Consider the following 226412-nt stretch of genomic DNA (forward strand, 5'->3'; position numbering starts at 1 on the left):
TTGTTGCAGAGCACGGGCTCTAGGCCAACGGGCTTCAGTAGTTGTGGCTCGAGGGCTCTAGAGCGCAGGCTCAGTAGTTGTGGCGCACGGGCTTAGTTGCTCCACGGCATGTGGGATCTTCCCAGACCAGGGCTTGAACCCGTGTCCCCTGCATTGGCAGGCGGACTCTTAACCACTGCGCCACCAGGGAAGCCCCACCCTGTTTTCTAACAAGGGCAATTGTGGCTGGAACAGCAGGAGAAGATTCCCTGAGAGGAAGTTGAGATAGAGGAGACAAATGTCCATGATTTTTTTAATGGATATTTTTAATGTGTGAAATCAGATAATGTTGGGTTTCCCAGGGCCCCCAAGCTGGACCAGATGGATGGTGATAATGGGAAGTGGTAATCAGAAAGGAAATTGTTTTCCTTATGACAATAAAACCTAGTACCTCCAAGGCATGGCTCTGGAATGGGACCTCCTGATGGGGAGGGTGGCTGGACCTGTGATTTCACATCCCTCTGCAACTCTGTTTCTCCCATCCCTAGAGACTCCAGCATGCTGGCCTGCCAGGGTACTGCTACCCTTTTAACTTCTTTTTTCTTTCCTTTTTTAAAAAATTTGTTAACATAGAATAAAATTAGCTTTTGTTTGATTACAGTTCTTTGAATTTTAACTCACGAATAGATTCATGTTCCCACAGCTACAGAGCAATTCCATCACCCCAGAAAATCCTCATGCTGCCCTTTGTATTTAAGTATTTTTCCCACTCCTATCCCTTGGCAACCACTAATCTGTTCTCTTTCACTATAATTTTGCCCTTTCCAGAATGCCATATAAATAGAATCACATAATATGTGACCTTGTGAGACTGGTTATTTTCACTCAGCATAATAATGCCTTCAAGACTCATGTAAAGTGTTATATGTATCAATAGTTCTTACTGCTGAGGAGTATCTCATTCTATGGATGTACTACATTCATTCACCCATCGAAGGACAATTGGACTGTTTCCAGTTTTGGGTGATTATGAGTACAGCGGCTATAAACTCTCAAATACAGGTTTTTGTGTGAACGTAAGTTTCCATTTCTCTAGGGTAAATAGTTAGGAGTGGGAATGCTGGGTTGTATGATGTGTATGTCTTATAACAAACTGCCAAACTGTTTTCTAGAGTGACTGTACCATTTGCATTCCCACCAGCAATGTATGAGAGTTTCAGTTTCTCCCTATCTTCACCAGCGCTTATTTTTTGTCAGTATTTTTTATTTTAGCCATTCTAATAGGTATGTAATAGTATCTCAATGTGGTTTTAATTTGCAGTTCCATAGTGGCTAGGATGTCAAACATCTTTTCATGTGCTTGCTTGCTATCTATATATTCTCTTTGATGAGATGTCTTTTGCCCATTTTTTAATCAAGTTGTTTGTTTATTATTGAGTTTTGAGACATATATATATACATATATTACAAAGCCTTCATCAGATATGTGATTTGCAAATATTTTCTCCCAGTCTAGTATCTTGTCTTGGCAGTGTCTTTCACTTAGCAAGAATTTTTCATTTTGATGAAGTCTGATTTATCAAATTTTTATTTTATAGATAATGCTTTTGGTGTCATATCAAAGAATTCTTTGCCTAGCCCCAAATCACTAAAGATTCCTCCTTTGAGTTCTTCTAAAGGTTTTATAGTTTTATGTTTTACATTTAGATCTATGCTCCATTTTTATTGAATTTTTGTATAAGGTATGAAGCTTAAGGTAAGGATCACTTTTGTACATATGGATGCCCAACTATTACAATACCATTTATGGAGGAAAAAAAAAAACAACTATCCTTTCTCCATTGAATTGCCTTTGCATTTTTGTCAAAAATCAAATGATCTTATTTGTATAGGTCTGTTTCTGGACTTTCTATGCTGCTCCATTAATCTATGTTTTTTTTCTTGCATGTGTATCTTTATTTTTACCATTACCACACTGCCTTGATTACTGTATAAGCTTTATATTAAGTCTTAAAATTGGGTACTGTGAGTCCTCCAACTTTATTCTTCTTTTTCTAAATTCTTTCGGCTCTTCTACTTCCTTTGCATTTCCATAAAAATGTTAGAATCAGCTCATCTATATCCACTGTTGACTTAAAAAAATGCACAACGTGAGAGCTGCGAGTTAAGTTTTATTTGGGGCAAAATAAGGACTGCAGCCCAGGAGACAGCGTTTCAGATAACTCTGAGAGGAGGCAGGGGGAGGAGCCAGGATATATAGGAGTTTTGCAACAAAAGGGTAGGTAGTCAGAATATCAAAAGATTATTGTTAATGAAAGAAAACCAGATATCTCAAGTTAAGGAATTTAGCGCTTTTCAATGTATGGGAAGATTCAAGGGTCTGGGCTCACTGAAATCATTCCTTTGACATTCACCTCAGCTATCTGGGGCCAGTATCCTGTATTTTCACATCCAGAGTTTCCTCAGGGCTCACCACAGGGAGTGGCTGCAGTCTGATGGCTGCTTGATGGCAGGTATTCTATTCAGCCCTGAGTTTCCTAGGGGCTCACCGGCTCACGTTAGAGGGTTGCAATCATTGATGACGGTGACATCCTTTGTTTATTGATATGACAGGAAATATTCCATTTATAAATATTCCATTCCATTTATAAATATTCCATTTATCACCACAAGAAAAATTCTGCTGGATTTTCATTGGAATTGCCTTAAATCAATATAGACAGATATATTTGGAGAAAATTGACTTCTTTATTATTTTGAATCTTCCAATATATCCACATTATATGTCTCTCCATTTATTTAGGCCTTCTTTGATTTCTTTCATCAGCATTTTGTAATTTTCAGCATGCTAAACCTCTGCATATTTTGTTAAATTTATACGTAAGTATTTCATATTTTTGAAGCTATTATTATAAATGACACTGTTTTTAAATTTTGGTGTCCAATTATTTGTTTCTCGTTTTTAGAAATATGTTTGATTTTCTGTGTTGATTTTGTATCCTGCAACCTTGCTAAACTGCCACTTAGTTGTAGGAGTTTTTGTTTTTGTAGATTCCTTAGAATTTTCTACATAGACATACATTTGGTCCTTCAGTAGGGACAGTTATCTTTATTACTTTTCAATCTGCATGCCTTTATTTCTTTTTCTTTCCTGATTGCATTGGCTAGAACTTCCAGTGATGAGTGAACATCCTTGACTTGTTGCTGATCTTAGGGGGAAAACATTCTATTTTCACCATCAAGTATGATGTTAGTTGTAGGGTTTTTTTATAGAGATCCTTTATCAGGTTGAGGAAGTTCCCTTATATTCCTAGTTTCCTGAAAGTTTTATCATAAATCAATATTCTATTTTGTTAAATGTGTTTTTGCATTGGTTTATATGATCATGTGATTTTTCTTCTTTAGACTGTTAATATGGTGGCTGAAATTTATTAATTTTCAAGTACCTAACCAGCTTGACGTTCTTGTAATTAACTGCACTTAGTCACAGTGTATTACCCTTTTTATGTATTGTTAGAATCAATGTGCTAATATTTTGTTAGGAAATTTTGTATCTGTATTCATGAAGAAAATCAATCTATAGTTTTCTTTTTTTATGCTTTGTATGTCTGGTTTTAGTATCAGGATAATCCTGGCCTCACAAAATGAGTTGGGTAGTATTTTCCAGAAGAGATTGGGTAGAATTTGTTATTTCTTCTTTAAATGTTTGGAAGAATTTGACAGAGAAATCATCTTGACTGGGAGATGTATTTTTTGAAAGATTTTCTATGTAAAACTTCAAATTCTTTAATAACAATAGGACTGCTTAGGTTATCTATTTTGTCATGGGTGAGTTTTGATAGCTTGTGATTTTTGAAGAATTGATCCATTTCATCTAGTTGTCAAATTTATGTGACTGGAGTTGTTCATATTATTCCCTTAATATCCTTTTAATGTCTGTGGTGATATCCCTTCTCTTATTCCTGATATTAGTAATTTTGTCTTCTCTTTCCCTCCCTCTCTCTCTCTTTTTTCCTTTATCAGTCTTGCTAGAGGTTTATCAATTTTATTGATATTTTTAAGAACCAGCTTCTGATTTCATTGATTTTTCTCTATTGTTTTTCTGTTTTCAATATCATTGAATGGGGTTCAGATTGATTGATTTGTGCTTTGTCTTCCTCCTTCTGCTTGCTTTCAATTTATTTGCTCTTCCCTTTCTAGTTTCTTAAGATAGAACCTAACATTATAGATTTAAAACCTTTCTTCTTTCCCAGTATGTGTTTAATGCTATAAATATTCCTCTTACTATTGCTTTAACTGCATGCCACAAATTTTGATATGTTGCGTTTTCATTTTCATTCCGTTCAAAATATTTTCTAATTTCCCTTGAGGATTCTGATTTGACTCATGGATTATTTAAATGTATGTTGTTTAATTCAAAGTATCTGGAGATTTTCCTGTTATCTTTTCATTATTGATATCTAGTTTAATTCCATTATGGTCAGAGAACATATTTTGTATAATTTCTACTTAATGTTGATAAGATTTGTTTTATGACCCAGTATTTCCCCTATCTTGGTGAATGTTCCATGTGCGCTTGAAAAGAATGTACATTCTACTTTAGTTGGGTTGAATGTTATGCAAATAACTATTAGATCCAGTTGATTGACTGTGTTGTTCATTTCTACTGATTTTTTTTTTTTTGCCTATTAGTTCTTTCAATAACTGAGAAAGGAGTTTTAATGTTTCCAGTTATAATTATGGGTTTGTCTATTTCTCCTTCCAGTTCTGTCAGTTTTTGCTCTAATGTTAAATGAATCCACATTTAGACTTTTTTTGGTCTTCTTTGTGAACTAATGCTTTTATCATTATGTGAAAACCCATTTTATCCCTGGTAATTTTCTTTGCTCTGAAGTCTACTTCATCTGATATTAACAAAGCAACCCAGCTTTCTTTTGATTAGTATTTGCATGGCATATATTTTTCCATCCTTTTACTTTTAACCCATTTACATCAATATATTTGATGTGAGTGTCTTGAAGATAGCACATACTTGGGCCAGGGTTTTTTTTTAAATCCATTCTGATGATCTCTACATTTAAATGGGTGTGTTCAGATCATTTACATTTAATATAATTATTGATATGTTTGGCTTTAGACCTACCATTTTATCAGTTTCCTGTTTAATCCCTCTATTCTTTTGGTATTTGTTTCTCTATTTCCTCCTTTTCTGACGTATTTTGGGTTAGGTAAACATTTTTTGTATTTAATTTAAATTTATCTATTGTACACTTTACAATATCGCTTTTTTTAGTGTTGCTCTAGGAATTAAAGTACATATATTATAACTAACTTCTTCAAGGTCACTCAGTAAGTAAGTGGCAGAGCCAGAATCCACACCCATCCCCGCAACCCAGGGAGCCTGGGACCAAAAGCAGGAACATAATTACACCCCCTGGTTCCAATCTGGCCCAGTAGAAAGCCCCATGAGCTGGAATCAGCAAAGAGCCCAGAGGCGGTTATAAAATGCCTCGACTCCAAGAGATGAAAAGGGTATCCCAAGTCACCCCATCAGACCAGGACCCTGCAGGGCTTCAACTACCAAGTTTTTAGCTGCTTTAAAAGAAGAAACAGCAAAGGTGGAGTCCTAAGAATGATGCCCCAGGATATAGGGCACCTTCTGTCACTTGTTCCCTCATCAATAACCCATGGAGCAGGAGTCACTGGCCTTGACCTCCAGGTCAGGATTGTGAACAACATCCTAGGCTTGCTGATGAATGTGGCTCACCAGGAGCTCAGGCAGTGACCTCAGGATCAGAGGCAGGGATCCCAAACGTCCCACCACCTCAGGCCTGTCAGGCCTCCAAGCTCCTCAGCCTCCATCCCTGCCCTGCTCCCTCCCTCTGAACCTTCTCAGCCTCACTCTCCATCTCTCCAGCCCTGCCCCTGCCCTTCAGTTGGATCTCCTTTTTGTTCATTTTTGCATGTTCTCCCTAGTTCCTCATTACACTTTCTCCTTCTTCCCTCCTTCTCAACGCTTCTTCCTCCTTCACTCTCCCTCATCTCTCCCTATTCCTCCCCTCTTGTCCATCCCAGATTCATTCACTCATTCATTCAACAATCATCAAGTGCCCAGTACTGGGATAAACATGGACAATTTCAAAAAAAAAAATGAGGATACTGCTTTGCCCTGGAGGAGCTCACAGTTCTAGTAAGAGACAGATGAGAATGCAATATGACAAGTTCCTAAAACATCCAGGCTCCTGGGTTGATTTGAAGAAGTTTTCCCTCCCTCCTCATACCTTGAGTCCAAGCAGACTTACTCCTAATGTAAGAAGCTTCTCAGCCTCATCCAAGGGTAAGGACACCTCTTCCTCTGGGAGAACATGTTAGAAAACAGCTCTCACTTGCCCTCTTGGCTAGGAGTCTTTGTGCTGTGTACAACCTGCCCAACAGTTCATGGCAGCCCTGCCCTGGGGTTCACACCTCAACCAGTGAATAGCTCTGCTTCTCTGGACCTTCCTGGGCCTTTTGGCAGAACCAGAAAGGTCTTTGCAAATTGAGCAAAGCTCCCCAGCCAGATGAGGGAAAATCACAGTGTCTACCAAGTGCTGCCCAACACCTCTATCATCCAGGTTGGCGGGGGCCTCCCTCTTGCTTCTTTGGCTGAACTCCCCCCTTCTCTTCTTCTCCCTCATCCTCCAAGGCTCAGGAAGACAGTGAATCTCTTGCCTGTCATCTTTCTGCACAGTTGGAATTGACAGGTCCTCGGGTGGAGGGACTTGTCCCTCCTCTGACAGCAAACTAGTTCTAGATAAATGAGTATTGGTTTTGTTCTGTTTGGTTTTCATTTGTAGCTATCCTTTGATTTTTTTTCCCCTGCAAAATTGGTTAAGCAATGATACTATGGCCTGGATCTGCAGTTGCACTGATTGAGAGGCTCCTGGAGACTGGATCTTTCAATGAACTTTCTGCTTTGTTTTGCTTTCCACCCCACCCCCAACTCAACTGCCTCTTCTAGATTTGTGAGAAAAGTAGAAAGGGAGGGAACTAACATATACAGAGCATCTATTAGTGCCAGGCACTGTACAGGTGATTTATGCCAGTTGTCTCATTCTAGCTTCAAAAGACAAAGCAAAACAAGCCAATGTGGTGGACATTATTCTTCCTATTCTTCAGATGAAGAAAATGGGGCTCAGAGAGGTTCAGAAACCTGTTCAAGATTGCACAGCCAGAAATCAGCAGAGCCAGCTGGGGAACCCAATGCTTCCCCTGCCAGACACGTGCATTTTATTCTTGGCCAGCTCACTATGTGGCCCTCAGCAAGTGGTCCTCTCTAGACTTCAGGCTTCCCCTCTGTGAAATGGTGAGAGACCAGGAGGGAGCATGGCAGGGTGTGGGAGCTGGGAGAAGTAGAGAGCAATCAGTGGGAGCAGTGGAGTGAGCTGGCTCACAGGTCTGCTTGCTGGGCGGGCAGGTTCCCAGGAGCAGTCAGTCCTGGTATTCGAAGCAGAGACCTAGAGGTCTGACTTTTTCCCTCCCTCCCCCTCCTCCATGGGGTCATGCAGTTGCCAGGCATTGCAGAACTCACCTTTAGTGCAGACCTCAAGAACTCAAGGGAGGGCTTCCCTGGTGGCACAGTGGTTGGGAGTCTGCCTGCCAATGCAGGGGACACGGGTTCGAGCCCTGGTCTGGGAAGATCCCACATGCCACGGAGCAACTAGGCCCGTGAGCCACAACTACTGAGCCTGCGTGTCTGGAGCCTGTGCTCCGCAACAAGAGAGGCCGCAACAGTGAAAGGCCCACGCACCGCGATGAAGAGTGGCCCCCGCTCGCCGCAACTAGAGGAAGCCCTCGCACAGAAACGAAGACCCAACACAGCCAAAAATAAATAAATAAATAAATTTATAAAAAAAAAAAAAAAAGAACTCAAGGGACAAGGTTCCTGTGAACTTTGTGATACCTGGGGCTTGGGACTTAGCATGCCTTCAAGTCCTAGGGTATGTATGGTAGGAGGATCCTCTGTGGATTGGCCAAGCCCTCTGTGATGCCGCCAGGGCTTGAGACTGGCTTAGACACACCCAAATGCCAGGAAAGGAGAGGGAGAGGGAAGGGGCTTCCAGGGGAGCAGCAATGAGGAGAAATGGGAAGGCCACTGGTTGAAGAGTCAGGAGACCTGGGTGTGAGCCGCCCCCATTTGCACACCTCGTAGCCATGTGGCCTTGGATGAGTCATTTCACCCCTCGAGGGCCTTAAAAATAACAAAAAGTTGATATTGGAGGGCTTACTGTCTTCCAAGCACTGATCTAAGCACTTTCCAAATATTAACTCATTTAATCCTCAAGACAGCTCTAAGAAGAGCATCATCCTTACTTTACATTCATCAAAATCAAGGGAAGTTGTGAAGATCAAACGACATAAAGAAGTAAAGCTGTTTTTACAGTGTGTGTGGAGGCAGGGGAGGACTGTGTGTGTGTGTGTGTACGTGCATGTGCGAGTGTAAGGGCAGGACGTCATTGCAGAACTCAGCTCTGCCAGAGCCCATCAGGGAGGAGCAGCCTCCTGAGGCCTGGCCCCCCCAGAGATGCTGACAACCTCCGTGGTCCCCTGGGAGACCTCCTTGCCCTGGCCTTGCCCTGACCACAATCCATCACTCAATCCACAAATATTTGAGGGTGGGTCATAGGCCAGGTATGTTCTAGGTGCTGGGACCAGAGACACAGAGAAAGCATTCCTGCCTCTGTGAGGCCTACGTGTGGCTAGGGTAACAGACGACTGTCTAACATATGCATCATCCATAATAAAATCTCATGTGGAGGAGATAAGTGTTTTGGAGAAAAAGAAAGCAGAGTGAGAGATTCTGAAAGGATGGTTGGGGAGGCCCTCTTGAAAAGATGACCTCTGAGCAGATTCCTGAATGAAGGGAAGCAGAGGACCTGCAAGGATCAAGACTCTGTGGTGGGGACAGGCTCGGCGGGTCCAAGCAGCCACATCCCAGCCTGATGGAGAAGAGCAAGCAAGCAGGGTCAGGTCTCCCTCGGCCCTGTGGACCACATGAGGACACAGGGTTTGTTGTAAGCATGGTGGTGCGTCTTGGAAGATTCTGAGCAAAAGGAGGTGACATCATCTGATAGGGAGCAGGAGGCGGCTATGCACCTGGCAGAGTGATCTTTCTAAGACACCTGTCGAAACCTCTCCCAATCCCTATCCTCTTCTACAGCTCTTCAGGGGACCCCACGGTCCTCAGGATACAGGCCAGGCTCCCGGGTGTGGCCCCGCTCCTGTGGCCTCCCAGTCAAGTACCTCCCTTCCCAAGTACCAACCAACCTCCAGGCTTGCTGACCCCTACTCTTCTCCTATTGTCCCTAAACCTTTATCCTCTAAATGTGCAGACTCTGCCTGGAGTACCTGTCTCTCCACCAGAACTGACCCTCACCTCCCTGACCCTGACCCTCACCTCCATCTTGGCCCGTCATCTCCCGCAGGAAATCTCTCCCGGCTGCCATGTCCCACAGCAGGTGAGGGCACTACACTCGGCTCTCGGCCCGTGCTGACGGCTGTTTCTCGCAGAGATCGTCACTGCCTGCCCTCTCATGAGTCTCTGCCAGATGCAGCAAGCTCCTTCAGACTGACACCAGAAATTACCCAGCCCCTAGTGCCAGCCCCTAGTGCCGTGCATGACAGATGTTCAGTAGGTGCTTAGCAAACACTGAATGAATTAATAATAATAATTGAATTAATAATATCCAAGCAAGACTGCCCCCTCTCCTCACCCCTACTGCACGAGGCTTCCAGGTTCCTAGGGTCAGGGGCCTGAGGGGAGAACCCCCTTTTGCTTATCCAGGGAGAGGCAGCAGAGCCTGGGCCAGGCTGGCTCTGAGGGGGCCGGGAGCCAACTGCGAGGCTGACTTAGCACTCATAAACAGCCCAGTTACATTTATAGCCATGTTCTTATTAAGTACCAGGAGAGAAGAGATGAATCATACCCCCTCCTCCTGCCCACAGCCTGGGGAGGTGGAGCCCACCAGCCAGCCTGGCCTTAAATCTCAGGAAACGTAAAAGTCACAAGTGCTCAGGGCCAGCCCTGCATCACCAGGGACAACAGAGAGTAATGCAGCTTCTCAGGCAGAGCCCTGACCTATGCCCTACAAGGGTTCAGGCTGAAGGCAAAAGAGGGAAGGGGTAGGAGGGAGGAGGTGCTCCTCCCCAAGAAGTCTAGGAACAAGATCCTCAATTCAGAGCTGTACTAAATGCTGTGTGACCTTGGGAAGGTCAGATGACCTCTCTGAGCCTTTGGGTGACACACTTCCCCTTGGTGAACAGAATCTAGGTGTTTTAGGAAACACTCCCAAAAGATACATTTTGCTTCCCCTCAATCCTCCCATTTTACAGAAAGGGAAAGTAGAACCTAGAGGGTACCCTGGCTGCCTGACTCCCAGTAACCACTGCCCTGAAGTTTAGAAGTACAGTGAGTTCATAGACTGGACATGGCCTTGAAGGTGAGGCCAGAGACAGCATTTACAACCTCGTCCTCATGGCACCCTCACCCCGACCCTCATCCAGAAGCCACAAAACCCATTACCCTCCTAGAACAGAATAGGGGCCCTTAGCAAAGGTTCTGCTCCCCCCTACCCCAGGCTCACTTCCCTGGATGGGTGAGGGGTGAGGATGGCTGTACCCATTTCCCGGGGGGGAGTAGCTGGGGCACAGACCACCTGCCAGGACCGGGAACTTGGATGGGGGTTTCCTCAGACCTGAGGCCTCTTTAGCTTTCTTTTGTTTGTGTAATTGATTTCAGCAAGATTTATTAGGGTTTTTAAACCCTTTTTTATTGTGAAACATAACACAAATACCAAAAAGTGAATAATCCATAACTGTAGAGCTTAATGAGTTATGTAAAGTGAACACCCAGGAAACCACCTTCCAGGTCCCAGGAACTAGGACGTTGCCAGAAGTCACCCATCCCCATGCCAGCTCCTCCCTCCCCACTCAGGGAAATCACATCCTAACCTTTATGGGAGCTCTTTTTTCTGCCCTGTACTGAGCCCACTCACCTGGGAATTTAAGAGAATGAAGACACTGAACGGGAGGGCAAGAGGCATGGCTCCAGATCCCCTCCCCTCTGGGGGCCTCAATTTCCTGATTGGAAAGTAGAGGATTGAAGCCACCCAGCCAGAACAGTCGAGAATCCTAACCTAGCAGGAACAAGTTCCGCTGGGGAAACGTGTGTGTGCAGGGGTGGGGGTCAGGGGGGCGGAAGGCACCTGGACACACCCTGGCAGGGTGCTGTTTCCTTCGTCCCTGTTCCAGGTAAGCAGTGGTGCTGGGATGCTGCGACTCAGGGGGGCCTCTTTCTGCCTCCCCTGGAGATGGAGTTTGGGGGTTTCCTGCCTGGAGATCTATAGGGGAACCCTGGGGTTCTCCAGGCTTATGCCTCACCCCTGCCCTCCTGGTGAGCCTTTTGATCAGTTCTGAGTTTTTCCTGTTTAAAAAAAAAAAAAAAAGTAACAACACAGAAGCCAAGCAGAGTTTTTTCCTTCCTGCTGTCATGAGCTCTGATGTGACTTCAGGTCCCCTGCTTGCACAGACCTGGTGTCCCAGGGCTCTGCAGCCTGAGGGTCCAGACATGCATGACAATGGAGGAAAGGGAGAAAGAAGGGGGAAGATGGGAAGGTGGAGCCAGCAACCCCTGAGCCCCTACTGTGTGCCAAGCGCTGCACTTGGCATTCACTTTCAGGTTGAACCAGCCTCTCACACATTCAGAAGCAATATTAACACCTCCATTTTCCAAAGGAAGACACTGAGGCGTGCAGTTTCAGCAACTTGCCCAAAGTCACACTGCGAGGAAGCGGCAGAGGCAGGCTCAGAACCAACCTGCCTCCACGGTCCTTATTCTCACTCTATGCTCAGTCCTGGCATGGAATCAAGACAAAGTCAATCTCTTCCCAAGGTCTGGCTCCCCTCTGCCCTGGCTGGGAGGGAATGGTGCTGATGAACGAAGGGGTGGATAAGTTATCAAAGAAAGTTAGCGGTGATGGAAGGTGAAATGAATTAAAAGGGAAAATGAGAGTTGGGTGAGGGGGTGGAGGCAGGCAAGGTTTCAGAGGACAGGCTGCAGTTTCCAGCTGGAGAAACTCAGTGGATGGTAGAGCCAAAATCCAAGATAGGAAAGAGCAGTTTTGACAGGGGAGGAGCTTGACTTTGAAGACTTTAACATCTTATTTTTTACTTTTTTATTCTTTGCAAAGAGCCAGCTGTGGAGGGTGAACCCTATAAATGGCGGGCTGGCAGATGGATGGATGGATGGGTGGATGGATGGATGGTTGGTTGGGAGAAGGGAGGGGTGAGCACATTTACGTCTGATGATCCTCTAGGTCACCACTGCATTCCTGGTGGGGATGGAGAGATGCACACACATTTGGAGTAAATACACTACGAGCAAGTCACATAGCTCACGTGACACAGGCTCACATCCACAGTATTCCTGGCTCTGCTCCCGCACCCCTACTCCCTCCCCCTCTTCCTGCTCTCCCACCCTTGACCCTCGCTTCCTCCTCTGTCTCCCTTCCCCATTGCCCTCCAGACCCCAGAAGGGAAAATGCTTCTCTGAGCCCAGGAACAATGGCTGTGAGCTCCAAACTCCTTTGCTCGTACCAGCAATTCCAGCCGGCAAAGCTGGGGCCCTGCTCAAAGCCACCTACAAGGCCTGGTGCAGATGTGGGACCAGACTGCCTGGTCACTCGACTCCTGGGACTCACTGCTGACCACATGCTGGAGGAGAGGTGCCCAGGGGGGGCCCTGCATTCCCTGTCTTGGGAAAACACTGAAACCAGCCAGCCTCTCAGCCCAGCTGGGCTCCTGCTTCCCAGCCTAGGTTAAGGCCAGGGCTTCTCAGCAGTAAACCCTGATTATTCAGTTGCCTTTCCTGCTGAATGATTTTAGTTGAATAATTTTGCATGATCTCCGCACAGTGTGAGGGAGCCCCAAGCTGAGGATGAGGAGCTTACACAGTGGGGGGAAGGGTCAAAGTGGAACGTAAAGAGCTCCCTCCAAACCGGCCTCTGCTGGGGACAAGGGTTTCCTACACCAGTGGCTGCTGGCCACCACTAACTACAGCAGCCCCTCCCTCTGTTCTTTGCTCCAAGGAGCCCCCAAAAGGAAAGGGCCCATGGGTGGCTCCCAGCCTTGTGTGGTCATGGGTGGGTCCCATGTGAATCAATGTACCAGGCACTGCACTAGTGTTACCTCACTGCATCTCCACCACATCTAGCCCCACGCATGCACGCCCTGGAAACAGGCATTGTCATCCCTAACGTGCAATGAGGAAACAGGTGCAGACTTGCGTGAGACCCCCCACCCAGTTAGGACTAAGGGAGCCAAGGTCAAGCCCAAGATTGACAGACCTCAAAAGGGGGAGTGCTCAGGACTCCAAGAGAAGGCACTGGATCTGGGTTGGAAGTGGAGACTTTAAACCGGAAGACCTCCCTAGGTGCAGAGCAGAGTCCAATAGAGGAAACTAAGGAGTTTCCCTGAAGAAGAAGGAGCTGAGAAAGCAGAGCAGTTAGAAGATCTGCAAGAAACTTAGAATCACAGTCTAGAGCTGCCAGGACCCCTAGAGGGCTTCGAATCATCCTATTCATTTTACAGATGAATTTCACAATAATCCCAGAGAAGTCAAGTGGCTTAGCCAAGGTCACACGGTAGGGGAGCTGAGATCAGAGTCAAGTGCTCCCAATCCCCATAACCCCACACTGGGCTGAACCTCCCCCTTTCCCTAAGGCCAGCCCAGCTTTAGTTCCAGCAAGCCCCGGGTCAAGTCAGAGCAAGAGGAAGAGGGGGTGGGGGGGGTGTGGTCCCAGGCCAGGCCCAGGCAGGGAGGGTACCTCTCCTGCTGTCCCACCCCTACTCATTACTATTCCCAGCATCACCCCCTCACTCTCCTTACTGTGGAAATCCAGTGATGCTGAGAGCTGGAATTTGGATGTTTTCCCAGCATTGGGGCTGTTAATTAAAACGAATAAATCTGCCACTTGGAGTTGGGTTGAAGAGGAGAAAGGGTGAGGTAGAAGAGGGAGAGGGGGACTCAGGCATAGGCTCCCCACACCCCCCCCTGCGAGGGTCTTTCCCTTTCAATCCTGCCTCCTGAATTATCTTCTCTATTGGCCACTTACTCATTCCACACTTGAGTCTCCCAGCTGCCAGCTGCAGCCACTTCCTAGGCATGCTCTGCTTCGTTCCAAGGAGGGAAGAAAGACTCGTTCCTAAGGCCAGGACTGGCCAGCCCTCCCCTGCCACTCCATGGGATTGAGCAAAAAGCATGCGATCCAGCTGGACAGACCTGGGTTCAAATCCCAGCATTCTAGCCGCGTGACCTCTGGGAGTCATTTTTCCTCTCCAAGCTTCCCCTCTCTTACGTCTAAAATGCAGATTATATTTCCTACTTTGAAAGATTATTGCAAAGATGACATGAGAAAGTATATGCAAAAATAACCTGTCACAAACTAAGTGGTCTCTCTCTTTCTTGGTCTCTGTGATCCCCGATCCTGATCTCCACTTGCTTCTTTCCCATCTCCCCTGACTCTCAGACAGTCTCAACAACATTGTAAGTCATATATTAGTAAGAATAGAAATAGTGCCATCTTGTAACTCTAAAGCAGACTTTACAGAAGTTGCTCGTTAGACTAGGGGGTGCTCTGGGCAATGATAGTGTTTTATTCATCTTAATTTTCTCAGTGCCCGCCCCAGTGCTAGACACACAGGAAGTGCTCAATTAACATGTCTTGGATGAATGAATGAAGTGCTTTCATGGCTGGAGGGGACATCCATTCCACTTGTCTGCCCAGTACCCTGTCCCCTTCATCTAGTAACGGCTTCTCCTTTACTTAGGGAACTGTGTTCCCCCACTGCAATCACTGAGTGCTCCTTCCCCTTCCTGCTACACAGTTGGTCATGTGACCAGGCTGGTCCAATCAGAGCCTTCCCCAGGATTTTTATTCCTGGGACTGGGGGAGAACCCTCTTTCCTGTTCACTCTTGAGGCCAGAGGGTGGGTAGAACTGCCTGTGGGCAGAGCACCAGCCTTTCTCACTGGCAAAGATGAAGTGATGTGCACAAAAAGAGAGATGAGAGATGAAAAGAGGGTGCCCAGATCCACCGGTCCTGGCTTTCCTATGACTGGGTTATGTGAATAAATGAAATTCCCATTTCTTCATTAAACAGTCAAGCTGGGATTCTGCCATTCACAGACACAGAATCACAAAACATCTGTTATCTAATCTTCTCAATAACATCCCAAGCCAAGCCAGGAGGGATTGGTTATTCCCATTTTATAGATGAGAAAGTCAAGTCTTGAGAAAGTGAATTTATTTCCTGAGACCACACAGCTGGTAATGATGTAACTAGATCTGATAACAAAGAGTGGAATTTTATCCAGAGTGGCAGGCAGTGTGATTAGGGACTCATGTGTGTTTAATTCCATACCATCAATAACCCAGTGACCTCACAATATCTGCCCTCATATAGATGGGGAAACTGAAGAAGTAAATTACCCAAGGTCACCAAGCTAGTCAGTGGAGTTAGCCTAGGTCTGTCTGCCCAGAGCCGGCACCACTAGCCACCGCGCAGCATTGCCTCCAAGTCCAGGGACCTTTCCAGCCTCTGAGGCCGCCCTTCTGGAAGAGTATCACCTCTGGGCAGTGGAAGACTAAGAGCACTGGGAGATAATGAAGGACCTGTCACATGCATAGCTTTGTGCAAGGACTGTAGGGATGCAGAGATGGCCAAGCCATGCTGCTTACCTCAAGGAACTTCAAGACGTGTCCATAAATTCCATGCTGCAAAGTGTGAGGGTCCTAATGGAAACTCTGGTGAAGTGCTCTGTGGCCCAGAGGAGGGGGAGGTGATTCCAGCTGGGGGAGGCACGGGACTGGGAAAGAGTCATGGGGCAAGCAGGACTTAAACGTGTTCTTTAATATAGGTAAGATCTGTACCTGTGGACATGGCGTGGTCATCAAGCAGAGGGAGATGTGTAAGTAAACAAAGCAGAGGGAGATGCGTAAGTCAACAAAGCAGAGGGAGATGCGTAAGTAAACAAACTTCGCGATGGCGAGTCCAGTAGTGCAGCTGGATAGGAGGAAATGGGCTAATTTCCGCAGTATGCATAAATGGGAAAAGACAAAGACAAGACCAAGAAGTGAGTTAGAGGCAACAAGTCTTGCACGCCAGGATGAAAAGTCTGGGCTTCGTTCAGCCAATAGGGAGCGACTGGGGCCTTCTGAGAAGGACAGTGACACCACTGGACTGGAACATTAATACGGAAGACAGGTGAGGAGGGAGAGACCAGTTAGGAGGAGGCCATCTGGAAAGGCAGTGAGGCCTGAAGTAGGCCAGGGGAGGGCAGGGGGAGGGGGAGAGCAGATGACCCCAGTGACGTTGCGGAGGCAGAGCAGTCAGAGAAGAGCAGGTGTGGGAGAAAGAGCTCACACTTAGGAAGCAGACCCGGCTTGAGCCTGAACTGCCTGCCTCTAAGAGCTGCAACGCAGGTGCGGGTCACCGGGACCTTGAATGGACAGCAAGCGCACTTGATGGACTGATGCTGTCCCAGGAGCCAGATCTCAGCCTGACGTCTGTCTAGTAGGTGTTTGATGAATGCGGAAGTGATGATGGGAGGATGGATGGACAAGCGAGTGAATGATCCAGTGAATGAATGAACAAATGAATGAATGGGTAAAGGAAACAGGGGAGGGAGAAAGGGAGGCAAAACAGCTTCTGGTGCTCCCAGAGGAAACTTCCTGACCCTTTTCCCACCTCCATCAGCTCAGTCCCAAGCCTGAACACAGCTCTGGGCTGAGCCAGGGTTTCCACGGCTGCAGAACCTTAGGTGGAGGAGGAGGAGGGAGGGGAGGGCGGGAAAGGTTGAAACATGATGAACTGATTGCCATTCACCACCGGCATCCCTCCTCCTTCTGAAAAACAGGAATACTTAGAAGCAAATGTTACTTAAAACCCAGTTAGCGCTGCTGTGATTTAAGGCTCCTCTGTATTTGGTTCTCCACCAGCCCTGCCGGTTTGGGGCAGGGATGGCAGCCACTGCTGGGACTGCGACCTCAGCCTAGCCAGGGACCACGGGGAGCCCAGCGCTTCCTCAGTGTGGGCCTGGCCCAGGGGCCAATGGTGTCTGAGCCCGTGTGGAGCCTCGGGGCTAGAAGGCCTCCAGGCAGCCTTCCTGTTGGGACCACTCCTTCCCTTTCAGACACATCACTCACCTGCCAGTCAATAGTCACGCCGTAGATATTATTAATGGTGACTAATGTTGTATACTCATTCTCACTTGATGTCTACAGCAGCACTGTGAGGTTTCTCCCCATATCACAGATGAAGAAACTGAGACTCGGAGAACGTGACTTTCCCCAGTTCACACAGTAAGGGGTAGAAGCTGGTCCAACGTGAAGCACAAGGAGGTGCCTGGTCACTTCCCACTGCCCCTCTCACATTTGCGCTAAACGGGGCTGAGAGGGGAGAACCGATGCAAATTAATCCCCCTGCCAGGAATAGAAAATGCCTACCCAGGCAGGAGGGCAGGCAAAAAAGTCCTCACAATAATCATATTGATGAGTGTTAATATTATTGAGGTTTTCTCTTTGCCAGGTCTTCCTGCACACTAGAAATGAATCAACTCATTTAACCCCATGGTAACAATGGTTACTATCTCCCCTGTACAGGTAAGTCTCCAGGGAGGTGAGTGACTGGCCCAGGGTCATGCACGGCCGGGACACGGCAGAGCCTGGACTCAAACCCAGGTCGTTCAACTCCAGAGCCGGGGCCCTACACTTCCTCTAGTTCCAAGACTGCTCTGAGGGTTACTGCTGCCCCTAGGTTCTCTGGTTTGTTAAATGGAGACAATGACAGTACTTGCCATACACCATGGTTATAAAAAGCTAGTTGAGAATATGGCTACAGGGTCACCCCCAAACTGTCAGATGTCCTATAGTGGATCTTATCATTGTCCCTGGGGCTTGCATGGCCTTGAGAGCCACTTTTTGTTCAAAAGACAGGAGAGGAGTTGGTGTAGGTGGACGGGAGGCCAAGCAGGTGTGTGGACAGGGAGGCGGAGACTGGGGGGGGTGCAGCTGGGCAGAAGAGGCTGGGACAGTGCCGATGGAGACAGACAGAAGTCACATTGAGTGCAGACTAGGGTTCCTGGGGCCTGCTGTGTGATCTTGGGCAAGTCACTGCCCCTCTCTGGTCCCAGTTTTCTCCTCTGAAAATAAAGGTAGGGGTGGTGATGAGTGGGGTGAAGATGCTCCCTGAGGTCACTTCCAGTCTCACTGCACTAATTCAATTTTCCTGAGAGCTGGCCTGCAGCACAGTGGAACACAGGAAACAGATTTTTGGGTGTGGGTATGGTACAAGAGCCAGTTCTCCACAAGCTTTGCTACTGGAGACCCAGAACTCCAAGCAAATGTGAATGCCCCCAGCTTCCTGCCCTCCAACCCACCCATCCTGTACTCACCCTACCAACTCCCCAAAGATACTGAGAAAATGGAGCACTGGGGACATAGCAGAGAGTCACTGACCTACTCTGAGCTTCAGTTTCCTCATCTATAAAATGGGGGCGGGGCACTGCGGCAAGGCGGTAGCTTAGGTCCCTCCAGCTCTGCCAGCCTAGGATTCTGGCCTTCAAATGAAGCTTATTTTTGCACGAGGTTATCTGTTTCTCGTGGGATAGGAGTTGGGAAAGGGTGAGAGCAGTGGTAACTCAGTTCTTCCTGGGGTAGAACACCCTCCAGAGGGAGATGAGATGGGAGATGGGTGCCCTGCAGCTGAGGAGAGGAGAATAAAGAAGGGGCTTTAACGTCTCTGTGCTAAATTCCAGATCAGCTTGGTGAAAGAATGTCACTTCCTCTGGGAAGCTCCTGGGACTTTTCTAGGTGCTGACCACCTGAATACATGGTGGTCATCCCATCTGACCACCTCCTCCCCATCTCCAGCCCATTCCCGTCTGGGTGCCCCCCACACACTCTCACACACCGACGCCCCTGCCCTACAAGTGCAGGTGTCCCACTGACTGACCACAAGTCCCCACTACACTGACCTCTGACCCCCGCCCGAGGCCCACTACAGAAGTCAGGGCTTCTGTCCTATTTTCTAATTTCCTTCTGCTTTGATTTTGCAGGGGTTTTTTTTGACAGCCTGTGGACTTCCAGGCTTGGCTGAAGGGCAGCTCTATACAAGGAAAAAAATAGTTGAAGAGAAAGCTGGGAAATAAATACAGAGCCTGCCTCCTTCTCTGCCCGATGTTCTGACCAGGCTCCGGCAAAGATCCTGTGACCATGGGGCCCCTCAGAGGCCACTTCATTGTTTGAGGTTCCCAGTGTGTTCAAACAATGAGACTTGGCCAATTTCGGCTTACAAAAAGTATGGTATATATTACAATTTAACATTTAACAATTTAAAGCTTTAACACAAAAATTACAATGTAATATAATTGCTCTATTAACAAGATAATTACAGGTTTATTTTTAATTAATTCATAATATGCTGCAGATGGTGTGGTCTGGTAATAGGACCAAGTTTAAAGTTACAGGATGAACAGTTTCTTTTGAACCTGTCAGGGTAGCTCTGAGACAGGAGAAATAAACTCATTTGAAAAAAAATGTCAAGAGTTGAATGTGAGAATGGGGGACCCAGCTGGAAAGTTTCTCCTGCCCCTTTCATGCCCCCCACTCCCTTCCCCCATAACAAGCTCTGCTCCCGAACATGTCACTCCCCCGAGATACCCTAAAACCTAGACTAGAGAGGAAATTTCTAGATTAACAGTCCAGACTCCTCCATTGACCAGATGGGAGGACCAAGGCCCCAGGCAGCGGAAAGAGCACTGGATTTGGAGTCAGGAGAGTCTGTTGTCAAACACACCTCTTTCACTTATATGGCCTCGGAAAAGTCAGTTCACCTCTCTGAGCCTCAGTCTCCTCATTTGTGAAATGGGCACAAATAAAGGACGCCTTCTGGAGCTGCAGTGAGGTACCCAGCAATGAACACTGGTGACATGGTTCCTGCCCAGGGGAGATGAGGGCGGCGTCGACAGGGCTAGCAGCAGAACTGAGATTAAAACCCGGGCCAGGGCACCGTGCATCCCCTACGCTCACCTGGCCCTCCAAAGCTGAGCAGGAAGTGGGTTGGAGGATAGAGCCTTCCCTAATTCCGGGGTCAGCAGGGAGAAACTGTGTCACCTGGCACAAGTCATGCCCCACTATGTGTCAGGCTTTCACCCTCCAGCCATGAAAGTGGGGAGAGCTTGCGGTCAGGGAGGAACTGACCATCCGAGAGGTGTAACCCTGGGGGGCATCCACCCCATGCCTGTCAGATCCAAGCAAAGCCGTCTGCACCCAGAGGCCTGTGGCTATGCCGGAGAGAAATAGAGTCAGTCAAATTGGCTCCAGCCCTGGGGATTAAGGGACATTGGGAGGGGTCGAATTCTAGACAGAAGGTCCCCCTGGCAAGCCTGACTCTGGATTCCAGGGGCCCAGAGACCTGCTTCCAAGCAATCCCCCCACTTCTTTTCCATCTCAAAACCAGAGACAGAGCCCCGGGATTCCAAGAGTGTTGAGGAGGACAGCAACAGCCAACCCCGGCTCCCAAACCCTTCCTGGGGAGCAGGGGCAGCTGGGAGTGAGACTCCAGGCTGGGGAGGAACCCTAGGAGAAGGCAGGTAGGGAGCCAAGAGGCATGTGGAAGCCGCTCAACAAGGAAAAGGGCTCCTTCTCTGGCCCCCACCTGCATGGAGCATGGAAAGCCCACCTGGCAGGAGCCAAAAGCTTCACTCGCAGCTCTGGATTCAGTCTTTGAACTGGCACCCTCTCTCCAGGTGGGCGCTGCTCCCCTTCCCTCACCCACCTCTGCTGCTGAGGTGAACCTTCTAGAACACAGTCTGACCAGGTGCTCCTCATTTCAGCTGTCGTGCCCCCCGCCACCTGCAGATCAATGAGTGAACCATGCGGCCAATATGGGGTCAGAGGTTCTGGCCCTTCCTCCTCCCCATCCTGACCCCTGAGAGCCCAATGCTCTGCCAGCCGTTCCCCTCTCCTCGCTAGACTCCAGGCCCTCAGCTCTCCAAGGAGCCTCCTCTGCTTGCTCAGGTCACTCGGGCCCCGGCACCTGAACAACCCTTCCTTCCCAGTCCTGGAGCCCTTCCTCGCGGGCAGGGATCTGCTTCCTCTCCCATGACTCAGCACTGGACACGCAGGCCACTGCCCGGGAAGACCAGCTTTCACTGCTGAGCGCTTTGGAGGTCAGCCCTTTCTGGTGGGGAGCCTGAAGCCCTCAAGCAAGGAGGAGACGGACCCCACCCCAGGATCCCACCCCAGGTCCATAGGTAGCCTGTGAGAGTAAGAAAAGGCCACCTCCCCTCCAAAGGGCTGCAGGGTTATCAGTATTCTTGAAGAAAACCCAGTTTCAGGTGGAGGGAGAAGAGAAAAAGAAATGTGGCTTCCAGCTGCCACTGCTCTCCAAGGACCCCTCCCGCAAGCCTCCCTAAATCGGCCTAACAGGCTGCCCCCACGGAGGCCTCTGCCCGTCCCCCAGAAGCCCAAATCCCCTATTACAGGACAGAAGAGCTACCTGGGCCTCCAGAACCCATGCCATGATAGGTTTCATCCCCCTCCCTTCCCCACCCCACGCATCATCCCCGTGCTGAGGCAGTCTGTCCCCAGCTGGATCCAGGTCTCCGGCATCCCCCACCTTGGTCCCAGGGCTTATCCCAACATTGTCCTGCACAACCCCTAGTCGGACCCTATCTCCCACCCCTTCCCAGACTCCCAGCCCTCTGGATCCCCTACTGATCGTTAGCAAATACACCCAATCCCTGACTTTCTCTGAAGTTTCCCTTCGCCTTCTTGCTCGAGGACTGGCTCCCCTCTGAGAACACAGGTTCTCCTACAGCCCTTTCAAGTGGCATCTATTTTCTTTCACACTCCTTGCTCCTAAGTTTCACTTCCCAGCAATTTCCCTGGCTTCTTCCTTTACCGTCTTTGAAGGGCACGGCATCAGATACCTACCGCCTGCCTCCCCGCTAGCTGCAGTCATTCACAGCCCTCACTCACTGAGGAGCTGAGCATTCGCCTCACCACCTTCTCCATCAAACGCCTGTCATTAGCCAGCATCCATGAAGACAGTCGAGGCAATGTACTGGCCTCTCAGTTCTTTTGACCTCCTTCCTCCTTCCCATCATATGCTCATTCTCTAAACCTTATATTATCATATCTGCACCTCCCTTGAAATCTCGATTATAAACATCTCTGAGAATACTCTGCCCATCACCCCTCTCCTTCCATCTCACCCACTCTGAGGCCCCCATCCTAGCAGCACTGACCACATTGAGACCGCTTCCATTTTCTCAAATCCATCACCCTGGATGCGGACTCCCTTAACCAGCCTGGATGCCACAGGTCAGCACTCCAGCCATCCCACCACAAGTGCCCCCAACACCCTCGTCCTTCTTTGCTTTTGTCACATTACCTGGCAAGACCCTGACTCTGGTTAAACCCAGCGATCCATCCACTTTGTGCCAGCACCGAACAGCTGAAAGCCACCGGGGACAATCAGGCACTCATCATGACTGGACCTACTTCATACTGATGGGCTCTCAAAACTGCCTGGGAATCCTACTATAGTTCCCTGGAAAATTCACTTCCCTAATCTCTGAGAACACCATTTCCCACTTTATCTCCTTGAATCTCTAATGCGTCTCTCATTCTTTCACTCTCGCCTGATGATCTTGTTTCATATTTCATAGGAAAAAAATAGAATCAGGAATAAAGATCTGCCTTGAATTCCTCCTACCAATTCCTCCTTTCTTACCTGCATCTCAACCCACGTACTCTGTCCTCCCTCCCATAATTACACAAGGAGAGTCTCCATCTACCTCCAACCTCCCCCTGTGAGTTATCTTTACCCACTCTTGCCAACCCTAGGACTTTGCCCTTATCGTGGTCCCCTTTCTCTCCTGCACCATCGCCATTTCTTGCTCTGCTGGAACATTCCTTCACCACACAAACATGCCTTAATACGGTGCATCTTAAAAATGCCTCCATGGTCCCCGCATCCCCTCCTGCTGTTGCCCTGTTTCCCTCACTTGCCTTCATGGAAAAACTCATCCAAAGAGTTGTACACGTCCACTCTCCACCTCCTCATCCCCGTTCCTTCATTACCGCCAAGCAGATTTCGTCACCACCTGTCCACTGACCCAGCTGCAGTCAAGGTCACCAATCACCTACACCTAATAGAAATCGATGGTCACGTCTCTGTCCTCGCCTTGTTTGATCTCTCAGAAGTCTTCGTCGAGGTGACCACTCCCTCCTTTTGAAATGATTGCTCCTCTTGCTTTCTTGACTAACACCTCACTTACCTTTCTTCCTTCTTCAGGGCCACTCCTCCTGCATCTCCTTTCCAGGCTTCTCCTCTGCCTGGGCCCTAAATCGTGGGGTGCCCCAGCCCCCTTATGCTGTGTATGAACCTTCTCTCTTCAGGGGGTCTGGTCTCCTCACACTGCACACACCATCTATGTGCTGACCACCTTCACCTTGTATCTCCAGCTGTGACCCTTCCTTTCATCTGCAGACTCACTTCCCCAACTGCCTATTCAACATCTTCCCTTGAATATCTGAGGCATCTCAAACTCAGCTGGTCCAAGAAGAACATTTGATCCCCCCACAAATCCACTCCTTTTCCCTATAGGGCTTCCATATCTCAGGAAGTAGCACCACCATCCAGCAGGCTCAGATACCCAGAGTTATCCCTGATTCTTCTTTCCATCACACCCGACAGAGAGTCCTATTGGCTCCGCCTCCTAAATAAACATATCCAGGAACTGACCGTTTATCACCATCTCCACTGCTCCAGCCCCACACTAGCCTCTCACCTGCACTATTACATCTGTCCCCCGCTGGCCTTCTCACTGCCACCCCTGCTCTTTCACACAGCGGCCAGAGCAAACTTTCTAGAGTGTAATTCAGGTCACACTCTGCCCGTGTTTAAATGCCCCAATGGCTTTCTGTTGCAACCAGAATAAATAAACCAGTACCTGACCATGATGTTGCAGATCAGGTTCCCTGGACAGCCTCTGAGGTGGAGAGCAGCGTGCAGGAGGTTGGTTGGGGCGTGCTCTCAGGATCGGGCCCTGTTGGGGAAGGAAGGGAAACGGTGAGCTGCCATACAGTTGTAACAGAAGCCCTGGAGTAGGATGGTCCTTCCGAGGCATCCCAGGAAGGGAGGTCAAGCCTTACACCCTGCATTGACCTGTCATGGCTGTGGGCTGTCTTCCCCCGGGCACAGGGCATTACCCTGAGGGGACCAGACAGCTCTCTTCAGCTGACCGCAATTCCTAGCAAAGGACTCAACTGAGCTCTCTCAGCTGCCCACCCTCCTGGCCACAGAGGAGAAGGGGTGCAGCCTCCACGGCACCCACGGCCTCCGAGACCCTGCATGCTCTGCCCCCTGGCCCCCAATGCATTCCCCACCACGCTCCCCCGTGTTTACTCTGCTCCAGCCACGCTGACCATCATTCGGCCCCTAAAACATGCCGAGCTCGAGAACTTTGCTCGTGCGGCTTCCTCTGTGTCTCAGTTTCCCCATCTGTAAAATGGAGGAAATAATCACACCTACCTTACAGGTTGAGAGGAGTAAATGTGTCAATACATGTAAAGAGCAGTGCTTGGCATGTGGAGGTGTCATGTAATCAGAAGTGATGCTGATGATGATGACAATGGCAATGACAATGATGATAACAGAGGAGACTCTCTTCCCCATTCCCTGCTAAACATCCCAAAATGCACAGGGCAGCTTCCCCTCAACAAAGAATTATCTAGCCCACAATGTCGGTAGAGCCGAGGCTGAGAAATCCCGGTTTCCATGCTGATTTTCTGCACAATGAGAAGGTTTGTCTTATTCTCTCTCATAGCCCCAATATTGACATCCTGTAGATGTTCAGTAAATAGATGTCAACTGGCAGGGCTTATATGCCCTCGATATGTAGTAGGTGGTCCAAAATGTTCGCTAGGTGAATATGTGATAAGCTCAGTTGACTTCAGAGCTTAGGATCTTGGGGAGTCGTTTAACCTCTCCAAGCTTCAATTTGCAATTTGTTCATTTGTGAAACAACTTAAATATTCATCCATGCAACCGACACGTACTGAGAGCTCACTGAGTTTCTGCCCGTCCACCCTTCAGAACTGTTTAGGGGAGCTCTGTGAATTCATCCTTTGAGACCTGCTGACGTGTCACCTCCCCTGTGAAGTCTTCCCTGATCCTTGACCTCCCCAGGGGCCCACTCCCCACTGAAAGACTCTCCTCCTTCTGTTTCCCAAAGCCCCATATTTGCAGTGCTATCGGCTTGAAACGCTCCTTTAGTTCTAGGCCCTATATCCCCCACTTTTATAACAAATAGCTTGCAATGGCTCCTTTACAATCCTGAAATGAAATTCATAGACAGTATAACCTTCCTAGACACATCGTTTGAAAATAAATCAACATAATGTCTTAACTATAATATAAAAGTAAAGTAAAGATCATTTCTAATAAAATATGTATTTCAATATGTAAATGCTCAGGTTCAAGTACACGAGAAGACGTAACGAAGAAGTCAGAACCTTGCACCCACATGCTGGATCAACGCGAGGGCCGCAGCCTCAAATGCAGCCTGACATTCAGGAGTTATGGGTGGGACTCAAATACCACAAAGAGCATTGCCATCGGAAATGTGATTTTCCAAAAATGATGAATAACTCTGGGTAATGTTTCCAACAGAACAAAATACAATCTTCCTTCAATTTACACGGTAGTTGTATTTCTGGAAATTCAGGACAGAAATGCTTTATGTTTATATACAAAACAGAGTTAGGTTCCAGGCTCAAATAATTATAAACAGGTTTTCACCTATTTAAATGTCAACCAGGATATTTGAAAGTCAGGCAGGATGTGGGGTAATTCTTCGTTATGCAGGACTATCCCGTGTGGTTTGTAAGACTTTAGGAATCACCGCCCCTTCCCACTCAATGCCAGCAGCATCCTCTATAGTAATTGTGACCATCAAAACACCTTCACTTATTCCCAAAGCTCTCCCTAAGGGACAGCACAGTCCCCGTGGAGAATTTCTGTTCTCATTTGTTTGTCTCTTTCTCCAGACTATGAGCCACCAGAGGGCAGATGAACTTGTCCTGTCCGTCAGTGTGTTCCCAGAGCCTAGAAGGAGCTGGGTACATGATGGGTGCTCAGTAAATACTGATTGCTCAAGTAGCTGGGGTCATGCCCACATCCCCTCAGCCAACCCCGGAGGTCACCTCCAGATGGACATGCCAGCTGCTTCCTAAGCCACAGCCTGTGGGAGGTCTCTGACCCCAGGGGGTGCCAGCCCTTGTGCAGGGCAGGCTCAAAGTGCCGGGGAGTTAATAGCCTGGAGGCCACCCACCACAGATGGGGATAAACCCCCCACCTTCCTCCCCGCTCTGTGGGACCGATCTGAGGGACACTGGGCACAGTGTCTCAGAGGGTCCCCGTGTGAGGCTGAGCCCAGCCGCCCTGCATGAACACACCCGCCTGGCTTCCCCTCCCCCGTCTCACTTCCCCACTCCTCAGAGCTTCCTGCGATCACCCCCCAAATACAGCACTTGCGCCAGACTCCGTTTCAGGTACTATGGCTACATTACAAACTACCCCAAAATGGCTGGAAACAGCAATGATTTCTCATTTCTCCTAATTCTGTGGGTGGCTGAGTGGGTCCTCTGCGGTATGGCCAAGTCTCTCAGCTACATTCAGCTGGAAGGTCAAAGCTGGCCTCACCCACGTATCAGACAGGCTGGTGGTGCTGGCCCGTGGCCAGGGAGACTGTTCTCCCACTCGGGGCTTCCCAGCCTGCAGTAGCTGGACTGGCTTCCATGCATGACACCTCAGGACAATACCCCATGGCGGCAAAGGAGAAAGCTGCTCCTCTGCAGGCCTAGGCCCCAGATCACAAACACCCCTTGCACTGCATCCTGTAGGTCAAGGCAATCACGGGCCACCCAGTTTCGGAGAAACAGACTCGTCTATGAATGGGAGTTGCAGTGAACGGCGTGCGTGCAAGGATGGCAGGGGTTTGTGACCATTAAGCAATCTTCCACTTGGGGTCCGCTTTTCCGGGGGGGGGTCCCACATTGACAGTGGAAGATGGAAGCCACGTGAGAAGCGCTTTGGAAACCAAGCCAAAGCACTCCCCGGGCCGCTGGTGCGGACTTGGGCATGTAGCTCGTGGACACAGGCTGGGAGGCAGCCGAGACCTTCTCAGCATCTCTCGTTCCACTGCCAGGCTTGTATTTTTCCACAAGACTGCAGAGTTCACCAAAGATACAATTACTGAAGGCAGAACATAAACAGTGTGTGCCACGCACCCGTGGGGGTCTGTAATTCAGACATGTCTCCAGGGGTAATTAGAACCTCCTCCGGAAACACAAAGTCTTGAAATAGAGCCCCAGCGGTGTGCCCTGCGCCTGCTGAACCCGGGGGGTGGCTGGGGACTCCTCAGGGCGGAAAAGGAGCTGAAGCTGGGGCGGCAGAGGCAGCCAGAAATCCTCGGAGAACTCTCTCCAGGAGGCCTCGGCCAGAGGAAACGGCACCCTGCTGCAGCGGCAGGAGGGAGTTCAATGTCAGGGAAAACTTCTCTTAACCACCAGGGCCATTTTTTGACCCCAGCACAGGGTTGCCTCCTTTGCCTGTAGATGGGAGAGGAGAGACGGGGGAAGCCTGGCTGGACAGAGGCAGGATAGGGGTACGATGGGCCTTCCAAGGGAGGCTGGGGCTGGGGAGGAGGAGACTTCCTGGATAAGGGAGAGGAAGGGACCATGGAGCCTTGCAGACCTGCTCTGTGGCAGGCACTGTGCTAGACACTTCACACCCATTCTCACTCAATCTGTCCCCATTTTATAGATCCGAAAGCTGAGTCTCAGAGACGTGAAATGTTATGCCCAAGAGCACCACGTTGCTATGTGGCAGAGCGGGGACCAAGGGCTTTTGACTCCAAAGCCAATAGGAGCATCTAGAGGAGAGCAACAGGCAAGGTGAGGTGTCTAGACAGCAAAGAGAGGACGCTCTCCAGAAGGAAGGAAACACTGCTGCCTTAAAATTCTTGAAGGCCAGTCACAGGAAAGAGATTGCCTTAGTCCGCATGTCTCCAAAGGCCAGAAACAGGCCAGGGAGGAGATGTTATCAAAAGATAGATTCCAGTTTGATACAAGAAAGAACTTTTAATAGACAGAAATGTCCCGCTCTGGAACGAATGGGCTGTGTGGATAGGAAGTGAGCTCCCCATCCCTGGAAGCATGTAAGCACAGCCTGGATGCTCACCATCAGAACTTCTGCAAAAAGGTCAGACCCGGTTCCTGTGAGTCTCCTGAAGCTTGAGGATCTCTGGGAGTGGCTGGAGTGCCCTAGCTGGGGTGCCCCTCGTGTACAGGAACAGAGTCAGGGCAGGGGAGACTTGGTAACTAATGGACGGGCTCTGGGCCCCACTTTCTCTCTTCCCTGAGCCTCCAGACACCCTCATCTCGTTGCTGTTCTCCCGGCAGAGCCACTGCCTGGGGGAGGAGAGGGATCAGGCGATGCCCAGCCCCGCCTGCATGCTGAATGGCAACCAGCTAACCCGCTGACCCTTAATCAAGTCTTGGAGCACAGCGGCCGCTGGATGGATGCAGGCGTTTCTCCAGCTCCAGTTACTCTACAGGAGGCTCATGTGGTGGCAAGAGGCAGAAGGCGCGGAAGGCAGAGACAGCAGAGATGGAACGGTCCTAGGGGAGCCCACAGCCATGGCCTCAGCCTGGGGCTGGGGGCAGAGAGGAGGAGGGTCTCCTTCTCCATCCCCGACCACTGGCGCCTTCCACTCCAGCCCGAGCTCACAGAGCTCAGCTACCAGGGAGGTCCCCCAGCCGGGCTGGGAGAGGCCTGGTGATGGGAAAGGGAGAGGGGAGACTGAGGACCATGAGGCAGCCCAGGCCCTGGTGGTACCAGGGAGATGAGCCATCGAGACCATGAAAGCCTCTACCCCTGAAGCGCACCCCCCATACTGGGGGCTGGAGGTGGTACACAGGGGCCAGCTTGAGGTTATGGGAGGCATCTGTCCATCCTGGGGAGCCCTCCTCCACCCCATTCCACCCAGCAAAGTCACCCTCTGTTCCACCTGGGAGCGGTCAGCCCTAAAAGTGGAGAAAGGGTGGCGTGGATAGAGCACACTCACATCCAACCCCCAAGATTCTTCCCATCTAGAATTTCCAGAACAAGGTGGTTTAGGAGCCCTGCCAGCCCTCCTTCCTCTGCCCCCTCATCTTCCTCCCGATTCAGAAGAACTTGACAGGTGGGCAGGGGTTCTGGGCCCCAAAGCTACCTGTTGGGGGGCGTGGGAGGCTCCCATCCAAGAAATGCAATCTGATCGGGGAGACACAGACCCTACCCTGGAGGATCTCCCACGCTGATGGGAGAGGCAGAGTTCTGAGGTCAAGAACCCAGTCTGAGGGAGGAAGACAAACACGCAGATATGGACTCACAAAGGCTCACACAATGTATTGATAGAAAACAAACTTAAGGTTACCAGGAGATAAGCGGGAGAGGGAGGGATAAATTGGAAGATAGGGGTTGACATATGCACACTACTATATGTAAAATAGATAACTAATAAGGACCTACTGTATAGCACAGGGAACTCTACTCAATACTCTGTAATGGCCTATATGGGAAAAGAACCTAAAAAAGAGTGGATAGATGTATATCTGATTCACTTTGCTGTACACCTGAAACTAACACAACATTGTAAATCAACTATACTCCAATAAAATTTTTTTTAAAAAGGCTCACACAGTGAGAGGGTCCCATGCCCTCTGTCACACTTGCACACGTCAGTGCTGGGAGAGCAGTGTATATGCAGAAGGAGGGACAGAGGTCAATCCTGGGGGCGCCCCTGAGGAGCAGGTAAGCTCGGAAGTGGCTTTACTTCCTCCAGACGCTGCCTCAGAAGGCGTTTCCCAGGGCACAGGAGCCCCAGTCTGTACAGCTGTGGAAGCCAAGAAAGAGCAGCTTATTAATTTAATCCTTAAGCAAATTTACAAAATTGTCAGTGGATTTGCAGGAAGCCGAAGGAAGTGGCTTCCGGGGGAGCAGGCAGGGAGGGAGGAGGCTGCCGCCTCTCAGCACCTCCAGGCAGGGCCCCTGCTTCTCTGCATCCCTGCTCTCAATCTCTTCTCTAGAAGCAGAACCTGAAAATGGGTCAGGGAGGACTTCAGCCATGTTGGCCGCTAAGAGGAATAATTCTAAGATACTGAGTAAGTGCTTTCAGCACTCTGGACACTGAACATATATTAACTCATTTCATCCTTTCTTCCTTACACTTTCTTCCGCTTTATTGAGGTATAATTGACAAATAAAACTGAAATAAGGCAGGTGCTATTACTAGCCACATTTTACAAATGGGAAAACTGAGGCACAGAGCCCTTCAGTCACTTATGGCCCGAGGTCACGCAGCTCGGGAGCGGTAGAGACAGGCTGGGACCCGAGACAGGCTGTCCGGCACCAGAAGTCGGCATCCTTAACCTCGCTGCAAGTCTAAGTCCTCCTGGGTCTCTTGCCTCTCTCTTTCTTTCCCTTTTGGCTTCTGTGAAAATGGGGAGAGACCATCCTTGGTTCCTCCTTCCCATCCCCATGGGGATTGTGGGCCTCTCATGCTGTCCCCAAGGGCAGCGCCAAGGGTCAGCCTGGCCATCCCCCAGCCTTGAAGCACCTCTGCCACTCAGTGCCAGGGTAAACATCTCTCTCACACCCTCCCCTGTCCCCCTCCACCCACTCCTTCCATCTTCCATCTCCCCCCTCCATCCTCCATCCCAAGTGATGGAACAGATGACAATCAGTGCTTGCCTTCAACTTGTGTTCTGAGCCTTCCCCTCAGTCCCTGAGGAAGGCACAGCCTCTCAGTGGGGCCTCAGGTCTTCAAGCCCTACAGAGACTTCCCTGTTTGCATAATAAGCCCTGCGCCCATTAGCCTTCTGGTTTGAAGAGGCCTCTGTGAGCCAGCTGACCCAGCACCGGCTGAGTCTCAGTCCCCACAGAAGCTGAGGCCAGTTAACCTGTTTGGAGAGTTCACTGATTAAGCACCAATAAGAAATGACCAGCCTGCAACCCCACCCAGGCCACCGGGCCTGGTCCCTGGTCCAGCTCCAGCACCTCTGTCCAACAGATCCCTCATTAGCATCTTAATGTAACAAGCTTATGCAATGAGGCATCAGAGAAAATCCCCAGCATTTAAATTCATTAACAGTCTCTGGAAGTCTTCAGTGCGGAGGTGGAATTATCGCTAAACTGCTTTTAACTTACCAGCTGTGCACTAAACGGCAGAGGAGCCTGGCTCTAGTGTTTAGGGGGGCTGGATGGGTGTTGCCATCTGGGGGCCCAAACTCAAGGCCAGGGGTGCCGAGGCTTCTGGCTGGAGAGCTGCGTTTTCTAAATTCTGTTCCGCATCCTAATGATGAGTGAAAAATTCAATCAACCAGCTGGCTTGTCCACTTAGGAACAAACAGCCGCCTCAACTGATACCGATGGGGCTGCACGTCTCAGGCTAAGTTTTGTGACCCTGCTTCTCTCTGCTCAGTCTGATGGATGATGGAGGAAATGTCTCTCCTCTCCCAGGCATGGCCTCCCTCTGCCTGGCCGGACCCGCCCAGGCATCAGTCATCCCCTCCAGGAAGCATTTCCTGATGCTCATCCCCGTCATCTCCATCACCCTGTGCATCCACTGTCCCAGCACACAGCCCACAGTGCAGCCATGACCTTGCTAAGATCATGTGCCCAAGAGCCCCGGAGGGCAGCATTCAGCCTCTGTGTATCCCAGAGCCCAGCCAGCACCTGGCACAAAAGATACGCTTCACAAAGATTCACTGAATCAATTAATTGATCGATTAAATGTTCCTCCTTGCCTGCAGTGTCGATCACAGTGCCTGACTCATTGCAGTTTCTCAATAAATATTTGCTGAATAAATGTTGAATGACAGATAAGCCGGAGCTGCAGGGATAGGGTGGAGGTAAGGAGGTTAGGATTCAGAAATTCAATGCTTTATTCAACAAATATTAATTGAGTAACTAATCAGAATGATGGTTAATATTTATATTGGGCTTCCTATCTGCAAAGCACCAGTTAACTCATTTAATATTTATAACAACCCTATGCAGAGGATTCTAATACCACCCTCATTTTACAGATGTGAAAACTGAGGCACAGACTATCTAAACATCTTGCCCAAGGCTATATATGGCTAGTGAGTAATGGAGCCTGGATTTGAACCTAGGGGTCTAGCTCAGGGCAGTACTGTCCAGAGGAAGTATAACGTGAGCCGTGTGTGTAGTTTTACATTTCTAAGAACACCATTCTAAAGAGTAAAAATAAATAGGTGAAATTTATTTTAATAAGATATTTTACTTAAGCCAATATATCCAAAATACTATTATTTCAACATATAATCAATATAAAAAAGTATTAATGAGATATTTAACATTCTTGTTTCCATGCAAAGCTTTTGAAATCCAGTGTGAATTTTATGTGGGGTTTTTTTGTTTTGTTTTGTTTTGGGTTGTTTTTGTTTTTTGTTTTTTTTTTGGCCGAGCAGCATGTGGGATCTTAGTTCCCCAGCCAGGGCTCAAACCAGCTCCCCCTGCATCAGAAGTGCAGAGTCGTAACCACTGGAGTGCCAGGGAAGCCCCCAGTGTGAATTTTAGACTCACAGCACTTCTCAGTGTAGACGCTCAACATTGTAAGCATTCAGTGGCCACGTGCAGACGTGTATTGGACGGGGCTCAGCCAAAGTCTGGATTCCTAAATCCCCTGTGCTCTACTGCCTCTGCCTACCCTGTGTCTGGCACAGACACTGAGGGCACAAAGATGAATCAGGCACAGTCTCTTCAAGGAACCCACAATTTGCTGGGAAAGACACACAGGACGTGACAACACACTGTGGTGAGTGTCAGTAACAGGAGACATGATAAGATCATGGTAAGAGTATGGTGTTGTAGCCTCCGTACAGAAGGAGCACCTATTCAAGTCTTGAGGGTGGGAGCTTCAGGAAGTCAGGGAGATCTTCCAGAAATCAGAGACCTGAAGTTTGAATTGAGGTTAGCCAAGTAAAGAGGCAGGGAGCAGCACGTGCAAAGGTCCAGAGGTGGGAAAGTGGACAGTAAATTCCTGAGACTGCAGGCAGTTCATTCAGAACAGTGGGGTCAGGAGTCTGAAGTGGGTGAAGACTTTGAAAGCTGAGGCTGGAGAGGTAGGCAGGGGCCAGAACACACTGGGTTGTACAAAAGCCACAGTGCAAGGGTTTGGACTTGACCCTGAGAAACATAGGGAGACATTGAAGGATTCTAAATGAGGAAGGGATGGAATCAGATGTACCTTTCAGAATGAGGCTGGAGGAGTTAATACCGCAGACAGGAGGCTGTGGCCAAGGTCTGGGTGATGGAGCAGAGGCCATGGCACAGGTGGAAAAAAGATGAGGAAGTGAAGTCAACAGGACTTGGTGACTGTGGTGGTGGAGACTGAGTGGACAATTTGACCCCTGGGTTTCTGACGGGGCAACTGGGTGGATGATGGGGTCATTCATTGAGAAGAAGGAACACAGAGTGGGTTTGGAGAACAGGATGCAGAGTTTGGATTCTGTCATGTTGAATTTCTGGTAATGGATGGACAAGCCTTAGAATAGCTTAGGAGAGAAGGCACGGCTGGAGGTACAGATTGGGAACTGCGGTGGACGGGTGATCATTGTGGATGGGTGGCAGAATCTCTGGACCCTGCCCTTTGTGGAAGACAAGGCACACACAAGATGTGGCCACAAGTTCTCCTGTGGTTACATGCAGTTAGGCGAAAGGAAGAAAACATCCTGAGGATTTAGGGCCAAAGAGACCACATTAATAAGGGAATAAATCATCTTTGTTATCTCATTTCTTCTGTGTTAATAGCTTTAGGGAGTAGACAATGGAGGCCCAGAGAGGTTAAGTGATTTGTCCTAAGCCACACAGCCAGTTAGTGGTCAAGCTGAAGCCAGAATCCAGGTCTCCTGACTCTAACTCCAGTGTCCTTTCATCCATCCAGCCATCCATTCAGCAGCTGCTTATTGAGCACCTACTGCATGCAATGCACTGGGCACTGGGGATGCGCGGTTGAGCTCTGACATGCTATGCCCGGGATTTAAAAATGAAAAAGGGCCTGGCAGAACAAAGCAGGGCAATGGTATAGACAAGACCTGTGGTGGGAGCTAGTCATGCAAGGTGGTGAGGAAGGGGCTCGCAAGAGCAGCGAATCCAGTCTGGGGCGAGGTGGGGCACGGTGAGATGAAGGGCTTGAGCTTCTGCACAGTGCTGGCCTCACAGACCCAGACGCCTCATCTTTGCACACCACGAATGCCTCCATCTGGCCCTAATGCCAGCAGCAGAACCTAGGATGGCATAAAGAAGTCCTGCTAAAACAACCAGGCCCTCTCGTATTCAGATCCTCACAGCACCTCTCCCCGTGGCTCAACCTGGGGTGAGGCAGCAGGACCAAGGTCCTGTAAGTCCAGCTTGGAAGCCATCGTTCACAGCGTGGCCTTGCCTCCCTGCCCTCCTCGGCTCAATGGAGACAGTGGGCTGCATCTGCCCTTCCCTGTCCCAGCTGAGGCTTGGAGTCACCTCACCACTTGTCAACCACTCAGATGCCTGAGCCCAGCTTGGGGAATCAATCCTTCCAGAAATGGGGATCAGATGGGGCTTGAAAACCTATGTGACCCCTAAAGACCTCTTCAGCCCAGACCTTCTCAGAGCTCATGGGATACACAAGGAGCAGAAGAGGAGGCTGGGAAGCTGTCAGACCCAAGCCTTAAAATTCATGGTCTTCCTCACCCTCCCACTTTGTCATCAGGGTACCCAGTTACAGACGAGAGCACTCAGGAGCACACCCCGCCACACCCAAGGGCAAAGCACATCACCCTAGTTTGCCCATTTTCAATGGACCAGGTGGCCTTCCAGGTTTGCCAGGTTTAGGAAATAAAAACACAGGATGCCCAGTTAAATTGGAATTTCAACCACAAATAATTTTTTAGTAGAAGCATGTGCCCTTCAATATGGGCCTAATAGTTAGATGAAAGGATCCTCCGGCCTCTGGGCTTCAGAAAGCATCAAGGGCCTTCCTCTGGAATTCTCTCCTGCTGCCTCTGAGGGGTGAGAGGCTATTTCAGATTGAAATACACGGAGATCATCTGTGAAGAGGATCAGGGCAGCAGCTCCACGCAGCCTATAGCACCTGACTCAGGTGATCCGGCCGTTGTCTCAATCACCTCAAACCACTGCATCACCCCAGACCAGCAGCCCCAGGCCCCACAGCCCACAGAAACAGAGCAGGACTCCCCATGCTTTGGAGAGGAAGGGGCTGGGTGGGGAGATCCGCTGATTAGGACAAGGCCTCCAGGTTATAGTCTGGAAGGTCCTGTAACTGACAGACCCAGGCCCCGGAGCCCCGGGCATAGGAGAAGGAGTCCCTCAGTGACTCTTGCCTGGGCTGGTCCAACCCCAAATGATGGGCCACAAGACAGGGCCCTGACCTGGTCCAGGCCCAGGTCTGAGAAGGAACTCAAGTTCATCAACCACAGGTAGTTATGAAATCCCTCATCCCATGGCCCGTCCCTAAACATACACACGTACACCCCCCACACACACACACACGTACTAATATTCCCAGCACTTCCCAGCCCCACCCCGGTGCCCTGCTCTCCTAACTCCCAAAATAGACTCCTCAGCGTTCGGAGATTGAAAACTGATAGGCAGTGAGGCTGCCAGCCCCACCCTCATCCCCCAAAGTCATCACCTCAGAGCCACCAGTTAATTAGCTGTGGGGTAACGAGGGCCCTGCACTCCCAGAAGGCAGGCACTGCCATTCTGGGACATTAACTTCCTATGTTAGGAGGCACCTTCCGCTGCAAACACCAACCCAGCCCTGGAGATGGATTGGCAGGGTAGGAGCCGGCCTGGGGTGGGGGAAGAAGCAACATGCCTCTGGAAGCCCTTTATCAACTCTGTAGTTAATTCACTGCGTACACTCCAGGGAGCCCGGCCTGGGAGCCCAAGAGAGGGGAGAAGGACATGGGAGGAAGACTTGAGACTGAACAAAGTGCTGTAGCCTAGAGAAACGTGAGACGGGAGGAGCACCTGGATTGTGCAGGTGGGGAAACGAAGGCCCCTCGAGGGGAAAGGAGGCACCCGAGGGCCCGATGTGCTAGAGGTGGGGTTCCTCCTGGTTAAGCTCAGCTTAAGCCGGGAGCCCTGATGATCCTTCTTCTGGCTAAAGGGCTTATCCTGAGTGGAGGTGGGGAGGGGAGGGGTGGGACGGGAACGGGGACCTGGGCCAGGTAGCCTGGGGAAGGGCGGCCGGCAGGAGCAGGCGGGGCGGGAGGCCTCCCCTTAGCTGGAATGGCTGTCACTTCTCAGGCAGAGACCAGGAAGGCTGTGAGGCAGGCTCCCCCTGAAGCTGAATAAACGCTTCCCTCTTGTTTGAAAGACTGCGGCTGTGAGTGGGAGCGACTGACAGCCCGGCTCCCATGGGTACCCCCGGAAGCAGGCGTGCCACAGGGGCGGGCGTGTGTCTTCAGGGGGCCAAGCACGGACACATTCCTGCCATCAGGAGCACAGGCAACCCGGCTCCCCTTGGGGCCCACACTCCAGAAGGTCCACACGTGACAGTCAGGTGTACACAAACACACACGTAGCAGCAGAGGTGCAGGGGTGGGGAGGTGGAGACCTGAAGCAACAACCTGGCCCTCCAGCAGCCCCAGAACTGCCACCTGGCCCCCGGCCCTGACCACGCAGGGATGGGCCCAACCAGGAATTCTTCCAGCTGGGCTAGTCTCAGGTTTATCATCATCCCTCTTTGTAACAAACATTTTGGAATGCCCTCTTGAAATGAAATGAAATTCAGAGAATATAACCTACTTCTGTAGGTAACTTTAAATGCCCTAATTGTAATATAAACGGGGGGGGGGGGAAACGTTATAATGAAATAATATGTGTCGCAGTGTGTGAATGCTTGAGCGTGACCACCCATGAAGACACATAAAGGAGTCTAACTCTTGCACCTGAGCACATTCATGATGTTCATACACAAAACCACAAATGCTGGCAGGTCAGTGGGCTCTTTTCAGGACTGTGACACCATGAGCCATGTAGCCGTTCACAGTACGGTTTTCCAACTGGCAAACAGTTCTCAGTAAAAAGCTCATCAAAACAAAGTCCAATCTTCCTTCCATTTACTTGGTGGTTACACTCCTAGAAAATGTCTATTTTCACATAGACACACACACACACACATATATAACATTTATAAATCTATAAAAACATGATCCCAAATAGTGGAAAAGTAAGTAACACACAGTTAAGTTCTAGCCTCAGCAAATATACTCAGATGTTTCACCTACATCTGGCAGGACACGTAGCATCTTCAGTCCTGTTCACTAGATGCCAGGGCGCCCTCACAGCGGGGCAGTGGTCCAAAATGCCCCCTAGGGGGCAGTACTGCCCTCACAGAGAACCACACGTGAACCACCACAACTGCCTCTGAAGTTGTGTCCAGGGTGCAGCTGCCCACCTCTGAGGGCTGAGGTGAAGGACACAGGGGACCAAGGATGGAAACTAGTTTGAAAACAGCAGGGCCTATGTGAGGTGCAGTCATTACCCCAGAGGCAAAGGCTGGCTGGTGGCCACGGCTTGAGGGGGTGCCAAGGAGACTCATCCCACCTGGGTGCCTGGCACACATTGTCTGTGAGGCAGGCTTTGGTGTTCTCCTTGCACTGGGGGTGGGGAGCAGAGTGACTGAAGCTCTATGAGGTTAATTAGTTGAGTCCAGGTTTATCTGAGTCCAAAGCCCTTACTCTTTCTAAGACCCCTCTTGCCCTCAGGAAAGGCTCCAGGGTGGAGCAAGTATTTGCAGTGATGATCATGCCATTCAAGCTAAAAGAAGGAGAGATTTCCAGCAGGCAGAGATGGAAGGAGGAAGCCATCCCAGGTGGGGAAAGAGCGTGAGCAAAGACATGGAAAGTGCGTCCAAGTCACATGAGTCCTGGGTTTGCTCGGAAGACGGACTATGTGTAGCTGTGATGGAAGATAACTCTGGAAAGATGGGTTAGGCCAGATAATAGATGGCCTTGAATGTTCAAGTAGGTAGTTTAGTCTCGACTCGATAGAGACTAGGGAGCCAGTGAAAGTTCTTGAGCAGAGGGGGGAGTTGCCCAGATCTGCCTTTCTGCAATACCCTAAACTGGGCTCCACGGCCATTTCTCCAGTCCCCCAAACTAGGCTCAGCTCAGCCCTGCTCCTAAACCAGGCATCTTCCTGGGGCTGGTGCTGTCAAGGAATTCCTCCCAGCCTCCTCAAGCAGTTTTCAAGCCATAATTAATTGCACAGTAATGAGGATCTAATTGCCTTCCCCCTGCTAGCACCCCAGAGATGATGGGCTGTACCTGGAAGAAGGTGTGTTGAGAAGAAACGCGTTAACACCCTGAACAAAGAGGCTGCTAATTGCATTGTTTCCATGACGTGGGAAGACACTTTTTAGGAATGGGAGTCTATTGCCTTGGGCTCACTGTTGGAAAAACTCAGGTCTCTAGGCGAAGAGGCCCTATTCCCTCTCCTCCCCACAAAAGAACTGCAGTAACAGGCATCCAGATTGCAGAAGCAAGGGCGCATTTTCCCGGGGAGAGCCAAGAACCCAGGTGCCTTCCTGTCCCCGTGTTACAGATGGACGAAATGAAACCACAAAGGACACAAGGATTTAACAGCTTGGTAGCTTGGGTGCCTTCCACAGTGCTCCTGCCTGCCATAATCTAACAAGGAGGGTGGAAAGGACAGGGCGAGACTGGGGTAAATTCTTCCCCTAAATTCTCTCCGCTCATGAAGGAGGAAGTGTGTGCAAAGAGGCTGGGAAGGCTTAGACTCCAGGGGAAAGTGAGGAAAACCTCTGCTGTTCTCTCCTGGGGCTGCCAACCACCAGGGGGTCTGCCCATCTCACTAGGGAGGTCTGCATTGAGCCCTCCTGGGGACATTAGCCTTAAGACCAAGCCTCACAGCCCATCCCTGAAGGAGGGGCAGGTACAATGCCTCTGGTGGCCCCCTTGGTATCCATCCGTGGACTTAGCATAGTTCCTGGTGTGTGGTAGGAAACCTCCCCCTGTCTGGGCAACAGAACAGCATAGGAGGGGACTGCCCATGCTGCTGACAACTCACCAAGAGATGGGTAAAGTCCTCTGCAGGCCCCAGACCCAGAAGTCCCCCTGCTCCTCCCCACTCACCTCCCCCAACTCCTTCCATGGTTTACTGTCCAGAGTGAGGCCACCTCCCTTGTCAAACCTGCTGGCCTGAAACCTTCTTGGCCTGGGAACCTGGCTTCTTCTCCTAGTGGGTGGGCTACCCCCAGGAGGCTCTCCCATCAGTTTCTCTCCCCAGGCAGACAATCCCATGGCAGGGGCAGGGAGGGAGAGCGGTGCTGGCGGACAAGCATTCTGGGAAAATCCACAGACCTTGATGAATGGAGGGGAAAGCCCAAGCAGCTGGACCAAGAAGAGCCTGGCGGTGGGCTCGTGGCCAAGGCAGGAGGGAGGGGCAAGTCACAGTGGCAGGGGCTTGGCTCTGAGGCTGGGCTCTGGGCTCTCCGGGAGGCTGGAGAGAGTTCCAGCGGATCCCAATTCTGAAAGCTAGACGTTTCAGGAAAGGCTCTAGGACCTCTGAGGAGGTATGGATGGAACACAGATCAAAGGCTGGAATTGAAGTTGGAGACAGGAGAGAATCCAGCACAGGCTGCCTTCATACTGGCTGGCCTGTCAGTCTCTGGCTCTACCAAGTGCCCCTGGAGACCAGAGGATCTGCAAGGGGTCAGTGAGTACAGAGAGGAGGGAGGTTGGCAGGAGGGTGAGCATGGTCAGCCCTGCTCGGGGCCCATGGTAAACAGATCCAGAAAAGGCCAGGGTTGGGCTACCCCCCGAGGAAGATAAGGCCCTTCCCAGGCACTTTGCAGGACCCTGCCCAATTTATCCTCACTAGAGAAGACGAAGCAGCAATAACTTGCCTTGTGGACATCCAGCTTGAGAAGCATCACACCAGACTAGGGAGGGCACAGGGTCCTTGGAAAATATTACTCATATTGAGTGCTCCAGCAGGCCAGTCACTGTCATACTATGTTACATGCATCATCTCATTTAATTCTCTGGAACAACCTTATACAGTGGGTATTTTTATTCCCATTTTACAGATGAAGAAACTGAGGTTCCAAGATATCATGTCATCTGCTCAAATTCCACAAAGCCAACAAGTATCAAGTTTGGATGACTCTCGAACAGTTCCTCTGTGCCCAGGGATGAAATTCAAATCAGGTAATGAGCAGCATGGGATGGATGTCAACCCTGGATGCCGAGTGTAAACAGCTAGTACAGCTAAACAGCTGGTTGCACCAGGCAACCACTGCATGGGATCCTACCCCCACACATACTCACAACACAATCCATCTAAAATACAAACAGGAAGTCATCCCCTCATTGTCTTCACTGCTGAGGAAAGGATCTCAATCCCAATGAGTCTGAGACCCCGGTGTCTGCCAATCAAACCAGCCCACAGTCAAGGGGCCTGGTGTGTCCACCAACACAGATCATCCTGCCCAACTCCTTCATTTTACAGACAAGAACACCTAGGTCCAGAGAGAGGAACTGACTTGCCCAAGGTCACACAGCAAGTTGGGGGCTGACCCTAGTCCCAAGAAACAGAAGTCCTTGTCCCCATTGCATGGTCCCATCCCTGTGCACGCTGGTGGCAGTGCTATAACTCGAGTCTGTTCTTGGGAAAAGCAATCTGCAGTGTGTTCGTGTCCTCTGACCTGGTAATTCTCCTTGTGGGAATCAACCCTTGGGAAATAATCTAAAGGGGAAGAAAAAAAGGGAGTTTAACAAAGATGTTCATGGCAACACTGTTTGCAAGATTGGAAATTTGGCCACCACCCAAAGGCCCAACAATAGCAGTAAGCAAACAGTGGTCATAGTAATGTGCTATGGTTATTAAAAATGACAGCTCTGTAGACTAAGTGGATACAAAAGAAACATTCATATTAAATACCATTAAGTGGAAAAAGCAGAAAACGTCTTCGCACGTTGGTTACAACCAGGCAAAACAAGTGTGTGCATTAACAGGGGCTGGAGGAGATGAGGAGAGATGAAAGTGGCTTATTGTTCAATTGGGGTGGGGTTTTTTTTCCCGAGTGTTGTTTGGTGTCATAATTTTTCGTAAAGATTTTTAAGTTACCGGACTGCAGTGGAGGAGAATTAACTATGGGAGAACAATACTGCATTCAAATCCACCAAGCAGAGTCCTAAATCCCACTTAGCTCTGCTTCCATGCCACCCTTGAACACACCCAGCAACCCTGGAGACCTGACCAGCATCTGCCTCCCTTTCAGAAGGATGGTTCAAACTGCTTAGGAGACATGAGATGTCAGGAAGTTCTTCACTGTCTACCCATCTCCTGGAGACTTCAGCAGAAGTGAGAATTGGCTCCATGGAGGCATCTTGGCCATGAGTCCTAATAGAAACAGACCCAAAGGTGAGAGAAGCAGAGAAAAACACCTGAGAAATGAAGACAGTGAGACAGAGACACTGGGAAGGAGACGGTGAATATTAAGCCCCATAGGAGTGCATTTGGGGGAAATAAGAAATGTAGTTGGTTCCAGGCCCAGGAGGAATTATGAAAATCCTTCCGTATAGAGGGAGCTGGTGTAAGCAGAGATATGCAGCCTGCAAAGCCGAGCAGAGGCATCACATTTGCAGCGGAATTGGGGGAGTGGGTGACGGTCACTTGGTTGTGTTGAGTGAGGAACACAAAAGAACACGAGGAGAATATAAGGAGGGTAGTGAGGGGGAGATAAATGCACCCTCTTCCTAGCCCCTCAACTCCTTCCCCCTCCTTAATCATTTCAAAATTCATGGCTGTGAGCCTGGGAGGATCCTAGCATCCAAGGGCTTTTGGTTACACTACCACCTCTACCACCACTGCCTCCGTGTCAAACTGATGAGGACCCATGGCCTTAAGCAGAGGAGGGAACAGTAGTTAGAGGACAACTCTGTGAGCCAGTCCCTCAGGAGTAACCTATGAGGTCAATACTCCCTTTTACAGATGGAGAAACTGAGACTTGAGAAGGCTATCTGACTTGCGCAAGGTCACACTGGTAAAGGATGGAGACGCTTCTTGATCCCAAAGGCTGTATTTTCCACCATACCACATTCCAGGGAAGGAAAGAGCCCCACCAGGGATAACCAGGGTCCTTGGAAAACTGTGACATGTCCCACTTCTTCAGGCCTTCATCCCAGTTGAATCATAGCTAAATATGTCCACAAGAACAATCCACAGTTTCAGCATCAGGAACAGCAGGAATTGGACACGTTGTAGGGGAATAAAAGCTTTCGGAGGGGGGCTCTTTACACGGCTGTCTGGACTTGCCTCTTCATGGTCACAACCTGGCTCCGCATCATTCTTGGAAAGTGAGGAAGGCACTTAGCACCAAGCGTGTGGTTGTAGGGTCCTGCTAGGCTACTTTGGAGCTGACTGTTTAGGAAGAAGGGTACGGGTCTAAAACAAAGGCCCCATATCTTGGACAAGGCAATGACGCCCACCGTGCTAAGTCAGGCATATGCCACGTGACCAGGTCACAGCACATTGGAAAACCAAATGTGGGCTCCTCAGCCTGGGAACACCTTCCCCTAAAAGGGCTGAACTGGGCTAGTCAGGTACTCTCTGCAGAATGTGAGTTGGGAAATACACAAAGTTTGTCAGGCCATGAGGCTGCCGGAGAGCAGGAGTAACTTAAAGTTACAAGTAAGTAGAAACTGTGAGGCATTCAGATGTTGAGAAAAGGAGAAGGAAGCTATTGATAGCAGAACCAGACAGACCCAGAGAGAAGCCTCCACATGGGGCACAGCTGAGCCACGTTCATATGCTTAGTAGAGGAGCCAAGCAACACTTGATGCTGCTAGGGAAACAAGAAAACCAGATCCTTGGACCCTGAATTTTTTCCCGGATGCAATTACTGTGATGCCTGAATCCTGTATATCGCACAGGATTCCTGTCAATACTGCTATTGTAGCCTTACAATAAGTTCCATTTGTTGAAGAAACTCAAGTGAACGTCTCTGTTCCTTGCAATCCAAATGTCTGAACGCAGAGCACAGACCTGGGTTAGATGCCCTTTTTTTTTTAATTGGGGTATAGTTGTTTTACACTGTTGTGTTAGTTTCTACTGTACAGAGAAGTGGAGTAGAGTTCCCTGTGCTATTCAGCAGGTTCTCATTAGTTATCTACTTTATACATATTAGTGTATATATGTTAATCCCAATCTCCCAATTCATCCCACCTCCACTTTCCCCCCTTGGTGTCCATACATTTGTTCTCTACATCTGTGTCTCTGTTTCTGCCTTGCAAACCGGTTCATCTGTACCATTTTTCTAGATTCCACAAATATGCGTTAATATACATCTGTTTTTCTCTTTCTGAGTTACTTCACTCTGTATGACAGTCTCTAGGTCCATCCACGTCTCTACAAATGACCCAATTTCGTTCCTTTTTATGGCTGAGTAATATTCCATTGTATATACATACCACATCTTTATCCATTCGTCTGTTGATGGACATTTAGGTTGCTTCCATGACCTGGCTATTGTAAATAGTACTGCAATGAACATTGGGGTGCATGCGTCTTTTTGAATTATGGTTTTCTCTGGGTATATGCCCAGTAGTGGGATTGCTGGGTCATATGGTAATTCTATTTTTACTATTTTAAGGACCCTCCATACTGTTCTCCATAGTGGCTGTATCAGTTTACATTCCCACCAACAGTGCAAGAGGGTTCCCTTTTCTCCACCCTCACCAGCATTTATCGTTTGTAGATTTTCTGATGATGCCCATTTTGACCGGTGTGAGGTGATACCTCATGGTAGTTTTGATTTGCATTTCTCTAAAAATTAGTGATGTTGAGCGTCTTTTCATGTGCCTCTTGGCCATCTGTATGTCTTCTTTGGAGAAATGTCTACTTAGGTCTTCTGCCCATTTTTTGATTGGGTTGTTTGTTTTTTTGATATTGAGCTGCATGAGCTGTTTGTATATTTTGGAGATTAATCCTTTGTCCGCTGATTCGTTTGCAAATATATTCTCTCATTCTGAGGGCTATCTTTTCATCTTGTTTATGGTTTCCTTTGCTGTGCAGAAGCTTTTAAGTTTAATTAGGTCCCATTTGTTTACTTTTGTTTTTATTTCCATTTCTCTAGTAGGTGGGTGAAAAAAGATCTTGCTGTGATTTATGTCCAAGAGTGTTCTCCCTATGTTTTCCTCCAAGAGTTTATAGTGTCTGGTCTTACGTTTAGGTCTTTAATCCATTTTGAGTTTAGTTGATTAACAATGTTGTGTTAGTTTCAGGTGTACAGCAAAGTGATTCAGTTATACATATACATGTATCTATTCTTTTTCAAATTCTTTTCCCAATGAGGTCATTACATAATATTGCTCACAGTTCCCTGTGCTATAAGTAGGTCCACGCTGGTTATCCATTTTAAATATAGCAGTATATACATGTCAATCCCAAACTCCCTAAGTATCCCCTGCCCAACCTTCCCCCCTGGTAACCATAAGTTTTTTCTCTAAGTCTGTGAGTCTCTTTCTATTTTGTAAATAAGTTCATTTGTACCTTTTTTTTTTTTTTTTAGATTCCACATATAAGCAATATCACACAATATTTCTATTTCTCTGTCTGACTTACTTCATTCAGTATGACAATATCTAGGTCCATCCATGTTGTTGCAAATAGCATTATTTCATTCTTTTTAATGGCTGAGTAGTATTCCATTGTATATATGTACCACATCTTTATCCATTCATCTGTCGATGGACACTTAGTTTGCTTCCATGTGTTGGCTATTGTAAACAGTGCTGCAATGAACATTGGGGTGCATGTATCCTTTCGGACCATATTTTTCTCCAGATACATGCTCAGGAGTGGGATTGCAGGATCATATGGTAGCTCTATTTTTAGTTTCTTAAGGAACCTCCATACTGTTCTCCATAGTGGCTGTACCAATTTATGTTCCCACCAACAGTGCAGGAGGCTTCCCTTTTCTCCACACCCTCTCCAGCATTTATTGTTTGTAGATTTTCTGATGATGCCCATTCTAACCGGTGTGAGGTGATACCTCATTGTAGTTTTGACTTGCATTTCTCTAATAATTAGTGATGTTGAGCATCTTTTCATGTACCTCTTGGCCATCTATATGTCTTCTTTGGAGGAATATCTATTTAGGTCTTCTGCCCATTTTTTGATTGGGTTGTTTTGATGATATTAAGCCACATGAGCTGTTTGTAAATTTTAGACACTAATCCCTTATCAGTCACATCATTTGCAAATATTTTCTCCCATTCTGTGGGTTGTCTTTTCATGTTGTTTATGGTTTCCTTTGCTGTGCAAAAGCTTTTGAGTTTAATTAGGTTCCATTTGTTACAAAATTCAACACCCATTTATGATAAAAACTCTCCAGAAAGTGGGCATAGAGGGAACATACCTCAACATAATAAAGGCCATATACGACAAACCTACAGCTAACATCATACTCAATGGTGAAAAGCTAAAAAGCATTTCCTCTAAGATCAGGATCAAGACAAGGATGTCCACTCTCGCCACTTTTATTCAACATAGTTTTGGAAGTCCTAGCTATGGCAATCAAAGTAGAAAAAGAAATAAAACGAATCCAAATTGGAAAAGAAGTTAAACTACCACCATTTGCAGATGACATGATACTATACATAGAAAATCCTAAAGATGCTACCAGAAAACTACTAGAGCTCATCAATAGATGCTCTTTTAAATTTTCCCACCCAGCACTTCCCCATCATAGCCCTTTTGTCTAGCTCTCCCTCTAGACTCTAAGCTCCATGAGATGGTGACTTGTGCACCATTTTATCCCCAGAATTTGACAGTATTGGGAAAAGAAAGAAAGAAAGAGAGAGAGAGAGAGAGAGAGAGACGGAGGGAGGGAGGGGAGGGGAGGGGAGGGGAGGGGAGGGGAGGGGAGGGGAGGTTGGTAGGAAGGAGAAGTGACATGGGCAAGTTTGTGTTGCTAGACAGCCAGCCCAGCACATCACACATGCACAGAGGGCTGAAGTTGACCTCCATCCTCTCCAAGCCAACTGCACCCAGAGCCAGAGCTAGCCATCCAAGCTGCATTTCCCATAGAGGCACCACTGGCATAGTGGGGGAAAGTGGTTCTTCATGGATTGGGATGTCCTGCATATTAAAAGATATTTATCACCCCAGCCCCTTCCTAGTAAACACCAGGAGTAGCTCCCAATCATTGGGAAAATCCAAAATACCCCATTTCTGGTTGCCCTTCTGGGACTGTCCACAGTTCCTCTGACCATGTCTTTCCCCCTCAGAAAATCTTTCAAGGGTGCCACAGAACACTTGTAATACTAATGGCTAACATCCGTAGACTACCTTCTCTATGACAGGCACTATTCTAAGCACTTTATATGTATTAATTCATTTGCTACTCAGAGCAATTTTTATTGTAAGGTGGGTACTGATTTTACAGATGAGGAAGATGAGGCTCAGAGAAGTTAAGCAATATGACCAGAGCACAGTCCGTAAGTGGCAGATCTGGGACTCAAACCTATATGAGCCTGACTTGAGCCTACACTCTTAACCACCACTCCAGGCTCCAAGCTTGCAACAAGCTCACGCTCCAGAGTGCATGCAAACACATACGCCCACGCCAGCTATGGTGGACCACTCAACGGCTGTCACAACATGCTCGCGTTTGCTCTGCTGAAGCTCCTCCTGAAATGTGCTTCCCTTACTCACCACCAGTTAGGTCTTTCCCAGCCTCAGAGTTCCTACTCAGATAGTGCTTTCTCCATGAGGCTTGCAAGCTTCTCCCAGGCAGAATAAACTATTCCATTCCCTCATCCTGCAGCGGCCCTAGAGTCATGTCCCGGTTCATGCAGGCTGCCTTGGAGCCCAGCTGCTTCGTGGGTGTTTAGTGGATGGCTGGGCCAGCTCTGAGCACCTGGAGCCTGTTCACAGCATGTGCTGGTGGCCCAGACTTCTTCTCCCAGCCCTCACCAGTTGTCTCGCTGGATCACTCCACCGCTCCAGCTGGCCAGGCCCTATGCAATCTTCCAATTTGCCATTTCTAGAGATAGCTTTGACCACCGCCTCCCTCAGTCCCCAACCCTGGCACGCAGGATCCCGGGGCCACCACCGGGGGTGTGTCATTTAGCCTCAAGCCTTCCTACTACCCAAGCTGGTGATGGGCAGCTAGAACCCAGGGGTCATCATGCCCTCACTCTGCCCTCCCCATAGGCGGCTGGTCCTGTCCCCAGCATACATTACCTCAACACAAGACTAATGCCTCTTCTCCCTCAAACTCCGATCTAGGTCCACTCCCAGCCATTAATAATAGCAGCACCATCGAGCGGTTCGTTACTTAGCAATTTGCAATCATTAATTAGTGGAAATTGCAGATTGGGGCCATGAAGGAGGATAGTATGATTAAGCTCATTTGGAAATCGAGTTAATCGAGTGATGGAGAGGGATGGCTGCCTGGTCCAGAGCAAGAGGCCCTGCTGTACCTGCGGAGCCAGCCTCAGTAGGTGGACCCTGGACCAGGGCGCAGCTTCCCCACGGGCGAAACAGGAAGGAGGTGCCTGGAGGTACCCTGGGCTGTGAAATAGGAGAGTCTAGAAAGTCACTGGGATAGACATGAAAGACTAACATGGACACCATGGCCACTCTCTCAATTGATACTTGTTCCCAAGTTGCCAACTGCCCCCTTGAACCTCTATGGTTCCCCCTCCTGTCCTCTTAGCCCCAGCCAACCTCTTTGAAGGATTTCAAATTCCTTAGGCATTATTCACCTCTGGGAATTGATTTTGCAGAAAGCATTTAAGGGAAAAGGGTTAAACACTCTTCCCTACCCCACCCTGCTCTGGGAAAGGATGCTGAGTAGACATCTCTTCTCCCAAAGCTGAAAGAAAGATGCTGCTGCCTGCGCCCATATTTCTTCCTGAGGAGACACAATTATCTCCCCCACTTCCTTTTCCAGTGAGCAACAAGACGACACAGCCCCTGACATACGGGCGGCCAGCGAGCGCCCTGTGCTGGATAAGGATGCATCTGAAGGCTGCCGCCCCTAAGTCATCCCTCCACCCCCTTGTCTCTGAGGAGGACTCCCAATGAGAAAGGCAAAATCTGAGCCGACTGGCAGATGCTAGGCAGACTCCTAGTCTCTCCCACCCCTCCCATTCCAGGACCCAGAGCTTGGAGTTCCCTTCCCAGCATGTAGGATAAGGACCCAGAGGGCGGCAGCCTCCGCTGCACCCCACCTCCTAGGTCACTTCCCATTCCAGCACAGGGATCACATGCTGTCCCTCCTCCACGCCTATGCCTAGGCTGTGTTCACTGCCTGGAATGCCACTTAGTAACTTCATCATCTGGTCATTCAACATGCATTAAGTGTCTACTGTTGGCACTACTAATAAAACACTGACTAGGATGAGATTAACAAGCCCCTGCCTGGTGTAACAGAGGAAGACTGTCTCACCAAAAAGTAATTAAAATATAGTGTGGTGGGTGTGATGGTAGAGAGAGACCTGCAAAGGGCACCTGCAGCATAGGGTTGGGTCCCGGAAGGTAAAGAGAAGTTTAGCAGGTGCGTAAGTAGGCTGGCGGAAGGTTGTTTTAAGCAAAGGAAATAGTATGTGCAGTGGCTCAGCCATAACGAACACGCACATGTGGGGAACTGGGAGCAGTCTGTGATTGCTGGATTGTGAGGAGTGGAGTGGTGGTGAGACACGGAACCTCAGTGTCTCACCATGCCGAGGGGCGTGCAGCAGGGCCACTGCTGACGTGAGCAAACACTTGCCCTGGCGGCTGAGCCAAGGATGGCTAGAGGGGGTGAGACGAGAGACGGAGTGAAGGCAAGTGTTACGGGGCCACTGGACTAGTCCACGTGAGACGGGCTGAGGCCGGAACCAAGGCGGGGCAGTGAGCATGGGGAGGACTGGCAGACTGAAGAAACATCTTGCGTCAATAGAGGACAGTCAGTATATCCACTGAAATCTTACCCAGGCTTCAAAGCCCAGTTCAAATACCCCCTCCCCATGCGGCTTCCCTGATTTCTTTCACACCCACAATAATGGTCTCCTTGTTGTGTCCCCAGACCATTGAGCTCTCTATCAAACTGGTAATCACATTCTGCCCTGTGTGAGAGGGGTCTAACTTGCCCCATCTCCCCCGAATCCTGCCTGAAAGGAGGGGCAATATCTTGTCTTCTCAGAGCCTCGCCCTGTGCCCTGGTAGTGGCTGCTGAGTCAAACTGAACTGAAATACAGGGAGGCTGTAATTCGGCCTGTGAGGGACAGAACTCAGCCCTGACAGTGCTCAGGCAGAGGCTGGCCTGCCCTTGATGGGGGCCTGGCAGACGGGGCTCTCAAACGGAGTGTGAGGTTGGAAGGCACACCCTCTGAGCCCACATATTTTAGAGGGGCCAGTCCCCCTTTCCCCAGAGAAGGAGAATCACTTACCCTGGGCTGCACAGCAATTCCGCACAGGGTGGAGATGGGTACACGGCCTAAGATTCCCCCGAAAGTGGATTGAGGCTGCGTTCAGGGGCTTGGGGTCCCTTTTCTGGAGGCAGCAGGATGCCTGTCCGCTACCCTTCCTCTGCCAGATCCCCAAGTGATGTGGCCTGAGCAGGCACCATCCAGTGTGACATGGAAGCTTTGCTGGCTTCTAGATTTTAACCTTTCCTCTCTGTGGCTAGCATGAGGGGAAAAGCCTGGAGAGAAAGAGAGACGTGGCAGAGGCCAAAGCCCAGTGAACAGGGTGGATGCAAAAGAGCTCAGATGCAATGACCCCTTCTTGGATTCAACAAGCATTTATTGAGTGCCTAATGAGTACTAGCCCCTGGGATTTGTCCCCATCTCCACTCCCTCACACGGGCTACAGCACTTCTACACTGACACTAAAAACCAAAATGAGGGTGGGGAAGAAACAAAATGTATTGAGGCCCTCTGATTATCTTAGGTGCTTTGTAAATCAGCACCTCTCAAACTTTAGTGTGCATAACCAGTCACCTGGGATTTTGTTAAAATCACATCCTGGTTTTTTAGGTCTGAGTTGGGGCCTGAGATTCTGCATTTCTAACAAGCTCCCAGGTGATGCCAATGCCGCTGGTGTGCAGACCATGCTTTAAAGAGCAAGGTTGAATCCCCTCCCCCCAAAAAAAAGACCTACAGAAGAGTGTTGAGAGTCCATTTTATAGATGAGGAAGCTGAGGCTTAAAGAGGTAAAGAACCAAAGAACGGAGTCCTCATGCCCAGGGACTCTGGTGGGAAGACAGAACATATACTCAGAGAAATCACAGTCTGATGGAGGAGGAGGAGCCTCAAGTCTGATGAGGGAGATAGAGCTTTATCCTGGGGGTGCCCCCAGTAGAGTGACAGGTATAAAGCCTTACCCAGTGGGAGTCTCCCAGTCTTGTGGAGAGACGAGCCCTTGCCTTGGAATCCCTAGTCTGTTTGTAAGGGCACAGCTCCGGTCCTATGGGAGCTTCCAGTTGGCTCAGAGACACAGGGAGAGGAGGAAGAAAGGACCAGCTCCTGACCCATGCTTCCAACACAAAGGTCTGCTTCCCAGATTGGAGAGGAGATGCAGGCGAGAGAGTGTTCATGGGGAGTCCCTTCTAAAGCCACCCTCAAAACCCAGCCTAGATGCACTGAGCTCCTAGCCTGGAGGGTGGCCCCCAAGCCTGGGTGGGCCTGGCTATTTAACACTGTAAACACCACACTTTACTGCAGCCATTAGGCCCATAACTGCAGCCCATCCATCCCTACCCTAGCCCTGCAACACCAAACGCTGATGGTTAGCGGCAGAGAGTGGGCTGTAAATTGTGGGTGCAGCCATGCCTCTGCCAGGCACAACTGAGAAGCCCCTGCCTGTACTCCTGCATCCCAGGCTCCAGTAATGAGTGGTGGTCGTCCTCAGTCTCAGGACCCCCTGTCCGCACAGAGACTCCCCTCAGAGGCTGCGGCCCTGAACACCAGAAAGCCTTTTGCCTGTTAGGGCCACAGGAAACTGTAAAGCTCTTTGAATAGCTCCACCCCATTGGCATTTTTGTGCCAGAAAGCTCTGAGGTGCCTCTTCTGTGCTTTTTTTCGTGCCAACCACTAACAGCTATGACACTGTGTCCTGGAGGGGATGGGCCTCTTCCTCCCGAGACCATGAGCTCGCCCAGGGCTGGGGCCATGCCTCCTGAACACATCTGTGTACCACTGGGCCTAGCACATTGTGGACACTCCAAGTTAGAGGACGTACATTCTAGTCCCTGGTAACATGCATCTCCTGACATCTTGGGCAACTTGCGTCCTTTCTCTAGACCTAGTTACCCACCTATCAGATGAGGGGAGAGGTTGCAAACTGGAGGCCCACTGACCCCACAGATGTGTTTTTTATGGCTCACAAGACTGTGGGGGGGGGTAAATTCAATTATTTGGCAATACTCATACAACAGAAAATTTCATCTAAAAATCTACATTTCCAGTGTCTCTTTAAAAATTAGGAGATGAGACAACACTGGCCCCACTTCCCTCCATGGCAACAACCATGTGGTGCTGCGTTACCACTGTTCCTTTGGACAGGAATGTGCACTCTCCAGTTTGCCCCAGACCTCACCTCTCCCTAGTCTATCCCTCAGTTTTCTTCTACCTGACTCACTTCACTCATTTCTGCTACCTTCCTGTGGCCTTTAGAGTTCTCTCTCATAATCTAATCAGAGCCCTCCTATGTCCTGTGATCCTGGATTCTGCACGTGAATAAGTAAATAGATGGAAGGAGATGATTGGTTAATGGGTTCCAAGCCCCTCTCTTTCTTTATGAGAAAAATCACCAAGTTCTTCATTTTTCTGCCTTCGTACAGCAGGGAATATCCTTCTTGCCCCTAGTTCCCTCAGATGATGGTGAAGGGAGGTTAAGTTTATAAAATCAGAATAATGATGTGTTGGGACACTGAAGGGTCACATTGCAGAAAGGTTAGGGGAAGAGTAATTTTGGAGGTTGTAGGGAGAGAGGCCCACTGCCCACCTACTCTGAAGCCACCACCATCCAAAAGCTTCCCTCTCACCATACCCCAGGCCTCGCTGGTTCCCTTGCACCCTTCCCCAGTCAGCACCATGGACAGTTCCACCATCGCCCACGATCCTCGCTGCTGCCAACCAGGCCCAGCCGCTCCCAGCGCCACCTACCTCCCCAGCCGCCTCCTCCTCAGTAGTGACCCCTCATCCCTTGTGCTCCAGACACATGGGCCTTGTGTCTATTCCTCAAACTACACAAGCTTTTTCCCATCTCAGGGTGCTTCTTGTGCCATCCCCTGGAAGTTTTATCCTCCTACTTTTTGTAGGGTTAACTCATCCTCACTCTTCAGATCTCAGCTTCAACATCACTTTCTCAGGAAGAACTACCCCGAACTTACAGTCCAAATGAAATCTCCATAGAATGCCATCTCAAAACACCTCACCCCTTTCCTTCATAGCACCAATTGTGGTTGTAATGACTCAGACATTTGTGTGATTACTAACTAATGTCTCCTTCCCCACTAGAATAGGGGACCTAGGAGGCAGGGTTCAGATGAGTTTTGCTCACCACTGCATATCCACCCCTAACATAAGGCCTGGTTACGCAGTTGTTGAATGAATAAATCACTGAGCCCATTTTGTCTGCAGGAACTGTGCTAGAATATAGTCCCTTTCCTACAGCAGCTCATGACTTTGTTGGCTAGTGAAATTCCAGTTTAGCTGGAGTTAAAAGTAATCCAATCCTCCCCACCCCCAATAAAAAAAAAAGTTGAATGAAGATTCTTAGGCGTAAAATCACCCCGTGACTGGGGCAGACCCGGGCCCCTCTGCTTCCCAGTCCAGCCTCCTCTTCCCTCTGTGGTCTGTCATTTCATCTGCCTGTTAATGGCCATGCACATACCCACCTCCATTATCCCATCAGCCCTGCTTGGGCACCTCTGTTGCTCCATTTAACCCCCTAGGGTTTCTGTTTGCTCTGACTCTACCCCACTGCTGCTTTCCCAAAGACTGCTGTCTGGGCCTCCTTGCAACTCTGAGTGTGGATGAGCAGGAAGATTTAATGTTGCTGCTTTGGTATTTGTCTCTGCAAAGCAAACCCTTCCCCTGCTGGGAAACTCATCATCACCAAGCATCAAGCTCAAGCTGAGCTCCACTTAGCTGTTTGCAAATGGTGGTGGGGAGTAGGGGCACATGGGTGTGTGAGTGAGAGGCTTGAAGCCCAGGGAGGGGGCCTGGGGGGCTTGTGAGAAGCCACAAAAGTATGGGGACTGTGGGGAGGCAGCTGAGGTGTGTATAGGCATGTGAGGAAGACTGGCTGACTGTGAGCAATGCGTGCCCTGCCTACAATCACATCCCTAAATTTACCATCCTCTAATCACAAGCACAGACACTGGTCAGCACAGGCTTTGGCATAATTCCTGTCTTATATCCATCCAGGCAGCCCTCAGTCTTCTGTGAGTAGATTGATTATCTAACCAGCTGTGAGTCCCAGGGAATTCACCTAATCTCTAGTCTCTATGGGCCTCGCTTTACCCATCTTGAAAATGGAAACCTTGTAAAGTTGCTGTTGGGATGCAATGTGATCACTCACAGACACACCTAGTGAGGGGTTCACACATCATCAGTCCCATGACCAGCATGCTCTCCTCCCTGTAACAAGTATCCAGCCTTGCTTGCTCCCCACTTTGACTCATGCAACAGTGTGGCTCACCCATCACGACCGGCCCATGACTACCAGGGAGGCCATCAAGGAGGTCAGAATGGGACGAGGTAGGTCGTGGCCATGTTAGCACTTCATGTCCTCATCCACCCCTGTACCTCCTCCAGCCTCACGTCTCCCGTCCTTGTTCCTTCCAGATGCCAATATTCTCTGAATCGCAGGCAGAGTAATTTATTCTGTGGTCTGAGTGTCTTCTGCTCACCCCCCTGCTGCTCTCTCTGTCTTAGTCCTCTTCCCCTTCACCCCATAAACATAAAGACAAAACACCCACAGATGAAATGAAAAGAGTGGAGAAAAGAGAAAGAACAGAAGAAGGGGGACAAAAGAACGCCACCATCTCAGCCTCCCTAATTGAATGACTCTCCTACCTGACTCTCCTTGTCAGCTCCCATGTTCCTTCATTCCCCCTGACAGGCCTTAAAATTGCCCCCCCATCTCATCAAATCCCTCCCCTTTCCTCCCCGCTTATTCTCTAAGCCGCAGATTACTTTTTCATAAAATTCAATTTCTAGCCATCCTCATTACTTACTCACTTAATGTGGCTGGCTGGGGGGAGGGGGAGCAAAGGAGGAGAACGAGGGGGAGATGGCGTTCTGTGCAGCACTTATCCAGCCTAGTTACCGAGGCCCCTCGCTGAGGTGTATTAGAGTCTGATACGAGCAGATAATGGACTTCTGTCTCACAGAGGGAGCCGGCACTGGCATATTTGGAGATTGCAGCATCGCGTCGGAGGGTGGCAAGACTCACGATTGTCTTCTGTGACTCCTCTCCCGCTGGGAAGAGTCCACTGGGGGAGCCATTTGTTCAACAAATATTTACTAAGAGCCTTTTTATAGACTAGGCACTCTATTCGGTGTCGGACGTGTAGCCGTTGTAAGAGGGGTCCCTTACCCAGACCTTGTGGTTGGGGAAGAATTTGGGAGGAAGTGATACAGGTGAAAATCTGAATAAGAATTATACAAGCTCAAAAGAGAAAATCAATGTCTTAATTTGGGTTCCTCTCAAAACAGAGCCTGAAACAAGGTCCTGGGGGCAGGTATTTCACTTGGGAGATAATCTCAGGAAACCAGAGCAAGGAAGTAGGGGGAGTGGGACAGGGAAGGAGAGAAAACCAATAAAGAGCAGATTATTGACCTAGTTACTTCCACAGAAAACTCAGGGCTCTCTGATAACCATGCAGAATGAACCTCAGAATTATCCTCTTGAAGGAAGGAGGGTGGGACATTCACCTGACTCCAGTCCCTGTTGTTTGAGGGTGGCCCCCGGAGGTATTCGTTTTCCTGCGCTTCCCATGCTGCACGTGTGTGGGCTGAGCAGCCTTCTCTGGATTCAGAGAAAGCCCTGAGTCAGAAAAGCAGAGAGATACTACGTTTAATGCTTGAGATAAGATGGTGGCAACAGGCTCAGATTTTTCCACCAGAGTTGCACTGAAAGCAGGTCACCTGAGGGAATGGGGCATAGGGCACAGAAAGTGTCTGTTACAGTCCGCCCCTTATACTGCTCAGATCTGCTCCTGACCCAAAATATGTGCACTTCGTCACTGAATTTTCAAGATGTAGCTGGCCTTAATCTCTAAAATAAAAAATAAAAATAAATAAAATCCTTCAGGCAAGAAAGTTAGTGGGTCAAGGTACAATACCAGCTGCTACAACAGGTCCTGAGGCTACAATTGATAGTCATAAATTATATGCTTTACCACTTGTACTACATTTCCTTCACCTTCAGTCACTACTTCAGCTGGCCTGGGTTGCTTTCTCCTTGAGGGGGGTAAGCCCTTGGTTGCCTTGCCTTCATCAGGCTATGGTTGCTGCAATTGCCCATTCACTTATCATCAGGCATGGAAATATCATGTCTGTCCCAGTGAATCCCTGAGCTCCAGACTGAGTCCTCCGTGCCCTCATTAGAGAGCAGTAACCTCAGCTCGTTCTGAAAATCATGGTCAGATACCCCCACTCTTTCTTTGCTTGCTATTCCACTGACATGAAGATCCCAAAGTGACCAGGCACACTCACAGTGTCACTCACAGTGGAACCCTGCAGTGTCTCCTGGTAAGATATGTTCCCCACAGGAACCAGAACTTTTACTGCACCAAAGCCTAGAGTTGTAACAACAGAAAGCACACATTCTCCACGAACACTACTAGAAATGGTGATGAGTGGACCCAATCCTATTTCCACCCCTTGTTTCCCACAGACGTGTATCCTAGCTTTAGGGAACATAGCACCATACATTAGCCATTGATTCAGTGCATATACCATATCCTGGAGGGTACTACCACAACCCCACAAAGTGTCTTTCACAAACTGGCACCTTCCCTAAACCTCCATTAGGCTATTTCAGTATCCAATCAGACTAGCTGCCTCCAGACAGTGTGTTACAGAGTAGGCCAGTGAATTTAATTACATGTCTCATGACCATGTTGACCCTTCACCATGAAATGAGTCTCTTCATCTGAGATGATGTCTTTGTAGGATCCCAAGCTGATAAATCAGGCACACTTTAATCCCTCAAATAGCAATACTAACAGAGGTACTGCAAACAGGAACAACAAATCAAATCCAATGAGGAGGCCAAATGGGTGAACTGAACAGGGATATGACAGAGACCACCACCCGTCATCTTTTAGCTCTTTGAGGGCGGCACTAATCTCTGCAATTCCATCTGGATAGTTTTTGACTTTCTATCTTGGTTACAAAGGGGGAAAGTTAAGGAGGTTCCATCTGGCTCTCTTACCATAAAAACTCTTATCCATAGTGAGGGCACCAATGTGAGTGTTCTGCTAATGTCTAAGTATATCCATCCCAGTAATGCACACAAGAGTTAGAGAAATGACTGCAAGAAGAGTCTATGAACCTATTCGAGATACTGTAAAGTGAACAGAGGCAGGACTCCATTTATCACCTGGCCTTCACATACCCCCAGTCTAACTGGGGAACTTTGAAGGCATTACAGGTCTCCTAGCATCAATGATAGTTCAGACCCTGTATCCAGTAGCCCTCAAAAGGGATCTCTTTCTTTGGTGAATGGTTATGGGTCCCTTTGGGAAAGCATTAAGGAAATACTTACTGTACTGTAGTACTCGGGGTAGCATTACAGGTTCTTCCTCAAGAGGATCCAGTCTTTCCATCAGTTATGGGCTCTGGGTCTGAGAACTAGCTCAGATCTGGAAAGTGGGTGAGGAATCATGATTTTCTACTGCAGTGACTGATATCAGTCATCAGTTTTTTTATTTCTCTTGATCATACAATTCATGGAATCCTCTAGTTGGCCACCCATCTATCTAGTCCCTAGGAACAACGCAGTGTGTTGTCCGTCACCACAGTTCCCCGGGTGCCAAGGCACCCTAGTGGCCACTCTGGTCTTGCTTCTCACTAGGATAATTATGTCCACCTGCAGACCTCAGCTAGTCCAGAACCTTCTCATCCCCCATCAGTGCAAGGGAACTCAGTTCCATGGCTGCACCCCCTACTGTCAGCTCTGGCCTACAGAGGACAGCCACCTGCTCAGTGATGCTAGAGAGCCCCCCTCACGCGTGCATTCCTGATCGACTTAATGCTGAGTGTCCTATTGGCCCTCCCAGGGCACATAGATTTAGGTGGTGGGTTTCCTGGTTTCATGTAGTAAATCCATTGAAATACACCCACTTCTCTGAGCCTTCTGACCCCCTCCTCAGTGCTCTGCCGAGGCCATTCTGACATCCTCAAGGGGCCACTCCAGCAGCATATTAGAACTGGCTCCAGAAGTCCCTGACAGAACATTAAATCCTGAGTCATGGGAGGGCGTCCCCGTGTCAATAAATCAGTTTCCAGCCTATATTCCACCCCACTCCAAGTCTTAGCCCCCAGATTCCACTTGCATACAGATTTCCCAGTTTCTACTATCATATATCAGACAGGTCCTCCTGCAACTCTTTCAGTGAATAAGTATTTCCTCCTGTAACGGGAAATATGTGTCTTCCCTTGAGCTAGGCTAAGATCTGACTCCAGTTAACGATTTGGGTGGGAGGGGGGGTAGATCTTGAGGTGGGACAAGCATCATCTTACAAAGCTATCATCTCGGGAGAGGTTTCTGCATCATCTTCAGGCAAGAAGACACTGATCTACTCTAACAAGTGGGAGGGAACTGCTGCTGTCAGCCAAGAGAGTTCAGGGGAACCTGGGAGTTCAGTGTCCTCAGGTGCATCACCGAATAGCCCCATCTCATTCTCAGGCTCCCATTCCTTCTCTATCAGACCTGACTCGAGCCTAGGAGACCTGTGGAGATTGCACATTCAGTCTCCTTTGCACTTCTTCTCCCTTACCATTAACTTCCGGGCCTGGGTTCTGGCATCATCTGCCCTCTAACTGTACCTCATCCAATCCACTGAGTGAGAGTCTCAGTAACTGAGATACTTCAGTACATCAGAGGTTATTACACCCCCCACTAGCCACCTGCAATGGTAAGGGATGTTCCAGAATCCCACGCATAGGATGTATTCTCTAGGGCCAATTGTAATATCAACTGTCATGTTTAGGGTTCCCCTAAAGGCAGAACCTGAGACAAGGTCTTAGGTACAGGTAGTTTATTTGAGAGATGATCCCAAGAAACCAGAGTAAGGAGGTAGGGACAATAAGACAAGAAGAAAAGTGAAAAAACAACAAAGGTACTTGGTTGAGCTAGTTTCAATGTAGGCAACTGGGGCTCAGTCCTGCTGGGACCCCCAAAGAACTATGTGCAATATACTTTAGAGTTGTTTCTCTAGGCACGAAGGATGGGGACATCAGTTCACTGACTCCTAGCCCCCACTGGTGCCCCCAAGGATAAAAACTACCCTACCCCACCCTTCCAGACTGTGTTTGTGCACAGGCTCAGTGATTTCCATGGCTTTAGAGAGAGGCCAGTGTCAGAAAACAGGAAGGCAATGCAGCCCGTGTTTGAGGTGGGGCAATAAAGGAATGCATGGGGGACTTCCCTGGTAGCGCAGTGGTTAAGAACCCGCCTGCCAATGCAGGGGACACGGGTTCGATCCCTGGTCCGGGAAAATCCCACATGCGGCAGAGCAACTAAGCCTGTGCACCACTGAGCCTGTGCTCTAGAGCCCGTGTGCCACAACTACTGAGCCTGTGCACCACAACTACTGAGCCCGCGCGTCACAACTACTGAAGCCCACACGCCCAGAGCCCGTGCTCCGCAAGACGAGAAGCCACCGCAGTGAGAAGCCCGCGCACTGCAACGAAGAGTAGCCCCACTCGCCGCAACTAGAGAAAGCCCACGCGCAGCAATGAAGACCCAGTGCAGCCAAAAATAAAAAATATAAATAAATAAATACATTTTTTTTTTTAAAGGAATGCATGGAAGAGTCCATGACAGCTACACTGAAATCAGCTGGGCTGAAGGGGTATGACATGAGACTAAAAAAAAATTTTAAGCATCTGCAACAAAGAGTGTTTCTGACAGCAGGAATAGCATGTGCAAAAGCCCAAAGGTGAGAGAGAAGATGGTTAGAGTACCAAGGATTTGGGGGAAAAGGACTTGAGACAAAAGAGGTAATCTCTGGTTCAGGAAGTCTCTCATAGGTTGTGTTAAGATTTTGAATTTTACCCTGAGAGAATCTGAACACCATTGTAGGGTTTTAAGCAGGGGAGTGAAATGATGATGAACTTGTTGTAGAGCTTTGTAGTAAAAGCCACGAATTGTTCCCCAATACCACCACTCACCTTCTTCCTCAGTGCCTCTGATTTGTCAACAGGCACATGACTCCAGCCCAAGTCTCTCTTGCATCTAGGTATGGCCATGTGACTCAGTTTTGGACAATGCAATATGAGTGGAAATGGTGGGTGCACTGTCTAGGAAGTGTCCTTAAATGGAGTGTCCTCCTCCCTGCTGGCTGGACTGCAGATGTAATAGCTGGAGCTGGAGCAGCCATCTTGGTCCACCAGGTGACAAGGTAAAAATGGTAGAGCACTGAAATAAAAAGGAGCTTCAGTGCCTGACAATGCCATGAAGCAGAGCCACCATGCAAGCCACCTGAACTGCTCACCTACAGACTTTTCCATGTAATTTTGAGTCTCTGTTACTCACACTCCAACTTAATTCTAACTGATACAGGGCTATGGAGTGAACGCAAACGCATCAGTTAGAAAGTTATTGCAAGAATCCATGCAAAGGGTAATGATAGCTTGAACTGGGGTGGTAGCAGTAGAAATGGAAAGAAGTGGATGAATTGGAGATATTTTGGAGGTTAAATCTATGGCTTGGTGTTTATGGGGGCATATGGGGTAAGAGGGAAGGAGCAATCTAGGTGAAGCCCAGGTTACAGGCTTGAGCAAAGGGGTGGTGGTGGGACCTAGATTGGGAATGACGATGAGGTGAGCAGATACTCTGTTCCTTTGTTCCTAAGTGGGGACTGAGGTACCTGGTACCAAGTCCTCAAGGGCACCTGCTCCCATGAAGGAGACCTTGAACCAGCTTCCAAAACCAGCTCAAGACTCACCCTTTTGGTAAATCTTCTCAGATTATTCCTGCATCCCCACTCGCAACACCATTCAACTTGTTCCTTGTTCTTGACATACCCAACATCCATTCTCAGTATTTCATATGCAGCTCAGAGAATCTCATTGAGTCTATGCTCTATGTACGATGGAGAGATGGCTTGGTTGGAACCAGAGTTAACTCAGGCACTGTGTTAGACACTGGGGATAGAAATAAAACTGAAGTCTCCACTCTCAAGTGGCTCACAGTAAAGACAGTAGATTAGTAAAGCAAATGCTCTCAATTCCAGAGAATCCATCCAATGTTAGTATGTTCTGGGTGCATGATTTCCCCCAAAGAAAGTGGTTGTCCCTGCGTGAAGGGTTAGAGAAATTGTCACAGATGAGGGGGCATCTGGACCAGATTGTGACAACAAGATGAGGACAGACATTCCTGGCAAAGATACTTGCTATACAAAGACATCTGAGAATGAATCGGTGTCATAATTTCAGAGAATTGTTAGCAGTTGAGTATTCCTGGAGTGTAAAGTTTTCATGGTTTTTGGAAGAAGGAGGGATTGGGAACTCAAAATGCAGTCAGGACCCATGTCAGAGGGAACTCTGTGAGCCATGCTATGTGGTCTGGACTGTAGTTATGGGTAACAGAAGGGGTGGAAATAAAGAAATTTAGGCAGGAGAGCGCTGAGATATACAGCAAAGCAGTCATCATAATTACAAAAATTGCTAACATGTAATGAGTGCCTCCTATGTGTCAAGACTGTTGCTAAGCATCTTACCTAGATAACCTCATGTACTCGCCACCCAGTACAATGAGTATCATTAGCATCCCCATTTATACAGATGAGGAAACTGAGGTCTGCATATTATGCAACTAACCCAAGGTTACACAGCTAATAAGTGGTAGAGCCAGGATTCCAACCAGAGAGGTCTGCCTCCAGAGCCCATGGCCTTAACCAAGATGCTAATGCTAACATCCCCTCTCATTGCTCATGTAATGAGATGTATAATGAGGTACATTTCATTGCAACTGTGCTTTAAGTCATTCCATGTATAGTGGTGGGGAGGAGAGAGAGGCAGGTGTTTGTACAAAAGGAGTTTTCAATAAATATCTCTGACCAAGGGAGAAACTGAGACATACACATGGAATTCTAGATGGCTAAAACTTAATGCACTTTAGAGAAAATCCAGTCTAATACTCTCACATTCCCAGGGATGAAACTGAGGCTCAGAGAAGGGGGTCACACAGATAGTTGGTGGCAGGATCTGACGCTGATATTTTTCTTACACTATCAGGGGAAATTAGCAGTGCCCCTGTAATCTATTCCTTACCACTCTGCATAACACTATCTTTCTGGAGGTACTAGCAAATTGTACTCACTCCCTGGAAGTAAAAGAACAGCTTTGTTCTTTTTCTTTTTAAACAGCAGAGGTCCCAGAAACAAAGCCAGAATCAGCCCTGAGAAACTCGATGTGCACACTGCAAAGTCTGGGCCAGCAGGGAGTCAGTTGAAGGAAAAGCAAAACTTTCCCCAAAGCCATCATTATAGGGAGGACTTTGACCATGAAAGAAGAAAAGATTAACAGGTCAAATAAACAGCTCCAAATATGACCCAGCAAGCCCACTACTGGGCATATACCCTGAGAAAACAATAATTCAAAAAGACACATGCACCCCAATGTTCACTGCAGCACTATTTACAATAGCCAGGACATGGAAGCAACCTAAGTGTCCATCGACAGATGAATGGATAAAGAAGATGTGGCACATATATACAATGGGATATTACTCAGCCATAAAAAGAAACAAAATTGAGTTATTTGTAGTGAGGTGGATGGACCTAGAGTCTGTCATACAGAGTGAAGTAAGTCAGAAAGAGAAAAACAAATACCATATGCTAACACATATATATGGAATCTAAAAAAAAAAAAAAAATGGTACTGATGAACCTAGTGGCAGGACAGGAATAAAGATGTAGACATAGAGAATGGACTTGAGGACACGGGGGAGGGGGAGGGGGAAGCTGGGGCGAAGTGAGAGTTGCATGGACATATATACACTACCAAATGTAAAATAGTAGGCTAGTGGGAAGCAGCCACATAGCACAGGGAGATCAGCTCGGTGCTTTGCAACGACCTAGGCGGGGGATAGGGAGGGTGGGAGGGAGGCTCAAGAGGGAGGGTATATGGGGATATACGTATGCATATGGCTGATTCACTTTGTTGTACAACAGAAACTAACACAGTATTGTGAAGCAATTATACTCCAATAAAGATCTATTAAAAAAGAAAACATGAAATGTAATTTAAAAAAAAAAAAAGAAAGCGCTCCAGCCAAGTCCCCAAATCCCAGAGTGGGAGCAAGTGAGCCTGCCCTGGGCTCACTACCTTCCTCCATGGTCAAGGTCAAAACCAAGCAGACAGGTGCCCAGGGTTATGGCAAACTGAGTCAGAACTCTGAGCCCAACCCAGTCATCGGTCCACCACACACACACACACACACACACACACACACACACACACACGCACACACACACAAACCCCATCCTCATCATCCCCCAGGGTGCCTAGGATCTTTCTAGTGCCTCCAAAAGGAAACTAAGATGCAAGACATTTCGAATGATGCAAATGTCAGAAAGGGCACCAAAGTTTGGGGGTTCTTTCTCCTTCCTTGACACACTGTGACTAGGTTCGTTAAATTTGTACTCTATGCTCTGTCCAAAAGGGGAGCTGGTGGTATGGTGTAGAGGAAAGAGCACTGGACTGGGAGACAGAAGGTTCTGGTCCTCTTAGCATCTGCTGTGTGAACTTGGGCTTCCTATTTACCCTCTTTGAGCCTCAGTTTGCTGACCTGAAAAAAACTGAAGGCTCTTTCAAGTTCTAGGATCTTATTAAATACAATGGGTCAGTCTCTTTTCTTCCCCCTCCCAACAAACCCCTATTGCCCCCTGCCTTTGCTCTGGCTATTCCTCTTACCAAGAATGCCCTCCAAGATCCCCTCCATCAATTCAAATCAGAGCCCAACTTTCTCCAAGAATCTTCTTCTAATTAATCCCACAACTCTATGCTCCTTACTATGGAGCCCCTTAGCAAGTCTGTGCTATCTCTCAAATAAGTTGCCTTACAATCCTTCATGCATGAGTGGATTAGCTCTCCAGCTGGAGAGTGAGCTCCTCCAGGGCAAGGACCCCAAACTCCAATTCTTCCCCCAAGGGTACTTGATAAATGTCAGGATCATGCTACTCTACCCCTCAACCACCTTCAGTTGGCTGAAGTTCAGGCTCCACATTGACTGCAGGCCAATGTCATTCATTTACTCAGCATGTATTTATTGAACACCTACTCTGTGCTGGGCACTGTGCTAGGTAGTGGAGATGCAACAGTGGACGAGACACAGCCCCTGACATCCCAGGTCCTTCACAATTGGTCCAGTCTTATCCACCACCCTCCTCCAGCAAGGACGGTCCATTCCCTTGCCTTCTCCCTCTCTTTGACTTTACTTATGCTAAATCCTTTGCTGGTATTTGCTCCCTCTCCACTCCTCACCATCTTTATAACTCCTAGAGAATGGAGAAGAGAAAAAAAAGAAGGAAGAGAGAGAAGAGGAAGCATAAGAGGAGAAAGGATGACCAGAAAATATAAATCCAGCCCAACCGTCTAGGGCTAAGAAAAACTCTGCCAAATTCCATCCTGTTGGTTGGGATCTAGAAACCTGCTGCCCAGTGAGCAGGCCAGGGTAGAGTCACCTAGTGAAGGACTAAGTCAGGCCACCTCTCATTCATCCCAGAGATGCCCCCCTGACAGGCACCACTCACCCTCCTTCCTGATTCATCCATTAGCCCCACAGGCTGCTGGCTCACCCCCTCGTGCCTATTGCTTCACTCGAGTGATACAGCTGAACCAGAATGCGTAGTTAAATGGCTGGAGGAGCCAGTGAGTACCAGACACACTAACCTGCCATCTCTGGTATTTTCCCTCATTGGATCAAGAACAAAACTCAATTTCCTTGCTTTTCCTCTTAATGCATGCTACAGATCAGTGCTCCTAGCAATTACACCCCAGCACCTGCTATGCAGGAGCACAGGGATGCCAGTGGGCAGCATCTGGAGGCCTAGAACCCCTCTTGCCTGGCATCCCTACCCTCTATGCCCACAACCCTCCCTGGCCCTACATCTAGGACATGCACTCATGCGCCGGAAGAATGAAGGCTCAGTCTCCAGGGGACAGAAGGGAAACATCGGGCATCTCTTTTGTGGAACATTTACTTCCTCTGACTTGCCCCCATGTCCTTGGGCTCTTGGAGGAGAAGATATTGTGCATACAGACTCAAATAGCTCTTGGCTGCTGGGGAGGAGCATACCGTCAGCATCCCCTACAAATTAACAACTTTCTCTCCCCAGACTCCCAGCCAAACTTCCCCATAGCACCAGTACACAGTGATGAAGGCGTTGGATCTAAGTCCTTCCCCATCAGATTAGGAACTCCATATGGGGAAGAAGTTAACCACATGACCGTGAGCTCCCAAAGGACAGAGGCCAAGACTCCTCTTGTCTTCTGATTGGGGCTTCTGTGACTGGAGACCTTTTATCCCTTTCCAGATTGGGGCACCTCCCTGAGACAGGGCTTTCCCTCCCCCATCAGACTGGGGACTGTGTCAAGGAAAGGTCTATTCTCCCTCACAGACTGGAGGCTCCCCCAGGACAGGGCCTACTAGATCCAGTTTATGTAACCTCCACTGTGTGCCAGGTGCTTTCCTGAACAAAGACTGACACCTGGTCCCTGTGCGAGGAGTGGCCAATCCAAAGGAGGCTAAGGCCAGCAGCTAAGATTGGGGCCATCTCTTCTGATCAAAACAACCACCTGAAGGAAGTAGGAAGAAATGGATGTACCCAGAACAGGGTGGTCAGTGTCTGCCCCTCTCTGCACAGGCTTTGAAGCAGAGCTGCGTCAGAATCCCAGCTTTGTTGTGTACGAGCTATGGCACTTGGGGCCAGTCCCATGACCTCAGTTTCGTAAACTGTAAAATAGAAATAACAAAGTCTACCTATAGGGATTTGGCGAGGCTCCTGCAGTATGACAGGTAAAGCCAGAATGTTGGGTGCTGACACCAGGCTGGGGGAAGGAGGAGCCTTCACTAACATCTTACAGAAAAACCCGAACGAACTTTTTGGCCAACTGAATAACATGTGCCCATTTCCTTGATTTCAACAATCCCATCATGGACCATTTCCAACTACCAATGTGGCATCACTGAGAACAGAGCTGGGAAGAGATGTGCTGAACTGGCTTTCAGGAGCCAGTCTGAGCTGGTTCTAGCACATCACCATTTAGAACATACTAGATGCTCATGAAATGGTGACCTCTCATTTGCTACCTGGTCAGGCTACACCTACTGCATTTTTTCTTCTTTCCTTTTCTTTTTTAATGTCTGAGTGTCATACTTAAGAGGGGCATGGGCAAGCTGGAGTATGTTTGTAGAGGGTGAGCTAAGGAGGGTATGGTATGGACCAGCTAGTTCACCAAACCATTTCCCATCTGGTTGTGTGTGGACACACAACCAGACTATATTTCCCAGCCTCCCTTGTGGTTAGGGGCAGTCACGTGACTGAGCTCTGGCCAATAGAGTGTGGGCAAGAGTGATGTGCATCACCTCCAGACATGACCCACTCACTGGCTAAATGGAGAGAACTTGAAGGTCCTACAGGAGGGCAGAGCCCAAGAAGCAAGGAAACAGGGATGTGGAATTACTGCACTGAAGGCCGCCTGCCGAATGCCTGCACTGGACAGTTAGTTACATGAAACAGAAGTCAACTCCTGTCATGTGAGGGAAGCCACTGACATTTGGACATGGTGGATCACAGCAGTTAGCCCATTCTGACTACCACAGGTGGACTCGCAACCCCACCGTGGGCGGGACGGCTGAGGAGATGCTGCTGCCCTGGAGAAGAAGAGGTCCAGCGGAGGACATTATACCTTATCCTCAAATACTTTATGACTGTCAGAGGGCAGGGTTGTCCTGTACAACCCCAGAGAGCAGCTGTAGGACCAATGGGAGGAAAGTTACAGGGATCCAGATCCCGGCTCAACATGCAGGAAGATGTGGTCAGAGAGAGACCTTAGGAGGTAGTGAGCTCCAATCCCTGGGGGGTGTGCAAACAGGCAATAATCCTACGGAAGCTACTTGAACTTCAGCTAGCGGCTTGACATCAGCTTCATACTCTGAAGCGGTCTTAAGACCTTGGAGTCTGTGACTGTTGATCTATCATTCCCCACTAAGATGCTGCTTCCTCCATCAGTCCAGGATCTCCCAAAGGCCCGGGCTTGATTCCTGAGCGAGACAGAAAGCCCTCAGGGCACAAGTTCTAATTCTCCTTCAGACTCCCCCCTGCTCATCCAAGCCCCAGCAACCAACAAGGGCCCCATGACCAAATGTGGGGACGAGATTCCGTGTTTGGGGAAGATCTGGTTACTAGGGAAAGCTACATTCCTGAGCGGGAGAGGGTGGAGAATGAACAGACAAGACTGAGTGGGGAGTGCAGGCAGAAGCAGGAGACTGATCTGGAAAGCAATTTGCGCCGGAGGAAAGGAGGGTTGGCTGTTCCCAAGCATCCAGCAAGGGCAGTAATCTTCATCTCTGTCTGCTTCGTCCAAGGAGGAATGCTCAGCGGGGACCTCAGTAGCGTAACCTCGAGAGAGAAGCTCTGGCTTGGCCCTCCAGAGGCTTTTTTTTTTTTTTTTTTTTTTTTTATTTATTTTTGGCTGTGTTGGGTCTTCGTTTCTGTGCGAGGGCCTTCTCTAGTTGCGGCGAGTGGGGGCCACTCTTCATCGCGGTGCGCGGGCCCCTCACTATCGCGGCCTCTCTTGTTGCGGAGCACAGGCTCCAGACGCGCAGGCTCAGTAGTTGTGGCTCACGGGCCTAGTTGCTCCGCAGCATGTGGGATCTTCCCAGACCAGGGCTCGAACCCGTGTCCCCTGCATTGGCAGGCAGATTCTCAACCACTGCGCCACCAGGGAAGCCCTCCAGAGGCTCCTTGACATGAGAGTCTGGACTGTGTTCTCCTTCAGCATCCACACGTGTGTGCGCACGTGCACACACACACACAGACACACACCCCTTTCCACCTCTGCTCTGGCCTGCTATCTCCTCAAATATTTCCCAAAGCCAAGCTCCCAAAAGCACCCTAAGATTTCTGGGAAATCCGGAGGCTGGGCCTGGGGGAGTGGCCGGGAAACAGGCAGAGAGAAAAGGCTTCGGGGTATTTTCCTGAAGAGTCATTAAGAGGTATTAAATCCTGAGGTCTCCTCCTCCTGCCCACACCTGGCCCACCTCTGCCAGGGCCTCCCATCACCACGTGCTCCGCATTAGGGCCAAATTGAATTAGAATAATTAACTTTTGGTCACACTTTTAATTTGGTGCCAGAAATAAGAGAGCTAATGGAGATTAAACAAGGCTCCGACTCTGGAGACCAGCGTGGAAGCTGCACAGGGAGGCCCCGGGCTCTGGTGGGGAGGGGAACAAACAGCCAGAGGGAAGAGGCTGAGCCAGACGTATGGGTGTGCGAACCACAGCCTGTCCGTAGTGTTTATGCACGTGTCCGTGTTGTGTGCCAGTGTGCACTCACTGCCCGTGGGAAGAGGCCTGTGTGTCACACAGGCAAACGTGTACTCGTGTGCACGTGTACACAGGTATCTGGAGGTTTGCACACACGAATGGCTCTTTGGACGTGTGTGAGCGCACATGTGCACACATTGCTTTAAATCTTAGGCAGGCAAAGCTGCCTGACTTTTATGGAATCCTAGCAGCTCTGACCTGAAAGGGGCCTTCATAAATGTCTTCAAATCCACCAGCAGCTTGAGGTTCTTCTAGCACGTTTTCCCCAGGAGAGTACACATCATCAGCCCACACTCCCTGACTGATGGGGCGCGCACCACCACCGAAGGCGCCTGCGGAGCTCTTCCTGTACGAAAATACTTCCTTCTTCCAACACTCACCTGTAGCCCCGGGTCTGCCTCCAGCGTCACACAGAACAAGGCCTATCCCTCTCCCTCAGCATCACCCAAAGGTGTGACTGTTGCCTTCTAAGGAATCTCTAGGTGAGGCATCTGGTTCTCCCCTAGGGTCTCCCGCCCCAAAATGTGGCGCTTATTTTTTTGATTAAAAAGGAGCCGTGCCATTATTTTTTTTTTAAAAGAGAGAGAGAGGGACTTCCCTGGCGGTCCAGTAGTTAGGACTCCGCACTTCCACTGCAGGGGGCACAGGTTCGTTCCATCCCTGGTCAGGGAACTAAGATCCCGCATGCTTCATGGCGCAGACAAAAAGAGAGAGAGAGACAGAGAGAAACCTCCCTAGATCCTCCTACGGGACTTCACACGAGATAACATTTGCACATGGCACCGAGCACTCAGTCACATGCCAGGGCACGAGGGAGACGAGCTGGGATACACTCCAGACAGAGGGCCCTGGGCTCATCTGCTCCAGCCATGGTCAGACTTCACATGCATCAGAATCACCTGGTGGAATTCATTAAAATACCGATTCCCAGGCCCTTGCCCAGAAGTTCTGATGCTGAAAGCCTACAGAGGGCACTGGTCCTCCTCACTTTTAACAAGCAGCCGCGTGACTCTGATGCAGCTGCCCATGAACCATTATTTGAGAATATCGACGTCATCCAACCCCCTCATTTTACAGATAGACTGAGGCCCAGAGAGAGATGCTCAGAGTGAGGAGGAAACTAAGCCAATACTGGCGCCCTATTTTCCAACCCCTGGTGCTCATTCCTACCACCAAGCCAAGATGAATAAACACAGACTGCATCCCTCTCAGCCTGTTTCCCCCAAGGGAGCCCATCCCCCACCACCACCACCACTAAGGGATATCCAAGTCTAGGAGAGAAGCATCCGTCTTCAAATCTGACATTTCCATCTGTTCCCACCCTTATCCGCGGCCGGGGAGTCAGTAAGAGAGAGGCATGGATCAGCAGCCTCATGTCTGGTAAACGAAGTGTTTCCAGCCCTGGAGGAGCTGAGGTCCGTGGAGGCCACTGCTGCATTGGAGGGAAATTCCCATCAGGGAGTGAGCAACAGATGGGGGCCAAGGCCTCACTGACGATGCCCGGGGGGGCGGGGGGAGATGAGCTAGGCGAGGGGAGGCCAGCCTGGAATTCACCAGCGTGAGAAAACAGCAGACACACAGGGCCTGGTAGCAGCCAGAGGCCTCACCGCCCACAGAATCCAGAGTTACCTTCCAGAGGGTCTGGCTACATCCTCCTGCCACACTGACCTGCCACGTCCACCCAGGGGCCTGAGGTCCTCTGGTCAAACCTAGCCCTACAAACATAAGGACCAGAAAGGACAAGTGAGGACATAAGTTCACATAGCTTTTCACGGCAAAGTCCAGTCTCCCAGCCCCCAGCCTGTGTCCTTTCTGCTGTGCCACTCTCATGCTTGCTGCAAGAAGCCAGCACCAACTGGAACGATCTCAAGCGGCTAGATAATGAAGAAACATAAATAATAAGGAGAACGTTAGACCAGATCTTCTCCCAACAAAGTGAAAGCAAAACCAAAGTGCCTGAGACCAAGCCAGGAAAAATTGTCTTTCACCGACATGGACCTTCCTCATTACCTACAACCATTGTCTCCCTGCCCTGGTCTCCGAGACACCCTCACTTTCTAGGATTAAGTGACAGCAAGCAGATGCCTTCAAAACTCAGAGTGCCCTGGACACTTGAAAGCAGGAGACTACAAAAGAAGAAAAGGGAATTTGACTTCTTTCAAGCCTGCTCCCTGATTTCATTTGGCCTGAGGTCTTATTTGTCTTAAGCCATGGCACCAGGGTCACATTCCATTTCCAAGACGGTTTTGAAGGTGAGATTCCCCAGAGGAGGAGGGGGGGGTTCATCCCCGACTGCTTCGACGTCACTCATGGCCACCATCACCTGCTGTCTCCACCAGCGACGGCCCCACCAGGCCCCAGCAACACTCAGCCTCATCTCTCCGGATGTGACAGGTCTGCCAGGCCCCCAGGAGAGCTGGGAGCTGTGCACCCCCGACGGAAGAGTGAGAGCAGAGGGAAGCGAGGGAAGGGAACGGCCCAGTCCCCTTGCCACGGCAGCCGAGAGGCAACAGGGGACAGACCCCAGGCTGGGCAAGTCCCTCCTTTTCTCCAGCTGCTGGGAAGGGTGTGAGCAAGGAGGGAAAAGAGGGGTCCTTGGTGCCAGGCCCCTGTGTGTGAGAAAGGGCTCTATGGGAGAGGGTCCAGCTGGGAGATGGGTGCTAGTGTTTCTGCCCAAGTCCAGGCCCCACTGTGTGCTTGAGAACAAACATCTCACTTTCTCAGGACCCCATCTCCCTGGCTTTCTCCCCTGCCCTGCTTGTGAATGCAGAGGAGAAAGATGAGAAGGGAACAAAAGGTATCATCAAGGACATCTTACTGTCTTAAGTCAGGGGGACAGAGTCCAGGCCCTGCCCACAGCTCACTGCACGCGTGCCCCTGGCAGGTCCATCTGTCCTTGGCCCCAGTCTTCCCCATCCTGCAGAAGCAGCCCATCCCTGACCCTTCCCAACCCCGGATGCCTCCCATCTCACTTCTCCCTCCGTGGGCATCTCTCCCTCCTTCTCCCTTTCCCGTCTCTGCCCCAGGATGAGCACTGAAGGAAAAATCATGAACGCTGTATAAATAAGGCATGTGATCAGGGATCAGGGGAGGCCCCCCCCGAGAAAGTAACTTGGTATCTGAGACCTGAAAGCTGAGTGGGGTTTGCCTACGAAAGAGGATTAGAGAGGAGTGTTCTGGGTAGAGGGACAGCCTGTACAAGGTTCCAAAGTAGAAAAAAGCTCGACTCACTCATTCAGGGACTAAAGAGAGCCTCCTCTAAAGAGAGGAATAGAAGGAGCCAAGATACTTCAGAGGAATCAAGGGCCCTGGGGCTCCTCAGATGTGGGAAGGAGGGGGAGGCCCTCGTCAGGGCTTCCAGGCAGGCCCACTCTGTCTGGGTACCGAGGTTCCCACCTTTCTGTGTAAGCTCAGTCAAGCTCCTTAAGTACTGTGAGCCGCAGGGCCCTTGTCTAGAAAAAGGGGAGAATACCTCATAAGCTGGTGTGATGATTTAAATTAAATGGCATTGGTATGAACAGCGTCAGCATCTCACATATCCTTAACAAAATTGCTTTTCTTGCCCTCCCTCCTATGTCCAACTCAGAAGCTGTGGTTGCAAGTTCAGCTTTTCTTTCCCCTGGGGCGCGCAGCGTGGAGGTGAAGGTCACCTGTCCCCGTGACCCCCACACCTTCTGCGAAGTACAACGCGCTCTGAGAGCAGGAACTGTGCCTTTTCATCTGGCACCTCGAAGAACCTCACTAATGCCGAAAACTGTCTCCCTGCTTTGGCTCCTGCCCTCTGCATACAAGGCTCAACCCAGCCATCAGAGCATCCTGTGAAAACTGAAGTCAGGTCCAGGCACTGCTCTGCTCTAAACCCTCCAATGGCTCCATCTCACTTGGGACAAAAGCCAAAGTCACAACAATGGTCTGCAAGGCCCTACGTGCTCTGCTCCTCCCTGTCTCTCTGCCCTCATCGCCTACCACTCTCCCCTGCATCCTTTCTGCTCCAGCCACACTGGCCTGCTTGCTATTCCTCACCCCTGCCAGACCTGCTCCTGCCTCAGGGCCTTTGCACATGCACAGATATTCACACTCCCCTCCCTCTTTCAGATCTTTACTCAGATGTCCCCTGCTGGGTAAGGCCCTCCAGCCAACATCCATGAATTATGCCACCAGCACCCCCAATCTCCCCTCATGCTTTACGTCTTCCTCCATAGCATGTACCATCATTAATAATGCTATCTTTTAAATTTATTTTGTTTTTTTTTTGTCAACCCCTCTAAAATATAAATTCCTTGAGGACAGGGGTTGTTTTACTATTATTACTATTATTGGTTTTGTTCATTGCCATATTCCTTAATACCTACAATAGTTGCCTGGTGCATACTGAATATTTGAAAAATGAATAAGAAAGAGGTGGGGATGGAGTGGGGGAGGGAAGTTTCCTCTCCTCAAAGTCCCCGAGGCACTGGACATCTCATCTCAGACAAAATCGGGTGTCGAATCGTGGCTGGGATTGTAGGCAGACGTGAAGCACACGGTTCATTCTGAGCACTCCACACTCACAACTACCCACAGTGAGAGTTCAGACTCACAAAAGGGAAGAGGCAAGTTTCCAGCCATGGACACCCCTGCTGTGAAAGGCTGGCATGAGCTGTGAATTCACCATGATTCCAGTGCCCTCCACCTCCACCCCGGGCCAGGATCCAGAACAGCTTCTGAACGCCTTTCTGGCTCCGAGGGTGAGCCTTCCCCAAACACTGCTGAGATCACCAGGGCAACGAGGAAGCTCTTCAGTGAGGCCCATCTCGGTGACTGGAGGCCTGGGGAATCACTGACCCTCTGCTTTTCTACCTTGAAAATATGTGAGTGACAATGGTCCCTGCATGTCCTGCCTCACAGGGGTTTTGCACAGCTCAAGTGTGTGTGAAAATGTAAACTTCCACACAATTTTTTCTGGTCCTTAAACTCTCCTCCACCCAAGCCGATTATTTCATGATTCACAGAATAAACACCGCATCTTCCCTTTCACTCCCAAACCAGTTTAAAACTCTACATTTTGGGAATTCCCTGGTGGTCCAGTGGTTAGGACTCAGTGCTTTCACTGCTGAGGGCCTGGGTTCAATCCCTGGTTGGGGAACTAAGATCCCACAAGCCGTGCAGTACGGCCAAAAAGAAAACTTCTACATTTTGCAGAAAGAAAACTCATCTGTCTGGACCCCCTTGTTTGCCTTATGTCTATCTTTGTGTCTCTTTTTCTTTTTCTTACTCAATTTCTTTTTCTAACCCAGCCTCCCCTTGTGTCTCTGTGAGTGTGTGTGGTGTGTGCGTGTGTGCGTGGTGTGTGTGTGTCTCTGTCCATCCATGCTCTCCCTCTTCTCCATCTGTCACTTAGAGTATCTCTGTTTCCCTCCTTCTCTGCCTCACCCTGTTCATCTCTCCGTGTCCCTCTGTCTCACACTCGCTTTCCATGTTTCCTTCTCTGTCTTCTCTTCAGACTCGGTTGTTTCTCCGTCTGTCTTGCTGTCTGTCTCTGTACATGAATGTGTTTCTCCCTGTGTCCTACCATCTCTCCCTCTCTTTCTCTCACTTTCTCTTTCCATCTCCCTCTGAATCTCTGCTCATTCCCTCTCTCTCTCTCCTCCCTAATTGCTTCTTGTCTCTGTGAGGATTTATGTGACACACTGACAGCAGTGGCAACGGCCAATCTGAAAGGCTGCTTGCAGGTATAAGAACTTAATGGGGGCCCAGCCTCAGGAAAACGAGCTGCCATCCTCCTGAGGCCTCTTTTGCTCAGGGAAGCCTGGGCCATCTCCCTTCTCCTGAAAAGAGAGAGGCAACTCTTTAGACAGTGCCCCTGTGCCCTCACTGTATTCAGGGACCTTTGCATCTCCTGCCTCCAAAGGAGTAAGTGTCATAATCAGCCTCCGCTTTTAACTAACACAGTGGAGACGGCACTGGACCAGAATCAGGACACCTGGGTCTCACCCTACTTTGGTGGAGGCCTTGGGCAGATCATGGCCCCTCTCTGAGTCTGTTTTCCCATCTGGAAAATGGCCACAATACTCTAAGATTCCTGGAGCATTCTGCTGTAGGGGAATCAAGTGACCCCACACCATACCACATTCTGATGACAGCAGGGCTGTGGTCAGGGCTTTAACAGAGGAGGTGTTGGGACTGACAGAAACCCATAGCAGAGGTGCCAAGAGAGTGACTCAATGACCTGGGGGTGGAGAGTGGGCTCCGGAGCAGAGGCAACAGGGAAAGCCTTCTCCCATGTTCACCTGCCCTGCCTGGCATCCCTCCCTGGGATATAGTTAATTTCCCCCACACTCTTGGCCAATGCCCACCCGGCACCCAGCACATCAGGTTTGGCTGCAGCAGCCAAGGGCCGGAGAGAAAGTAGGAGAGAGGCGGGTGAGAGGAGGAGCACCTGATTCCCAGAGTTGGTGGGAGAGAAGGAAAGTAAAAAGGCAGGGGGAAGAAATAAACACTTACTGCGCGTCTGCTCTGTAACTTGCTTGGTGCAAAATGCAGGATCTGAGCCTTGCTCAGAGCGGTTAAGTCACCTGGCTGGGGTTGCCCAGCTCATAAATGACCACACATGAGTAGGAAAGCACATCCCAAAGCTTGTGCTTTTCCTATACCAACGGGGACTTTTAGAGGAGGAGAGAAGAAACTCAGATAAGGAGAGGAACCTTGAAGACACATTTTTTCCTACCGTACATTTCCCCAGCGGTCATCCTTATTGGTGGAAAAAAAGGTTAGGGGAGGTGGGTTTGCTTGGTCTGCAAAAGAGAATCTGGGAAGTATTTTCAGAGAGGCACTCAATTTCTATTTTCAGGTACTTGAAAGGCTTACATCAGGAAGGCAAAAAGATGTGATCTATTTCCACAAAATAGAGACCATGGACCCAACCTGCAACAAGAGGGACTTGGAACAGACTGACGGAAGGACTTCCTACCCATCAGAGCACTGGTACAGGCTTGAGTTCATCACTGTAAGTTACATCAATAAAGGAGGGGCTCCCTCCCTGAAATGTGTCGGAAGGATGCTTATGTGCGCGGACACAGAAAAATCCTCTGTGCCAGATGACCTGTTAGCGGCTCCTACAACTCTTGGGGTCAGAGGCGTAGGTAAAGACACCCCCAGGCACATTCAGACACACACACACACAGTTCTTGGAGGCTTGAACACGGGCTTTTCCCAGATGAAGCTCTGCAGCCCACCTCACCCTCAACTTCCTCTATATGGTGGCACCGCAAGGACAGGGTTCCTCCAGCGGGCTGATGGGCACTGGTGCCCCTGCAGACAGGCAGGAAGCCAGAGCCGACATTGCTATCTCCTCATCGCTCCAGGCAGCCACCTCTGAGCCCTCTCCCTTTCAGGAAGCCAAGCCAGGAAATTAACAGGGAGCCGAGACGCCTCCAGATACCTGCCCGGAAATTCAAACCTGGAGCAGGCGGGGGCTGGCTTAGGAGAGCAGAGTGTAATGGGAGGGGCCCTTTGCAGAGGACAGTGGGTACATGCAGCGGGTGTGCACCAGCCCTTTTTAAAGGGCGGCTGCTGTCACAGATCACCAACCTGGGCTCCCTGGGGATGAGACCAGGAGGGACACAGCCAGCTTGTTCTGGGGAGCATGCTTCACCCAACTGCAGGAGGCCTCAGAGCAGGAGAGCCCTGGCAGCAACTTGGTGATTTATTCTGCAGCTGCCTCCACCTAAAATCCCCTCGGGGATGCAGAGAGAGGGGACAGAAATGATGACGAGGCTTCTCCTTAGAGCCAGGAGCTGAAAAGAGGCCTCACTGGTTCTGAAGCAAACACAGGTATTACAGCCAGGCAAACCTGGGCTCAAACCCACACTTTGTCACTTACAGGTTCTGTGACCTTGTGTCTCAGTTGCCTCATCAATGAACTGGGCATAACAATAGCAAGGCAAGCCAACTGTTCTAAAAAATAATCCCCCAAATCTCAGGTGGTTTAAAGATATATTTACTTCCAGTCTAATACCTTGGGGGCAAGGAGAGCTGTGCTCCATACAGACATTCAGGAACCCAGGCTCTTCTTTTCAGATTATCCCAGGGCCTCAGGACTCTCTAGACCAGGGTTTCTCAATCTTAGCACCACTGACCTTTGGGATGGCTAATTCTTTGTTGCAGGGGTTGTGCTGTGCTTCTTTAGCGGCATCCCTGGCCTCTATCCACTAGCATTCCTCCAAGTTGTGACCACCAAAAATGTCTCTGAATATTGCCAAATGTCCCCAGGGAGAGGGGGAATAAAATTACTCCGCTTGAGAACCACTGCTTTACATGCCCCCCCAGCTAACCAGCAGAAGAGGAAAAAGAGAATACATGGAGCCTCACAAAGGGGGTTTGAGAGGCCAGCCTGGAAGAGGCAGCGTGCGCTACATCGCTCACACTCCACTGGGCAGATTGAGGTTACCTGGCCCCACTGCAGGGCAGGCTGTGTGTCCAGGAGGGAAAGGAAACAGGGTCTTGGGAGCCTGTAGTCTTGCCTCTGCCACACCAACTCTTGGGGTTGTTGGGATGATTTGATGAGCTGAGAATTTTATGTAAATAAAATGCATGGCATATGGTAGGCTCTCAACAAATACTAATGACTAATATTCTTGGAGGGTTTGCATGAGCTCCATGCCATGTTCTGCACTTAGAATGCATTAGCTCGTTGGATCCCCATTTGCTGATAAGGAAACAGGTGCAGGGAGGGCAAGTAACTCCTGCAAGGTCACAGAGCTGGTGGCTCTGAGATGCTGGCTCCAGCACCCACCTCTTGACCCATATGCTGTACTCTACGAAGTATCAGTCTCCTGCCCCAGGTCCCCTCATCCTGCTGTTACATGCAGTACGGTCACTCAACAAATCATAGATTCACAAAACACTTTCTCTGCACAAGGAAGGAAACAAGGGCCCCAGGAAGTGAATGCCCAGGGTCACTCAGCTAGAAAGTGGCAGAGCCAGAACTAGAACCCAGGGCCACTGGCTGCAGAGGCAGCACCCTCTCTGGGGAGGAGGCCACTTCTATCCTCGTGCCATGGTTTAGAGATACTGGCAGCAACCTCTGCCCAGGACAGACCCTGCTCTGGGTCTGCCACTAATTTGCTGGGTGGCCCTTGGCAATCTCTTCTGTGATGGTTAATTTTCTGTGTCAGCTTGACTAAGCCACATGGTGCCTAGATATTTAGTTAAACATCATTCTGGGCGTGTCTGTGAGGGTGTTTCTGGAAGAGATTAAGAATTAAATTGATAGACTGCCCTCCCCAATGTTGTAGGGCCTCATGCAATCTGTTGGAGGCCTGAATAGAACAAAAAGGTAAGGGAGAATTTGCTCTCGCTCTCTCTCTCTGCCTGACTGTTGAGCTGGAACACTGGTCTGGAACTCACACCATCAACTCTTCTGGGTCTCCAGTTTGCCACCGGCAGATCTTGGACTTCTCAGCCTCTGTAATTGTGGGAGCCAATTCCTTATAATAGGAGATAGATAGATAGATAGATAGATAGATAGATAGATAGATAGATAGATAGATAGATAGATTTCTCAGCACTATTCATTCCTCACTTGTTCCCATCTGTGGTCCCGGTGCTGTGAGGGGTCAGCAATCCTGTGGGAAAGGTGAGGGTACAGCCTCTACCTTGCACAGGGCCCCATCCACACATCCAGGAAGAAGCAGAGCCAGGGCTCAAACCCAGTCATGTCTAGGGCCAGACTCAGGGCTTCTCAGGGCTCTCCCATTCCAGTATTCTAGAATTCTGCCATTCTGTGGCCCTAAGCCACTCCCAGCCAAGATCACCAACACTTGGCCCTCAGCCCAGGGAAAGGTTCTGGGGAGAGAGACAAACTTTGGGCACATGAGGGAAAAGATATGGCCCTTGCTCTCAAGTGGGGGTACCCTCGAATCCTCTCTCTCCCTCATCCCCACAGCCAATCAGAGCCCAAGCAGTATGGCCCAAGCCAGTTTGGAAGGATTCAGAGGTGAGTTGAAGTCATCCTCCAGTGAGGCAGCAGGACCAGGCCTGGCCCTAGTACTGAGTGCTGCCCATGCACCCCTGGCCAGTCTCAGGATCAAGATCGATGTTTACAACTATCACCCACATTCAGCCTGACATTCCTGCCTCAGGTCTGAGCCTCTCCTGGACCACTCCCTCTCCTTCCACATCTAGTTATCCCTAACTGAGTTGATGTTACAGCTTAAATGGCTCTGCATCCAACTCCCCCACTTCATCCTCACTGCGACACCCCTTAGGTCAGGCCCCCTTCATCTCTTTCTGTAGTGGCCTTCTCATTGGTCCCCAGCCTCCACTTTCATCCCTCCAACCCGTCCTCCACAATGCTGCCAGGATGATCTTTCTGACAAAACTGGCCATGTCACTCCCCTGCTTGAAACCCTCCATGGCTCCCTGATACCCTCAGGACAAAATCTGGACTTCTCAGTTGGGCCCACAAGACGCTGCTTTGGATCCTGTCACCCTGCCACTCTTCCAGCGTAACCTCAGTCATGCTCTTCCTTGCCCTCAATGCTACAAAACCACCAAATTACACATGGTTTCCCTGAACACGTCATGGTTTCAAGCCTTCTTTGACTTTGCCTAAGCTGTTTCCTCTACCTGAATTGTGTTCCCTAGGTGGTACATAGCAAACTCCTATTCATCCTTCAAAATCCTGCTCAGATATCACTCTTCACCCTGAAGCCTTTCCTTACCACCTCCTCCCCCCAGCAGCACTAATTATAATAATACTTAACATTGATTTGGTGCTTACAGGCATTGTCCTAGACCCACTACATGTCTCATTTAATTATCCAATGCTATGAGTAGAGTGACAGTTTTAAAACTGTCCCCTCCCCTTAAACCTAGGTAGGTTGTGACTGCCTCAACTAATAGAATGCAGCAGCAGTGATGTGATGTGCCTTCCCAGGCTAGGTTATAAAAGACCATGCAGCTTCCACCTTGGTCTCTTGCTTTCCAGACATTTCCTCTCTCAAGATGCTCCCTCTCCAAACCCACCAGGCCCTGAGAAGTCCAAGCCTCATGCACAGGCCACTAGTGGCTCTGCTCTTATCGTCCAAGCTGAGCCTTGGAGTCACATGTGAGTGACAGATGAGTCCAGCCCCAGCCACTTTCGTCACCCCTAGACATTCAAGTCTTCCAGCCGAGGCACCAGATTGTGGAGCAGAGACAGGCCGTCCCCACTGTGCCCTGTCCGAACTCCTGACCACGGAACCTGTCGACACATGATACAATGGTGGTTGTTTCATGCCACTGAGTTTGTTACACAGCAATAATAGTCACAACTCTGTTATGGTCCACCCCATTTTACAGATGGGAAAACTGAGGCAATGAGAGGGTAAGTAAATTACACAGGGTCCTAAAGCTAGGAGGGAGTTGAGTCAAGATGGAAACTCAGGCCATCAATTTCCAAAATTGGAACTTATCTGCTTTTCTCTCGGCCAATTTCACATGATGGTGTAATTCACCACTTAGATGTCTGCCTCTGCCTTCAGACTGAGCTTCTTGAGGGCAGGGATGCATCTTACTCCTGTCTCTATTCCCAGCACTAGCTCAGTTCCTGGCATAGAGCTGATGCTGAGGACAGTTTGCTGCACTGGCCTGCATGCCACAGGGAAGCCCCTGCAGTGGGGTGGGGTTTGGGTCACTGGAGCTGAGCCTGTCTGTGCCGTAGTCTCCCCTCTGGCTTCCTCCAATGCTGCCCTGCTGATCCCCAGGCCTTCACCCCACCTAAGGCTTTGGCTCATTATCTATTTAAATTGATGATTTTCTGCCCAGTCTGCTCCCTGTGCCCCCGTGGCCCAGCTGACAGCTTCATTAAAAATGGTTGTGGTTGGCGTCTCTCAGTCCAGCAGAGCCCACGGGCATGCGTCATCATGGACCTCACTGCCCCGGCCACCTCCCTGCTTCTGCCACCAACGACACGTGGGACAGCCCAGCTTAGAGTCAAGGGTTTGAATCTCCACTAGTTACGCCCAGGGACCCCTCCCCTCTGGGTCGGGGGACAAGGGGCAACCTCCTAAGTCTGAGGCCCCCAAAGAGACGGGTCCATGGTCGACAGCTTCCCCACAAAGAAGACGAAGACCGGGACCGGAGTCAGTGGAGATAGCTGAGTGCAAACCCTGGCTCCGTGCTGGGGCAACACTGGCTGTGGGGAAGCCACCCTCCTTCTGACCTGCCTTCCAGCTGCAAGAGGAAAACCTCAGAGTGACTCCTCAGGAGTAGTAGAACTTTCAGGGACTGCACAAGCCTCCTGGGGGCTGCTTTTTACAGAAGGGGTCTTTGCCCTCAGCGCCACTGACCCCTGCTCTCCCACTGGGTGACCTCGGGCAGGCCACTCAACTTCATCTTCCTCAAAGGCTCAAACAAGAGGCTGGATACCCTTCATCTGAGTGAGAAAACAGGCACAGGCCAGGGCCAGCTCAGGTGATGAAAAGATGAAATAATAATAATAATAGCTAAATTTTATTAAGATTTTTCTATATCTCAGACACTCTTCTATGTGCTTTCCCTGCATGAATTTATTCATTCATCCCAACAACTCTAGTGGGTAGGCACTGTTGTGATCCCGTTATGCAAATGAGGAGACTGAGGCACAGAGGGGTCAGATAACTTGGCCAAGGTCTCACACGCAGCTAGCAGGTAGAGGAGAGAGGAGCCAAATTCAAGCCGACCAGATCCAGAGTCCTGACCACTCATCCCTCTCACTGTGCTAAGCCAATGTGAAGTGCTTAGCATAGCGTGGCACACACGGTAGGTGACGAAGGACCCTTAGGCCAAGGAGAGGGGCACACACGGGCCCCAGAGGCCACAGGGAGGGACTGTCACCCCCATCCAGAGCAGTGGGGGCAGACCGTCCCCACCTGCTTGTAGTTTAGCCATGAAGATGCGGAAGGCGAGGAGGCCGTCTCCAGCTTGCCTTGTCCTTTTGTCCTTCTGCTGGCATGAGAAAGGGATCCAAGAGTTATTTACTGCAGAGTTTGCATTGCGATGTTCTCACCCTTAATGTACATCCTTTAAAGGTGAAATAAAAATATCTAAAGGGGAAAAAAAAGCCTTTTTATTCAGCATCGTAAAAGTCACTGGCAGAGCTTCCTCTGGAAGGGGAAAAAACAGCATAAAATTCTGCAGTGACATTGTTCTGGGAGAACCCTCGCAGCCAGCCTGAGTCTGGAGGGTGTGCCTAGGGGTTAGACTGCTAACGGGGACCCCGCACATGGCTTTGGGCTCCACCAGGTGGACCTGCTGCTGCATCCCCAGAGCCTACAACTGGATTAGCGGAGTGGGAGCTTAACAAATGCTTGTTAAATTCAAGAGTGAATACATGAATGAGTACTAGAGTGAACACTTCCCCAGAGCTTGCCCAACCGTCCCCAGTGGGAGGGCCAGCAGGGGACCGGAGCATCATGGCGCCCAGCACCTTGAGACTGACTTCCCAGCAAATCACCGGATAGGTCACACTCTCTCACATCCACCTCACACTCTGTCCTTCTGCTGTAAGGGGGTTTAATGCAGGCTTCCTGCCTCAATTTGTCTGCTCAATATCAATTGCTCACGCCCTCCACTTCCCGCCTTGAACTCTAAGGGGCCTCCTCCTCCTCTTGCTGGGGCCTGTGCCTTGCTCAGTGCCCTTCTAGGCTCTCTGCACAGGGTATCTAGGTGCCTGTGTCTTTGTTTCCCTCAAGAGGAAGTGTATTCCTCAGAACAGGGGACCTGTTAGGAAATGCTCAGTAAGTCTGTCTCAGGTGAATGAGAGAATGAATGAATGAGTGAATAAATGAATGACTGACATTTGCATGATCCTTGACACTTTACAAAGTATTTCCCCATATAGCACTCCAAGAACTCTCACAACCCCTTCCTCAAATGTGGTATCCAGCTTTGACATCATGAACTTCATTTTACAGATAAGAAAAGAGACTCAGAGAAAGCAAGAGAGTTGCCTAAGATGCAATGAGTATGGGTATCCTTGAATCCAGTTCTACATCCTTTGCTTTTCCACTGTACCAAGTTGCAATTCACAAACTGTCACTCTTGCCCAACACACCCACAAATGCATGCACACACACAGACACAGATGGATACACACTACACATACGCACACAGAGGTGTGCTCACACGCCTGGATGCATGCATGCACATACACAGATGCATCCAAATACATACATGTAGGCGCATGCACACACACACACACACACACATAGACATTCATGGCAATGAGCAGAAACAGTATAGGCCTGAAAAGAAAAACAGGAGTTGAGGAGAGAGGGGAGAAGTCCCAAAGGCCTCTTTCAGTGCCTCCCACCACCATCAGGCTTTGCCTTTGATTTTCAACATCATCAGTTACTACATCAAAGCAATTTTACTGCAGGTGCGCTGGACCCAAGCTGTTTCTAGCAGCCCTGATTCCAAATTCCTCTTCCCGCTGGGCCCATGTTGCCAATGGCATTTCACTTCATTAAATTCCACATGGGGAGCATGAGGAAGCAGGGGCGATGGCCATGAAAGCGCCTCTCACCTCTGTTTCCAACACTTGTTCACTTCTGTTTAAACGCTGCTTAAGGAATTATGTTTGGGGTTCTGGTTAAACGTGACGGAAAAAACCTCCTTCGCTGCCTAGTCCCCTGGGCTCTTGTGGAGATAAAATGAGAGGACGGATGTGGATGGGCTGTGTAAACTCTGAAATGCTGTGCATACACGATGAAGTCACCCTTCACCTCCCTTCCTCCCAACACAGCACTGAAATGACTAAGGGCTTTTGTTAAGACTTAAACAAGACAAGAGAAAAGGAGAGAAGGCAACAAAATTTGCAATGCTGAGTAGCGGATGGGTGAGTACTGACTGACTCCCCAGGCCAGAGAAGGCTGAAACCTGAGGGGGCAGGACCTGGCTGCTCCCCAGTGCAGAGGCCCAGAAAGCCTCCAGTACTGGGGATACCGGCTGTTTCTGAAAGTGGGGCTCAAAGTCAGGCTAAAAACGGAAGCATTGACTGAATGTCTGCATATGAAATAGTCAGAACCTCCAGATATAACCCCCACTCCCCAGCACAAGAGAGAAGAGCTACAAATTCCAGAACACAAGGCCTCACCACGGGCAAGATGCTGATGGAAAACAGAGGTACTAAGTAAAGGTCTACACACCTCCTACTCCCACTCAATTTCCTGAACTTTGGCAGCCCAGCTTCTACCACCCAGGCTGAAGCTCGGAGGATTCCTCTCTGATGGAAGAGTACAGCCCAAGAACAGACTGAGACCTAGGTGTCCCCCAGACACCCTCCACGGTTTTGCCACACACCAGGCCCATGCACATGAAACTTCCAGGCAGCCAGGGCATCCAATACAAAAGATGAGGACCCCAAAACAAACAAAAAAAAATCTGGGAGAAAGGGGCTCAGGTGAAACAGAAGCAATTTAGGAAGGAGCAGGATATCTCAAAACCCTACAATTATCCTTGGAGAAATAAAAGAAAATACTGCATCTGTGAAAAAGAAACAGGCACCTATTAAATTTTCTTTAAAAAGAACATTCAGGAAATAAATAAAAAGAATTCTTGGAATTAAAAAGAGAGAGAGAAAATTCCACTGGGGGGATGGTGAATAACATTGAGGAAATCTCCTAGAAAGTAGAACAAAAAGAATAAGAATAAAAAACAGGTGAGGAACTTCCCTGGTGGTCCAGCGGTTAAGACTCCGTGCGGGAGCCTGGGTTCGATCCCTGGTCAGGGAAATAGATCCCGCATGCCGCAGCTAAAGATCCCACACAAGGCAACAAAGATCCCACGTGCCACAACTAAGACCAGGCACAGCCAAATAAATAAAATTTTTTAAAAACAGGTGAAAATGATAAAAAATGTCAGACAATCAGTCCAGGAAATCCAACATCTAATTAATAGGTGATCCAGAAAGAGAAAGAAATTGGAAGTAAGACAATTATCACAGAATTAATATAAGCAAAAGTTTTAGCACTGAAGGATATGAGTTTCCAGATTAATGGGTCCCCGATACCAAGGTGCTTCATGGGGAAATTTCAGAACACTGAGGATGAAGAAAAGATATTAAAGCCACCAGAGAGGAAAGAAAAAATCTGGTCACATACAAAAGATCGGGAAGCTGCATGGCATTAAATTTCTCCTAAGCAGTCTCAGAAATTTTATCTCCCATGCACCACCAAAATAAAACCATAAACCAAGAAAAAATGAAGATGCAGGATCCAGGAAACATGATATGCAGACAGGAGAGAAGCAAAGGAGGTTTTGAAGTGGTGATAAAGAAACCCCAGGATTGCAGCTATGCCAGTGCGTGTGAAAGGAGAAGGATGGAGGGCTCCACAAGGGATGTCTCCAGAGAAAAAGTGAAGCCAAGGGACCACATGATGGATACCCTGAGAGCAGCGTGTGGGGACTCCAGGCTTGGAAGAAGGATGCTCCTTCTAAAGTGCTTTCTTTAGACCCTAAGATGCTAATTTCCTTCACCTACCACCCCTTAACCCAAAGCGGTTGTGGCTCACCCTAAAGCACAGCTGGTTGCTATGGAGATGGTTGTATGCATAAGCAGAACAAATACTCATTTCTCTCCAAAACTGGGCAGGGGAAGCTATGAAGGCATTGCTTACTTGGATAGATGTGGGAGACATTATATTAGGGTTCAGAGAAGATTTTACTTATTTATTCAGAATCATCAACATCAGTGTGAGGTTACCTGGTGGAGAGGGAGAAGACTGCACAAGAAGCTTAGGTGGGAACTTCACCTGCAGTGAAAAAGATGGCCCAGAATTGATATTATAATGTTGGCTGCCTTTTATTTACTTATTCATTCATTCATTCATTTTGGAAGGGAGAAAGAATTTCAACCATGAAAATTCAAAAAGTCCTAGACTTTGAAAACAGATAGAAAACAAGAGATTATGGAGTGTGAGCCTCTCACTGTACAGAGAAGTGCCTCAGGTTGTACATAGCAAGTTAGGTAGAGACCAGGACCAGAACCCAGGTCCCCTAACACTCCTAGCCACATGCTTCCAGAACCTTCTTCAAGGTCACCTATCTCTCATTTAAGCAATCTACAAAAATAGAATCAAGCATCTTATTCTGGGCCAGGCACTGAGTGTATTTAAACAAAGACACAATCTAGTGACAAAGAAAGCACGTAAACAGTAAACAGGCACAGGTAAAATAATGGGATGTGTGGTATAATGCAGGTTTGTACCAGGTGACATGGAAAAGGAGTGCAAGTCAGCCTCTGGGGGTCAGGGAAGGCTTCCCTCCCAGGGCCTTAAAGGGGTGGGTTTTCTCCAGAGAGGTGTAGCAGGGTAGGGGTAGCATTCCAAATGGAGGACCAGCCTGTGCAAAAGCAGGACTGCTCCAACTTGCTGGAAAATAAGGTCAAGGCTGTGAGTTGAGGATGGAAAGATAGGCTGGACTTCAGACTCACAGCGGTGCTTTTGGAGGATGGACTACTAAGGATCAGCAAGTCAGCCTGTAGACTAGGTCTACCAGGACAGCCCAAAGTGGGAAATGGGAAGTGAGGGGGAGGAAGTTCATCTCAGAGGTCTGGGGATAATCAGGAGTGGGACAGGTAAGTGCACGTTCACCCTTTCTCCCACCCTCAGGTCTTGGCTCCCTCCCTCTTAATTCCTCAACCTCCCACTCCACCCCCAACCAGCGGGGCCCAGCCTGCAAGGTAATTATAAAGAAGTTAAACCGAATTACACACGCAGGGTTTATTTTGTGTTTTTCTGCTGCTGCCGGCTGCCAATTATGGTGCAATTAGACTGCCTTCATTAGCAAATGAGGTTAGAATTAACATTGTTAATTACTCGTTCTGTTAAATGGAGAAGAGGGTGTGGTGGGATGGGGGTGGGGGAGTGGAGGGAGAGGGAGTGCACGGCAGGGGCGAGGTTTGCAGTCTCCCTGGGGCTCCAGGGCCCATGGGAGGTGAAGGAGGAAACCAAGATCTACCCAATGTCAAGACACAGGTGGGGTGAGACAGGCCAGAAAAAGGAGGCTTTGCTCCTTCATGACACTCACTTCCACTCACTGTGTACTCAGTCTGTACAGCACCTCACACACAGTATCCACTTCATCCTTGCTACCCTGTGTGAAGTAGGTCTTAGCAACCCCACTTTGAGAGGAGAAAAGTGATGCTCAGAGAGGTTAGGTAACTTTCCCTAAGTCACACAACTCTAGTAGGTGGTAGAGTCAAGCACTTCTCCACTGCTGAGGGCCAGGACCTTTGGTTCTCCTAGGAAAGGGGGCCCACATGTAAATTATACTTTATGTAGTGACAGTTTTAAGTCAACTCATTTGATGCTTAGATTTGCCCCATGTTGAAAGAAGAGTTATTAGCCTCATTTTCTCATGAGGAAGCTGAGACTCTGAGAGTCTAGTCCAGGGTTGATTTACTATGGCCTGTGGGCCAAATCCGGCCTGCCACTTGTTTTGGTAAATAAAGTTTTACTGGAACACAGCCATGCTCATTTACTTGTATGTTATCCATGGCTTGCTTTCGAACTAAAACAACAGAGCTGAATAGTTGCGACAGTGACCACGTGGCCCACCAAGCCTGAGATGATTACTCTCTGGCCCTTTGCAAAAAAAGTTTGCCAATCCCTGGTTTAAATAATTAACATAAAGTCATAAAGGGCCTGCATAAAAGTGTGGGATTTGAACCCAGGTCTTCTGGCCTCCAAACCCAGACTCTTCAACAACTTTTACCCAGAGGGAAAAGGGGCAGTTCTAGATAAAATAGGCTTCCAGTGAGCTCAGAGAACCTTTAATTGCCCCCAAGGAAAGACTCATAGCAGACAATTAGAATTATTTCATCCTGACTTCAGAAATTTGATAAGGTTGGCTGCTTTCTGCAACAATCAATAGAAAAGTCAATTATGAGTGGTTTTGAAAAAAAAAATAAGGAATTCATTATTTCTTATAACAGGAAAGCCAGAGGTAAGGCAATTCCAAGTTTGGTTAATTCAGCTGGGTCCTTGGGATACCATCCAGGACCCAGGTTCTTTCTCACTTTCTGTTCTCCTTTCCTCAGCATCTTAACTACTTCCCTTGTGATCTCAATATGGCTGCCAAAGCTCCAGGCATCACATCCTCACCCAACAAAAACCAAAGATGGTGGGTAGCTGCTTCTCCTGGCAAGTCAGTTTTTCAGATCTCAGAAGGCCTTTCCCAGAAGGCACCCCTGCTCCACCAACAACCTTCTCCTTAGTTGCCACTGTCCAGAATTGCACAACATGCCTGTGCATGAACAATAACCAGCAAAGGAAATGGAACTATCATTTGGCCTAGATTAATCGCTTAGGATTCACTCCTAGGGCAGGGAGGGTCCCAGCCTCCCCTGAAAAACATGGGTGCTAGTATCTTAGGTCTGATAGCAAAAAAGAAGTGGGGGAGAGGGGTGACTGTTGGGAAGGCAATGGACAGAAACTTTAGAATTCTTATTCTGCTGGTCACACGAAAAGTCCTTAACCCCTGAGGTCTGGGCAGTAGACACAGTCCGTCTTCCTCATCTCTCTTTCTAAAGCCCTGTTGCCTCTTCTGGTGCAGGGGGGCAGGAAGAGCCAGGGGAAGGGTTCATCTCCCCAGCTTCCTGGCCTCTAATTAACTCATAGTGTAGGCACAGCCCTCCGGAGACTCTTTGGCCTTTGGTCCTCTCTTCCACATCCCAGCCCAGAAAGGCCAAGGTTTCCTGGCAACCCCCTGCGGTGCTGCCTCCTTCATTCTTATTCTCTAGTCTTCCTATTCGATGACCTCACAAGCCATGAGCTATGCACCAAGGAGTGGAGGCCTGAGTGGTCCCAGGCAGTGGGCTGAACCAACAGGTCACACTTTCTGAGAGGTGCTCAGAACTCTGCCCACCTGGGCTAAATGCCAGCACTGCAGTGCAATACAGATGGCCAGGGCCAGGCTGGGCAGGGCATGTCCTGCTTCTCCAAGTCTCTCCCTCCCCTCCATCCCTGCCCAGGCTGGCACTTCATTTCCCTGCTTCCAGATTCCCAGCACACATTCTCTGTCTCTCTCTTTGTCTCAATCTCTCTCTCTCTCGCTCTCTCTCTCTCTCTCTCTCTCTCTCTCCCCCCCCCTTCCCCTCCAACCCAGACACAATCTCTTCTTTTAGACCCTGGGCAACTGGGTTCATGCACCTTTGCCAGAACTTCCTTCCTGTCATCTGGGCAGGATTGGTGAGGCAGAGAGGTTACCCAGCCATTTAAAGAAAGTTTTGGGAGAAGGATATCAGGCAAGGTGGGTCCCATCTGGGTGCCACCTGTCATACACAAAGGCTCAGAGGCAAATTCCACAAGGCCACATGGCCTTCGTTAAGAAAGAAGAGTTACGGGGAGCGGGGGTGGGGGGACTGTACATGAAGCCAGCGAGGGAAGGCCTGGGTCTATTTCCTCCCATCATCGATGACAGTGCACTGGAGCAGGGCCACCTCCTGATGGCCAGTGCAGGTTTGCATTTCAGGCAATGTTGCTGGCAGGTCCAGCCTTGGGGAAATCTTCATTGTGTAAAAGAGGAGAGGCATGTTCCCTCATGTCTTAGGTCAGTCGGGCAATGTAGATGCCATGGAATTCACCCCAAACCTGGGGGCCTGGCAGGTGGTGACCCCAAAGGGAAAATCTAACTCAGCCCCAAGGGGGAATGGCCAACCCCATGGGTTAGACATATATGTGACAGAGCCCAAAGAACAGAAAAAGAAGAGGTTTCAACAACTTCTGTCCTGTCCTAGTCCAGATCTGGAAAGGCCGGTGCCCCTGGAGAAGAGGTGTACATCCTTGATTGTCTGGAGCAGACATGAACGATGATGCAAGAATAGGACAGCTGGAAAGTGACCCTGCGCCCCTGGGAACATGGGTGGCTGCACTCAGGTCAGCTTCCCGCGGGGCTGTGGCTTCCCCCAGCCCACCTCTGACCTGCAACTTTCCACGGGCCCCAAGGCCCCATATGCTAAGCAGCCATTTCACAGCCAACTCCTTTCAACAGCAGGCACCCATGTCCAGACTGCCTGGAGCCAAGCAGTCTAGGTTTTCTCCCCTGTAAACAGGTAGATGAGCCTGGGGTCAGGAGTCAATGTCTCCCTAAGGCATGCAAAGCCCCTCCAGTGTCCAGCACGTGGCCTGGCCCAGACAGCCTAGGATGATGGAAAAAGCAGGGCACCGGGTCTTTCCTTCTCTTGTTCATCCTGGCTTTGTACATTTCCCCTTTCTCAAACAGAGATGCTTCCCAAATGCCATGTGGCATTTGGAATTCCTAAGTCCCAAGCCCTGGTACAGGACAAGTAGCCACCCTGAAGATGTCCTACCTGGCCTAGGTTGATAAAAAGGGAGAAAAGTGGGAGACAGGAATTTTCTGAGCATCCAAAGCATGCCAGGTGCTTTACATAAGGGAGTCTGAGTGGTCAGGGGTCTGATAGCCTGAGGATCAGTTTCCTCATCTATAAGATGGAAAGAATAACACAAGTGTTGGAAGGATGAGATGATGGGGTCGGGGGTTCACCAGGTCAAGGGGAATTGGGAAGGCCCAGTTCAAGGAGGAGCCAGCCCTCAGTATACACAGAGAGGAATGTGGTACCTGGAGAGGTGAATTAGGGCCAAATCCCAAAAGGCTTTGAATGCCAAGTCAGGGTTTCTGGACTTATCTGATAGGACATAGGGAGCTATCAACAGTTTATGAGCAAAGGAGTGACCCATCAGAGCCATGTTCCTAGCAGAAACATTAGGATAAAAATTTGGAAATGTAAAAAAAATAAAAAATAAAAACCAACAGAAAATGGAGTTTGTTGTCTGTCATCTTGGTGAAGAGAATGTTCCAGTCCCAGGCAAATGAACTTAAATGACTAAAGACATTCCAAGGCGTGAGTGGGAGCTGGGTTGCTAAGGCCAGATGGTGTGATACATCCAGACCACTGACAAATCCATCTCCCATAGGTGGCCCCAAAACAATGTCAGCTCCAGGCCAGATCCCATCCACCTGACATTCCTGCTAATAACAAAGCCTAATTAGCATGGCTTTTAAGCATCCATTACCTTAATTTAACGCAAAAATCTAATGGAGCTTTATTGGAATTTTTTTTCAGCAAAATTAACCCTGTGGGTTTCTTACACATGTTTTCATTAGGGGCTGCGAGCAGTGAAGATAGAGAATTAGAATTAGCCCTTGTGGTTTTTGCTCTAATCCAGTCCCTCTGTCCCCAAGCCCCCAAGTATGTAGGTCTTTGTTTAGCAAAGCTCCTGCCCCTACACCAAATGGTCCCCATAAAGACCATTAGGATGGTAGGAGATTCAAGCCCCAAGGTTTGATCAGGTGCCTCTCTGATTCAAACGTAGCCCACCCCGCCCCAAAAGCTGCAATTCTGGGACCCTGAAGAATCTCAGGATACCAGGATAGGATCCCTAGATAGGCAGACTTTCACCATCCGATGTTTTAACCCAAGCCCATTCCCTACTCCCTTCTCCTGGCTATCTTCCAGCTAGGGGTGGCCATGTAACCTGGTTCTGGCCTAAAACAAATAGGCAGAGGCTCAGGGGAGGGCATCCTTCCCTGAATAAAAAGACAAAACTAACTAGAAGAATGTCCTCTGCCCATTCATCCTTCCCTCTTCTCCCCACTGGGAACATGGATGTAAGGTGTGGAGCAGTACAACCATCTTCTGCCATGAAAATAAAAGCCCCAGGCTGGGGGCGGTGCTGTAAAGGGCTGTCCGCGGGGAGCAAAATGGAAAACAGGGAGAGCCCGGGCCATGGTACAGTCCTCAGCAGTCTATGCTTGAGCTTCTTGTTGCAAGAAACAAACTCTTTCCTTGCATAAGCCTCTGTTAGTCAACCTTGCTGCTACTTGCAGCCGAAAACAATCCTAACTGATAGAGCTGGATTCTGGTCCCAGATTCTGTGTGATTTGGGGCAGGTCCCTGTATCTCTCTGAGTATCAGTTTCCTCACTTGAAAAACAGAAGGATGGAATAAAGCATGCTTTAAAAAAATTTTTTTACTCAATAGACCCTAAAAATCCCACCCTACTCCACTGAAATTGTGTTCCATGAAAAGCTTATACACCTAATCCAAGGGGAGGTGTTTAAGCAAGCAAGGAAGCTGGAGTCCTGCCTGCACCAGAGAAGCCACAAACAAAGACACCACTGGGAACCCCAGTGCTCCAAAGCGCATGGTTCACAAAACGCCCAGCCTTAAGGACATCTGAGGGCTCTTCTGGCTCTGGTATCACGTGGTTCCACTTCCAGAAAGCAGTCAGTAGCTCTGGAACCTGGAAGCTAATGTGGCAGGCAGAGTTCTCGAGCAGTGCTTCTCTGCCTCTAGTGCGCTCACCGTCTCCTGGGGATCCTGATCAAATGCAGATCCTGATTCAGTAGGGCTACAGTGTGGCCTCATTTCTAACAAGCTCCCAGTGATGTTCAAGCTCCTGGCCCATGGACCACACTTTGAGTAGCAGTCTTAATATCATCTTCATCACCATTATCATCATCTCTACCCAGGCCATTGCTCTTGCCCTGTCACACATCCCCAATCAGGCAAACAGCCTAGGGCAGTGAGGAGAGCACGGTCCCAGAGTCAGGCAGATTGGGGTTGAATGCCGACTCTGCCACTTCACTCTGGAATTTGCGGCATCTTGCTCAGCCTCCAAGCTTAACATGGATGCTACCAGGCTGAGTAATACTGAGTAATACTGTAAAGCAGGCAGGGGCTGCAGCTGAGGCCCAGCACGGTGCTCTCAGCCAACTCAGTCATCCTTCTGGAGCAAGGCAACCCGGCAAGACAGGGCCAGGGCTGACATGGGGAGCAGGGTGGGGGGACAGAAAGCAGGTGGTGAGAGGAAGTGGGAGAGGGAGGGAGAAGTCAGGGTTGGTATGTCAGAGAATTTTGACATTAAAGGAAAGTGCAAATTATATGCAAATGGCATCTCTGTCTAAGAATACTATGATTGGATAAAGATGCCTCTGCTTGGAGATATCCCCCATCTCTGCAGCCTGAGTCCAGAAGTGACCCTGACCTTAACTTCCCAAATACCAATTGTCAAGATGGAAAGAAGTCATCACAAAAACCTAGCAACCATCTGATCCAACTTTCATCCCCATTTTGTAGGTGGAGAAATTGAGACCCAGAGAGGTTAAGCAACTTGCTCAAGATCATCTAGTTGGTGGCTGGTCTCTTGTCTGTGGCTCTGCATGAAATAGTGACAGGGAATAGGGGGACCCCTATTTCATACAGGCCCTGAAAAGGAGGCAGGCTGAAGGAGGCCGGAAGGGTGTGACAAGATGCTGTCATTGAGCCAACCAAAACAAAGCCCTTTTGTCGGGCCAAGCAGCCAAGACAGGAAATAAAGATGTCAGGGCTCCTGCTCCCCAGTTAGCGTCAGTGTTTCTCTTTAACCCAGCCACCTGCAGGTGGCAAATCTGGCTGCCTTGGGGGCCCTACTTCTCACCAGCTCCTTGAGGATCTTGGCAAGACCGACAACTGCAGAGCTTGGGGGTAGGGAGCAGGACCCCGCCTTCTATGTGGTATAGGAAACGCACCTAGACTCTGGCATCACCCAAGGCCAGCTTCCAAACCCATCTCTCACACTGGCTGTGTGACCTTAGGCAAGTGCTTCCCCTCTCTGGTCTTCAGGCTCCTTGGCTATGAAATGGAGAAAGAAATTCCACCACACCAGGAACATTCAACTACACACAAAGGTGCAATGCCTGGCACAAACAGGCCCTTGACACATGTGACTTCCTGCCCTCATCCTGCCATCTGGTGACACAGATGCAGCCCTGCCCTTGGGGAGTTTCTAGTCTGTGGAGAGAGAAATTTAGTCTTTGAATAATTCAGAAGCGATTTACTCTTGGGCACCTGGAGTATTTTCCTAGCACTAGCAGATTTGTTTTTTCATTGGGATTAAGGTTTACTCAAGCCAAGATCAAAATGAGTTTGCATTTTTGAGCTCACAGTGGAAGACAAATTTAGGAGAGAATAATGACCAAAAATGAAGACTTAGAAATGACTGAGTCAACTGACCAGAAGTGGATTTGTACTGGGCAGTGTGGGAAATAAAAGGACAAGAAGAAGACTCAGTGAGGCCACCCTGCAGGACCTCAGGAAGCATTGGCTGGAGGCCACAGGGCAGGTTGGTGGCCCGGGCCAGAGAGAACTGGGGCCTCCCACTTTGCTGTGAGCACAGGGGACGACAGCAGCAGGGTGGGAGAAGCGGCTAGCGGACCCCTGAGAAGCTCCATGCCTCCTGGTCCCTTGCTGGCTTGGCGCATTTCTGAGTTCTGCAAGGTGGGAGCTCACCTCTCCCCTTCATAGGAGACCCTCAGATTTCAGCCAACCTTTGAGGTCCTCTCAGGCCCTCAGGTACGTGGAATCTAGGGTTGTTCTCCACTAGCTTTCTGATCACTTCCTGCTCTGTTCCTCCATGGAACATGAGTCTTTGACGGTTTGGTCCACTGCGTATTCTTCTTTTGTAAATACCACTTCCACAGTGCCAATGAAGCATGGGTCTGGCTGGTCCACTCTGATAGCACTCTCACTCTATGCCACCCTGGCACCTGCCCTGCCTCTCCCAGAGATGGGGGTGCCAAAGCCGTAGTGCCCAGGGCCCATCTGGAATAACCAGTCAGAGTACCTCCTGGGCATGTCCAGCAGTGAGACCAGAAAGAGCCCTGCATGAGAGTTGAGAGACCTGGTTCTTGGCGCAGTGTTGCTGCCCACTTGCTGTGTGATCTTGGGCTCTCACTGGCCCTCTCTGAGTTTAATCTGTAAAACATCCCCAACGTCCCTTCTGGCCCTGACATCCTCACCTGCTCCCCACCAAGCCCTCACCCATCGCCAAAGGGAAGCTGAGAAGGAGAGGAGAGGAGAGCTGGCCTGTCCTGAGCCCTGAGTGTTGGCCACCCAGAGCTCAGGGTAATGTGAGAGAGGTGAGCAGAGCTGACACAGGGCCCTGCCTCTGCTCCAAACAATCCAGGGAGCCATGTGGTCGTGCGGGAAGGAAAGGGAAGCCCCACACTGCTTTAACTGCACGGAAAACAGTCGGAGATTTAGAGCCGAGAGTTAGCTTAAAGAAAAAATGGTGCTTATTTGGGTAGGTATACAAACTGATTGCTGCAAAGACTACTGGGAAAACTGATTATCTGACTGTGTGAAGAAACGGGATTAGGATGAGAAGAGGGAAGACGCCACAATCTGCAATTCTCATCCTTCCTTCAGAAATTGGATCCTCTGTGCTTTCCCAGCCCTGCAAAGTAGAGCAAGCTTTTCCCACATCACAGAGATGGCAATCAGAGGCCCGGGGAAACTGGGAGACTGCTCAGGGTCACAGAGCAAGTTGGAGGCAGAGCCGGTTGAGACCTGCCCTGTCCTAACAACCTAGGAAGGCCCTCCCCTCCTTCTCTAGGGAAGCCCTGCTTTCTTAGCCCTGCTACAGGACTGCTGCTGGCTCTTCCCTGGAGGATGGTATGGTGTGTGGCCTCCAAGATGGACCCCAGTGATCCTCGCCTCCTGAGATCCTCACCTCATGTAGTCCCCTCCCATGCTGTGTGACGAAGCAGATATGACAAAATGACCTGGTGTGACTTCGAGGCTAGGTCACTGAAGACATTGCCACTTCCAGCTGGCCACCACGTTGTGAGGATGCTCAAGCAGCCCTGCTTCTCTAAGAAGTCCATGTGGTGAGCAATGGAGGCCTCCCAACCACACCAGCATGAACTGGCCAGGCATGTGAATGAGCCGTCTTGGAATGCGGCATCTGGGGGCAGACTCTCCAGCTCCAGTCAAGCCCTCAGATGGCTGTAGCCCTGGGCCAGCATCTTAACTCTAACAAACTTGGGGCCAGAAGCTCTCAGCTAAGCTGTTCCCAAACATCTAACCCAGAGAAACGGTGAGACATAATAAAAAAAAAATTTTTTTTTTTTTGGCCGCGCCCGTGCGGGATCTTAGTTCCCCGACCAGGGATCGAACCCATGCCCCTGCAGTGGAAGCATGGAATCTTAACCACTGGACCGCCAGGGAAGTCCCAATGTTTGTTTGCTTTTTAAGCCACTGAGTTTTGGGATAATTGTTATGCATTGATATGTAACATACAATAAGGAACAGGCCAGACCAGCAGGGACCCTCCACCCCACAGCTTGGCTTTCTATTCATGGGGTCCCAGGACTTGAAGGAGCTCAGGGGCCTGGGCTGGGAGGCTGGTTTCCAGCAAAGAGACAGCAGTAGTTGTAACCATCAAATGATCTGTGTCCTACCAGTACCTCCTCAGCCATGGCCTGAAGATCCCTAGGGTCCCTAGAGTCCCATGGCCTGAAGATCAAGTCCACATGTCCTAATGAGGCGTGCAGGCCCTCCACAATCTGAGGCCTGGCCCCTGGTCTCATCCCCTTCCCACCAAGCCCTCCAGCCACAACTCCCACCCCTGCCCCACCCCACGATCCCTACCGTCCTCTCACATTGGGCCTCTCTCTATTCCTTGGACAAGAAGAGCCCTCCTGGGACTCCACACCTTTGCATATGCTGTTCCCTCAGGCAGGCATATGCTCCTCCCTTTAGTCACCTGACAAACTCCTGCCTGAAACCTCACTGTAATGGCTGCCCCTCTGGGAAGCACCCAACTGTCTCAGGCAACTGCCCCTGGTGCCCAAAGCACCTCGTGATATATGGTTCACCTCTCCATCTCTCTCTCTCTCCCTCTGAGAGCAGGGCTGTGCCTTCCTTATCCACAGGCCTTTATCACATGGCACTGGGCTTGGCATGTTGTCTTTCTCCAATAAACTGTTTTGTTGAATTAATGAATGAATAAATAAACAAACGTGTCCTTGAGCACTTCACTTCCACTCTCTGGGGCTCAGTTATTCACCTCTAAAATAGGAATAATCATCATCTTCCCTTCCCTGCTTACTTCACAGCCTGTCGTGGTGATCCAGTGGGACAAAGGATGTAAACTGTGAAGTGCAATGCACCCATAAGGAGGGCCTCCCTTAACTCTGGCTAAGACATCACCACCACTCTGCCTGGCTGCCCTCTCCCCTAGCTTCCTAGTTCAAGGAACTTCACAGGACCTCCTGAGAGAAAGGCAGAAAATTGTCCTCCTCTGTTCCCTGCCTCCCTCCCTCTCCCTGGAGCAATTCTGCTCTCCGTGCCACCCCATCTTCCCCCAGCAGCATGTAGAAGCCCCTCCAGCCATGATCTTCTCCCCCTCCTTTCTTTTCCCCCCTCTCTCTTTTCAACAAGCAAACTTGAGAAATGGTAACCGTTTTCCCATTATTCAAATGGCATGGAAATTACCTACTTGGCATTCCTCTTTGACATGGAGCCTTTAATTAGCCACTGGCTCCCCAGTCCCCGGTATTTCTCCTGCTCTGCAGCTCCCTCACTTCCTCAGCCCCCTCCTCCATTAGCATCCTAATCAGAGATGTCCAGCCTTCAAGGGAAGAGAGAGAGAAGGAGCAGTGTTTCCGGAAAGAGCCCATCCATGGCTGGAGCGTGGAGCCTGGGTTGCAGTCTCTGCTCCTGTCCCCAACACTCCAGCGACCCTGGACTTCTGTGAGGTCACACACAAGTTGGGGGCAGAGCTGTACTCTGATCAGTGCTCTAGCCCCAGTGCATATCTCCATCCTCAATTCCACAAAGTATCATCGTTCGCCCCTGTTTCACATATGCCTTTCCCAGACTTGCCTGGCCTTGGCTCCTGCCCTAGTCAGCCTTCCCTCTTTCAAGAGCTTAGACCTCCTGCTCCCTTGCCTATCACTTTGGGGTGCTCACACCCCGGGGACTCTAGGGATGTGGGAGAGCTGATCTGTGAGGTCAGTTCTCGGCATGGTAGGATACAGGCAAGGCGCCCTGCTCAAATCAACGCTCAGTTCAAATCAACACGTCTTTATTAGCAGGTGCCTGGTCCCTGCAGGTCATCCACGTGGAGTGGATGAGAGGCAACTGGTGCTGGGTGTCCCGAGCCTGCAGGAGTGTGAGCCGCCATCCTGGCTCTCAAGGAATTGGCAAACTAATCGAAAAGACTAGACTGTCACACAGGATGCCACCAAGAATCAGGGAGGAGGCGGAGATGCTGGGCAAGTCACTCTACCTCTTGGGTGTGTTCGTTAAGATAACACTAACTGGGGACTTCCCTGGAGGCCCAGTTGTTAAGACTCCACGCTTCTACTACAGGGGGCACGGATTCGATCCTTGGTCGGGAAACTAGGATCCCACGTGATGAGTGGCACAGCCAAAAAAAAAAAAAGATAACACTAGCTACCACAACAGGTAGACCCTGAAATCTCAGAGAAGTGTTCCTCTTGCTCATGTAAAGTCCAAAGCAGCCCTGGGATGGGGGAGAGGGAGAGTGCACCGACCGAGCTCCCCACAGTCATTGACTGGGCCAGGCTGAGAGAGGCTGTGCCATCCTCAACAGGCAGCTTCCAAGGTCACCCTGGGCCTGGGTGGGTGGCCGGCAGGTGGGAGAGAAAGGATGGATGCCTTAACCGCCTGGGCCCAGAAGTGGCGCACATCCCTTCGGGTCACATTCTATCTGTGAGAAACATACTGGGAAGTGCAATCCCGTGGGGACAGCTGCTTCCCCACACCGTGGAGGGGGAATACAGCAAGCTGTCTCTGCCACTTAAGCCTTGGTTTTATGATCTGTAAAATGAGGGCAAGGAGGACTGGATTGAATATCAGGACCGGAAAGAACGTCCCCCTATTTTACATCTGAGTCCACTGAAGTCTGGAAAGTTAACATGACTTGCCCACGATCACAAAGGCACACACAAAAATCTAGGTCCCTGGACCCTCAAACCAATGATAAAAATTCCAGCTACCGCTCACCTCCTCACACAGGCCCTTTACAAACATTGCCTCTGATCCTCGAACAAGCTGTGAAGGAGGTACCATTGTCCTCATTTTACAGACAAGAACATTGAGGTTCAGAGGAAACAGCTTGCCCAAGGTCACCTGACTGGCAAGTAGCAAAGCCAAGAGTTGACCCTTCCCAAGCTGCCTCTCCTATTACTACACCATCTTCTTCCCAAACAGCTAATGCTGAACTCTCCTTGGTACAAGGACCGAGGCCCCAGGCCTTCCCATGCTCTGTCTCCTTGGAGCTGAAATCTCCTTTGCCTGCTCACCCTTGACCCCCTGCATGGGAGGTCACACCATGGGCAGCTATCACTATCAACAACCAGCAGAGGCCCAGAGAGGCTGAGCCACTGCCCCAGTCACACAGCAAAGGAGGGCCTACAAAAACAGGATTGGGTTTAGCTAAAACTTTCCAGGTGGGAGTCCAGGGTTGCTATGGTGCTTTCAGTGTCAGGAACTCAAGTTCCATCTACCTTCTTGCTCCACAGCCTCTTTCCTAAGTCCACCTCAGGGCCTAGCATGGCTGCCCCAGTGCTACATCTGCACTGCAGCCTGCAAGAAAGGAAAAACAGGGGAAGAGAGGTCACCCTTCCCTTTAAGGACACGTCCTGGAAATTGCACATACCATTTCTGCTTCCATTCCCTTGTCCAGAACTTGCTAACATGGCTACACCTCATTGCAAGGGAATCTGGGAAATGCAGTCTTTGTTCTGGGTGGCCATGTGTTGGGTTCTTATTGAGAAAGAGGAGAGAATGCCTGTAGGAGGCCCGCAGTCTCTTTCCCAGAAACCAGTCAGGCTCAGGTCCCAGTCCAAGCACTGGGCCTGTGACAACACTGCCAGGGTGATGGAGACAAGGACTGCAGGCTTGGTGCAGTCCCAGGGTAAGAAATGATGGGTCCCCAGCTGACTCCTTCCTCTCCAGGAGCCTTGGCTCATATTTCTGGCTGTAAGGACTCAGCCCCAGGCAGGAGCCTAATGGGAACTAATGTCCATTGGGGTTTATTTGGCTTCCACCTGTGGGGTTGGTCTATCTGTCTTCTGGGAATGGATAAGTGTCCTCCTCCGAAAGGGCAGAGAGAAGGGTTGAGCCCCCTTCTCTCTCACTGACTCACTCCCCCAAAATAAGTTCTCTGTAGAGAGGGAGTGAAATGGGGTCCAAGATCTCCTCCCCTAACTTTCCCTGGAGCCACACCGTGATGGTTAATTTTGTGGGTCAACTTGACTGGGCCATGGCGCTCCCAGACCTTTGATCCAACATTACTCTGGGTGTGTCTGTGAGGGTGTTTCTGGATGAGATTAACATTTGAATTGGTAGACTGAGTAAAGCAGATTGCCCTCCCTAATGTGGGTGGGTCTCATCCAATCAGTTGAAGGCTTGAATAGAACAAAAAGACTAAGTAAGAGGGAACTCCTCCTGCCTGACTACTCGAGCTGGGACATTGGTTTTTCCCAGCCTTCAGACTCAAAAACATCGGCTCTTTTTAGGTCTCGAGCCTGGCAGCTCCCAGACTGGAACTTACATCATCAGTTCTCCTGGCTCTCAGGCTTTTGGACTCTGACTTCAGCTGCACCAATGGCTCTCCTGTCCCCATCTTGCCATCTGCAGACCTCAGCCTCCATAATTATATAAGCCAATTCCTCAAAAAAAATAAACAAACATATTATTTATTTATTTATTCACTTACTATACATAATAAATATATCTCCACCCAACTGGTTCTCTTTCTCTGGCGAACCCTAATACACATACCTGCTTGAGGACCAGGTAAATTGGGGTCACTGGGCCAGCCCTGAGCCCCACATTTTCTCAGTTGGGGGCTTGCACAGGTCACCTAACTTGCCCAAGCCTTGGCTTCCTCACCTATAATATGGGGTCATCATAGCGGACTCATAGGATTGGCACAAATACTAGATTAAATGAGATTACCTAAGTGAGAGGTCTGACACGTGGTAGATGGTTCCCTTCCCTTCCCCCATCCCCACCCAGGATAAAGCCCAATGAATTGGCAAGAGCAGCCAGCGGCTGTATCCTGCTGGAGGTAAAAGTTATCTTGGATTCATATATCCACAGCAGGTAGCCCTACAAAGGGACATAAAAATGTCTCCGAGAGCCACTCCCACACCAAGGCAGGGTTTATACATTTCTGAGATGCCTCCTCTTCATATATTTTTCCTTCGGGGCTTTCCTCCCATCTTGATTCTTGCTCACCGGGAAACGTGGCAGGGGTGGCCTTGGCTAGGGGCCACTGTGGCTGCATCCCCAGTCCCACCCCCCGACCCGCACTCAGGTGTGACAGTGCCATCCTCCGCCCCCCAAGTGTTGACCAGGAGTCTGTCCCTGCACTTCCAGGGCTATCCCAGATACTACATTCTCTAGATTAAGAGAGAACTGGGGTGAGACGGAGGGAGGACCCATCAAGGCATACTGGCAGGAGGGCCTTTGACCCATCATGATAAAGACTGATGGTGCTTTGAAGGCCCTTTATAGTGTTAAAACATTTCTGCCTCCTCTCTGGGGAGAGCACCCAGGAGAGGAGGGTCTGGTCCTGATTCTGTCGCTACCTGGAAGTGAGGCCAAGACCTCAATTCCCTCATCTATGACACAGAAGGGATTAGATGACCTTCATGGTCCCCTCCAGACTGATTATTTGGTGATGCAAGTGGTAGACACATGTCTCCTTTGTACACCAGCACCCATATCCCCTTCCCTTTAGCCCAACCTCCCTGTTAGGAAGCCCCCAACTGTGTGTATTGGGGGCAAGGGTGGAGGGTCCCCTCTGATGGAGCATCCTGACCCGGCTGGCCTGCAGTGGGCAGCTCTCTGCCCTCTTCCCACTCCATGGGAGCTCCTGGGTTCCTGCTGTCCCCAAGATTAGCCTGTCCACCTCCTTAGGATCCAGGGAGGCCCCATGAAACTTAAATAAAATCCCCTTTTTGTTAGCTGCCCAGAATTGGTTTCCATTGCTGCAGATACCCTGGCTGATACATAAGCCACGCCCACGCCCTGAACATATAAGCCCGTTCTTTAGGATGGCGCACCTGCCCTATTGCACATCCTTGAGTTTTTCCCTATCCCTGCCCCTTTTCATTATCAGTTACTGACATCTCTTCCCTTTATTTATTTATTTGTTTGTTTTTTAAATTTTTGGCCTCACCGCACGGCTTGTGGGATCTTAGTTCCCCAATGAGGGATCGAACCCACGCCCTCAGCAATGAAAGTGAGGAGTCCTACCCACTGGACCACCAGGGAATTCCCTATTCCCCTTTTTGAAGGGAGAAAAAGAAGAAGGTGGTAAATCCAGGATGAACAAAACTATTAAGAAGTATAACCTTAAAGGTAGCTCCTCTCCAAAAATAGAAATCATAACAAACAGAACTGCACTGCTTTAACTTAGACTGTGTTCATCCAGCAGCCCTCTGCTGAGTGCCTGCTGGGTGCCAGGCACTGTGCTAGGCATGGGGACACGCACGAACATGGACACGCCTTCCCTGGAGCAGCTCACAGTTCAGCCTCCCTCGACAGATTAGAACCGAAGTCCCTTGGCAGCACGGTGTCCCCGTGTTTTATGAGATTTTGCATTATGTGAATTTGACACCGTGATATAAAGAGATTAAGAAAATCTCACTTTATATGCAAAATCTGAAATAATGTGTATCTCACACATTTTTCTTAAGCATGAAGAATGTTGAAGCTGGCAGTGAATTGTAAACTACGCTTGCATGCTCACCACACGGCCACGCCACTTTAGCGGATAAACAGCAACACCTACCAACCTCTGTCAGGATTTGCCTTAAATTATGCAGCTTTCTGAATTACACAAGGCCTTCTGGACCCTGTGTCTCACATATGAGGCAACAGGTCTGGTGTTCAGAGCTCTGGCGGTGGAATCAGAGCGCCAGGATTTTACTCCCGTCTCCACCACTGTGTGATCTTGGACAAGGCACTGAGCCTCTCTGTGCCTCAGTTTCCTCATATGCACAATCAAGATAACAGTGCTGCCTCTAGGGGGCTTAGGAGGATTAAATGCGTTCTTCCACGCAACGTGCTCAGAGGAGAGCCTGCAGCCACTGGAGCAGGGGGTGTTTGCAGCGTCTCCCCAGGCTGTGGGTTGGCAGGAAGAGGTAAACACCCACATTATGAGGAACATGAACTGCTGCCCAGAGTAGAAGCAGTTGCCTCAGCACCCTGTATGACCTTGGCCCTTGAGGTCCCTGGGGTTGCACAGCTACTAGAGACCTTCTTTACAGAGGTAGGGCCCTCGGATTCCAGCAACATCACTGCCCATTCATGTCCAGGGGGCTAGGGCACCATCCAGACCCTTGGCCATGACCATCTTTGGACTCTTATTTCAGGGCATTCACAAACACTCTATAGATTCTTTTTAAAGCTAACCCAGCACTAATAGAGCCACAGCTTCATCCAGAGGAGAAAGCTGAGCAGGTGCCCATAGCTCCCAGAGCCAAGCCTCTAGCCAGCACCCTGTGTGCCAAAAGCCTGCCTCTCCAAAGTGCTCCATCATAGTTAATTTTTTTAAGCCAATCTAATGCAATAAATACTACCCTTACTTACTGTGGGGAAGTAAGGGAGGCCACCTAAGCTGGCCTGGAAGACTAGGGAGGCCTCCCCGGATGGGCGTGGAGGTACTGCTCTCCAGTATCTTGAATAAACCCAAGGAGCCAGGTGATGGGGTGGGGTAGGGTTGCCACAGATCAGGCAGGGGCAACAAAGGTATGGAAGAGAAAGCATTGGCACATTCAAGGAATTGCCAGTAGCTCCATATACAGTGGGAAGAGCGTCCACCAGGGTCTCACTCACTCACTTCAGTGAAATGGTTCCTGGAGCAAGTGAGTGAGGCTCAGAGAGACCCTCTCAGAGGGGTCCGTGGCCTTCTTTGCACTGTGGTTGCCTGCCTCTGGCAGTCTGGTGAAGCCCATGGGATCCCACCTTTAAAAGCATAAAACAAAGTATATAGACTTGTAAAGGAAATCAATTATAGCAAAATAGTTGTTATTTTCAAAAGACTTTTAAAAATAAATGTGTGCTCCTAGTAATATATGAGGCTCTTTATCAATGCATTAAGTGATAAGACCTAGTGGCAGGAAGTAGTGCTGAGCAAAAATTGTTTTTCAAGATATTAGAACAACTGAGATATGATACGAAAATGCCTATGATTTCTATTGATGACAAATCCCCAGGACTGCTAATTCTACTGTGGTTCGTTGCCTACATTCTTAATAAAGGGAAATACTCAATTGCAGTTAAAGTTTAGGGAAAATAAAGATGTCACTTTTTCGCATCCAAGTTCACAGAGCCCCAGAATTCTCTCTACATTCCCCTGGGATCTCCAGGATGCCAGGAGCAAAACCCCCACCTTACAGGAAGACCCAGCTTGGTTCTCAGAACACAGGGGTTAAGAGAATTGACCACTTGTTCCATTACTGCTGCAGGACCTTGGGCAAGAAACCCTGCCATTCGGTGCCTCAGTTTCTCGAGAATCAAATGAGTTGACACACATACAGCAGTCAGAATCGTGCCTGGCACACAGTCGTTGGTCAATAAATGAGGGTTCGCTCTTTTCATTCTTATTCTCAGCCACCAAAGACGATGGGGAGAGAAACTCGCCAAGAGGGGCTCATTATTTACTAACTGAAGTCATGTTAATAAGCACACGAAGCACAATTAGCAGAGTTATTTCAATTCTGAGGTCTGCTTGACTATAAAAGTCTCACATTTGTCCTTCCCCGATTTCTCTGCTAATTACAACTGCCGCCGTCGTCCATCGCAGCTGCCACATGACGCCCGTGTTGGCTGCATCTAAAGTAGTTGTTAAGGCCGCATAATGGCGCACACTAACTAATTGGCCATCATGCTGAGGATGAATGGAGTCAGACAACGGAGGCTGGCCGGGACTGGGCCCTAGGACCCCGAGCTGCACAGCCCCAGTGAGCTCTCAGGCCTCCACCTGCCCTCCCAAGCTGCCCCTTGGGACCAGGCTATGAGAGGGTGTAGGGATAGGAGTGCTGAACGAGGTAGCCCTGGGGACCCTGACTGGGGCCAGCCCTGCAGCTATTGATAACTTGCTGTGCAACCATGACTTGGCCCCTGAACGTCTCTGGGCTGTACTTTAATCATCTATAAAATGAGGAAGAGGAGCAGGTAGATCTAGATGCTCTCTAGAGCCCACCCTACTGTACTTTGATTGTTCCATAGTAGTTTCTCTTTAGAGTGGCTGGCAGTTCTGCCCAGTCCCCTGGGGGCACCACAGGCTGCCTGAGGGTGAGGAAGTATGAAAGGAGATTGGCAGAGACAGTGGTGCTCACAGAACATTCCATCTGGAGCCCCATACTTCCCAACTTTCATGCAGTTACAAGGCCAAGTTCTGGCCAAAGGACTGTGGGCAGAAGTAACCCAGAAGGGGCAAAGCAAAGAAGAGCTGGTACGTGGTTGCTCCACAGTCTCTTCTCACTTGTGGCCAAAAGGCTTTGTGGGGAGATGGAGGAATTGAGCTGAGATGGGAGCAGCACAGATTGCCAAACTGCCCCTTGGAGGACACGCCCAGTGGACTTTGTAGAGGTTAGAAGTAAATCTTAGTTGTGTTACGCCATTAAGATTTGCAGGCTATTGTTACTATAGCATAACCTGGTCTCTCACCTCATATAGTTACTTTCCAAAAAGCATTCAAATGATGGGCTTTTTAAATAAAGGATTTAGGAAGTAACTGCTTCATAGTACTATTAAGAAAAGAGGTGTACTATAGCAAGAGGGAGTGGACTTTCTAACAATGAGGCTGGCTCAGCGATGAGATGAGTGATCCTCCCAAGGCCCCCTCACCGTGCTCCCCATAACCCCTCAGGTGGGGAACTTGAAACCAAGTTTAATGCACCAGAAATCTATAAGCAGTCCCAACCGTGGGGACCAGGATAGAGAGTGAGAGACCAGACATTCTCAATTTTCACTTGGTGAGTTACAAAGAAAATAATGGGTCCTGTGACGGAAGAATCATGCGATGAATTTCAAAATTGAGAAGGAAGTATTTGGGTGTGGGTTTTACTCTGGGGTTCCCTCTCTCAAGAGGATATCGAAGAAGAATTAAGCACAATTCGGTTTTCCCCCTTCCCAGCCACAGATTTGCACCCCAAGAGGTTTCCCTTTCCCTTCTCCTGGAGGGGACTCCAGAATGTGGGAAAGAAATGGATCCTTTCTCATCTCTACAGGGTGAAGGAATCCTAAGTTCTTAATTAGGATTCTTAATCTAATTAGGATTAGATCCTAATTAGATCCTAATCTAATTAGGATTCTAATCCTTTTAGGATTCTTAATCCTAAGAATCTCAAAGTTCTTGAGTTAGGAAATAATTCTGGATTGTCCCAATCCTAAATCAAAGACCCTAGCATTGATCATGATTCTACAGCAGCACAGAATTCCACAGTCAGAAGAATCTTAAAGCAACAGAACAGTCCTGGAAAAAAACAGGACAGCAGGGGTCACCTGCCTGCTCCGCCATCAAGGCCTAACCCACCAGGGGGGCCATTGGCTTCTTCTTCTTGGGGATGCCCAGGTGAGCCAGCCCCCAGCCTCCCTCTCTCCCCGTGCCCATGCTTCATGTCTCCACAGAGGAGCAAGCTGCAAGCAAGCTATCGCCGTGCAGCAAATAAAGAAATAAAGAAATAAAGAGTGTGACTTTGTGTTTGAAGGACGAATGCCAAGTTTCCTCTCCGGGGCCCTCTCCCAAACCTCCGTATATCACCTCCACATGACCAAGCTGTCAGGCCTGCCACCCCAAGCTCTGCTTGGCTGTGATAAACACAAAACAACACATTTTCTACACCCTCAGGCCCTGCAATCAGGAAGAGGGGGGTGGAAAAAATCCATCCAAGCCATTCCAGGATTTATGTTTGAAACTCTTTTCCTTTGTCAGGGGAGAAAACGAGCAGATGTTCCTAAAGGTGAACCCTGTAAATCAGTGCAGATGTGTTGGTGCATCTTGCCCTTTTTGGCAACTCGGCTGGGTTCAGTTTTGCACCAACACCTGGCCATGCACACTGACACACACCCATCCCACCACCTCCCTTTGACTTCCTTACCTCTTATCTCTCTTTGAATCAGCCTCGACCCCTTCTCCAGGAAGTCTGCCCAGATTATGCTCATCTCTTGCCCAGCCCTACAACTTGGGCCCTTTCTCAGCCCCCAATGTGTTTAGGTCATTTCATAATCATCTACTTCTCTTCATCCCATGAACAGCCCAGGAACTCGTAGAGAGTGCTAATTGTCTCCCCCATCAGACAAGGAGCTCCCCCAGGACAGGACATGTCTCCCCCATCAATCCAGGCACTCCTAAGGACAGAAAGCATGCTTCCCCAACTCTATGCCTTTGGCAGGTCAATCACCCTGTTTTAGAAAGCAGGGGAAGCAACGTGACTACACCTTCTAACTCAAGGGTTCTAAACAAGGAGACATTGTGAAGTCTGAAAGTACCTGCCAAATGTTTGTACATACTTGTAATTTTCTGGAAAGAGGATCCATAGCTGTCAAGTGATCCTCAAATGGATCTGTTCAGAGGCAGAGTGAGAGTTTTGGAAGCACCAAGCACTGAATAGATTGTGATACCGGTGCCCTACCCTCACCCACCATATGAGATTCAAAATTAAAACAGCACTGAACTCTGAAACACAAAGCTTCCGCGATGCACAAGTTCATCAGAGTAAACGTTCTATTTCTTGCTAAGTCTCCTTAGAGGGTGATCCCTGCACCAGGCCTGCTACAGGAAGGAAAGGTTAAGGCCGGTGGCTCCCAGGATGGAGGTGGTGAAATAGAACATGCCTCTCCCAGCCCCTGACGCAGTCAGGCAGGTGCCGAATCTGGCTAAGTCTCTCCCCTGGGAACCTCTGCTTCCCCAGCCTGCGCAGGGGCAAAGGAGGTGGGGGCCATCTCCATGTTTTCTGAACTGGAATGAGACACGGAAGATGAAACTCTGCAGCATCAGCCGGGCTTCACAGGACTTAGCACCCTGAGCACCCTCCTCCCTAAACACCCGCCCCTCCCTGCGCCCCTGACAGGCTCCGGGAGAAGAAGGATTTAAGAACTCCCAAGAAATCCCCCACCACCTTTGAAAAGCCATCAGTCCTGTATCTGGCGGGCCTCGTGCAACCCAAGTCCACTTCAATACACAGCCTCACCAGCCATACCCTAAGCACAGCCCTGGAAGTCAAATCCCCCAAAGCAAGGGGTCAAGGTTAAGGCCGAGACCCCACTTCCCAATCCTCCCAGGGTTTTGAGACCAACAGGAGACACACAGAGGATGCTGGATGAAGAAGCAGCAGGGGCTCCAGACTGGGAGTCAGGAAAACTAGTTCCAGGTCACAGCTCAGCCACCACCGCGCTGTGCAACCCTGGGCAAGTCACTGCGCCCTCCAGCCTCCACTTCCTCCATCTATAAAGGGAGGGGTTTGGCCACATCTGTGTGTCTTGGTTGGGGGTCTACACCACAGAGAGGGGCTGGCTAGGAAGACTCATCTCGGAGCCTTTTCTCCACCTCAGGATGCTAGTCTGGTCTTCCCATGGCCCCCCGAACACCAGCCAACACTCCCCAAACTGGGCATTTGCCTTAGGGAGGAATCTTTAATTTCGTGGGAGAATGAACAGGAAGACAGCAGCCTGGCCCCTGGGGGAAGTGCCAGCAGAGAGTAGAAGCAAAGGGGCTTGAACTCTCAGACCTCAGGGGAGAGGGTGGCAAGGCAGGGTGCAGACAGGGCCCTGAGAACCTGGCAGTTATGATTTCCTTTGGGCCCTAAGGGCTCTTACTCTGTTGAGAAGGAAGGGAAGTACCAAAAAGCAAAAAGGATATGGGAGAAAAGCAAGGTTTGCTGAGGTTTTGCTAGGTACACGAGTAACTGCATTTAATCCCCACAGACCTATGAAGTCATACTATTGTTATCCCCATTGTACAGATGAGAAAACTGGGGTACAGAGAGGTCAAATAACCTACCCAAGATCACATAGCAAGGAAATGACAGGACCAAGACACAAACTCCAAAGCACATGTTCTTTCCATGGCATTACTCCACTGACGGGGACCTCTGGCATCAGGCTCAGAGACCCCAGGATACAGGCTGGCTAGGGCTCTCCTTCAAGGAACTAGATGGGCAGTCACTGCCCAAGGTGCTGCGACAGGTCACTGCCCCTCTCCCACTACACACCACCTGCCCTGCTCCCAGGAGGCTCTCAGAGCCCAGCCACCCCTTGGTCCCCTCAGCTCTGAGCCGGACACCTGGAAGGCCAGCAGTGGGACACCTCAAGCCTCCTCCAGGAAGTTCAGTTACCCCTGGGCTAGGCAGCACAGTTTCTCCCTGCCACCCTAGCTCTGCCATGCCATGATGTGCCCACAGCCTGGCTGGGCTCCCGGCCCCCAGCTGCCTGGCTCATGACCACTGTGTGTAGTGAAGTGTGCAGTCTAATTGTGTCCCCTAATGATAGCCCTCAGCCGCCAGGAGACAGGTGCAGAGGCGGAGGGGAGGGCCTGGAGCTGGAGCCCGGGGAAGGGCCAAGGGCTCCATCCCATTCCCATACCTGCAGAGGACTCAGGGGAGGGGATCATGGAAATGGGGGGATGCTGGGGTGGGAGGGGTGCCTAGCCTCCTGGGACCACAGAGTCAGGCTCTTAGAAGGAGCTCTCCAGCCATCAGAACCTTCAGAAAGAATATTCTTAAATAGCTCCTTACACAGCTAACCACTGTTAAAAGAAGATAGGCTCTGTCAGTGCGGAGGCCAGCCAGGCAGAGAAGATTCAGTGGGAAGGGCAGTGGCCCAAAAGAAAGGACCCCTGGCTTCCCCACCAACTTGCTGTGTGACCGTGGTAAGCCATGGCCCCTCTATGAGCCTCAGTTTCCTTGTCTGAAAATCAGGATTTGGGTTTGAACTCATGTATGCAACAAATGATTCATGCTAAGTAGGTTCCAGGCCCTGAATTAGGTCCTGGGGATGGAAAGCACAGGTGAGACCAAGACATGACTGAGAAAGACACAGGCTCTGCTCTCAGGGAGCCTGCAGTCTAGGAGAGAAGCTAAGATTTATAATAATACTAACAGCTAACAGTGATGGAGCACCTACTGCTTACCAGGCAAAACCCTATGAGATAGATGCTAGTATTAACCCCGTTTCACAGATGAAGAAACTGAGAGTCAGAGAGGTTCAGTAATTTGCCCAAGGTCACACAGCTAGTAAGTAGCAGAGCCAGGATAAGAGTAAAGACAAAATACTGTGGGTATTCAGGAGAGGGAAGGTTTCCTGGAGGGGGTGGCTTCTGACCTGAGCCTTTGAAAGACAGGGGCAATTTGGACAGGCAAACATTTAGGGAAGGGGGAGTAAGAAATTCTATTAACTGAAAATTCCAATAGCACTTGGCCCCCAGTCTCTGCCAAAACACCAACCACGGCCCCAGGAGAGCAGCAGAACCCAGGCCAGCCGCTGCACAGCAGCACTGATACAGGATGGATGCAAGAAGGATGAGTGGCAAAGGGGGAGGGAGGAGGTGGGGAGAATAAGAACACTTCCCAAACCAAGTCCTGGCTGAGCTCCTAGAAATGGGGCAAGAGGGAAAGCCAGAGGGCAGCAGGGCGGTTTTCAACAGACCAGGGAGGAGGGCGCACTCCACACATGGAGAGGGGAGGGCAGTCTCCCCAGCACCCTAAGGATTAAAACCCCAGTGGTGAGCCACGCACACTTGCAACACTGTGCAGACATAAACCACAGTGCTGGGGAGGATATTTATTGACGTGGGAAAATGTTCATGTATATTTCAAGTGAAAAGGCAGGTTGCAAAATAACATGTATGGTATGATGCCATTCTTGGAAGGAGAAAAATATCTTTATATAAGTCTGGAAGGATATACACCCAAAATTTCAACAGTGGTTATCTCTGGGCAGTAGATTGTGGATGACTTTTATCTTCTTTACACTTACCTATATTTTCTAATTCTTCTAAAATAACAGGCATTATCTGTGTAATTTTTAAAGTTTCTTTTTTTTTTTTTAAATGCAGTAAACACATCAAGGATTTTGGCAGGGTGGTGTGGGCAGGAGAAGAGATGGACCAGCCACCTGGGTGCAGTGGTGGCAGAGGATGGAGGGTGGCAGGGCTCCACCAGGATGGGGGTGGGGTGGGATGGGGAGGAAGGCCATGCTTCCTTGACAGGACAAAGGACTTATTAAAAAGACTAGCTCATGGGGCCCAGCCTCCTCCATCTTCGGTCCTCCAGTCTCCTCAGAGCCCAGAGGTCTTTCCAGCCCCCAGAAGTGAAGGGTCCGGTCTGGAAGTCCATGGCTTTCTGATAGAGCACAGAGCAGAGGGGGTGGAGCCGCTGGGGGTCCCAGAAGAGATGCGAATTTGGAGGGCTAAGCTAGGGAGCTTTGAGAGGAAGCCGAGCCTCAGAGAGAGAATTGGGCCTGGCATGGAGCAGGGGCCAGGGTGACGGGAGAAGCAGCCTGGAGGGTTAATCCAGGTTACCACCAAGTGCAGAGCTCTCTGGGGAGGGGAGCCCCGTGGAGCTCTTGATCTGATGGGAAGTTTACTGAGCTCCAGGCTGAGGAGGGAGTGGAAGGTGAACTGGCCTTCCTGGCCCTTCTCCGAGAAAAAGATAGGAAAGACTGAGCAGAAGCCACAGTAGTACCGGCCTGTGTCACGTGTTTGTTACTCTCTTTGTTTGTTACTCTCTTTGCCCCCTTCTGTTTCCCCTGTCATTAGCAGTAAAACCCTAAAAACAGCCAGGACTCTCCTTGATTGCATAATAATCAGAGCTTCTAAAACATCCATAGGCTATCTTTGAAGGTAGTGAGCTTCCTGTGCCTGGAGGTATTCAAATAGAAACCGGGCCACCTTCCTGGCCTGCTCTCAAGGGTTTTGCATCAGAAAAACAGTCAGACCTCTGAGGTCCCTCTCATTCCTGAGATCCTCTGCGTCAGTGAAAGTGGGGTTTTAGGCAGCAGTGGCCCGAAAGAAGGTGTCAGGAAAAAGAAACTGTGAAGGCACACACCCTGCCCCTCCCTTGTCCTCACAAATCTCAAGGACCTCACAGGGTCTGAGGGACGATCTGTCTGCACGCATGGCCCCCCTTCCCTGCTTCAGTCGAGATGGATGTCTGGTCTACCTTGTGCAAGTGCTGTTCAGGTTCAGGGCCGGAAGGAGAAAACATGCCCGGTATAAAGGGAAGCAGGAGTTCACACAAGGTCACAGGGAACTTTGCAAATTGAAACATCAGCCTCATTCTAATTATTAGTCTTTCAGCGAGTGCACTGAGGTGACAGCACAGACCTCCAAGAGCCTTTGGCAGTGCATGGAATTAGTGGAAGCATCAGCATCATTGTTGGTTATAGATACAGGAGAATCAGCAAAGATAAAATGCTGTAAAAATGTGGTAGGTCATGCAAAGCAAACTGATACTAGTGTAGTCACACTGTTTACCATTTACCTCTCACACACAGCCAAGTAACTATTGGCATTCATTGTTAAATGGGGAGGGTTGATAGGGGGGCCGACTTGAGTTTGCTGGAAGGAAGAACTCCCCAGTAATTAGGGCAGCCCAACAGCGGCCAACAGCGGGACCTCAGGGAGGCCGTGAGCTCCCTGTCCTGAAAGAAATATTCAAGCAGAGGCTGGCCGCGATGGAGGTCTGGCTGGGTCCCTTCCGCTCCCCACTCAGATCCACTCTCCATCCTCACCCTGCCCTCGGCCCAGCATGGACCCCATCACAGCCTGACTCCCTCTGCCTCCTGGTTGGGTCTGGCCGATGGGAGCCCTGGCAGGACATAGGAGAGGGGACAAGTACTTGTTTCCCACACTCCCTCCCTGCAAGGCCACCTTGGGCCTCAGGACCTCAAGACAGAAGGTCACAGCTCCCCGTGGAGCAGCCTGCACCACGCACCCGGCGACCTCTGGCTTCTGATTTCTGCTCCGTTCTCCCCCTCTCGCAGCCCAAGGGAGGGGTAGAGCCAGGGTATAGCTGTTCCTAGCCCTGAGGCACTGCTCTACCCCTTGTGGCTTCCCTACACCCTGCCCACACCTTTGTAAATTGTGCCTTTGTTAAAACCTTCCTGGAATTATCCTAATGTGAGGGTGTCATCTGTTTCCTGCTGCGATCCTGGTTGATACATGGGGGCTCCCAATCAGAGAAAAAACTAAACTGTATGGGCTCTCGACACCGTACAATTAATTTAGCAGCTCCATGAAATGTGAGTCAGATTCACTTTGTCGTAGGCTTTATTTCATTACAGTACTAAACTTTATGTTATCAGCCATTATCAGATATAGCTTGTGGCTTACAGCTTCCAAAACCATTGCTGCCCATGGCTGCTGTCTACACATAGAGAAACTGAGGCCTCCCAGAACCTTACCCAAGGTCACAGCCAAACACAGGAAGCCAGGAACCCCAGGATCCCACCCTAGGGTGGCTCCTCTGAGCAGAGCAATCCAACTGGTCCGCCCAGGCATGCTTCCCTATCCCCCTCCCACCACTGAAGCAGCTGCCCCTTCTCTCCTCAGTCCCCTTTCCTCCCCATTCCCTCGTGGGAGAGGCCGGTGGGGAAAATGATGAGGATTTTATAGCATTCCGTGGTAAGCACTTAATAACTCTCCAGGCTATAGATCTGTGCTTCGCATGGGCTGGGGATAATTCACAGTAAAATATGACTTTTCATTTATCACACTGACGTGTAATAAATACTTCCCAGCGAAGGCTGGGCACAAAAGCGGGTGGGGTGAACGACAATCAGATGAGGCTCCATGACTGGGTGTTGGGGTTCAGGTCCGTGGCAGGTGGACTCAGGGAACCAGAACCCTGAAACTAGGGATGCTGACGACGTAAAGGGAAATTCCTCAGGGACTATCAGCCAGTGCGGCACCACAGGTCCCCCACCAGCCTCATCACCACTTCTGAAAAATCAGGAACATCTCTCCTGGAGCCAAACTCCCCCCAAAGACCGGTGGGGCCTGAAACCAATGTGAAACCAACAGCCCAGGCAGCTCTCCTCCTCCTCCACTCTCACATCTGGACCTGACTTGTCCCAAGAGCTTCCCATCCGCCCTCCCCTTCCACCACCCCCTTTCCAGCCCAACTGACACTGCGCTAATAACTGGACATCTAGATTGTTTTCCAATTTTTCACAATTAGATAATAATCATAATAGCTCCCATTTATTCTGCATCTTCCGTGGGTCAGGAGCACTCGATCATTGAATTCTCAAAACCCCTCATGGCATTACCACCACCCCCAGCTCTCAGGGGAGGACACTGATGCTCAGAGGACTGAGCCTCTTGCCCAGGGTCACATTGTGATCTGTCTGACTACCAGTCCCACTGTCTCCATGGCCGTGTGTCTCAGGTCAGGCTCCGCTGAAGCAGATCTTGGGACAAGGATTTGAGGGCAAGATGTTTATCTAGGAGCATCAGTAGGAGGGTGGGGCTGGGAAACAGGGGAGGAAGGAAGCCAATACAGAACCGTGTTATGAGCAGGTTACCACAGAGGACAACTGGTGGTCGGGGGGGACGGGTGTCTGGAGACAATGTAGAGCACGCCTCAGGGTAATCCCGCCCAGTGAGTGAGGAGTTCACTCTGAGTGATTAGTAGAGAGTGTTCACTGGCCCTGCTGAGATGGCTGAGCAGTTCCAGGAACCAGAGAAAGTCCTGGGGCAGAGTCCCAGGTTGCAAGCTGGAGGTGACAGCCATTGGATCCCTGCACATTGAAATGCTGAGTGTGAGGGGCACGGGCAGAGCACCGGCAGCACCTGCCTCTCTGGACCCCTGTCACTTGCCTGGACAAACTCAGTAGTCACCTAAGTGCTCTCCCTGTCTTGGTCTTGCCCCATCTGACATATCCCCCAGCCCCAGACAGTAAGCACATTCCACCTTAGTCCACATAGCAAAGGATGGGTTGGAAAGTATCCCCTCCACCAGGAAGGATACCTTGCTGATGTCTCAGAGGGAGGGGGCCTGACCACCCAAACGTAGAGACCACAGGGTCTGAATTATCTTTGAATCCTCACTCAGTGCCTAAGGCAGGGCACGGTCTACGGTAGGTACTCAGTAAATTTTGCTGCATTTAAAATAAATCCCCCCCAGGCAGGCTTTGCAGTGAGAGGAGGGCTGGCTTCTCTGATAACCCCTCTGCACCACTCCTACTGAAGAACTAATCATGCCTTCCTTGCTCTGTCCAGTTCAGGCTGCTACCCCAGCCCCTAGAGCAAGGCTGCCTCCCTGGGAGACTGAGTCTCTGGCACGTCTTACTGTATGCATGTACACACACATACACACACACACACACACACACACACTGCCCAGAGCTGAGCCTAGAGCCTGACTTAGGCTTACTACATGCTGGTCAAACGTATGCCTAAGTGACAGAATTAATAATCGGTTAATGAGTGGTGTCATGACCCCAGCTTGAGAAATTCTTTGGACCAGCGGCCTCATGTGGCCAGGAGTCTACTGGCCTGGTGGAAGGAGAGGCAGGGGTACAGGAGAGGTATCCATGATGGTGAGAGGCTGCATGGTGCCTACACACTACCACCACCAGAGGCGCTCTTCCCTCCTCTTAGAATTCTGACAAGGAACCAAGACAAGGATGACTGACCAAGGACCAACAGCTGACTCTGACTGAGCTGCATCAGTGCAGAGAGCCAAGGCTCTGGGATGCCATTCAAGTTATTTTCCACCTAGAAAGCCGACTTTCCTGACAATGCTCCACAATTTGACAGGAAAGGGAGCTAGGGGACACATGTACCTCAGATCAAATCCTTGCTCTGCTATTTGCCACTATGTGACCTAATGCAAGTGACAATTTTGCTAAGCCTCAGTCTTTTCATCTGTAAAATGGGCAAAATAATCCGTGCCACACAAAGTGGCTGAAAGAGAATAGATAACTCAGGCAAAGTCCACAGCCCAGTGACCAACACATAGTAAGCACTTGGTTTTCTCCTCACTTTCTGTCTGGCCTGGAGAGTCAAAAGCAACTGCCTACCATCTTGACCCAAAGACTCCATACAAAGATGATGTAGAATCTCCCCAAGAGCCCATGCAAGAAGAAATCTCAGGAATCATAGGAGGGGTGGCTGAGCATCCTGCTTCTCTGAAAACTTCTGAAACAAGAGCATCTCTGTCCATTCTCCTGCAGCTTTCCTCCCTCCCACCCTGCCAAGCCCCAGGTCAGAAGAGGGACCAGATGAATCCCATCACTAACATTCTTTAACTCCACGAATTCAGGAATTCTCTCAGGTCCTGAGTGATCTTCACAACCTCACTGTCCTTACAGGGCAGAGTGTATGTGAACCCATTTTTCAGATGAGAAAGCTGAAGCTCCAAGGGGATAAAAGATCTCCAAAAGCTCCTCAGCAGATCTATGGGGAGAATGGGGACCTGGGCCATGGGACTGCCTCCCCTGCCCTTGACCCATGGGTCACCCTGCCCCTAACACAGCTGGATAAGATAGGAGTGTTTATACCCAAAAGTGAACATGAACTTCCCTCGGGCAGCCGGAGACGACTCCCAACCCCTGCTTCCCACTCCAGAATTGAAGCAAAGAGCAAGAAACAATTTGTGGCATTTCTTGCCTGTCGAAGTAGATTTCTTGCTTACAGAGGATATACGGGTTTCTGAATAATTAAGTACGACACTCAGCTTCCAGGGCCCAAGCCTCCAAAGGCACAGTGAAGCTGAGGCAGAAGTCTTCCATCAGCAACTGAGTCAGAGACTTTGAGAAGTTTGCTCCTCCCATCTGAGGACCAGAAAGACCTGGGCTCCACCTGGGGACCAGAAGCCCAGGCTTGAAGGGGCTTCAGGGATGGTCTAGGCCCAGCACCTCATTTCCAGGCAAGAGAACTGAGGGCCAGAGAGGGGAACTCACCCAGGGTCACCAGCAGCCCTGGGAAAATGGTAAAGGCCCTAAATAGGGGCCTACACATCAGGATTAGAATTCAGCTCTACTTCTTTCTAGCTGTGTCACTCTGAGCAACCAACTTTACCTCTCTAAGTCATAGTTTTTCTCTTCTGTAAAGTGAAAATAAAACTTCACACATGTTGATAACCTCCATTCTATAGATGGGGGAAAAAAGGAGGTGATGAAAGTGAAGACTATTGGTGAATTATAAAGAGATACGCAAAGGTGGGCTGCAGAAGCCAGGCCTCCTGCCTCTGGGTTCCAGCATCATACTCTCTTCTCTCTCCTCCTCCTCCTCAGCCTCCCACCTCTGCTGCCTCCAAGACAAGACTGAAGGACCCATTCATGAAGCAGCAGGAAAACAAGGTTAAATTAGAACCAAAGTGCCACATTCAAAAGAGCAACAGAACTTGACAGACAGGCAGCTGACAGCTCCTGGAAGAATCAGAGTTCAAGGTCAGCAGACTTAAGGCTAGTGACATCTCAGGACTGTGAATAGACGTCATCACTAGCATTTATTGCCTGCCTACTATGTGCCAGCACTATGCTGAGCCCTTTACATACTCTGTCACATTCAGTACTAACAATGACTCTGTGAGATAAGGTATATTGTCCTCATTTTACAGAACTGAGGTTCAGAGAAGTTAAGGAATTTGCCTGAGGTCACACAGCTAGTAAGTGGTGGAGCCAGGATTCAAACACAGTGGTCTGCCTCCAAACCTACACTCTTAAGCCCTCTGCTTTTCTGCCTCCTTGGAGCATTAAAGGAGGTCTCTCTGAACCCCAGGGACTCTATGCAGTTCAAAGAAAGCAGAGAAGGCTGTGTGAGTATACACAGCTATAATTTTTGTTTTTAATAGATCTTTATTGGAGTATAATTGCTTCATAATACTGTGTTAGTTTCTGTTGCACAACAAAGCGAATCAGCCATATGCATACACATGTCCCCATATCTCCTCCCTCTTGAGCCTCCCTCCCATCCTCCTTATCCCACCCCTCTAGGTCATCACAAAGCACAGAGCTGATCTCCCTGTGCTATGCTGCTGCTTCCCACCAGCCAACTATTTTACATTCAGTAGTGTACATATGTCGATGCTACTCTCACTTCGTCCCAGCTTCGCCCTCCCACCCCATGTCCTCAAGTCCATTTTCTGTCTACCTCTTTATTCTTGTCCTGCAACTAGATTCATCAGTACCAATTTTTTTTTAGATTCCATATATATGCGTTAGCATACGGCATTTGTTTTTCTCTTTCTGACTTACTTCACTCTGTATAACAGACTCTAGGTCCATCCACCTCACTACAAATAACTCGATTTCATTTCTTTTTATGGCTGAGTAATATTCCATTGTATATATGTGCCATATCTTCTTTATCCATTCATCTGTTGATGGACATTTAGGTTGCTTCCATGTCCTGGCTATTGTAAATAGAGCTGTAGTGAACATTGTGGTACATGACTCTTTTGGAATTATGGTTTTCTCAGGGTATATGCCCAGTAGTGGGATTGTTGGGTCGTATGGTAGTCCTATTTTTAGTTTTTTAAGGAACCTCCATACTGTTTTCCATAGTGGTTGTATCAATCTACATTCCCACCAACAGTGCAGGAGGGTTCCCTTTTCACCACATGCTTTCCAGCATTTATTGTTTCTAGATTTTTTGATAATGGCCATTCTGACCGGCGTGAGATGATACCTCATTGTAGTTTTGATTTACATTTCTCTAATGATTAGTGAGGTTGAGCATCTTTTCATGTCCACAGCTATAATTTATAGGAGAGGGTAAAAACCTCCTCTCACCCCTGCCCCTGCCTAGAAACGGAAAAGGGCAAGGGAAGAAGAGGAAGAAAGAAGTTGGATAACTTTTCTGTTTTAGCCTCGCAGGACAATAAATGCAGCTGCATAAATCACCCCAGGGCCAGGGAAATGAACTAAGGCAGAGGGAGGATGGGCCCCCATTTATCACATCCCCCTGCACATAATAAATGCCCCCTGTTGAAGCCCAGTGAGTTAGCACCCTTCTCAACACACACTCACAGTCCCACTGCCCCTGCCCTTTGCTGTGGGAACAAAGCCTCCACTCCGGTGGGCTTCCCCCAACCCAAAGGTCACTGAAAGACCTCCAGGAAATGGTGGTTAGATAGGAATTTCAGGGACCAAGGCAGGACCCCACCAGGGGCTCAAGCACAACTGCCCTCCCCAAAAACAAGCAGGGCAGCTTCCCACACCCTCTGTCCAAATCTCAAGCCCCTCCAGGTGATGTCACACTCATCCTGGAGCTGGGGCTGCCTAGAAGGGCCTTCTGTAGCCTGAGGATCCAACTTTAACTCAGAACAGCCAGTGGGAATGAACCTTAATGATGTTCTCATCCAACAACCTTGCTGACACAGAGAAACGGAGGTCTGAAGAGTCATAAGCCTCATTAGGATAAAGCTCAGGTGAGAAGTGGATAGCCTGGCTCCTGGTCCAATGCTCTCTCACTAGCCTCCAGGCTGAGCTATGTAGCTGTCCCCTGCATCCCCCACTGCATATGTGAGCCCAGGAGCTGGACGCTGAGGTGCTACAGGGCCCGCAAATTGCCAATAGCTCCTCCACACCGGGGCTAAAGGGCAGAGGTAGAGAAAGGCAGCCTGGTGCAGCAGAATCAACCCAGAATGTTAACAACAAACAGACCTGGCTTCAAATCCTAGCTTGACCATTATGTTAGTTATCTATTGCTGTGCAACAATTACCCTAAAACTTAGCAGCTTAAAACAGCACTTATTCATTGTCTCACGTCTCCTGCAAGTCAGGAGTCTGAGTACAGATTAGCTGGGTCCTCTGCAAACCATGGTTTCCCACAAGGCTACAATCAAGGTGTCAGTCCAGGGCCTGCAGTCTCATCTGATGGTTTGATTGGGGAAGAATTCGCTTCCAAGCTCACTCACGTGGTGGGACTGAGTTTCTTGCAGGCTATTGCAATGAGGGCCTAAGTTCCTTGCTTCATGGGCCTCTCCCACCTGGCATCTTGCTTCACCAAAGCATACAAGCCAGAGGGCAATAAATGGAGTCTGCTAGCAAGAAGGAAGTCACAAACTTTGGTAACCTAATCATAAAAGTAACATCCTATTACCTTTGCCACATTCTCTTTATTAGACTCAAGTCACTTGGTCCAGCCCACACTAAAGGGGAGAGGATTACACAAGGGTGTGAATACCAGGAAGTAAAGATCACTGAAGGCCATCTTATAAGTCTGCCTACCATAGCCATTGCTAGCTGTGTGTCCTTGGCCATATTCCTTAACCTCTCTGAGTGTCAGTTTCCTCCTCTATAACCATGGGGATGGGGATACTATGCTTGGCATCAAGCACATAGAAGGTGCTCGAGAAATGGTAGTTATTACTCTTCTAATTGCTATTGATAGACTGGGGGGCCAGGAGAGGCATGTCAGGCTGATGAGCAGCCAGACACACACAGGGAAATAGGTGGACCTGGGCACCGGGCAGGGACAGCAGACAAGGTACATGGGCCTTCCCCGTCTGGGCGGGGGAGGGAAGATTTGCTTGCAAGGTAGAGGAAATCATTTGCTAAATTGGCTTCCAGCAGCAGTGTAACAGGGAGAGTTTGGGGCAACCTGCAGATGTTGAACTAGGAACCTTGAGAATGAGCCACACAGAGCTCCCCTTCACATCATGGCTCCAGGAGGCAGGCTAGAACCTCAGGGATTTGGAGTCCCAAGGAGTTAGTCTCCTCTAAGAGGATCTGAAGGGAACCAGTACTGAGTACAGCACTGGCCAGCTGGCTGATCATATAGGACCTTCCCAAGTCAGATGTTTGCAAGTCAGGGGAGCTTGCATGTACCACCAGCCAGTGCTTAGCAAAAGGTGGTACCTATGGAGAGCAAGGACTTTCTTGAAGAGCTCTGCTTCACGCTGTTAAAACAACTGTCTGATGAAAACCATAGCCAGTTGCTGTAGGCTGTAAGCCATAGAGAAGAAAAAGAATAGAATCCTGGAGTACCCACGCTGAAATGACTTTAGAGGATCACAGATGGGTCTCAGGGAGCCATGAGCCCTCTGCAATTATTTACAAAATTCTATGTGAGGCTGTGCATTTTGTGGAGGGAGAAAAATCTGTCTACCATCCCAAACAGATTAGGAACACAGACCCAGTCCAACTCTCCCATTTTACAGATAAAGAGACTGCGGCCCAGGTGGTAACAGGAACCCCCCCAGGCCATACAGTTATCCAGCAGGGGAGCCAAGGTGAGGACCCAGGCCAGCGCATTTTCTCTTGGCCAGACTCGAAGCCCACCCTTCATCTGCAGAAGCTTAGGCTCTGCGTCCTAATAATGCAGTGACGTCTCTGAATGATGTTTAATTATCCTGCAAAAGAATTGCTTTAATGGGTTGCATGAAACTTAAAGGATTTTTAATAAAATCTCCCAAGCTCGGGGGGCTCCAGGCCCCTCCCCGTGCTCCCCTTTGTTATTTCTCCTGATCCCATGAAGATATAACATTTGTCACTGTTTCATTAGGAGCTGTGGTGCCCCGTATTATTTATGAGCTTGCTATTTATTGAAAATTGTATTTTTGAGGGAGAAGAAGGGGGGGATGAAGTTTATCACAGAGAAGCCTTGGCAAGAAAATTAGTGACACTTCAAAGTCCTCAAATCCCTGCTCCTATAAAAACTGAATGAGTTCAGTCCCCAGATGTCAAAGCATGACTTCAAGTCCTTTTCCAGGTGGGGTCTGTCACAGGGTTCCTTGGTACCATGATGATCCTTAGAAAAAGAGAAAGGCTCTTATAATCTCCTCCTTGATCTGATCCGTGTCTATCTTCCTCAACGCAAAACAAAACAAAAAAAATGCCAAAAAACTGTTTTATTCAAAATAATATATGCACAAGGTTAAATACAGTATCCTGCTAAACTACTTCCTACTCCCAGATCTGTTCCCCCTAGGCAGCCACATCTAACTTTTTTAAATGTCTCTTCTTACATTTACCTTCATTTTTCTAAATAATATGCTTCTGCTGATATTTCTTCATGCATCAGTTTTAGACACAATCTATTGACTCTCTACTGTAATCGACAAGGATTTACCTCTCTTGCACCACCTCCACCCCCTCCTGCCATATCTCTATTTTTAGTTCTTCCATTGGTTACCTCTGTGATCTTCTACCCTCTAGGGTTGCACTTTGCAAAAACAGAATCTGCACTTTGTAAAAAGAGGATATTAATACTCCTATCCTTCCCCTCACCTCACCTCTCCCACTTCTTCTTCCTAACTTCTGTCATCCATACTTATACTTTTATGTTGGTAAAGTTGATAATATTTACATTTATTCTATAACCATAATAAGCCTTTTGGATTAATTCTAAGAACTGAAAAGTGCTAAAAATCACTAGGCACATTATTGTGCATAGGTAAAGACTACTCACTGCAGAGCCAAGTAGTGTACTGTAATTACAGTTCTTTCAGATATAGCTGTGTGTGTGTGTGTGTGTGTGTGCGTGTGCGCGCTTATAAGTTTTAAGTTGTCCTTCTTTATTCTTTTGTCCTAGAAGTCTTAATAAAGCGTATTCTATCCAGTGCCCCTTTTCATTAGGGACTACCACCATTACCGCCACCCCTGCCTGCTGGGACCTTTGGTCCTCTTGCTTCAATCTGGAATTGTTGCTCTCCAGGCCTGTGCACAGCTCTTACCCTGGAACTCATCCCTGCTCTTCTGAATTCTATCTACTACAGCTTCTTGTCTTCCCAATTTTCCCCTTTTCCTGGATTACTCCCTCATTTATTGTAATACATCGTCAAGTCGCTTCCTTAAAAAGGATTTACAGGAGATAAATTTTATGAGTCCTTGCAACTTACATGATGGGTTGGCTGGATACAGAAATCCTAGATTGAAAATCATTTCTTTCAGAATTATAAAGTATCCGATGCTGCTGATGACAGTTTGAAGCCAGTCTGATACTTGTTGCTTTGTAAGTGACCTGATTTTCCTCTGGCAATCTTTAGAATATTCCTTTCTCCTGTTGTTCTTCTGACTCACAATGATGTGCAAAATTGGTGTGGACTTTTTTCATTTATTGTGTTGGGCACTCAGTGGGCCGTTTCTTATTTAAGTTGGAATTTACATGTAGTTTTGTAACTTACATATTGTAAACTACAGAAATATATATCAAGATACAAACATTTCCAGTATCTAATGAATTCATTCATGCCTCCTCCTGTTTGATAGCTTTCTAAAAGTAGCCCCTATTCTCTCCTCTATCACCATGGACTAGTTTCACCAGTTTCATATGAATGAACTTTTACAGTATGTATCCTTCTGTGCCTAGCTTATTTTGCTTAACATTATGTCTTTGACATTCACCCATGTTGTTCCATGTAGAGTTTATTGGTTCTTTTTCACTGCTGCATAATATTCCATTTGCATACACCACAATTTATTTATACAAACGGCAATGGATCTTTGGAACCATCCCCAGTTTTGAGCTACTATGAACAATGTTTCTGTAACATTCTTGTGTATGTTTTTTTAGTGGAAATAAGTATTCACATCCCTTCAGTCTACATTTAGAAGTAGAATTGTTGGATCACAGGGTAGGCATATAATTTAGCTTTTGTAGATGCTGCCAAACAGTTTTTCAAGGTGGTTGTACAAATTTAAACTACCAGCAGCAATGTCTGAGAGTTCCAGTTGGTCCACATTCTCATCAGTACTTTCAGACCTTCTATTTTTGCCATTCAAGTAGGGGTAGAGTGGTATTTTATTGTGGTTTTAATTAGCATTTCCTGATGGCAATAATATTGAGCACCTTTGAGTGTGTTTATTGACCATTTTGTACTTCTTTATTGACATTTTATTTTATTGACTTATTTTGTAAATCTTTTGCTCATTTTTACAGTTTCTTTATGAGTTTGTGGGATTTCTATATACACTCTAGATATACCTTCTGTGTTGGGTATATGTATTACAAATACTTCTCCAAGTCTTTGGCTTGTCTTTTCACTCTCTTAATGTCATCTCTACTGAAGAGAAGTTCTTAATTTTAATAGGGCCTAAATTTAGTGATTTTTCTTTTATAATTAGTGGTTTTTGTATTCTATTTAAGAAATCTTTGCCCATCCCAAAGACATGAAGCTATTCTTATGGGTTTGTTTTTTTTTTTTTCTAGAAACTATACTGTTTTACCTTTCACATTTAGGTCTATGATCCATCCTGAATTAATTTTTGTATATGGTATGTGACCAGGATTAATGTTCATTTCTTTTTCATATGGCTATCCAACTGGTCTAGTATTCACAGGTCCTTTCAATATGTAGATTCAGGTCTTCCAGCCTTAGGATATTATCTTGCATTATTTCTTGATAATTTTCACCCCTCTGTCTGCTTTGGAGCACCTATTACTTAGATGTTAGACCTCCTGGATTGCTCCTCTTGGTCTCTTCTTTTTTTCTCTTATTTTTCTTGTCCTTTTCTTTTTTTACTTTCTGAGAATTTTCTTCAACTTTACCTTTCAATCCTTATATTGAGTTTTATCTCAACAGTAATATTTTTTCATTTCCCACTATCCTATCTTGTTTTCCCATTGTTCTTGTTCTACAGCTCTGCCCCGCTTCTAGTTGTTAATGGAGAACTGCCCTTTTATGTCACTTTAATGGGTCATTCTCACCCCCTGCAGAGCCTTCTGCACTGAAATGAGGGCTGAAACATCTAGCCTCAGTTGGAGTTCCAGAGAGGGACCCATATCTTCAGAGGGTCCATCCCCTTTCCTCCATTATTCCTGCTTTTCACATCTTCTTTCTTCTCATTCTCTTTCTCATTGTCTAAGATTGGGTTCTCTGGGGAAATAAAACAGAAATTTACATGCAGGAAATTTATGGGAGTTCCTCCAGGATCAACCCTGAGGAGAGGGTGAAGAAATGGGCAGAGGAGACGAATTGCAATGCAGTTGCAACAAAGGCTTCACCTGATTCCCAAAGACAGCTCTGGAGTTGGAATGGCCCTCCAGTCATCCCACTCTGAGGAGAGGGGGTCGGAATTTTATCCTCCCTAGCCCATTGTCAGTTGTTGAATGAAGCCTACGTTGGGAAGGAGGTGTAATCTTGGTCTAAGTAGCTCTCTTCAGCTGAGGGAAACTGTTGGAGGACTCAGCTGAGAGCTATCAGCTGCCAACACTCCCAGCAGCTGGGAGAATGAGTGCCTCCTATACCTCTTGCACTGTAAGGGATCCTGTACATATTCACTCACTTCTGCTGGAACACACTGTCTGGGTCCTGCAACAACTAGGTTATAAAGTCCCTTCCCTTTTATAGCAGACCCAGCACTTCCTCCAGCCAAGTTATGTGTTGACTTTACCCCAGTAATTTGTCTGACGATCAGAGGAGAGGTGGGGCTGGAGCCTAAGGGCAGTGTATGTTGTCCAAGGCCTCTGCATCATCCTCCAGCAAGGGCAGAGCAGAGGAGGTGAGTGGCCTTTAATAGGGAAGATCAGGCCATCTGCAGGCCCAAAGGACCAGGGGGATCTGAAGATTGATGATATTCAGGTGCACTGACCCAGATGTTCCCATTGCAAGTCCGGGGATCCCACTCCTTCCCAGTCATGGTTATGATCTTGGAGAAGCAAACTGGCCTTGATATTCAGTTTTCTGCCCTTCAGTTCCAAGGTCATTTTAGGTGCTGCCTCTTGGGCCACTCCTGGCACTCCTGGCACTAACTTTCTCAGGTGGATTTAGGTAGACTTTGAGACGGAGGTTCATGTTCAGAAAGTTTCCTAGGAGTTTCCTGGGGGTCGACACCCATGGAAGAGCATCAATGCCTCCAGCCAAAGACCCCAAGGAACACCTCCACAGGTGAGCAAGTTGGCGTTACTGCTTGCTGCAGTGAGGAACATCATGACGACTTGTAGGACATCTCAGTAAGGGGATGTTAAAAAGGACTTACAGGATTTGGACTCATTTTAGGTGATTTAGGAGATGGTTCAGTTTTGCTCTGAATTGGCTGCTATTAGGAAACAAGGGTTCTTCTATGCTTCATACGCATCTGTGATTATATTCTATGTTCAGATGGCTTAATAAATCTAATCTAGAAGGAGAGAGACCAAAGTGAGGCTAAAGCCGTAGTTGGTAAAGAAGCAGCATCACTCACATTAGTCAGTAAAGGAGGATGTTTGGTATTTTTGTGGTTTGCACAGCGATCATGCTTTTGTCTCTGCTTAGACGAGATTACAGAGTGGTCTTGTTTTGTGCCTCCTTTGATCATGGTCACTGAGTGGCCTCGTCCAGTGTTCTGTAAGAGGGTTTATGTCTAACGGGCCTAGGTTAAGTGCAAGGCCAGCTCCTAGATGTCAGAGGCTGCTTGTGTCTATCTCAGGAGTGAGGGAAGCAGGATTGGGTGGAGGGAGGAACTGAACTGTGATATAGTCATAGCAAAGGCCTCAGCAGATCCCACAGGGAGTGATGGAGCTGAGATGGCCCTTCAGATTTGTCCCTCTCTGAGGAAGGGGCTGAGCTCTTATACCTCCCTCCCAACAGTGAGCAGTCGTTGGATGCAGACCACCCCTGGGAGGGGTAAGGCTGTGGGTGAGGCAGCTCATTTGTGGCTGAAGCTACCCCAGAGAACAACCAACATCCACTAGACTCAATCTCTCTCCCTCTCCTTCACACATGTCCCATGTGAAACCGGAACCCTGAAACTCCCTGTGTGTACTAGACCTTACAGTGGGGAAATAAAGGAATCCACATGGTGCATTTCCCCCTCAGCCCCATAACTCCCTCTCACCACACCCACGTGGGGTGTGTGGGACAGAGGGGAGAGAGGCTGGAGGAGAAGGAGGACAAATGACGGCTCTGTCCTGGACCAGAGGTGGGGGATAGAATTAAAACCACTAAAACTAGCACTTTTGTACCAAAGCCTCCCACACAACCCCCAGATCAGCCCTGCCTTCCCCATCCCTCCTGGGAGCAAAATAATGTAAAATATCCTTGCAAGTAGCTAATCCGCATTACAAAGAGAAATTGGGGCGGGGAGACTTAGGCTACAGGGAAGGATTCAAATTGAAAATGCTCAGGGAGTCGCATTAACAAAAACAATAATTCAGCTCCTTACTGAGTAATCCCAGAAAAAGAAAAGAAATTGCTGAGTCCCTACCTGAGTGAAGAAGGGGGACAAGAGGAGGTGAAACAGGGACAGGTTGACAGACTGGTCCCTAGCCCACAAATGCCCCTTTGAGTTTCTCCAGAGAAACGTAAAGGTCTGTGGTTTTAATAACCCTGTAATGGGGCCCAAACCAATCTTTCCCCTGGCTGCTTAACACGGGAGGTCTCCAAACTGGAGGTGTAAAGATCTAAAGGCATGTGCTGACCAGAGACCTGGATTCAGCGGGAGTCTCTCTGCACCTCTCAGATTTGCCTGTACAAAGAACAGGATGGGCACTAACACTGCAGCCACCAACTCTTTGTCAAGAACTGTGCTAGCTACTTTGTCCCTGATCTCCTATATAATTTTTCTTTTCTTGGCTGAGCCGTGTGGCTTGCGGGATCTTAGTTCCCCGACCAGGGATCGAACCCGTGCCCCCTGCAGTGAAAGTGCAGAACCCTAACCACTGGACCACCAGGGAATTCCCTCCTATATAATGTTAATAATAAAATAATTAGCATATTCTGGGAGCTCATTACATACCAGATGCTGTGCATTATCTCACTGACCCTCACAACAAAACTGAGAGGTAGACCTATTAATAACTCCATTTTTCTTTGGTTAACAGCTTTGTTGAGATACAATTCACATACTTTACGATTGACCCGTTAAAGTACACAATTCAATGGTTTTTAGTATATTCTCAGAGTTGTGCAACCGTCACCACTACCAATTTTAGAATGTTTTCATTACCTCTCCCCAAAAAACCCACACCTTTTAGTTTTCACTCCACCCACCCTTCCGTTCCCCCGGAGACAACCACTTATCTACTTCCTATCTCTATACATTTGCCTATTCTGGATATTTCATATAAATGGATGCATACAATATGTGATCTTTTGTGACTAGCTTCTTTAACCTAGCATAATGTTTTCAAGGTTCACCATGCTATAGCATGTATCAGTACTTCATTCATTTTATCGGTGAATAATACTTCATTGCATGAACGTACCACATTTTGTAATCTTTTTATTTATTTATTTATTTTTATATTTATTCTTGGCTGTGTTGGGTCTTCGTTTCTGTGGGAGGGCTTTCTCTAGTTGCGGCAAGTGGGGGCCACTCTTCATCGTGGTGCATGGGCCTCTCACTATCGCGGCCTCTCTTGTTGCGGAGCACAGGCTCCAGACGCGCAGGCTCAGTAGTTGTGGCTCACGGGCCTAGTTGCTCCGCGGCATGTGGGATCTTCTCAGACCAGGGCCCGAACCCGTGTCCCCTGCATTAGCAGTCAGATTCTCAACCACTGCGCCACCAGGGAAGCCCCACATTTTGTTTATCCAGTCATCAGTCGATGGCCATTTGGTTTGTTTCCACCTTTTGGCTATTAAGAATAATGCTGCTATGAACATCTGTGCATAAGCTTTTGTGTGAACACGTTTTCATTTCTCTTGTGTATACATAAGAGTGGAATTGCAGAATCATATGGTAACTCATGTTTAACTTTTTAAGGAACTGCCAAACTGTTTTTCCAAAGTGGCTGCACAATTTTACATTCTCAATATCTGTGTATGAGGGTTCCAATTTCTCCACATCCTCACCAACACTTGTCTTTTTCGATTATGGTCATCCTACCATTATAACGTGGTATATCATTGTGGTTTTGCTTGGCATTGCCCTAATAGCTAACGATGTTAAGCATCTTTTCATGTACTTATTGGCCATTTGTACATCTTCTTTGGAGAAATGTCTATTCAGATCCTTTGCGCATTTTTAATTGGGTTATTTGCCTTTTTGAGTTGTAAGAGCTCTTTATGTATTCTAAATACAAGTCCTTTATCAGATACATGATTTGAAAATATTTTCTCCCATTCTGTAGGCTGTCTTTTCACTTTCTTGATAGTATCCACAAAAGTTTTTAATTTTCATGAAGTCCAATTTATCTATTTTTTATTTTGTTGCTTATAATAATCCCACTTTACATATGAGAAAAACTGAGGCAGCTTTTTAGCAACTTGCCTGAGAACACATAATAGCAACTGATAGAGCCAAGATTCAATCCCAGGTCTACAGACTTCAAAGCTTCCTTTGAGGGCCTGAGGAAGTCACCCTGAGCAGGGACCGTGTCTCCTGTGGTCCTGCCTGAACTGGGGCAGGTCCCCAAGCCCTGGGAGAATGCTTACTCCTACCCCTGCCCATGGGAGTCAGGAATGGCCCCAGTATCAGGCCCTGGCAATGAAATGTGCCCCAGATGCGGATACCTGAACCACCCCTCTACAAGTCTCACAAGGCACAGAAGAGAAACTCTCCCACTTGGAAAGTTTCCATACAGTGTGGCCTGTGGCAGGTGGATGGACAAAAGGAACCTCTCAATCTAGGACCCACCAACTCACCAGAGACCAGGAGTTCACCTATCAATATTCAGAGATTCTTACAAAATCCTTCATGCTCTACTTTAATGTTTCCCATATGTCACCTCATTTTTCTCTATAAATATTCATTCCTTCAACAAATGTATATCAGGCACCTATTCAATGCAAAGCACTGAGCCAAGAAACTGGGAGATAAAGTGTTTTTCTCTTTGGATCACCCTGGGAAAATGGAGGAACTACTGACCCTGGTCTAGAGGTGAAGAAATGGAAGTATCAGAACTTTTCATAACTTGACCAAGGTGACAAAACCAGACAGTGGTGACCTAATAAAGCCCAGATCCTGGGGCCCTACATCCAGGCTCTGTCTACACCACAGAGAACATCATCAGTCAGTGGGGTCAAATTCAAGGTTATCTCTGCCTTCGTTTCCCATCTAAGAATGGGACTCACCCATTAGAAAAATATCACTCAAACCCAAGAACACAAAGCCGGCTGTAAGTGGGTCTCACAGCAACCATTCCTTCTGCCCCTTCTGCAGAAACAACATGGTAGCTCCACTACTTCAGAAAGGATCTACTATGGTGCTGACTTGGCAATCTGGCTTCCCGGCTTCCATCTTTTGATTATTATTATTTTACGACTAATTTTCCAGTCAAATCCTTTATTTGTGCAAAAGCCCATCCAGCCTTGAGCACTTTCTTCTTGTCTTTGAATTTTATCTCTCTTTTTAATTAAAAAAAAACCCCACACACATAAGGCAGCACAAACTAGGTCACCATCAAAGACTTCCCTTCACAAAGAGTAGTTCTACAGAGATTAACCCTAGCACTGCCACTGATGCAGGGGGAGACTTTGTCCAGGTTATTTCACCTCCCTAGCCTCAGTATTTTTCTCTCAAATAAATGGTTTAGGCTCTGCTCACCTGAAAGCCCCTTCCAGCTCTTAAAATTCTTGGGTCCTCATTTAGGCCTGAGTCACAAAAACGCAACTATATATTCCTAGGATGGGATGGTAGCTAAGTTGCACAATGACCTCAAATGCAAACCAAGGGTGCACTCCACCTGTTCTTGAGGATAACAGGCACATTTATTGAGCCCCTGTTGTGTGTCAGAAACCTCATGTTTAATCTTCCATCACCACTGTGAAGGAGCAGTCAGAGGAATTCATTTTAAATATAAGCCAGATCATATCATTTCTCTGTGCAAAACCCTCCAAGGGCTTCCTTCTCACGTAGAGTCAAAGCCAAAATCCTGACAATGACCTACAAGGTCCTTCATGACCCGCCATCTCTCCATCCCCTCTGCCCCCTCTCTCCCCAGGTCACTCCATTCCAGCCACACTGGTCTCCTCGCTGTTCCATGGACGTACCAAGCACGCTTTCACCTCTCGGCCTTTGCTCTTGTTGTTCCCTCTGCCTGGGATTCTCTTCCTCTAGACCAGTAGTCCTCAACCAGCAGACAATTTCACTTCCCAGGGGACAATATCTGGAGACATTTTTGGCTGTTACAACAGGAGAGAGGGAACTACTGGCATCTAGTGGGTAGAGGCCAGGGATGCTACTAAACATCAAACAATGCACAGGACAGAACCCCACAACAAAGAATTATCCCATCCGAAATGTCAGTAGTGCCGACGTTGAGAAACCTTGACCTAGATGGTGTCATGGCACCCTCCCTCATTTCCTTCAGGTTTCTGCTCTGCCTTCCATATATAAAATAGAGAACTATGCAACTCAGTAGTCTGTCTCCTTTCTGTCTTAAGTTTCTCCCCAGAACTTAGCACCCTCTAACTCTAGTCATCTCTCTTTCCAGCTAGAACGTAAGCTCCCTGAGGGTGGCGACTTTGTCTCTCTTGTTTGCTGCCATGTTTCCCAGCACCTGAAAGAGGTGCTGAACAAATAAATCAATTGTCTCCATTTCACAATTGTGGAAACTGAGGCTCAGTTAAGCTAAGCAGCTTACTCAAATTCCCTGTGATGGATGTTATCCCTCCAGGGCTGAGGCCCTCACTACCACAGCTGCCAGCACTGTTAACTACTGAGGTTCACAGCTGAGTCCTGCTTCAGGCATTTGCCCTCAGCTGAAAGCTGCCTTGTCAAAGCTGCCACCCCTTCCCTGGGAGCCCACATCCAATGACTGGACAATGGGGGTACAAAGGTCTGGCTCCTTTGTCTCAATCTGGGACAACTCTCAAGGACCACTCCAGCCCCAGGACTCCCCATGGCATCAGCTGAGGTCTCTGTTGCAACTGCACCATGATGCGACTTCTCCCTCTGCCCCATCCTGCTTCTCTCACTCCCGCATAGGTATTCTTCCCGAGCACACAGCCCTATACACCTCCCACACACAAATTTAGGTCACAGAATATGTTACTAGGGGAATCTGACCTTTGATGGTCACACAGCTCAAAGGTGGCAGAACTTGAATGCTAACTCAGACTTGATCAACCTCAACATCCCTATTCTTTCTGCTCTTCCATACTGCCTCAGCCTTGACTTTGATCAGCCACAGGTAGGCTAGGGGCTGGGGATACCCAGGTGAACATGACAGAGTCCTTGTCTTTGAGACACTGCAATCCTCAGGGAGAAACAGCTCCTCCATCCAATTCACTGGTGGGAACAGAGTGCCAAGGGCAGAATGGACCAAGCACTGGAGGATCCCATGGGCAGCCTCACTAGGACATGCTGCCTTAGGATCTAGACCACAAGAAGACCTCCTGCCAAATGTCAACAGAACAGGTCCCCTCCCCCAGACTCGGGACACAGACCCTGCAACTTCCAGAGAGGATCCCAGCCAGCAGGACCTACAGCAGCCCCTGCCTGGTTCCTTGAGTTCCTTGGGGTAATCCTGGACAAAAGAACTCCGAGGTGTGGTTTCGACAGAAAAGCACACAGAATTCCCCACCCTGGCTGGGGTCTCTTCAGGCTTAGCCTGGTTCTCGATACGTGAAGACCCGACATCCCCCTAAATTCCCCTCCTCTGGCCTCTCCTGGGGCTTGTCTCTGGTCTGACGGCCACCTCTATCTTTGCTGCAGTTTCTTTGCCTTCTTTCCTATGCCTCCCCCAGTTCCTGAGTCTCAAGAAGTTCTCCCGACATATTCACCCTTTCCTACATAATTCCATTGCCCAGTCCCACCTCCCAGTCCTTCCTTCTGCCACTACTCCTGGCCATTCAGATGCTCAACAAATGTCATGAAAGGAAAAAGGAAGAAAGGAGGGAAGGGAAGAGCAAGGAGAGTGGGGAGAAAAAGATCAAATGACCAACTCATGATAGGGATGCCCTATATTTATCTGATTTAACTTCTAGGGCCTCCAAAACATCATTTAGGAATTTCCCCATCGCTCCTATCCTCCAAGGCAGGTCCCTTGCCTCCATCTTACAGCTGGAAACACTGAGGCTCAAGAATAGAGGAGAAAGCTTTCCTGACTACATTTAGAGGCAGCTGCAAGAGATTCCAATCTTGGGCATCCTAACTGCCTGGCTGTGCTGAGACCCTGGGTGTGAAATACTAATGGGCAGGTTCCGCCCACACAGTGATCAGAGAGCAGGCGAACAGATGCTCCCAGACAGATCAGCGGTGCATCAGCAGGAGCAGGAACCACTCCAGCATTCTTCATCATCCCACCCCTACTGGCTTCAGGTAAGGGCCACCAGGTCCCAGGAGCCGTGCAGTTTCTGACAGGCTACAGCCCTGGTGCCCTCAGGCTGCGCCATTCTACACTCATTCTCCTCGACCCAGCTGAAGAACGGAGGCCAAGCACCAGCTCTGCCTCCTACCTAAGGAGCCTTGGCCAAGGCCCTTTCCTTCTCTGGCCTCAGTCTCCCTGCTTGTAAAATGTGAAAGCTGGACCTGATGAGGTTTGGAGATGATGGAAGAAACCTAGACTCTAGAGGCACCAGCCTTGAGATTGACTCCTGACTCTGCCACTTGCCAATGGAGTAAACTTCAGAGATTTATAACCTCAGTTTTCTTACCTGGAATGAAAGGCCATCAACACCTACCTCATGGAGTTGTTACAAGAACTGAACGTGACAATGGATATGAAATACCTGGCACAGAACATGTGTTGGATAAATATAATACAACCTGCCTTCCCTTTCCCACCAGCCCTGCTTCTCTTAGGCTTAAGGCCTGATTCTTTTTAAGATTTTAAGCCCTGAAAGCTGGACATGGATACATTCCCCTTAGCAAAATGTCTCTAGCATAAAGACATACTCGAGAAAGTGGTTTGCTGCCCCTGCCCCTGTCCCTGCCCCACGGAGAAGGCACAGCACAGACAGTGGCCACGACAGCCATGACAACCACGACAGCCAAGAAGGCCACAGTGGGCTTTACCCTCCTTCCCTCCAGCCTGGGTGCCTGCCATCTTCATGCATTCTGTTCAAGCTGAAAGTTGGCACTCTGGCGCCACAAGCCAGATGTTTGAGTTTTGTTAAGAGCGGCTTAAATAAAGCCTTTAAAACAATAATTCTCAGCCATCAGAGGGACATTCTCTTTCTGACTTCATCTCTCTAACACACAAGATTTTTTTAAGATGAAAAGGGAGAGAAAAACAACCCCTCTACAAAGAAGGAACATTTTTAAAAACACATGGATTTTGCCATGATGCTCTGGCCTTTCTGATATCGCCAACAAAAGAGAAAAGGAACTTAGGGGAAGAGCCAATTTTCTCCAGCCCTTGGCACACACCTGCAGCTCCAGAAGGTGTCTGGAGGAGCCTGGACAGGTGGTGGCCATTTGACAAACTCCCTAAGGCAGAGTTTAAAGAGATACATACTTGGATGACATTGGTGAGTTGGAGAATCTGTCTCCTTCTCCCTCCTGACCCCTCTTCTCCTCCCAATGGAGACTGCCAAAAGGGTGCTTCTGAAAAGGACAAAGCCTGCCCCTCCACCTCCCTGCATGATGGCACCTGGAAGGGAGACCTGAGGTTGGATGCCCTTTGCAGTCTAGAAGTGATCCTTCCCAAGAAAGGTGATATTGAAGGGAACACGCACATGATGCAAAGCCACCCAGAAGTCTGTCATGAACACAGCTGCACATTCCCAAAAGCCAGTGACAACACATAAATACCTACTACTGTGAGTTAAATACCAGATTCCTAGAGACTGCTAGGCCTGGTGTAGCTTTAAGAACAGACCCTGTCTAGTAAGAGCCATAAGAGGAACCACGTGCTCAAAAGGAGAACAAAACTTCCAATGATGGTCAAGTGGCTCCTATCAGACCTGTCCTCCCACACATAACAACTATAAACTCTGAGGACTTCCCTGGTGCTGCAACTGGGAGTTTGTATGACACAACTAAGGAGCCCTGGAGCCACAACTAAGGAGCCCACCTGCTGCAACTAAGACCCAGTGCATCCAAATAAATAAATATTTTTTTTAAAAAACCTATAAACTCTGGATAAAATATTTTAAAACTACCTAAAGACACTGGTAAAACAAAAAACAGGCAGAAATCAGAGAGTAATTGACACTTGGAAGAATGACAACGGGTGTATTTCATGTTTTTAAAGGATTCCTCCTGAGGGAAGACCACGGTCAGTGTCCTACAGGATAGTTAAATTTTTAGGAAACCTGCAGCCTTAGTGGCTTGAAGAATCATAGAAAGTGTGGATGAACACAGCAGCTGAAAGTGATGGCAGAAATTCCAGAAAGGAGAGAGCCACAGAGATTAAGCTCTAACGTCTATGTATAAACTCTACCCAAATCTCTGGCTGATCCTTCAACATACATGCACAGGGAAGACTCCAAAAAGCCCAGCTAAGATTACCAGAACTGAACTGAGATTTCAGCTGCTGCCCACCAGAGAGGAGATAAAAGTTTGAAGTGTGAGTTCAGCCAAATTAAAAACAAAAAATCAGCACTCTTTAGAGGAATATAGTAGAATCCAAAGTCTCTCCAATACATCATTCACAATGTCTAGGATATAATCCAAAAGTACTAGACACATGAAGAAACAGGAAAATATCACCATAATCAAAGAGAAATCAGTACAGACCAATGGTGAGATGACATTGTGGCTTTAATGGACATAAAAGTGACCCTGGAATAAGAAGTCACTTTTCAGGGGAAGCTCTGACTCTGAGATCAGATAGACCTGGACTTGTGTCCCAGCTCCACCACTCCCAGCTCTGTGACCTTGGACAGCTCCTCTACTTCTCTGAGCTTTAGCATCCTCATCTACCAAAAGACAATAACACTGCCTTCCTCCCATGATTATTATGGAACCAAATAGAAAAATGAATATGAAAGCACCTGGAACAGAATTTGGTACATAGTATGAGCTCAATAACTATTTGTTGACTCTAAATAATGATTCCCAAGTCAACAGTGTGTCTTCACCCTTAACTCAGGAGCCTTTAAGCCCCTTGACATTCCATGTCCTTCAGTTCTTAAAATGGGAATGTTCCGCATTGTACAACCTGAGTTCTGGGGAAATTTTTCTGATACATTCTAAGAGACAGTCCCACCCATCTAAGTCAGAAGAATGCACACATCTAGCCGTATCTTCAGTAGGGCCCTGGAAGAGATTAAGAGAAAGCAGTAAGGCCCCCTACCTAGAAATCATTTTATTAAGTGGTTGTTTGAACAAAACCCTGCCTCCTCCAAGCTCTGGACCCTAAATCCCCACCTTCAACTAGGAATGTGTTGATCAGGAACTGAGATACCAAGATAGTTATAGGATTAGATGTTGTTCAAGTTGGAAGAGACTGAGAGTTGACTTGGTCTAATCTCTTCATTTCAGACATGGGGAATCTAAAGCCCAAGAAGGAGAGGTGATTGAGGTTGATTCCCATGGAAAATTAATAAAAGAATCTACCACCTCGACACAACACCTTAGAGGATTACAAACACATATTCATTCATAATTTTATTTCAGTAATATCACAGTTTATGAGCTGTATGAGTAAGTATATGAGAGGGGTTGATGGAAGGGAAAGTCATTCCCATTTTTCAGATGAGGCAACTGAGCCCTAACGGGTGACGTGAACTTTTTCCATGACACCCAGACAAGCAGTGTCTACTTGGGGCTCATCCCTGCTCTCTCCATCCCTGATCCTCAGACATCAGCCATTTTTATTACACCTTGTACCTGTGAATGCAATGCTTGGAGTCCATCCCAAGTGGAGGAAACTGGACAGAAGGTGGAACTATCCAGGAGGAACCATGCTGGGGAGGTGACAGGGACAAGACACTACTTGTCAGCCATGGGAGCAAAGCCAGTCAGATTCCCACCCCACCCCACCTCTACTGGGACCCATAAAATTTCAGGGGCTTTGACCTTGGGGTGGCCTTTGGGATGTCCCTCTGGGCTGCTAGGATTGGATTTATGTGAAGTATCTCACCACCTTCAGACTGTGGGCCCCACCTGGAAGACTGGAAAAACCTCGAAAAGAAGCCTCTTGGACAAGTGAGGGTCTCTCTCTCTCTCCCCCCAGGAGGCCAGCTAAACCTCTCCATTCTGGCCGTGTACCCCCCAAGGCTGGAGAATGTGCCCCCTCTCTGCCTCCAGCTCCCTTCTCTTGGGTACCCAGCCAAGGCCAGGCCACAGGGAGACCAAATTAGGATTTGTGGGCTGAACCCTCCCTCTGATGCCTGAGGAGTCCCTGCCCCCTCACTGGACAACACTTGTCCATTTGTCCAGGGCACAAACAACTTCCCACAAAGCTAGTGGTCTGGGTGCTAAGGCCCAGGCTCCCTATGCTCTCTCCAGCCCCACTCACACCTCTGCCTCCCCCACCTGTGCCCCCAACCCTTCAGAGCGGTCCTCCAGCCTTCCCCTCCCCCCACCATGCTGCTATTCTGAGCTGCTCATAAATTGCCAAGTTTGACTCATTTTTCTTCATAAATCCAGAGCTTCCAGCCTCCTGTTTGACTTGTGTTCCTGAATTATCCATGAAATTCTCAATGGCTCATTCAATAGCCAAGCAGAGGTCCCCCTGAGCCTCTACGAAAAGCCACCAGAGGCTGAGACGAGTGATGGTGGGGTAACCAAAGACAGGGGGTGTCCAGGCTCTGGAGAGGGGGCAAACTTCAGCGACATGGCAGGAAACTTAAAGAGTGACGGGAAGCAACTGGCCAGATCTGGAGAAGCCATTCTGCCACCACCAAAGGAAGTGGAATCGGACAGGGAAACGGACTTAGCTGAGGTCACGCAGCCTGTTCTTGGAATAACGATAAGCCCTTTGGCATTTCTTTGAATCCAGGATCATCAATCCAGAGAACATTAAGACCAGAAGGAAACTACAGATTCACCTCATTTTTCTTTTAGCATTTGTGTGTGTGTGTGTTAAAATATACATAACGGGGGGCTTCCCTGGTGTCGCAGTGGTTGAGAATCTGACTGCCAATGCAGGGGACACGGGTTCGAGCCCTGGTCTGGGAAGATCCCACATGCCGCGGAGCAACTAGGCCCGTGAGCCACAACTACTGAGCCTGCGCGTCTGGAGCCTGTGCTCCGCAACAAGAGAGGTCGCGATAGTGAGAGGCCCACGCACCGCGATGAAGAGTGGCCCCCGCTTGCCGCAACTAGAGAAAGCCCTCGTACAGAAACGAAGACCCAACACAGCCAAAAATTAATTAATTAATTAATTTTAAAAAATAAATAAAATATACATAACATACATTGGCATTACTGTACAACTATCACCACCATCTATCTCCAAAGCTTCACCCGATTTTACAGACTGAAAACCCAAGAGCAGAAAGACCAGAGGACCAGCTCAGGGCTACATAGCACGTCTGTAGCAGAGGCCGGGTTAGCATTTGTCCAACAAAGTGTCGCCCAGAGGCAGACACACCTGTGGGGACAGAGGCTGGGTACGTGCTGCAGAAGAGAAAGGGCTGCTCCACAGCTCTTCCCCACCCCGCAGGGCCCTCACCTGACAGGCAGCCCCTCCTCCCGTGCACCTGCTCATCCCCTTCCTCCATGAACTTGAGAAATGGCCCCAGCTGCATCTGAGCCAGCAAACACAGCCGGGGTCTCAGCCCCTGGTGGGATTATGGAAGCCAGCCATCCCCGGCTGAGAGCTTAAACACATCTACATAATCAGCTCCCCTCGACCCTGCTGCTCCCACCATTTCTCATGAAACCTCACTGAGGCTCTGATTCTTTTTTTTTTTCTTTAATCAAAAACATGAACCGACACCACCCCTCCTCCCCCAAGTCAGGGGAAGGGTGGTGCTATTTAGACCCAGGACTTTGGTATGACACAGGCTAGATTAGACCTTGGGAGGGGGACAGTGATAAAATACATCTCCCCAGCACACACACACACACACACACACACACACATACACACACACACACACGTGTGAGCATTTAATTACCATGAGAAATTGCTTCCTGACAATAAATGCCACCCCACTCTCTCTCTTCTCCAGCCAGACGGCTTTTGCTGGAATATTTGTCCCCATAATGAGCCCTCAGCTTCTCCCTGAATAATTCATACACAGGTAGGGCTGGGTCTTGTAGGGAGGTTTGGGATGAAGTGGTGGAGTCAGGGAAAGCCCCCAGGGCTGGCCGAGGTGGGGGACTCAGGCCAGTCTACCAGGGGTGGGAAGGGAGAACATCTCTCTGAAAAGATGACATTTAAGCTGACAGCTGAAAGTTTTAAAAACCCAGTCATGAGAAGAGGGGGGAGGGGAGGGCATTCCCAGCAGAGGGAAAAGCATGTGCTAAGGTCCCAAACCTGGGCCACAGGTCTCAGGCCACCTGCACCCCCTTGTCCAAATCTGTCTCTTCTTGGAAGGATTTCCCTCTGCCCTGCTCACCACTGCCTCCTATCCACAAACAGGTAAACAGTGCTTCATAGCTAGCAAGGAGTTACCCCACAATCACCTGTGAGATGGATCAGGAAACGTTCCTTTAGAGATGAGGAAGGTGCAGGTTAGAGGGTCAGAGGACCCTCCTGCCAGAGGACCCTGCATTCCCATTGCCCACCGGGCTCTTTGTGGGAAGTCAGGGTCCCTGAGAGACACTCTCCTGCAGAACAGCCCAGCAAGAAAGGTATAGGCTCTGGAATCATACTCCTTGACTTCACATCCTAGCTCCTTCCCTTACTAGCTGTACCTCTGGGGCAGTTCACTCCACCTGTCCCAGCCTCCCTTTCCTCACTGGTAAAATGAGGTTAGTATTTTTCCCCACTGGATAAAGTTGCTCTGTAGAGTAAACACATGGCACGGTGCCCAGCACATAGCAAGCACTCAAAAATAACATAAATAAGATTAGTACTATTCAGGTTCAGGCACAAGACAAGATTGGGTTTTTAATTTGTCTTAAAAATGAAATGCACACCCTCCAATCTGCACATTCACAGTTTTAATATAAACCAAACACTGTCTCCATCCTATTCCCCTTCCTCCCCACCCTCTGTGAATGGCCGAAACTATTGGCCACTGCCCCATGGGAAGAAAGCCCCAGGTTGCTGTGATGACCCATTAAGATGACATACAGAGTGGCTCTGCACACTGGATGGGGCCACACAAATGGTCTTTGTTGATGAAAATGCTCTTAAAGCACCAACCTCATTATCTGATGCTCCTGGGCCCTAATGGTCCCTCTACCTCTATTTTTCAGTTGTAAGCAAACAGCCATATAGCTGCAACCAAAGTCAGGGACAGACCTTCATGTTGTAATCAAATGAAACTTGCAGCAAAGCTAATCAGCCACACGCGGGAGCTGTGGGTTATGATTATTCTGCTACTTGGAGATAAAAGCTCATTGGTAAGCACCAGCTCAGAGAGGAAGTGCTTCGGTTTCTCTCCTTTGTCAGTTCTTCTGAATCTCTGAATGAGGGTGGCATTAGATTGAATCCGTATCATGGGCACATATGCTGACATTCATGCTCAAGAAATTCCAGACCCCGGATCCATCATCATCCAGGGCTCCCTGCGGCCCCCACCCCACTCAGCACACAGGTTGAGTCTCCTTGGGTCTGCAAGTGGGTCTCTTTCATCCCTCCCTTCATAAGCATGTTTAGAATGTCAGCTCACCCATCAGTCTCAGGGAAGGTGGTACAGAGGACATCGATTCTGAATTAGAATGCCTTGGATTCAAATCTTGGCTCAGGCTCTTTCCTCTGCCGTCGCGCACGCCGAGCCCTCCTCGTTGGTCGCCGTGTCCTTGGCTGGTGTGAAAATGGCCACAAACTTTCTAGTGCACGAGAAGATGTGGTTTGACACGTTCAAATACGATGATGCAGAAAGGAAATTCTACGAGTAGATGAACGGGTCCATGGCTGGCTCCTCACGCCAGGAGAACGGCGCCAGCGTGATCCTCCATGACATCACAAGAGCCAGAGAAAACATCCAGAAGTCCCTGGCCGGAAGCTCAGGCCCTGAGGCCTCCAGTGGGCCCGGTGGAGACCTCAGTGAGCTTGTCATCCGGATTGCCAGCCTGGAAGTAGAGAACCAGAGCCTGCGAGGGGTGGTGCAGGATCTGCAGCAGGCTGTCTCCAAGCTGGAGGCCTGGCTGAGTGCGCTAGAGAAAAGCTCGCCCGACCACCCGGCCACAGCTCCGCAGACCCAGCACGTGTCTCCCGTGCGCCAAGTGGAGCCCCCCCCAAGGAAGGCGGCCACCGTCACAGAGGACGACGAGGACGATGACATTGACCTGTTCGGCAGCGACGAGGAGGAGGACAAGGAGGCTGCCCGGCTGCGGGAGGAGAGGCTGCGGCAGTACGCTAAGAAGGTCAAGAAGCCTGCCCTGGTGGCCAAGTCCTCCATTCTCCTGGACGTCAAGCCTTGGGATGACGAGATGGACATGGCCCAGCTGGAGGCCTGCGTGCGCTCCATCCAGCTGGGTGGGGTGCTCCAAGCTGGTGCCCGTGGGCTACGGCACCCACAAGCTGCAGATCCAGTGTGTGGTGGAGGACGACAAGGTGGGCACGGACCTGCTGGAAGAGGAGATCACCAAGTTCGAGGAGCATGTGCAGAGCGCTGACACTGCTGCTTTCAACAAGATCTGAGCCCTGGCATTGGCCTGAGCGTGTGAAGCCTTGCAGCCAATAAAGACTGAGATTCCAAAAAAACAAAAAAACAAACAAATCTTGGCTCAGCCACTCACTAGCTACATGACCTAGAATGAGTCACTTGTCTTCTCAAGACCTTAGTTTCCCCATCTGTACGTGAGGTCAGTGTAAGGATAAATGAACTAGCATATGCTTTAACAGAGTGGTACATCGTTGGACTTTGGTATCAGATGCTTGGATTCATATCTCAGCTTGGCTACTTGCAGATTGTGTGGCCTTGGGCAAGTCATTTGACCTCTGTGAGCTTCAGTCTCCTCGTCTGTTACATCAGGCTAGAAACAGTATCTATCGCCTAGGGTTGTTATGGGTGAGATAGGGATGTTACATTAAAAAGTGCTAAAAGGAGTGCCTGATACGCGTGGCACACGCATCAAATGTTTGCTGTAGTGGTTGTTAGCACGACTACTGGTCCGGTGCTTGCCTCATCTTAGGCACTCCTCTCAAACATGCAGGCTCCCTGCTCCCACCCGAAGGGACAGCCTGGGAGTCCCGGGTAACAGGAGCCCTGGAGGTCACAGACACACCCACACGGGCAGGAGGTAGTAACACTGATACTGGGTTTCCTCTGGGGTAAGGTGGGGCAGGGAACTCTGGACAGGGAAAAGTCAGGGAGGAAATCAGACAGGTGGGAAGGCCAGGGATCAGGCAGGGCTGGCTCCAGATGTCAAGGCTGGGACTTGACAGAGCTGCTGGACCCAAACATGTGGGCCTTCACCCTTGGCAACTCTAGACCAAGATGCCCAGCAGCCCTGACTTTGAAACGTGCTCCATTCAACTGTGAACGAATAATTTACAGTCTTTGATCTTATATTGCTGAGGAGAAGGCGAGAGAGAAGACCATGAGGGCATTGGGAACCAGAAGATGGGAAAGGAGGAGAGAAAATAACCCCTTGTGGCCTATCTGGACTGTCAAGTCTCCTCAGAGACAATTCCCATAGTCTGGATGCTGGCAGGCCCGCTGATCCTTCCTCACTGGGCGACCAGACAGCAAGAGCCACATGAACAGGTTTGGGCCAGTGCATCAGTAAGCTTAGCAGGAAAGAGAAAGGAAAACTGAATAACCCCATGAGCAGTGAAGGTGTGATGCTTTAGCAGCACGGCCAAATGACTTCCATTTCCCCTGCTTAGATTCCATCTATCTCTCCAGTTGGCAAACCACTCTTCCTTCATCAGAAAACACTGAGAGAGCCCTTTCTTCACCAGCCTGTGGGTGTGAATGGCACTAACAACACCCAAATATCGCTAGCTCCAAGCTCCTAGCAATATCAGATTGGAATATCTGCTAACTTGGGGATTCAATCCTTTGCAAACTCTCTCCCGGCATCTGGGAGCCCCAGGAAGTAGCTCACCCAGGAATAGATCTGCGTTTTCACTCTCTTGATTGCTCCGCAAATTTGCTATGACAAAACCCTCCACTAAATGAGGTGGGGTTTTTTTCTTTTTTAATCTTATTATCACTTTAACCAAGTATTTTGGAGCACCTACTTTGAAGCAGGCACTGTGTTAAGTACTCAGCATTCTCCTGCAGGGTGGGAAGAACTTTCCCTCAATCAGCGTTAGGTTCAGATGCAGGCAGGAGGGGTTCCACAGCAGTGTTGCTTGGTTCCCAAAGGGTTAGGGACTAAATGAAATGACCCTTTCGGTCAACACACACACAGTTTTTTCCCTCTGGGGACACTCAGGCTACCAATGTCACTGGGTTCCAAGAGTTTTTTCTTTTTTTAAACATGTACTTTTTTTTCCTTTGGCCACACTCCGTGGCTTGTGGGATCTTAATTCCCCGACCAGGGATGGAACCCGGGCCCTTGGCAGTGAAAGCAAGGAGTCCTAACCACCGGACCACCAGGGAATTCCCCCAAGGGGTTTGGTGACCAGCCACACACCTGTTCTCAGAACCCCTACCCCTCCAGCCCTCAGGCATGCTACAGCAGCCAGACCTCAAGACCAGACCTCTTCAGCCCTTTGTGATGAATTCTCTCTCAGGGACCCTTCTGTCCCCCAGCATCCTGGCTTCTACTGGCCCTTCCACTGGTCCAACAGACACAACTCTGAATATATAACCCCAATTGTGGACAGAGTTAAAGGTCTGGGTCCCCCCCACCCAACAAAGTCTTATTCTTCCATGCATCAATGTATGCAAACAGATGCTTGCGGTAGGAAGGGTCATTATCACACATGCCAGCTAGATGAGAGCCTCGGCCAGCCTGGAGGCTACTGTCTCCCTCCCTAGTCCTGGCTGGAAGCCCCCAAGGCCTCTCCCAGCACAGCCCCTCATGAGAAAGGGAGGATCTTCGAGCCACTGAAGCCGTAGGTGAACGAAAGGTCCACTTCTCTGACATCACCTCTCCCCGCAGGGCTGGGCCTGCTCCTTTCTGAGCCTGACCGTGTGGGAGCCCGGTGGGGAGGTGCCTGGGATGCAGGTGTCCCCGGCACGGCCACCTTAATCTGGCCCTTCTGGCTGGAACCCAAGGCGAGCAGGAAATGTGTTGGGAGGGTTCTGAAGGGGTGGGAGCGGGTTACAGTGAGCCACAGAGCAGTCCCCTACACACACACACCAGACTTGACAACCTACCCAGGCCTTGGCATGACCTAGAGGTTCCAACTTTCACCTAGACCCTGGTTTCTGTGGCCTTCTGCCTCCTTCTTGAGGCCAAGTCCCATTCTAGACCCCTGTTTTGACATCTGCAACCAAATCCTTGGGCTTGAGACTTTGCCTCAATAGCTAACTAACTGAATAACAAAAGCAGTAATAATGACTAATATTTATTAAGCACTATTTATTAACAGAGTCAAACACAGTTACTTATAATTCATTTAACCTTCACACAACCTTGTGAGGTAAGTACTATTATTAACCCCATTTTATGGATTTATAAGCAAAGGCATGATGAGATCATCCTCAAAGGCTGATGGATGGCCTCATCTAGTAACCCACCCACCTGCTAACAGACCTCACCAAGGCCGACCCCTCACCTGACACTTCTCTGAGACATCATCTAGGCCAGTGTGTGTCAAAGCTGAAGACTGGATCTGCCAGGCCTGTGCTAGATTTCTCCTCTAGATCTTATTTCATTGTCAGAATGACTACGGATGGTGAGCATTACTGCCCCATTTTGTAGATACCAATGCTGAGGCTTGGAGGCTTAAAGGACATGCTTTACCACCCAGCTGGTAAGTGGCAAAACTAGGAAGTGTATGGCAGCCCTTCCTCATGCTTCTTGCCACCCAGCATCCCCACTACACAGACATCCAGCATCCGCAGTTGGCAGGCAGGCACCCCACCCCTTCCACAGCTCTGGTCCTGGGAAGACAAGAGGCAAGCAGGGCCCAGGCAAACGCTGCAGGCATGAGGATCTGGGGAAATTCTCTGGACGGCGGCACCCCTCCCTTCTTCCCTCCCCAGGGAATCTTGGTGAGGAGAGACATGTGGAGATGGAGGCCTCTTGTAAAACTGATTAAGAAGCCCTCCAAGCTCGACGAGCAGGTCCTTTACTTCCCTCAACACTGGGCTCCTGGGCCCCTCTGCCACGTGGGCTGAGTGTATCTCTTCAGCGTCGTGCACCCTCATCCCAGGGCTGCTGCCCCCACCAGAAGTGAGGGGCCGGGTACACCCCTTTAACCCTCACCCTCTGACCCAGCACAGGAGAGCGAGAGCACAGACTGGTCTTGCTTTCCTCCTCTACCCTCACCCTCCTATTTTTGTTTTGTTTAAATAAGCCTCCTTCTGCCAGGCAGAAGGGCCACCTCCCGAGCTCCCTGATCCTGTGGCCAGTCTTGTCAAACCTGGCCTCCCACTGCCTCTTTCGAGAGAAGGGGCCTTCTCTGAACAGCTTGCCCAGCTCTGCGTCCCCCAGCCTGAAATGTGTCCCTCTGCTGGAGTTGGAGCTGTTCTGAGTGTTCGTGGAAAAGTGGAGGAGCTGCCTAAACTCTCTACCTCCAGGCCTTTGTGAATGCTATTTTGTCTTCGGGAGAACTACCACCCACCCTGCCCCCAAGTCTTTCTTGTGCTTTAATGCACAGTACAAATGTGGATGGTTTCACCCATCTGTGAAGCCACCCACAATCACCCCGAGGTTCATTTTCCCCCACTCAGTGCCCTCTGCAACGCACCCCCTTTTACCATCCCCATCACCCTGTGACGTAACCATGGACCCAGGAACCTGAGCTCCTGGGCAGCAGGGCAGGGTCTTACTGGCACGCACAGTGCCAGCACCTAGTAGGAGCTCAGTAAAGGTTGGGTGGCAGAGCGGTTTGCCCTTTCCCTGGGGTGGGAGCCCTCAGGAAGTGTGGTCCTCAAGCCTTTGTAGATCTAGCACAGCAACGGGGACAACAGCAGAATCCTCCTGGAGCCAGGCACTGCGTGGGCACTCAGAGCATCACATTCATAGACTATGAGTAAAGACAGCATTTAACTGGGCACTTACAAGGGTGCTGGGTGCTGCGCTAAGCACTTTACACCCATTATCCTATTTACTCCTCACAACAACTATGTCACATGGATACCGTTAGGCCCATTTTCAGATGGGGAAATGGAAGATCAGAGGGGTTAATTAACCTGGCCAGGGAGACACAGCTGCTCAGTGGCAGAGCCGATACTCAAATCAGGTCTGACTCTGGAGTCGCCTGCTCCCCACCCCCACTGCGCAGTGTTCCCCTTCTTGTTTGGGTTTGAGGCTCCGTGTGAGTCCATGACTAAAAGGACCAGAGGCTTGGCTGGGAGCGACAGTGCCACCCCTGCCCCCTGAGCCGGGACTCAGACTGCCAGGGGACACCATCAAAGGCAAAACATCCTGGTCAATTGTAGAGTCAATTCTCCAGCTCTGTGAGATAAGCCTCACCTGTCAGATGAAAATCTTACCCTGGGCACCCAGCCACCTGCAAATGATAATTCCAGGGAAGCCCAGGCCTCAGAGGCAGCTGAAATCCCTAACCGGGCCCCACAGGCGCACCTCGCCCTGCCTTCCCTCGGCTCCAGCCACCCAAACCCCCGTCCCAATCCTGAACCAGGAGCCTTGAACCTGCCTGCCTGTTGCACCAAACCCGCAGGCATTGATGGCCCTGGGCAACCCAGAGGAAGAGGAGCCATCCTCACTGGCCCAGGACTTGAGGCCTGCGTGGCCGGGGGTCCCAGGCTGGAGGTGAGCTGGAGGGTACTCAGGGCCACACACACACTAAAAAGAGCTTAAGAGTCACTTCTAAAAGGAGGGGATGGTGTGGGATCATGAGAAAGTCACTTCATCTTCTGAGCCTCTGTGTGCTCACCTATAAAACGGGTGGGACTCCCGGCAGGCCTGTCTCAGAGGCTGCTGTGGGGAATTCAAGCAGCACATTTGGGGGAAAGCTTTGCAAGAACCTGAGGGTCATGCAGATGTATGGGACTGTAACAGCTAATAGTGAAAACGGCACACACCCTTAGAGAGGGCTGACGTGGGGCAGGCGCTATTCTAAGTGCCTTAGGCATATTAACTCATTTTATCCCCAGAGCAACCCTCTGAAGCAGGAATGATTATCCCATTTTACAGATGAGAAAAGTGAGACCCAGGGAAGTTAAATAAGTTACCCGAGGACCCCTAGCTAGTGTGTGGCTGTGTGGGCTTGTGAAGCAGGACAGTCTGGCACTAGACTCTGCTCTAACCATGAGACCACACTGCCTCTCTAGAGCTGTGGTTTGAGGGGTAGAAAGGAAGTCAGGGAGTCGGCCTCTCTGAACAAGTTGGCCAGAGGGAGCTGGCCCTGGGTGAGCACTTGCTATGTGTCAAGCACTTTCCTCACCTCTCACCTAATTCAGCAGCCCTGGCAGCAAGGGATGGGGTGGGGGCCGGCATCCTCGGCCCCATCAGCACACCAGGAGACTGAGGGCCAGAAAGCCCAAGGTCTCTTGGTTGGTAGGGACTTGAACAGTGTCTTGAACAGTGTCTTCTCATTTCCCTTCCCTGTTACTTCCAGCCCATACCAGCCTTGTCTTCCTGAGCCCAAAGTCTCTGCCACCCCCTGCATTTCTGGGTGCCGGGGACTGAACACCCTGGGGGATGGGCAGTGAGGTGACCGGAGGCTGGACACAGGCCACGCCCTGCCTTACATACCCTGCCACAGGGCCCCCATCTCTCCCTGCCCACAGCCAGCTTGCCTGACTCCCACCTCCTCTCCCCATCGCCATATCCAAACTGCCTATCCAGGGCACCCATCAGGGTCCTGCAGAGCAGGGTCTAGCATGGCCACAGCCTGGCCCTGGAGAGCTTTGGAATGTAGGTGAGGACCTGCCCCCTGAACCAGCCTGGCCCCCAGTATCCCCAGATGCCCCACCCACATATCCAGCTGTACCCTGGCTACTCTCAGGCCATGATTTTCCCTCCTCTCCCCTCCACAGGAACAGGAAGAAGGAGCCCAGCCCTTCTGCCTCTTCCTCCAGGAGCCCCCACCTCACCCTTAGAGCAGCTAGGCTCCACAGGGCTCTGCAGAGGGTGCGTGGGGTAAGGCTGCCCCCCACAGGCAGTCAGGGGAGGAGGTTGCTTTGCTCAGAAAACCTGAAATCTCTTTGTAAGCAAGGGGGTAGGGCGGGGAGGTGTCAGAATCTCTCGGTGGGATTGTCTCTGGGATCTTGAAACTCACCCCCAAACCCTGAAGCTGGGAGAAATCCATTTAAAGGATATTAGGAGCAGGTTCAGAGTGGGGATGTGGGCAGAGGGGTTCCAAGTCCAGCATATAACCCCTGAGTCAGAGCCCGACCCCCAGCACAGGGTCAGAGGTCATGGGCCACCCCTTATCTCCATCCCTTTCACTGTCCCTACTGCTGACTCTAGGTCTTAAAAGCTCCCATCCTACATGTACCATCCCACAACGCCTAACTGTCTGGAAGTGCTTCCTGGGATCTAACCAGAATCCCTCCTGCTGCAACTGAAGCCCAGGTCCAAATGCTCTGGTCGTGGTTGGTCAGGGTAGGGGAGATGAGTGAGTGGGCACAGCGTCACACCCTCACGGCTGCCTGGAGTGGAGAAGGGGGCATAGCAAGTTTTGGAAGAGAGCCAGTGGTGTGGGGGGGAAATGGAAGATCAGGGGACCCGGGGGAAATCTTCAGACCAAGGGCAGCAAAGCAGAAAGCAGAGCATCTCCTTAAGACAAACGTCTCCACTGCCTTCAGCTCAAAGCTCCATTTGCATAAAGAAATTATCCTCACTGCTCTTTTGCCTAATTGGCAGGGAGCACCTGCCCACGCCAACAGGAACCACCGCTAAGCAGCCCATAATAGCTGGTGTGAGCAGTGGCTAGCCTGTGCCCACCCCGCTGGCCAGGACAGGTCCTTAACGCAGCTGTTTCTTCCTGGCATGGCCTGGTCCCAATCCCAGATCCGCCACTTCCTCTGAGTCACAGTTTCTTCATCTGTTAAGGAGGAGGAATAATTCTTGCCTTATTTGGTGTTTGAAAGGATTTCAATGTGGTATCGCTTCGGAAGGTTTCAATGCAAAGCCGGGGACATGCTCGGTGCTCCACACACATTCAAGAGCAAGTTCCTCTAGGGGTGGCCCGACTGGGTTCCAAACCATCTCAGCCAACTAATCCAATGATTCTTGGGTATATTACTTACCCTCTCTGTGCCTCACACTCCTGATCTGTAAGAGCAGGGATTAACAATACCCACCACAAGGCTGCAATTACACTTAAATAAGGCAGCATGTGTAAGAGCCCCTGGCACATAGTAGGTCTGTGCTGAGTCAGGATTATTGGTTACCAGATGCCATCAACCAATCTTTCACCAGAGCAGGGAACCCTGCCTGACACTTCAGAGGGAATTCTGAAGCCAGCTGAGGGGTTTCCTGATGGTCCCTCCAATTTTGAGTTTCCCTCATCCAAACAGTCACATTTATCATGTTTCAGGGCCCTGGATTCCAGGGTCAGAACCCCTGACCCCCCATCAGGGAAGAAGCAAGATATGCCTGTGGACTGGTGATGGTTACCACTGGATCCCCCAGTGTCATGTGGACAAGTCAGCTCCCTGGCTGCATCTCAGACCCCTCGCACAGTGCTGGGCTCATCCCAAGCTCCAGCTCTGAGACCCCTTGCATCAACTGTACTCTACATCTCTCTGTTTCAGCCCAGGAACCACCAGGAGGACAGGAGGGGCGAGCTTCTGTCTGGCTCTGTTCAGGGGTCTATCCTAGGAATCCCACAGAGCTGGCCTGCTCTTGGGCTAAGGGGATCCTTCTGAGCCCCCAGACCTACAGGAGTCAGATCATGGCTGGGGACCTGACCACTTCCAAGGAGAGAGCCATGGGCACCAACTCAACAGGGCCACTCACAGGTTAGGACAATGAGTCATCAGTGACAAACTTGAGAGAAGACCTCAGGCCTGCTGAGTCCTGGGCCAGGGCACTGCCCCTGCACCGGCCTTTCTCCTGAGACTAGCAATGGCTTCACTGAGCTGGGGAGCCCTGTCTCTATGGAATGTCACTCAGTGCTGGAGTGCACAAGGAGATCTGAGTTCAAATCCTGGCTCTTCTATTTTCTGGTGGGAACAAACCCACTTAAGATCGCTGAGCCTCTGTTTTTTATCTATAAAATGAGGTCATAATTGCTTACTTCCCAGGATGGCTATGAGGATTCAGGGAGATGAGTTCGGTACAGGGATGTAGCAGGTGCCTGGTACACGATGAGAACACAATATGGGGAACCAGTTGCCACGGCCACCCCTCTGTAAACTGCCTTCTTATTGTCACACACACACACATGTGCATATACACCCCACATGCACAAATATGCCCACTCAAACATATATACACACAGCATATACTGCAAATATTAATACTGGATAAAAGGGAAGAAAAGAAAAACCTCAAGCCAACTAACAGGGACTTTGTCCCATCCCTGCACACGTTTGCTTTTAATGGCACTAGATAAGGAGAGACAGGGGAGAAGGAGAAGAGGAGGCAGGAGGACAGGACCTGAGAGGGGGCAGGGATTCACCCAGAAGCTAACAGTAAAAGGGACAGGGGAGAGGCAGTCCTCCTTGCCTCTCCCCCAGCCCCTGCTGGTCACCTAGCAACAAGCATCTCTTCAGAATCCTTCCTAAATTGCTGAGAGTCTTCTGCTCAGCAATGCCCTCCACAACTTCCCCTCACCCTTCCTCCAGGTATGAGTTGCCCTCACCTGTAAATCCACACCTCACATGTCCTCCAGGCCCACCTCCCAGGGCCAGGAGAACTGTAGGAAGGGACATCGATGGCAAGGTGATAAGGGTGGGGCACAAATATCTGGGTGTTCCATGTGGAGGGGAGGGGCAACCAGTCTGAGATGGTCAGGATCAGGGCCCAGGAGGGGGCCCACAGCCCTACCCTGAGAAAGGAGAAAGGACAGGATCCAGAGCCACCTGATATCTCATTTCAGAAGGCACAGCTGTGAAAACCCAGAGCTATTCAATATCCGGGACCAATGTTTGAGGAAAGCCAGAGTGGAACAGGGAAAATAAGTGAGAGGAAGCATTTGAGCTTGTACTGAGCGCCGAGCATTTTACACACACACACACACACACACGTGCACGCAAAGTCTCAATCCAAAAACCGTGCAAGATTAGGACCTCGAACCTCACTTTACCAATAAAGCAGCCGAGGCCTCAAGGAGAGAGGTCCCTTGCCCTTGGTCAGAGAGCAGCAGATGTGCGGCAGCCCTGGGGTCAGAACTCACATCTGTCTGACCTCAAGGCACTGGAATTTCAGGGCTAGTGCCAGGAGTCTGTGAGATAGAACCTGACCAAAGACAGACCTTCACAGAGTGCCCAGCATGCACAGGGCCACTGCCACATGAAAACACCTGCCTGAACCAGGACATAAGTCAGTCAGTGAGCCCTTTCCCTCCCCACTCTCCAGGGGCCATGGCCTCCACTTCCCAGTAGCCCTGGGCTCTGGGCTGCCATGGTGGGTCATCGGCCCCCTCCAAGGGTTTCCCCAAGTCCCAGGGTCTCTAACAGGCAATGGCCATCCACCCCCTGAGACCTCCAAGCCCTCCCAGCAGTCCTGAGCTGCCTCTAAGAGCCCAGGGCTCTTTATTACTGATCCAGCACCATTCTGAGAGGTAGGCTCTGCACACAGCTGGCAGGATGGCTGGTGGCTTCATGGAGAGGCGGTGATAAAAACAGAAGTATTAGCTGAATGTCTGCCCCTCACCAAGGCAGCCAGCACCCTCAGGATGGGTACTGGGCATGGGGTGGGCTGGCAGCAGGGAGACTCCTGCCCAGGACCTGGGGTGTGGGGTGTGTGCCCACTCTCCCCCATCTGCAGCCCTTACAGCTCTCCCTGCATTCATCCTTCTGTCCACTGCTTTGCAGCCCCCTGAACACGCCACCCTCTCTCCCACCTTCATGCCATCCCTATCTCACCCTGTTATCCCCTTCCCCATCAGCTCCTCCTTTGTTCCTGTAATTCAGCGGCTCTCACTGTTGGCTGCAAATTAGAATCACCAGGGGAGATTCTGATTCAATAGGTCTGGATAGGGTCTGGGCATCAGCATTTTTTAAAAGCTTGCCAGGGGATTCTACTGTGCCAACCTGAGGAACTGCTACTTTTTATCAGACCTCAGCTCAGAAGTCAACTCTTCTGGGAAGCTTTCCCTAACCATCCCTCCACCCCCAGCCTGGGCTGGATGCCCCGCCTCTGAGCTCCCAGGGCCCCTGATACCTCCAACTATCAACAGCCTTATCACGTAACACTATAATTGACTTTATTACAAGCCTGTCTTGCAAAGACTGCAATCAACTCCAGGGCCAGGACTAGGTCTTGTTCATTGTTACATCCCCAGCACAGGGCCTGCTATGAAGAAGAGGCTTCAGAAATGTTTGATGGATGGATGGATAGATGGATGGATGGATAGATGGATGGATAGATGGATGGATAGATGGATGGATGGATGAACAAACACAGGTGCTAATGCTCTGCTCACCAGTGTCTCTTCCCCTTCTTGCTCAGACAAGCCTCCCGGATTGCTAAGCTGCCTGAAGTCCCCTTTGCTTAATCATTGCATTCCAGCTGCCCATCCATTGCCTACACAGGGTTACATGCCTGGGGTGCCCACCACACCAACCTGGTTAAACCTCTCAGATCATTCTGACTGCTCCACAAATCTCTCCTGCTCCAGGAAGTCCCCATGGTTAACCAGGTGGACCCCCAACGTTAACCAGGTGGACCCCCAACAATCCTCCTTGATTTAGAATACCCTGGTTACTTTCCCACCACTTTCCCCCACACCTGGTCTTGGAGGGTCCGTGCTGGACTGACCTCACAGGTGACAGTCAGCAACAAGTCCAGGACTAGAGTCAAGAGACCTGAGTTCGTGCCACCAACTTCCTGCATGACCCTGGGCCATTTAACCTCTCTGGGTCTCAGGTTTCCCATCTACACAATGAGGGAAATAATAGTACTCTCCTCATAGAGTTGCTGTGAGGATTAATGAGTTAACATATCTAAGGCCTTAGAGTAGGACCAGGCACAAAGTGCTATTATCAAAGTGTTTGTTAACTATTCTTATCTACCAACTGAGAGAACATTAACCACTAGACTTGAGGCCTTTCCAGCCTGATGCATTATTTTACTACATCATCTGCCCAAGCCCCAACCTGTGGACAAGACCACCAACGAGGGACGGCGACAGGCCTGGATTTATGCCAGTTGGCCCCTGGCTGAGGTCTGGTGATGCTTCTGTAAACGCAGTGGAGGTGTGCCCAGGCTGCCACCCAGCCACTACCAGACTAGAGGATGGCCCACACAATAGATCTCAGCCCCAGAGTCCAGACCCACTTCGCCAGGATCGGGGAAGAGCCTTTTTCAAAACATCATGGCCATCACAGCCCCTCGGTTGTTTTTCCTGCTCACTTTTCAGCCTCCATTTCCCACTCACTGAGGCCCAGTTAGATTCCCTCCGCACCTTCTGCCCTCCCCTTAAATAGACGGAGCATCAAAGCGCGAAAAGCACTGAAATTACCAAACGCAATTTCTCTCCAGAGATGACAAATCTGCTGCAGTTTGTATTTCCAAACAGGAGCTGCAGCTCCTGAGCAGCTCCAAGGCAGGTTCCCTGCCCCCACTGACCAACTCCTCATAGGCACGGCGCCCCCTCTCCCTCCACCCCTGCAGAGGAGGGGCACCCTGCATCTTCACTCTAGGGATAAGGATGCTGCAGGGGGGAAGGGTCAGAGCAAGGGCAGAAGGCAGAGGAGGGAAGCAGGCGACAGGTCCCTCGAGGTTCACTCAGCCACACCTGTCCCGCCAAGGCCAGACAGAACACCCAACAATGATCCCTGAGATGGGCCTGCTTGTTAAAGCTCTGCCTCCAATAAACAATGACAGCAATAACAGAGCCCACCATGCACTGACAGCTGGACCACCCACTTCACTTACAAAATCTCATTTACTTCCCCCACCCCCACCCCGAGAGTTGAGTGGTCTCCTTCTTTCCCATTTTACAGGCAAGGACTTTGTGGGTTGGCCCAAAGCCATGCAGTTAGTAGGATATGATGTTGGACCTCTCACCTCCCTGACTCCAAAGCTGGCATTCTTCCCAACCACCATCCCGTGACCTTGGACACCTCTTTCAACTTAGTTTTTCTCTTCTGCAAATTAGTTTGAACCAATGTTTCTTAAAATACTTTTTAAAATTATGTCCTTGTTTAAGCAACATCAAAATCTCATACCCTTTCTGTGATCTCTATTATGAAAAACATAGAGGGTTTTTTGGTTTGTTTTCCAAAACAAAATTCTGTTTTCCAAAGAAAAGATCCATTTTCAAAGATCATAACCCTGCATTTGCTTTTTCATGTGTTAACTCCTCCCTGCTCCCAGGAGATTCCGATGTGCCCCTGCGGGAAGACCGGGGCCTCCATGGCTCACCCACTGCACTGGGTTGGGGAGCTCTGGGCTCAGTCTCTTGGGTGCTACCATTGCTCACACCCGAAGAGAGGCAGTGGAGCCTTAGGGGTGCCCCTCTGCAGGGGGACTCCAGGCAAGTCACTTCTCTCCAAACCTGTCTGTAACATGGGAAGAACAATACTAGTTCCTAGTGGTGGTGTGAGGATTAAATGAGTAAATTCCTGTAACACACCCAGAAGAGGGCCTGGCCCTCAGCACTCAGTTAAGTGTTAACTATGTTACATTCTAGGGATGTTTAATCAGAGTCATCACTTGCCTGCCCCCAGGAAAATTCCTGTAGCAAGTGCCTGTGCCTTCACTAGGTCCTGGAGGTCATTTTGGGGACATGTTACATTACTGCAGCCTCTCAATTGTCAGAATGACCCAGGATTATTGTGGATCCTATGATCTGTGAGAATCCAAACAAATCACAACCTCTGATTGGTTTGGGTCCAACTCAAACAAATTCAAACAAATCACAGCCTCTGATTTGTTTGGGTGTGATTTCAAATATGAAGGACCTCTGTTTTTTTGTATTTGAGGAACTAGCCATCTGGGAAATTTTTTAAGTTAGATCTTTACCTCACTCCACACACCAAAATAAATTCCAGATGGATCTCAGATCTCAGATTTAAACATAAACAATGAAAACATAAATGTACTAAAAAAAAAAAAAAAAAAGAATCTTAAAGTGGGCAAAACACTTTTATAAGTGGGACACAAAACCCAGAAACCATAAAAGAAAAGATGAATAAATTCAACTACATAAAATTGCTTATTTTACATGAAAAAAATTATAAACAAAATTAAAAGACAAATGATAAGGTCAAGGAAAATACACTTTAAAACGTATTTCAGAAAAAGGATTAATTTCTTAAAGAACTGGAAATGAATGAGAAAATACCAAAGATCTAGTTTAAAAAATGGGTAAAGAACATGATGAGACAATTCACAGAAAAGGACAAAAATAGCTCTCAGACATATGATAAGATCCTCAACTTCATTAACAAGAAAACACACAAAATCTGGAGCAGGATATCTATGGCTTTTCATCTGTCATTTTTTTAAAACTGTCAATTATACTTCAATAAAGCTGGAATTTTTTTTAATTTTAAAGTTTGATAATAGTCTTTTGGAGAAACAGGAACTCTCACTTTGCTGGTGTGAATTGACAAAATGTATATGGAAGGCAATTTGGCAAAATTTGACCCAGCACTTCCATTTCGAGGAATTCACCCTAAAGATTTCTTTCCACGTATGCAAAATGACTTATGTATAAGGGTATCATTGTATAATAAATCCACACCAGTGGGGATAAATAACCAAATGTGGGACCTTGGGCAAAGTTACTTAACCTCTCTGGGCCTTAGTTTCCTCATCGTAAAATGGGGATAATAACGGAAGTTGCCTCAGAGATTGTCGTCAAATATGTACATAAAGCCCCTCGAAGAATCGCCTGGGGTGTAGTAAGTGCTCAGCAAATATTACCATTCATATCATTATTATAATTAATGTTGTCACCAGTGGAACCCAACGTAGAGACTGGCTCTGATGGTAGGAGTGAGGAGTTTGGGAGCCACCCATCATCTTCCTTTAAGGAGGAATCTCAGGGAGGCAAAGTGAGATTGCAACTGTGGCTGAGTAAGTAGAAACCCAGTCTTTGTATTATGGCCTTTGTATTACAGCAGCCTGGTCAGCAACATAAACAGGAAAAATGGCCTTCCTAGAAGCAAACCTTGACAATGCCCATCCCTGCTCTCGTCCTGGAAGAAAGCATCTTGGCTAAGCAGACTGAACCATTCCTCCTTTCTTGGAAAACCTACCCCAGTGATGGGTGAAAGACTTGCTTACTTAAGGCCAACTAATAATAACAGTAACAGCTAACATTTTGTGGTGTGTTTTCTAAATGCCACACACAGCTAAGCATTTAACATACAATAATTCATGATTCCTCATAACACTCTATCTGGTAGGTTTTTATTATTCTTCCCATTTTATAGAAAAGGAAACTGAGGCTGCAACTTGGAGAGATTCACACAGCAGGTAAGTGGCAGAGTCCACATTTGGGCCTGGATCTCTGTTGCATCAGCCTTGCCCAGGTGGGCATTTCATTGTATTTCTCTGTATAAACCACAGGGTAGCATCTTGGCTTGTGTGCATCTGCTTCTTCTATGTATCTGTCAGTATGAATCAGCCCCAAAGGCAGGACCTCTCTGAGCCCAAGAACAAAATTGGGGTTTAGAGCGTAGGAGGCATGGGCCAGGTCATGGGACCCATCCAGCCCATGTGAGACATGCATTTCTGTCCTGATCCCTATTTTCAGACAGAGAAACGGTCTCAAGGTGGCACACCCAGCAATGCCAGAACCAGGTCGCCCTCGCTCCTACTTACTGCATCTCTCCGTGGCACCTCAATGCCTAAGAAGCCTAGGCAAAGGCTGTGCTGGCAGGCAGGGTGAAATGAAGTCCCCCACATGCTCCTACAATGACAAGTGGTCCCTGAGCAGAAACAGAATTCCATTCAAGGCCATGGAGCCCCATTCCCTCACACATATGTGGCCGCCAGCTGTCCCGGCTAATTATAATACCTTCCCAATAAAGGAGGGATCAAACATTGGGGGAAGGTGTGCAGTAAGAACGCAGCTTCCCGAATCCTCATAGTCCCTTTAGCACAAGATGAACTGTTGCCTCTGATTCAATTTCTTTCTCCCTCACCCCCTAAAACAATAAGAAAACATATTTCTCATCACTGCATTTAATCCTTCAGGCAGGGAAAAGGAGCTATGCATCTACGCAGGTAATGAGGAGGGAGGGAGAAGGCTGGGGAGGGGCAGTGTCAGGGCAGGCAGAGTCCAGGAAAAGACTCAGAGGGGAAGACGGCTCAAAATGAAATTCTTAGGGGGACAGGATGCAGCTTGCTCTACTACACCCTTAGTGAGTTAATCATTCTTTCACTCAACTAGTATCCATTGACACAGGCCCTGTTGTATGTTGGACAAACAGAGAAGAGAAAGACACAGTCCAGGATTCACTGTGTAATGGGAGACACTGACCTATAAGCCACTAACTAGATTACAGTATTCCATGAACTCTGATAGGCTTTGAGGGAGCAAGGACAAGGGAAGGCTTCACTCTGGCTGCAGGAGGTTTTGCAGTGGATGGGGTATTTGTGCTGCCTCTCAGAAATTCACCAGGCAGGTGACCTGGGGAGGGAAAATGTCATTTTAATAATGGCATTCTAGTACTGCAGTGGTCCTTACAGTGAACATGTGTACAGGGCTTTACAGTTTGCAAAGTGCTATTGCACCCATCATCTCATTTAATCTCATGCCATGCCTATGAAGCAGGGATTATCCTATCACACTCATTCTGCAGAGGAGAAAACAGCAGAAATGGCTTGCCTGGGTCTCCACTGTCAGTCAGTAACAGAGCTGGAATTCAAGCTCAGGCTATCTGACTCTAAAACCCATGCTCTTTCGGGACTTCCCTGGTGGTCCAGTGGTTAAGAATCCACCTTCCAATGCAGGGGACGCAAGTTCGATCCCTGGTCGGGGAACTAAGGTCCCACATGCCACGGGGCAACTAAGCCTACACGCTCTTGAGCCCGTGCGCCGCAACTACTGAGCCCGCGCCTCACAACTAGAGAGACAAGCCCGTGTGCCACAATGAAGAGCCCGCACACCACAACGAAGAGCCCCACACACTGCGATGAAAGTTCCCGCGTATTGCAACAAAGATCCCACGTGCCGCAACTAGCCCCACACACTGCGATGAAAGTTCCCGCGTGTTGCAACAAAGATCCCACGTGCCGCAACTAGCCCCACACACTGTGATGAAAGTTCCCGCGTGTTGCAACAAAGATCCCACGTGCCGCAACTAGCCCCACACACTGCAATGAAAGTTCCCGCATGTTGCAACAAAGATCCCACGTGCCGCAACTAGCCCCACACACTGTGATGAAAGTTCCCGCGTGTTGCAACAAAGATCCCACGTGCCGCAACTAGCCCCACACACTGCAATGAAAGTTCCCGCATGTTGCAACAAAGATCCCACGTGCCGCAACTAAGACCCGACACAGCCAAATAAATATTTTTAATATTTTTAAAAAATAATAATAATAAAACCTGTGCTCTTTCTACAACCCTACTGATGCCAGTTTGCTCCCCAGGAGAAGGATGCTGCAGGGGAGGCAGCAAAAGTAGAGTGGGGTCAAGGCAGGGTTAAGGAGGGCTGTGGACAAATAGCCATGGGCTCCCTGAAACCGGTCAGCTACATCCCCAGGCCAATCCACACACACTGCTAGGTCTGAGCTGAGAGAGCCCCTGCCCTCGGGGTGACATTCTCACTCAGCCAGGCAGCCACTGTGACAGTGGGTATGGTTAGTGTTTTGTAGAAAAGGATGTCTGGTCTGTTGGCTTAGATTTGCTCTTGCCTTGTAATTATGGCTCTCTATATATAAATACATGGAATCAGCTGCTATTTTGAAAATGGACTGAAGGGCAAGGAACAAGGACATAACTTTTTGTAGCACTTACAAAGTACCAGGTGCTATGTATGCTAAATTGTCCATCTCATTGGCTCCCCTGAAAACCCCATGAAGGGAAATACTACAATCCCCATTACATAGATGAGGAAACTGAGTCTCAGAGAAGTGAAGCTACTTGCCCAAGGCCTCTGACCCAACCCCTGAGCCACTCATTCCTTTGTACCATAAATGTCCAGAAAAGGAGCAACCAGGGGTCATCAGGACCCAAGTAGCCTGAGCATCACTCTGCAGCATCCTCCTGAATGTTTCAGGGGTCTGCAGAAAGTCCCTTGTCTTCATTTTAAGACAATCAGTGTCAATAATAATAATTTTGTGCTAACATTGATTCATCAGAGCATGACCCCGGCAGTTGTGACCACAAAGTTAAACCAAACCATGAGAGAGAACCAGAATTCCAAAGGATGCCATTTTAACATCAAGGAAAGTGTGACCCTAAAAAATAGAAACAATAAAAACAGAACTACAGAATCTCCTCAAGGTCAAAGGTTTCTGGAGCCTGGAGACAGGAGGAGATTTCGATATCTCAAGAGAACAAATGCAAAGTCCGATCACATGTGGAGGTAGCCCAGGAGGGGGTTGCCCGCTTCTGCAGTGGACTGAAGAACTGAGTAATGAAGGGACTCGAAGCCTGCCTGGGGCGTGGAGTGCATGACCACCTTCTTTAATTCATGGAGTCTCTGACACAGCATCTAGACTGGAGCTTAGTGGGTTCCATCAATGCCACTGCTAAGAATCCAGTCAGCATTGTGGCCAGTAACTATTATACAGCCTCAGTCGTCTGAGAAGGTGACCCCCAAAACTACTTGGGAATGCATAATTATCTCCTTAGTGCGTAAAGATCTTTCAGTCTCAAAGACAGAAATGTTTGAGAAACTCAAACCCACAGGATGAATATTTTTAGATGTTAAAGGGTCTGTACATATTGGTACCATTAAGTATTTGTAATGTTGGAGAATTTGGCCTATTTGAGTAGCAAGTCAGTCTTTAATTCCAATCTAAAATGTAATTTAATAATTGAGTTAGATATGTGATTTTTAAGTTGAAAAAAATCATTAAATTCATATAGAGTGTTGGAACATTTAAGATAATTTAATATTCTCTTAGATTTATAAGAATTACTTAAAATTACTTGGGAAGGTTTATCAGTCAGCTAATAAAACACAGTACTTTAAATTTATCAAATAACATTTTACATATTTGAAGGTGTTTGATTAAGTTGGTAAATGAAACAAACATCATCCAAAAGCCCCTTAAAAAGACTGCTAAATTTTTATAGACTTATAAACAGAAAAAGAAAAATTATAAGCTAAATCTTAAAACTTAAGAACTAGATTTTTATGAAATTTATAACTTTAATAGATTAAATATTCCTTTCAAAACCCAAAGTATCTTCTGGATATTTTTCCTGTGCATACATACAAACTGTCTTTGAGGATTGAAAGAAATCTCACATTGATATCAAGTACTTCCTACATGCTCAGAGCTAACGCTTTAAATGAATGATCTCATTTAGTCCTTACAACAGCTCTATAAAGTAGCTACTATTGTTATCTCCATCTCTGGGCACTGAAAGTGGGAGCCAGGATTCTGAACTGGGGCAGTTGGAATTTCAGAGCCATCTGTCTTAATCCCTGTGTCACAAATTCCTGTGTAAAGACAGAACCCCCTCTTGGTGCTGGCTTGGAAACACCATTGAACAGCCTGGTGGCTGGCCTCTTCTTTCTGCGTCCATTAGTGTTTGAGCCACAGCTCCCGTCCTCACCTCTGGACTGAAGCCCGCGCGCCTAGAGCCCGTGCTCCGCAACAAGAGAAGCCGTTGCAATGGGAAGCCCGCGCACCGCAACGAAGAGTAGCCCCGGCTCGCCACAACTAGAGAAAGCCTGCGCGCAGCTTTCCTTCTCACTGTGTGTTCTAAGAACTAGCAGCCTGGGCATCACCTGGGAGCTTGTTAGAAATTCAGTGTCTCAGGCCCCACCCCAACCTTTCTGAATAACCTGCACTCACAGGATGTCCCGGTGATGTGGTTGCCCATCAGAGTTTGAGAAGCCTGGATCTACAGTATTACTTTGGATCAGCCTCGCTCTGCCTGGCAAAACAAGTTGCTGCTCCACTCTCCCTTTCCCCAGAAAACCCCCGTCTCCTGAGGGCAAGCACAGTGTTAATAGGAGGGATGCAAAGCCACCTGGCCCAGCCCTTAGTGACTGTGAGGGTCTTCCACCACTCGAAGTTCTGCCGCCGTCTGCAGAGAAAGGTAAATTTTGTTGAACTGCCCAAGGCCACGCTAATCTTTAATTATGCCGTTAATGTGTGTCTCCCCCCAGGTAGCTGTTACGCCAGCAGTTACTGCCGTGCCCTGGCTTTAAACAGCTTGCAGATTTCCTGACAGTATTAATGGAAGTTTTGCAAATTGATTTGGGGAGATTAGGTGGAGAGAGGCTGGCGTGACCTGACGTGAAGCCCATTCTAAGCAGCTCAGATCCTCCTGTCCTTGATCCCTGCCCAGGACAAGGGGAAAGAGTAGGCATCAGGAGACCTGGGTTCCAGGCCTGGCTCTCCCACAGTGGGATTGTGGCCTAGGCCCTGTCACTTCCTGTCTGAACCTCTTCTTTAAAATGAGCAGGTTGGTCTAGTCTAGGTTCACCGATGATTCTCCTGGCTTGAATGGCTCTGATTTCTGAGTCGCAGAAGCTTAGAGGGGACGAGCTTCCTTCCCTCCTTCTTTCCCTCGACCATCATTCATACACTCACCTCTTCACTCAGTACAAATGACTGAGGACCATATGAGGCTCTGCCGTAGACAATGGGGACACAGGTATGAATTAGCTGCTTCGGGCTCGCATAGTCACCCTCAGGAAAGCCAAAAGGCAAGTGGTGCTCATCATGGACTGGGTCAGCTTGGCCTCAGGTTCAGAGTACATTGGCCCTGTCTCCATCATCCCCTCTGCTCCAAGATTCAGAGGAGGGAGGTGACCAGAAGAGGCAGTGAGATGGGGTGGGAAGAGAATTGGCCTTGGTGCCAGGGACCTGGGTTCTGGAACCAGCTCTGGCTCTAAATGCTGTGTGACCGTGGGCAAGTCACTTCCTATTTCTAAAGTTCCCTTCTCGGGACTTCCCTGGTGGCACAGTGGTTAAGAATCCGCCTGCCAGTGCAGGGGACATGGGTTTGATCCCTGGTCCGGGAAGATCCCACATGTCGCGGAGCAACTGAACCTGTGCGCCACAACTACTGAGCCTGCGCTCTAGACCCCGTGAGCCACAACTATTGAGCCCGCGTGCCACAACTACTGAAGCCCGCGCACGTAGAGCCCATGCTCCGCAACGAGAGGCCATTGCAATGGGAAGCCCGCGCACCGCAACGAAGAGTAGTCCCCGCTCGCTGCAACTAGAGAAAACCTGCGCGCAGCAATGAAGACCCAACGCAGCCAATAAATAAATAAATAAATAGTAAAATTTTTAAAAATAAAGTTTCCTTCTCTGGAACATGTGGAAACACAGATGATAATTCCTGTTCTGTCTTGCTAGGGGGTGGTTGAAAAGAATGTCATTAGTGAACCCAAGTGCCTTTTGTGTGTGGATGGGGGAGAAGGATTATTCAGTTGCCAGGGAGCTGCCCCGCCCATTTCCAATAAATCAAGCCATGGGGCAGAGCGTCCAGGGGGCCAGGCCTTGGCTGAAATCTCTACCACCCCCTGTCCCCATCTCATGAGTGACTGTGACTGCAAAGCTTTTAAAATATTCCCAGGGAGACACGCAGGGCAGGGACAATGGGAAAATGGAGCCGGGGTAGAGGGAAGCAGAGTCAGAACAAGGATGAAGACCAGGGATCTGCCCTAGTCCCTGTGGGTGGTCCTTAGTGGTGGAACTGGATCCTCAAGTGTATCCCCATCTCTAAACCACCCCATTGCAGAAAGCAAGGAACCATCCCAACTCCAGTATCCCAGCGAGGGGAAGTAACCGACCTGGGGAAGTGGCCCTGGCCCACACTCAGTCGGGGCAGTTAGGAGACAACTTGGGCCTCCTGGCTCTCCCCATGCCCAAGGGGTATTCCTCTAAGCTGGGCCTCCCCTGTATCTCTGCCCTTGTCCCTCTAGCTTCCAGCTTCCTTCTTTGCCCCTCACTCCCCCTATGTACCACAGCCTCAGTGTCTTTACCCTCTCTGACAAGCTGGCTAACGCCAAGTGTCCTAAATTCTGCCCAACACCAGCGCCCCTGACTCCAGAGCCTCTGGCACCTAAGGGCTCTCCACGCCCCCAGCCCCTCCATCATCACTGCCATCAGCAGCAAGAAGGGTTTATATGCCTGGGTTTATTCTAAAAATAAGTTTTCAATTAAAGTTGAGAGGTATGAGAGACTGCTGCCTTGGGCAAGCAGCCCCTCTCTGAGGCTTCCTCTCGAACAGATGGTTTGTAGCATTTTTAATTAATGAGAGATGTGCAGATGGGGACACTTAATAGCCTGCAGCAAAATGTAGAGGCTGCGGAGGGGTGGAGCAGAGCTGGCCCTGAGCAGCCTCTGAGCCAGGGGATGCTGTCCAGGTTGGAGAAGAGAGCCCTGCCCTTAGTCCTGTCTCTCCATGGCCAGCCCGGCACGCAGCACCCGGGCCAGCCCTGACCAGCCCTGAGGATGAGAAAGCCTTGCACTGTGGGTTCTATGCTCCGCACCAGCAGGTGGGAAAGGAAGGCATGTGGAAGGGCAAGCTGCCCTGTACAAATCAGATGGGCCTGAAGGGCCTCTGCACACCTTGCTTTAGGATATTTTATGCCTCTCTCATCTGAATGCCCCCTCTCCCCAGATCTACACCTTGAGCAAGGCTTTTAATGGCTCTGAGCCTTAATATTCTCATGGGGAAGATAAGGATTGGAGAATCATAAACCTGCAGGCTTGAAAGGATCATAAAGTCCATACTATTCCACCACCAGGGCCTGAATACCTACCAAATCTCTCCCACCAAGAGGTGGCCTGGTCTCCAAGGCTGAGGCCTCACTTCCTCCAAGAGCCACACAGAAGCCACTTTTCCCTGCAGTCAACTCTGATAGAAAAGTCTACCTTAGAGTACGGTGGACCTGCCTCCCTAAGTATGAGCGTTGTGGAAAATTAAGAAGGAGACAAGGCATATGAAGTTGCTGGGTAAACTGATTGTAACTGTCTTTAATTATGGGAACAGATGATCTAGGGCCAGAAGAGGAGAATGTAGGGGTCAGCCAAGACAAGGTCCCAGAACAGCATCCCAAGCCTTGCTACTGAAGCCCACCAGGTGATAACTAGCCCCCCACCCTATCCCACCCCAGAGACCCCTGCCTCTTGGGCTCAACAAGGGAAAAACGGTCAGAGAAAGTATGCTTAGGTCAGCATTAACTAGTCATCACTAGATCAACAAAAGCTCCTGGAGCCCCTACTATGTGCCAAGGACTGTTGTAGGCACTGAGGATTCAGCTGAGGACAGAAAGCATCTTCCATTCTGGTGCAGGGGAAGTAAAAAATTAACCAATAAGCATTTTATTTAAATCTAAAGTGGTGAGTAGTAGTCTGAAGAAAAATAAAGCAGACAATACAGAACATGGCAGGAGGCAGGGTACTTCTTAAAAAAGGAAGTGTAATAATTAAGTGAGGGAGTAAGCCAGGCAAGGGTCTGGGGGAGGAGTGTTCTAAGCTGAGAAAAAGCAAAGTCCCCAAGACAGAAACAAGCTTGACGGGAGGAGCAGCAAGGAGGCCAGTGTGGCTGGAAAGAAGTGAAGGGAGCGGGGAGGGTGAGAGATGAGGCAGGAGAGGGAGGTGGGGTGGTGTGATGTAAGGCCCCTTAGGCCACTGTGATGACGGGTGGGGGCTGGGGACTCAGGTGACCCTCCCGGACAGGAGCCTTCCTCCCATTCCCAACACAGCAATCCGCCCCCCAACCCCCCCCCCCCCCCCCGCCACAAGCTCACACTCTGCTGCTGCTTAGGGTTCTGCGAGGACAAGGAGGTGGCGAACTATTTGTCATCCACTGGGGCATCGCCAGAGAGAAGCGGGATGGTGAGGGAGGGCTGACTGGACAGCTGCAAGGACTGAGGAAGAGGTGCTTCATCATTCATGAGAGACAGAGGATGTGAATTTCAGTGGGGAAGGGAAAAGAACATAAAATGTAGACAAAGTAGGCAGAGAGAAAGAGAATGCCAGATAAAAACAGTAGCTAACACCATGTGCCAGGAGTATGATGTAAGGTGCCAAGTGCCACTGTGTTCTTAAAACTTCATAAAGTCTTTTCACCTTCCAAACAACCCTATTAGGTACTATTTTATGATTCCCATTTTAGAGATGAGGAAACTGAGGCACAGAGCAGTTAAGTAACTTACTGAGAGTCAACCAGTCAAGTGATAGAGCTGAGACTTAACCCAGGCATGCTGGCTTCAGAGTCCACGCTCATAGCTATGTAGGATGCTCCAGACAGGAACTGGACAAAGATGGCTTGAAGAGAAGCAGGCTGAGCAAGGAGGAGGGAGCCTCAAGGGACAAATTTTGCCTCCCATACTACTTTTTCCCCATAAAATTCAATGCTATCCATTCAGTACTTGGGAAGTTTACAAAGTGCTTTCCTATTTGATCCAAAATGACTGTGAAGTAGGTTCTATCATCATCCCCAATTTATAGATAAGGACACTAAGACTCAAGAGGTTAAGTAACCTTACTAGGAAGTGGTAAAGACGAAATTCAAATACAGGGTTTGCCTGACTCCAAATCCCATGCTCTTTCATTCATCCAAAAAGCACTTACGAGCATTATAAAGTGGTAGGCACTGAACCAAGTATTCAGACATGGGAAAGATGCTGCCCTTGGAAGGATCCCTTGGTTAGTAACCCTGTCTCCTATACTCTATACTCAGCCCCACAAAGAACAATTCATCTTACTCCTGGCTAAAGCACTCGAGAGCCAGGAGGAGGGAGGGAAAGAACACTCAAGAGCTCCTGCTCTGTGCTTGGTATTTTCAGGGATTACATCACTGAGCCCCTCCATCAGCTCAGCAGGGTAAGATGTGGCTGGGACCGCTTTGCCTATCCAGTGTCATGCTTCCCTACCTCTGTAGCATGAGAACCCTGTTCTTATCTAGAGTGACGATGTGCCTAACTAAATACTACATTTTAAAGGCTCATTGCAACTAGGTGTAGCCAAAAGACTAAGCCGTGGCTAACAAAATATAGAGGAAATCACTGTGTGGGACTTCTGAAAAGGCTCCTTAAAACAAAGACAGACTCCTGAGGTGGGCCTTTTGGACCCTTTCTCCTTTTCTCCTGTTTCCTGCCCGGAACTCGGTTATGATGGGTGAAGTTCCAACAGACATCATGGATCATAAAGGAAACTTTAAGAATGGAAATCATGCGCGCACAATAGTGGAACAAAAGATTAGGGTCCTGGATCCCAGATGATACTGAGGAACCACTATACAAGCCCTGATCTCCCTGCTTCTGAGAAATAAACTTCTATGTTGCTTAAGTTACTTATCTCAGTTGCTGGAAGTCAAGAGCATGTCTTTGTAACAGATACAGTAGTTATTACCATCATCCCATCTGGAAACCGAGGTTGGCAGTTTGCCCCAAATCCCACAGCTAGGCAAGGGAAAGAGAAGCAAGTTTCAAACTTGAATTTGCCTGGTTCCAAAGGCCATACTCCCGTCCCTTTGGTGAGAGCCTCGTTCACTCTGAGTAATTCATGAGAAGGCACGGGCATGGCAGTAGAGTATTAAACAGCCAACAACCTCTACGTCCCCTGCTCTGGCCTTAAGGATGCACATCAGAGCACACTGTCTTCCTCCCTACCTACGCACTCTAGTAGATCAATTAACTATATACCAGACAGCAGGCAGATCTTTTATTTCCCATCTAACGTCTCCTCTGCCTCCAAGACCCAAGTTGCCAGGCCTTTTCAGGACTCCCGGAAGAAAGTCCCCTAAACTCATCCTCGTGCAAACTTGACAATGTGCTCTACTCTAAGTACAACTTGTGTATATTAATTCCTTAGAATTTCCTAGATACCAGATAATGTTGTCTGTGAATAAACATAGTTCTACTGCTTCCTTTCCAATCTGGATGCCTTTTATTTCCTTTTCTTGTCTACATGCACTAGCTAAACCTCTAGTACTATGTTGAATCAAAGAGGTGAAACTGGACATTCTTGCTTTGCTTTGTTCCTGATCTCAGGTGGAAAGCATTCAGGCTTTCAGCATTAAGTATGTTGTTTCCTGTGGGTTTTTTTATAGATGCCCTTTATCAAGTTAAGGAGGTTTCCTTCTACTCTAAGTTTACTGAATTGCATTGTGAATTTTGCAAATGATTTTTTGTGTGCATACTGAGATGACTGTGTGGGTTTTGTCCTTACATTAACTGATTTGGGGATATTAAAACAACCTTTCATTCCTGGGATAAATCCCACTTGGTCATGGTGTATAATCCTTTTTATATGATGTTGGATTTGGCTTGCTAATATTTTATTGAGGATTTTTGCTCAGATATGGCTCTGTAGTTTTCTTGGATATCAGGAATATTGTTGTGTTGGAGGTCACCAAGAGCATCCCCAGGTTCAACGATTCACTAGGAAAACTCAAAGGACTCAGCATAGTCATACTCATGGCTATAATTTATTACAGAAAGAGGATACAAAGCAAAATCAGCAAAGTAAAAGGTGCATAGGATTAAGTCCAGAAGAAGCCAAGGGCAAGTTTTCAAGGACCCTCTCAGTGGAGTCAGACCGGAAGCTCTTAATTCCCCCAGCAAGAAATTGTGACAACATGTGTGAAATGTTGCCAACCAGGGAAGCTCATTAGGGACTCAGTACCCAGGGTTTTTCTTAGAGACTGGTCACACGGGCACCATGTGCCTGACATGTACCCAAATTCCAGACACCCAAAGGAAAGCAAATGTTCAGCATAAGCCATATTGTTGACAGTTTAGGCACAGTGAGCCACTCTTTGATGTTAGGGCAGTGGGAATACTCCTGAAATCCGAGTTACCAGATGCCAACCAAGGACCAACTGCGGAAGCAGGCCTTTCAAAGGACAGGAGTCAGACCTGCCATGTTAACCCTTTTTTGCACACTTGCGTTTAAAACAAAAACCCAGAAAGCAGATATTGCTTAATACAAAGGAATTCAATGCTAATGCTGGCATTTTAGCCACAGGAGGTAGGGAGGGTTGAGTATCAGGATGTTCTTGGTGCCTTGAAACCACACTCTTTCAGCTTACCCACGTGGATGTGGGAGGTCAAGCCTGTGTCTCTAGAAAGCTCCACCTGGACTGACAGAAAAGGCCTCTCAGTTCACGCTGTGCAGTGCTTGGGCCCAGCACTGTAGGGAAAATGGCTTTACAGGCCTTCTGGCCTTTCAGCAACGTGAGCCCCCAACCCCAGCCAAAAATGCCCAAGTTTCTTCAGTCACAGTCTAGGGTAGAGACTGAGGTGAGCCAAAGGGGAAACAGGAGAGCAAACACTCATTTGGCATCCCTCTGGCACACTCTCAAGATCCAACCTGCCTCCAGGCAGCAAAATCCTGGTCCTACAGACAAAGCAATGTTGACACTGAGTTCCACTGGCTACAGTCAGACACTTACAGGGTTATTCTGCACTAGCTGATTTTACTCTGTGTATGTCACAAACTGCACCCCTAACCCTTCTCTGATGCATACCACTGATGGTAATCAAAAAAAAATAGCTAAGCAGTTGTTAAGCACAAAGTATGAATCAAGCACTGTGTGAAGGAATTTGCACAAACTTATCCCCACTACAATTCTGTAAGATAGGTAAAATATTATCCCCCTTTTAAAGATGAGAAAACTGAGGTTAGGTAACTGGGCCCAGGTCACACAGCTGATAGATGGCAGAGATGGAGTATGATCCCACGCACTCTGGCTCCCAAGCCAGCATTCTTAGCTGCCAGCACAACCCTGCTTCACCAAGACAACACCATGACCCAGGGGGTTTCCAACACTGTCCTCCCCCCAGGATAGCCCATCAGATTCTCTGACCTGGATTGAGGGTGAGGTAGAAAGAGTACTAACTGAGGCTGAAGTTTAGTGAAGACAAAGAATACAATGATACACAAGTGGGTGGATCATGGACAGTTAAAGTTTCCTTCAGTGGTACCACCTTCCAGATGACATCGGGAAATGCAGGGGCATTCTTGGCTGTCACAAGAATGGGGGTGTACTGGCCATTAGTGGCCAGGTGCTAGGAATGTGAAACATTCTACAGTGGATAGAACAGTCAACACAATAATCGGTGCCTCCCAGATGTCAACAGCACTCCCACTAACAAACATGGTGCAACCAACTGGCCCTCGTATACAGCTCCAGGGCGATAGAAGAAACAGGCAATGGGAAAGATCCTTTGAAGCTCATTGCTTTTGAAGCCTTACCTTATGCATCTTGAGCTTTTGTGAAGCACCTGCCAGGCAAGCATATGGCCCAAACCTGTTCCTCAAACTCCACATCAAGATTTATCTCCAAGGTATGGACAGGAGCCAGATTCAGGCCCACAGGCTATTGGTCCAACAAGACATTTGGCTCCATCCTGGCCCAGGCGATGAGCAGACGCAGGGCTATGCCAGCTGATTCTTGGACTAAGCAATTGAGAATGTTGAGAAAGTCTCAGAAGGAAGGAGAATGCAGTCATTGCTCATTGTGAGTGTCATCAGCTCTGTTCTGTACTGTCAAGGACTCTGCTGAGCATGGAGAAGGTGGCAGGTCAGGTCATGGGAAAACAATTCTTACCATCTGTGGGCTCTGGGGAAATACCAGCACCCTGGTACTTCCCTTCTCTCTCTGTCCTCAAACATAATGCCCCTCAGTAAAGGCTCCAACTCAGGTCCCAAAGTCTCCTTTATAAAGAAAGGCTAATATTCATGAAATAACTAAAGAGCAGCATAGTCAAGAATCCACAATCAAGTCCGTGTTGCAAGGCAACCTGTAAAGACAGCTTAGCAGCATATGTTTGTTTTTCACTAAAAGCACTAAATCAGTGATCTTCTAAATACTAAAACACTGATCTTCTAGTTTCCCATCTCTGTCCCTCTCCTATATAGCCCAAACATCTGGCCAGGCAAAGTATGATTGAAGATTAAATCTAATTCATGAGACACTTGATTTCCTAGTTGATAAGCTTAAAGACCTCAATTTAGCATAGGATAAGGAAAGCAAGGCTATTTACAGAGTCGCTGGGGATATCCTTAATGATTATACCCTTGTTCCCCTAGAACTCGTTGACAATTATATGGCCAGCTGTAAAGGAAGAGTGAATGGATTGTTACAAGGCCTTAATACTTAGTGATATTAAACTGAATTATGTTCAAGAGCAAGAACCCTGGAATGACAGTGATGAGGCTGGGAAGGCAGTAATGTATGACTATCAGGATCAAAACATAAAGCAATACTGATGGCACCAGTAAAGTGATCTCAAAGAAACAGTTATTGTCATGGAAAGGACTGTAAAAAAATATATGGGTAGGAAACAAACTGTTCGGAGGAGAAAGGCAGATGGGGGATAACAGTTCTTGGCTCATGATTCTTTAAGTGAAACTGAGAGATTTATGAAACAAACTTACGATAAAGTCTTTTTTATTTTTAATGGAAGTGTCATGAATTTTTTATGTACTCAAAAGTTGGCTACTCTCCAAAAGAGAAAATTAGTTAAACAACTTGCATTAAAAATACGTAGGTCTGGCAGTTGTAGCAAATAGCAGATTTAGCCAATGTGGATGACCCTCCACCTCACCCTCAATTCACAAACACAGAAAATTGCCAGATAAAATGAAGCATATTTAAAACTACATACTCAATATGAGAGACCACTTCATACTCATTAGGATGGCTATTATTTAAAAAAAACAAACAGAAAATAAGTGTTGGTGAAGATGTAGAAAAATTGAAACCATTGTACACTGCTGGTAGGTATGTAAAATTTATGGTAGTTCCTCAAAAAGTTAAACATAGATTACAATATTATCCAAAAATTTCACTTCTAGGTATACATCAAAAAAAAATGAAAGGAGGGACACAAAGAGATACTTACATACACATGTTTATAGAAGCATTATTCACAATAATCAAAAGGTAGAAGCAACACAAGTGCCCATCAGCAGATGACTAGATAAATGAAATGTGGTATACACATACAATGGAATATTATTCGGCCTTAAAAAATAAGGAAATTGTAACACTTGCCACAAAATAAAGAAACTATAACATGATGAACCTTGAAGTCATTGCGCTAAGAGAAATAAGCCAGACACAAAAGGATAAATACTATATGGATCTACTCATATGAGGTACTTAGAGTAGTCAAACTCATAGAAATAGAAAGTAGGATGGTGGCTGCCAGAGGCTGGGGGGAGAGAAGAATGAGAAGTTATTGTTTAATGGGTTAAAAGTTTCAGTTTTGAAAGAATAAAGTTCTGGAGATGAGTGGTGGTGATGGTTGCACAACAATGTGAATTACTTAATGCCACAGAATTGTACACTTTAAATGGTTAAAATGATACATTTTATGTCATGAATATTTTACACAATTAAAATAAATAGAAAAAAAAAAAGAAGAAAAAAAAACTGTATGGCTGAACTTAAAAGAAAGGGAGATTTTCCTCAAGAGGAAACCAAAACAGAGTGATAAACTCTGAAGGTGAACTGTAGAAGCCTGGGAAAAATACAAGATCTGGTCTAGGTGTCAAGCTTTTAATGCCCACACAGAAACAGGGCCACACTTGAAGGAGGAGTTGACACTAGGCCCCTAAATGAAACAGGAGCCTTGATGTTAGACAAACTCTACCCACCTGCCAAGTGAAGCAGTAAAGAAACTTGCTCTGCTCAGGGCTCCTATGAGATATTAAAGCCCAAAGTCTGTACCATGCTCAGGAGCAAATGAAGAATTTATATTACCTAAGTGAAAAAAAAAAGGTAAAAACGGGTCCTGTGCTCTATAAATTGCTGACAGTAGTGCAAATTAGTATAACCCCTAAGAGGGGAATTTGCCAATACTGTTGAAATTATAAAGCATATATAATGCACATACAAAGCAGAAAACAATAAGATAATATTTTCAAAATGCTGAGAGAAAATAGTGGTTAACTTAGATAAACGAAATGTGGTATACACACACAATGGAATATTATTCAGTATTAAAAAAGAGGGAAATTCTAACACTCCCACAATAGGATGAATCTTGAAGTCATTATGCTAAGTGAAATAAGCCAGACACCAAAGGCTTATACTATATGTAAATTACCACTCAATAGCAGAGGGCAATGAAGACCTTTAGAGGGAAGCAAAACTGAGAGTATTACTACCAGACTTGCACTAGGACTAGGATATACAACAGAAAGAAAGAAAGTGAACCCAGTTGGAAGAGTACAGCTGCAAGAAAGAATGGTAAACAAAGCAATGAGTTAAAAATGAATGGAGTGGGACTTTGCTGGTGGCACAGTGGTTAAGACTCCGCGCTCCCAATGCAGGGGGCTCGGGTTTGATCCCTGGTCAGGGAACTAGATCCCACATGCATGCTGCAACTAAGAGTTCACGTGGCACAACTAAGGAGCTGGCGAGCTGCAACTAAGGAGCCTGCAACTAAGACCCAGTGCAACCAAAGACCCGGTGCAACCAAATAAATAAATAAATAAAAATTATGTTTTTAAAAAAAAATGAATGGAGGGACTTCCCTGGTGGTCCATTGGTTAAGACTCTGCACTCCCAATGCAGGGGGCCCAGGTTCAATCCCTGGTCAGGGAACTAGATCCGGCACGCCACAACTAAGAACCCGCATGCCACAACGAAGATCCCGCATGCTGCAACTAAGACCTGGCACAGCCAAATAAGTAACTAAATAAATATTTTTTAAAACAAAGAATGAAAAATATAAACAGGAACTGTTTTATTGTTGTATAAAACAATAATAATAATAATAATTATTATGACTAATTTAGGGGATTTAAAAGACAAAATGGAACTAAAATATTCAATAAGAACAAATATAAAACAAGAGGCAGACTTCCCTGGTGGCGCAGTGGTTAAGAATCCGCCTGCCAATGCAGGAGACATGGGTTTGAGCCCCAGTCCGGGAAGATCCCACACGCCGTGGAACAACTAAGCCCGTGCGCCACAACTACTGAGCCTGCACTCTAGAGCCCGTGAGCCACAACTACTGAGCCCCTGTGCCACAACACTGAAGCCCGCATGCCTAGAGCCTGTGCTCCCAACAAGAGAAGCCACCGCAATGAGAAGCCTGCACACCACAACGAAGAGTAGCCCCCGCTCGCTGCAACCAGAGAAAACCCCGCGTGCAGCAACGAAGACCCAACGCAGCCAAAAATTAAAAATAAGTAAAATAAAATAAATTTAAAAAAACAAGAGGGGATGACTATATTTAAAATGTTTTAAGGACTCTGTATTGTTGGGGGCGGGGAGCAGAGAGTTATTAACTATATTAAGTAAGCAAGTTAAAATTTTTAAAGTAATAAATAAGATGTATCATTTCCAAACTAGCAGAGGGAAAAGAGGGGTAACAAACTAAATTTAAAAATTGGGTCAATCCAATAGAAGGTAGTAAAGGAGAAAAAGCATAAAAAAGGATAAACAGAAAGTATCAAAATTATATGGTAGAAGTAAATCTAATATATCAGTAATCATAAAAATATTAACTTGTCAGTTAAAAGAAATGTCAGACTGAATTTTTAAAAATAATAAAAATCTAGCTATAGGCTGTTTTTAGAGACATACTTCTAAAAACAAAGAAAGTACTTCAATTAAAATAAATAAATAATTTTTTTAAAAAAATCAACTATACGTCAATTAATAAATATATTCTTAATAAATATATTTTTAAATAAATAAACGCAAAGAAAGTAAATGGATACTAGAAAAATATTATCCTCTCTCAACCCCCACCCACCCAGCCCCACCATACCAAAAAGAGACAGCATCTCTAGAATAATACACAACAAAATAAGGCTCTAAGGGTAAAAGCACCATTTTATAGAAGGTTTCCATAAAAATATAAATTATGAAAACAGACTCAAAAGGAAATAGAAAACTCAAGACCTAAATCAATGAAGAAAATTTTATCAGTAGTCGAAAATCCATCCCTCCCATTTAAAAAACTACTAGGCCAAGACCAAGCTGTCAAGAAAGAGATAACCCTCATCTTACTGACTCAAACTGTTCCAAAGAAAAGAAAAAGAAGAATAATTCCCCAACTCATTTTAATAGTCTAGTATGTCATTGATACCAAAATTGGATAAAGATAGTGAACAAGTAAAATTATGGACCAATCCTGCTTATGAATACTTACAAAAACTTAAATAAATATTAGCCTCAAGTCCAGCAAAAAGAGTTAATACAATATTTCATCAAATCAAAAATGTCACTGATTGTAAGACACACCATTACTTTTATACTAAGAAACAAAAATCCTGTCATTTCAGCCATAGCATAATGCTTTCTTATCACTCACACATTTTATTTTATACTCACTGAAGGAGTTTTCAGACTTAGTTACACTTATTTTTATCATTTATCATTCTTATACATTCAAAATGAGGAAAATATAAGCAAAATAAATAACGTTAAGATCTTCATATTGGAGTTCAACTCTTCTAAATCACCTTTCAATTCAGAGTCTTTGAAATTTATTCTTGCCATCAAGAGGTGGTAGTATGTAACATTTCAAAAAATAGTTTCTACCATTCTCTCTGGCATTTTCTTCTAAGCCACTGACACATATTCGGAAAGTTTTGCTGCTGAAATTTTCTTACTTTACCAGAAGTTAACAACAGAAAGTTTTCAGCAACAATCAAGACTCCTATTCCTTCCTCAAATGGTCCTTAAATGGCTGTTAACTAAAACGCTAAGGAATCACAGGTAACCAAGTTCAAGCAAGAGCAATTAGAAGAAGCCATTGACTGTAAAACATATTCTACTTACAGAAGTGTGAAAATGTAAAAAATCTGCATCTCAGAATCAACAAACATGGTATTTCACAATCAAAGAAGATTTATTTCAGGAATACGAGAATAGTTTAACATTAGAAAACTTATTAAAGTAGGTCACCACATTAACACATTAAAGAAAAAAACTCAAAGCATGCAGAAAAGCATTTGATAAAATTCAACAATCATAACTTTTTTTTAAAAATCTCTTAGCAAAACAGAAATACAAAGGAACAGACTTAACCTTATACAGCTGACTACCTGCCAAGATTCCACAGCAAAAACAAACAAAAAAATGGTAAAATGCTAGAAACATCCTCTTTAAAGGCAAGAACAGGAATAAACGTGACTGCCATCATTGCTTCTATCCAATATTCTACAAAAGGTCTTAGGCAGGGGCTTCCCTGGTGGCGCAGTGGTCTGGGAAGATCCCACATGCCGCAGAGCAACTGGGCCCGTGCGCCACAACTGCTGAGCCTGCGCTCTAGAGCCTGTGAGCAACAGCTACTGAAGCCCGCGCGCCTAGAGCCCGTGCTCCACCAACAAGAAAAGCCACCGCAATGAGAGGCTCACGCACCGCAACGAAGAGTAGCCCCCGCTCGCCACAACTAGAGAAAGCCCACGCACAGCAACGGAGATCCAACACAGCCATAAATAAATTAATTAATTAATTAATTAATTGAAAAGGTCTTAGGCAGCTCAATAAAACAGTAAAATAGTAGAGATAGTACAAGGAGTGGAAAAGAAGAAAGAACTAACCTGTTATTATCAACCCAGATAATCCAAAATAAACTACAATCTATTGCACTAATAAGAGAGTTCAGCAAGGTTATGAAATACAAAAGCCAATATATTAAAGCCCATAGAGGGCCTACAGTACGGCAATGAACAATTAAAAATATAATTTTTATAAAAGATGGTATTTATAATAGCTTCTAAAAAATACATAGGAATAAATTTAATCAAACATGTAATGCATTTTTATAGGAAACACTTAAAACTTCACTGAAAACATTTACTAAAAAAAAAACTGAAGCACTAAGATATCAATAAAGTGATATAAAATATTTATGAGTGGAAGGAATATATATATCTATTTCTACCAGAAATAATCTATAAAGTCATTGAAATTCTAAAATTCTAATCAAAACATATAACTCAACAAGCTGATCCTGAAAGAGGGAAGAGAGAGCTCGGAATAGCCAAAACAATTTTGAAGAAAATAAAGAAGGGGTTGGGGAACTCAACCTACCATGCATCAAGACTTTTTATAAAGTTTTAAGAATTAAAACAATGTGGTATTGATATAGTAACAATTATCAGAGCAACGGAACAAAATATTTAAACCAGAAACAAACCCAAGTAAAGAAAATTCAGGGACTTCCCTGGTGACACAGTGATTAAGAATCCACCTGCCAGTGCAGGGGACACGGGTTCAATTCCTGGTCCGGGAAGATCCCATGTGCCGCGGAGCCAACTGAGGCTGTGCACCACAACTACTGAGCCTGCGCTCTAGAGCCCGTGAGCCACAACTACTGAAGCCCGCACGCCTACAGCCCATGCACTGCAATAAGAGAAGCCATTGCAATGGGAAGCCCACGCACCGCAACGAAGAGTAGCCCCTGCTCTCCGCAACTAGAGAAAGCCCACGCACAGCAACGAAGACCCAACGCAGCCAAAAATAAATACATAAATACGTAAATAAATAAATTTATTTAAAAAAAATAGATCAAAGAATATCTCTAGGTAGTCCTTTTTCTAAGGAGAAAGGGTGGGAAAAGCATCTGATGAGGAGGTAGGGGACAGTGGCAATTTAACAACATCCATACTTTCTTATTTCTTTACAGAAAATCTGAAGCAAACATGACAAAACTTAACTATTTTTTAAAGCTAGGTGGAGGGTACAAAGGTGTTTATTATATTTTTTCTGTCCTTTCAGTATATTTTAAGTATTTCATAATTTAAACATTTTACATAGAAAAGGTCTGGGAATATGCATGATATACCCATTTTTAAAGCCCTATCCTATAAAATAAGGATAGAGTCTAAAAAAGATGTTTGTTTATAATGGGGAAAAATTGAAAACAGAATTAGCTAAACAAATTGCAGAACAGCCACACAATGAAATGTCACATAACCACGAAAAAATTATAGTTCAGAAGTGTAGTTATTAACTTGGAAAGATGGTGAAAACACATTAAGTGGAAAAAAAACAGACTATAAAACTATAGGCTTTCAACTAAGGCATTAAATGGTTAAATGAACTTTGCCCCACATGCATCAGCAGGCCAAGGTTCTATTAATGCACCTGCCATATTTTAATCTCATCAACTTGCGTCCATGGATAGAAGTTAACTACAAGGAGCTTAATAATAATAAAAAGTAAAATAGATTAATTCTAGTGTTTTGAATAAGAAAGATATTGCTGTAATACTGATATAGAATAGCTGCATTCAAAGCCAAAAAAAATTATTTCCCAGTGTTGGTGCCAACAATCCCAGCCTTTCCAGATGAGACCTGTTCTATCTAATCATCCAGTCAGACAGCTACCAGAGTTAGCACAGTAGTGTAAATTGCTGATCATATATAAGAAAGAGCCAGGTAAAATATAATAAACTATATTCAAAATAAACTGTCAGGTATCAGTGAAACAAAGCTATACTAACAAAGTGATGCCATATTTATTAGAGAAAAGAGTGGCAGCAAGAAGTTACTAAAGGAATTTTGAGAGAATAAAACATTTTGCCCTGTTACATTTATACCCACTGATAAATTGGAAATTGACTTGGGTACTCTAAAACCTGTGCTCCATATTTTGTTCATTAAAAGTTGCCCAAGGGACTTCCCTGGTGGCACAGTGGTTAAGACTCTGAGCTCCCAATGCAGGGGGCCTGGGTTCGATCCCTAGTCAGGGAACTAGATCCCACATGCATGCTACAACTAAGAGTTTGCATGCCACAACTAAGGAACCGGCAAGCTGCAACTAAGGGGCCCATGTGCCACAACTAAGGAGCCCGCGAGCCACAGCTAAGACCCGGGGCAACCAAATAAATAAGTAAATATATTTTTTAAATATTTTAAAAATATTGCCCAAAACGTCTAAGAATCACAACAGATTCTATTTTATGAAAACTGCAATAGCATACTAAAGGAAAATTGTTTCCTCTACTCACAACCTTTTGATATCAAATGTGTGGGGATTTTCCCACACCAACCAATTCTCCAACTCTCCAGACACAACTGGGTGTCCTACAATTCAATTCTGACATTAACTACTGGGAGTTAGCATAGACCCCACAGAACTGAGCCCCACAGGCTCAGTTCCACAAGATTGTCCTCCACTTCAGACACCAATGAACAAGTGGTGGGTCCCCATGTTACCCACACTTCTGTCCAACTTCTGTTCCCATGACCCCCCTCCTCATGTTTGATAATTTGCTATACCAGCTCACAGAACTCAGGCAAACACTTACTTACATTTACCAGTTTATTATAAAGGATATTATAAAGAATATAAATAAACAGCCAGATACAGAGGTATATAGGGCGAGGTCCATAAGAGTCCTGAGTACAGGAGCTTCTGTCTCCATGGAGTTGGAGTCCACCACCCTCCTGGCACATGGATATGTTCACCAACCTGGAGGCTCTCCAAACCCCATAGTTTAGGGATTTTTTTATGGAGGCTTCATCATGTAGGTATAACTGATTAGTAACTCAGTCTCCATCCCCTTTTCCTTCCCTCCCAGGGCGGGGAGGCTTAAAGTTCTAACCCTCTAATCACACGGTTGGTTCCTCTGGAGACTAGCCCCCAACCTGAAGCTATCTAGCGGCCCATCAAGAGTTACCTCATTAGCATACAAAAAGACACTCTTATTAATTCCAGAGATTTCAAGCGTCTTAAAAGATCTTATGTCAGGAACCAGGAACCAAGACTAAATATTATAATAAAAAATGTTCCTATCACCCCTATTGCTCAGGAAATTACAATGGTTTTAGCAGATCTTGTGCCAGGAACTGGGGATAAAGACCAAATATAGGACTTCCCTAGCGGTGCAGAGGTTAAGAGTCCACCTGCCAGTGCAGGGGACACAGATTCGATCCCTGGTCCAGGAATATCCCCCATGCCGTGGAGCAACTGAGCCTATGTGCCACAACTACTGAGCCCACGCACCATAACTACTGAAACCTGTGCGCCCTAGAGCCCATGCTCCGCAACAAGAGAAGCCACCGCAATGAGAAGCCTGTGCACCGCAACGAAGAGTAGTCCCCACTTGCCACAACTAGAGAAAGTGCGCGAGCAGCAACAAAGACCCAACGCAGCCAAAAATAATAAAATAAAATAAAATAGGCCAAATATATATTTCTTATTATATCATAATATCACACATACAATAAAGGGTAGGGAGTTAGAACTTCGAGGGAAAAAGATTTTCATTAATATTATTTACTGTGAAAGTATTTCTTGTGTTCTTTATACCTTGATGAAATACTTTCGAGACTTATAAGACCACCAAATATAAACTGCATTTATTGTGTAAAAATTAAGAATGGCTCAGGCTCTATAATGGTAGTTGGATGTAAGATGTGCTAAGTCTCAGCTTCTAGAAGAGTTGATTTTGAACTCAATCACCCTTTGAGAGAAGACATACCAGCTCGCATAATTTCATCAACCAGGAGAATGTTGGTGGCAATCACTGTGCTGAGGGAAAAGATGACAGGGTAAGTAAAGCTTACCAATCCACTCTTATCTTTTTCCCCCCAGAAATCTTCAGCTACTAATGACACTTTGTTCTGCAATGATGTTGGTGTGAGATAAGACAAAGCTATTATAAATACAAACATCACCCCTTGCATTATAATTCCAACTCATTTGCTGATAAAGTAGAAGCCTAATTTTATATTCCAGCAAAACTGAGCTCATTTTTAGCACATCATTTGATCTTTTTCCCACTATGCATGTGGTACTATTTCAGTAAATGTCCTTCTTTCCCTTCTCTCTCAAACAGTAAGATTAACATTTCCCATAACTTACACTGATAGAACCAAAATCTAAAAGGGACTGTAAAATGACAGCAGCTAGTCTTAATAACTGGATACCATGCCTTTTCATACACTTAGCCATTTTCCACTGTAGCAGGCAAAAATAATAGAAAAATCTTAATGTTATCAATTATGTCCTTAAAAGTCTTTCTTTTTATTAATACAAACTTACCAAGAGTGAAGAAGTTGTTTTTTCACACAACAATTATCCCAAACTCCTGCATCTGCTGCTGTGCAGGGGACACAGATTCCCGAGTCAAATAACCATTGGCTCACCTGCAAAGGAAAAACAAACTATTTCAATACTACAGTCTTGATATATTCTGTTAATATTGGCTGTATATTCTAACAGTATTTAATATACCACCAAAATTACTATTATCAAGGTCACCAACGACCTCCATGGTGTCAAATCCAAAGGTCAATTCTCAGACCTCATCTATCAGCAGCACTTAACTAACATAGCTGATCATACCCTCCCAACCGCTCTTTCTTCACTTGTCTTCCAGGACATCACACTTGCCTGGTTTTTTTCTTTTGCACTAGTGGCTCCTTTTCTGTCTACTTTGCTGGTTCTTCCTCTTCTTCCTGAGCTCTTAATGTTAGAGTACCCAAAGGCTCAGTCCTGTATTCTTCTCTCTCTACGCTCACTCCCTAGATGATCTCATCCAATCTTCTAGATTTAAAGCATATACGCTCTGACGACTCCCAAGTTTTTATCTCCAAGCCGGACCACTTTCCTGAGCTTCAGACTTGTAAATCCAACTGTCTATTTTAAAGTCTCCAGATACTTCAAACTTAACTTTGCCAAAACTCAATGCTGACCTCCGGCCACCACAACATGCTCTACCCACAGTCTTCTCCAATGCAGTTAATGGCAATTCCAATGGCAGTTCCTTCCAGTTGTTCAGTTGACTCCTCTCCACAGAGTAGCAAGAGTGATCCTTTTAAACATATTTAGACCATGTCACACCTCTGTTCAAAATTGCTCCCTATTCCACCACAGAAAAAGTCAAACTCTATACACTGGCCCACACGCCCTCGCGTGATCTGACCTTCTATTACCTCTCTCATCTCCCTCCTCCTCGAAAACACCAGACAGTGGCTTTTCCACTAGCTGTTCCCTCTGCCTAGGACATTCTTTCCCTAGTTCCCACGTGGAACTTCCTAACTTTCTTTGATTTTGTTCAACAGACATTCTCAGTGAGGCCTATCCTGACCACCCTCTTCCCATTGAAACCCCCCCACACACTCCTGTGCTAGCATTCACAATCATCCTTACACTGTTCCTTTATTTTTTTCACATAATTTATTACCTTTAAAAATGTTAAAGGAACTTATTTATTAAGGTTATTATTTACTGCCTATCTTTCCCTGCTACAACATAAGCTCACAAGGGAAGGGTCTTTGTTTTATTCTGTGTGAATCCCGAGTCAAATAACAAGCACTCAATAACTATTTCTTAAGTGAATGAATATTTGTTTTTAAGAAGTTCAAAAGTGAAACAAAGGCACCCAAAATTTAAATATAAAAGTCATCCAAACCTCCACCCCCTTACTTAAGTTCTGGGTCACTGTAGTATAACCTCTTTTTTTATTAAGCAGCTGATTTTTCTTTACTTTCTTACCTGTATTCAAATCTATGCCAACAGGTTGTTTTGATTCTGAATGCTCAACCTGAACTTTTACTAGTGTTTCCTGCAGGTCATAACCAGAATTCTGAGCAAGAACCTTTAGGAATAAAAAATAATAATAAATATATGTATGGAATTCCTTCATATATATTTGAATATCAGATATAAAAAATAAGGCACTCGGGCTTCCCTGGTGGCGCAGTGGTTGAGAATCCGCCCGCCAATGCAGGGGACACGGGTTCGAGCCCTGGTCTTGGAAGATCCCACATGCCGCGGAGCGGCTGGGCCTGGGAGCCACAACTACTGAGCCTGCGCATCTGGAGCCTGTGCTCCTCAACAAGAGAGGCCGCGATAGTGAGAGGCCCGCGCACCGCGATGAAGAGTGGCCCCCACTTGCCGCAACCAGAGAAAGTCCTCACACAGAAACGAAGACCCAACACAGCCATAAATAAATAAATAAATAATAAATAAATAAATAAAAATTAAAATGGATATTTCTTTAAAAAAAAAAAAAAGGCACTGCTCTCCAGTCTTGTGACAACACATCCATAATATAGTAATCATCTCCTTTTGAAGAATTCCATTCTTAATCTAAATCAAATTATTTCATGTACGTAGTAACTTTTATATTTAAACATTTTCCCTATGTACATCACACTAAGTTCTGACGAAGACTAATTAGAGTTTCCCCAGCCCACCCTGCTACATTAATTTCCCTCTGTTAGGGAACCGTGGACAGAAACCACCGTTTGCATAAGTTGTCTCACAACAGGAGGTCCCGATAAGGAACAGGGAACTGACAAGGTGCCTCCAAAACCAACCAGAAGAATTTGGGAGGGGCCAAAAAGAGGGAGGAGACACCAGCCCATAATATGTCCTGACAACCTCCCAGAAATCCTCATGCTGGAATCCATCTTGACTGAGAGATGTGCACGCCCACCAGGAAGGGCCCTGAGTTGGGCGAAATACGGCACAAGCAAGATGATTGGCCAGAGACAACCTGGAAACCAACTCCAGCACCATAAAACCTGAGACTGCAAGCCATGAGGCAGAGCAGCTCTCCTGGGTTCCCTTACCCTGCTGTTCTCTGCTCGAGCGCCCAAGTCTTTTGCTTTATCAGTATGTGTGTCTCCTCAGACAATTCATTTCCGAGTGTTAGACAAGGGTCCCCGAAGGGGTCCCTCTCCGGTAACACCTCCTTGCAAAAGATTTTTTTTTAAATGGAAGGAAGTAGAATGGTATTCTTGTTTGCTTGGTCCCTCTAGCCACATGTTTTCTGGTTTTTCCTGGGCACTTGCTAAACCTGCCTATCTGCATTATATCTGTGCCCCTCATTCACATGAGGAGAGTTATGACCTGTGGCAACAGGGATGGAGATACCTGCACTCCAAGCGAGATTTATTTCCAAGTGGTCCTAAACCAACAGCTGATGAGTGAAAAGGTACCACCAAATGTCTACCAGATTTACCAATATGTGTCAACTACAGGATCGTTACTGACTTTGCCTCTTCAGGGGAAGAAAAAAATGGATATCTAATTCACAAAGATTCAACAAATTATTAATAATTTTAAAGCAATTATCAGAGACTTTGCTAGCATTGTTAGTAATGTTTTAATTCATGGTAATAGTATATTTGAAAGAGTTCTCTATGTTTCCAAGTAGTTCACAATCAGATTAAGGCAAAGGAAAAAAATGGTAGTTCTCTGTCTTTCTGTTGATACATGGAAAAAAACTGGTTTCTCTCCTTTTCTAGGAATTATAATGACCATGATAAATGCAAGCCTGAAGTTCTCACTTCCCATAATTTAAAGTGCTAATACTTTGGATACCACCAACAAAATAAAGGTCTACTCAAAATCTAATTAAATTTTACGTTCTACACTTCTTCATTATGATTAATCATGAACCATTTTTGAAGGAAATTTTTGGAGTTACTTCAACTTTTGGATCTCAGAGATGGAAGCAAAGTGGTAATTTAGCCATTTCATGAAACTCCTACAAGAATTCAGAGCTGTTATCCTAAAAACTTCCCTGCTTTAGCTATATAGTACCTTAAACAAAACTGTGTAGGGAAATACAAATACCTATCTTTCTACTCTACTGTTATACATAATATGGGCAATTTAAAATTAGACACCTTTTGTCTAAACAGTTGTTCTTTGGCCATTAGGATAGTTCTACCTTAGGGATAATGAGTAAAGCATCAGCAAAAGCTTGGACTCCAAGACGAGCTCTTCCTTTTATACTGTGCTTGTATGTAACTAGAGCTTCAGCTATTGCCACTTCAACTGCACCCACTCCTGGAACCATACAACCTATTGGATGAAAAAAAATGATTGGCAAGACATACCACACAGAAGAAACAGAGAAAAAAGCAACTAGCTATTCATGTTCTATTATCTTGCCTGCCTCTAAAATGTATTTAAATATATACAGAAATAAAATAAGTTGCATAGCTCAGTGATCACTCAGATGTCTTATGAAACATCCTGAAGTTATACACCATTAAACAATTAACATAGTACAGACAACAGCTGGCTACAAACAGTTTATTTCATTGTTTACAGAGTAGACATTTCTTCCACCTTCATCCTTCTCCTTTATGACTATATTTAAAAGGTAGTTATTTATAATTTATGGTGGCAGGTAACTAATTATAACATCTGATTTGAAAAAAATGTTAGGCCAACATAATTTGGCCATAGTTTTTGGTATGGAATTCTCAGGACTCAAGGAAGTATTTGCTTTCTGTACTGAAGCAGAACCCAAACTTTCTGAGAGAAAAAAAAAAAATTTTGGTGTTCTTATTATTCTAAGGCAAAAGCTCTGGTTAAACACATTAATTTTCACATCAGGATATGACTCTTACACCTGCTGGTATGGCTCTATAAAGTTTTTGAATTTGTAAACTTTGAATCAGTAAACTTGGTTTGGAATCACCCATCTTTAAAACAAAACAACACAAAAAGAATCTCTCCTTTTATTCCACATCACTTTTAAATTACTACCCCCTTTCTCTGCTTCACTGTACAACATAACTGCTCAAGAGAGTTGTCTACCCACAAGGTAATTACATCCTCACCTCCCATTCACACTTTTTAAAAATTCCTTGTTAAATACTGAATACAGACAAAAGAATATTTACATGTATAAGATATAAAGAATAAATGTACAAATAAATGTACCCATGTACCTACCACCCAGCTTAAGAAACAGAAAATTACCAGTAGCTTTGAAAACTCCCCTGATCCCATTCTCCTGTGAAAACAGAACATACCAAAATGTGTGGGATACTACTAAAGCAGTACCTGAAGAGAAATTTATATCACTGAACACCCATACTAGAAAAGCAGAAAGGTCTCAAACCAATGACCTCAGCCTCCACCTTAAGAAACTAGGAAAGGAAGAGCAAATGAAATTTAACATAAGCAGAATAAAGAAGACAGTTAAGATCGGAGTGGAAATCAATGAAATAAAAATGACCAATGTCAGAAATGAAAATGGTGTAGAATCTGTCACTACAGATTCTACAGATATTAAAGGATAATAGGGGAACATTATGAACAATTTTATGCCAATAAATTTGAAAACTAAGATCAGAGATTGGCAAACTTTCTGCAAAAGGCCAGAAAATAAATATTTTAGGCTCTGTGGACCATACCATCTCTTTTGCAACTATCCAATTATGCTAGCATAGCACAAAGTCACAGACAATACATAACAAATGGGAGTAACTGTGTTCCAATATAACTTTATTTACCAAAAATAGGCAGCAAACCAGATTTAGCTCATGGGCAGTATGATCTTAACTTAGATGAAGTAGAAAAATTTCTTGAAAGACACAAAGTACTAAAGCTCACTCAAGAAAAATAGACAACCTGAATGATCCTGTATCTATGAAAGAGATTGAATTTGTAGTTTAAAATCTTCCTATGAAGAAAACTCCAGGTATAGAAAGCTTTACTGGTGAATTCCACCAAACATTTAAGGAAAAACTAATACCATTTCTATATAAGAATTCAACACTTTCAGAAAATTAAAGAGGAAAGAATACTTTCTGAGGCCAGCATTATTCTAAAAGCAAAAAAGATAAAGGCATTACAAAAATATATATATACAGACCAACACCCCTTATGAATGTAGATGCAACAATTCTTAACAGAATTATAGCAAACTAAATCCAACAATATGTTAAAAAAAAAAAAAGACACAGCAAGCAGCATTATTCAAATAGCCAAAAGGTGAAGAAACCCAAGTTTCCATCAACAGATGAACAGATAAATAAAATGTGGTACATACATACAATGGAATATTATTCAGCCTTAAAAAGGAAGGAAATTCTGAAACATGCTACAACATGGATGAACCCTGAAGACATTATGCTAAGTGAAATAAGCTAGTCATAAAAGGACAAATATTGTACGATTCATTCCTATAAAGTACATAGAATAGTCAGATTCATAAAGACAGACTGTAGAATGGTGGTTTCCAGGGGCTGGGGGGAGAAGAGAATGGAGAGTTATTGTTTAATGGGTATAGAGTTTCAGTTTTGCAAGATGAAAAATGTTTGTGATGGATGGTGGTGAAGTTTGCACAATGTGAATGTACTTATTGCCACTGAACTGTACACGTAATGGTTTAAATGACAAAAAAAAAAAATTCAAAATTAAAAAAAAAATTTAATTATTTCTAAAACTTTAATCCATTTTTAAAAAGATAATACATCATAACTAAGTAGGGTTTATCCAAGAATGATTTGAAAATCAATGTAATTTAGTACATTAAGAAACTAAAAGAAAAACCATATGATCACCTCAATAGATGCAGAAAAAGCATTTGACAAAATCCAACACCTATTCTTTTTTTTTTTTTTTAACATCTTTATTGGAGTATAATTCCTTTACAATGGTGTGTTAGTTTCTGCTGTATAACAAAGTGAATCAGCTATACATAAACATATATCCCCATATCTCCTCCCTCTTGCATCTCCCTCCCACCCTCCCTATCCCACCCCTCTAGGTGGACACAAAGCACCGAGCTGATCTCCCTGTGCTATGTGGCTGCTTCCCACTAGCTATTTTACATTTGGTAGTGTATATATGTCAGTGCCATTCTCTCACTTCATCCCAGCTTACCCTTCCCCCTCCCCGTGTCCTCAAGTCCATTCTCTACGTCTGCGTCTTTATTCCTGTCCTGCCCATAGGTTCTTCAGAACCATTTTTTTTTAATTCCATATATGTATGTTAGCATATGGTATTTGGTTTTCTCTTTCTGACTTACTTCACTCTGTATGATAGTCTCTAGGTCCATCCACCTCACTACAAATAACTTAATTTCGTTTCTTTTTATGGCTGAGTAATATTCCATTGTATATATGTGCCACATCTTCTTTATCCATTCATCTGTCGATGGACACTTAGGTTGCTTCCATGTCTTGGCTATTGTAAATAGAGCTGCCATGAACATTGTGGTACACGACTCTTTTTGAATTATGGTTTTCTCTGGGTATATGCTCAGTAGTGGGATTGCTGGGTCATACGGTAGTTCTATTTTTAGTTTTTTAAGGAACCTCCATACTGTTCTCCATAGTAGCTGTATCAATTTACATTCCCACCAACAGTGCAAGAGGGTGCCCTTTTCTCCACACCCTCTCCAGCATTTATGTTTCTAGATTTTTTGATGATGGCCATTCTGACCGGTGTGAGGTGATACCTCATTGTAGTTTTGATTTGCATTTCTCTAACGATTAGTGATGTTGAGCATCCTTTCATGTGTTTGTTGGCAATCTGTATATCTTCTTTGGAGAAATGTCTATTTAGGTCTTCTGCCCATTTTTGGATTGGCCAACACCTATTCTTGATAAAGATTCTCAGCAATAAAAGAGAACTTCCTCAATTTGATAGCAGATGTCTATGAAAATCCTACAGCTAGTATCACACACAGTGGAAAAAGACTGAATGTTTTCTCCCTAAGATCAGGAACAAGGAAACGATGCCTACTCTCACCATTTCTATTCAACATTGTATTGAAGGTTTTAGCCCATGAAATGAGGGGCAAAAAGAAATAAAAGATATCCAGATTGGAAAGAAAGAAGTAAAACTGTCTCCATTAACAAGACAACATAATCATTTATATAGAAAATTCAATGAAATCTATAAGAAAGCTGCTAAAACAAGTGAGTTTAGCAAGGTTGCAGAATTCAAGATCAATATACAAAAATCAACTGTATTTCTATATATTAACAACTAACAATCAGAAACTGAAATCTTAAAAATACTATGTACAGTAGGATCAAAATACATGAAACACATAAGGATAAATCTGAAAAAAAAAGATGTGAAATACTTAGTATACTCACATACTAAGAAGTATAAAATATTGCTGAGATAATTCAAGAAGGCCCAAATAAATAGAAAGACGTACCATGACTCAATATTGTTAAAATATCTATTATTCCCAAACTTATCCATAGATTCAGTGAAATTCCAGCCAAAATCCCAGCAGTTTTTTGGTAGAAATTGACAAGCTCATTCTAAAATTGATATGAAATGCAAAACTTTTAAAATAACCAAAATAACTTGAAAAAGAACAAAATGGGAGGATTAACACTACAGATTTCAAGGCTTATTATAAAGTTACTATAAACCAGGTAGAATGACATTAACACTGAGATAAACAAAGAGATCAATGAAATAGAGAACCCAGAAATAGAACCACACAAATATGGACAACTAACTGATTTTCAACAAAAATGGAAAGGCAACTCAGTGAAAGGATAGTCTTTTCATCAAATGGAGCTGAAACAATTTGATACCTATACACAAAAAAACAAACTTAGATCCATACTTTGCAGCATATACAAAAATTAACTTAAAATGAATTACAGACCTAAATATAACACCTAAGACTATAGCACTTCTAAAAGAAAACATAAAAGAAAAATTTTGTGACCCTGGGTTAGGTAAAGATTTTTTAGATACCACCCAAAAGCATAATCCATGAAAGAAAAAATTGATAAATTATACTTCACTGAAATTAAGAATTCCTCTTTGAAAGGCACTGTTATGAGAATAACAGAGCAAACTACAGATTAGCAGAAAATATCTGCAAATCATACATCTGAAAAGGTATTTGTATCCAGAGTATACAAAGAACTCTCAAACTCAACAATAAGAAAACAACCCAATTTTTAAAAGTGCAAAAGATTTGAACAGAAACTTCACCAAAGATATGTGGATAGCAAATAAGCACGTGAAAAGATGCTCAATATCAATGGTCATTAAGAAAATCCAAATTGAAGTCACAATTTGGTTTTTTAAATTTTAGAATGGCTAAAATTAGCATGACTGACCATATCCAGTATTAGTGAGGATGCAGAACAACTGGAATGCTCATAAATGGCTGGTAGGAATGTAAAATGGTACATGGCAAAACAGTTCAGCAGCTTCTAAAAAGTTAAACATGTACCTTCCATAGTACTGCATTCCTAAGCATCTACCCAAGAGAAATGAAAGCATAGATCCATACAAAGAATTGTACACGAATGTTCATAGCAACTTTATTTGCAATAGCCAAGAACTGTAAACAACCAAATGTTCATCAATAGGTGAATCTGATGAAATAAATTGCAGTATATTCATATAATGGAATACTATCTAGCAATAAAATGAATGAACTACTGATTAATAACATCTATTAACTTAAATATAATTATGGTGAGTAAAAGAAGCCAAACAAAAAAAAGACTACATATTGTATTATTCCATTCATACAAGATTCTAGAAAATGCAAACTAATCTGTAGCAACAGAAAGCTGACTGGAGGTTGCCTGAAGGTAGGGTGACACAGTGAGAGGAGGCGGGAAGGATTACCAAGGGGCAATGAGGTAACTTTTTGGGGTGATAAATATGTTCATTACCTTTAATGAGGGGATAGTTTCATGGCTTTAAATGTGTATAGTAGTTCATTATATGTCAATTTTACCTTGCTAAATTATTTCTTAAAAAACTAAGAGGTTAAAGTGATTTAAAAAATAGTCCATTTTTCTTTGTATCCTAAATTCTAAGAATCAGGTTGAACTACCAACGGCTTCATACCTGAATCATATACGTTTATCTTCTTGAAAAAAATGCTACTAGCTTTTATCAAAAGTGACTACAAGAAGGAGGGTCTTATATCAAGCCCCATATTTTTTCAATTTAGAAACTGCTCTGTTTTCTCCTTTTCAATAATGAAACCTATATAGCTAACTGTATCTCTTTATGTTCTGGCAGTTTAAATATTATACTATTATGTTTGCTATATTCATATTCTTTTTTCCTAGGTTCTAATTTTCCATTTCAGCTTCTATTTTACCATTATTTCACATCTATGTTTTTGCTTATCAGACAAATCTGATGTATTGTTTATAGAGTTTACTACTCTATTTTTTGAGATACAATTCACATACCATAAAATTCAGCCTTTTAAAGTATACTTTTCAGGGCTTCCCTGGTGGCGCAGTGGTTAAGAATCCACCACGGGGACACGGGTTCGATCTCTGATCCAGTAAGATCCCACATGCCGTGGAGCAACTAAGCCCACGTGCCACAACTACTGAGCCTGCGCTCTAGAGCCCACGAGCCACAACTACTGAAGCCCACGCGCCTAGAGCCCGTGCTCCACAACAAGAGAAGCCACCACAACGAGAAGCCCACGGGCACCACAACAAAGAGCAGCCCCTGCTCGTCGAAAATAGAGAAAGTCAAGCGCAGCAACGAAAACCCAATGCAGCCAAAAATAAATAAATACATTTATGTTTAAAATTTTTTTAAATAAAGTATACTTTTCAGTAGTTTTTAGTATATTCACATGATTGTGCAACCATCACCACTATCTAATTCCAGAATATTGACCAAAAAAAACCTGTACCCATTATCAATCATTCCCTATTTCCCTTTTCCCCAACCCCTGGCAACCACTAATCTACTTTTTGTCTGTATGGCTTTGCCTTTCCTGGATTCATATAAATGGAATCATATAACACATAGCCTCTTGTGCCTAGATTCTGTTACTTAATATAATGTTCTCAAGGTCATCCTTGTTGTAGCATATATCAGTATTTATTCCTTTATAATACTCCATTGTATGAATATACCACATTTTATCTATTCATCAGCTAATGGATATTTGGATTGTTTCACTGGTTGGCTGCTATGAACACTCATGTATAAGTTTTCTGGATGGACATATGTTTTTACCTCACTTGTACACACACCTAAGAGCTGATTTGCTGGTCATATAGTAACTCTATGTTTAACCTTTTGAGGAACTGCCTGTTTTTCAACAGTTCCCACCATAAACGTATGAGGGTTCCAATTTCTCCACATTTTTGCCAACATTTATTACTGTCCAGCTTTTGATTATAGCCATCCTAATGATTGTGAAATGGTGGTTTTGGTTTTCATTTCCCTAATGAATAATGATGTTGAGCATCTTTTCATGTGCTTATTATTCTCATTTAAACATGTGTTTTGGGTTTTTTTGGTTTTGGGGGGTTTTTTCTTTTTTCTTATTGGAGTAAAATTGCTTTACAGTGTTGTATTACTTTCTGTTATACAATGAAGTGAATCAGCTATATGTATACCTACATCTCCTCCCACTTGGACCTCCCTCCCCACCTGCCCCCCCCCCACATCTAGGTCATCACAGAGCACCGAGCTGAGCTCCCTCTGCTATACAGCAGGTTCCCACTAGCTATCTATTTTACACATGGTACTGTATTTATGTCAAACCTTATCTCCCAATTCATCACACCTTCCCCTTCCCCCGCTGTGTCCACATGTCCATTCTCTACGTCTACATCTCTATTCCTGCCCTACAAATAGGTTCATCTGTACCATTTTTCTAGATTCCACATATATGCATTAATATACAATATTTGTTTTTCTCTTTCTGGCTTACTTCACTCTGTATGACAGACTCTAGGTCCATCCACATCTCTACAAATGACCCAATTTCATTCCCTTTTATGGCTGAGTAATATTCCATTGTATATATGTACCAAATCTTCTTTATCCATTCATCTATCATTGGACATTTAGGTTGTTTCCATATCCTGGCTATTGTAAATAGTGCTGCAATGAACATTGGGGTACATGTGTCCTTTCAAATTACGGATTTCTCAGGATATATGCCCAGTAGTGGGATTGCTGGGTCATATGGTAGTTCCATTTTTAGTTTTTTAAGGAACCTCCATACTGTTCTCCACAGTGGCTGTATCAATTTACATTCCCACCAACAGCGCAAAAGGGTTCCCTTTCTCCACGCCCTCTCCAGCATTTATTGTTTGTAGATTTTTTTGGTGACGGTCATTCTGACTGGTGTGAGGTGATACCTCATTGCAGCTCTGATTTACATTTTCTATGTATAGTATCGTGTCATCTACAAACAGTGACAGTCTTTCTTCTTCTTTTCCAATTTGTATTCCTTTTATTTCTTTTTCTTCTCTGATTGCCGTGGCTAGGACTTCCAAAACTATGTTGAATAAGAGTGGTGAGAGTGGACATCCTTGTCTTGTACCTGATCTTAGTGGAAACGCTTTCAGTTTTTCACCATCGAGTATGATGTTTGTTGTGGGTCTGTCGTATATGGCCTTTATTATGTTGAGGTAGTTTCCCTCTATGCCCATTTTCTGGAGAGTTTTTATCATAAATGGGTGTTGAATTTCGTCAAAAGCTTTTTCTGCATCTATTGAGATGATCATATGGCTTTTATTCCTTAATTTGTTAATATGGTGTATCACACTGATTGATTTGCATATACTGAAGAATCCTTGCATTCCTGGGATAAATCCCACTTGATCATGGTGTATGATTCTTTTAATGTGTCGTTGGATTCTGTTCACCAGTATTTTGTTGAGGATTTTTGCATCTATGTTCATCAGTGATATTGGTCTGTAATTTTCTTTTTTTGTGATATCTTTGTCTGGTTTTAGTATCAGGGTGATGGTAGCTTCGTAGAACGAATTGGGGAGTGTTCCTCCCTCTGCAATTTTTTGGAAGAGTTTGAGAAGGATCCGTGTTAGCGCTTCTCTAAATGTTTGATAGAATTTGCCTGTGAAGCCATCTGGTCCTGGACTTTTGTCTGTTGGAAGATTTTTAATTACAGTTTCAATTTCATTACTTGTGGTAGTTCTGTTTATATTTTCTAATTCTTCCTGGTTCAGTCTTGGAAAATTGTACCTTTCTAAGAATGTGTCCATTTCTTCATGGTTGTCCATTTTATTGGTATGTAGTTGTTTGTAGTAGTCTCTTATAACCCTTTGTATTTCTGCAGTGTCAGTTGTGATTTCTCCTTTTTCATTTCTAATTTTACTGATTTGCATCCTCTCTCTTTTATCTTGATGAGACTGGCCAAAGGTTTCTCAATTTTGTTTATCTTCTCAAAGAACCAACTTTTAGTTTTATTGATCTTTCCTATTGTTTTCTTCATTTCTACTTCATTTATTTCTGCTCTGAACTTTATGATTTCTTTCCTTCTACTGACTTTGGGTTTTCTTTTTTATTATTTATTTATTTATTTATTCGTTTATTCGTTTATTTATTTATTTATGGCTGCATTGGGTCTTCGTTGCTGTGCTCAGGCTTTCTCTATTTGCAGCAATCAGGGGTTACTCTTTGTTGTGGTGCACAGGCTTCTCATTGTGGTGGCTTGTCTTGTTGCAGAACACGGGCTCTAGGCATGCGGGCTTCAGTAGTTGTGGCATGCAGTCTCAGTAGTTGTGGCTCACAGGCTCTGAGTTCAGTCTCAATAGTTGTGGTGGACAGGCTTATTAGTTGCTCTGCAGCATGTGGGATCTTCCCAGACCAGGGCTCAAACCTGTGTCCCCTGCACTGGCAGGTGGATTTTTAACCACTGTGCCACCAGGGAAGCCCTGACTTAGGGTTTTCTTTGTTCTTCTTTCTCTAGTTGCTTTAGGTATAAGGTTAGATTGTTTATTTGACATTTTTCTTGTTTCTTGAGGTGAGACTGAATTGCTATAAACTTCCCTCTTAGAACTGCTTTTGCTGCATCCCATAGGTTTTGGGTCGTCATGTTTTCGTTTTCATTTATTTCTATGTATTTTTCTATTTCTTCTTTGATTTCTTCAGTGATTTCTTAGTTATTTAGTAGTACACTGTTTAGCCTCCATGTATTTGTGTTTTTTTACAGTTTTTTTTCCTGTAATTGATTTCCAATCTCATAGCATTGTGGTCAGAAAAGATGCTTGATATGATTTCAATTTTCTTAAATTTTCTGAGGCCTGATTTATGACTCAAGATGTTATCTATACTGGAGAATGTTCCATGTGCACTTGAGAAGAAAGTGTATTCTGCCACTTTCGGGTGGAATGTCCTATAAATATCAATTAAATCTATCTGGTCTATTGTGTCACTTAAAGCTTGTGTTTCCTTACTTATTTTCTGTTTGGATGATCTGTCCATTGGTATAAGTAGGGTGTTAAAGTCCCCTACTATTATTGTGTTACTGTCGATTTCCCCTTTTATGGTTGTTAGCACTTGCCTTATGTATTGAGGTGCTCCTATGTTGGGTGCATAAATATTTATAATTCTTATATCTTCTTCTTGGATTGATCCCTTGATCATTATGTAGTGTCCTTCTTTCTCTCTTGTAACAGACTTTATTTTAAAGTCTATTTTATCTGATACGAGTATTGCTACTCCAGCTTTCTTCTGATTTCCATTTGCATGGAATATCTTTTTCCATCCCTTCACTATCAGTCTGTACGTGTCCCTAGGTCTGAAGTGCGTCTCTTGTAGACAGCATATATATGGGTCTTGTTTTTGTATCCATTCAGCCAGTCTGTCTTTTGGTTGCAGCATTTAATCCATTTACATTCGAGGTTATTATCAATATGTGTGTTCCTATTACCATTTTCTTAATTGTTTTGGGTTTGTTTTTGTGGGTCTTTTTCTTCTCTTGTGTTTCCTGCCTAGAGAAGTTCCTTTAGCATTTGTTGTAAAGCTGGTTTGGTGGTGCTGAATTCTCTTAGCTTTTGATTGTCTGAAAAGCTTTTGATTTCTCTGTCGAATCTGAATGAGATCCTTGCTGGGTAGGGTAATCTTGGTTGTAGCTTTTTCTCTTCCATCACTTTAAGTATATCCTGCCACTCCCTTCTGGCCTGCAGAATTTCTGCTGAAAAATCAGCTGATAACCTTATGGGGATTCCTTTGTACGCTATTTTTTGCTTTTCCCTTGCAGCTTTTAATATTTTTTCTTTGAATTTAATTTTTCTTAGTTTGATTAATACGAGTCTGGTGTGGTTCTCCTAGGGTTTATCCTGTATGGGACTCTGTACTTCCTGGACTTGGGTGACTATTTCCGTTCCCATGTTTGAGAAGTTTTCCACTATGATCTCTTCAAATATTTTCTCACACCCTTTCTTTTTCTCTTCTTCTTCTGGGGCCCCTGTAATTCCAATATTGGTGCATTTAGTGTTATCCCAGAGGTCTCTGAGATTGTCTTCAATTCTTTTCATTCTTTTTTTCTTTATTCTGCTCCTCGACAGTTATTTCCACCATTCTGTTTTCCAGTTTACTTATTCATTCTTCTGCCCCAGTTATTGTTATTGATTCCTTCTAGTGTATTTTTCATTTCAGTTATTGTGTTGTTCATCTCTGTTTCTTTGTTCTTTAGTTCTTCTAGATCTTTGTTAAACATTTCTTATATTTTCTCAATCCGTGCCTCCATTCTATTTCTAAGATTCTGGATCATCTTTACTATCCTTACTCTGAAGTCTTTTTCAGGTAGGTTGCCTATTTCCTCTTCATTTATTTGGTCTTGTAGGTTTTTACCTCGCTCCTTCATCTGTGACATATTTTTTTGTCATCTCACTTTTTTTTTTTTTAATGGGTGGGATTGTGTTCCTGGTTTACTGGTTGTTTGGCCTGAGGCTTCCAGCACTAGAGTTTGTAGGCTGTTGGGTAGAGCTAGGTCTTGGTGCTGAGATGAGGACCTCCGGGAGACCTCCCTCTGATGAATATTCCCTGGGGTCTGAGGTTTTCTATTAGTCCAGTGGTCCAGACTCAGAGCTCCCACCGCAGAAGCTCTGGCCCAACCCCCGGCTCATGAACCAAGATCCTGCAAGCTGTGTGGGGCAGCTAAAAAAAAAGAGAGAAAGAAAAAAGAAAAAAAGGAGCAGAACAATAACAAAGAGTAAAAAATAAAATTAGATTAGAAAACTAACAGGTATGTTAGAAAGAATAAAAAATAAAAATACAGATGAAACAACAATGGAAGGTAAAACAGAACCAAAATAGTAAAAAAAAGAGGAGATAAAGAAAAAAAAAGTCGGAAAAGACTTTTGGCTGTGGGGTGGTGGGGCTTAGGCAGGGGCGGGGTTTAGGTGGCAGGCGGGGCTTATGCTTAGGACCCACAGGGTGGGGAAAAGGCCCTGGGTGGCGGGGGGGGGCTTAGGCTCAATGCAGCAGGAGGGGCCCAGGAGTGCCTCTGGCCCTGGAGGGTGGAGGACCAGGTCCAGGACGCCAGCAGGCTCACTGGGCCCAAGTGGGCGGGGGAAACGCTAGCACATTCCCCCCGATCATCTGATCCTGGAGGGCCCCTCCCCGTTGGCCTCTCTTCTTCTTCTCCCCCCTCCCTCCATCCTATGCCCCTGGGATCCACACGGCTGGAGGGGACCCCAGAAGGCAGGGGACCAGACCCAGAAGCCCAACAGGCTTACCAGGGCCAGGTGGGCAGAGGAAATGCCCATGGCACTGGATCCTCTGGCCTCGGATGGTCCCCACCCCCATCCACCTCTCCTCCTCTTCCCCTCTCCTCCCTCCCTCCTACGCCTCTAGGACCCACAAGGCTGGAGGGATCCCTGGAGAACAGAGGACCAGGCCCAGGAGCCCAGCAGGCTTCCCGGGCCCAATTGGGCAGAGGAGAAGCTAGGCACGCTCCCCCCTGATCCTCTGAGCCCCAGAGGGTCCCTCCAGATGTGGGAACCCCTCCCCCCTCCCAGCCACCCCTCAGGTGCACTGGTCCTGTCCGGCCTCCACTGATCCTTCCCCCTCACTCCCCCTTCATTCTATCCGGTCGCTCGGGGGTTCCTCCTGTCTCCTTGGGCATCGAGGTCCCCCACCAGCATCCGGGAGGCACCCTACTTGTGGGGAGACACGAACTCCGCGTCCTCCACCACCGCCAACTTGACTCCGCCCCAAACATGTGTGTTTTAATTGAATTATCTACCCTAACTCCTTTTAGAAGGTTGGAGGTTTAAATTATCATTAAATAATAAATGCTAATATTCTTCTCTAATCTTTCTTAAAATTACACTGCAATGAGGAAATAGAATGGGTTCTAAGCTGTAAAAGCTTTTTCATGGCTTTAAAAATAAATTTCTAAAAATGAAAAATGATACTACAATATTAAGGGATTTTCGTTTAATAAACAGAAGTTAATTAAAAAAGCAGCATACTATTAAGAATATTCCAAAAGAGAAAACTTCACAATCCAAACTATAAGCTGTCCAAAGTGAAATGAGAGAATAGTAATCATTCATATGTTTTAAAATACTATGTATACCATGATAGATGTATTACTACTCTAAAAAATACATGAGGTTCATATGTATCACAAGAAAGAGCTTACCATCTTCAATGGCATTTTTGATGGCATGAAGACCATCCCTTACAGCATCCTTGATTTGTGTGAGAGTATGCTTATTTGGTCCTTTAACCAACAAGGTGACAGAGCGAGGGTAAACACAGTCCTCAATAAAAGTGTATTTTTCCTCACCCTAAAGGATAATACAAGAAGATATAACTTTAATATGTAATGTCATTATGAAGTCAAGACCTAGTTTATAATATTAGAACCCAAACTTCATGTGAATTTCTCTTATCAAGCATAACTAAATATATGTTAAAAGCAGTTAAGATATATTTGAACTCTTAACAAACACTTAGGTAAATAAATTGTAAAATCTATCCTATGGATTCTCAAAACATTTAGTGTTAAAAAAAAAAAGGTTTACTGTTCACTTTATAACCATTGCCCACAGAAATACTCACTAATGTATACTCATGTACAAGACCAGCATGTCCCAAGCAATCTATACTGAGGTCTTCAAGAGAATTCACAGCCATTCCACCACAAGCAAGACAGAGTCAGAAAGTACATATATGCCACCATAGCTTTGGTTATGGAAAACACACAGACTAATTTCTTAAAGGTGAAAAGATAATCTAACACAGTAGACTGCATTTTCACTGTATTCTATTGTTTTTCAAATCTGTTTTAAGAAGATGAAAACCTTCTGAGGTTCTGATGAGAAGAAGTTCTGAGGTGGGTTAACAATCTTAATTTTTAATAGTTCCATTATTTACTGAAACTACAAAAAAATTTGGAATTTGTATGGTACTATTTTGCTCAACAACATTTATGTAAAAGCTAAAGGGAATACACATGGGACAATTTCAATTTAATCTGTCAAAAAATTTAGGATTCATAATTATCTGCATGCTTACCTTTCCATATTTCTTCTTTTTGCTCTATGAAGAGCTACTATGCCATGTTTTGCAAGAGCATCTAAGGAAAATGGATCAATTCCCTATAATCAAATTAGCATAAAAGTTACAAGCAGGTTTTAAGCCAGTAGTTCTCAAACTTTTTGGTCTCAGCACTGCATCACTACCTTAAAAGTTATTAAGAACCCAAAGAGCTTTCATTTATGTGAGCTGTATTTTATGTGAGCTGTAATATTTATCATATTATAAATTAAAATGGACATTTTTGAAATATTTATTAATCCATTTAAAATAACCATAAACTCATTTATGTTAACATAAATAACATTTTTAATGAAAACTTATTATAAATCCCTAAACAAAAAAATACACCATTCCCTGGTGGCGCAGTGGTTAAGAACCCACCTACCAATGCAGGGGACACGGGTTCGATCCCTGGTCCGGGAAGATCCCACATGCCGCAGAGCAACTAAGCCCATGTGCCACAATTACTGAGCCTGAGCACCACAACAACTGAAGCCTGCATGCCTAGAGCCCGTGCTCCGCAACAAGATAAGCCACCACAATGAGAAGCCCACGCACTGCAACGAAGAATAGTCCTCACTCGCCGCAACTAGAGAAAGCCGCACGCAGCAACAAAGACCCAATGCAGCCAAAAAGATTTTTTTTAAATTAAAAAAAAAAAAACTGTGAGAGTAGTGTTGTTGTTTTACATTTTTGCAAATCTTTTTAATGTCTATCAATAGAAAACAGCTGGATTCTGACAGCTGTTTCTGCATTCAATTTGCTGTGATATGTTGTTTTGGTTAAAGTATATGAAGAAAACCTGGCCTCCACAGATATGTATTGGAAAAGGGAGGAATATCTTAATAGCCTTTTCAGATAAATGTGGATATTCTTCTTTGATAGTATACCAAAACTCAACAAGTGATAGTTTCTTCAAGGTTAGTTTCCAAGTGGAAGATGAAACCACATCAATGAACTTTTCATACTCCCTCACATTAAAATCCATTTGTCTATCTCGCACTTTGAATGGATTACTGATTTTGTTAAATCATGCATTTTTTTAGTCATACAGAAAATATTCACTAAGTTAAGGCAGAGCTTCCAAATGTTGACATACTTCATGGTTATACAATATCAAAAATATCACATTTGTGGGACTTCCCTGGTGGTGTAGTGGTTATGACTCCCAATTGGTGGTGCTCCCAATGCAGAGGAACGAGATCCCACATGCATGCCACAACTAAGGAGCCTGCCTGATGCAACTAAGACCCGGCACAACCAAGTAAATAAAAAAAATAAATAGTTTAAAAAATATATCATGTTTGCTAATCATCACTAATATTATCAGAAAAGTCTTTTCAGTACTGGAAAGCTGTCAAGCCCATAGTGGCAGATACAAGTTTTCCAAAATTCTAATTTTTGTTTGAAAGCTCAAATGTTATCACTGCCAACACATACTGCCTGTCGTTTCCTTAAAGTGACAGGACTGTTTCATTCATTTCTGAGAAAAACCTACCAAATACCTATGTCTAAATAACCATTCTGTCAGTCATTCTTTCAAATAAAAATGGCATTCCATGAAAAAAGTGGCTACTTTAGCTTGCAACTCAATTACATAAGAGCTTTCCTTCAAGACCCTTATTTTGATATGTGGCAGAAGTATTTTGTGCATACTTCACATTTTGTGACACAGAATTATAAAAGGATACATCCATTTCTGGGTATATTTCCAGAAAAAACAAAAACACTAAGTTGAAAAGATACATGCACCCAGTGTTCACAGCAACACTATTTACAATAGCCAAGACATGGAAGCAACCCAAGTGCCCATGAACAGATGAATGGATAAAGAAGATGTGGTATATGTATACAATGGAATATTACTCAGCCATAAAAAAAAGAATGAAATACTGCCATTTGCAGCAACATGGATGAACCTAGAGAATATTATGCTTAGTGAAATAAGTCAGAGAAAGACAAACTGTATGATATCACTTACATTGTAGAGTCTAAAAAATTATACAAATGAATGTATATGAAAAACAGGAACAAACTCACAGATATAGAAAACAAACTTGTGGTTACCAAAGGGAAAAGGGAAGGTGGGGAGGGACAAATTAGGGGTATGGGATTGACAGATATAAACTACTACATATAAAATAGATAAGCAAAAAGGATATACTGTATAGCACAGGGAATTATACCCATTATCTTGTAATAAACTACAATGGAGTATAATCTGCAAAAATCACTTCACTTGAAACTAACACAATATTGTAAACCAACTATCCTTCAATTTAAAAAATAAACAAAGGATGCAAATTTAAGGATCAAAATGTAATAAAATTATTAAGTTTTGCCACTTCATCAAGACATTTTTAAATGAAACTGCCCTTTTTGTGTGCAGGGTGATGTGGCAATAAAGAATACAACGACTAGCACAGCTTGGTGCTACTGCTTTGATTTGTACTAAGGTGCCAGCAGTTTTACCTATCATTGCTTTTGCATCAGCATTGCAGATGTCAACGCAATGTAAAGGCATTATTATTAATATTATGAAAATAGTTTTGACCTCACAGGCCCCCTGAAATGGGGTCCACAAACCACACTTGGCAAAACACTGAAGAACATTTACGAACAGTGAAAATCTAAACTTTCTGTCTCACCTTTTGATTAATGACAACAAATCCTTTATTGGACTGAGCACAGACTTTGTCTTTCAGGTCTATTATTTTTTGTACTCTATCTTCAATAAATTTTCTTTCAGCTTTTACCAATTTCTCTTTCTCTTCTGCAGTCTTATAAAAGAAACCAGAGCTCACCTCTCTAAAAGATTAATAAAAACAAGCTAGTAAAGGCAAGGTGGGGGAAGAGGGAAAGGTAGAAGAGTTTATACTAAACATTTGGGAGGTAAGAAAGGGATTAAAAAACACTTTTAGAAAAGAACAATTTCAAAGGATACAAAGAATAACTGACATACGTACATTTTTTCATATTCTAGTGATACATTACAAGTAAGGATAAATGCATCTTGTACTCGCTTCTTCATATCTAGATGACAGGCACCATGATCCAAAACTAATCCTCTGATCAACCTATTAAAAATATGTAATGTTTCTTACTTTGAATACACACTCTAAAATTTGGTATAAAATTAAAACTATACTCTTAAAGTTGTAACATATCTGCCAGGGCAGTTGTTACACACTGTTTCCTTATACCAACTTTAAGCCTAACACATAATTAGTAAAATTAGGAAAGAGAACCTATTTTAACACAGTGTGACTGTGAAGTCACAATGAAAAGTCAACCCAGAATTATTCTTTAAATTATGTGGCTCAAACATGTGACACAGCTGATCAAGTAATGAAAGGTAGGCACACAATGAGTTTCTTAGGAACATTTGTTCAAAATAATTACATGGAACAACTAAAAATTGTTAACCTAAATGTCCAACAATAGGGCATTGTTCAGCAGATAATGACTCAACTATGTGTTAGTCATGAAAACCATGTAATAACATGTAAAAATATTTACAGGGGTAGCTAATAAGCAGAGAATGACAAATTTACATATAAAGCACGATTATAACTATTCTTTTAAAAAATAAGCACCTTGGGGGACTTCCCTGGTGGCGCAGTGGTTAAGAATACGCCTGCCAATGCAGGGAACATGGGTTTGATCCCTGGCCCAGGAAGATCCCACATGCCGTGGAGCAACTAAGTCTGTGTGCCACAACTACTGAGCCTGTGCTCTAGAGCCCACGAGCCACAACTACTGAGCCTGCATGCCACAACTACTGAAGCCTGCACACCTAGAGCCTGTGCTCCACAACAAGAGAATCCACCACAATGAGAAGTCCGCCCACTGCAACGAAGAGTACTCGCCACAACTAGAGAAATCCTGTGCACAGCAACGAAGACCCAACGCAGCCAAAAATTAATTAATTAATTAATTAATTAATTAATTAATTAATTAATTTTAAAAAGCACCTTGGCATTGAAAAGGAAAAATGGAAGAAAACTAAGACTGGGTTATGCTTGGGTGGTAGGAATAGAGATAATTGGGCGGGGGCTTTTTTCCTATTTTCCAAGTGATCTTTCAAGAGAAAATATTTTTATAACTTTAAAAAATTCATTTATACCCAATTAGGAAATGCATTTCTACTTATGAATCTTTTATAACCAATATTTGTTACACATTCATGTAAAGAAATAATTTTTAAAATAGTTAAGCATAATTATAGGGAATTTTTCAAAATTTTCATCTAACTAGATTACTCCAACTCCTAACTGAATGTGAAGATACTTTAAGAAGAAAAAAACAAACTATATGTTCAATATTCTTCACTCTCCAAGTCTCCTTCACTCTTCCCCTTCTTCTCACTCTCATCAAATGATGTTGCTTCTTTGAGAAAATAAAAACCCTTTCCCATCACCACCTCTACCAATCTACCTGCACTTGAACCTGAACCTCCTATGACTAGGAATGAATTGCCCATGCTCCTCTCTAAGGTTAACCCCTCTGCTTGTGTACTGTATCCCATTTCCCCTCTCTGCTCCTGCAACTGTCCCCTCTTCCCTCACATCAACTGTTCCTGCCTACAGGAGCATCCTCATCAGGGAACAAACTTGTCATAGTAATTCCCATCTTTAAAACAAAAAATTCTCCTTCAACCCCATTCCCATATTCCCTTCTAGCTACTGCCCCACTTATCTGCTCCCCTTTAGAGCTAAACTCCTCTGAGTTGTCTACATTTGCATCCTTACTTCTTCCCTAACCATTCTCTCTTGAGCCCACCGTCAATCTCACTTTCACACTCACCCTTTTATTGAATCAACTTTCATTAAAGCCACCAAAAAACTAAACGTTCTCCAAATCTAATGGTCAATTCTCAGTTCACAACTTGCTCATCAAACTGTCAACCGCATATGACATAGCAGATTATTCTCTCCTTCTTGAAACACTTTCTTCTCTTACCTTCTGGGACACTATTCTCCTTTGGCTTTCCTCCTATCTCACTGACCACCCCTTTTCAGTCTTCTCTGCTCAGTCCTCCCTATCTTCTCAATTTCTAAACATTGGAGTTTTCAGGGCTCAGTCTTTAAACTTCCTCTTCTCTCTATCTATATCACTTCCCAGATGATCTTATTAACTCTCATAGGGACTTCCCTGGAAATCCAGTGGTTAAGACTCTGTGCTCCCAGTGCAGGGTGCATGGGTTCAATCCCTGGTCAGGGAACTAAGATACCACATGCTGCATGGCGCAGCCAAAAAAATTTAAAAATAAATTAAAAACTCTCATAGCTTTAAGTCATCCACACACTGATGACTCCCAAATAAATATTTCCAGTCCAGACCTCGATCCTGAACTCCTGACACCTCTCTCCAAATTCTTACGCAACATCTCCACATGGACATTTAATAGGCATCGAAAACATAACATTCCCCAAGCTAAACTCTTGATTTATTTCCCCAAACCTGCTCTTCCCAGTCTTCTCCATCCCAAGAAATGGCATCTCTGCTTTTCCAGCTGCTCATGCAAAAACCCAAGAGACATCCTTGAATCCTCTGTTTCTGTCGCATTCTATGTGGAACATCAACAAATCCTACTGCTCCTTCTTTCTAAGTATACCCTGATCCAAACCTTTTTTCTTTTCTCACCTATAGTACAACAGATTCCTAACCGGTCTCCTGCTTCTGCCCTTGCACCTCCCACCCTGCTCCACAGTGTACTCCCCACACAACAACCACGGAGATCCTTCTGAAATATAAACCAAGTACTTGTTGCCCTCAGCAATGGTAAGGTAATTTGGACCAACCCTACTACGAAAAGCAACTAAAAATGCTGGATTACAAACAAAACAAAAAAACCTTAAAAACTCTGCAGAGCCATAAAACAGTAAAGAGCTACAAAAGTTTTCTTTTCAAAACTGAAAACAGGGGCTTCCCTGGTGGCGCAGTGGTTGAGAGTCTGCCTGCCGGTGCAGGGGATGCGGGTTCGGGCCCTGGTCTGGGGGGATCCCACATGCCGCGGAGCAACTAGGCCTGTGAGCCACAACTGCTGAGCCTGCGCGTCTGGAGCCTGTGCTCCAAAACCGGAGAGGCTGCGATGATGAGAGGCCCGCGCACCGCGATGAAGAGAGGCCCCCACTTGCCGCAACTGGAGCCCTCGCACAGAAACGAAGACCCAACACAGCCATAAATAAATAAATAAATAAATAAATAAATAAAAATTTATAAATAAGAAGCTCAGAGAGAAACTGTATGATATGATTGATTTAAAAACAAAAAAACAAAAAACTGAAAACAAAACAGGAACTCCAAGAGGTAAGTAGATAACTGCAACCACTCACCCTAAAGTCATCTGACAATTCAGGCAAATCTGAATTTTGACCTCATGAGAGGGGGACAGAATTAACAAAGCTCAAGACTCATCCAAAGTAGAGAGTATAACAGTAAGACCCTCTTCACATTAAGCTAGAACCTCAAAGGCTACATACTCAGGGTACAAACCAGCAGCCCTCACATGGACTTGCAGTTAGAATTCACAACTGGTTATTCAAAAAAAACCTCAAGCTGTGGATTTAGTTTAAAGTCGTCCCTGGGCGGGGCTTCTCTGGTGGCGCAGTGGTTAAGAATCCGCCTGGCAATGCAGGAGACATGGGTTCGAGCCCTGGTCTGGGAAGATCCCACATGCCGCAGAGCAACTAAGCCCGTGTGCCACAACTACTGAGCCTGTGTTCTAGAGCCCGTGAGCCACAACTACTGAACCCGTGTGCCACAACAACTGAAGCCCGCGTGCCTAGAGCCCGTGCTCCACTACAAGAGAAGCCACCGCAATGAGAAGCCCATGCACTGCAATGAAGAGTAGCCCCCGCTCGCCAGAACTAGAGAAAGCCCGCACGCAGCAATAAAGATCCAACACAGCCAAAAATAAATTAATTTTAAAAATAAATAAATAAAATAAACACCAGAAGTAGACAAGACAAAACTTTAAATATTGTAATTATCAAACTGAACTATATGTTTAAAGAAATGAAAGGTAAGTTTGAAAAGATCTGCAGGGAACAGGAAACCATAAAAAGTGACAAGGCAGATTTAAGAACGAACCAAATAGAACTTCTATAAATAAGTAAAGACACCTACACATACACACACATATATTAAAAATAAATAAAGTATTTACAGATGAAATATAACATCTGAATTGGCTTCAAAATAATCCAGGTTTGGGCAGGAGGAAGGAAAGAGGAGTATATACAGGGGATATAAGACTGGCCATATACTGAAAATTGATAAAGATGAGTGACAGATACGTGGGAGTTTATTCACTATTCTATTCTACTCTTATATATGTTTAGAGTTTTCCATAATAGAATGTTTAAAATGAGTTAAGTCCAAAGTCAACAAGGTGCTACTCACCCTGAGTACACACATACTCAGACAATGTTATAATTGTCTTACCTCTCTGACCTCACCTTCTACTACTTTTTCCTCTTCCTCTGCTCCAGGCACACTGGAACACCCCAGCACACTTCTGCCTCGGGGCTTCTTCCACTGTTATTCCCTCTGCTTAGAACACTTTTCTTCCAGATATGCACATGGCTAGCACTAGAGACCCCTTTAGCTCTGTAGTTTACCTTCTCATCACAATGATCTTCCCTTACTACCCTAAAATCATGCACATGCTCACATATACAGCTGCTCTAGCCTCTTCACAGCACTTATTAGCATTATTTGTCCACCATCTCTTTCAACTAGAAATGTAAGATTCTTAAAAAAAGAAATTTTGTTTTGTTTACTCTTCATTCCTAGCACCTAAAACAGTGGATGGCTCCTGGTAAGTATCCAATTAATATATGCTGAATGAATAGACTGATGATGAATAGAAGTAACTAATGAAATCAGTTAAAGAATATCTGAAGATAACCAAGTATTCTAGAATCTATGCACCGTTAAAGTTTATATCATTTACTTTGTATCTGTTTCTGATTTATGCTTCATCTCCATGATTTCTACCATGAAGAGATCAATAGGATAACCCGGTCTTCTAATAGCCAAAACAGAATCCACCACAGCCTGGAAGAGAAATGAATGAGAACAGTAAATTATTTGGTCTACTAAAAGAAACCACTGGCCCTAGTAATCTATCACCAGACTAAGCAGATAAAGTGTTTCAGGCTCCAAAACACAGGGCAAGGTCAGAAAGTGTCACTTGGTCATGGACACGAATGATAACTAATGCCAATGGATACTTTAGAGCCTACAGGGACTTCATAGATTATCAGGTCCAAACCCCTTATTTTACAGAGAAGGAAACTAAGGTAAGACTTTAAGAAGTTATGGTCTTAAAACAAGGTCTAACAGGTAGTAGCAGAGTCAGAACTAGAAATCAAGTCTCTTTAACTGCCAAGCCTACTATACAAACACTACTCAAACTTTTCCACCAAAGGACACCTTAATGGAAAAGAAGGAATGAAATCTAAGGAAAGAGTTCAAATTTGCTGGCTCTAACAACATGAAATTTTTAAGTCTTATGTTTAACCACGAAACTTTTCCACATCATGCCATAATATATACATGTTTTTTTTTTGTTGTTTTTAAATTTTCATTGGGGTACAGTTGATTTACACTGTTCTGTTATACATGTTTGTTTTAATGTGAAAATAATGCTTTTCCTCCATCGTAAAGTAAAATTGACACTCCAGAAAGACATGTTTCATTTATTCTGCCAAATATCCCCAGGGATATGCAATTTGAGAAGCACAGCACCACACAACCTATTGCTTAGCTCAGAAAGTAATATGAAAATAACTGACTACAGAAATTAAGTGCTATAGTATAACCATCCTCAAATAAAATAAAAGCAAAAAAAACTATATCTTAGAAAAGTTTACTGAGGTAACATGATTTTTGGTTTTGATGACTAATGGGGAATAATGACAAACCATTGGAAAATGAGAGTATTAGTGTTTCTATAACTCCAAAAGAGAATGGAGGCCCTAATCAGATAGCCTGAAGATTCTGGGCCATGTGATATATGTACTTTAACAGCAGAAAACACAGCAGAGTCTTTATTTAGACTGCTCAGCAAGAAAATGTCTTAATTTCTTAATCTTAATCTGATTTCCCAAGTAGGTTTTCCTATTGGTAAGAATTGACCAGAAACAACTCAGGTGTTTCAGTATTTATATTTCTCAAGGTAAATTAGTAAGATAGAATTCTGATTTCTATGTCAATGTCTTGTGAATTTGGTTGTTATGAACTCATCATTCCTGATAAACTAATATACTCAAGTTTCAAAAAATGCAAAGCTGAGGAACAATGATGATATCATCAAACTACAGCTACCTGATAAAAGCCTTCCCAAAATACCCAACTTTGTCCTGATATTATATATATATTCTACCTTTAGAAGTAAACAAGTATACACTTCCCAGATGTGAATATTATCTATCAGATCAATCATGCTCATTAAAGTGGTAACCTTAACTACAAGGCACAGTGCCAAAACAACATCCCCAACCTCACATAATAAATATGGACCTCTAAATTTAGGAGACCAGTGTGCATCACCCCAACAGCTTCCGCAGGGGGTGATCCATAGGCAGCCAAGTCCCTCCCAACTTTCAAGTTAATTTAAAAGAAGGCTTAATATGACACTTTTGAAAAATTACACATACTGTTCTGACCAATCAAATCTACTCTGTAAATAAGCCTATAAATGTCTGTCTTCTATATATTGTTGTATGTTCAAAAGAACCACATGCCATAGCTGATAATCTTATAGGAAAAAGAAAATTACCACCATGTGTTAGGCTGTACTCATTCTGCAAGAGTTTAACCACATACCTCTGTTAACACATCAGCCAGTTGAGGATGAACTTTAGTTTGAAGAGATGTTCTAGCCACATCTAAGAGGATTTCTCTTTTCATCTCTTTTTTAATTTTAACTTGTTCCAAAACTTCAAGTGCCTTTATTTTTGCAACTTCAAATCCTTCAGGGGCTTCCCTGGTGGCGCAGTGGTTGAGAATCTGCCTGCCAATGCAGGGGACACGGGTTCGAGCCCCGGTCTGGGAGGATCCCACATGCCGCGGAGCGACTGGGCCCGTGGGCCACAATTGCTGAGCCTGCGCGTCTGGAGCCTGTGCTCCGCAACAAGAGAGGCCGTGATAGTGAGAGGCCCGTGCACCGCGATGAAGAGTGGCCCCCGCCTGCCACAACTAGAGAAAGCCCTCGCACAGAGACGAAGACCCAACACAGCCATAAATAAATAAACAACTAAATAAATAAAATTTAAAAAAAAAAAAAAAAAAAAAAAAATCCTTCAGCTATTATTCTAGGGTGCAGGCCATAATACATCAACATAAAACTATAAATTATAAAGTTATCCAAAGTAAAAGTAACCATCCTTTCCTACTAATAGGTATGTTCAAAAAAATTAATTACCTATATCAATGCCACTAAATATAAGTGTATGTATGTAATTTGTAATCTTTCAGCGCTTCATATTTCAAACAATCTCAAAATTACAGAAATATTGTTTACAATTTACAACAGTACAAAAAAACTACAGAAGTTCTTTTTATGTCTGAAAACTATAACACACTGTCGTGTAGTGCTCTTCTGAATGAGCACAGCAGAAAAGACTCCCTGTAATGTAGAGGAAAAGAACCAGCATTGTTTGGAGAAAAACGACAGATAGGCAGCACCTTCACCAAATGTTCAAAGTTAACATCATAGAACGGGACAAACACACACCATGTGCCTCCAGATATGCTGCATTAAGACCAATACAGCATTTCCATGGCACTCCTGCCAAAGGTTCATAACCTGAGTCTGATCATGAGGAAACAGACAAATCCAAACTGAGGGACTTTCTTAAAAAAAAAAAAAAAACAGCCTATTCTCTAAAAGTAGCAATGTCAGCAATGTCATGAAACACAAAAGATGGCTCGGGAACTATTCCAGCTTAAAGAAGACTAAAGGGGTATGACAACTGAATGGGACAAGTGATGAAATTTGAATAAAACCTGCAAATTAGATAAAAGTACTTATCAATGTGTTAATATTAATTTCCTGTTTTGATCACTATACTGTGGTTATATATGAGAATTCCCTGGTTTAAGAAACATATACTGAAATACTTAGATCATCATGTCTGCAACTTATTCTTATACCATTAGAAAAAAATATGTATATTACTATATATATACACATTCCATATATATATATATATATATATATCTATATATATATAATATATTCATGAAAGAGAGAGAAATGTTATTCTTTGGAATATTCTTGCAACTTTTCTGTAGGTCTGACATTATAACAAAAATTTTTTTTGAAAAAACACTATTGTTTATTCTGAAAAATAATACATAAACTTATTGAAAGCTGGAACTAGTTCTAATTTATTCCCTTCCTCCATTCCTTTATGTCAGTCCTATAATAACTTTCAAAAGTTGACATTTATTGAGCATTTGTGCCAGGCACTATTCTAACGGATTTACATGTATTATTTTAGTCCTCTCAACACTATGAAGTGGGTGTTTTTATCATTCCTGTTTCACAGATGAGGAAATTTAGGCCTAAAGGCTTCGACCACCAGGCTAGTAAGAGCCAGAGCCAGGATTTAAACCCACAAGGCCTGACGCCAGAGCCTGTGTTATTAACCATCTTCAAAACATTTCCTCAGCCTAGGACCTCACAACTTCTCACCTAGACTACTAGGAAAACCTTCAGTCTTGACTCCCTTAAAACTGTCCCCCAAATATTTAAAATGCCAATCTGACCATATCACTCATTCATATGTCAGTATGAACATTCTTCTTGGTTAGTATATTACATGCCTATTCACTACTGTCCGCATCACTTTAAACTCCACCAACACCAGACTGCTTGTAGCTCTGCACACGCACCAGTTTGCTTCTTTTCTCTGTGCCTTTGCTCATGTTGTTCCTTCTGCCTGGAATGCCATTCTCTGCACTCCTCACTCTTTCATCAGGTTCACTCCTCACCCCTCACTCTTTCATCAGGCTCACTCCTTCTAATCCTAAAGATTCAGCGTAGGCCTATTTCCTCCAGGAAGTGCTTCCGGACTACCTCAGGCTAGTTTAGGATACCCCTCCCTCCTCAGTGTTTCTATCCCATCCTGTGCCTAGCTCTGTCACTGCACTGTCACACAGTTTCATAACTATGTCAATGTCTGTCAGCATCTCCCCTTGCCTAATTTCTTCCTTCCTAGCCCAACCCCAATTTTGTTCAGGTATCTCTCTTCCTCAGTGCTTCAGAGGAAGCTGACCCTATCCCTAGCTCAAGGGGCAGATCCTAATTAGATTAAGTCAATTTCCCTAAAAACTGTCACTGGTTTGGGATGGACATAAGACCAATGTTGGCCCAATCATATAAAGGAAGGACTTTTATTCTATGGCTGGGTGAATGGTTTTCTCTTGCCCTTTCCTGCTGAGTGTTAGTAAGGAGAACAGGTAGCCCTGATTTCTTCTGACAGTCTTTCATCCGGGATGGGAATAAGCCCATGATGAAACAGCATTACAAGTGGAAGAGCTAAGAGACAGAAAGGATCTGGGTAATTGATGACTGAATGAATTTTTTAATCAACTAACCCTAGAAGCCTGCTTTATTGCTATATTTCCTGTTACGGGAGATAATTTTTTTATTGTTTAAGTGACTTTTAGTCAAGTTTCTACTGCTTACAGCTAAAAGCATCTTGAGATAAGTTGCAGGTACTGAATTAATAGACAGATCCCAATACTAAACGAAATACAAAGTGATCCTTTTAGCACTTTGAAAGGACAGGTTATGCTTTGCTAAAATGGTCCTTGAAAGAGCAAAAATTCAACTGCTTAATTAGAAAAGACAGGTAAGTAACGCAAAGAAAACAATACAAATTGAACAAAGGCATGGAGGTAGAAATGTATGTCATGATTTCAGAGGCCAGTGAATGAAGGAGTCTGGCTAGAGGAGACTGTTTATAAAGGGAAATAAAACTAGAAAAGTAGGTAAATTCACAATGTGGAAAACCTTCAGTAATTCTTCTCTAGTTATTTTTTAAAAGGTGCATAATTTGGTTTCAACTTTCTCAGTGATGTTTTCTTTTTTAGGCCATTAGTCATGGGTACATGGCTAATTTTTTCAACTTCTATATATATCTCAAATATTTCATCTTTTAAAAAGGTATATAATTTCAATAAAAGGCATTATTTTGACTAAAAATTTCATTATTATTTCCATTTATAATTGTCCAAAAGTATCTTGATAAAAATTAACTTTTGCCCTCTAAAATTAAACCATTTTACTAGCAAAAAAATAAATAACTTTTTATTCAAAATAAAGTACCACATGAATGTGCATTCTATGAAATTCTAATACCTCAGAAATGTAAAGATCAGCTTGTTTTAGTAACTCTCCGATAATTAGAACATTTGAAGTAGTACCATCTCCTGTAATGTCATCCTGGGCTGTTGCTACTTTTGCTATCAAGGAAGCTGTTGGGTGTTGAATTTGCTGAAAAAAGCAAGCGACAGATTAAAAAAGAGAGAGAATGAGATAAAGAAATAGTCCACCAAAAACAAGATAACCTAAGGGTCAACAGTAAAATTAAGAAATGAAATAAGCTTCATTCTATAAGTTCACAAGTTTTATATTATCATACATAATAAATGTCAAAACGAAAAGTTAAAAACTGAGAACTAATGAGGTTTGAACATTTTATAAAAGAGTCTCTGCTTCGAATGCAATGACATTTCCAAAATAAGATTAAATCCTTCAATCTTGAAGATGAATATATGTACTAAACTTGCAAAGGATTTTTTTTTCCATGATTACAAAGAACATAATGCATTGCCTTTAAAAGATGTAACTAATTTGGAAGTATCCCTAAGCTATTATTTGCACTACACAAAGATTTGGAAACAGCCAATAGACTTTTTTTTTTCCTAAGGTTTAATCCAACAAGCATATCTCATGACTGCAGTATTTAGCTGATGGCCTTGGTTTAAGGATATACAAATTGTACTATGTTCTCAGTTAAGGCTTATTAAAGGTTTATTAAGTCAGCAACATCAGCTCACCATCTCATGGAGAAGTACGTTGCCATCTTTGGTGAGTTTGATGTCTTCTGCACCAGAAACAAGCCTGTTCAGAAAACAGTGGTTATAAACTTCATATAGCAAGAGCCAAACAAGACACTCCCAGTGTTAGCCACTCCACTATCCTTAATATAAGTAACTGGGTGTGGAAAACTTCCATTACACCATGGGGGATACCACAGTAACTACCACAGAATCACTTCTCTCCAGATGGACTGCTATGGTGATTTCATTCCAAACAGCACATTTACAAGTTTAAGGACAAGAGCAGTCCATGAGCTATGAACAGTGGTTTGGTACCTGGAAGAGTACTTGGAAGTCTACAAACCACACATTTGTGAACTTTCTGCAGGTTTCTTTTTTTGTGAAATGTTACCATTCATTCACTCAACTAATTTTTTCCCTCACCCCTCACGTTTATTAGATCGAGTTCTGTCAATTCTACAACCTAAATGTCTCTTGAATCTACCCCCTCCTCTCCATCTCCACTGTCATCATCATCTCTAGTCTGGACTACTTAGCATCTTGATATCTCTGAATTTGAATTTACCCTCCACACTGCATTTATCTTTCTAAAAGGCAATGTGATTCAGTCAGTTCCCTCACCAAAAATCCTTCCATGATTTTCATGTTCTCCATCACCTTCAAGATAAAATCCAAACTATATAGCAATGACACAGTTTACCTTTCCCAAGCTGGGTAATGTCTATTTTTTCTACCTCTTCTACCAAATGAGATCTTGTGGGCAAACCTTGTGGTTCCCTTACTACATCATGTTTGGTTTTGTTTCTGTTGGATTTACACCACTGAGCTTCTCTTGTTCCTGAAGTTACCCTATCTAGAAGGCCTTTACTCCCTTCTCCAACTGGAGAACTCTAATTCGTTTTTCAAGACTGATGAAAAATCCTCTGTTATTGAGAAGCTTTCCCTTCTCCCTTCTGCCATCAGTTATTAGTCCCTTTCCTCAGTATAATGGTATATATATAATTAGCACATTCATCTCTACCAGAACGCCTTAAGAATAGAAACTGTATCTTGGTCATCTCTGAGTTCCCAGCATCCCAGTTAGTACATACTCAGTGCCCTCTTTTACTGTTAATATTAATTACTTTTCTCATTCCTCTGAGACTGTACCTCTCTCCTCTTACACCTCTTTGCCCTCACTAGTCTCTTTCCCTCTCTTCTAAAGAAAATAATGGTCCTAAGTAAATACATGCTGAAAGAGCGTTCAACTTGCCTAGGGACGCATAGCTAAAGCTGACCTTGGATTTGAACCCAAGCCTGCCAGGTTCCAAAGCCCGTGCCGTCTCCAGTACAACACACTGCCAAGCAAAACCCAAACTCTTAAACAGCAGGGGAGCTAGATGACTTATGTTTCATATATGACACTAAATGAACTGACTTTCTACTTGCATATGAACCTTAACAAGAAGTCGGGGGGCAGGGAGGGGGTCACAGTTGGCCCTTTCTTCGGGTAGCATTTCTCCTCCTCTCCCACCAGGCTAGAAATGAGCTCAGGGCAGGAATGAGAACGAGGGAAAGCAGGCCCACAAGTGCGTCCACGTCGCTCCCAACTCTTCGTGGAACGTCTGCCTCACAGCGCGCCCCGACACCCAACAAACCCCGACGCCCCAACCGCCGCTCCAACCGCCGTCTCACATTTTCACGGTTCCCTTAAGACCCAAGTTGGTCCGCAGCACATCCTGCAGCCCTCGGGCGGCTCATATATTGACTGACAAGGCCGCCTGGGCCCGCGCCACCTCAGCCTTGGAGTTTATGGCTTTTATCGCAGCCACGGCCAGCCGCTACGAAGAGAACCCCCGCCGCCTCCACCTAAAGCGGCCTCAGCTGCTATTCTGAGGGAAACCCTGGCGCCACGGCTCACGCGCCTGAGCCTCAGCCAATCAGCGCCCGGACAGGAAGTAACGTCATCAGGCGTCGGCGGGACGGAAGCCAGAATCGCCTCGGGTTGGGTCGCAAAGATGGCGTCCTCCGCCTCCGCTCGGCCTGATGCGGGGAAGCGAGTGGTTAATCAGGACGAACTGCGGCGGTTGATGAAGGAGAAGCAGCGTCTGAGCACCAACCGCAAACGGATAGAATCTCCATTCGCGAAGTACAACCGCTTGGGGCAGCTGAGTTGTGCCCTGTGTAACACCGCGGTTAAGAGCGAGCTCCTGTGGCAGACTCACGTCCTGGGAAAGCAGCACCGAGAGAAAGTGGCCGAGCTGAAAGGCGTGAAAGAAGCCGTCCAGGGACCGTCCGCCAGCGCAGTGCCTCAGTCCGCCAGCGCAGTGCCTCAGTCCACCAAGAGGAAGGCGCCGGACGCAGAGAGCCAAGATGCCAAAAGAGCGAAGGCCTCCCTGGTGTCTCAAGTACAGCCCTCCACTTCCGCTTTGCCCACCAACGTTGACAAAGCCGGAAAGGAGTCCACTAGGGCGACCCTCAGTAAGGCTTCGGGACTCGGTTTACTCCCTGATTATGAAGATGAGGAAGAGGAGGAGGAGAAAGAGGAGGGAGGAGGAGGAGGAGGAGAAGGGAAAAGAGGGGATGTCTGTAAGCATCCGGCCAACGCGCAGGGCAAGGAACACTCACTTTCCTCCGCGCGGGAGGCAACCGGTAGTAGGCTGCCAAGCGATTTCTCGGACACAAATCCTCCCAAGGCCCCTTTAATTCCTCATTCAGGGTCAATTGAGAAAGCAGAAATACATGAAAAAGTGGTGGAAAGGAGAGAAAACACCGCGGAAGCATTACCGGAAGGGTTTTTTGACGACCCTGAGATAGATGCGAGGGTACGAAAGGTTGATGCCCCAAAGGATCAGATGGACAAAGAATGGGACGAATTTCAAAAAGCCATGAGACAGGTCAACACTATTTCCGAAGCCATAGTTGCCGAAGAGGATGAGGAGGGACGGTTGGACCGGCAGATTGGGGAGATCGATGAGCAGATAGAGTGTTACCGTCGGGTGGAAAAGCTGCGGAATCGCCAGGATGAGATAAAAAATAAGCTTAAAGAGGTTCTGACCATAAAAGAACTGCAGAAAAAGGAAGAGGAGAATGTTGACAGCGATGATGAGGTAGAACTACAGGATTTGTTGTCTCAGGATTGGAGGGTGAAAGGGACTTTGTTATAGAGTTTCAAAGACCCAAGAGTTCTACATCCTCTACGACTGTATAAAAAGTGCCGCCTCTCAATACGATATCGTTTACTCCATGCCTGGAGACTTGGTAACTTGACTGGGTTGTCGAGATACAATGAGCCTGTGAAGATACCGCTTTGGAAAATTGGTGTAAAATGTTTTTGAGGTAAAGGTGTTTTTGAAGTTTTCGAAGTATTACACTCAAATGCCCACTTTTTCACACACTTATAGATCTAAAGTTTGAGTTGCAAAAGCTGTACGCTGTAAATATTGTACATATTAAATATATATTTACTTAAGAATTATATTTTGAAATTTATAAGTTAATAGAAGTCAGACCAACAGACAAGCTTTTAGATGAAAACCAAGTGTGGCATTTAGAATGTATATGGCTTTTTCTTTTCTGACTCCCTAAATCAAACTCAAGAGGGTTGTGGCTGGGCGGGGGGTTGTTTTGTTGTTGTTTTTAAGAACACTACTCAAAAACATATAAGTCATTCAGGGCTAATCAGGTCTCTGTTTCAAAACGGTGTTCCAGGAGAATATGGTGAAAAATATATGCCAAGTATGACCAACCTCCTTAATCCAAAGTTTCTCTTGATTAAACCAGTGGTTCTCGGATGTAGGTACACAGGAAGATCTCATATAAAGATTTTTTTTAAGTGTATGTGGATCATCTAGGAAGCTTTTTAAAAAATTCATGTGCCCGTGCCCTACCATTGGAGAAATTCAGTAAATCTGGAGTGGGGCTCAGACACCTGTAGTAGTTTTGATGGCTTCCCAGGTTATTCTGTGGGAATGCCCTGGTGGTCCAGTGGTCGGGACTCCACGCTTCCACTGCAGGTGGCACGGGTTCTACCCCTGGTCGAGCTAAGATTCCCGCAAGCCGCGAGGCGCGGCCAAAAAAAGAAAGCTTCCCAGGTTATTCTAGTAAGGCCAAAATTGGAGCACCACTGCCCTAAATCCAGAACCTATTTATATTTTTCCAGGCTTTGTTTTTTCTTTAAATGACACATTCCGTAAGTTTACTGTCTATTGCATAAAAGAAATGCTACCTTTTATTTATATCCCATGTAATCTTAAATTTTATTGTTACATATTATAAATTAGGGGTAAGAGTTAACAGGTTCTATCAATTGTAGGCAGGAGGTATAAGTTGTTTCTCCAGCAGTAACAATTAGCCTGTGCTGATCATCAATAGTTTAAATCAATCCTTCTCCCTTTGGAGATAGAGGTATTCAAATAGGAAAAAGGAATTAGCAGTGTTCCGGGGATAGAAATGCATACAGCACATTCAAATAAAAGTGAGTAGTAGTAATAATAGCTAAGACTTTCTTATAAGCCAGGCACAGTTCTAAGTGCTTTACATAAGCTCAGTCTAGTTTCCCTAAATCCCAGGTTTTAAGCCCAGGGATAAGGTATAAAAAAGCCTTGAGTGTTGAACAAAAGAATTCTTCCTGTAGGCAATGTGGGCAAAATGGAAGTTTTTGAGCAGAGAGTCATATCTGCAAGAAATATTATGGAAGATTATTTCAGTTGCAGTATATAGAACGGAATGAACATGGGTAGGGGCTAGGAAGCTGGGAGACTACTTGGAAACTAGATTTTAAAAGCAAGGCAGCTAAGACTGTAATTAGGTATGTATTGAGAGAAAAGTAATAGTATTGAAAGAATTTCACAGAAAGGGCTAACATTGACTAGAAGTGAAGAAAAACAGGAGATATATAGGTGGAATTCAGGGGTTTTGGGTTTTTCTAGTGTGGGTGCCTAAAGGAAGTTATCTAACACTTATGGAGCATATTAATTGTCCTGAGGCCTTTGGCAGAAAGGCTTTGCTTTCCTGAGCTGTCCAGTGGATCTGTGATAGCAACTTCAGTTTGATAATGTAAAAGGCATGTCTGCATCAAATGTATGAACCCACACTTAAGAGTTTTCTGTCGTTTATCATCTTATTATTTCAGGATGTGAGAAAGTACAAGGGGGGTCTTGAATGGTGGGCCAACTTCTATATGGGCCTAAGAGGCTATGCTAATGATCTAGAGGAGCACTGTATATTAAAAACATAATTCAAGCCACATACATATATTAAATTTTCTAGTAGCCACATGAAAAAGTAAAAAGAATGTGAAATTAGTTTTATTTAATCCAATATATCCAAAATATTCCGTTAAATTTCAATATGTAATCAATATTTAAGTATTATTAATGAAATATTTTACATTTTGGGGGTTCCTGTAGAAATGTATTTTGAAATCTGGGTGTATCTAATAGCACATCTCAATTTGGACTGGCCGTATTTCAAGTACTCACTAGCCATATGTGACTAACAGCTACCATAAAGGACAGCGCAGGTTTAAAGAGAAAGGTATCAGGACTTCCCTGGTGGTCCAGTGGTTAAGACTCCACGCTCCCAATGCAGGGGACATGGGTTCGATCCCTGGTTGAGGAACTAAAATCCCGCATGCTGCACGGCACAGCCAAAAAAATAAAGTAAAGAGAAAGGTATCCAGGTGGAAAAATACAACATGCTCAGGAGGTAGTGAGCAGCCCAGTTTAACTGGAGCAGAGTGTTTATTCCTGACAACAGTGGGAGTTATCACTGAAAAGGTAGGTTACGAACCGTTGTGGAGGGCCTTGAATACCATGCTCTAAAGGGTCGGAACTTTCACTAAGTTAAGAGTTGAGTACCTTGAGGTTGTTGAGTCCTTTACTGTAACACAGTTAAAGGATGAGCTTAAGGAATGCCAGGCATATAAACCCCCAGTGGGTTTTTAGGAGGACCCAAAAGCTCTCAAAATCTCCCAGTGCTCTGTATCCCAGAGCATGAGTGATGGGTCCCTGATCAAAATCAAGTGAATCCTTGTTGTATCTGAGATTGATGTAGATAACTACATGGGTTGTTGAATCCTTCTTGTTCCTCCATGCCTTAGCTCCTTTGTACCTCTTAGAGCTGTGGGAAATAGGTTTTGGCATTAGACTGCGAGTACCACCAATGTTTCCAAATTGTAAGAAGTGGTCCCAGGGATTTCTTTCTGTCACTTGTTCTCTTTTTAGAGACCACCCCCCCAATTCAGCCAACATTTACAGGCATACCTCAAAGATATTGCAGATTCCATTCCAGACCACCACAATAAAGTGAATATCGCAATAAAGCAAGCCACTCAAATTTTTTGGTTTCCCAGTGCATAAAAAACTTATGTTTACACTATACTGTAGTCTATTAAGTGTGTAATAGCATTATGTCTTGAAAAAAGTACATACCTTAATTTAAAAACTCTTGTATAGAAAATGCTAACCATCATCTGAGCCTTCAGTGATCATAGTAGTAACGTCAAAGATCACTGATCATAGATGACCATAACAAATAATAGGGGAAAAGTGTGAAATATTGTGAGAATTATCAAAATGTGACAGAGACACGAAGTGAACAAATGCTGTTGGAAAAATGGCACCAATAGACTAGCTCAATGCAGAGTTGCCACAAACCTTCAGTTTGTAAAAACAAATGTAGCACTATGAAGTACAATAAAATGAGGTATGCCTGTGTGTTAGAATTATTGTAAATACTACAAAAAGTAATTATTGTAAATACTACGTCTCACCCAATTGAATACAGTTCCCCTAACTTGGAGGAAAAAAAAAATGCTGATCTCATAACTAGCCTTCAAATGTTCATTTGTCCAGTGCCTTACAATTTACAAAATGCTTTCACATAGATCTCATTTAATGATGGAAGTAATGACTACTTTTTACACACCAGGGAACAAAATAAGACGCTATGGAATTAAAATTGCAGGGAAAAGAGTATAACTTAGACCTAAACACTTTTAATGTAACACTCACTAGATTAGTATGGAGTAATGGAAAGAACAAGGGAATTGGCACGAGAAAAGACAGGTTCAAGTTCCCACTCTACTTTTTTTTTTTAATTTTAATGAAGTATAATTGATTTACAATATTGTGTTAATTTCTGCTGTACAGCAAAGTGATTCAGTTATATATATTCTTTTTCATATTATTTTCCATTATGGTTTATCACAGGATATTTAATATAGTTCCCCCTACTCTACTTTTTAATGTCTAGTGATCTTGGGCAAGTCGCCTCTCTGAAACTTAAGTTTGCTCTACTATAAAATGATGATGATACCCCACAGGCTGTAGTGAGAGTCTAATAATACATGCATGTGAAAGGAGTTTATAAAGTGAAGTTTATAAATAAAGCAATAAAAGTGTTTCTACTAGTAGAATCTGGTCTAACTCTGCCCCATGCTACTACTAACTTGCTAGCTTGATCTTAGGCTAATAATGTCCCTTAATTCCCTCTTTAAAATGAGGGAATTAGAGCAGATGATTTTTCTTTTTTTTTTTTTTTGAGATTTCTTTTAACTCCAAATACTTAATTTTGCCATGAGACAAGTGACGTCTCACCTTTTAAAGATTTTAAAAGTCATTCAGTTGACTATCTGGAGACAGAGATGGCCAAAGTATTGTTACTTTTACTTGCAAGATTTGCCCAGGATAGTCCCAGCTGTCTTGGTGTAATTAGGAATGGTGTCCCCTTTCACTTTCAACACTGTTCCTTTTTGGAGATACAGATACAGGTATATACTCACCTACCTAAAAGTTTGATATGAGGAAAAACCACTTTCTAATGAATGGAAGGTCTTAATGGAAATAGTATGTTTCCTGTTAATGATGCACCCATTGGCTAGCTACTTGGCTGGATGATGTGTTGGGGGATTTGAGTAAATGCATATGTAGGTAGGAACTGTGGCTAGATAGATGACCTTAGGTTGGTTTTTTTTTTTTTTTTTTTTTTTGGCTGTGTTGGGTCTTCGTTGCTGCACGCGGGCTTCTCACTGCTGTGGCTTCTCTTGTTGCGGAGCACGGGCTCTCAGCGAGCGGGCTCAGTAGTTGTGGCTCACGGGCTCTAGAGCACAGGCTCAGTAGTTGTGGAGCACCGGCTTAGTTGCTCCACAGCATGTGGGATCTTCCTGGACCAGGGCTCGAACCCATGTTCCCTGCATTGGCAGGCAGATTCTTAACCTCTGCACCACCACGGAAGTCCCCCCTTAGGTTGCTTTTTAATACTGAGAGTCTAGTAGCCTGTATGATACCAGGTATTTAGATGCTTTAAATTTGAACAGGAAAAAAAATTCCTGTAACCCTGTGTTCTATTTTCTATCTACATTTCCTCTCTCAGCGACCTCACTCATTCCCATGGGTTTAAATATCACCCATACTGCAGCAAATGAATGGACCTAGAGATTATCATACTAAGTGAAGTAAGTCAGATAGACAAATATCATATGATATCGCTTATATGTGGAATCTTAAAAAATAATACAAATGAACTTATTTACAAAACAAATACAGTCACAGATGTAGAAAACAAACTTATGGTTACCGGGGGGAAAGCGGGGGGGAAGGGATAAATTGGGAGTTTGGGATTGACATAGACACACTACTATATATAAATTAGATAACTAATAAGTTATCTAACTGTATAGCACAGGGAACTCTACTCAATACTCTGCAATGACCTATATGGGAAAAGAATCTTAAAAGAGTGGATAGATGTATATGTATAAATGATTCACTTTGCTGTACAGCAGAAACTAACACAACATTGTGAATCAACTATACTCCAATAAGGGACTTCCCTGGTGATCTAGTGGGTAAGACTTCACACTCCCAATGCAGGGGGCCTGGGTTCGATCCCTGGTCAGCGAACTAGATCCTGCATGCATGCCGCAACTAGGAGTCCGCATGCCTCAACGAAGATCCCATGTGCCGCAACTAAGACACAGTGCAGCATAAATAAATAATAAATATTTTAAAAACTATACTCCAATAAAAAATTTTTTAAATAAAATAAATATCACCCAGAACGAAGTATACAGAGTGAAGTAAGTCAGAAAGAGAAAAATAAATATCATATATTAATGCATATATATGGCATCTAGAAAAATGGTACAGATGAACCTATTTGCAAGGCAGGAAAAGAGACGTAGACATAGAGAACGGACTTGTGGACACGGGGGGAAGGGGAGGGTGGGACAAATTGAGAGAGTAGCATTGACATACATACACTACCATGTGTAAAATAGATAGCTAGTGGGAAGATGTGTGTGTGCAAAGCACAGGGAGATCAGCTCAGTGCTCTGTGATGACCTAGAGGGGTGGGATGGGGAGAGGGGAGGGAGGCTCAACAGGGAGGGGATATATGTATACATATAGCTGATTCTCTGTTCTACAGTAGAAACTAAGACAACATTTTAAAGCAATTATACTCCAATTAAAAAACAAAACTTATGGTTACCAGTGGGGGCGGGGGGAGGGATAAATTGGGAGATTGGGATTGACATATACACACTACTATATATATAAAATAGATAACTAATAAGGGCCTACTGTATAGCACAGGGAACTCAATATTCTGTAATGGCCTATACGGGAAAAGAATCCAAAAAAGAGTGGATAGGGCTTCCCTGGTGGCGCAGTGGTTGAGAATCTGCCTGCCAATGCAGGGGACACGGGTTCGAGCCCAGGTCTGGGAAGATCCCACATGCCGCGGAGCAACTGGGCCCGTGAGCCACAATTACTGAGACTGCGCGTCTGGAGCCTGTGCGCCGCGACAAGAGAGGCTGCGATAGTGAGAGGCCTGCGCACTGCAATGAAGAGTGACCCCCGCTTGCCACAACTGGAGAAAGCCCTCGCACAGAAACAAAGATCCAACACAGCCATAAAAATAAATAAAAATAAAATTTTTTTTTAAAAAGTGGATATATGTATAATATATGTATGACTCGTTCACTTTGCTATACAGCAGAAACTAACACAACATTTTAAATCAACTATACTCCAATAAAAATTTAAAAAAAAAAATCAGGTAGGACCTTGATCAAAAGTCTAGGGTCGGATTTCTCCCACTCACTAACTATGTGGTATCTACCTAGTTAGTTTACTCCTCCAGCCTTCTCTGGGTATTGTGTTGTCTGGGTATTCCCTAAGAACCCTCTCACCTCTATCACGGTGATATTGTGATTTATAATAAGAAATATATATTTTGGCCTTTGTCCCCGTTTCTGGCACAGAGCTCCTAAAACCCTTGGAATTTACTAAGTGGTTAGAGAAGAGTGATAATGGCGCCATTTGTTATTCAAAACAAGCCCCTTTCAACCACACCTGAGTTTATGTTAATGAGGTGACTTTCGGAAAGCCCCTAAGAATGGGTGCTGTTTACGTGGGGAACCACCCACTGATTAGAGGGTTAGAACTTTCAGTCTCACCCCCAGACCTCCAGGGAGGGGAGGGAACTGGAGACTGAGTTCAATCACCAATGGACCATGATTTAATGGATCATGCCTATGTGATGAAGCCTCTATCAAAACCAAAAAGGATGGCATTAGAGAGCTTCCAGGCTGGGGAACACAGGGAGGTGCTTGGAGGGTGGTGTGCCCAGAGGGCATGGAAGCTCGGCACCCCTTCCCACATATCTTGCCCTATGCATCTCTTCTCTCTGTTCCTGAGTTATATCCTTTCATGATAAACCAGGAATCCAGTAAGTAAATTGTTTTCCTGAGTTCTGTCAGCTGCTCTAGCAAATTAATCAAAACCTGAGGACGGGGTGGTGGGAAATTCTGATCTAAAGTCAGTCAGAAGCGCAGGTAACCACCTGGATTTGTGGCTGGCATCCGAAGTGGTGGGAGGGGGCAGTCTCATTGGACTGAGCGCTTAACCGATGGGGTCTGACACTAGCTCCGGGTAGATAGCGTCAGAATTGAATTAAATGGCAGGACACCCAGCTGGTGTCACAGAATTGCTTGATGTTTGGAAAACCCATATATCTGGTGTCAGAGTTAAGTAATATTCAGAGAGTATTGTGTATAATGTAAACGGAAACAATAGAGTTTTTTCCTTTACAATCACCAAGACCAAGACAGGAGCTGAAGGCAGGAGAGGGAAACCATAGTGGGCTGCTGGTCGTAAGGCTTCAGTAAGAAGTGGAACCTCCCAGAAAAGGAGAGAAGAGGGCTTGGGGCTCTCCTGGTATAAAGGAAATGGCACGAGGAACAAGAGAGGAAGTGTTCAACCCAGTCTTCAACCTCTGCTGCACACCAGAGCTGGAAAACCAGCGGTCATTAGTGCTACCTATTGACCAGCCCTCAGTCCCGTGGAGGACACAAAACTTAAGTTTAAGGACACAAAACTTAAGTTTGCTTCCCAAATAGGCTCTCTTGGTAAAATTAATTTTCCCTTTGAAAATTATTAACTTACCTCCTAAAAAACATGACCACCAGGACTTCACACTAGAAAACCCAACCAAGAGTTCAAGGAGGACGGTAGTAACTTTGAGTCTCCCTCACTCTGTGAGGGTCACTCTGTATCTGTGACCTCAACCCTGCCCCAGAAGCCCCGTCTCTGTGCCATGGATTAACTACTCCCAAAGGCACACCTGACTCCTCTCAGCTGTCCTACTTCAACCTGGCAGCTGCAGCACAAAGATGTTCAAAGGAGAGGCAAAAAAAAAAAAAAAAAAAAAAACCCCTCTGGTTAAACCAACCTCCAGGGACTTCCATAGTGGTTCACTGGTTAAGACTCCACCCTTCCACTGCAGGGGGCATGGGTTTGATCCCTGGTCGGGGAACTAAGATCCCCCATGCCACACAGCACAGCCAAAAAAAAAAAAAAAAAGCCAACCTCCATAGGCTTTATTGAGAATGAAGAGCCATGGGCTGATATGAATTATTACATCTTCCTACAGCTGTTCCCTTTTAAATATTTATCCTGGCAAACACCACCACTGTTTTTTTACAACTTATTTTAATTGTGTGACTATTAAGCAAACCAAACCGTAAAATCAGCTCTCAGTGCTGAAATTTATGTGATTCATAGACCAGAGCTTATTAAAAAGAAATCCACCGAGTGCAAACTAGCCTCATGAGTGCCCCACACCATCTCTAGGCAGGTGTGAAGCCTTTTCGCTATTACTGCCTGTGGCTTCCAAGCTTCCACAGTGGGTAGCATAAAAAAAGAACAGAATCTACCCATTTCCCTGTGATTTTTTTTTTTCTTCTTAACAATCCTGATGAGTGAAAACCGGATGTCAGGGATGCTACAGTCCTAAAGGGGGTGGCAGAAGCTCTGAGAGACTCTCAAACAGGATCGGTGCCCTGGAAGATTTAGGATCAAGGTCTGAGGGAAGGACTTAATCATGGGACTTCGAAGAGCCAGGAGGTATCCTGCATATTTGCTACCAAGGTCCTTCTTGATTTGGACCATGGAACTGCTTTGAGACTCCAGTAGAAGCCCTCCCTCCAAAAATGCACTTACACACAAATATTTATATAAAATTTCAGAGGGTTCAAGGACACCCCTGAGCCTATCCACAGATCTCCTAGGGGGTCCATGAGCCTTCAGTTATTACTACTTTCACTGTTACCACTCAAGCTGCCCTCATTTCTCCCCTTTTTACAGTAGCCAACTAACTCATCTCCCACTCTCTCTACACAGCAGGCAGAGTGACAGCAATCCTGTTAAAACCTAATCAGATCATGTTACTTCTCTGCTCAATATAACCCACTAGCTTCCCATTTCACCTGCAATAAAACCCAACATCTTTACAGTGGTTTACAAGACATGATCTATCTCCAGATCCCCTGCTGAGCTCATCTCCAGTTCTTCTCAGCCTTAACTCCTGCTGCTCTAGACACACCCATCTCCTTGTGATCCCTCAACAGGACACACACCTGCTGCTCTGTCCTGTGCGGCCTTTTCTTGGTGCTCCCTCTCCACCTGGCTCTCTCCTTCATTCCTTCAAGTGTATTCAACTGTCACTTTGTCAGCGAGGCCTTCCTGACCACTGTATTTAAAACTGCAACCCCCATTCTGCCCTCCCTGACACCTCCTGTCCTCCTCTTCTTTTTCTCCATAACACCCATCATCATTTCACATAGTATGCATTTTCCTTACTGTTTATTATCTTTCTCCCATGCTAACCTGTTAGCTGCAGGAGGGCAGGGATTTCCGTCTGTTTTGCCTCATTGCTGTACTCCAGTTCCTGGAATAGTGTCTAACCCAGAGTAGGCACTCAATAAACACTTGACTGATTGATGACTAGCTTAAACTCTGCAGTGCCATGAATGTATCCAGGCTGCGAGCAGGCGGGAATGTACATTTACTGAAATACCTCCAAGTGACAAGCGGTTTGCAAGTTAATATATGTCATCTCATTTAATTGTCACACACAATCCTAAAGGGTATTTTTATCCCCATTTCACCATGAAAACTGAGCCCCAGCGAAATTAAGAAAATAAAGAGAGGTTACACAGCCAGTGGTGCAACATAATTCAAACCTAAGTCTGTGTGACTCCAAAGCCCTGCTATTCCCACCACACATCACCTCCTTCCTCTTGGTGGCAGTTCCCACTTCCCTAAGGAAATGCAACTGCCAGCTTTCACACCTCCTTCCACTTTACAGCTGGGGTCTGAGTCAAAGATCATTAGGGGTTCCTTGGAGCTCTAATCAAGCAAAACACTTAGAGCCTGAGTCTTTTTGCACATTTACATCCAACATTGTCAAAGATACAATGTAATGAACATCCTTCTGAGGGAAGTTTATTACTTTTAGAGAGTCATTCATTCATTCATTCCATTCACTCATAGGTTTCATTCATGTATTCATAAATACTTGCCTAGTGCCTACTATGCACCCGCTACTGTTCTAGGCACTGAGGATAAAAAGATGCACGAGGCACAGATGTCACCCTTCACAAACAGGTTTGACGCCTCAGGTGGTGCTGTCCAACAGAAGTATAACACGGGCCATTCGCAGTTGTATATTCTCCTGTCACCACATTTTGAAAAAAGTAAACAGTTAAAATTTATTTGAATAATATATTTTTATTGAACCCAACATATCCAAAATATCACTTCAACATGCAATCAACATAAAAATTTTATTAAAGAGATATCTTACTGTCTTTTTTTGTTTGATAACATCTTCAAAATCAGTTTGCACTTTACACTCACAGCACATCTTAACTTGGATTTTTTTTTAAATTGAAGTGTAGTTGATTTACAACGTTGTGTTAGTTTTAGGTGTACAGCAAAGTGATTCAGTTATACATGAGCATATATTCTTTTTTTATGTTCTTTTCCAGTATAGGTTATTACGAGATATTGAATATAGTTCCCTGTGCTATACAGTAGGTCCTTCTTGCTTATCTATTTTATATATAGTAGTGTGTATATGTTAACCCCAAACTCCTAATTTATCCCTCCTCCCGGCACATCTCAATTTGGACTGGCCACATTTCAAGAGCTCAATAGCCACATGTGGCTAAATGACAGCAACTGACAGCACAGGGCTGGGGAAAAAGACAGATGCAGTCAAGGGGACTTTCAAAACACCATAGTAAATGCAGTGACAGAGATTATGTTCAGGATCACTCAACCGAGGGAGTTCGGATTTGAGCCTCCAGTGACCTTCCAACCCCAGACCTGTTCATGCTGCCGCACATAAAAGACTTTGCCCACTTCAAACAGTGGCCTCATTGCTGGCCTCGACCAACCAAACTTAATATATCCAAAATAAAATTCATCCTCTTACCTCAAATACCTCCTCCTGCTTCCTCATTTTCTTTTTCTCTTTTTTTTTTATAAATTTATTTATTGATTTATTTTTGCTGTGTTGGGTCTTCATTGCTGTGCGTGGGCTTTCTCTAGTTGCGGTGAGTGGGGGCTACTCTTCGTTGCAGTGAGCAGGCTTCTCATTGTCGTGGCTTCTCTTGTGGAGCACAGGCTCTAGGTGCGCAGACCTCAGTAGTTGTGGCACGTGGGCTCAGTAGTTGTGGCACGTGGGCTCAGTAGTTGTGGCTTGCGGGCTCTAGAGCTCAGGCTCAGTAGTTGTGGCACACGGGCTTAGTTGCTCCGTGGCATGTGGGATCTTCCCGGGCCAGGGCTCGAACCCGTGTCCCTTGCATTGGCAGGCGGATTCTTAACCGCTGAGCCACCAGGGAAGCCCCTCATTTTCTATTTCAGCTGATGGCACCATTATCTATCTGTTCACTCAAGTCATCCTCATTACATCTTTAGACAAAAGATTACTTTCTCTAGAAGATAATTTAAAATCTAAATGCTGGGACTTCCCTGGTGGCGCAGTGGTTAAGAATCCGCCTGCCAGTGCAGGGGACACGGGTTCGAGCCCTGGTCCGGGAAGATCCCACATGCCACAGAGCAACTAAGCCAATGCGCCACAATACTGAGCCTGGGCACCTAAAGCCCGTGCTCTGCAACGAGAAGCCACCGCAATGAGAAGCCT

The 226412-nt window shown here is 46.5% G+C and overlaps 2 protein-coding genes and 1 pseudogene across 4 annotated transcripts; 2 read left to right on the forward strand and 1 right to left on the reverse strand.

The window, feature by feature from the left end:
* Nucleotides 1-23167: 23167 nt before the first annotated feature.
* Nucleotides 23168-212803, reverse strand: CCT6B (chaperonin containing TCP1 subunit 6B). Of its 3 annotated transcripts, XM_061177129.1 has the most exons (15): nt 212610-212803; nt 210933-210996; nt 210232-210366; nt 206688-206870; nt 204811-204914; nt 199817-199927; nt 199499-199658; nt 196828-196909; nt 196371-196468; nt 195949-196096; nt 182497-182630; nt 180301-180411; nt 179073-179079; nt 178854-178911; nt 178268-178340 (listed from the first exon to the last, which is right to left on the reverse strand). In XM_061177129.1, coding segments are annotated over exons 1-15 (1470 nt in total). In that variant the 5' UTR covers nt 212612-212803. The 3 variants fall into 3 exon arrangements, with proteins under 3 accessions (XP_061033113.1, XP_061033114.1, XP_061033112.1); XM_061177130.1 differs by lacking the exons at nt 179073-179079; nt 180301-180411; nt 196371-196468; ... (3 more) ...; nt 204811-204914; nt 206688-206870 and adding exons at nt 23168-23232; nt 24037-24132 and having other exon boundaries at nt 178291-178340; nt 178854-178957; XM_061177131.1 differs by lacking the exons at nt 178268-178340; nt 179073-179079; nt 180301-180411; ... (4 more) ...; nt 204811-204914; nt 206688-206870 and adding an exon at nt 24106-24132 and having other exon boundaries at nt 178854-178957.
* Nucleotides 139370-140276, forward strand: LOC133079901 (elongation factor 1-delta-like; annotated as a pseudogene).
* A 107-nt stretch (nt 212804-212910) lies between the features above and the next one.
* On the forward strand, nt 212911-220873 carry ZNF830 (zinc finger protein 830). Its single transcript, XM_061175903.1, has 2 exons — nt 212911-214253; nt 220618-220873. Exon 1 carries the CDS (start codon nt 212933-212935, stop codon nt 214079-214081), a length of 1149 nt encoding a protein of 382 aa, XP_061031886.1. The 5' UTR covers nt 212911-212932; the 3' UTR covers nt 214082-214253; nt 220618-220873.
* The last annotated feature ends 5539 nt before the right edge of the window (nt 220874-226412 follow it).

Source organism: Eubalaena glacialis, chromosome 19 (genome assembly GCF_028564815.1).
Source record: "Eubalaena glacialis isolate mEubGla1 chromosome 19, mEubGla1.1.hap2.+ XY, whole genome shotgun sequence".
Taxonomy (NCBI): domain Eukaryota; kingdom Metazoa; phylum Chordata; class Mammalia; order Artiodactyla; family Balaenidae; genus Eubalaena; species Eubalaena glacialis.

Excerpts from the sequence above, each read along its gene's own strand:
- CCT6B (XM_061177129.1), bottom strand. Across the intron at positions 199,659-199,816 it reads TCACTAGAATATGAAAAAAT|AGAGGTGAGCTCTGGTTTCT; the intron begins GTACGTATGTCA and ends TTAATCTTTTAG. Across the intron at positions 180,412-182,496 it reads CTTTACTCATTATCCCTAAG|GTTCTTGCTCAGAATTCTGG; the intron begins GTAGAACTATCC and ends TTATTCCTAAAG.
- ZNF830 (XM_061175903.1), top strand. The coding sequence starts at position 212,933 with ATGGCGTCCTCCGCCTCCGCTCGGCCTGATGCGGGGAAGCGAGTGGTT.